Below are 258,713 nucleotides of genomic sequence, written 5' to 3' on the forward strand. Positions count from 1 at the left end.
ATATCATATAACAGCTGTCTACTTCAGTAAGTCCTTGAATCCTTACCCTAAATAGTTTTTTTAAATAATCATGATGATCGATAGCTACCATTTACTTAGGTCTTTTTCCATGCTGGGCGCTGGACTAAGTTATTTACGGCATGTGATGTTCCCACAACAGTCCTGTGAAAAAGATGCTATTTATTCCCATTTCATAGATGAGGAAAATGAGCCTCAGTGATTAAGGCACTTATCTTGAGTTGTGCACCTTAAGTGGTGAAAATGTTAGTTATGCTTGGCTCTCAGTCATGCCAGAAGCTCTGCTCCTTCCCCTATGCTTGAAGCTCTGACCCAGAGGCAGACCCTAATCTTGCCTATCTGTGTAGAAGCAAGGGACAAGGAATTTCATCTTCATCTAGAAGCCTTTATTGTTTTTTTTTTTAAAGAGCCACCTTAAGTGGCCTTTTGATGGGTCTCTGAGCTTGTGAAATCTCCAGCAATCACAATGGCCCTCTGTTAACAGAATAGGGATGGAGTGCCCCTGCCAACTGCCTCCTAATTGTCTTCTATTGAGGGATGTATCAGCACTAATTCCAGGATGGGGGTTGGGGGTGAGTTGGGGGAAGGATCTGGGAATACAAGGGTTTTTCTTATTACTCAGTGTCAGTACCTACGGAAAGCAGTATGTAGCAAGTGAGCACCTTCACTGTATCAAGCCAATCTACCAAGACAATATGGCAGGGGGGCCCCTGGGTGGCTCAGTCGTTAAGCGTCTGCCTTCAGCTCAGGTCATGATCCCAGAGTCCTGGGATCAAGCCCCACATCGGGCTCCCCGCTCGGTGGGGAGCCTGCTTCTCCCTCTCCCACTCCCCCTGCTTGTGTTCCCTCTCTCGCCGTGTCTCTCTCTGTCAAATAAATAAAATCTTAAAAAAAAAAAAAACAATATGGCAGGATCCTCACATAGGACCGTACCTCCGGCTTCAGTTCCCTGTAGCCTTCATCCTGTCCCATCTCTACATGAATAAACCTTCCCTTCCCTCCCTTCCACCCTCTTTTTCCTCCCCTGACAAATATTTGTTGAGCACCTACTAAGTGCCAAGCACTGGATTTGATACAAGGCTATAACAAAGATTAAGGTTTGGTCTCTGCCCTCAAGGATCTCGTAGTCTAGTAAATAAATCAGACAAATTATCATACAATTACAGTACTGGTTGTGAATACCACAGGGGGTGCGGAGCAAGAACAGGAGGGACGGCAGGCCACAGAGGAAGAGAAATCAGGGAAGGTTTACATGGAAAAACAAAACCTTTTCCGGTCTTTCCTGTTTGGATATATTTCATCCCCGTTCCAACCCGAATTCTGTCCCACCTTAGAGCTCTGTCAGAGAACCCTGTGGCATTTTGGCTTCCAGCAGTCACGTTGGGCTGGGTTTATTTCCTCCATTCCATTCAGTATAATTCACCCCACATGAGTACTGTCCTAGCTACACTGTGGGGGAGGAAAATGACAAAGCCAATCCCAAACCCACTTCCTTGGGGAACACGCAGGAGGAAAACTTTGTGACAGGAGAGAAGGTTAAACCAAGTACAATGGGGGGTACCATGGGGATCGATGACATCCCATTAGAGAAGGCCAACATTATGGAATGCTTCAGGAAAGACGTGGCATTGAGGTGAACTTTGAAAAGTGAGCAAGATCTGTCTAGTCAGAGACAAAAAGGAAGGCACGCTCTGCTTTGGAACAGATTCAGGACTAGCAGGAAAATGGAGAAAGAATGAAGACAGGGTGCTTGAGGGAATTGTAGCAGACCAGTAAGGCTGTAGGGATCCATGGTGGAGGAGAACTGCATACGTAGAGGAAAACCTCGGAAGACTAAATTGGACCAATCCGTGGGGGCTTTAAGTACTGGTGAGGTATTTGCACTTAATGTGTAGGCAGTGGGAAGCCACTCTGAGTGGAGAGTACGTGACCAAAGTTGTTTTGTAAGATTGTGGTTGAGGAAAGATAAGAGATAGGGGGACCAGTGAGGGGGTGACTGCAATAGTCCAGGCGGTCGGGGGGCGGGGCATAGGTGCTGGTGAGAAGTGGCAGTGGAGATGGAGAACTGATACCCTCAAGTCAGGGACCGAGTGTCAGCCATTTGTGTCCCTGTAATATTCAGCACTCTTCTCTGCCCTAATTAGGTTTGGTAAATATTTCCTTTCTTTTTTAAAGTTACTTTAACATTTTTTTTAAGGATTTTATTTATTTATTTGAGAGAGAGAGAATGAGAGATAGCGAGCACGAGAGGGAAGAGGGTCAGAGGGAGAAGCAGACTCCCTGCTGAGCAGGGAGCCCGACAGGGGACTCGATCCTGGGACTCCAGGATCATGACCTGAGCCGAAGGCAGTCGCTCAACCAACTGAGCCACCCAGGCGCCCAAGTTTTGTAAATATTTCTGAAATTGAACTGCATTAAAGAATATATGAATTTATGTCTTGCAGGGGTTTCGTTCTTTTTGTTTTAATGTTGTCACCTAAGTCACCCAATTCCAAGTCATAGAAGGCTCCTGCCCAAGGCTCTGCTTATCTGGCATTTGGGGGGCACCTTAGAGCAGTGATGCCTGGTTCACGGTCCTTAATTAGCTCATGCACCATTTTAATTGGTCTGCAGTTGTCCGGGTGGACAGACCTGGTTTCTTCTCTGGAGTCAGCTGGGGCTGCCCCACCCTTTCCTGCCAGCTCTGGCATCTGGAACATCACTGGCTAAGAAGACTCAGCAAGCCTGCTGAGCTCCAAAGCATGCAAAGAATGGGTTCTCATGGGGAATGCTTGGACCCACGCTAGGGTAATTCTCCAGTAAACCCACAGTCACGTTAGGCAGGCATTTCTAGGAAAGGGAGGAGGAGGGTACAGCAGTGGCAAACTCTAGGGACCACCCATGGTGTGACCCTTGAATTCTAGATGAGGTCTGATATTTACATCAGTAGGGATCTATAACAATGGCTAAGAGGAGCCACCTAGAAAGTAACACACCTCAAGAGATGGCTTAGAATTATGGAACTGCAGGATCTCCCAAATTCAATGAAGGGGTCAGATTGGACTGAGACCAGGACCTCGATTTAATCAAAAGACAATGGCTAATTTTATTGAGCATTTACTATGTGCCAAACACTTTTCTAAGCACTATTGTTTTAATGCTCACAATGACTCTATAAAGTGAGTACTATTATTATCCTCATTTTACAAATGAGGAAACAGACATGGAGAGGGTAAGACTTGCCCCAAGTCGCACAGCCGGCAGGTGGTAGAGTCTGAATTTGAACCGAGGCAGTCCGGTGCTAGCACGTACTGAAGGCAACACTTTCTGCTTTTCTCTTGTCTCTTGTTCTCATTACTCTGACCAGCAGGAATGGAGGACGAAAGAGGCCTGAACTGTGACATCTCCTTCTGAGACATGAGTGTACTGAGGGTCAGCATGACACAATGAGAAAAGCTTGAGTTTTGCATCCAAACAGACCTACCTTAGAACCCCATTTCCATCATATGTTAGTGAATGACCCAGGGCAATTTACTTAACCTCTAAGGTTTACAGTTGCTTGGGTGTAGGGTAGAGGCAATAGAATCTTCAAGCTTGTTATGAGCAAAATAATGTACCTAGCCTCCAGCCTGGCACACTGTGGGTGCTGATTAACAGTCATTAGAGAGGTGGGCTCTGTGAAATCTGGGACAGCAGAATAAGAATGTATCCTTGTGGAAATATGGAAAGAATGTTTTGATTCTAGAAAGGCTGAGAGAGGCCATTTATCCTATCTTCCCTGCAGCTTGGTAGCAATATCCCTCAGGGATACCGGCCCTCTCTTTTCCAGCTCTGGACTCACTGATGGCCGTTCCAGTGTGTGATTTGGTCTTTGTTCCTGCTATTCCAACCAGTGCTGCCCGCAGGGGTCTATCTAACCCCACTGTTCTGCTTCCTTGAGTTAGGGATGGGATTGGGCATGTCTACTGCTAATCAAGTCCTATTTCTGATACTAAAATCCTCAATCATGGTTTTCATGCTAAGCCCCAACACCTGACTTCTGTGCCTGACCAAGTGAAAAAAACTAAACAATAGTGTTGATTGTTCTTTTCAATGTAGGTGGAATTTAAAAGAAAACTCTCCTCTCTTTCTTGGTGAAGCAGCAGGATATACGCAAAAGTAATCTGGGGTCTGAGTTCTGTCTCTGCCTCTTATTAACTAGGTGACCATGAGCAACTCCAACCCCTGCCCTAGTTACCTTAAGAGTTCTTAGAATGATTGAATAAAATAACAGATGTGAACATGTGTTTTGATTGCAAAGAAACACATGAATGGAATGGCAGGAGCTATTATCACTGAGGTTATATCTAGTTGGTAAAATTCTGACAAAGTTAAATAAGATTTTCTAAGCCATCTGGGGCTTGGGGTGCCCTAGAATCTCAATGCTGGCAAGTGTTGTCGGTATTAAGGGCAACCCTGAGTGATGTTGAAAGAATTAGAAATGAGAGTTGTCCTCTGAGAGTTTAATGAGGACACCAACACATAATTGATTACAGCAGAGATTTGCTAAGTCACCTTAAAGAAACAGAATGGTTCTCAGACCAGGACAATTCAGTCCCTGGCCAACTATCCTGTCTTCAGATAATGCTAGGAACAAATTCACAGATCTTCTTCCTCAGACTCCCCTGTCTTCTAGAAGACAGAAATCAAGGGCTTACTATGCGCCATGCTCTGCATTAGCCTCTGGGTACTGAAATATGTCAAAAATGTGTCCTAATACAGCCCCTTACTCACAACTAGCCCAAAGTTATGCATCAGGTTTGATGCTATTTGAAATAAGAGAACTGTTAGCTGGAGGCTCAAACAGCTTTTTTGTTACACATAGATTTTATCATAGTGGGATTTACTCTGAATCCTCTTAGAACTGATACACTTGAGTCACAAAGAGCCCACTAAAATAAGTATATATATTTAATTTTGTCAATTTCATTGTATTGCAAACACACAAGACATTTTCAGTGACTCCTTTCATCAAACAAAGAATCTCTTCCAAATCATTTTATAATTTGAATAAATCCCTTCTTTAAATTGGATTTTGAAGAGTGAGGCTTCCTCCAAGCAGTGATTCTTAAGCTTTGGGGAGATTTTGAATCCTTCAGGAATCTGGTAACAAGCCACATGGGTTTCCTCCAGAAGAACACACCAATTCACAGATGAACAAAAGATTTCATAAAATTCAGAGTCTGTAAACTAGAGGTAAAGATCAGAAAAGAAGTTGGCCCCTGATGAGACTTGTAAGGTCTTTGATCTCCACTCTGAGTCAGATGGGAAGCTGCTGGAGGGTTTTGAACTTCCATTTTAACAAGAAATCTCTGGCTACAGTGAGGAGAATAGACTCGAAGTGGGCAAGGGCAGAAGGAGGTCACTGCAGTCATCCAGGTGCCAGGGGGCGTTAGTTTGAACCTGGGAAGTTGCAGTGGAGGCATAAAAGTGGCCAGATTCTGATAGAGGGTGAAGCTGAAGCTACAGGATTCGCTGACCAGATTGGATGTGATGTGAGAGCAGAAGAGGTGAGTCAAAGCTGACTCCAAGGGTTTTGGCCTGTGCAACCTGAAGTCGGGAGTTGCCATTACCTGGAATGAGGAAGACTGAAAGGGTAGGAGGTTGTTGGAAGCAGGGCAATAGAGGTGGAAAATTAGGAGCCAAGTTTCAGATATTTTAAACTCAAGATGCCTATTAAACATCCAAAGAGAGATGCTGAGTAGACAGTTGGATATCTGGTCTGGAATTCTGGAGGTTGGGCTGTAATCGTATTCACATGTGAAACTGGAATAATAATACAATAATGCCTACATAATGGTACTTACTATAGGGAGGATGAAACAAGACAATGCATGTAAAGTTCTCAATATGTCCTAGATACATTTTAGCCATTCTTTTCATGGAAACTTAAACTCTCTCAGTATTTCTATCATTACTATAAAGTTATAAGTGTGGTTGTTTTTAAGATTGGTCACTGTCCCTGGTGTCATTTCTTGGGTGATTTACAGAAGAAGAGTCTTGAGCAATGGCAGTGCCATTGGAATTGGTCTCTAGCCCCCAGAGTTTAACATTTGGAAGGCTTTTGCATGCACTCAACAGTCTTCCTAGTTAGCTTAATGTCACATTTCTTAAATAATCAGTATGTTACTCCACTGACCCAGAGTTTATTTCAGGTTTCAGAGAGGGTCTGACGTGGAGAATGAAGCAGTTTATCAGGAGAAATTGAATACCGGCCAGGACCCTGCAGGGAAGACATTCCCAACCCATTCACGTGGCCCCTGTGACACAGGAGGTTTAAGTGGAAGGACACATAAGAAATGACCACCTATCGGGTCTTGACTTCAGCGGCTACAGGTGGAATCATTGGCCACAAGTTCATCTGGCTCCTTTTAAAATTGATTCACAAAGGCCACGACTCATGTCTTCCCGAAATAGCAAGCTTCTTAGAAGAAACTTCCTGGAGAAGCACACCCTTGCTATCTTGTGTTAATTTATTCAGTGATCTTTAGCTGTTTTATGTCGAGAAAGTGGAAACAGAGCTAGTGTGGTTTTATTACACACTTCCAGATCTTTGAAGCAATGCGCTCCTGGCATCAAAACCTAAGCAATGTCTGAGATTTCTCATTCCTTTTATATCTCTTTGAATTTTAACTATAAAACCCTTGACCCTGTAATTCTCTTCTACATTGATGACAGAGCTAGTGCTCCATAATTGTCTATTAATAATCTGCCTGATCTCCATCTGTATCCAAAGGAAAAGAGGTGATGAAGCAGTTCAAACAGTCCAAAAATGAGTCTGTAACAAATAGATGACTAAGGTCACATACAATCACAGATCTTATTTGATGGATTTAGCAACAGCAGTACACCACCACAGATGGGTAGATGCGCTGTTGGGGTGCGGGGGAAGGACACAAAAAAAGGCTCTTTCCCTGAATCCTTGTTTTCTTCCATCTGTAAACGAGGCCACATAAACTGAGTTGATTGCTGCTAATGAGCAGGGTAATGCTCAATTAAACTCCATGAAACACCAATTTCATTCCTTCTCCCTCATCCTTTTGCAAGTTTCTAATATTTGCTACATTCATTGTGACCAGGCTTCAAGTGGATCTCCGGGGGTGGCTCCACGTGAGAAAATAACTCTTCTCTCTCCTTTCCCCAGGAGTCAGGAGAGGACACCTCGGGGACTAATACCTCGGGGTCCCATAGCCCAGCAGGACACGGGCATTCCCTACAGGCACCCCACCCCAGCCTCTCTCTGACTGTGTGCCCCAGAACTCTAGGTGCAGGAGAGCTAAAAGATCCAAGAACTGGTGACTCTAACCTGAGCCAGTCAAGTTGATCTGTGGTAAGAACTTAATGAATTTGCACCCTGTGTCTGTTTTTCTATTTTAAAGGAAATATTGTTTGTTTCCTATTAATTTTTTAAATAAATTTGGGTTTTATATTTTTCCAGCCAAGCTGAGGAGGAAAAGGAAAGAGTTTTGTCCATATTTAGGCATGGTGGTGACAGAGGAAAAAGCTTTCTAGGAAGAGGTGTTTATGACCCAACATCTACTGGGCTTAAAATTCAGAACTCAGGCTCACTAGAACAATACAGGAAAAACAACCTTAGCCCCTATGTCCTTGATCCAGAAAGTTCATCCAGGAGACTGAAAATTATATAACCTGTCTCCTGAATTCAAATTGTGGACACTGGGCTGAATATATAAAAAAATCCTACAAAAAGAGACAATAGGATTTTTTTTTAAAGATTTTATTTATTTATTTGAGAGAGAGAGAATGAGAAATAGAGAGCACGAGAGGGAAGAGGGTCAGAGGGAGAAGCAGACTCCCTCCTGAGCAGGGAGCCCGATGCGGGACTCGATCCCGGGACTCCAGGATCATGACCTGAGCCGAAGGCAGTCGCTTAACCAACTGAGCCACCCAGGCACCCGAGACAATAGGATTTAGAATTAATTGTGTCTGGCCCTACAAAACAAGACAGGGAGCCTAAGGCAATTGGAGGGTCCTATCAGACAGAGGCAGCCCTTCTCAGTGTCAACGTGGGGCTCCTCCAGAGCACAGAATGTGCATGACCCAACTCTATATCCACAGTGGCCATTGCCCAGCACAGAGGCTTGTGTAGAGCGAGTTCTCAGACATGCTATGGAATGACCCAGCTGCTTCCTCACACCCCTTAGCCCCAGGCTGCTGAGTGCCCGTGGTTTTCTTCTCCCTTCCTGTGCAGTAAGGGGGAATCCTGCCCATAATCCCACAGCAGCTGTCTGGACTAGGCTTCTGCTGCCAGCCCCCAGGTACTGGCTAGCATTCGGCTTTTCTCAGTACTGTGTTGAGTCAAACAGGGCCTCCCCCAGACTCCAGGTGCCAGGTTTGGGCTCAGGCTGAGTCTCTTTGGTTCCATTCAGTTCAGGAACACTCAACAAAGCCCATTACCTTCTCAGCCTCAGGATGGATGCTGGAGACACAAAATGCGAGTTCCACACAACGTTGACAGGTTGTATATGTACCAGGACATGAGTGGTTAAAGGCAATGACTGCAGGGGAGCTGTCTGGGTTTGTGTTCTGGCTCTACGACTCACCACCTGATTATCCTTGGGTGAATACTTACTCTCTCTGGACCTGAGGTTTTCATTTAGAAAATGGAAATACAAGCCTTCCTCAAAGGGTTGGTGTGAGAATTATGACTACAATTCTGATTATGATCATTAAGATTTAGAATCATGCTTGGTACAGAGCAAATACTCAATAAATTTAACTCTTACTATTTGTGACTTTTGGCTCCTCTTCCCTGGGAGCCTAAAGTTTGGCCCATTTCCCGTTCATCAAATGGGTTTCCTCATCTCTCAGGAGGGGCTTTACTTTGCTCCTGGCCCATCCCAATGCTGAGGGCCAAGAATGACACATCTCCACCCTGACCTTTGGCTGGTGCCTTATCCACTAGGATTCAAATCCAAAGCCTTTTTTTTAAATTTTATTTTATTATGTTATGTTAATCACCATACATCATTAGTTTTTGATGTAGTGTTCCATGATTCATTATTTGCATATAACACCCAGTGCTCCATTCATTACGTGCCCTCTTTAATACCCATCACCAGGCTAACCCGTCCCCCCACCCCCCTCCCCTCTAGAACTCTCAGTTTGTTTCTCAGAGTCCATAGTCTCTCATGGTTCGTCTCCCCCTCTGATTTCCCCCCCTTTATTTTCCCCTTCATACTATCTTCTTTTTTGGTTAAGTGATCATCTACCTTAAGAAGGAAAGGAAACTCTTGGTCAACACAGAGGAAGGACCAGATTTGAAAGGAGTCACCCGAGCCAGGAGCCTGAGCATACCTTGTGCCCACGTATTTCCAGTTCTCTCAGAGCCAAAGGCTGGAGTTTCCACATGCCTCTCAGAAATTCGGATACCAGTGAATGGTTAGCAAAAAAGAATCTTCCCAGGAATTTTTCTGAATCATAATGTTATTTTCTTCTCTACTCATCCTAAGTTCTCCACTGAATACTAGATCTTCTTAACTAGTAACAGTGGGTTAGGATGTATTCGTTCAATTAGGCAAATACATATTATACTTTAACTTGCACTTCCCAAGGAATCTTTAATTATCAAAGCCACTACCACCCACTGAAGACAGATAAACTTCAAAATAAACCGGATTTTATTATTTTTTTACTTGGCTAAGGCAATTCTGAATTTCCATGACTTGATAGCCTCACACTCCAAATAATTTCAATTCACCCACCTAACGGTTCCACTCAAAAAGACGCGTTGCTGTCATGCCTGCCCCAGCCATGTTCCTGGTGGTACTCCTTGCATCACCTCTAACACTTACATTTTAGATAATTTTTTATTTTTTTAATGATTTTATTTACTTATTTGATGCAGAGAGAGGGAGAGAGCACAAGCAGGGGGAGCAGTAGAGGGAGAGGGAGAAGCAGACTCCTTGCTGAACAGGAAGCCCGATGTGGGACTTGATCCCAGGACCCTGGCATCATGACCAGAGCCAAAGGCAGATGCTTAACTGACCACCCAGGCGCCCCGACATTTTGGATAATTTCAGTGCAAAGGAAATAATCAAAACTATTGGCCAATAAACATAAAAACGTTCCCCAAATGTGGTCATTTTATTATTAAGCGAAAATCACCACTGCTCCGCCGCCCACCTTCACCCACTCTAATCTGTGGAATTGCTTCCTTCCCACAGACTTGAGTTAGATACTCAAGACACAATGGTGCACTGTCGTGCCCCCAGGGATCTCTACTTCCAGGATGGTTTAAACAAATCTCTGTCCTAGCTTGGTTTCCTTTTGCTGAAGACTGCTGCTGACCTGGAAGCAAAGGTTCAGTTGCCCTTAATCTCCTAGTACACACTTACCTGCTTCCTTCCACCCGTGTCCACAGCACATTCTGATCACAGAATTCCAGAGCACCAATCCTGGAAGGGACTTTGGAGACCAGTTAATCCAAACCTTCATTTTACAAACACAGACACTGGAGCCTACAAAGAGGAAGACACTTGGCCAAGGTCACACAGCTCATTAACGAAAGAGCCGGGACTCGAATTGCCAGACTGGAGATTCATCTACCTGCGGTGTCATTCTTCTTCCAACTGGTTCTTGTGCTCTCTGCCCTAGTTGGCTTTCACGCATTCGCCACACAGTCCGTACCGTCCTGGGATGTGGCAGCAGCCTGGGAGGCTCACCCAGAGTGAACTAACCCAGCTCCGCTGGCCCCGGGCTCTTTACCTACAGAGGAATAAATGTCACGTGACTCTCTTGGAAACATCACACAGTGTGTAGGGACACATGTGATGTTCAGGTGTATCCAGCATGGCATGTCTGCCAAGGTCGTCATGCTGAGAAACAAGCAGAGCCTATGAGTCATTTATAATGCTTTTAAGTCCTTTTTTCTAGGCCTATAATTTCAGATTACCCTACAACAAAAGCTTGGTATTGTCCCCCCCAAAAAACAATTTCTTTAACAACAAAAATTTACTCAGGAGGTACTTTGTGAACATTTCCCATTTGCTAGGCATTATGCTATCAGGAATAAACAAACAGGAAAGCATAATTCCCATTCGTTTTCAGTGGAGGAGACAGAAACATGGACAGTGGCCAAGATATCGTGCTAAGTGCCTTGACTCGAGGGTAGCAGACACAAGTCTTAGAAAGGCAGAAACAGCAGCTAAGCGAGCACAGGGGGGGTAGTGGAGACTTTTTAAAACAGCATTTTTATTTTAGAATAGTTTTAAGATTTACAAAAAAGTTGCAAAGATAATACAGAGGGTTCCCATGTATCCTTCACCCCAGCTTCTCATCATGTAAACATCTTCTATTACTGTGAAACATTTCTTACAACTGAGGAGCCAACATTGTGCATGACTTTAAACTAGTAGAATTTTTTTTTTAAAGATTTTATTTATTTATTTGACAGAGAGACACAGCGAGAGAGGGAACACAGCGGGGGTGGGGGTGGGAGAGGGAGAAGCAGGCTTCCCGCTGAGCAGGGAGCCCGATGTGGGGCTCGATCCCAGGACCCTGGGATCATGACCTAAGCCGAAGGCAGACGGTTAACAACTGAGCCACCCAGGCGCCCCTAGTAGAGACTTTTTGAAGGAGGTGACATCTAAGGTGATTTCTGAATGACGCTAGTAGTTAGCCAGATGAAGAAGTAGGAAAGATCATTTTCATCAGAAAGAAAAGCATGTGCAAAGACCCAGAAGTAAGAGTTTGGTGAGTTCAGGGAACAGCCAGTTGGTGGAGGTTGGAAATTGGGAAGAAGAGGCACCAGGAACCAGAAGAGGAGTGGAAAGCGTTGAGGTTAGTGAAGATGGGAACGAGATCAATCAAAGGCCTTCTACACAGGGCCAAAGCATCTGTACTTTTTCCTGAATGCCATGAGGAATGATCACAGTATTTTATCGAGGAGACTGACAGAATAAACATTATATTTGAAAAGCTTAGTTAGACTGCAGGGCAGAAAACACAGTTGCAGGGAGAAGACAGAAGAAAGGAGACCCGTTGGCCAGTGGCCCAAGCAGAAGGAGTGGTTAGAAGGGATAAAAAGAATATAACGAATTTTAGGGGTAATAAGGAGACAGAATTGATAGAACTTGATGGTTAATTAGATATAGAGCCACGGGGAGAAGGAAGGCTCAAGATTGACTCCGAGATTTCTGGCTTTGGAAACTGGAGGGACTGAACGGTGGTATCAGTCATTAGGCAATAGAGCACAGGAGTTAAAGCTGATTAGGAGGAGAAGATGACTGGTTGCACTCTCAACAGTGATGTATGAAGTCCCCATGGGACATCCAAGGGAACGGTGAAGTCAGTAGGTTGGTTGGATATACGGGTCTGTGATTCTGGAGAGCACTATGAGTTAGAGATATAATGTGGTGAATCATTAGCTTAAGAATGGCAATTGAAGCCAGACTAGACTGCCCATGAGAAAGGACGAGAAGAGGGTCCAGAAAAGAACCTTAAAGAAAGTGGCCGGGGCGCCTGGGTGGCTCAGTCATTAAGCGTCTGCCTTCAGCTCAGGTCATGGTCCCAGAGTCCTGGGATCGAGTCCCACATTATCGGGCTCCCTGCTCGGCGGGAAGCCTGCTTCTCCCTCTGCACCACTTGTACTCTCTCTCACTGTCTCCGTTGCTATCTCTGTCTCTCTCAAATCAGTAAATAAAAATCTTTCTAAAAAAAGAAAGAAAGAAAGGGGACGTTTAGGAGTTGACCTTAGGAAGAGCTGTGGAAGGAGGATGTGGAGCATCTAGAGGAAAACCAGAAGAATGTGGTATCCGTGAAGCTAGGAGGGGAGAGCTTTCCTGAAAGGGTCATGTGGCCAATAGTGTCAAATTCTGCAGGCGAGTAGAGGCCCACAAGGGTCCCCTGGATTTGGCAATAAGGACTTCCCTTAAAGAAGGCAGTTTCAGAGAATCGGTGGGGCCAGAAGCCCAATCCGTCCTCGGGCTGCAAAATGAGTAGGAGTTAAGGACAAGAGAACTAGGGGTATGGGTCATAATTTTACAAAGATTTACTGTGAATCAGAGGCCGGAGAGAACTGACATGAAGCTGACAAATGATAGTAGGTACTGTGGCAGTAAAAAATTACTTGTTCCATTTAGAGTGCTGCTGAAGCCATAATTTTCGTCTAGAACTTACAATTAGTAGTAGCTACCATTTAAAGAATGCCCACCATGGACGAGGCACTTTAAGGACATTATTTTATTTAGCTTTTTAAAACAACACTTTGAAGTAGATATTAGATATCTCTGTCACATATGAAGAAACAAAAGCCCCAAAGGGTTCTGGCACGAAGTCTCAAAACAATTTTATGGAGAAGAGCTGGAAGTTAACCTTTGCTCCATAGTCCATATTTTTCCTACTGCAACCCCGATACCTCTCCTGAGCACTCCGTATAGCTGGCCTTCATTTTATAGTGCAAATGCCAGGAGCTAAAATGGATGGCCCAGGAATTCCATCCACTGCTGTGAGGGCCCTGAGGGAAGAGACAGATGACCCAGGCACACACTCCTTGTCCAAGGATAATCTCTGAGTAAGGAATAAAGAGCCTCTGGTTTTGAATCCCATAAGTCCTTGCCAGGGACTCAATATGTCCCCTTGGTTGGGGAAATGGGCAGGGAAGCAGTTCATGGGGAGGGTGTGAGGCCAGATAGCTCAGAGTAAATCAGTCCATCATGGCTAACTAGAAAAGTTAAGGTTGTCAATAAGGGAAAACTGGAAAATTCTAAGAATTCTGCAAAAATTATTTTTAGCCTGGAGAAAACAAGCATAAAGGAAGACCCAGGCTGCCTTGACAGAACCATAAGGAAGAATGATCAGACTTGCTGCGGACACTCTGGAAGACATGAGTAAAACCAGGGGGACTATGGCAGAGAGAGACAGATTTTGGCTCTAAGGAAAAGAGCTGCCTATCTGCAGGTGGATGGAACCACCCAGTAAAGTGTAAGCTCCCTGCCACTGCTTATGCTCAAGTAGAAGCAGGGATGTTGGACGTAGGGGCCACACATCAGAGAAGGACTTTGAGAGACCCTCTGGAGAAGATGGGTAGGGTAAGTTTTCACATAATAAGGTCTGGCCTTTATTCTCCCCAACTGAAGTCTAAATATTACATGATGGGAAGATTGGCATGTTCCTTCATTCACAATTTGTACACTGCATAGCAATTCCACTTTAATATGCAAGAACAAAATGTATGCCTACGTTTAGCAAGTTCTGTGCTTCTTTCTAAGATGAGAAAATACACTTGTGGGTATCCACTCATTGGCTTTGATCAGGCAGGTCTGTCATCCAGACAATGTCAGGGACAGGGTGTAGGGAATGGATACTGATAGCCTTACCTTGGTTTCCTGTGGAGGCTGGACACAAAGAGCTCACTTCTTGCTTTCTCAAAGGGCTCCTGACATGGGGTGAGAACTCACCTATCAGTGTAGGACTGGACCTGTAATCATTGAATCAATAAAAAATTATTTATTTCCCTTTCTTTCACTTTATAAATATCAATAGAGCACATATTATTAAGAAACAAGCACTTTTTATTGAAAGTCAAGAAACTATACCCAGCTGTATGAACACATTTCCATAGCATATATATGTGTTTTGTGTAATAGGGGTGGGGGGGGAGTAGTGACAAAATCAGCTCTCTAATCTCCACAGGGAGGTGTCTGGTAATTATTATATGTTTTAAATACTGTCAATGCAGGGGCGCGCCTGGGTGGCTCAGTTGTTAGGCATCTGCCTTTGGCTCAGGTCATGATCCCAGGGTCCTGGGATCGAGCTCCGCATTGGGCTCCTTGCTCCGCGGGAAGCCTGCTTCTCCCTCTACCACTCCCCCTGCTTGTGTTCTCTCTCTCGCTGTGTCTCTCTCTGTCAAATAAATAAATAAAATTTTAAAAAAATTTCCACTGTTTCATTTTACTTTTTATTTTTTTAAAGATTTATTTATCTATTTATTTGACACACAGAGAGAGATAGAGAGAGAGCACAAACAAGGGGAGCAGCAGGCAGAGGGAGAGGGAGAAGCAGGCTCCCTGCTGAGCAGGGAGCCGGATGCGGGACTCCATCCCAGGACCCTGGGATCATGACCTGAGCCGAAGGCAGCCGCTTAACCGACTGAGCCACCCAGGCGCTCCTCATTTTACTTTTTAATGTGGCTACTAAAAAATCTTTAATTACAACTGTGGCTCATTATACTTCTGAGCCACATGTATATAGTTCAGTCTATATTAGTTCAGTAATCTGAAACATACAAGAGACCTGAAACACTTGTAGCAATGTGATCACAAACATTCACAAGAATTTTTTCCTTTGGTACAAATCAGGTTTTGTGATTGATTAAGAAATAACAGTAGCGGGGTGCCTGGGTGGCTCACATGGTTAAGCCTCTGCCTTCAGCTCGGGTCGTGATCCCAGGGTCCTGGGATCTGAGCCCTGCATCGGGCTCCCTGCTCCACAGGAAGCCTGCTTCTCCCTCTCCCACTCCCCCTGCTTGTGTTCCCTCTCTCACTGTGTCTCTCTCTGTCAAATAAATAAATAAAATCTTTTAAAAAATAAATAAAGTATTTTCTAAATTGTATAAACATGTACTTTTGTGACAAAAGAAGTTATTAAAAGTATAATATGGTTATATTATAATAGATATTATAATTTGCATTATGTTATATGTGTGGTTTCATGTAATAACATGGCTATAAATAAAGCAAGTAAATTTTAAAGTTCTTTACTTTTGCTTATGATACGTAAAAATTATTTAACATTTTAAAATCATTATTTAATGATTTTTATTTAGGCAAACAAAGACAAGTTGTACAAAAACAGGGAAAAATAAATCACTCCATAAAAATATTATGTAGGATTTGGGGGAAATTTCCTTGGAGGACAATTTCCTTTCAACGTGATATAAAAAGCTACCAATTCTTTAATTCTAAAGGTTAGCAGATATGAAGTTCATCCGTTCATCCACTCAGGGGGTACTTTCTGAGTTTTTACCGTTATATGTATAAATATCTATCCTGTTGCTTGGAGGATTAAAGTGTGTGTTTCTTTCTTTTTTTTTTTTTTTAACGTGGGAAGTGTTGAGGACGACAGCGAGAGAGGGAACACAAGCAGGGGGAGTGGGAGAGGGAGAAGCAGGCTTCCCACATAGCAGGGAGCCCGATGCGGGGCTCCATCCCAGGAAAAGTATGTGTTTCTTGTACTTGAGGTGCTTCCAGTCTACTATGAAAGATCAAACACTCATGAATCATCCAGACAACAAAGCCCTAAAAATTAGAACAGGGAATAGGGTATTATAGAAAGCAAATGCCAGTGAGGTGAAGGTTATCAAAATTCTACTCATCTTTTAAAGTCCAAAAGGACTTACTCTTGCTGGGCAGTAATTTCTAGAAGTAAGCTATCCCATCTGCTCAGTGAGGACTCTGGTTAACATCTATCACAGACGGCACCTGGGTGGCTCAGCTGGTTAAGCGACTGCCTTTGGCTCAGGTCATGATCCTGGAGTCCCTGGATCGAGTCCTGCATCTGGCTCCCTGCTCAGCAGGGAGTCTGCTTCGCCCTCTGACCCTCCCCCCCTCATGTGCTCTCTCTCTCTCTCTCTCTCAAATAAATAAAATCTTTAAAAAAAAAAATCTATCACAGAGCAGTCCTTCCCTTAACCTAACCTTTGTTCCATTCATGGTGGGTCCTGAAGGGACTTCAAAACGAAGCTGATTTTGGGAACACCAGACCATGTTCATCTCCTGAAGAAATGAGGAAGAAGACACGTGGAGTTCTCTAATAACACCGTCCAGATTAACTACTGCTGATGGGGGTGGAAACATGGAAAGAAGGACTGCCGTCAGCCTCTTGATGAGTAGCAGCCACCCTCTATCCCTCCCAAGCTGAGGTCAAACAACACCCCATTCTTCCAATCCTACCTCTGAGGGGAGGATCATCAATGAGAATAATCACAAAGTATTGAAATCTGCAAGATCATGGGGGAAAAGTGCTGGACTAGGAGCCCAGAGACCCACCTTAGTCCCAACCAGCTATACCTCTAGATTCCCTCTGTTCTTCATCTGTCAAGTGAAGGGGTTGAACTGTTCAATACCCAAAGCCTATAGCTCCCAATACATTAGAAACCACAAGGTTCCTGTGATTATAGGTCAGAATTATTCCCCAATCATGAATCATCTGTCAATCTCTGACCCTGTAAGTACAAATTCCTCCCCAATGATGGGATTAAAACACTTAATTCTCTTATGAGTAAATTGTGCACACTGAACGTTTGTGTGCAATACTGTCCGGGAAGTCGAGGCAAAGGAAATAGCTCCTAAATTCCTCCTGGGATCAAAATGGAAAACAAGACAGGCTATGACATCAGCTACCATTTCCTCTATGATCAGACTACAAATATCAATATTAAATTATGTGTGCGTACTTTTCATTTTTGCCTTTCATGGCACAACCATAGGGAATCCTTTGCGTTTAGCCTTTTAGCAAAGTGATGAAGGAAGAACAGGAGAGATGAACACATATTTTCAACATTTTTGAGCTGCAAGTGATTTTAAAGATTAGACCCAACCCCTTCATCAGTCCAATGAGGAAAAAAATAGAGAGTCCATGCTGTGGCACAGCTCACTCCAGTGCTAATTTTCTGAAGCGTGTGAGCTCCCTTTGCCTCGCCTAAAGGGAGGGTCAGGGGACAATACCACCAGCTACAGGCCATAAAAGGAGGTGCACCCCAAAAAGACAAAGAAAGAAGCCTAAGCTCTTTTAATGAGTTTCCTCCATTACAGGTGGAGGAGCCATGCAAGGGGAGGACAGAGTTGACCACGATGAGCATTTCTGAAAGAGAAACAGTTCACCCTCCCGGAACCAGTTCCTCACTACCTTCCTGTTTCTCTACAGGTAGGCTGGCAAGCACCACACCTTTCTAAGATAATTGTTATAAGAATAATGTTGCCCTTTAACAGGTCAGTCACTTGCCACCACATCACCTGTCCAGTCAACAGGTGCTGCTTTATACAGCACCGGATGAATAAAATTCAAAGGCTAAAAATTGGATCTTTCTACCAAGATACATGATTTTTTCCCTAATCTCTCCCCTCTTTGGTTCCCTGTGAATCCAGGCAAGTTACTCAAAGCATCTCAGTAAAGAAAATATGGTAGTTCTATATGAGAACTGTTTATCTAAACTCAGTCAGCCTCAGGGATCTTAGTTACTGGAATCACATAAGAACTCATTCCTTGCCAGCTCATTTTGCCTCACTATTCAGACGGATGAGATGTGCCTTATTGTTACATTCTTCCTACTGCTGGCTATACACTGGTTGTTTTGATGTCTGACCACATTTGATCATATTTTGACATCCATACACTCCAGACCAGAATGCCCTAGATGACATGATTAGAATTCAAAATGCTTGGACTGTTAGAATTGAACAGGACTCTCAGGAGCATTTAATCATATCTTCTCCCTTTACAACTAAGGAAATGGAGTTGCATGCAGATACATATCCCTGGTCACATGGCTCGATAGTGGCAGTGCTAAATCTGGAGGCCATGTCTCCAGGCTTCCTGTCCAGGTTCTTTCCACAGCCCCTGCTTCTTTCCAGTGTCAGTGCAAGCTTTCTAAACACTCTCAAAGTGTTGGATGGAGGATACTCCTTGGGAGCAGCCCCTTTCATTCCAGAGCTGCCTCTACTATTCCACTGCATGAATTATAGATAGAAGAGGTTACCAAAGCCTGAATACGCACATGAGTTCTCTTTCTTGCCCCAATGTCCTACATTCTGTCAATCAAGAAGGTGGGCAGCAATGCTTTAGTTATCAGTTATTGCAGTAAATTACTGTTCTAACGTATCCAAAATCCACTGTTGCTAAGCAATGTGCAGTCAAGAAGGCACATTCTGGGTTTTGCTTCTTATTTTTTAGAGAGGGGGAGTGGGGGGAGGGGTAGAGGAGAAGGGAGAGAGAGAGAATCCCAAGCAGGCTCCATCCCCAGCGGGGAGTTCAAGGTGGAGCTCCATCTAACAACCTTGAAATCATGATCTGAGCCAAAATCAACAGTCGGACACTTAACTGACTGAGCCACCCAGATGCCCCAGGCACATTCTGGTTTTGAATATGTGAGCAATTCAGTCATCTGGTTTGTGTCTAAAAATTAAATATGGCTAGTTGGCATGCAAAATTTGGGGCTGCACTATTTTGATGATTTTGTGACAGGAAATCTGATTGCACTAAACCTCTACCTCCTGCCTCCAGTGATGCCCATCCAGGCAGGCACTAACCATTGAAGACTAACAGAGGAGCAGTGGGGTAGAGGGAAAAGAGAGTGCAACTTGGCATTATAATCTGCATTAGAACCCTGCCTCTGCCCATCACTAGCAGAATGACTGTAAGCAGTGCACTTGGTTTCTCAGACCCCCTCCTCACCTGTAAAATGTTGAAAGGAGCTGAACTTGTTTTTATATGCTGTATTACTGGGCCAATCTGTATGGATCAGTTAATAAGAAATGAGAATACTATAATAATATAGAGTTAAAAACTTTTGTCTGGGTCCCGCAAATCTAAATACCAAACCCTACTGCAGAGGTACCTGGCTGGCTCAGTCAGTACAGCATGTGACTCTTGATCTCAGGGTCCTGAGTTCAAGCCCCAGGTACCGCATACAGCTTATTTAAATATATGTATATATAATATACAAATATATTTTATATATAATAAAGGTATATTTTATATATAATAAAATACATTTTTATATTTAAAATAAAATGGGGAAGACAAAAACATTTTTAAAAAAACCTACTGGGAGCCTGGGTGGCTCAGTCGTTGAGCGGCTGCCTTCGGCTCGGGTCATGATCCGGGAGTCCTGGGATCGAGTCCGGCATCAGGCTCCCTGCTCCTCGGGAAGCCTGCTTCTCCCTCTCCCGCTCCCCCTGCTTGTGTTCCCTCTCTCGCTGTGTCTGTCTCTGTCAAATAAAGAAATAAAATCTTTAAAAATAATAATAATAAAATAAATAAAATTTTAAAAACCTGCATTTCCTAGTTGTGTAATCACAAGCAAGTTTCATCATCTTCATCTTTTTGTTTTAACTTATGAAAATATTCAAACATGCTCAAAATAGAAAGACTAGAATAATTAAAATGATACATTAATCACCAGTTTAAGCAATTTTCAACATTTTGCTAATACCGTTTCATCTCCCTTCCTCAACACTTTTTCCCCCTAAGGTATTTTAAAGTATATTTGGGCAAGTTGTTTTAAAGCTCTCTGTGCTTCAGTTTTCTCATCTAGGAAATGAAGGTTTTAATATCTAATTCATGGCGTAGACCTGTAGCTATTGTTATTTATGGTGGTATCTACGTGCACTGTCCTCTCTGAGGCATAAAAGCATTTTGCAGCGTAGCGCGCCCGGCTCAAGACAGAGCTTCCTCAACAGCCAGGAGGAACCGGAGTCATGCGTGGCTGAGACTACGACGCCCTCTTCAGGCAGCCCCCTGCAGAACCTCTCGGGCCGGATGAGGATTGTCCCTCGCAGCCCCCGTCGCCGCGCGCGAGAACGAGGGGCGGGAACAGGAAATGGGATGGGGCCGAGTTCCGGGCGCCCGGCGGCCTGTGAAGAGAGCAGAGTGTGGCAGCTGGAAGCCGGGGAGGCAAAGCTATGTTCCGAATCGAGGGCCTTGCGCCGAAGCTGGACCCCGAGGAGATGAAACGGAAGATGCGCGAGGATGTAATCTCGTCCATACGGAACTTTCTCATCTATGTGGCCCTGCTGCGAGTCAGTGAGTGTCTTTCCAGGCTGCGGCCATGAGACCCGCGGGGAGCTCGCGGACACCCCCCACCCAACTCTGGTTCTCTGGGGGCCGCGAGCTGAGCTAGCTGAGTGGTCGCGGGGAGGGTGGGACATGTAGGTCGAGATCAGCGGGCGCAGGCGCGGCTTAGGGTCTGCGGGTCGGGGTCGGAAGTACACGCGGTGGCCGGGACTGCGAGGGTGATCATCCCGCCTCGCCCTGCCTTAAGAGCATATGAATGGAAAGAGCCTCGAGGGTTTATTTCCCCTCCCCTCCGCTCCCCTACCGAGCAGCTCCCTTGTTTTGCCGACAGAAACTTAGAGAATAGAGAAATGGCTGACTCAAGGTCACTCAGCGATTCAGTGAATGATTCTTGATCTAGAATCCAGAGCTCTTAATACCAAGTTTCCTTCCTTCGGTGCTGATCTCTAAAATACAAAAAGGTTTGCTTCTTTTGCTTATTTGTACAGAGAGTGAAGTAAAGAATTTTTTTTTTTTGAAGGAATGAGAAGAGAAGAGTAGGAGTCTATAGGATTAATAATAACACCTGAAGGTTTATTTGAATTTACGTTTGGCAGAAGCTTATTTGCGTTAGCTGTCTTGACAGTAGCGCTTTGAGGGAGGCCGGGCTTAACATTCTGTATATCCCTTTTGCAAATGAGAACTCACCTTTCAAAGGGGGTCTTAACACAAAATATCAGAGTTAAAGACACACTGAATGTTAGAGATGGGTGCAGCTTTGTAGATCACCTCTCTAGTTTTACTGATGTGAATCTCAGAAGTGATTTATTTGTACCTCACCCTCCAATTCTCAGTTCAGTACTCTTTTCATTGCACCTTGCTGTGTATTGCTGACAGGTCTGGATGGAGAGGCAGAGATGATTAAAATAAATGAAGGCCATACCAAGGTTATCCTATAGAAGGCTCAAATTGGGCCTAGGCCAGAGCTCACTGAAGCCTGGTACCCCATCACTGACTATGGTATTACCCTGCTTCCCCAGGAGAGGGAGCCCTTCTGAACAGAAACCCAAATCCTGCTCCTTCAACAGCTTTTTGCAACTCCCAACTTATTTTATCCTCTTACCTTTTTTGTTGACTTAGCTGCCAGTAAAATATTTGCTTCTTTTCAGTGTCCTTTGTATCTGATATGAATTGGTTTCCTTAAAAAAACACAGAATACTGTTCCACATTACCACTTTTAAAATGGAGATATAATTCACATAGTATACAGTTCACCCATTTAGAGTATACGGTTCAACCTAAGTGTCTGTTGATAAATGGACAAAGAAGATGTGTGTATATACAATGGAATATTACTTAGACGTAAAACTCTTGGCCATTTGCAACAAAATGGATGGACCTATAGGCTATTAGGCTAAGTGAAATAAGTCAGAGAGAAATTAATACCATACAATTCCACTTATATGTCGAATCTTTAAAAACAAAACAGAAACGGACTGATAAATACAGACAACAAACCGTTGATTGCCAGTGGGGAGTAGAGTAGGGGATAGATGAAATAGGGGAAGGGGCTTAAAAGGTACAGACTTCAGTTACAAAAGAAGTAAGTCATAAGGGTGCAATGTACAACATAGAGAATGTAGACAGTACTGTAATAACTTCATGTGGTAGCTAAACTTACTGTGGGGATCATTTCATGATATATAAAAATACTGAATCACTATGACCATACACCTGAAACTAGTAGGATACTGTATGTCAATTAAACTTTAAGAGTATAAATAATAATATTTATATTATTCCTTTTTATTGCCAAAATATTTTTTTATTGCCAAGTAACATTCCATTGTGTGGATATGCCACATTTTATCCATTCATTTGATGGATGTTACTTATCTTTTTTAAGCTGATAAGAATTAGAAATATCTGGACATACTGCTGACTTTGTCAGCTTTCAACAGATCTCAGTATTTTCAGTTTAATGTTAACAATATGTTCTATTACTTTAGTATGGGTATTGAGAAAGAAGATCCTTCTGGCAGCTTTTTTGCTCACAGCCCCTTTTATTTTCTAATTTTTTAAATTGTGATAAAATAGATATAACAATTTATCTTAACTATTTCTTTTAAAGATTTTATTTATTTATTTGAGAGAGAGAGAGAGAGAGAGCACATGAGGGGGGGGAGGGTCAGAGGGAGAAGCAGACTCCCCGCTGAGCAGGGAGCCCGATGTGGGACTCGATCCCTGGACTCCAGGATCATGACTTGAGCCAAAGGCAGTCACTCAACCAACTGAGCCACCCAGGCACCCTATCTTAACTATTTTTAACTGTACAGTTTAGTGGTACTAAATACACTCATAATGTTGTACAACCATCACCACCATCCATCTCCAGAACTCTTTATCTTGTAAAACTGGAACTTTCTCTATGATTTTGACATCTCTTAAGGCTCTCATATAAGTGGAATCATACAGTATTTGTCTTTCTGTAACGGGCTTATTTCAGTTTGCATAGGGTCCTAAGGTTCATCCATGTCATAGCATATGTCAGAATCTCCTTCCTTTTTAAGGCTGAGTAATATTCCATCGTATACCACATTTTGCTTATCCATTCATCCATCTTTGGATCTGGATAGCTTCTACATTTTAGCTACTGTGAATAATGCTGCTATAACATGGATATGCAGGTATCTCTATTTTGTATTTTTTGAGGACCCACCATACTGTGATCCGTAGCAGGTGTACCATTTTACATTCCCACCAACAGTACACAAGGGTTCCAATTTTTCCACACCCTTCCCAACAGTTTGGTAGTAGCTATCCTAATGGATGTTAGGTGGTATCTCATTATAGTTTTAATTTGCATTGTCCTAGTGATTAGTGATGTTAAACATCTTCTCATGTGCTTATTTTGACCACAGCACTTTTACACAGGACAGTAGTAACACTTCGTTCGATCCCTGTGACGATATTTTTGTTTTCTAGCCATTTCTATTCGTACTCTCCTACCAGACCCTCATAAGAACTGAAATAGGACTACATTATATGTGATTTGGATTACATAAGTGATATATAGCTAATCAGTGGGAGAACCAAAATCTGCGTCTAGCTCTTCTGCTTCTCCAGTGCAGTGTTGTTTTCTCCCACCCTCTGCCTTTTTTCAAATGTTTTATTTTTTTATTATTTATTTGAGAGACAGCAGGGGGGTGGGGCGCAGAAGGAGAGGGAGAGAGAGAATCCCAAGCAGACTCTGCTGAGCAGGGAGCATAATGCAGGGCTTGATCTTATGACCCTGAGATCATGACCTGAGCTCAAGAGTTGGATGTTCTACCAACTGAGCCACCCAGGTGCCCCTCAAATATGTTTTAAAGGGTGAAAAATGCCAATTTGTTTCTCCTAGCATTTTGTTCCTTTGACAGTTAAATCACCCAAAGTAAAAAGATGGTCTTTTGAAGGAGGATTGAATTTACTCTTATGGTCCTAAGAGAACTACCTGGAGAAAAGATTTTATATGATGTAAGAATGAACCTTGGAATAGTCAGAGCTTCATGACACTGGAAAGACAGTCTCTTGCTAGGTTATGCAGGCAGGGGCTTGGCCATTATTTGGAGTCATTTAAAAAATGTAGTGAACTAAATCTGTAAGATTTTTTCCCCAGTCTTATAAATTCCGTAATGTAACTTGTGGGCTAACAGATCTGAAATTCTGGGTTTGTTTATTTTTCTTTCAGCACCTTTTATCCTAAAGAAATTGGACAGCATATGAAGATGGGCATCACATGTGAATGCATGATATGAGGAACCCAGTTACAATTTCTACTCCTATCTGCAAATGAATAGGCCCGGAAAGATGTAAGAGACTCTTTGATTGAATGGACATAAAAATCCTACTTGTTAAGAACAAGTTTGGCTCTGGTAACTGACCTTCATAGCTAAAATTTAAAACTACTTGGGAAGTAAAGACATCTTGGGTGATAATACACCTATATGCCTGTGATGTTCAGCCTCTGTGAATGTTGATATAATTGTAAGTAATGTCAAACTCCATTTTCTAGCAAGTATTAATTATAAGGGAATTATGTCTACAAAGCACTGTCTTGTTAGTCTTTTCTGTTTACCTTTCACTTCTGTCTGGAGTACATATGTTGAAGAGTTCCTTATGATTAGTTATGTTTTACAGAAGCCAGCACACAGCCACAACAACACTTAAGCACAGGATGTTCAGTCTGTATTTTTAAAGTAGCAACTAAGAAAAAAATTGGGATTTTATTTCTCTTAACCTACTTTTTGCTGCAGATCTCTGTAATATTGTAATTATTACAAACTACATTAAATTGAGTTCCTCTTGTTTTGGACTGAAGGATTTGCTGATGCTGATAAAGTGACATCATTTTATTGTTAAGTAGTCTTTGTGAAAGGCAACATTACTGTTTGATGCTGGGAATCTATAAGTGCTATTTGTTTTCTTTTCCTAGGCTTTGTTTTCTGTAAACTTAACCACTAAATTAACTAGACTCTTTGCCATATATCTAAATTGATCACAATGTTCAGTTTTACTAGGCATGCAGTTTCATCTTCTAAATAAGTCTTTCCTGGAGCTTTCTGACCTGTCCCAGTCTGGACTGTGGTCTGCTGTGCCTGATACAGGGCTGTATTCTGGGATCTCCCTTCACTGCAATCCTGGGAATTCCTTTTCCTCTTCTCTCATGTTGGATCTCTTTTTTTTACCCCCTGTATCTTGTTTTCTTTATCTCATGACCAGTATGCATTTGAGTCTCTGTATTGAGTATAGTACCTCTGCCCATAACTGCCTAGCATCCCACAATCCAGAGAACCCTCTATTTTACCCTTTTCAGAAAATAAACTTACAATTTGGGGAAGGAGCTGGGCAATAGAGGCTGCTTAGCTACGTAGGGTTGCAGAGAGCATTCTGAATACTTAAACCTTCAACCAGTCCTTATTTTAGTGTCTACCCCTTCACTCCTACTTCCAAAGGTAGAGGAAGGCACCAGCTCCTGAACCTTTTAGGGATTCTCTGATGTAAGTTGGGTTGTTTGTTTTGCTTTTCTACTGCTGACTCAGGATTCAGTTTTCTCAGGGCTACCATGTTATTTACTACTTGTCCATCAGCTTTCCAACTTCTAGCTTTTTGCTGCTGTTGTCTCCTCTTTCTTTTCCCATTCTTTTAGATTTATACCTTAAAATGAAAATCTTTGCTGTCGTTTAGTGGAATTTCAGGAGGCAGTGGAAGTAGCTGCATGTGCTCCATCTACCATCTTTACCCAAAGAGCATGTATTTTTACCCTGTGATGATGTGTTTCATGTTGGTAATTTATATCCATTCCTGACCTACAGAGGTGTGGTATATAGCACCATGGTCATGATCACTGGCTCTGAAGACAAGCAGACTTGATTTTGTGTCCTGGTTCCAACACGTAGAAGATGAATGACTTTAGCAACTGAACCTCTGTATCTCATTTTTTCACCTGTAAAATTAGCGTAGTGGGAGCATCTGTCTACTTCAAAGTGTGTAAGGATAAAGTAAGAGAATGCAAGTGGAGCCACGAGCACAGTGCCTGACATTTTGGTAAATGCTGTTTATTGTTAATGGTTAGTGTTGGGTGTAAGGTGATTAGAAGTGATTTGTGCTAGCAGTCAGTGCATTAGTAGGTTTCATTCATATTTTCAGATATTGTGAGATAGCATGTTTATATTCTAATTGTATACAAACTTCAACATTAGCAAACATTTAAATTCACTGTCTAATAACTTAATTTTACAGATGAGTTTGAGTCTCTGGAAGATCCGGTAGCTAATAAATAGGAGCTGTCCAAGGTTTAGGGGCTTTTAATGTTTATTTACTGTATCCTATCCTTAAGTGCTTTTCTTGGGATGTATGGTTGTTACCCTGGATTCCAGCATATGTTCAGGCTAGAATAAGGGAAAATGTGATGGTGCAGTTTTTATTGCTGACTTCTTAAATTTCAGGCCATAAACTCCAATGCGGGGGGCATCTAATACTTGTAATAAACAGTTTGGGCACAGTACATCAGAAAACCTTTGGCCATGTGTATATATTTGGTTTCAATGTGTAATGTGAAATAGTAAAGAACCATAGCAGACTTGAGTTTTATAAACTTAAAGTGGAGGGGCGCCTGGGTGGCTCAGTCGTTAAGCATCTGCTTTCGGCTCAGGTCATGATCCCAGGGTCCTGGGATCGAGCCCCAATCGGGCTCCCTGCTCAGCAGGAAGCCTGCTTCTCCCTCTCCCTCTCCCACTCCCCCTGCTTGTGTTCCCTCTCTTTCTGTGTCTCTCTCTGTCAAATAAATAAATAAAATCTTAAAAAAAAAAAAACTTAAAATGGAGCATAGAAAGAAATATGGATAATTGAGAAAATGTTAATCCACAAACAGGTTTTGTAGAGGGATACGATCTTAGAATTTTGCTCCTCAATTAGAGTAGTGTTCTTCCTGCTGCCACTGAGTTTCATTTTTAAACTGCTTAATCATTGCTCTTTAAAGTTCTTCTGAGGAGTAAGTTAGCATTTCAGTTACAGTGTGTTCAGTAGTTTACAGGTGGGTAAACTTGGGGCTAGATTTGGAAGGAAGAACGAGGGTAGGAATGTGAACTTTTAGGGACGCTTGGGTGGCTCAGTCGGTTGGGTGTCTGTCTTCAGCTTGGGTCATGATCCCAGGGTCCTGGGATCGAGCCCTGCATCAGGCTCCTTGGTTGGCAGGGAGCCTGCTTCTCCCTCTTCCTGCTCTGCCTGCCGCTCCCTCTGCTTGTGCTCTCTCTCCCTGACAAATAAATTTAAGAAATCTTAAAAAAAAAAAAAAAAAGGAATGTGAACTCCCCCCCCCACTTTGCTTGATCAACTAAGCATATCTCTTTTACCTATAAGATCAGGCATCAGAGAGTGTTGGAGATAGGACAGAAAGGAAATCAGCTAGACCTTTTAACCTTCTGTTAAAGGTCAAAGGGTAAATATTTTAGACTTTGTGAGCTCTGTGTTCTGTCAGCTCTTCTTGCAGTGTGAAGGCAGCCCCAGGCAGTATGTAAACCAGTGCACCTTTGCACTGTTAGCAGCCAAAACTCTTAGCTGCTGGGAGAATGAGGACCTTGGTCCTAAAGTTGAGATCTGGGTCGTTCACCACAACATCCACCATAGTCCTCTTGAATCCTCACCCCTCCCCACTTAACCAAGGCATTTGTCTGCCGTCTTTCATAGTTAAATGCCTCAATAAAATGGTTTATTTTCATTTCCTTTCTCTGGTGATCTCTTGAACCCACTCCAGTTAGGTTCACATCCCCAGTGATCCTCTGAAACTGCTCTTGTCAAGGTTAACACTGACCTGTCCCACCCCATCTGCAGCACTCAACACAGTTTCATTATTGTAACCACCTTGCAGACCTTCCAGAACACTAATTTCCTAATTTTCCTTCTCTCTACCCTTTCTATTCCACTTATCCTCTCTTCTTGAGATTCTTTTGTAGGTCTTCTTTATTCTTTTGTAGGCCCAAGTTTACTTGCAGTCCCCTAGGCTTCAGTCCTCAGACCTCTTTTTTTTTTAGTTACTGGATCTCCTGCTTAAAATTCTCCAATGGCTTCCTGTCTCGCTCAGAGTAAAAGCCACAGTCCTTCTGGTTGCCCACAAGGTTCTATACAGTCTGGTCCTCATTACATCTCTGATCTCATCTTTTATGACTCTTCCCTCCTTCACTGCATTCCAGCTACACTGGCCTCCTTGCTTCCTCAAACAAACTAGACATGTTGCCTCAGGGCCTTTGCACTGTTTCCTCTGGAATGCTCTTCCCTTAGATTTTCAAGTGTCTCACTCCCTCTCCTTCAGGTCTCTGCTTAATGGCAGTTTTTTTAGTGAGACCTTTCCCAGCTCCTTTATAAATTATAGGATGTTCAACTTGTGAAAAGCCAGCAAGTTGTATACTTAAGATACGTGATTTTTTCCATAGTTACATTATATTTCTTTTTTTTTTTAAAGATTTGATTTATTTGAGAGAGAGAGAATGAGAGATAGAGAGCACGAGAGGGAAGAGGGTCAGAGGGAGAAGCAGACTCCCCGCCAAGCAGGGAGCCCGATGCGGGACTCGATCCCGGGACTCCAGGATCATGACCTGAGCCAAAGGCAGTCACTTAACCAACTGAGCCATCCAGGTGCCCCAGTTACATTATATTTCAAAAACATTTTTTAGGGGTGCCTGGGTGGCTCAGTCGTTAAGCGTCAGCCTTCGGCTCAGGTCATGATCCTGGAGTCCCGGGATCGAGTCCCGCATCGGGCTCCCTGCTCAGCGGGAAGCCTGCTTCTCCCTCTCCCACTCCCCCTGCTTGTGTTCCCTCTCTCTGTGTGTCTTTCTCTGTCAAATAAATAAATAAAATCTTAAAAAAAAAACAAAAAAACTTTTTTAAAATTACAACCTCTCCAGCACTCCATAGCCCCCCCCTTTTTTAATGGCACTTAATATATTTTTTCCTTTTTTGTTAATTATGTCTCCCTTCATTTAGTATATGCTTGGTGAGGATAGGGATTTCATCTATTATGTTCACTGTAGTATCTTAGTACCTAGAATACTGCCTGGCACCTCATAGGCACTCAGTGTTCATTATGTTCATTAAATAATAGAATCAGAGTGGAGAAGTTTTTAACTAGTATGGGAAGTGTAATAGCAAGCTAATGAGAAAAAGCTAAACTTGTCAGATGAGATTAGTACCCCAATTAAGATAGGGGATCATTGGGGCGCCTGCGTGGCTCAGTAGGTTAAGCGGCTGCCTTCGGCTCAGGTCATGATCCCAGGGTCCTGGGATCGAGCCCCACGTTGGGCTGCCTGCTTCTCCCTCTCCCTCTGCCTGCCTCTGCCTACTTGTGCTCTCTCTCTGTCAAATAAATAAATAAATTCTTTAAAAAAAAGGTAGGGGATTATGAATTTGCAGTGCCTGGATGTGGGCTTTTTGTCTAGCATTGCTCTGCTGTCCACAGGCAAGCTCAGAGAAGGTGGAGAGGTGGGTTCATCCAGGGCTGGGGCTTACGACATGGCTGAGGTGAAATGACAGGGTCAGGGAGGGATTGAAATAATGCATGAGGCATCTAAGTTGGATCAGGAGGAAAAAGCAGGAAGGAGCTGATGGACAGAAGAACATAGAGGGGTCAGTGCTGCTGAGGTCATCTGCAAGAGTGGGAGCAGCAGAGCGGTAGCCCTGAAGACCTCTGTATGCCCCAAGTATCTTGCCTCCACTCTCCATGTAGATAAAAGGTCCTGTTCTACAAAATAGAATCCATTCATTTTGTTTGTTTTCTGAAGACAGAAGTTATCACCAATGTGTGGCCTTCCGGGCTGTTAGCACAAGAGATGTCCTATTAGAGTTTGTTGGTTTCACAGCTAAGTACATATGGCGTGGTCTGACAAGGACCACATCTGACCTACTACCACAACTTACTCTCCTCCAATTTATATGTTCATTTAGGAGGAAAGAAAATCGCTAAGTGCAGATATGTTCATGATACCAGGAGACTGAAGACTAATTTTTATGGGACAGTGCGGAAACATCATGGAGACTACTGCTGCATGTGATACACCAATGGGAGTTTATAAGATGCTTTTCTTCCCAAAATTCAAATTGCATTGCCTCTGATTATTTGAGCTGATGGGAGAGAAGCAATACATAGATAATTTAAAATAATAAAAATGTTGCAAAAAACAGTTTTAAGAAATGTGGTAGATAAGAATTAGAACAAGGAAATGTAGGAAATGATCAAATGAATTGTTCATCTTAATATTAGTAAAATTCAGCTTTAATATAACTTCAGTGTACTTCTGAGTAAAATTTAATAGGCTTATAGTTGCATCTTTACATCAACTAAAATTTTATACTCTTTTCATAATAACCATTGTTTTTCATTGGTCTCAAGCAAATGACAAAGAATCTTTACTGAATGTGAAGGTAAAAGTAGAAATAAGATCTTAAGCCTACAAAATCCAAAAAAATTATTAATAAAATATTGCCACTAGCTTAATGAAACAATGATTGCTATTAAAGTGTTGAGGGGAAAGGCATTGAGTTTAACATCTTATTTTTCCTCTTTAAGCTAACCTTCACTTATGTTGGCAAGCACTCTACTAAAGTTTGTGCTAGATAACACAGATCAAAATATCATTTATTTCCTTCTTCCTGATTCATGTCTAAAAAGATGGTAAAGTAGCATATTTTTAATACTTGTGTGTTGGGACTCTAAGATAAATGTGTCTTCATGTTTATGAGGAACCAATGTTCTGTTCACATACAATTTTAAGAGGAAATGGGTGCCGGATATCAGATACCTAGGAATCAGAGAATGCATACTATTAACGTTCGGAAGGATTTTCATACACAGGTAACTCTTGGTGGTGGGCTCCCTGCCACAGGAGAGGTTCAAGTATAACAGGGGAAAGAACACTGGTAATGAGTATGTTCTATAAGGCAGTGCCAGGCATCATGTACAGAGGTGCTTTCCAAACAAGCTCCATACCAAATCACATGGGAAGTTTTTAAAGAAAAAATCTACTGAATTAGAATTGTTGTGGATGGAGCCCAGGAATCTTATTTTTTAAAAGCATTCAGGTGATTTCATTGGTCCAGGATCTGCTTTGGGTAACCAGTAAATGAGTTTACCTTAAGGTCCCTTCCAGTTCCGAAATTCTGGACTGATTTAGGAATAAGAGTCAAAACTGAAAACGAAAGCAATTTTAGGTTGCATTTGTAAAATGACAACTTAAGGTCTCCAGATCTGACAGAAACTTCAAGAGTTGCCAACTTGGGGCACCTCGGTGGCTCAGTCGTTAAGCATCTGCCTTCGGCTTGGGTCATGATCCCAGGGTTCTGGGAACAAGCCCTGCATCGGGCTCCCTGCTCCGCGGGAAGCCTCCTTCTCCCTCTCCCACCCCCCCACCCCCACCCCCCGCTTGTGTTCCCTCTCTCGCTATGTCTCTTTCTATCAAATAAAATCTTAAAAAAAAAAAAAGTTGCCAACTTGCCAGAGTTGAGTTGGTAGAGTACTGGAAGTGACTGGAAAGCCTGCTACGAGAGAAATGATTGAAAGAATTAAGAGGTATTTAGCCTTGAGAAGACCTCTAATAGTGGGAGTCCTGAGTGCTGTTCTTAAAAACTGAAAGTGTATTGTCAAAGAATTCTCCAGGCAGACAAATTAGGATAAAGGTTTGGAAGCTAAGAAAGATTCTTTCTTGAACTCACAGCTACTGTGACCAAGGTGGGCTGGGTCACAGACTGGACTCTTAATGGGAAACGAGTAAGAATCTGAACATGGGTACTCTATAGCAGGAATCGCCACTATGGGGAAACAAGATTTCTATCTTTTGTCATTGTCTTTTTCTCTCTTCCTGAAAGACTACTTGAATACAAGTGCTATCTTACACTTTTTTCTGTCCCACCTAGAGTCTTTACTAAAGAAGGGGCTGAATAAACGACTGCTGAATTGGAGGTGGAAAAATTCTTGACTTTCTGGACAATACCTGTTGTATAGGCCTCAGAAAAATAATTCCCATTCTGTGTGGTGGAGGTGTGCACAGTCACAGATATTCAGTGACTACAGAGGAGCAGGCACTGGTAGCTGAGTGATACAGAAGGGAATTCAGGCATGGTACCTATCCTTAAGAGGCTTAAAATCTAGTAGGGGAGGCATTACCTAATTTCATCAATAATTACATATATAAACTGCTGTGGGGTGACGTGCAGGAAGCTGTGAGAACTTGAAATAGGGGAGCCCTGACCTGTTGGGCTGGTCAGGAAGCAGGGAGGGCTCCCTGAGGAAGTGATACATCAAATAAAATTGGAATAGCAATTGGCCAGGTAAAAAGAATGGGGAGACTTCAAAAAAGTGTTAAAGCATATCTGTTTAAGGAAGAAAGAAGGCCAGTGTGACCCAAGTGTGTTGAGCACAGAAGAGCAAGAGAACCTTCAGTCCTTTTCATAAACTCCTCTGTTTATTTTATTCTCACACTTCAGTCTTAAGATCTATCACATCCTGACATTTGCTGGCTAATGTATATTCTGCAGTTGCAAATTACACAAGAACAACCATCATTAACCTATTTTCTTGAAGTCTACAGTAAGAAATTAAAGCACCAGGTCATTTCCCTGCCCTGCATTATGGACATCACATAGGAGACAGAACAGTTGTGACTTACAGGCTGCTTGTTTAAACTCAGTATTACCAATACACATAGGTAGTGCCACTTGCCTACTTCTGTACAAGTTTACAAACACATCGGAATCATGTATATAAAAGTTGAATAGACTTGTTACTGAGATGTAAAAACATTACAAAATCACTTTGTCTTTTAAACACAATATGATGAAATGTTTTATGAAACATTCTCAAACTTCACAAAACAGCTGGCTTTAATACAGTAAGCATTCTAAGGCTGAAGATGTGCTTTAAGCACATCTGATAGTTTTCATCTTTTTCTTAGCCACATTAGTAATAGTATCTTCATTTTCCACTGATGTCTATAAAGAACAAAAATGCAAAAAAACAGTATTACATAAGCAGGTGTACTGACAATGAGACCAAACTTGCACTGGCAGCTGCCTTGCCATGCAGTCGTTTGAAATATTCATTAATCAGCTGACATTAGAAGGATGAACTTGGTGAACAAAGAGCCATCAATATGTAACATAAAAAAAATGGGTTGTTGAAGGGTAAAGATTTATGTGTTAGGAAGGAGCAGTAGCATCAGTAGTTAAAAGTCCTGGTTAGAGGTTCAGTTCTCTTAATTATGTGACTATATGAGTCATTTTTTTTTTTTACTTGAAACACCCAAATCCAGTTTGGGTAGATTTACAGAGAAAAATAACTCATTGAAAGGATTATAGATGATTTTGTATCCCAGGAGGCCTGGAGAATCAGGCTCAGAGACTATGCATCTGGAACATCACCCTTTGTTACTTGGTCACTCCATACAACCTGGTGCAGTGAAGGGGCGCCTGGGTGGCTCAATTGGTTAAGCGACTGCCTTCGGCTCAGGTCGTGATCCCGGAGTCCTGGGATTGAGCCCCACGTCGGGCTCCTGGCTCAGCGGGGAGCCTGCTTCTCCCTCTGACCCTCTCCCCTCTAATGCTGTTTCTCTCTTGCTCGCTCTCTAATAAATAAATAAATAAAATCTTAAAAAAAAAAAAAAAAACCTGGTGCAGTGAAGATACCATCTCTGCTGAGGATTAGATGCCACCACTTAACCAAAGCCACAGGCCCAGAACCCTGCACTCTGACGACAGCCAGTGTTGCTCTAAGAACTTCATCTTGCTGTGTTTGCCATGGTCACCAAAGAGAATTATGCCAGGTCTCCGCTTTGCTGTCTCTGGCTCCCAATTCATAGTCCAGAGAATATTCATTTTGTAGTGTCAGGGTCATGTGGAGAAGCAGAGAAAATATCTGGGTCTCAGCTTTTATAGTGAAGGGCATGCTCTGATTCCCACCCAACAAGCTCGAAGATGGGGAATTCCCAAATGTAGGAAGGGAGTTCAGATAACGGCCAAAAACAAGGGCATGTGTATTATGTCAACCCTGGACAAATCACAGCCTTACTTCTCTATAAAGTAAGGTAAATAAAGTTCACATGGCTGAGGAGATGGTGTGTTTACTTATTCATTTTACAATAAATACCAACTATACCAGGCTGCAAAAGTGAGCAAGTCCTCCTAGTCTAATGGAGGAGAGAAGTCAGTAGACCAGCAAGTGGTAGGAAAGAGGCATACATGAAAGAGGTGCAGGTAGAAAGAAGGGAGAGCCCAACTGCAGTTTACAAATGATGGTCTTTTATTTAAGATCACATTTTTCATGGTACAAGTGAGGCTTGCACCATTAATGGGAAAGACATCATGCTCTTGTAGAGAGCTGCTGTTGCACTCTTTTGAAGGACTTAGCTGTTCTATAGAAACACCAAAACAATGTTGGCTGGCACAAATCCAGAAAGTCAGGCTTTTGATTGCTTACTGACATATAACTAGACTGCTGGTTTCATACAATGTGACACTTTTCAACGGATTAAACATGCCATAGCTTTGCCAGTCATCAATAAGATCAATCATCCAGCTCATTGTAGTGTGAACCACCCCTATTCTGATCTGACCTAAGTCAGAGTGGTCTTTCTACTATATCTGGCTACTGTGTGTACAGCTTTGTGCCTTTGCTTAAAAGAAATTGTTGATGTTAGGCTTAGGGTGTTTTTTGTTTTGTTTCAATTTATAAAGGAAAGCAGCTGCATGGTAACTTGGACCTCATCCAGAATCTGTAATACCAAATTCATCATGTAATAACAGATGGAATACATTTTTATAGAATACGTTCTATAGAACCAAGACAGAGGTCAATGGAACCACAAGAGTCAGCCATTACAAACCTCGATCCAGCGTAAAAATTTTGTTTTCACAGCATTCTCAAGTTAGAGTTCTGTAGCTGATCTTCTCTTCTAAAATCCAGGAGTCTATGAGGCGCCTGGGTGGCTCAGTCCGTTAAGCGTTTGACTCAATACCCGCTCAGGTCTTGATCTCAGGGTCATCAGTTCAAGGCCTGCATTAAAAAATTAATCAGTTAAAATCCAGGGGTCTATATCCAACTGCCTTTCTGATCACTTCATTTGGGTGACCCAGGTATCTTAAAATTTAACAAGTCCAAAATTGATGATCTCCCACCTCCAAATATGTTCCCTTTACAATAGTTAACCATTTCAATAAATAGCACCTCCATGGGCCCCATCTAGGAATCCCCCTGATGACTCATATCAAACCAGTTTGCCTCTACCTCAAAAAAAGTATCATTTCTCTTTGTCTTCACTACCAATACCCCAGTCCATGTCTTAACCAATCTCCCTGCTTCCACTTTTTTTTTTTTAAAGACTTTATTTATCTGACAGAGACACAGCGAGAGGGGGAACACAAGCAGGGGGAGTGGGAGAGGGAGAGGCAGGCTTCCCGCTGAGCAAGGAGCCCAACGCGGGGCTTGATCCCAGGACCCTGGGACCAGGACCTGAGCCGAAGGCAGACGCTTAACGACTGAGCCACCCAGGCGCCCCCACTTACTTTTTTGTCTATTATCCACACAGTAGCTGGCATAGTTTTTACAAAAGGTATCAAACCACCCTCCGCCACTTCAATGACCTCCTTTTACATAAAATTTTAAAATCCTTATCATTGCCTACTAAGTGCTGCATGATCTGGCACCTACCTACCTCTCTAACCTCACTTACACTGTTCTCTCTTAACAGTAAGCTTCAGACAAACTGGACATCTTCAATTTACCCAAAGAGCAATCTTCTCTCCTCTGCCCTGCCTTGCCTCACCCACCCCACCCAAAAGCACTGACTCAGGCTTTCCCTGCCTCTCTTCTATCTGGCTCACTCCTTACCTTCCTCTGAGAAGTCTTCCCTGACCGCCCTCACCTTGCCCCGTAATTTAAAATCAGGGTTCCTTCGGTGAACTTACCATGATTTTAAATACATATTTATTTAAATGATATGTGATTAATGACTACCTTATCCACTCAAGAATTAACTTTAGGACAGGAACCATAGAAGTTTTGTTCATTCCTGTGCCTATAATAACACCGGCAGCAACAACTAACACCTCTGCAACACTTACTGTGTGCCAGGCATTGTGTTAAACACTATACATACAATAATTTAATATATACTCCCAATATATTGCCTGGCCCATAGCCAGTGGTCAGTTTGTTGAGTGTGTTCCCACGTGCACACCCGCAAGTTGGTCACCACCTCCTGGAGCATCCCATTACCCTGACAGATAACTCCGGTGATTGGAAGAATCTTCCTGGTATTGACCCCAGCATACCTCCCTGCAATTTCCGCCCACTGATTCTATTTCTGCCCTTCTGGGGCCACGCACTAGAAGCCGAATCGTCCTTCCACAGGCTCGACTTGGCAGCACCCGAAGCGTCTCCCTGGCGTCGCCCTCTCGCTCCCCTCCCCGACCCCTCCCAGCAAAGACTCCGGGTTCCTTTTCCTCTGCGGTGGTCTGGGAGCGTTACCCCGGCCGCCGGCCCGGCTCCCGGCATCCCCCGCCTTGCGCGTCACGTGACGGCGCCCGCCCGCAAGAGCCCGCAGCTGTCCGCCCCCGGGCGGGGCTCGCCGCGCCTCCGCCCGCCCGGTGGCCGCGCTGCAGTCCTCGCGCCTCGGCTCGGCTCGGCTGCGCCTCGGCTCAGGCTCCCGCGGCCCGGACTGCTGTGGGCGAGCGCCCCGGAAAGGCCCCGGAGAGGTAAGAGGCGGCCGGCTAGCGGAGGCTGAGGGCGAAGTTATTCCGCTCGCGGCCCCGGGATGCCCGGGGCCGCGAGCAGGGGGCGGCCCGGGCGCCTGGAGGCTGCCTCTCGGGGACCTGGGGCGCTTCCCGAGGTGACCCGCCGAGGAGGCGCCTCTCGGTCCTGGCGGAGGCTGAGCACCTGGCCCTGGCGGGACCGGGAGGGGGTGCCCTCAGGCCGCCCGCGGCCCGGCGCTCCCGCGCTCTGCTGATACCTGGAGGCTCTGCCGGGCGGGAGGAGAGCTGTGCCTCGTTTTCCCAGCCGGTAAAGCGACCCGGCGGGGAAAGTGGATCTCAGCGGTTGCCTTCAGCCTTGAGGTTTTACGAGTGTGTAATTGAAGTCGAAGAGGAAGAAGCAGATTCCTGGGGTGGGAAGAGCCCTCACCCGGGAAGCGAGGGGCGTCAGGGGCTGGGCACCTACTATTAAGTGTCCTGTGTATTCTGTGCAAAGCACAAGTCTCTCAGAGTCTGTTTCTCCCTCTTTAAAGTAAAGGTGGTAACACCTGCCCTGCCTCCCTCTTAGGACTACCGTGGAGAACAGGTGGGAAAGCCATTTGAAGAGCCGGAACTCTGGAGTCAGACCTGAGTTCAAGTCCTAGTTCTGCCACTTACCAGCTGTGTGCTCTTGAGCCAGACAAAGCCCTCAGCGGTTCAAAGTAGATAATAATAGTACTTAGCTCATGAGGTTGCTGTGAGGGCTTAGCTGTGCAAAGGGCTTAGCACAGTTTCCGGCACCGAAGTGTTCAATCGTTAATATAAATACTGTTCAATTAATTTAGTACACTAGAGAGTGCTTCACATGAGGGGTGTTTAGAATAATCACACTTCAGTTTGTATATATTTAGTCCTAAAAGAGTACTGTTTTGGTTCCCTAAGAAAGAGGCCAAGTGGGATCCTTTCCCCTTTTCTCTTTCTGGGCCCCCTTTGCCTTCCCATTTACAACTGGCATGTGAACCTGTTGTTCCTACCAAATGAGTCAGGCAGGATGGGAACATTCATGTACTGGAGCAGATGGGTATCACATTCCCTTTGAGGGGAAAAAAAAGTGCCAGGCATGTGCTGCCACCAAAAAAAGCACAGTACAGTGATTGACTGTTAGAGTAGGAAGATGCCTGGGAAACTGTCTTAATCCAGCTATCTCCTTTTGTACATGGAGAAACTGGACCCAGAACGAGGACAGGACTTTCATTCTCAGTACCCGACAGAATGTTGGCACTGGGTGGTAGAAAGAACACATACTGTTAACCAGACCCTGTGTTTTCCCCGAGTTCTAAGTCAATTCATTTACTCAACAAGTATTTGTGGAGACCTACTGTGTGCTTGTACACCTACTAGGAGCTAGAGGAGAAATCTATTTATCTCCCTCTGCTGGTTCTCAGTACATTTTATAATAACAATAAGTTCTGTCTCCCAGCGAGCTTTCCTCTTAGCAGCTGGCACCAAGGGACAGCACACAGAGAGGTCTGAATTATTTCATGGTAAGTCACGGCGGTCCCTGAGCCCTCGTTGAAGCCTCTAGAAACTGAAGAAAATGCTGCTTTGTCAGGGCTTTTAGGAAAGGATTTACTTCTGGCCTGGAGCACTTGGAGTTCTTTGTCTTTCTGGTTTCAGGCCTCTTATTGTTTTTAGATTTCTGAAAAGAGCCACCCTCGCCACAGTGCCTTCATTTTGGTTTCCATGGTTATCAGATGAATTGTTTTTATGATAGCACGAGTAGCTGTTAAGTAATACATGGTCAAGCAGTCCCCAGTTCACTGTGGGTTTCGGTTCCTGGTGGTGGTACTCTGGTTTTGTTTTTTGTTTGTTTGTTTTTTTTTTTTCAGTGCAGTGCATTCATACTATTCCTTCCTCCCTATTTCCTCCTTCATTCTTTCCTTTAACAAACATGTATTGGTGCCAGGGCCAAGAGGAGTGGGAATAAGTAAAAACAGAGATAAAAATAAAGATAGACCCTGGTTTGGGGAACTCGGAATCTTTGGGGGGATAGTCTGAGGGTATGACCACATGCAAGGGCAGATCTGGGCCTCTAATAAGGGTGTAGATTAGGAGCCAGGGAGAGCTATCAGAGGTGGGAGGGAGGGTCCTGGGCAACCAAGAAGACCTCAAATAGTAGGGGTGCCTGGGTGGCTCAGTCAGTTAATGTCTGATTCTTGATTTCCCCTCAGGTCTTGATCTCAGGATCATAAGTTCAAACCCCACATTGGGCTCCATGCTGGGCATGGAGGATACTTTTAAAAAAGAGAGAGAGAAGGTATCATATATTAAGATGCTCTTCAAGGAAGATGTAAAAGAAACAAGTTCCTCTTACATGTCTCAGTCACATAATAGTAATAGATGGTACAAGAAACTTGTTCCTTCAGTTTGCCTTAATGAATGAACCTTAAGTTACCATCATGGGCTTTGTTTGAAATGCCTGCTAATTTCTCTCATTACGCTCATTCTGTTAGTTTAGTGATGTATTACCTTCCTACTCATACATATGGTATTGTGTGTATAACGGTAGTTAATAGAGACATTTGATTAAGATTTTGTCTATTTCAGATATTTAACCTGTGTGTCTCATTTCACCAGTTGGGTTCTAATGCAGTCAAAAATTTCTTTACTTTTCCAAGTAATCTCCCAAGTCCTTTAATGCCCTCATTGGTGAGAATTCTGATGTCTCCCACTTCCAAGCTCCCTAGGGGCTTAAACAATCCAAAGAAGTCAGTCTTATTTCCACTCTCCAGAGGAGAGAGAACTCCAGAGTCTGAGCAGTCCACCCACAGTGTTATTTCTGACACAGCTATATGATATCACTATTGAAGAGCTGTCCTGCATGCTCCAAGGATGTGTGGTCACTGCTGCTCAACGCCCCTATTGGACCAGGTTCCTGCCAGCTTGATCCCATGCTTGGATTCCAAGGTTAGAGCTTTTTTAGTTTGTGCTCACATGCTTTGCCATTTTCCCCTAAAGCATTGCACTCTGGGCAGTGTGTTGAGCGTGTCATCAGGCTGGTTTCCCCCAGTCATCTAGTGAGTTCTCTTTGGGGGGATATGGGGCCCTTTTGTGCTAGCAGCCTTGGTCAGGGTCACCACAGACCACTCAGGAGATTACCCTATTTTCAAATCTTTTGTCAGGGTTTGGAGGCTCAGGGCCTTCCTAAGCTTATCCCAAGGTATTTTGGCAAATTGGTTCTACTTCCTCTCCAGGATTCTGCCTACCAAGAATTCTCAAATGGCGTATAGCTACCCTACGACTTTGGGTGCCTACTCAACTTTTCATGTAGAAAAGGGGTCCTCTGGTCACTCTTGGCAAAGCACATATCTGTTCCCAGGAGACCGTTTCTCCACCTGTAATCCCAAGAAAAGTAGGCATTGTTGCAAATTTAAATGGCATGTACTCTGTTAAGGATTTAGGGGCAAGGTTTTAATTTAAAAATGCAGTTCCCTCAACTTTTCTAAGAATCAGACAATAATCGGTATGTTTATTTTGTTGTCTTTATTTACTTGACTTTATTAGAGAGCGCGAAAGCTCAAGCATGCGCCCCCTCACAAGTGGGGAGAGGGGCAAAGGGAGAAGTATACTCCCCCCTGAGCAGGGAAGCCTGACACAGGGCTGATCCTAGGACCCCAGAATCATGACCTGAGCTGAAGGCAGACGCTAAACCAACTGAGCCACCCAGGCGCCCCTCATTGTCTTTATTTTAAACTTTAAAAATATGAGATATAAAAATGCATGCAAGGAAACCCCACAAATGTATGCATAGTTTAACAGTTTTAAGGGAATTATGGAACCATCACCCATGTCAAGAAGTGGAACATTGCCAATACTCAATAGCACCCCTTCCAAATCATAACCTCCTTCCCAGAAGCCACTACCTTGACTTATGTGATAATCATTTGTTTCTCTTTGTTTTATCATCTATATTTCCATCCCTAAGTAGTATAATTTTACTAGTTTTTTAACTTCATACATAGAATCATACTGTGTGCATTCTGTTTTGGCTTCTTTTGCTTTGTTTGTGTGCTGTGTCCATGAGGTTACCATGCTTATTTTCATTGCTAACAGTGTTTCATGATATATGTCACAATATATTTATTCGTCCTCTAGTTTACAGGTACTTGTGTTGCTCATAGCTTCTGACTACCAAGAACAGTGCAGCGGAGAACATCGTTAGACATTTTCTGTTGTGTTTGTGAAGCTTCTGTAGGTAATGTGTCAGAGTGGAATTGCTTTGCCAGATAATGCCAGGTTTTTTTTGTTTGTTTTGTTTTTTTTCCAAAGATTTTATTTATTTATTTGACAGAGAGAGAGAGCTCAAGTAGGCAGAGTGGCAGGCAGATGGAGAGGGAGAAGCAGGCTCTCCGCTGAGCAGGGAGCTGGAAGTGGGTCTCGATCCCAAGACCCCAGGATCATGACCTGAGCCGAAGGCAGCCACTTAACAGACTGAGCCACCCAGGTGCCCTGATAATGCCAGTTTTCTAAGTGATTGTACCCATTTACTTTCCTACCAGCAGTATGTCAGAGTTCAATTGCTTTACACCCTTGCAAATAGTATTGTCCATTTAAAATTTTTAGACTCTTCTCATGGGTCTATAATAATATCTTTTGTGGTTTTACTTTTCCTTGGTTACTACTATTGTTGAGCACTTTTTAATTAATTGGATAGCCTCTTTCTGAATTGCCTCTTCAAGTTTTTTGCCTGTTTTTCAGTTTTTCTTATTGATTTGTTGGAGTTCTTTATATATTTTGGTTAGTAGTCCCTTGTCGGTTGTATGTTTTAAGAATATCTTCTCCTACTCTGTGACTCTCTTTTCACCCTCCTAAATAGTGATATCTTAGATCCTATTCTGTAGAGGCAGGGCCTGAAATGGGGATTCTTATTCAAGTGGTATATTGGGAAACATGCTCAGGAAAAGGAGAATGAGGGAAGCAGGATGGGGGAGGAGGGGAAGACTGCTATAACCAGGTGAGGTGGCAGTTTTCCAGAGAAGGGACATTTGTGCGTTGTTATTAGCTGACACTCCTATCAGGAGGATGGGTGTACTGACTAGTAGAGACCCTGGTTAGTTTACTAATAGTATTCTCTACACTCCATTGAGATACATTCTTTTTTTTTTTTTTTTTAAGATTTTATTTATTTATTTGACACAGAGAGACAGCAAGAGAGGGAACACAAGCAGGGGGAGTGGGAGAGGGAGAAGCAGGCTTCCCGCTGAGCAGGGAGCCCGATGCGGGGCTCGATCCCAGGACCCTGGGATCATGACCTGAGCTGAAGGCAGATGTCTAATGACTGAGCCACCCAGGCGCCCCGAGATACCTTCTTTTCTTTTGTTAAGTTCACTTCACCCAGATACAGCTCTAGGATTCTGGTTGGTTACAATTTCTGGGAACATTTACAAGAGGAAGATTAGTGGAGCATACTACAATCCCTGCTTCCACAGTCAGTGCAAAAATATAAGTAATGCCCGTTACATTCCTCATCTACCATCCATTCTAGTTTCCTCTCCTTTGTTCCTTGAATGCTTGGAGAATTCAGTGACGAAGCCATCTGGTTCTGGAAGTTTGTCTTTTGTTGTGTTATTTTTGACCACAGATTTGGTGTTTTTAATCTAACATTTAAAATTTTTCTTCTTAGTTTTATTAAGTGATATTTTTCCAGGAATTGGTCCCTTTAAAAGTTTCAAATTTATTTATATAAAATTGTTTATAATATTTCCTTGTTATTTTAATGTCTGCAACATCCGTAGAGATGTGCCCCCTTTTGTCCCGGTTTCGTTTTTACGTTTTCTCCCCTTTACTCTTCCTTAGTTTCAGTAGAGTTTCCTTTCAAAGAATCAACTTTTGTCTTCATTGATATTCTCCCTAGTAAGTTGGTTTTCTGTTTCATTAAGTTCTGCTCTTTTATTTTTTTCATTCTACTTTCCTTGGAAATATTTTGGGGTGTTTTTTTTTTCCCCAAACTTCTTGAGACTGATGCTTAGTTCATTCATTTGTATCCTTTTTTTTTAGATTTTAATTTATTTACTTGAGAGAGGGTGAGCGAGAGGGAAAGCATGAGCGGGGGAGTGGCAGAGGCAGACAGAGAAGCAGCCCACCCCACCCCCCACTGAGCAGGGAGCCCATTGTGGGGCTCCATCCCAAGACCATGGGATCATGACGTGAGCTGACGGCAGACGCTTAACAGTCAGAACCACCCAGGTGCCCTTCATTTGTATCCTTTTGATTCTTTCCATTTAAGGCCACACATTTTCCTCTAAATATTGCTTAGTAGATACTTGGAAGTTTTGATATGTGGTATTTTAGCCATTTACTTATAAATAGTTTTAAATTTCCATTGTGATTTCCCCTTTGACTCATAGATATCTTAGAAATGTGTTTCTTGGGGCTCCTGGGTGGCTCAGTCGGTTAAGCGGCTGCCTTTGGCTCAGGTCATGATCCCAGAGTCCTGGGATCGAGCCCTGCATCAGGCTTCTTGCTCAGCAGAGAGCCTGCTTCTTCCTCTCCCTCTGTCTGCCTGCCGCTCCCCCTGCTTGTGCTCTCTATCTCTCTGTGTCAAATAAATAAAATCTTTAAAAAAAATTTTTTTTTCTTAATTTTCAAACATATGAGTATTTTCTGGTTATCTTTTATTAATTGATTATGGTCCATGAGCTTGTTCTGTATAATTTTACTCCTTTGAAATTTGTTGAAATTTTTTTTGGCGTTCTGTTTATGATCTGTTTTTATAAATGTTACATGTGTGCTTGAAAGTAATGTGGCTTCTGCAGTTACTGGATTCAGTGTTGTGTATTTCATTAGGTCAGTTTTATTAATTCAAATCTTTATCCCTTCTGGTTTGTTTTTGCCTATTCTAGCTATTAAAAAGAGAAATGTGTTAAAATATCCAATGTGATTATGAATTTGCTTATTTCACCTTTTAGGTTTTTGCTATCTTTGAGCTGTATTATCAAGTGTGTACAAATATAAACTATATCTTCCTGGTGAATTAACCTTTTATCATTATAAGGTTGCCCTTTTTATCTCTAGTTAAAGAATGGTGGTTTTTTTGTTTGTTTGGTTGACTTGGGGGTTGGGGGAAGACCTTAAACTCTATTTTATCTGATACCAGTGTAGCTACACCATGTTTTTGGTTAATCTATGCAAGGTATATCTTCTCCCATCCTTTTAGTTTCATTCTTTCTGTGCTGTGTGTTTGAGATATGTCTTTTATAAGTAGCATGTGGGTTTTTTTTTATCACCTGTTTTTGTCTCTTAATTTGAAAATTTAGTCCATATTTAATATGACCACTGATGTCCTGAGGGTTAAGTTTGTCTTAATATTTTATGCATTTAATGTATTTGTGCTGCTAGTACTCCATTTTGTTTTAGCTCTTCCCTCCTCTTGGTATATTTTTAGTCATTTGCTCTTTTTCCTTCTAGTTTGGACATTATGCAGTTGCTCTTCTTTAATGGTTACCCTTGAAATTTTAATTTAACCAAAGTTGATAAATTTGGGGAGGTGATAAATATCCCTACTCTTCTTTTGGACAGTATAGGGACCTTAGACCACTTGATCTCTTATTTATCCCATCCTTCTTCGTGGTAGACTAGTTGTAACAGTGTGTCAGCTTTGATCAGAGTCATTTAAGGACCCACAGACAGAACAAATGTGATGAGGGAGGGAAAAGATGAGAGAGCAAAGAATTTGAGAAGACGATATGATTTTGTCAGGACTCTTTTGGTTGGAACTCTCTGAACTTTGAAAAGAAAATCTGTTCACTACTGCATGGCTGGATCCAGGAGTTCAAAAACCCTTTTTAGGACTATCTCCCTCTCCATCTCTCTCATTTAGCCTTGCGTGTCTTAATTCGGCTTCATTCCTCAAGTGAACTTTTCCAAGTTGTCCCCCTCGCTGGCAGGAGTGATGGGATCTTCTGATTCTATTTTGGGTCAGGTATGAGGTAGAGGGTTGAGGCACTATGAATGACAGCCCCACCTCTAAATGGACTAAATGGAGTGGGAGCAGCGTTCCTCTGAGGAACCAGAAGAGGGGAGGTATGCTGGGCAGACAAAAGTTATAGCTACCACAGTCCACCGTGCCGAGTAGTGACTTGGAAGAGTAACACACAGAAAGGAGAGGGTGTGATTGGAATTAATTCAGTTAATCTGTACAAGAAAAAGGGAGAAGACATCACCTCTTCATGAGCCCATTGACAGGGAAGGAGGAATCTGGTCAAACGGTTCCTTCACCCACCAACCAATGCCAATGGTGGTGTGGGTGGTCCACAGCAGCAGAGATGAGGGAGAGCGAGTATGGGGCTCTCTAGTATGTGGAGATGTATTCAACATGTCAGCTGTGGTGCTTGCTATTCCCATGGCCCTTTCTAAGAGAAATTTCTACATTCACAACTCCTGTTCATGTCAGGAATTCATGTTCAGAACCATGTTCTCTACCATAAAAACTTGCTCTATTCCTACTCCGTAGTCAGAACTTCCTGGGCCAGAGCTGAATGTCAGACCCAAGAACAGCCAATTCATAGACTCACCAAGGACCTGTGATACGACCTACTGGAAAAAAGATTTGTGTTCTTAGAAATTTGAACTGGGGATTATGGAAGATCCCTTAACTACAGAAATTGAAGCTAAAATGGCATGTAGAGAGAAGCCATGAGGTAGAGTCAGGCCTTTGAAGGGTCCTGGCTAGCTGGTATTATGGGGAAGCCAAACACTGAGATAGAGAAAAGTGTGTATGGACTCCAGGTGAAAGGAGAATGGAATCGACCTATGAGGAATGGCTGAGTCATGTGATGAGCCCCCACAGGCTAGCAGCTGAATTTCTGTTACTGCCAGTGACTGCTCTGAAAAGAAATCTCACTGTCCTTGTCACTGGATGGTCAGCAGTTACAAAACTTGTTGGCTCGGTGACACTAAAGAATACACCCACTGCTTGGCCCTGGGTCCGTGTCTGCATTGTTGGCCAGGGAGCAGGGCATTGGGTTCGGCAGTGAGCTCCACTCGCTCTGTGCTCTCTTTGTTCCCTACCTCACAACAGAAAACCCTTAATTATTGCCTATAATTATTTTTTTTTAAATGTTGGAGGGTTGGTTCAAATGCATTACAATGAAAGAAAGGAATTTAGGGACAGAAAAAGGTCCTAGGGGAGAAGGAATTCATTACCATTTATCATGTGTTTACTATGTGTCAGGCACGATGTTAAGTGATTTCTATCCATTCTCTCATTTCAGCCTCACAACAACTCCCTAAGGTGTTATTATCCCCACTTTTATAGATAAGCTGAGACACAGGATGGTCTGACTCCATTGAATATGTAATTTTGGATGTAAAGTAACAATCACTTGGTGTGGAATTGCCTCAAGCTGAGAGCGATTAAGGAGAAATGTGGGAACCGTGTGGGGTCGCGTGGGAGGCAGGAGGTAGTGAGAAAGGCTCTGATCAGGTGTTCCCTCCATAGACCATGCCTGGGAGGAGGCCCAGTACTCTCATGCTCTAATGCATAATAATTGCAGGATTAAATTCATCCTTACTTCATGATCTGTGAGTTTCGTGTCTGTATGGGGAGGTTAGAAGGTCCTCCTCCATCATTTCACAAGTTTAGGAACCCTAGGAGCTCAGGAAGGGAACTAGGAGGCAAGCTGTTGCAGCGGAAAGAGCAGAGGCTCCGGACTCAGTCCAAGTTAGGAACCACAGCTGTCCCACTTACTAACTAAATAAAAAGCAGAGTAACTATTCCTGGAATTGGGGATAAGACCACTGCCTCTCAAGTTGTTGTAATTGCTCATTGAGATGACATATAAAAGTCACTTGGCATTTAGTAAGCCCTCAGCACACCGTTCCTTGCCCCCTCAAGGTCACCCAGTTGATTAGAATCAGGACTAAAACCCAGGTTTTGGGATTCCCAACCCAGTGCACTCTGTAGGTAGACCGCCATGAATGGGCACGGCATTGAAGAAGGGAGAGAGGGCCCTCATTGCTCCTGACCGCACTCAGCGCCAAACGTGCATCAGAACACAGCCTTCTGGTCTATGCCATCAAATTTCAAAGCTAAAATAAGAAACAGCTGGTTATTTTTCAGGCTGAAGAGAGCTGAGGCTTGAGGAAATGGTGAAAAGCCCAGCTGAGATTTTTGTCATCTTCAGTTTTAAATTTTGTCTCATTTCCAATAGTCTGTGTGTAGGTATGTATACAGGGCTCTTTCTTGGTTTACAGTATTTTATTCTGTGTATTTTCAAACTAAAATCCGTAAAACTCTAGAGAAATTTACTTTGATTTAAAGAAAGATCTAAAATTAACCTGTTACAGTTGCTTCGTTAATTCAGTTTGTAGTTATTTACACTGGTGTTTAGTATGCCTCATAACATGGGGGGATATATGTTTTTTCCCTTCATCGATTCTAGATAGAGTTCTGAACTGTCCTAGAATCTCCCCCACCCCTTTCTTTTATTAAAAACAAAATTCCTACCACTTTGATACTGATATGGCCTCCCCTAGGTAGGAAGTACGTGCATTTTCTTCAGTAAACATGGGAGAACATGGGAGCTCATTGTACAATGTACACAGCAGAGTTGGGAAGTCCCCTGCCCTCAAGATTACCCAGTGAGGGAGAGGCAGAACCCAAACTAAAAGCCTATTGAGTCCCTTTTATCTGAGTCCTCTCATTACGGGGTAGGGCCTTTTATGCTGGGACTTGAGGCAGTTCCTCACTGCCCACAAAATTAACGAGAGCTCTGTGAACTGATTCAGCTGGCCTTTCTTCCTGACCCTTTCAGATTCCTAGAGCTGCTGCCAGACTGAGTTTCTCACTGTGTCCTCAGCCTGGCTAGAGGTTTCTTACCCTGCGGCTTTGCTCACACTTTTCTCTGCCTGCAGTCCCCTTTTCTGGATTCTCTGGATGCCCCAGCCCTACCCATATCTCAGAGTGCGGCTCAGATGCCAGCTCTTCCATGAAGCTTAGCTTAATGGTTAAAAACTTAGTCTTTGGGATCAGACCTGGTTCACAGAGGGATTCTGCTGCTCTCTAGCAGAGTGATTTGGGGGAAGTCATTTGTTACATTAGTTGCTTCCAGACTTAGTTTCTTCATTTGTAAAATGAAGACAGTGATACTTTAGATCAGTGATCCCTGATCCCTGGTGATCTTGTTAAAATGCCAATTCTGATCTAGTAGGTATGGGGTGGTGCCCAAGAGTTGGCGTTTCTAACCAGCTCCTAGGTCCTAGGAACAGCATTCTGAGTTGCAAAGCTTTGGAGGGATTTTGAGAGAATAGAATGAAGTAATGCATGAAAAGTGCTCAATACGGTGTCTTTCAAATATTCCTGCTGGGTAAGTGGTAGCTGTGCTGGTCTTGTTGCCTTTTGTTATTACGGGCTAATTTCCCTACCCGGAGGTCACATTTATATTCTTTAAACAAAAGCTTTCCCTCTTAAGGCACTGAGAGCACTTTTTCACTTATACTGGTTTTGTGGTTTTGGGGGTTTTGGAGGGTAGAGATATCTTTGTCTCCCAGCAGACTTGAAGATAGGGTCTTTATCTTATTCCTGATTCCCTCACAGTGCTTTACCACACAGGCTTATACGTAGTAAGTGTGGACTACATACTCAGGTTTCATTTACTTCTTTTTTTATTCCACAGGGATCTGTGTCACAGTAGGAATTCAGTGACTAATGGTTTAAATAGTCTCAGCTATTCTAATATACCAGATAATGATGGTGGTGATTTTTCATTCATTTGGTAAATGTTTATTGAGCATCTACCATGGACAAGGCAGAATTCTAGGCATAATACAAAGCAATGATAGGAAGTTTCTGCTTTATGAGACTTGCTCAGGGGAGGTAGACAATGGATAAAGAAAAGCATATTATGTATAAAAAGATAAGCTCCTTGAGGGCAGAGAACGTGTATAATTCATCACAGTGAATTTCCTCATAGTAGGTGTTCAGACACTCTATCATCTAGTCAGTCTACATCTGCATTCTCTGTCTCACTTTTCACATGGGTAGTCCCTCATGTCCCTCCCATCCGCCCAGCAAATCCACTCACACAAACCTAAGTGAACTATATAGATGTCACTAGAGGTTTTAGTCCTGACCCCACCTTGCCTGCCCATCATGATGCTTAGCAAACTGGCCAGCAGACCCATTCTCTCAAAAGCAGTGGGAGTCTGCTAGAGAGCAAAACAAAAGCAAAGCTTCACTTCCAGTGAAGCACCCTCACATTGACCAGGGTCCTGCACAGTTCTCTAAGGGTATTCACTCCCGATTTCTCCTTTGCAGAGTCCTTTTCCAGTTCATGCCCTTTAGATGTTAGCCTGGCGAGGACTTGGTCATCAGACTTCTCTCTCTTTCTCTCTAGTGATCTCATCCCATCCCATGACTTCAAATGTCATTCAGGTCTCTGTTCAAATGTCACTTCCTCAGAGACCTTCCTTGATGACCCTGTCTAAAATGGCACACACACATGCATACCCCTTAGCCTGCTTTATTTTCTCCTCATAGCATTTGTTACTGTTTTTTAAATTTATTGTCTGTCTCTAAAGGTAGGACTTTGTCTTGTTCACTGCCTGTCAGTACTTAGAACAATGCCTAGTGCGAAAGTAAGCAATATATGAATCTTTGTTGAATAAATGATTATTTTTCTTTGGAAATTCTCAAAATCCTCATGAAGTGAGGACGGCCATCATGAGCCTGTTTGTAGATGAGGAAATCTACAGATTAAAGATTAATCTTTAATCTTTAAGAGAGGTTAAAGGATTTGCTCAAGTCACAAGGCTGGGAAGCAGTAGAGCTTGCTTGTTGAGAGCCAAGTCTTACGGGGTGCGCATCCCAAGGGGGTGGCCTATGCCACACCCACTGAGGCTGGGGACACCCAGTGGCCCAGAGGGTTAGGTGAGTGCCACACAGAAGCCCTGAGTTCTCACTCTTGGGAACACACGAAGGGAACAGCTTGAGGCCTACCTCAGGACCTGCTCCCTCCCATCCCAAACAAGTTCCCACTGTTGTTTCTCCAGCTCTTTACAGGCTCACACTCCAGGTGCACAAGCCCTAGGGGACATTCGTTACTTTTAATTCCATGGCTCAGAGGCCCCATTGGCAAAAAGGAAGGGCAAAACTTGAATACATTTTTTTTTTTTTTTAGTGTTACCTGGTTATAGAAATCCCTGTTGCTGCATGGATCCCCATGGATTAGTGTAAAGATAAGTAAATAAAGCCAATGGAACAACAGGGAGTGTGACAGCTGAATAAAAGGAAATCCTCTTTAAGTTCAGAGAGGTCCTGAGGGTAGAATTGTCAGCCTCATTCTAGATTCAGCCCGTGGGGTGTTGCTAGAGTCAGGGACGTGGCCAAATTTGGAGGAAGGCAAGTGCTGAAGGGTGGAAAATCCTCTGCTGGCATATCTTCCTTCCCTTGACAGGCCTGCCAGAAGACCCTTAGCTTTCCACTGCGGGGTGGGCTTCTTGGAATCCTAAGAAAACTGAAGCTCCAGTAGTTTCTGTGCCAGGCACCTTTGCCACCAAATCCTCTGGAGGCCCTCACATGATCCTGAGGGAAAGAAACTGTCATTTAATATTTGCTAAGTTGTGAGTTTCTGCTCTCACTGTTCTACCTGACCTACCTCTCGAGGATGGATCTCCTTGAACTAGAGCTCTGATCAGGCCACTCCCCTCCTGAGGAACAGTAGATGGTAGACAGAGTATAAGCTCCCAGGTTTGGCATCCAAGGCCTACACCAACATGCAACATGTATAAGAGAGCAGAACTCCAGTGGCTCCAGGGGAACGGAACTGAGACCAACTGAAGAAGTAACTAAGAGCTAGATTTTGGCTCAGTTTTGGGAAGTACACTAAAGTTGGCTGCAGACAAACCATGGAATGGGCATCTCAGGGTGTCCAGGAGCTTCCTACTAGGGCCCTTTAGAGTTTCACATGCTCTATCAGTCAGGAAGGACTAGGTTATACTGTAGTTAACAGTTCCTAAATTCTTAGTGCCTTAACCCAAAACAAAGGATTATGTTTTATGTATGATATGCATCTGTTTCGGGTTAGCAGGGGCCTCTGCTTGTCCTCCCAGAGTAGCCATGGTCTCATATGTTGCCAGTTGCTATGCCAGAGAAAAACAGAGCTCTGGATGATCTTACATAGGCAGTTAGCTAGTCCAGAAGTAGCACACACCTCTTCTGCTGAAAACTCATTGATTAATACTAACCATTTGGCCTACCCAACCACCAGAGGGGCCAGTGCGATCCTATCAAGTACCCAGGAGGGGAAACTGGGAATAGTTGATAAAAAGCACTAATTCCCAACACACTGTACATTGGATATTTTCATGGTTGCAGAAATCCCCTGGGGTAGTATCAGGGTCTCCAATTTATATATGAGGAAACGAAAGCCCAGGGCGTTATGTGACTTGCTCAAGGTCTCCTACAACATGCTCCAGGTCTTCTAACTTTGAGATGATACAGGGAGGGCCATATCACCGAGAGGGTTGAAAGTTGAGGAGATCCGTTTATTGAGGATGCTGCATCAAAGTGGGGAATGGGGGCCCTTTTCATGCAGTCACCAGGGAGCTTGGTGAGCATGTAGATAATTGGTTCCACTCCAGAGAAGTGCTCATTCTGGAGCTCTGAAGTGGAGCTAGGACCAGGCCCTGGGTGATTCTGAGGCAGAGGACCAAGAGCCATGTTTTAAGAACCACTGTTAGGGGAAGTCTCTCTAAGTCTGGTTTAAAAATGTCCTTTCCTCTTGAGGGGCGCCTGGGTGGCTCAGTCGTTAAGCGTCTGCCTTCAGCTCAGGTCATGATCCCAGGGTCCTGGGATCAAGCCCTGCGTCGGGCTCCCTGCTCAGCAGAGAGCCTGCTTCTCCCAGTCCCTCTGACTGCCGCTCTGCCTACTCGTGTTCTCTATCTCTCTGTCAAATAAATAAAAAAAAAAAGACCTTTAAAAAATAAAAATAAATAAGAATGTTCTTTCCTCTTGAGCTCTGTAAGCTGCAATAGTGCTCAATTATTGTTATCCCAGGTTGTCCATTTCCTATCAATTTTTTCTCATCCCAGTATCCCCTACACTCCATAAGGGCTGTATTTGCAGAACAAATTAACTGAGGAATAAAAGGGATTTTTATTCTTTATGTTTTGTTCACAGTGGAACTTTAAGAATTTCTACATGGGAATTTCTGTATGGATGCAGGAAACTTGAATGGAGAAGGAAGGTCCTTGAAACTGGGTTTATATAGTAAATTTTTTTTTAAGATTTTATTTTTATTTGAGAGAGAGAACATGCGTGTGTGAGAGAGAAAGAGCATGGGGAGGGGCAGAGGGAGAGGAAGAAGCAGACTTCCCACTGAGCAGGGAGCCCAATGCGGGGCTCGATCACAAGACCCTGGGATCATGACCTGAGCCGAAGGCAGGCACTTAACCTACTGAACCACCCAGGTGCCCTATTATATAGTAAATTTACATAAGTTTGTGAAAATGAATTAACTAAAAAGTGGGGGGTGGTGGCATGATGGAAACTCATCTGTCTATTCATTTACTTAAAAACACTATTATTAAGCATGTACTTTGTGCGGGTATTAAATGGTGTGTCTGGTTCTTGCCATATTCTCTAATTCAGTTGTGGTGGCCCAGTGTATTCCTTATTGATGGACTGCTATGGTAACTGGGAAATTCATCTGGGACAGAAATTTGCAGTGCTGGGTGCTGTGGGATGTCACATGGGGCATACAATAGGTTGACTGGGTTGAACACTGTTACATAGTGAACAAGGTTCAAGTCAGCAGTGAGGCAAGATGCAGTTATCAGGGTTGGTAGTTGTAATTTGGGTAGTTGTGATTCGGGTCTCTTATATCCTCTTGAAAATTAGAATAGTGACCATTAGCAGTAGGTCCCAAAGAAGGCCCTACTGGGCAGACCTACAAAAGGCCACATGGAAGTCTCTCACCTGGAAGGCTGTACAGGTTAGGTCCCCTTAAGGTTACCTGATTCACTCTCAAACAGCTTTCAGAGTTGTCCCTTATAGAAAGAAAGAACGTCATAGATAAGGCATGTCAGAAAGTACACAGATATGGGGCTCCCAGGAAGAGCAGCATACAGTTATAGTCAGAGAAGCTAATAAATGGGAAAGTGGGAGGTAGAGACAAAGAGAACAAGGAGCCTAAGAAATAAGTCAAAGCTCTTAATAATCAAAAGATACTCCTTCCAGATAAAGCAGTTCGTCCTCCTTAAGAGCTTACCCTTTGGGAAGAAGTGCTTTGGTGGTTGATAATTTGTATACTTTCATATAGGAACTTGTTTTGTTTTTTGGGGGGTGGGGGTAGAGGGAGAGAATCTTAAGCAGGCTCCATGGCCAGCGAAGAGCCCCACACAGGGCTCAATCTCACAACCCCGAGATCATGACCTGAGCCAAAATCAAGAGCCAGATGCTTAACCGACTGAGCCACCTAGACACCTCTCATATAGGAACTTGTTAAAATGAGGATAATAATGTTCTTCTGGTGGTTTTAAATTGAAGTGCAAAATAGTAAGGAAAAAAGAAGTGAAGCAAAGACAGCTAGAAAAGTATTATAAATGAGCTCCTTTTAATAGGGAGATGAAAACTTTAGAAAGATACATGTACACCAAATGGGACACGGGATGATCAGCAGGGCCATCATTACATGGGGGGAGGAGGCTGTACCTGAGCTAGTTAGAAGAAAGGGACTGTGTGAAGGGTTGCAGCTAGCTAGAAAAAGCATGATCTAAAGGGACGCCTGGGTGGCTCAGTCGGTTAAGCGTCTGCCTTTGGCTCAGGTCATGATCCCAGGGTCCTGGGATCGAGTCCCGCATGGGGCTCCCTGCTCTGTGGGGAGCCTGCTTCTCCCTTTGCCTCTACCCCTCTCTCTCTCTCTGTCTCTCATGAATAAATAAATAAAATCTTAAAAAAAAGAAAAAGGCGCCTGGGTGGCTCAGTTGGTTAAGCGACTGCCTTCGGCTCAGGTCAAGATCCTGGAGTCCTAGGATTGAGTCCTGCATCGGGCTCCCTGCTCACCCCCTCTCATGTGCTCTCTCTCTCTCACTCTCTCTCTCAAATAAATAAATAAAGTCTTTAAAAAAAAAAAATGTGATCTATGAAGTCACTAAATTCAGAGAACCATGTACAGGTCACCAAGACCTTATGGAGAAACAGCAAAATAACATTTCTTTTATTATCTTTTAAGTGAGGTGAGCCAAAAAACATAGTTGGAGGAGACTGAACTGCATTTCACCCACTCAGAGTGGCCCCAGCATCAGCGCTCCTTCCTCATGCAAATGATGTCATAATGAGAAGAGCAACATTCACGTTAGGAAAAGAGTAATTAGAGGCAGAGCCACAAAAGGTCTGGGAAGAAGTTTGAGAGGGATGTGGAGTACAAGATAGGAAACTGTGAGAGGAAGAAGTTAGGTGAGAGTTAAATATAGAAGAGTTAATCTTACCAGAAATACTGCTGACCTGTTTCTTTCCCAGTGACTCTGGTCAAGTTAGTTGTGGATAATAATAAATCATGGAGTTATCTCCCCTGGTTTACTTATTGGCATAATTTCCTGCCAAGCACCCAGAGCCTGGGAAAACCAGAGTCCCACTCTCATTGTATCTGGGAAGAGTGGACCTGGTATTAAGAGTAACCTAGGTGTCCTCTAGCTTAGAATGATTTCCTTGGCTTTTCCATTGCTCTGAATAGTTGGGAGTAGAGAAAGAGGGTCAGCACCAGATAATGAACTTTCCCAGATCAAAGTATCCAGTCCCTATCTCCAATAAACGCCACAATCTAATAGAGGACACAGAAATCCACTGAAAAGCCTTAGAAAAAATGACCAAAACTAGTAGAAATAAACCTCGCTAATACACTGGTTGTGGTCTTGAAATATTACTTCCATTAAAAGAAACCAGGACAGGGTGCCTGGGTGGCTCAGTCGGTTAAGCGACTGCCTTCAGCTCAGGTCATGATCCTGGAGTCCCCGGATCGAGTCCTACATCGGGCTCCCTGCTCAGCGGGAGTCTGCTTCTCCCTCTGACCCTTCCCCTGTCTCATGTGCTCTCTCTCTCTCAAATAAATAAATAAATAAAATCTTTAAAAAATATAAATTTATATAAAAAAAAACAGGACAAAAATAAGTTCAACTGATTTTTGACAAAAGTCCAAAAGCAATTCAATGGAGAAAGGATAGGCTTTTCTACAAATGGTGCTGGGACAACCATAGGCCCAAAAAAATGAACTTCAAACTAAGCCTTACACCTTAATCAAAAATTAACTCAAAATGGGTCACAGACCTGGATGTAAAATGTAAAATTATAGAACTTTAAGAAAAAACATAGGAGAAAATCTTCAGGATCCAGAACGAGGTAAGGAGTTCTTAGACTTGACACCAGAAGCACAATTCATAAAAGGAAAAGAAGTGTCAGAAATGTAGTGCTTGTGTGGTGCTAGCATAAAGATTAACAAATAGATCCATGAAACAGAATAAATCACCCAGAAATAGACCTACACTACTGTCATTTGATTTTTGACAAAGGCACCAAAGCAACCCAACTGGGGAAAAGAAATTCTTTTCAACAAATGGTTCTGGGATAACTGAATACTCACATAAAAAAATTAATTTCAACCACTGCTTTTTACCATAACAAAAATTAATTCATGATGGATCATAGATCAAAATATAAAAGTTAAAACCACAAAGCTTTTAGAAGAAAATATAGGAGAATATCTTCATGACATGGGAATTAGCAGAGCCTTCTCAGTTAAAAGGGATCAGTCATTTGAAAAAGGTGAGTTAGACTTCATCAAAATTTAAAACTTCTCATCAAAAGACGCCATCAAGAAAACGAAAGATAAAAAAATGAAAAGGTAAGCTACAGAGTAGGAGAAAATATTCACAACATATATCTGGCAAAGGATATATTTTAAAAGTCCTATAATTGAATAATAAAAAGAACCCAATAAAATAAAAAAATAGAAGATGTGAACACACTCCTGAAAGGAGATATATGAATGGCAGCAAGCACGTGAAAAAGTGTTCAACATCATTAGTCATGAGGGAAGTGAAAATTAAAACCCAAATGAGTTGCCATTGCATACCCACCAGAATGATGGAATTAGAAAGACCAACAACAATAAATGGTAACGAAGTTGTAGAGCAACAGTATTTCTTTTTTTTTTTTTTTAAAGATTTTATTTATTAGAGAATGAAAGACAGCACGAGAGGGAAGAGGGTCAGAGGGAGAAGCCAACTCCCTGCTGAGCAGGGAGCCCGATGCGGGACTCGATCCTGGGACTCCAGGATCATGACCTAAGCCGAAGGCAGTTGCTTAACCAACTGAGCCACCCAGGCGCCTGAGCAACAGTATTTCTTATACATTTTTAGTGAGAATGTAAGATGGTACAACTTGTTTGGAAAAAAGACCCAGCAATTCCACTTGTACATATTTACTCAAGATTTGTATAAGAATTTTTTGTATAAGAATATCCACAGCAGCGGTGCTGCTTGTGTGCTCATTCGGTGTGGATCTGGTACCTCTTTTGTGAAGCGGCAGCTGAGGAGACTCCGGTGCTCGCTATGGCTGACGAAAAGCCCAAGGAAGGAGTCAAGACTGAGAACAACGATCATATTAATTCGAAGGTGGCGGGGCAGGATGGTTCTGTGGTGCAGTTTAAGATTAAGAGGCATACACCACTTAGTAAACTAATGAAAGCCTATTGTGAACGACAGGGTTTGTCAGTGAGGCAGATCAGATTCCGATTTGATGGGCAGCCAATCAATGAAACAGACACACCTGCACAGCTGGAAATGGGGGATGAAGATACAATTGATGTGTTCCAGCAGCAGACAGGAGGTGTCTACTAAAAAGGGAACCTGCTACTTTGCTCCAGAACTCTGTTCCTCCAGACCAAGAAGACATTCTCAATTAGAAAGCCGCAATTCGGTTCCACCACATCCTGACTACTACAGTATAGTTTTCTCTATTCTTTCATTTTCCCCTTCCCCATTCCTTTATTGTACATAAAGTAACTGTGTATGTGCACAAGCATATTGCATTTTGATCGACTTCAAATGGAGATGGGATGGGGGAAAATACTGCTTCTGTGAAAATACACCCTCTCTCCATTAGTGGCATGCTCAGTCAGCTCTTATCTTTATATTCCAGTAAGTTATTTTGCTCTCACTGTTTTTTGTTTTTTTTTTAATTTTTTATTGTTATGTTAATCACCATACATTACATCATTAGTTTTTGATGTAGTGTTCCATGATTCATTGTTTGTGCATAACACCCAGTGCTCCACGCAGAACGTGCCCTCTTTAATACCCATCACCAGGCTAACCCATCCCCCCACCCCCCTCCCCTCTAGAAACCTCAGTTTGTTTTTCAGAGTCCATCGTCTCTCATGGTTCGTCTCCTCCTCCGACTTACTCCCCTTCATTCTTCCCCTCCTGCTATCTTCTTTTTTTTTTTCTTAACATATTGCATTATTTGTTTCAGAAGTACAGATCTGTGATTCAACAGTCTTGCACAATTCACAGCGCTCACCATAGCACATACCCTCCCCAATGTCTATCACCCAGCCACCCCATCCCTCCCACCCCCCACCACTCCAGCAACCCTCAGTTTGTTTCCTGAGGTTAAAAATTCCTCATATCAGCAAGGTCATATGATACATGTCTTTCTCTGATTGACTTATTTCATTCAGCATAACACCCTCCAGTTCCATCCATGTCGTTGCAAATGGCAAGATCTCATTCCTTTTTATGGCTGCATAATATTCCATTTTGTATATATACCACCTCTTCTTTATCCATTCATCTGTCGATGGACATCTTGGCTCTTTCCACAGTTTGCTATTGTGGACATTCCTGCTATAAACATTGGGGTGCACGTACCCCTTCGGATCCCTACATTTGTATCTTTGTGGTAAATACCCAGTAGTGCAATTCCTGCATCGTATGGTAGCTCTATTTTCAACTGTTTGAGGAACTTCCATACTGTTTTCCAGAGTGGTTGCACCAGCTTGCATTCCCACCAACAGTGTAGGAGGGTTCCCCTTTCTCCACATCCCCGCCAACATCTGTCGTTTCCTGACTTGTTAATCTTAGCCATTCTGACTGGTGTGAGGTGGTATCTCATTGAGGTTTTGATTTGGATTTCCCTGATGCCGAGTGATGTTGAGCACTTTTTCATGTGTCTGTTGGCCATTTGGATGTCTTCTTTGGAAAAATGTCTGTTCATGTCTTCTGCCCATTTCTTGATTGGATTATTTGTTCTTTGGGTGTTGAGTTTGATAAGTTCTTTATAGATTTTGGATACTAGCCCTTTATCTGATATGTCATTTGCAAATATTTTCTCCCATTCTGTCGGTTGTCTTTTGGTTTTGTGGACTGTTTCTTTTGCTGTGCAAAAGCTTTTTATCTTGATGAAATCCCAATAGTTCATTTTTGCCCTTGCTTCCCTTGCCTTTGGTGATGTTTCTAGGAAGAAGTTGCTGTGGCTGAGGTCAAAGAGGTTGCTACCTGTGTTCTCCTTTAGGATTTTGATGGACTCCTGTCTCACGTTTAGGTCTTTCAACCATTTGGAGTCTATTTTTGTGTGTGGTGTAAGGAAATGGTCCAGTTTCATTCTTCGGCATGTGGCTGTCCAATTTTCCCAACACCATTTGTGGAAGAGACTGTCTTTTTGCCATTGGACATTCTTTCCTGCTTTGTCAAAGATTAGTTGACCATAGAGTTGAGGGTCCATTTCTGGGCCCTCTATTCTGTTCCATTGATCTATGGTGTCTGTTTTTGTGCCAGTACCATACTGTCTTGATGATGACAGCTTTGTAATAGTTGGAAGTCCGGAATTGTGATGCCGCCAGCTTTGCTTTTCTTTTTCAATATTCCGCTGGCTATTCGGGGTCTCTTCTGGTTCCATACAAATTTTAGGATTATTTGTTCCATTTCTTTGAAAAAAGTGAATGGTATTTTGATGGGGATTGCATTGAATGTGTAGATTGCTCTAGGTCGCATTGACATCTTCACAATATTGGTTCTTCCAATCCGTGAGCATGGAACGTTTTTCCATTTCTTTGTGTCTTCTTCAATTTCTTTCATGAGTATTTTATAGTTTTCTGAGTACAGATCCTTTGCCTCTTTGGTTAAATTTATTCCTAGGTATCTTATGGTTTTGGGTGCAATTGTAAATGGGATCGACTCCTTGATTTGTCTCTCTTCTGTCTTGTTGTTGGTGTATAGGAATGCCACTGATTTCTGTGCATTGATTTTATAGCCTGCTACTTTATTGAATTCCTGTATGAGTTCTAGCAGTTTTGGGGTGGAGTCTTTTGGGTTTTCCACATACAGTATCGTATCATCTGCAAAGAGTGAGAGTTTGACTTCTTCTTTGCCGATTTGGATGCCTTTGATTTCTTTTTGTTGTCTGATTGCTGTGGCTAGGACTTCTAATACTATGTTGAATAGCAGTGGTGATAGTGGACATCCCTGCCGCGTTCCTGACCTTAGGGGAGAAGCTCTCAGCTTTTCCCCATTGAGAATGATATTTGCTGTAGGTTTTTCATAGATGGCTTTTATGATATTGAGGTCTGTACCCTCTATGCCTATACTCTGAAGAGTTTTGATCAAGAAAGGATGCTGTACTTTGTCAAATGCTTTTTCTGCATCTATTGAGAGGACCATATAATTCTTGTTCTTTCTTTTGTTAATGTATTGTATCACGTTGATTGATTTGCGGATGTTGAACCAACCTTGAAGCCCAGGGATAAATCCCACTTGGTCATGGTGAATAATCCTTTTAATGTACTGTAGGATCCTATTGGCTAGTATTTTGGTGAGAATTTTTGCATCCATGTTCATCAAGGATATTGGTCTGTAATTCTCCTTTTTGATGGGGTCTTTGTCTGGTTTTGGGGTCAAGGTAATGGCCTCATAAAATGAGTTTGGAAGTTTTCCTTCCATTTCTATTTTTTGGAACAGTTTCAGGAGAATAGGTATTAATTCTTTAAATGTTTGATAGAATTCCCCTGGGAAGCCATCTGGCCCTGGGCTTTTGTTTGTTGGGAGATTTTTGATGACTGCTTCAATTTCCTTAGTGGTTATAGGTCTGTTCAGGTTTTCTATTTCTTCCTGGTTCAATTTTGGTAGTTGATACATCTCTAGGAATGCACCCATTTCTTCCAGGTTATCTAATTTGCTGGCATAGAGTTGCTCATAATATGTTCTTATAATTGTTTGTATTTCTTTGGTGTTGGTTGTGATCTCTCCTCTTTCATTCATGATTTTGTTGATTTGGGTCATTTCTCTTTTCTTTTTGATAAGTCTGGCCAGGGTTTATCAATCTTGTTAATTCTTTCAAAGAACCAGCTCCTGGTTTCGTTGATCTGTTCTACTGTTCTTTTGGTTTCTATTTCATTGATTTCTGCTCTGATCTTTATTATTTCTCTTCTCCTGCTGGGTTTAGGCTTTATTTGCTGTTCTTTCCCCAGCTCCTTTAGGTGTAGGGTTAGGTTGTGTATTTTGAGACCTTTCTTGTTTCTTGAGAAAGGCTTGTATTGCTATATACTTTCCTCTTAGGACTGCCTTTGCTGTATCCCAAAGATTTTGAACAGTTGTGTTTTCATTTTCATTGGTTTCCATGAATTTTTTTAGTTCTTCTTTAATTTCCTGGTTGACCCATTCATTCTTTAGTAGGATGCTCTTTAGCCTCCATGTATTTGAGTTCTTTCCGACTTTCCTCTTGTGATTGAGTTCTAGTTTCAAAGCATTGTGGTCTGAAAATATGCAGGGAATAATCCCAATCTTTTGGTATCGGTTGAGACCTGATTTGTGACCTAGGATGTGATCAATTCTGGAGAATGTTCCATGGGCACTAGAGAAGAATGTGTATTCCGTTGCTTTAGGATGGAATGTTCTGAATATGTCTGTGAAGTCCATTTGGTCCAGTGTTTCATTTAAAGTCTTTATTTCCTTGTTGATCTTTTGCTTAGATGATCTGTCCATTTCAATCAGGGGGGGTGGTAAAGTCCCCCACTATTACTGTATTGTTTTCAATGTGTTTCTTTGCTTTTGTTATTAATTGCCTTATATAATTGGCTGCTCCCATGTTAGGGGCATAGATATTTACAATTGTTAGATCTTCTTGTTGGATAGACCCTTTAAGTAAGATATAGTGTCCTTCTTCATCTCTTATTACAGTCTTTGTTTTAAAATCTAATTGTCTGATATTAGAATTGCCACCCCAGCTTTCTTTTGGTGTCCATTAGCATGGTAAATGGTTTTCCACCCCCTCACTTTCAAGCTGGGGGTGTCTTTGGGTCTAAAATGAGTCTCTTGCAGACAGCATATCGATGGGTCTTGTTTTTTAATCCAATCTGATAGCCTGTGTCTTTTGATTGGGGCATTTAGCCCATTTACATTCAGGGTAACTATTGAAAGATATGAATTTAGTGCCATTGTATTGCCTGTAAGGTGACTGTGACTGTATATTGTCTGTGTTTCTTTCTGATCTATGCTGCTTTTAGGCTCTCTCTTCGCTTAGAGGACCCCTTTCAATATTTCTTTTAGGGCTGGTTTTGTGTTTGCAAATTCCTTTAGTTTTTGTTTGTCCTGGAAGCTTTTTACCTCTCCTTCTATTTTCAATGACAGCCTAGCTGGATATAGTATTCTTGGCTGCATGTTTTTCTCGTTTAGTGCTCTGAAGATATCATGCCAGTCCTTTCTGGCCTGCCAGCTCTCTGTGGATAGGTGTGTTGCCAATCTAATGTTTCTACCATTGTAGGTTACATATCTCTTCTCCCGAGCTGCTTTCAGGATTTTCTCTTTGTCTCTGAGACTCGTAAGTTTTACTATTAGATGTCAGGGTGTTGACCTATTTTTATTGATTTTGAGAGGGGTTCTCTGTGCCTCCTGGATTTTGATGCCTGTTTCCTCCCCCACATTAGGGAAGTTCTCTGCTATAATTTGCTCCAATATACCTTCTGCCCCTCTCTCTCTTTCTTCTTCTTCTGGGATCCCAATTATTCTAATGTTGTTTCGTCTTATCGTATCGCTTATCTCTCGAATTCTGCCCTCGTGATCCTGTAGTTGTTTCTCTCTCTTTTTCTCAGCCTCTTTATTTTCCATCATTTGGTCTTCTAGATCGCTGATTCTCTCTTCTGCCTCATTTATCCTAGCAGTTAGTGCCCCCATTTTTTATTGCACCTCATTAATAGCCTTTTTGATTTCGACTTGGTTAGATTTTAGTTCTTTTATTTCTCCAGAAAGGGTTTCTCTAATAACTTCCACACTTTTTTCAAGCCCAGCTAGTATCTTTAAAGTCATGATTCTGAACTCTAGGTCCGACATCATACTAAGTCTGTATTGAGTAGGTCCCTGGCAGATGGTACTACCTCTTGTTCTTTTTGCTGAGGTGATTTTTTTCGTCTTGTCATTTTGTCCTTCCAGTAAGTGGTCGCTTCTCTGTTCAGAGAGTTGTTGCTACTCTCTTCTTCGATCTCCTGTTGAGTTCATAAGTGTTCAGAATGGTTTGATCCCTATTCAGCTGAATTCCTGAGACCAGACGAAATCCAGGTCTCCTACTCCTCCGCCATCTTGCTCCGCATTTTGCTCTCACTGTTTTTAACAAAAAAAGAACAACATAGAAATCGTTGCATACCTTGTTCGATTGGAGAATTTTAATGTTTTTCATTTATCATTGTAAAACCAAGGATAATTTTATAACTTTTTTGTATGTAGCTGTTACATGTAGGGCAATCTGTCTTTAAGTAGAGATAAATTACTCTAAAAGAAATGAATCCTAGATAGTTTTCCCTTCAAGTCAAGCGTCTTGTTGTTTAAATAAACTTCTTGTTTAAAATGAAAAAAAAAAGAATATTCACAGCAGCATTATTCATAATAGCCCCAAATTGGAAACAGTTCAGTCTTCTGTCTATAGGAGAATTGGTTTTTTAAAACTGTGATATATCAGTATATTATACAATGAAATAACTACTCAGCAGGGATGAACTATTCATACATGCAACAAAATGGATGAATCTCAAAAATGTTATACTAAGTGTAAGAAGCCTTAACACAAAAGAATACACACTGCATGTTTCCATTTATATGAAATTCTAGAACAGACAAAACTAATCTATGGTAGAAAAGTCACAACAGTGGTTGCCCCCTTGGAATTTGGGGTAGGAATTGACAGAAAAGTCATGAGGGAATATTCTGGGGTGATGGTAATATTCAATTTTTTATATGGGTTGGAATTACATGTGTGAATGCTTTTGTCAGGATTCTGCAGATGCACACTGTGGCACATCCATACCATGGAATGCTCCTCAGCATTATAAAGGAAAGAATTAGTGATGCACACAACTTGAATGAATCTCCAAGGAATTATGCTGAGTGAAAAAAAAGCCAATCCCAAGAGATTTTATACTATATGATTCCATTTATGTGACATCTTTGACGTGACACTGTTTTAGAAATGGAAGACAGATTAATGGTTGTCAGGGATTAAGAACAGAGAAGAAGCATCAGGATGGTAGGTGTGATTATATAAAAGAGTAACATGAGGGATCTTGTGGTGTCAGAACTTTTCAGTGTCTTTTTTTTTTAAGATTTTATTTATTTATTTGACAGAGACACAGCAAGAGAGGGAACACAAGCGGGAGGAGTGGGAGAGGGAGAAGCAGGCTTCCCGCAGAGCAGGGAGCCCGATGCGGGGCTCGATCCCAGGACCCTGGGATCATGACCTGAGCCGAAGGCAGACGCTTAACGACCGAGCCACCCAGGTGCCCCCTTTTCAGTGTCTTGACTGTGGTAGTGGATACCCGAACCTACACAGGTGATAAAATTGTATAGAATGTAATACAGACACAAAAATGAGTCCAAGTAAAACTGGAGAAATCCAAACAGGGTGGTAGATTGTATCAGTGTCACTATGTTGGTTGTGATTATAGTTTTGCAAATGTTACCACTGGGGGAAACTGAGAAAGTATACAAGAGATTTCTCTGTATCATTTCTTATAACTGCATATGAACAATTACCTCAATAAAAATTTCAATTAAAAATATTTCTTAGAGGGATGCCTCGGTGCCTCAGTCGGTTAAGCATCTGCCTTTGGCTCAGGTCATGATCCCAGGGTCCCGGGATTGAGTCCCACATTGGGCTCCTTGCTCAGTGGGGAGCCTGCTTTTTCCTCTGCCTGCCACACCCCCTGCTTGTGTGTGTGCGCAGTTTCTCTCTCTCTCTCTCTCAAAAATAAATCTTTAAAAATTTTTCTTTCGTAGATGTCTAATACCATGTCTGGGCAGGAAATGTAAAAACTGAGCTAGGAACATCTTGACATACCACATGGCAAAGAAGCTATCAAAGATTACTGAGGTTGTGTCAAAATGACTGAGGAACCAAATTGAGGCCAAAGATGTCTCAATTTGAGCTTCAGTATGAATAGCAGTTTCAAAGACTTGAAACCTGTAAAATAGGTTTAAATCCCTGAATTCATCATAATAGTTTAAACACACTGGTTAATAGATTGGTTACCTTCAAAGAATAACAGAACCAATTCATTGTCTTGAAACCTGGGAAATGAAAGAGGGCTTTCCTAAGTGTGCAGTGAAGAGAAGCATCTCCTAATATAATTACTTCAACAAAGAAATCAACCAAATGACACAGTTAGAATTATCACCATTTTGTTACTTCCAGGGAATTAATGGATTTAGGCATTGAGCATTAGTGGACACTAACATCAAAGAAGAGACAGCCAGACTTGTGGACATTTGCTGATAAAAATATACAATACCACCTGTAGCCTTGCTAAAGGGATTGTACCTGAGTCTGATCAAGCCTCTGGATCCAGCTGCCAATGTGAAGAAAATACAACAGGACAACAAGTTGAACTCTCACATGAGAAAGCATGCAGTCAGCAAAATTCAGACTGGGAAACTGGTCAGATGGTTGAGATTCTTCAACAGGCAACTTGTAAAAAAAGAAAGGGATGGAAGGGGACCCTGTGGGTGGAATGAGAACCAAACACATATCAAGCTAAAAACCTGAGGACAAAAGTAAAATTCTAGAATCTAAGGATGCATACTTAAGTGATAAAACCACAAAGACCTAAGGAAGTGATTACTACAGAATCAGGAATATGTTCACCTTTGTGGGGAGGATTGGAATGGGGCACATGGGGAGGCTTCTAGAGTAGCTGGCAAAATTCTGTTTTCTGATTTCGGTAGTGGTTAGCAGGATGTTTCCTTTATAAAACAAATCACTACACATTTGCTCTTTAAAAAGGCTGTGATAGAACTATTCTCAGGTAGCTATGAGGGGCCAGAAGAGGCACTTGATGTCTGAGGGGAGAGGATGAGGAAAGGGCCTCTGAGTAAGGTGCTGTTGGGAGAGTGAGGGTAGGTGGGATGAACATCAGTGATGAAGCTAGAGAAATAGACCAGCTCATGAGCTGTCATCTGTACTAGGTTTTATTCTGGAAGCCATGGGGAGCCATTGAGGAATTCTAAGCTGACAAGGGGCATGCCCCATTTACGTTCTAGAAAGCTTCCCTTGATGGCTGTGTGTGAAGTGGATTGGATGGAGGAGGCAGGACTGGTTCCAGGGAGACCAGTTGAGAATCTACTGTGGTAATCCAAACTAAAGATGGTGAGGCCAGAAACAACTCCGTGACAGAGATAGGAGAGAGGAAAGGACTAATTTGAGAGTGCTTAAGGAGGTGGAAACACATGACTTGAGAGAATATCTGGGAGAGAGTGAGAGAGAAATCAAGGTTTCCCTAGTTACTGACTGGGGTGGCAAGGTGGAAGATGTTGGTGCCATTAACTGGGACATGTAGAGCAGGCCTGGAGAGATGATAATCTATACTATTTTGTAAATTGAGATAAAGTTTACAATACAATAAAATGCACAGAACAGAAGCATGTAATTCAGTGAGTTTTTTCAGATGTGTGCACGCATGTGACTAACACAGCAGTGAAGATGTAAATGTTTCCTCCACTCCTGAAGTTTCCATGCAACCCCTTTAAGCGCTGTTCTGATTTTTATCACCGTAGATTATTTTGTCTGTTTTTGAACCTCACCCGTATGGAATCATACAATATGTGGTCTTTTGCGACGTTTCTTTTGCCTAACATATTTTTGTGGCTCACCTGTCTATTGTATATATTAGCAGTTCATCCCCTTTTATTGCTGAACAGTATTGCATTGCATGAATACATAATTTGTTTATCTACTCTTCTGGTGATGGACATTTGGGTTGTTTCCAGTTTTCTTGTTTTACTCTTAAGAATAAGGCTTCTGTAAACATTCTCATATAAATCTTTGTGTAGATGTACATTTTCATTTATCTTGGGTAAATGTCTAGGAGTGGAATTCCTGGGTCATAGCCTAGGTGTGTTTGTTTAATTACAGAAGAAACTACCAGACAGTTTTCTAAGGTGATTGTAGTATTTTATGCTCCTCCTACCAGCAATGTATGAGAGTTCTGGTTGCTTCATGTCTCAATGTTTTGATGCTTTTGTTGTTTTTCATTTCACCATTGTAGTGAGAGTGACACACACACATCTATCTCATTATGGTTTTAATACAAAGCAAGTAATGAATACTAATGATGTTGAACCTGTCTTGAACTTTTTGGCTGTTTTTCTTTTGTGAGGTGTCTATTCAAACCTTTGCCTATTTTTTGCTGGATTTTTAAAATTTTATTTGGATTTTATTTTTTTTTATTATGGATGTCTTGATATATTCTGGATATAAGCCCTTTGTCCTGTATGTACATTGCAAATATTTACTCCCATTCTTTCACTTGTCTTTTAATTTTCTAAATGATGTCTTTTGATGAGCAGAAATTTTTAATTTTGAGAGACCAATTATTTTTGTCTTTTATGATTAGTGCCTTTTGTGTTCTCAGAAATCTTTGCCTATCATGAGTTGCATATTTTCTTAGATTTTCTCTTTTTATTAAGATTTATTTATTTTAGAGCGAGAGAGAGAGTGTCTCCTCGGGGAGGGGAAGGGGCAGAGGGAAAGGGAGAATCTCAAGCAAACTTCCTGCTGAGCACAGAGCCTGACGTGGGACTTGATCCCACAACCCCCAGATCATGACCCAAGTGGAAACCAAGAGTTGGACGCTTAACCAACTGAGCCACCCAAGCTTTCTCCTAGAAGCTTTATAGATTTGGTTTTTGTATTGAGGTCTAAAATCAATCTTAAATTTTTGTACATGGTATATGTCAGAAGTTCATTTTTTTCCTATGAATGTTAAGTTTTTCCAGCACCATTTGGTGAAAAGGTTTTTGTTTATCCATTGAATTGCATTGATATTTTGTCAAATTGGTTTGTTTCGAGGCTGTATTTTCCTTATACCCATACCACACTGTCTTGGGGCCGGCATGTTGAGGGAATCTACATTATGTTGTCTTTTTTTTTTTCTTTTAAGTGGTAAGTAGTATTCTAACAGACAGTTAATTTACTGGCAGAACCCTTTGATTCTATCAGGCTTGCTTTTATTCTTATAATTTGAATCTGTTCCTGTGGCATATCCTTCCTGAGTCTCAACGTGAACACTTCCTATTCTGGGCTGGACTACCATTATCTCCCAGCTCTGCGTGATCTCTAGTATCACCATTTACCCCATAACAGGCGGTCTCTGCTAAGTCCAATGAAGACATGCCCTGTGCATGTGCAGTCCAGCTTTGAGCCGAGAAAGTGCCCACCCATCCCACCCTGCCTCACAGATTCCAGCCACTTGAGCATCACAGAACTCAGATCTGCCTGCTCATTGTGACCACCACTCTGCTTGGGCGCCATCTCCCTACCCCACAATGAGAAGGTACCCCCAGATGAAAGCTAGAGCAGTCACATCCTCCCCTGCTATATTTCCCTTCTCTCAAAGATTACCGTCCTATACAGTTCAATTCCTGAAAGCATATTTTCAGTCCACCTTTATAGTTTTCCATGGCAGGAGGGAGATTCTAGTTCCAGTTATTTTGTAACGGCTTGAAGTGGAAGTTGAGGTTCAGTTTTGGATATAATGCTGAGTTTTTAGTATCTGTGGAACATCCCAAGTAGAAGTGCTCAACAGGCAATTGGGTATCTGTATGGAAGGCCTGAGAGAGACTATTGGAGATTCAGATTTTACAGTTGAAGCCAAGGGAATGGATGTAATCACCTAGCTATACTTACCTTCTTAGAATAGAGGAATAGAAGAACGGTTTTCTCTTTTTTTTTTTTTTAAAGATTTTATTTATTTATTTGACAGAGAGAGACATAGCAAGAGAGGGAACACAAGCAGGGGGAGTGGGAGAGGGAGAAGCAGGCCCCCCTGCAGAGCAGGGAGCCCGATGTGGGACTCGACCCCAGGACCCCGGGATCATGACCTGAGCCGAAGGCAGACGCTTAATGACTGAGCCACCCAGGCGCCCAGAACGGTTTTCTCTTAAAAAGCCTGAAAAGGTATCGCTAAAGAAGGAGGTGAAGAACAGGAGACATGGATATCACGGAGACCACTGTGAATAAAGCAGTGTTCGTGTGGTGGAGTCACAGCTCCCAGGAGCCCAACCTTTGTTCTGTGATGCTTGCCAGTCCAGAGCCTAACTTTTCTTCAGTGCTGCTAAGGACTTAGTAAAGTCTTACTAGGTGATTGTTATAGAAAAACCTATATACCCAGGTCCTAATACTAATCTGTAGAGTTAAAGCAAGACCTGTTACGATGAAGCTCAGAATTCTTGTAGTCATAGTCACACATTTGTGCTTCTATAGCCTTCCTGGGCCTATATAGCTGACAGGTATGATCATCATGTTCATGAAATGGAGAGGGAAACCAAGGCCTTGAAGAGGTTAACAACTTGATTACACTGTGTTGTGAAGTCTGCCCTGTTTCCAATTTTAGTTTCTAGTTGTCTAGAGACTTTACAGGGTTTCAGACTTGGAAGTTGCTCTGGGTCGTGTAACACAGTCCCCTTGTGTTTTAGGTGGGGAAATGGACACATAAATGAGAGGGCTTTAGCTAGGTGTAAATAACAGAAATTCAGTGAAGCCAACTTGAGCAAGAAGAATGTATCACAAAAGTACAGAGCTAGCTGATGGAATTCAAAAGGCAAAGATAAAGCTGAGTTTTGAGCATAGGCTGGAGCCATGACCTGGAGTGCTATAGAGAAACTGGGATGCCCCTGGTTTCTGCCCTTTTCTCTGTTTCTGTCTCCTGATTCATTCTTCTCTCAATGTAGACTAACTTCTTCTGCCCCACCCCACCCCCACCCCCTTGCAGAGAAAATGGTCACTAGCAACTTTTTCTGAGTTTTTATCTTAGGAAAGAAGCCATTCATTCTCTTCCATTCAGGAAAGAATTCAACCGATTCTAGAATTGCAACTCCTATTCACCTGGAGATCTCAGTGGCCCAGTTGGAGCCATCCAGAGTCCAGCTGCCAAGGGTCTGGGGTAGTATCATTCTACAGACATGTCTACCAGGGAGCCCTGCATCTCTGAGTATGTGGGGTAAATTGTTGGGGGAGGCAGAGATCAAGGGGGCAGATGGCTGGGCAGCCAGTAGGGTAGGTGCTTAGTAGGACAGTAGGGTTGCATCAGTAACCAGTAGCAGAGCCAGGACCAAAACCCACAGCCTCTGATCCAGCCTCAGTGTTTCCTAAGGCTGCCTTACATGGGAAAACAGTGATAATTATTTGGTCTGGTAACAGGAAAGGCAGACAGATGGACACACACTGCCTCAGTTCTTATTCCTCTTCGTGTGAAGAACTAGAGGTCCCTTCCCTGGGAGTCTAGGGAATCCAGAGCTCCAGGACTGTAACAGCCAAAGAGGGGTTCCACTGGTCCAAAATCTTAGTGATGAGTCATAGAAACCCAAGTCAAACCAGCTTAAGCAAAAAAGGGTATTTATTAGAAGGTCATTAGGTACCTCATAGAACTGAAGAAAGAACCAAAGATTCCAGGGCAGCTTTCAGGAATCTGGAATCAGTACCACCAGGACTCATACACATGTGATCACTTTTTTTCTTTATCTTTTTCACTTTTCATCTTTCATTTCCTCATTTCTGCTTGGCTCTGGTACCACAAGGTTTTCTCCACAAGTGGGGAACATGGCTGACAGCAGTTCGCAGGTCATATCTGCATAGTGTCTGACCAAGAGAAAAGAGAGTCTTCCCTGCTGACTCCAGGCAGAAAAATCCCAGAGAATTCCAGTTGAGGAGATGGAGTCCTATGATTGGCCAGGCCTTGTTCACTTGCACACCCTTGGGGTCAGGAGAAGGCAGGGAATATTTCAAGAAGGGGGAGCTGTAAGCAGGGTCGGCAAAAACTTCTTTTGTTTTGTGTCTGTCTCTCAGGTGACCATGGAGGCTGGCGGCCTCCCCTTGGAGCTGTGGCGCATGATCTTAGCCTACCTGCACCTGCCCGACCTGGGCCGCTGCAGCCTGGTTTGCAGGGCCTGGTATGAACTGATCCTCAGTCTCGACAGCACTCGCTGGCGACAGCTATGTCTGGGATGCACCGAATGCCGCCACCCCAACTGGCCCAACCAGCCTGATGTGGAGCCTGAGTCTTGGAGGGAGGCCTTCAAGCAGCATTACCTTGCCTCCAAGACGTGGACCAAGAATGCCCTGGACTTGGAGTCCTCTGTCTGCTTTTCTCTGTTTCGCCGGAGGAGGGAACGCCGTACCCTGAGTGTTGGGCCAGGTCATGAGTTTGACAGCCTGGGCAGCGCGTTGGCCATGGCAAGCCTGTATGACCGAATTGTGCTATTTCCAGGTGTGTATGAAGAGCAGGGTGAAATCATCCTGAAGGTGCCTGTGGAGATCGTAGGCCATGGGAAGTTGGGTGAGGTGGCCTTACTCGCCAGCATCGATCAGCACTGCTCCACCACACGCCTGTGCAACCTTGTCTTCATGCCGGCCTGGTTCTCACCCTTCATGTTTAAGGTGGGTGCCCACATCCAGATGGGTGGCCTCTCCGGTCCCACGACTTGGGCCTCTTCTCAGTGGGTTTGCAACCCCTTTTTTGTTGGAATTGAGGGTTTTGTCATTGTTCCTATAACATACTCCTCTGAGTTCTGCAGCAGTTGAGAAATGGGTAAGGGATCAGTAACGATCAACATTCTGCTTTATTCCTGGCAAAACTGTATTAAAAAATAAGCCGGGGACTCAAGACCCAAACTGCTTTGTACTTCTTTCCTTCCACACTGGATGAGCTGGCACCATGAGTGGAATAACTAGGTGGAAAATCCAGGTCCAGGAGTATACCACACAGTGACAGGAAGCAGAGAACACTTCATGCCCAGAGACGGCCAAAGCCAGGGGAGGCTATGCAGGACCAATGACCTTTAGCATGTTAGCCCCACCCTGTGGAGGAGGGTCAGGGAAGGTCAGGCTTTTACCAAGAGTGACTGGGGAGAGGGCCAGGAAATACCAGCCCAACATTAACCTTCTAGGAGCACAGAGCACAGGCTGTATTCAAAGCAAAGAATGTATTGACATGTTGGTAGCTCCCAGCAGAAGAGTCTACAGCTTTACATTGCCTAGAAACATAATAATATCTGAACTTCAGACCTAGTCAGTAATAATTATATTGCCACTGTGACTACCAATCACAACACGTTGTCTCTCGGGTTTGTAATGATCATCACACGACCAGTCATTTATAGTACACTTACTATGTGGCTGGCGTATGCTTTCCAGCCATTAGTAAGAGGGGCCATGCCATCTGGTTTTATAGATGAGCAAACTGAGGCTCAGCAAGATTAAGTGACATACCCAGGTCTCAGACTTAGTAAGAAACAGAGCGAGGATCCAAAGCCTATATTCATAATCTAGGTGACTATCCATCTGTGACTTCATTTGATCCCCACAACAAATAGTTGTGGTAGACAGTAGACATGGTATCCCCATTTTGCCGATCAGGGGCACTAATGCTCAGTGATGCTAAGTAAATTTCTCAGGTGGTTAATTAGTGAGGTTAGAACTCAAATTCTAAGTACCTTTGAAATTACATTGTGCTGGATTCCTTGGAAACTTAAAAGCCTGCTTTTTAGGCCTAGAATGTTTCAGGAGGACTGATGAACAACTCCTAGGCTGGTCTGCAGACCCAGAAGAAGAGTTTGATTCAAGACCCTTCACATTTCATATGACATTTACTCTTAGAGTAATATGTTCATTTCGGCCTCTCCTTCTCCCTTGGAAGTGCAGCCTCAGATGCTCAGGGGTTGGGGCCTGGCATATATTAGTGCTCCCGTCCGTGATCGTCTTTTAACTGAAAACAGCACAAGGGGCTAGGATGACCTTGCCTGCAAAATGCAAAGACCAGGGTGATTTCACAGCGGTTTTCAGTGACTTCTGAGGAGAACCCCAGCAATGGCTCTGCATCTTCAGATAGCTTGTGTTCATCTACAGAGAGGACCCAGTAAGAGCAAATAGACTTAAATTGCTGCAAGAAAAAATTAAGTTAGCCATAAGGAAGAGCTTATAGGGGTTAAGGCGAGTAAGTTTTGGGCCAGGCTCTCCAGGGTGCTCACCACTAGAGGATGTAAAAACTGTTCAGGGCTGGATATGTCTGGATTACTCAGTGGGATCATGAAATCCTCCCTCATTTTCTGGTTCAAATCCATCTGATGGAATTTAGCATGAAATCTGGAAACAGTTCTTTTTCAGGAATATAGAGTAGCTGTGCTTCTCAGCCAGGCCTGGGAGCTAAGGGGCTCAGGTGAGTGGTGCGTGGGATTCAGCACTTCCCCACCCCAGAGGAGTCTCTGCTCTTTGTGTCCCTGGTGATGGTAGCTAATTTTCAGTGGGTGCCAACTTTGTACCTGGCTCTCTACCTTGTGCTTTGTTAGCTGGCAAGCCCCCTATTGCATACAAAGCCTCAGAGAGATGAAGTCCTATCTAAAATAACACACTTGAAAGAGGCAGAGCTGGGAGTTATTCCTATGCGGTCAGACTCCAGAGCCCATCTTAACTCCTGCTCAGTACTGCTGGGCCATGACAGCTTACCTCCTTGTCCTCCTCTTTAGGGACACAGCCTGCTGTCCTTTGCTGTGCCCCTCCCCCCACACACACACCTGTACCGGTTGCCACACAGGCTGGACTCTTTCCCAGAACTGTGGCTGGGCCTCTACAACTGCCTGCCCAGCCTAGCCCAGGCAGGGTTCAGCTCCTCCTGGCCTGTCTTCTGTCAGCTCTCAGGCTTCTGCCTGGCTCTGTCCTGAGTTCAGATGCCAAGCTGGTGTTCTGTGGGGTGCTGCAGGGCTGAGAGAGGATGGTGAAGGGAAGATGTGCTCGAGGAGTGAGACCTAGTGAGACACCTCACGATCTCACACTTTCTTCATGTAACCAAGACACCGAGCTGGGACTCCCTCGCCCTTCAGGGGTCACAGTAAAGTTGTGTTCAAATCCCAGCCAATTCTTGGTTTATGAAAATCCAAAGCTCTCCCTGTCATTCCTGATCATCCCTAGAGTGATGCTCGCCCTGCTGGTTCACCTCCTGTGTTACCATGTTGACTCCATCTCACCCAGCATCCCTCTGAGCTTCAGCTTCTTCCCTCTTCCCCATCTTCACCCCTCAGAGTTTATATTCTCACTAGACACTAATTGAGTACTGGGAGAATTTACTTGAGATTTGCAGTCTTTAGGAAGGGCCCTGTTGCAGAGTGTGAACTTTTCTGCCTTGATCCATTTCCAGTCCCTTTGGGATTGGAAGGAGGGAAAGGCAGCAACTCCAAATTATCCTTCCTCTGATGCAGAGCAGCTTCCTGTCCCTGTCCCCCTGTGTGGGGGCTGACACATGCCCTTGGGGGGGAGGAGAACAGGATCAGCAGGACAAATGGCCTCTCCAGGTTCCACCCTCCTTAAAGGGCAGTTAGAATACTGACTAGCAAAACAATTCTTATCCCTGTTTTATCCATTTTCTCTTTTCTATTCCTCAGACAACATCGGGTCATGTTCAGTTTGACAACTGCAACTTTGAGAATGGGCACATCCAGGTCCATGGCCCAGGCACCTGCCAAGTGAAGTTTTGTACCTTCAAAAATACCCATGTTTTCCTGCACAATGTGCCCTTGTGTGTCCTGGAAAACTGTGAATTTGTGGGCAGTGAAAACAACTCTGTGACTGTTGAGGGCCACCCATCTGCAGACAAGAACTGGGCCTACAAGTATCTACTAGGGCTTATCAAGTCTTCACCCAGCATACTCCCCACAGAGGACTCTGACTCTTTAATGTCCCTAGACCTGGAGAGCAGGGACCAGGCTTGGAGCCCAAGGACCTGTGACATTGTCATTGAGGGCAGCCAAAGCCCTACCAGCCCATCTTCTACCTCCCCAAAGCCGGGCTCCAAGGCTGGCTCACAGGAGGCAGAGGTGGGCAGTGATGGGGAAAGGGTGGCCCAGACTCCAGACAGCAGTGACGGAGGCCTGAGTCCTAGTGGTGGTGAGGAGGAGGAGGAGGACCAGCTCACATACAGACTGTCCTACCAAGTGCAGGGCCCACGCCCTGTGTTGGGGGGCTCCTTTCTCGGCCCACCACTTCCAGGAGCATCCATTCAGCTGCCCAGTTGCCTAGTGCTGAACTCACTGCAGCAGGAGCTGCAGAAGGACAAGGAGGCCATGGCACTGGCCAGCTCTGTGCAGGGCTGCCTCATCCGCAAGTGCCTCTTCCGGGACGGGAAGGGAGGTGTCTTCGTTTGCTCCTATGGCCGAGCCAAGATGGAAGGAAACATCTTCCGGAACCTGACTTATGCAGTGCGGTGTATACATAATAGCAAGGTACTGTCGTAAGGTTTACTCTACAGACCCGTGAGGCCTTACTGGGTCACTAGGAACATGATTTTGATTAATGAGAGAAGGTTCCTGTGCCTATACACAGGAAGGCTTTGGTGAGGCTGTTTTGCATTTTTTTAAAATCATCTTTTTTTCAGCTTATAACATACCCTTGCCTTATGTCCGTCATCTGATTTGGACAGAGCAGAAACTGTTCTTCTCATTTTACAGAAGAGGAAACAGGCCCAGAGAGGAAATGTGACTCACTCAGGGTCACACAGCAAGTTAGTGGCAGAACGGGGACTAGAACCCAGGTCTTCCAACTCCTTTCACTATGTCATGCTGCTTCTCAAATATGTCCCCAAGTCCTAGTAGAAGGAACAAGGGCTCTTTAGCCTGGATGAGAAAAAATTGAGGGACACATGATCACTGGCTTTGATCCAAACTGGAGAAGGCTTCCCAGAAGAGGTGTCTAAAGCTGTGTAGGATGAGTAGAGGACAGCCAAGGAGACTGGTGTGCGTGTGGTTGAAAGGGTGCAGAGTGAGGGCGTTCCAGGCAGCTGGAACACTCTATGCTGGGACCTGGGTGTGAGGCTGATTGTAACAGGGTGCTGAGGATGGAGGAGTGGTTGAAAATGAGGCAGGGGAGGTGAGCAGACGCCACCTCACCCCGAGCCTGGAAAGCCCCTTTGAGAGACACTGGGACTTTGTGCTAAGAGCAGTGCGTCCTGCCACTGATGCCATCAGGACCCTGCAGCCTCTTTGGGCACCGCAGGACAGTCCACAGATCCTTCAAACCACTGAGCACACGAAAGGCTTCTGAAAGGAAAGACACAGCCTTTTGGAAGAAAGCATGGCCTAGCTCCTGGGTTTGAGTCTTACCTCTCCACTGACTCACCACGAGCGTTACTGTCCTCTTCTATAAAATGGAAATAAGCATCCCTGCCTTGCCTCTCTCACTGGGTTTTGTAAGGATCCAATGCCATAAAATTGGCAGAGCACCTAGTAAGCTGTAGGGCATTGTACACATGTCACGTGTGAGACTCACAGATCTCTTCAGGCTGCTAGAATGGTTAACAGCAATCACATTTGGATTGCATTTTGTCCAGCCCACTTCCAAAGAGGATTTTAAAGGGTGGTGTTACCCTGAAAGAACATCAGACTACTATATAGAGAATAAAAGATGATGGTCAGATCAAAAGGATGGGTAATAGTTTTGCTCTCAGGTACCACGATGAAAGGATCTGGTCTAAGCCCCCAGGAGGGTCTTCCCTCTTGCATAGTTATTACGAGTGTGGCTTCTGAGTTGAATTCTGCCTCTGCCCCCTAATAGCTATGTGTCCTTTGGACTAACAATACTATCTGCCTCCCAGGTATGGTAAAGATTAACTCAGGTTATATATGTAAAGTTCTTAGCAATATGTCTGGCACAGAACAAGTGCTCAACAGATTTTTTTGTTGTTTATTTTTTAGAAGTGCTATTACAGTCCAGTGTGGGAGGTGCTGTGACAGAGGTGCTGTGGGTGGCATAGGCACCCAGCCTCAGGGAGAGGGTCCCTGGAGGAGCAGTGCCTGGGCTGAGCTGTGTAGGAGCCGGCAACAGGAAGCTGTGAGACGCGGAGGTGTGCTTGAAGGCCAGATGTGAGAAAGGACGCCATACGTTTAGGGAGTCACCAATGACTCAAGCAGCCAGAGCATGAGCTGATGGCTGCGACAGGGGACCAGGGAGTCTGCAGGAGTCAGCTAGCTGAGGCACAGAGGGCTTGCCACAGAGATTGGAGTTTGCTGTGAAGGCAAGGGAAACTCACGGACAGATTTTAGGCAGAGGAGAACTGTGGTCAGATCTGTATTTGGAAAGCTTTCTGGGGAATGGAATGGAGGGGAGCAAGGCTGGAGGCAAGACCAATGAGGGGCAGTGGAAAACTGTGGTCCAGAGATGGAGGGGAAGGGACAGGGCATTCTGGAAAGGTAGAAGGGAGGGCTTTAGGAGGGAGCAGTCAAAGGCATGAGGCCGAGGCTTCTGGCCTGAGTGGCAGAGGCATCAGCAGGAACAGGGGAGTTAGAGTGTGGAGACAGATGCTGAGTTTGGGGCATTTCCGACATCTAGCAGAGATGCCGTCTGGTTACCTGGGTCTGGAGCTTTGGGGAGAAATATGCCCTGCCAGGCAGACTTGGAAGCAGGTGGTAGCTGGGAGTCATCTAAAAGGAGAAGTGAAAAGTTATACAACCTTCCTTGTAGCTCTTTTAAACAATTGCCTCCAGGGGCTTCTGGCAGGAATTGTGCAGTCTATAAATTACTAGTAAGTCTCTAGCAAGGAACCTAAGAAACTGATATTCAGGATTTTTGACTTAAAAAAAAAAATCCATGAATCTCCTGAGTATCCAGCATCAGGTACAACTATATCCTGAGTGGCATTCATACAAGCAGGGAGATTTGGCCGAGGTGCTGGGCCTGCTGAGCCGGTCCCATGCCTGGGAGCAAAGCCTTGATCCGGTGGCCTGAGGGCAGCCACCCCTCCCTGTCCTCTAGAACATCCCCAGGGGAGTAAGGCTGACAGAAAGAGCCCAGTTGCTTCCGGCTCCACAAAGAAGACTGGTGTTTATCTTGCTGTTTTGTGTATCTTGTATAGAGACTGAGGTCAATTGCATTTATGTGTGGAGATGGGCATACCTCTTCTTTTGCCATACCTTTAGAGGACCAGGTTTTGGGTCAGTCTAGTGAGGACTGAGCTGGTTTGGGTTTTGTTATTATCCTCCGCCTACCATAGGCTTCATGTTCTTTACCTTCTGCTGGTTTGCCAGTAGGCTTTGCTCTGCTCCCTGCCCTCCCAGCAGTAGACCGCTTTCACTCGTGGCTCTGGCTGGTGGTAGGGTTTCTCGGGTACGTTTGTTCTTAGTCTTAGGTAGGTGCTGTGTCTGTGGGCTTGGAAGTAGGTCCTGCCTCACCCCCAGCATGAGGGGGGGGACTCTAATGATCAGAGCCCGAGGTGGGGTTTTTTCTTTCCCTTCCTTGAGAGTGACGGGGCTTGCTGCCCTTCCCCCAGCTGCTTCAGGCTTGTTCGGCAGGAAAGTTGGGGAGAAAACTCCAAGAGGGGCTTAGTGCTTTTCCCACAGTGGCCACACTGTCTTTCCCCCATGCCTGTGCCATGAGGGAGGCTGTCCCCAGTCTCTTGTCCGGTCCCCAGTCTTTCCCCATGAACACCTAGCGAGGCGCATGGAAAAGTGAACAGACACACCTACTCCCAGAGTTTCCGCACCCTCAGGCTAGTTCACACTTGGCCTTCAACAGTTCGCTAAAACTTGTAGCTGGATTCTTACCGGTTCGTGGGGCCTGCATCTGCGCAGGCAAGCACGGGCTCACATCTCATCTCCTGGGAGGTGCCTGTTGTCCTTGGATTCCAGGCTCCTTGGTTGTCCTGCCACCTCAGTTCTCTGATGGGTTCAAGAAAGTGTGTGTTGTTGTATATTACCTGATCCTGTTCTTGTAGGTGTGGGAGCAATGGATGCTCTTACCAACTTCCTCCTAAACAGAAGGCTTCTCCTTGAAGCTGTACTTCTACTTTACCACTCCCAGACTTATTTTAGTGTAATATATCGTTTATCCTAATGTATTTTACTATTATACAATTGCTTAAAATAATACAAATATATTCTGAATTTTTAATATGCTTATTAAACAGGGAAAGAAAATGTGAGTGGCAATACATCCCCTTAAATAAGCTGTGTGCTGGGTTGTGGTACCTTGTTTAAAGGAGGCTTCCTGGGCGCCTGGGTGGCTCAGATGGTTGAGCGTCTGCCTTCGGCTCAGGTCATGATCCCAGGGTCCTGGGATCAAGCCCCACATCGGGCTCCCTGCTCCTTGGGAGCCTGCTTCTCCCTCTGCCTCTCTCTCTCTCTCTCTCTCTCTCTCTGTCTCTCATGAATAAGTAAATAAAATCTTTAAAAAAAAATTAAAAAAATAAAGGAGGCTTCCTTGTACCAATACTTCTAATTGTCCCGTAGTTTGGAGTACCAGGGGTTTTTCCACCCCTGAGCCATACACCCAAGAAAGATTCAGAATGGACAAGAATAGGACTTTGTCTTACAAAGTAAAAGAGAAGGTAGGAGGTTATTCTCAGGTGCTTTCTCAGGCAGGTGAATTTTAGCAAAGGCACATGTGGGAACCTGATTCCATTCATTGTAGCTGTGCCCTTGGAACCTGGGGAGATCTTCATGTGACCCCAGTCCACATAGAATTTGAAGACCACCAAGTCCCATCTCCTCTGAGGGTCCCTTCCATCCCATCATCCAGTTATTCCACTCTCAAGTTGTGACTACGGGGCATGGGACCAAGCTTCAGTCCGGGTTTTACTAAAAAAAAAAACAAACCACGGTGGTTGGTAAGGAGCCTGTGGGGCAAAGCCAAGCAGGGCACAGAGCTTGCTCCGCTGCTGGGAGTACACAAGGTGGGAAGAGACGGCCTTGCCTGTGGGCGGAATAGCGTGGAGGGAGCAGACGGTAAGGAGAGGACTCAAGTGTCCCCAAGCGGCTTTATAAAAAACCTGTGATAAGAGAACAAATGGCTTTCTCTTTTCTGCCTAGATTGTCATGCTCAGGAATGACATTCACCGCTGCAGAGCGTCGGGCATCTTTCTTCGCTTGGAGGGCGGAGGCTTGATCGCTGGCAACAACATTTACCACAATGCAGAGGCCGGCGTAGACATCCGGAAAAAGTCCAACCCCCTCATTCTGGTACTTCTGTCTTCATGCTCTTTTAGGTGGCTCTTGGTTCTCAAGCCTTTTCTGGGACTATTTAAGTAAATGCTGCCATCTTGAGTTTATTTATTTTTGAAAAAAAGACTATTTGAGAGCAAGCACAAGAGGGGGGAGGGTCAGAGAGAGACGCAGACTCCCCACTTAGCAGGGAACCGGATGCGGGGCTCGAGATGGGGACCCTGGGATCATGACCTGAGCCGAAGGCAGAGACTTAACTGACTGAGCCACCCAGGCGCCACGCTGTCTTGAATTTATATTGCTTCCTGCCTGCAAGTGGTTCCTTCACTTTTCTCTGTATGTCCTTATGACTCTGTGCCTCCCTCTTTCTTCATGTATTGGGAGTGGCTTTGAATAGATCACCTCCCTCCAGTCTCCTTTTAGTAAGAAATAGGGCTGGATAGACAGGGAAATTTCACAGAGCACTTCCTCAGCCCTGATAGGCTCTGGTTGGTTTTGAGTTTGATAAAAATAAAGCTGTATCTGCCCTACAATAGACACCTGGATCAAAAATAAAGCACCAAGTTAGATCATTCTTCACAATAAAAAGGACATTTAAGATATTAATTCTGAAGATTGTTTCATGGATATTGTGAAGTCACATGAGTTTGATTTTACACCAATGAGAAAGCCACTTAAGTTGATAGAATATGGGACCAGTGATATGAGAGAACAGCCCCTTTTTCTACTCTGGGCTTCCCCAAGAGACACATTTCCTAGGAAGTAGGAGATGTGTCAGACTTCTTATGGACTTTAAAAAGTAATATCCACCCTTATACATAGTGCTTATTGTATGCCACATACTGTTCTGAGCACTTTGTATATATTTACTTATTTATGGTTTAATCTTTTCACAGCCCTGTGTGGCAGAATTATTGTTTCCCCATTTTACAGATGAGGATACTGAGGCACAAAGAGGCTAAGGATGTTGCCCCAAATCATACAACTCATGACAGAGCTGACAGGCAGTCTGACTCAGGGTTGTTGTTCTTGACCCATTATAGTAGACTGCCCTCACAAAATGCAGATGAAGGGGAGTCCCTAACTGTTTAAAAAGACATGCCTGGCCAGTGTCCTCTCTCACCCCCTCCCCTCACTGCATCTCTACCATGCAGCTGGCATCTGACGCACAGCCTTGGCTGAGGAAGTTATCGCCACTGTTGCCGGAGAGATGAGAGGAGTTTGCCTTCCCAGGGCAGAGGGGACAGGCCAGTTTGGCAGGGGGAGGGGGAGGGGGCGTCATGTTTCTGCCCTGGCTTCATGAAAGGGTGTGGGGGGATGGAAATGCCACTGCTTACGCTTCTCTCGCTGAGCTTTTCAACCTGTGAGTGATTTCTGTTAGGCAGTGGTTGCCCGGGTGAGTCTGCCAAATCCTTCAGGAGAAAATCTGGAAAGTGAGTAAGAATAGGAGAGCTTACAGTGTGGCACATTTTCAAGCAAGCTAGAACTTTGTTTTTGTGAATTCGTTTTGGAAGAGAAACCGCTAACTTCCTGGTTTAAGTACAGGAATGTATTTAGGCTGTAAATTAAACAGTGAAAGAATTTTATTATCACTTATTATGATCTAAAAATGTTGTCACTGTGCAAAAGCAGGTAACTGGGAAACTAAGCTTCAGATCTCGCTCTGCCCCACACTGTGTGACCCTGGGCCTGCTTCCCCATTCATACAAAGAGATGCTCGAAATAAATCTAAGGGTCTTTGTAGTGCGTACACCTTCTGTGCTCTCGTGCCACATTGGAACAACCAGGCTCCCCAGAGCCGCACCTTTCCACAGGCCCTCCCTGCATGGGAAGTGAGGAATAGGAGCCAGATGGCTCTCCCCCTTCCTTGAAAGTGGCCCACTTGGGACTACACGTGGCCAACATTGTCATATAGTGGGGGCTGCCCTTCCCGGAGAGGTGGGCTCCCTGGCCCCGGGGTGGTGTGGCCTGGCCAGATGAATGGGGGGTCGGGGGAGCTCGGAGGCTCAGCAGTTTTCAGTGGCCCACTTTGCAGGTGGAGAGCAAGAGGCTGGGTGGCGAAAGCTCCTCTCTCTGGATTCTCCCTTACAGCTCTGCGTGTGTGTGGTGGGGCAGCAGCGCGGTCCATTCATTTTGTCATACGCTAGCTGAAGGTCTTCAGTGGCCCTGCTGTGGGGTGGCAGCTGAGCACTCTGCTTCTTGCTGGCTGGTCTGATCTGTCTTCTGTGCTGTCTCATGTTCCCTTGCAGTGTAACCAGATCCACCATGGCCTTCGTTCTGGCATTGTTGTCCTTGGCAATGGGAAAGGCATCATCCGGAACAATCAAATCTTTTCAAATAAGGAGGCTGGCATTTATATCCTGTACCATGGAAATCCAGTCGTGAGGTACGTATGGTGTACTCGGACCGTCCTCACCCGTGGTCCCTTTGGACCTCTCTGATCTCTTTCTTCCCTACTCCCTGGCTTTCCTCCATTTGAAAACATTTTTGTTTACTAACACAACTGTATAGCAAAACAAGCAAAGACCAGACTCCACCCTGATCCCACCATAGTAACACAAGCGCTTTGTTTGCAGTCCCTTCCAGTTCACGGTGTAGCCATTCTTCTCAGCAGACATTAGTGAGCACCTCTGATAATGGTGGTAAAGAGGGGCTCCCCCGCCCCGGAGCTTACTCTAGCATGGAGGACACGTGTGACCAGAAATAACTCTAAGATAGAGATGGCATAAAAGTTTCAACTCACCTGACAGATCTGTTCGGTTGAAAGTGGCTATCTAGGATGCTCTTTTAAGATCTGGCTTCAGGGGGCGCCTGGGTGGCTCAGTTGGTTAAGCGGCTGTCTTCAGCGTGGGTCATGATCCCAGGGTCCTGGGATCGAGCCCCACATCGGGCTCCTTGCTCAGTGGGAGGCCTGCTCCCTCTCCCTCTCTCACTCCCCCTGCTTGTGTTCCCTCTCTCGCTGTGTCTGTCTCTGTCAAATAAATAAATAAAATCTTTAAAAAAAAAAAAAAGATCTGGCCTCAGCGCAAAAGCATGCCGTGACCGATCAGTGGGGCAAGCTGTAGATTCGGGGGGTAGGAGCACTGTGGGCACCGGGAGCTGTCATCCCAGCTCTCATATGCGGTAGACTGACAGATGCTATCATGGGAATCATTCTATTAAGGGGATGTGGGAAGACCTCATTTCCAAGGGGGTATGAGAGTTGGACTCTGAAATATGGGTAGGAAGTGGGCCGTCAGAGATGGGAAATGGACATTCCTACTAAAGGAAACCACATGAGCAGAGGCAGCAGAGCACCTAATTCAGGGCTTAGCTAACAGTCCGCTGTGGCTTGAGAACACGTCTGACATGAGTTGTTAGGTCTTGCTTTAGGAAAAAAACTGGCAGGGATGTGCAGCAAATATATTCTGAAGTGTTTTTTCCCCTTGATTATTCCATATGCACTCTTCCATGTTTCATGGCCTTTATCAGTTTTGGAAAGCTTCAAAACATTCTGTTGTTTTGATATTCCATTATTTTTTGAACCAGTCCTATTACTGTTAGGCATCTGTTTTTCACTGTTGTTACAGGCAGCTTACTGAAAACAGTTAGTGGTCCCAGAGCTCTTTTTCCATCTTTTGCATTATTGAAGAGTATGTGTTTGTATGTGTGTTTTTCCTTTAACACACATTTGAGTGTTTACTTTCTATGTAAGGGGACAGTGATATAAAAAGTGTGTAAGAACAGTCTTTGCTCCATAGAATTTAGTCTCATGCTGGAGACAGACACACAAATAACCCTGAGGGAAGACTCACCAAAACGAGTGCTTCTCAATAGGCCTTCGTGTAAGTGTCAAAGGAGCCAGCCACAATTCCAGCTGAGTGAGTCAGGGAAGGGCATCAGGGGAGCTGACATGGAGTTGTGCTTAAAGGGTAAGTAGGATTTTGTGGCCAGGGAGATGGTATTCTGAAATTCAGGGTGTGTCCTGGAAAGATGGTAACAAATGTGTGTCTGTCACGAGATGCCCAGAGGGTTGAGTAAATCGGCCTACAAAGCAGGTTGCGTGCAGTTGGAACACAGAACCTCATATCGAGTAGGATATGTAGAATAATGGCTCTCCAAATAGATCCATTTCCTAATCCTTGGAGCCTGTGAACATGTGCTCTTACATGGTAAAAGACATTGCAGATGTGTTCGTCAAGAACCTTGAAATGAGGGCGCCTGGGTGGCTCAGTTGGTTAAGCGACTGCCTTCAGCTCAGGTCATGATTCTGGAGTCCCGGGATCGAGTCCCACATCGGGCTCCCTGCTCAGCGGGGAGTCTGCTTCTCCCTCTGACCCTCCCCCCTCTCATGCGCTCTCTCTCTCTCTCTCATTCTCTCTCTCAAATAAATAAATAAAATCTAAAAAAAAAAAAAAAAGAACCTTGAAATGGGGAGATTATTGTGGATTATCCAGGTGGGCCCAGTGTAATCCTAAGGATCATTAGAGGGAAGCCAGAGAATGAGTTGGGGAGGAGGAAATGTGACAACAGAAGCAGAGAGCAGAGTGATGAGGCCAGAGGCCAGGAAATCTGGATGTCCTCTAGAAGCTGGGAAAGATAAGAAATGGATTCCCCTAGACCTTCCAGAAGGAACACACATCTGCTGACACCTTGATTTAGCCCTGTAGGACCCATTTTGGACTTCTGACCTCCTAAACAAGAAGGTAATAAATTTGTGTTGCTTTAAGGCAGTACGTTTGTGGTAATTTGTTATAGTAGCCATACGTCAATCTGGGAAGTTGGGCTTGACCTTGTGGGTGCTGGTAATAGTTGAGGAGTTTTGAGCAAGGACTGTTACAGTCAGATTGGTGTCTTGGTTTTTAAAACAATCCTCTTTGAGGGGCGCCTGGCTGGCTCAGTTGGTGGAGTGTGTGACTCTTGATCTCAGGGGTGTGAGTTCCAGACCCACACTGGGTGTAGAGATTACTTAAAAATAAAAGCTTTTTAAAAAAACAACAACAGAATCTCTTTGAGAGAATACATTGTGCTTTTTTCCTTTATGTTTCTTTGTGATGGAAGATAGGGATCTGGGGGAGGGTACAGAATCAATTTTGAGATCCCTGAAGTGGCTGGATAAGGCAAACCACCACAGTTTTCTTTGCCAGTGAGAGTTTTATAACCTTTTGTGTTTTTCTTTTTGCTTTGGCTGTAAGGAAGCACAGGGCTCAGAAGGGCTCATCCGAAGTATACATCCCACCCTTGGTTTTTGGAACAATCATCCGTCCCCTTTTCCTAAATGTTTTCTGATACCTCTTTTATCTTTATTTTGCCCTTCCTGTGTACAAACACATACATGTTTCTCCAAGTGGCCATGGGTTCTTTCTGGAGGTAAGTGAGATTATTGAAAACACACCAGCTGTACATTTGCTACTATGGCACAGCTCGCAGAAATATGGACGAGGCGTGCCCTAGCCCAGGGACTGTCTCTGACGATGAATTCTAGAAACCCACAGTAACCATCTGCTGATTGAACCGTAACCAGATCAAAGCACACTCTTCAAATCTAAGGGCAAAAATAGGGATGTTTTTAACAAAGGATTTCACTTGTTCAACCCAAATGCATGGTATAGGTGCAGTTGACATTTCGTTTTCCCCAGCATCAACATAATTTGCTGGGGTTTTTCCTCCAAGGACATAAACCATTTGGACCCTGCCCTAAGAAATGGAAAATTTAGCCAAATCCTACTCAATGAAGTTCTATGGGGTGCCAGGCCCTGTGTTAGGCTCTAAAGAGCCAGATGAATATTTGGACCTAAATCCCTCAGCCACATGATGGGAATTAGGAGGGTGGCCTCCTAAGACAGGAGGCAGGTGCCCTTCCAGGAAGAAAGGAGGTCACAGCATTCCTGTTAGTAAAAATAAACAGCACATGTGTCCTCCAGGGATAACCCAATTGTGCTAATGTCCAGGTGTGACTGGCCTTGTTTTAACAGGCAGGAAACCAAGTTGCAGACTCTGGAAAGCAATGCATGTCCTTCAGCATGCTCAGGTTTTTCATTCGCAAGGCCTTTCCATGGCAGTGACAGCTGTGTGTGTTTCTCTGAGTAGGAGTGTGTTTTCCTGTATCTTCCTTATGTGGCTAACCCAGCCCGTGAGGTTTCATGTTGGTTGCACATTGATAATCTTTTTTTTTCCCCACGTTGTCCAGTATTCTTAACCCCCCTGCTTTTTTTTAAAGATTTCATTTATTTGAGAGAGAGAGAGAGAAACAGCATGAGAGGGGAGAAGGTCAGAGGGAGAAGCAGGCTCCCCGCTGAGCCGGGAGCCCGATGTGGGACTCAATCCCAGGACTCCGGGATCATGACCTGAGCCGAAGGCAGTCGCTCAACCAACTGAGCCACCCAGGCACCCATTAAAACCCCCTTTTTAAAAATCTGCTTTCCTTCTTTTAAAGCATGTCATTTTATGTTGTCATTCAGTGGATAGGTGATTAAGTTAACAGAAAAGGTAGAGTAGCTGTTGGATACAAACAGAAGATAGCAGCCTCATTATAGGCAGAGAATCTGATTCAGGCTTTGGACACAAATCATGCCCAAATAAGCTTACCACAGTCTCCTAGGAATTCTTGGCACTACCAAGACTTGTCACCTGTGCACCACGATGACCTCAAATGGTGTTTGTATGTGAGCGATAAGAGAGGCGACAGAAACATGAATATCATTGTGGTTGTATGGCATAGTTGTAGGTTTAGTTCTGGATCAAGTTGTCTCTGGGATAACTGACAATTTTTAAATGCCTGGCTTCTAGGACTTCAGAAAATGCTTTATGCCTCTGTGGACCTGAGTCATCTGGGGAAGATTACAAAAGAAAATAGCAGGCAATGGATTTGACACATCAGTCTGGTCTCACTCTCTTCTCCTTCCATTTTAGTGGGAACCACATTTTCAAGGGCCGTGCAGCTGGCATAGCAGTGAATGAGAATGGCAAAGGCCTCATCACAGGTAGGAGTGGGAGCCGCCTAGAGCCGTGGCCAACTGAGCAACCAGCTGCCAAGCCAACATCCCTGGCCTTGCCCCCAGCCAGTCCTTCACCTTGACAGACTGGCCTCCTCCTCTGAATAGTAGGCTAACACTCTGGGACTCCAGCCCTGTGCATTGGCCCTGCTTGTCACAAGGAGGGCCTGAGAAGGAGGGAGTGTCTGTCTGCTCTTTGTCAGGCCTACTGCTTACAGGAGCTCCCTGGACAGCTCACATAACACTGTCAGAAACATTTATGGCACATAGACTGAATCCCTCCTCTTCTGTATGGGCTTGCACCTGCTCTGGAAGTCTATCCCCATTTCCCCCCTGCCTGGCCAACTCCTACCCATCCTTCAGGCCTCAGCCTCAATGTTCCTTCCCCTCAGGGAAGCCTGCCCTGACCTCCCGTTGTGCACACAGACACTCAGTGTACCCAGCAGGCATGCTCTGTAGGACATCTTATTTTCTTAGTGATCTGTGTAAGGGCAGTCTCCTCTGCTGTAAGGCAGCAAATTCTCTAAGACCAGAATCAAGTCTACGTGGTACGTGAGTGTCGCCTCAGCACAGAGCATAGCCACGCCTGGGACATAAGAGATTGGCCTGGTGAATCCCTGTGACTGAACCAGGTGTCCTTCGTTCATCAGACATTTATCGAGCACACACTGTGCAGGAGCTGGGGGTACGGCAATGCAAAACAGATCTGTGAAACAGCTGCCCTTGGGTTCTTGCTGTCGGGAACGGACATTTTAGGAAGAGAAAGATAAAAGCACACACACACAAAAGAAATGTATCTGGGTGATACGTGCTCTAGAGATTAAATAATTATATATTAACTTTACATAAATATCTATGTAATTGATATATATAAATATATAATATGTAAACTATACATAATTTAATTATATTAAAATAAGGTTATAGAGGGACTGTGTGGGTATTTAAGATTGTGTGGTCAGGGCAGGCCTTTCTGAGGTGACATGTAAGCCAGACCTGAGTGACAGGAGAAAGCCTCGGAAGAGAACCAGAATTCCCTGCAGGGCTGCGTGTGGAACACCGTCGGCATGCCTGGGGAGCAGGGAGATCGCTCGCGTGACTGGGTATGGTGAAGGGGGGCAAGGGGTGGGATGTGGTCACAGGGGCAGGAAGGAACCAGTCACACAGAGTCCCCTGGGCCACTGCACTTCAGTCCCAAGAGCCTGAGAGTCTGCCTGCCCATGGTGCCGGGGGCGTCAAGGTCCCAGCACAACCCCCCCTGACTTAGGACTCTTCGTCCCATTCCCAGAGACGGATGGGTGGGGAGAGGAAGGCTGTGGTCAGTCCAGAGCTGAGGCTGACGGACCGGCTCGTGCCTCCCCAGGCGGGTGGGGGAAGTGGCTGCATTCTGCCTCAGCCCTCCCAGAAACAGCCCCCAGGACAGGGGGCCAGGCACTCTAAAGCAGTTCATTCTTAGTTGTTGGTCCTGAAGGCCACTGGATACAATGGATCCTAGTGATAGAAGAGAACACAAGATAGATACAAACCTTGCCCTTGAGGAAAGCCAACAGCACTCAGGTCCCTGAAAAGTCAAAGACCAGGCAAGATTTGGGCCGCCAGCCGCCGGCCGGGTGCAGCCTGGGTGTTCTGGTCCAGAGGGTCCTTTCTCCCAGGTGCCCCCGTCCTCGTGGCCGGTCTGCGTGGCCGTTGGGTCTCGACCCTCTCTTCTGCCTCTCCATAGAAAACGTCATCCGTGAGAACCAGTGGGGAGGTGTAGACATCCGCCGTGGAGGCATCCCGGTCCTCAGGAGCAACCTTATCTGCTTTGGCTACTCAGACGGTGTGGTCGTGGGGGACGAAGGCAAAGGACTAATAGAAGGAAACACCATCTATGGTGAGGCGCATGTTCCTGGGGGAAGGGGTCTGGGGTCTAGCGCCGCCAGGGAGGCAGGAAGCCCAGGTTCCATCTCTAGCTGGTGGGTCCCGAGAAAGTCACTGCCTGTCCCTGGGCCTCAAAGACGCCCTGAAGAACAGCATCAGTCTCAGGCCACAGACACATGGCCCCTCTCTGAATACAGAATCATCTCCTAAGTCCCCTTGTAACCCACGGGGTCAGCAAAGCAGAGAGCTTCATCCCCATTTAAAATAGCAGAAGGCGGGAGTTGTGTAAGGACAGGGCCATTCAGGCTCTGACACGTGGGCACCTAACTCTTACCCTTTCTTCTGATCCAAAGAACTAGAAATCTAATGGGAGAACTAGGGTAGCCCTAGAAAGAAAACTGTTCTCACTCATGCTGTGACTTTGAGCAAAGCCTTACTCTCTGGACTGCGTCTCTAATAATAATAATAGCAGCTACCGTGTGTTCTTTGTAGGTGCTTTATATGCTTTATCACATCCTCATGACTGCCTTCTGAGGTAGATACGGTTATTGACCCCATTTTAAAGATGAGAAAACTGAGACACAGAGAAGTTCAGTAACCCACTCAAGGTCACACAGCTAGGAAGTGGTACGGCTGGGACTCAGACGGAGGCCACTTCCATCTCTGCAGGACGGGGTTGGGCTGGATGAACTCTGAGGACCCCTTAGCGCTGTCCCCCTGGGTTTGTGTGCTTCCGACCTGGAATTGTGACCTTCACAGTTCTCAGAGCACTTTTACACCCTATGGAATGATCCTGGTTGTGAGACTGACCTGACTGGTATCCCTCTTGTATGGAGGAGAAGCCTCCAGCCATAAAGTGACTTGTCCGAGGCCATTAGCATACCAGGGCCTCTGTTTCCCAGGCCAGTGCCATCTTTGCTTCCTCTCCCGGGGAGACACTGGGTGCTGCCTCACCTGCTGCTCAGTGTCCGTGACCGCTCCTTTCCCTGTCCCAGCTAATAAGGGCTGTGGTGTGTGGATGATGTCATCCAGCCTGCCCCACGTCACCAGCAACCACGTCAGCTACAATGGCCTGTACGGAGTGGCAGTGTTTAGCCAGAAGGACGGTTCTGGGGAGTTCCCTGGAGGTCATGGGGCCCAGGAGAACTTCAGCGAGGACGGAGATGCCATCCTTTGGGAGACCGAACTGGAAAAGGACGATGACCCACTGCGCCGGCCTGTCACCATAGCTCTTGTTGAGTCTAACAGTATTAATCACAATGGAGGTGAGTGTCTCCCTGCTCCAGAGCCTTCCGTGCTCACACTGCCTGCCTTGGGAGGCACCCTTCTCGCTTTGTTGGCCACTTCTTTTGGCCACACACCCGATACCCCAGACCTCTGGACATCATCTTCCCTGAACTTAAATCCATTCTGTCCTGCCCCCCCAGCCCCGCCTAGCTCATGCTATTTCTCTTGCCTGAAATTCCCTTTCCCCCATCCACACATCCCAAACAACTTGAAGTTCAGAGCCCACTGTGAATGTGCCCTCCGTCCTTACCTTCTCACCCCACTGGCACTTACAGGGCCTGGGACAGGATCTGTTTCTCTGGCTGTTTCATCAACTCTGATAGGCTATGAACATGAGGCAAGGAGCCAAACCCCACTCCTGTCAGCGCCCCTGCCCCACCAAATCCCACACCTGGCATACACATTTCTTTTTTTTTTTTTCCGAAGACTGAGAGGTACAGAGAGAGAGAGAGCATGAACAGGGGGAGGTGCAGAGGCAGAGGGAAAAGCAAGCTCTCCGCTGAGGAGGGAGCTGGATGTGGGACTCGATCCCAGGACCCTGGGATCACAACCTCAACGGAAGGCAGAGGCTTAACCATCTGAGCCACCCAGGCGCCTCCTGGCATACACATTTCTAATCCATTCTGAGACACATTGTCCACATTTTAACATCTAAGGACATGCATTTGCAGTTGATGGCATATCATGGTTTAATTGGCAATTTTTCTTATACAGAGAATAAGTGTGTTTTAAATCCACAAGTTATCTTCAACTGGATTAAAACTGATAGACATTCCAGTGTTTATTGAAGGAAAAAAAGAAACGTACAGAGTTGATCTAACTGCAGGGCTCCCAGACCTGGCTGATCATCAGGACCACTGTGGTGGGCTGATGGAGGCAGTCTTGTTAAAAGGTGGCTTCTGGGCACTGGCAAGCTCTTGCCCTGGGGGAGGGAGGGAGAGGCAAAGGGCAGGGAGAGTGGGAGCTGACAGAAAATGAGTTCTGTCCCCTCCCAGTTCAGGGCTTTCTCCATGTGGCCCTGCTGTCTGTAGGACAGGCAAAGCCACATAAATTCACAGATGCTTGATTTATATTTGCTCTTCCCCAGCAGGCCAGGAGAAGCAGCAGGGAGGTGGCACCAAGAGGTTGGAACTTGCAGACTCATGGCTCCCATGTGACCCCATATTGTCCTCCACACCGCCTCCTCCCAGCGCTGCCGATGCCTCTTGCTCTTGGGGTGGGCACATGTCACCACTGGGGAGTCCTTTCTTCACCCCCAGGCCCCCCTGCCCCCCCATCTCTTCCTGACCAAGTCCTGCAGCTCTAAGCCTGCTAAGTTGTACGCTTTTTTTCTAAAAGCATGTAGTGTCTCTAAGCATATACAACCCCAAACACCATTTTCTTTCCAAAATTTCTAACACATTTTAGATATTTAGCTTATAAATTTTTCTATTCAAAAATTACAGAATTTCCCTTGTGAAGAAAATATCCCAAAATAATAGAGAGGCAGATTCCAGTTCAGTACGGGAAGAGCAACGAAGCAGCTGTCCAGCTGGTAGCTCTGTGTGGAGGTGGAATGGGCGGCCGTAACAGGTGGTGAGCGCCCCGTCACAGGAGGAAGTGCACACAGCAGTGGGATGGCAACACGGGAGGCATGCAAGCACAGGAGGAGAGCCTGGGTCTCATGAGCCACTGGGCCCAAGGAGTCTTGCATCACCTTTCCCTGTTTACCAAGCACTTAAGTTCAGAAGGAACAGTTTCCTTGATGTTCCTGGTTTGTCATCCATTTTGAAAGATGTAACTCCCAGGGGCCAGTTCTGAGTGTGGCTGCCTCTTCCCCACCTCTCTCCCGGGGTGCACAATTCCATGGAGGTTTTTCCTGACTGGTGTTGTCAGGGCTGACGCTGCTCCCCAACCCCTCCACCTGTAGCCTCAGGCCTCTACGTCCAGAGCAGTGAGGCGCTGCACGTCCTCACCAATGTGATCCACGCTAATGGGGACAGAGGGATCACCGTGGCCCAGAGCAACCAGCTCACCCGCGTGGCCAACAACAGCATCTCCTGCAACCGCCAGAGTGGGGTCAAGGTCGAGGCTCAGTGCAAGGTGGAGCTCCGGGGCAATGGTATCTATGACAACAGAGGCCATGGCATCATCACCAAGGGCGACAACACCGTCGTCATCGAAAATGACATCATTGGCAACCGGGGCAGCGGGCTGCAGCTCTTGCCCAGGTCCGACACGAAGGTGTGTATGTGTACGTGCGTGTGACACGTGGTGCCAGCACCGGGCTCAGCCCTGGGACGGCCCTCGTACTCTCTCCACTGAGAAGCCTGAAGCACTCAGCACCACAAGGGACAGCATTCCTCCTGCCCAAACCCAGCTGGGGAGACACAGGTGGGGCTTCCCATGGGAGGGGGCACATGAACTGAGCCCTGAAGAGGGACAGGAATTACCAGCAGAGAGCCAGGGTGGAGGTGCCACTAGGGGTATCTTTCTGGTTTCCAGGTCAAGCTCAGGGCTCTTTCAGCCCTCCCGCTAACAGAGCAGTCTCCCACAGGACTTAGTATGCAGTAGGTGCTTAATGAGGGGGGCCTGTGTGCACACTATTCCCTGCATACCCAGCATACCCTTCTCCCCTTTCTGTACCTCTTCAGGAAGCCGCCTCCAACCCCCGAGGCTGAGGTACCCCTGTTCTGGACATCAGGGGTGCTTATGCCCACCCCTACCTCACAGAGCACTTCCCACAGTGCTTTGCATCTGCTCCTCTGCCTCTTTGTCTCCCCCAGAAGTGAGCTCTCAGCTCCCTTTTGCTGCAAAGCACTGCGCTTGGGTGCTAGGGTTTCAGCGTTGAGCGCGACCGACCCAGTCCCTGCACTTGTGAAATTACCATCCCAAAGCCTTTCTCTGGTTCTCCGGCTTCATGAGTCGTGTGACTTAGGCAAGCAATAAAGAATTCTTTAGCTCTACATCTGAATACTATGGAAGCAGAGGAAGGGGGGCGGGGGGGGGACACGCTGTTGCCTCAGTCGAGTTGCCAATGGTCCTTGCCTCTGGTACAACCTCCCCTTGCTGCCAGGCCTTCGCATGTTGTTCCTTCTTCCTGGAACAGCCGTCCCCTGCTCTGCATCTGGAAAGCTCCTACAGCTTACCCATCATCCCCTTCGGGAAGCCTTCCCTGGTTCTCTCCGCCTGATCTCGAACACCCTTCCCTGAGCTCCCATGGTGCAATGCTGCCCTACCGAGCATGCTCTTACCCCTCCGTTTTATAACAGCTGTGTCCCTTACCTGCCCCCCCCCCACCAGTCTGGGAGTCCCCAAGGTATGACAAGCTCTGACGGTCTCTCCCAGGTAATAAAGAACCGGATCCATTCATTCCGGGCCTATGGCATTGCAGTGCGGGGCCGCGCCAAGGCCCTGGTGCAAGAGAACATCATCTTCCAGGGCAAGACCAGCAAGACCATTTTTCAGCAGATCTCCAACAACCGAGAATGCGTCCTACAAAACAATAAGTTCCTGGTGTTCAAGAAAAAGTAAGTGTCTGTGGTCTGCCTACACCAATCTTCCAGAACCACAGTGAGGTCACTGGAGAAGCCAGGCCCAGTGACTGTGGCTGCCCTTGTTCCCCACGGTCCCGCCAGGTCTCGGCCCTGGTCAGGCCATTCAGGCCAGTGTTGAGGCCCTGCGCCTGCCTCCCTGGGAGGGAACAGGCTTTAAGAGTCCGGGGTGTGTGATTGCAGATCTCAGCTCTGCCAGTCACTGGCTGTGGAACCTTGGGCAAGTTAGTCACCACCTGGAGTTACCGATGCCTGCATTGTAGCACCGATTTGGGATAAAATCAGGTCACGTGACCTAGCAGACTGGTATTCCCAAAATGTTAACTGCTGGTGCTGCGCCTGTCACTTGCTTTTAATACCTCTGCCTTTGTGTGCCACAGTGGCTTCACACACTTCTGCCCCAAACCTCCCTGTCCTTCCCTGTCCCCCATTTCAGTGACCTCACCATCCCTCCACTCTGTTCTGGCAGCAAAACCTCTGCGACCAGCTTCCCCCTAACATCACAGTTCAGTCAGTTACTAGGCCTTCTCGATTCCGACCCCTCCTCTTCCCAGCTGCCATCACCGCCGTTCACGTCTTGGCAGCCCTCACCCCGACCTGTGGCCCTGCTGCCAGGATGCTGGTGCACTTGCCTATGGATGGACTCTGTTCTGCTTGCTTGGTGCTCTGCTCTCTGGTTAGGGAGCTGATGATCATACCGTCATCGCTGTTGGCATCACTCACTCCTGCACCGCGAAGAGCCCTGTCCTGCGGTGGCAGCCTCCTACCTTGTGTCCCTGCCCCACCCCTGCAGGCTGTCCTATGCGTCCTGCCAGATTAATCTGTCTGAATCAGCTCTGGTCCTGTCACGTCCGTGGTCAGAAACCTCTGATGGAGCCCCTGTTTCTCTGTTCCTTTTTTAATTATACACACTCTCAGTAAAAATTTTTGAGAAAACCTCATATACGTATATTTTGTATATTCATAACTTACAAAGTTTAAAAAGGTTTTTGAGAAAACCTCATATATGCCTGTTTCGTATATTCATAACTTATAAAGCCTAAAATAGAAATATAGAAATTATAATCTTTTCTGTCTACATCCCAGCAATCCTACTGTGGACTCCCTGGGGTCTGCTTCCTCCTGCTCCCCCTGGAGACCTCAGAATACAGGAAGCGCAGACCCATCAGCCTGGCATTATCCACCGTGCACTGTTGGGTCCTGATTTTCCTTTCCAGGCTCACTCTCTGCTGCCAAATTCAAATGCTGGCAGTTCTTTGAACATACCTCCAGGCTTCTCACTCACCTTACAGTAGCCAGCTTCTAACTATCCACACCTTTACAGTCCTACTCGTTGTAACATAATCATCCTAAAAAGGCACAGAAGACATTGTCACTGGCTTAAGCAATTTAGGATTTGGTGTTAAGAGGTGGTTCCTTGTAACTCAGATGACAGAAAGCCCTGAGCGAACCTTTCCCTGACCCTTCATAATCTCCATAAGAACTCGAGGGACTGGAAACTCACCAACTTCTGTCCCCTACAGATTTTGCAGTTTCCTGAATGTCATATAAAAAAAGAAATTATACAGTATGTAGTCTTTCCAGTCTGGCTTTTCTCACTTAGCCTAGTATACCTGAGATTTGCCCATGGTGTCACACGTCATTCATTCTTTTTGTTGCGGAGTGTTCCCTTATATGGATGTACCACACTGTTTATCCGTTCATCAGCTGAAGGGGTAAGTAGTTTCTAGTTTGGGGTGGTTATGAATAAAGCTTCTATACACATGCATGTCATACACCTGAGGGGGGGTGAAAGAGAAGAAAAAGTCACTGATGTTCTCCAGATCCTTATAGAGATTGGGAAATTGAAGCTTCTAGAGGGAACTGGTCCAAGGTTACATGCAAAATTGCAAGTGTAGCTGGAACTAGAATACAGGACTTTTGTCCCTTATGGGTCCCACCTCCTTGAGCTTCCATGGACTTGGAGGCAAAACCTACACCTGGATCCAGTGATCCTGCACCAAAGGAAATTGTGCAGGGCATTCAGCAAAAGCTCCAGACTCTCAGTTCATGGACTGTCATTTTGCACCTCCAGATCTGATACGTGGCGCCTGGTGAACCCACCGGCACGGCCTCACCTTGAAAGCTCTCTCCGAGGCCCCTCTGCAGCCCACAGTGGGCAGAAGGTGACAGCCATGGCGACTAGGATCACAGCCCGTGTGGAAGGTGGTTACCACAGCAACCGTAGCGTCTTCTGCACCATTCTGTAAGGATGGGAGCTGCGGGGTGGGACGGCTGGAGGGCTGTCCACACTCCGGGAGCAGCAACCCCATACCCTGCATTCAGGCTCTGATGGATGTTCGGCCGAGCGAGGAGGTAAAGGCAATGTCAGGATGGAAGCAGCAGCACCTGAGGTCCTCCTACTCACCGTACCCCAGAGAAAACAGGCTTCCAGGCTTCCTAGGGACTGAGAAAAAGAAACAGATTGGTGGGCTTCCTGTCACTCAAGCTCTTATAGAGGTTATGAAGAGTTGGGGAAAATTGATACTAAAGTTTCGGTCAGGTCTTTCTGTGTGAATGACAGGGAAGTGGTATTCTACACACACCAAACCTGGACTCTAGTCAGAGAAGAGCAGATTGACTCCTGAGGGAGGAGGTGATTCTAGTGAGGTAGAAAGAGACAGCCCCAGAATTTTCCCCTTTCCTGGGCCTCTCTCCATCCCTGCAGGGATGCGGCCACACCCTCCCAGCTGTCTGCAGAGGCTGGAGGAGTTGAGTTTGGTTCCCTTCAACTTGAACGTGGACTGTGAGGGGAACAGGGAGCCTCTCTGGACAGGCTGCCCCCTGGGATGACAAGGGACATGCTGAAAACAGAGGCCTCCTTTGAGCAGCCTGGTGCCAGGCTGGGCAAGGCAAGGATGCATGAGACTCCAGTCTGCCCTCAGGGAGTTCCCAAACTCAGGAGGATGCTGGCTTGGGGCCTGCCGTGCAAGGGTTTGGGTCCTGCACACACCCCCAGCAGCTGCCCCTCTTGGGCACCAGACTGGTAGAGATGGAGGTGCCCAGGTCCCCTCGTCTGTATCCATGTTCTCTCATGGATAACTGCCTGCCCTTACTGACCCTACCATGGTTCCCCACTCTGTGCCTTGGCCCATGCTCTGTCCTCCTCTTGGCATGCTCTTCTCGCCATCTGCATATGTCACATCCCACCTAGTCTTCGAGGTTTAGCTGAGACACTGCCTTCTCCACAGAGCTCCCCTCCCTGCAGTGACCATGCTCTTCCCCCTCTGAGGCTCTGCTGCCCTTTCTCTTCCCCCTCTCAGGTACTGAGCACTTTCTGCCTTGCTTTGGAGTTTTCTAGGTCCATCCCTGTCCCACTCACCTGCCTGTGAGCTCCCGGATGGTAGGACCAGGTCTCCCAGTCTGTCCCCAGTTCCTAGTCCTGGGTTGGGATAGGGTCAGTAGCCTGGGTGAGGGGAAGAAGGCCTCCCAAAGGGCTTTACTGTACCGTACTGTGAATGTGTCAAGGTTCCAGAGCCAGGTGGGCACAGATCCCCCTGCTTGAGGACAGGGGCTGAATGCAGGACTGGCTCAGCCGGAACACTGCCCCTCCCACTCGGCTTTTCATGCGGGGCCTTCACCAGCCTGTTGGGGGCGCTGTTGTGCACCTTCCCAGGCTGGTTCTGCCAGGCCCTCGGTGCTGCTCTCCTGGGCTGGGTGGAGGGGGGTGGCTGGAGGGAGCCAGGAGCACTGGCTTCTCCCCAGGACTGTGGGCACACGAGCACCGGCCCCTCTCGCCCCCAGCACTGTCTTTTGCACTTCTCTGGTGGCCCCAATGTGAGTCGCTGTACAAAATGCTGCCTTTGTTATTTTGTAATGACTCTTCTGTGAACCAAATGCTTATGAAAATCTCTGCAACCAAAATAAAGTTCTATATTTTAAAAGAAGCCCCCTGGGAGGACTTTCTTGGTCTGGGTACATGCTAGAGTTCCTGGGCGGCCGGGTGCAGGCGCCTGCTCGGCCTTCCCGAGGCTGGAGGAGACAGAGGCCCAGACTGTCGTGTCCATTCGGCTCATTCCCACGCTTCTGGGTCCCAGGGTCTGGATGGCCTCGTGCAGCCCCCCCACCCCCCGTGGGCTCTCTGGGGATGAGCAGTCACAGTACCTGGAGGAGAGGACTTCACGGTGTGCAAAACATTCTGAGATCGTGAACTCGTTTTTCCTGTATCTGCATGCCACCTGAGGAGAAAGCTAGTACTTAATACTTTTCATCAAATCCTCTTTTTAAATTATTTTTTAGAAGGGTGTTAGATTTACAGAACAAGTGAGCAGAGTCCCTGCGTTTCCCGGCTGTACCATCTTACGGTCTGCGTGTGGTGCGTCTGTCAGAATCAACCGATATGAACTCATTATTACCTGAAGTTAAGGTAACTGTTCCCCAATGTCCTTTTCCCATCCAGAATCCTAGCCAAGACATTTAATTTTGCAGAACTAAAAAATGTTTACGTCACTATTAAATACAAAGTGTTTTCTTTTTTTTTTTTTTTAAGATTTATTTATTTATTTGAGAGAGCGAGAATGAGAGAGAGAGAGTACATGGCGGGGGAGGGTCAGAGGGAGAAGCAGGCTCCTCTCTGAGCAGGGAGCCCGATGCGGGACTCGATCCCGGCACTCCGGGATCAGGGCGCCTGGGTGGCTCAGTTGGTTAAGCGACTACAAAGTGTTTTCTAATACACATCTAAAACAAACTATTAAAATGAAAATATAATGCCACAAGCAAATAAACCTTTGTGGAAACCAGACATTTGGGGGAAAGATGTTAATGCAGTTTATCCTAACCGGCAAAACCTTGTGTATTTTGATACACTGAAATGGTCTTATGTTCCGTCAGCAGTATGCCAAATACTGACTTGGTGAAGTCATTGCCCCGTTTTTTTACAGAAGGAATTGAGGCTCTGAATGGTGATGCTTGTAAAGGCCCAGCAGATGAAAGTTCACTGTCGAATGTTCAGAGCCTGTAGGCAGGAGAGGGTTGGGTAGGGCTGTCAGCTAAAGCTTTGGCAGCAGAAAAAGGAACAGCAGAGAAACACACGGTGCCCATCTCCTGCCAAGTCACTTGGCGGTGGGACACCCATCCTTGCTCTTCGGGGGGTGGGGGGAGCCTGCCCTGCAGCAGCCTGCATGAGTGGGCAGGGCTAGCCGTCCCACACAGCAGACCAGACCTGCGTGCCTGCCCGAGAGAACCTGTTCTGATTGTTGTTTTTCCCCCTCAAGTGAGCCAAAATCTATCTCCCTGGCTAAATCCTACCCATACTTCAGGATCTTCATTATCACTTCGTAGACCATCTTTCCTGGTCCCCTCAAATCTCAGTAGTCCCCCTCTGTGTTACCCCATGATAGCACTGAACCCTCTGTATTGCAAAAATGTGTTGATTTGTCTGATCCCCTACCCCATGCCCTGTGAAATCCGGCCCTACTGATCCTCTCTGCCCAACCAGACCAAGATCACTAAGTGGTGGATGCATGGTAGGTGGATGGATGGAGGGAGGGATGGATGAAGAAGTAAACCCACCCCTACTCCTAGCATCCCTGCCTTCTGGAGCCCCTGAAGGACACACTTTCCTGTGTGACAACCCTCCAAGATTTGCAGACAGCAGCCGTTTGCCTGTGGGGGCCGTCCGGCTCCTGGCCGCCTCTCGTACGTGCCACTTTGCAGACCATCTCGTCCCCTGGTCATTGCTCGAGACCCACTCCGGTGGTTTGTGTCAGCGGGAGCCCGAAGGCGGAGTGGAGGAGTCCTGTCCTGTATCTTAGGAAGGATCTCCCAGCTCCCTGGGTAGCAATTATAGATCTTGGGTCACTGCTTTCGGACTGCGGTAGCTAAGGGTTCCCCCTCCACTGGGTTGTCACAAGGTGAAGGCTTAACCCTGGTACAGCGTGCAACAGGTCTCAGCGGCCCCCCACCCGAACAGCTTAAACTGTGGCCCCCCCTGGCCTTTCCTGCTGGCCAGTCAGGCCCCAAACATTGATGCCTACTGATGCAAGTGTAGAAGCACAACAAAGACCAACACAGCTTCATCCGGGTCCCCACATTCTGTTGCGGCCACTGCCCGGGGGTCCTGAGGAGGTCCTGAGTACAGGGAATGGTGGATATGGTATGGCCAGACACAAGCCAGCATTGTGTCTTAGGAACAGCATATGATCCTACCCCGTCCTCAGCAGCCTGGGGCCCATTCCTTCCAACAACACAAAGAAAGCCTCCTCTCCAAATGGTTCCTCATGGTAGGCTCCCATGGGGACCTGATGGGCTTGTTCCAGCCCTAAGCAGTTTCTCCCGACTTGAACATGCTCATCCCATTAGCTCTTTCTCCCTTGTCCAGAATTTTGCATGGTGCAGTTATGGCCATGGGGCTCCAGAACCAATCTACCATGATTAGCATCCTTTTTAAGTGAAGCCGAGCCTAGCGTGGACCTCCTGATGCAGTCTGAGCAACTCACAACACAGCTGTCAACATCTGCTTGGAACATTGTTCTTGCCTGAGCACTGCTAAAGATCCTGTCTAATCGTCAGGATGGTGTTTCACTTCCTGGTTTTGGCCCATCGTTCATGTCATCTGTTTGGGCTCCTTGGATAAAAGGCTGATTCTAGGGCTAGAGCAGGGAAAGTACAAGATGGCTGGAATATCTTGGGATAGAAAGGAAGCACCCTTAAAATGATGGGGATGTAGGAGCTAGTTTGAAGGAACTAAGATTGGCCAAATGTGGTACAATCTGAACATCAAAATAAATAATAGTACCAATGTTCATAGAACAAAATGAGAATCTACAAGTCTATCCTATCACTAAACGAACGAAAACTATTTTTACGGGAGAGAAAAGAGGGCTTCCTCTGTATAAGAAACGACAGGGTTAGAAAATCATTTTGCAACCATCTTGGTAATTGCTTCACCAAGAATCCTCAATTGAGGTTAAAACTCATGGTGACTTCAAGAGGGAGAGAACACAACCTAACCAAGTAGTAAAAGTTAACATCACAAGTATAGGACAAACATCACATTCCTCTACCGTGATGCTCTTAGAACACAGCATCATGTCTGATTTTCCTGAATCTAAACACAAGGAAACCCCAGACAAACCCAACCTGAGGTACACCCCACACGATAACTGACCTTACTCTTCAAAACAACAAAGTCAAGAAAGCAAAGGCCAAGGAACTGTTTCGAGAGGTTAAACAAGACCAGAGAAGTGTGATGGGCAAGATTTGAAGACGAACTGCGGGCTAGACGCTTGTATGGTATCATTGTTCTGTCTCCCGCTATTGATGAAGGTGCCGTGGTCATGGAAGAGAAAGTCCTTGTTCTTAAGACACACACTGCAGTTCTGACAGGGAAAAGGGTAGGATGCTACTCTCAAATTTTCTCAAATGGCTCAAAAATAAATACATAAATGTATAAAGCAAATAATAAATGGGACAACATATCAACAATGGGAAAATCTGGGTAAAAGATAAACAGTTTTTTGTACCATTCTTGCAACTGTTTTCTAATTAGGACATTATGTAAAAATAAAAGTTTTTAAAAGGGGACACTTTGAAGAATTTTGTCTAATTAGCTTTTTCCAGGTCGGGGTCCCCTGTAAGCGTATTAAATATAACTTCTCTGACCTCATCACTATTAACAGCGTCCAATGGGTCAGGGCCACAGGCTGAGACTTCCCTCCAGGGAACAGACTCATTCTGCTAATCAACACCCAGAAGCTGAGACGATCCCACAAACTCCAAATCTTACTAAAGGTACAAGCATCCAGCCCACAGTCTCCCTTTCTTCAGAAAGGACATCAGGAGACATTACGGCAAAAAACGTTGTGGGATCAAGATATCCTCTGTGAATGTATTAGTAAATAAGTGGATTTTTTAGAGCTCGGAAAAAAGCTAGTATGATTCCACTGTTCCACAAGTGTTGACTGCCTGACATCCCGGCCATGGGAAAAAGGTGCAGTTCACGCACTAGGACTCATTCAACAGACACCAACTGTTTATATGGAAAGCATGGGGCTAGGTTCCCTCTCGTAAGACTTATTCAAGTGGATCCGCAAACCCCTTGATGTACAGAAATGTGCTTTTCAGTCACCCCCTGAGAACGCACCCCCTGCATTTGGCAAGGTACACCAGTGGTCGGCCCACACTAGGATTTATTTGCTGTCCTGGACATTTGCCCATCAGTCCCGCACCTCTGTGTGAGAGTCTGAAGACAGGCTGCCGCCCCACCAGCACAGAGGTGGTTCAGAGTCCTGCTCACATGCTGTGATGTGAACATCCCTGGAACTGAAGTCTCACGGTGTCACACCCATCAGAATCTAAAAGTATTCATGGAAACACATTCTATCTACCCTATGAGCCCACCAGCAGCTCTCTTCTCAGAGACAGATCAGGATATTCTCTTTTCCGATGCAGAGTCACATACTTGATTTTCACAGCAGCTTAAAGGAAAGCGAGGTATTTCAAGGTCCTGCTCACACCTCTGTTGGAGGGGGACAGAGGATGTATTGATGCCACTACCCAGGATCAGACACAAATGAGACACACCAGAGCACAGCCTGGAAAACATGCATGGTAGGCAGGACCTCAGCTCGGAAGCAGACTGCTAACTGCATCCCAGAGCGCAAAGAAATACAAGGACGACCTGTCCCAAATGAGTCATCCCAAGACTCATTTCCACCATGTCTTCCTTCATGGTTGGCCCAGCTGCTGAGTGAACTTCCTCCCGTCACATTTTCAGAGAGAACTGAATTTTATCTTCCCTCCTGCCCTGGGCCTGCCTCCCCAGTGCTGAGGACCACAGACCTCAGCCACTCCCACTGCCTCCAAAGCACCCCAAGATCTTAACTCTGAGCGCTGGCCCCATACCTGTCTCTCCAGGTCTCGTTCCTGCTCTGCACAGCGCCCCTCCAGACACTGACTTCCCTGTTGCCCTGGTGGCAGGTAAGGTTGGGTGATGGTCAGCATCCACTCTCATCTCCTAGGGGGGCCTTCCTGGAACTAGAGGCTGGAGAACTGACTGATTTCCAGCTTCCCTCGCTGCTAGGGTTCTAGGTGCAAATCAGGTTCCTACATATTGTACAATTGAGCCTTGAACAACCTGGGTTTGAGCTGCACGGGTCCACTCATACATGGTTTTTTCAATAAATACAGTGTGGTATTGTAAATGTACTTTAATATGATTTTCTTGATAACATTTTTTCTCTAGCTTACTTTATTGTAAGAATACACTATATAATACATAGAACATACAAGATATGTGTTAATCAGCTGTTTGGGCTTCAAGTCAACAGTAGGCTATGAGAAGTTTGGGAGGTGTCGGGGGTGGGCACCCCTAACTCCCTCGTTGTTCAAGGGTCAGGTGTACGGTCACATGCACAGATGAGCCTCAAACACTTATGCTAAGTGAAAGAAGCCCCACACAGAGGGCGACATGATGTGGGATTCCATTTACATGAAATATCCAGGTAAGTCCCTAGAGACAGAACATAGATGACTGGCTGCCAGGGACTCAGGGGAGGACGGAACAGGGTGTTTCTGTTTAATGTGTACACGTTTTCCTTTTGGGATGAAAAAGTTCAGTACCTAGATCATGGAGATGGTGGCACAACATTGTGCATGTACTTCATGCCACTGAATGGTGCATTTTTAAATGGTTTTTTAAAGGTAAAGATCCACCCTGAAAGGGGCCACGGACTTGGCCACTGGGACTCTGGTGATAACAAGCCCCTGCTGTCACCCGCTGCCCACAGCCACAGAGGATCCAGGGCAGCCTCGAAGCCAAGGAGGGCCTTTCCGACTCAGACGCCACCAGAACCCACGGTCCTTAGCGTGCTCTTGACATTCAGTATGAAGTTCTTTCCTTCCCCGTAGACTTGTTGGTTTTTGCAAATGCCCTCCTCTGGTTAAGAAAATTCTCTTGACAAACACCTGGACGTAATTCACAAAAAAGTGAAATCTAAACTCAAAGCCCAGACTTGTCTTTTATTATCCACTGAGTCATCAAATGTCCTCACACACCAACTAACTTTCAGGGGCTAGCACAGGCCCCCAAAACGAAGCCCACAGCAAGTGCCGTGCCTGGGAAATGCAGACCGAGGCTCCCGCAGCTGCTCCAGGGAGGGCGGGATCCCAAATCCATCAGCCAACACACAGTAACAACAAGTGCAGCCCAGAAACACAACGGCTTCCGGAGCTGGGCCCCACCTGCTCCACAGAGCTCCAGCCTCCGTGACCTGGGATATGAGGCTCTGTCCTGGCCAGACAGGTCTCAAGTCCTCTCTGAAAGTCCTCATCCTCCCATAGAGCCGGCACGGGCGGGCTGGGGGCCCCAGTCTCTGCAGGGTTCAAGTCTAGTCCCTGGGTCTTCAGACTCCAGTCTGAAGAGTCTGCACCATCTCCAGTCAAGGGATGGGGTCCCAAATCAATGCCTTTCCTTCGACTCATCCAGCACCTTTTTCGGCTGAGCCTCGTGCTGGCTGTGGTCAAGGAGACAGGTTCATCAGATAGTCCCCGGGGTGACAGAGCCCAGGGGACCCCTAGATAAGTAACTCCTGGCCAGGACAAGGCAGAGTGTGGGGCACATGAGATAGGGACGTCTAAAATGCTCCGGGGAGCCCATGGGCCAGCTCCTGCCAGCCAGGGGGATGGCATGTGTCCTGCCCGTCGCCGCCTGGGGCTTGGGAACGGCTGACGGCTGTCAGACAGCCAAGAGCACCAGGTGCCACCTGCCAATCGGGACCCCATGTGAGGGTTCAAACCGACAGGCCACTCTGGCTGGCGTCATTAAGCCCTGATTAAGCATTCTGCCCAGAACCCTATTCTCCCTCCTGTACAATTACCTACTTTGGAGCAAACCACTCAGGGACTTGCATCAGCTGCTGGGGGAAAGGCAGCTGTTGGCAGCGGGGCTGACGACGGTCAGTGATGCCACTTGGGCTCAGACATAGGTCACTGCAACCACAGGGCCCAGAAGCCAGAGATGCAGCCCTGAGGAAGCCTTCTAAGGCGTAAACCATAGGCGATAAAGCCGTACCTACGCTCTGGATTCAACACTAAAGTGGCGCTGGGCAGAGACAGGCAGGAGATGCAAAACAAGTTTGATCTGCTGGATGCTGGGTATGGGCAGTAAACTTGACTTTTTTTTTTTTAAATCCGCATTATTACTGTTAGTGCACAATGACACCTGTCTTAGGATCAGAGCGATTGTCTCTGAGAATCAAAGCCCCGAGGACTGAACGCAGGCTCCCAGGCGAATGGCCCTGGGTGAGCCCCCACCGACCAGCAGCCCTGCCCCTTCCCCCTCCACTCCTGCCTGCAGACCTGGAAGGGGCGGGAGGTCTGCACCTCGGACTCCATGCTCCGTCCGGCAGAGAGCTCAGAGGTCTGGTCGGTTCTTCTGGGACAGCCACGAACCAGCCCACCTTGGGGCGCACCTGTGACACCGACATCAGGAGCACCACAAACACCCCACTCCCCGGGCCTGGAACTGCGGCGTTGTTGGTCTTAGAGCCTTTGTACCCTCCCTCGGAACCCAACCACTCTCCAGCCCCTGCTGCTGTGACCCCCACACATCTCCCGCGTTTCCACCTCTTCCACCTCCGCTGCCATCACACATGTCCAAGCTCCTACGTGGGGCTCTTACGTGGGTCACGCAGCACTTGCCCTCCCCACTTCAGTCTTCAAGCCATCTCCACACCACACCACAATTTTTCTTTTTTGTAAGATTTATTTATTTTAGAGAGACAGAGTGCACGAGCGGGGGGAGTTGCGGGGGGGGGGAAGGGGGGAGAGAGAGAGGGGGAGAGAGAGAGAGACAGAGAGAGAGAATCCTCAGACTCCTCACTGAGCAGGGAGCCAGATACGGGGCTCGATCCCAGGACCCTCAGCTCCCGACCTGAGCTGAAACCAAGAGCCGGCTGCTTAACCAACTGAGTCACCCAGGTGCCCCACAGCAATTTTTCTGAGATGCAAATCTGACCCTGCATCAAACCCTATGATGTCACCCCATAACTTTTAGGAGAATTGATTAGGGTCCGCAGTGCAAACTCTGGAGCCAGTCCTCCTGGGCTCATAAATGGTAGCTACTATTTTCACAGATGTATGCTTCTTATTGACCTTCAAGGCCCCTCCTGTTCAGACCCCACTCAGCTCTCCAGCCTCTTTGCTGTCCTCCATCTACCTGCGCTCCACCTCCCAGGGAGTTCCAGCCCCGCGGACCCTCTTCCCTTTTGCTCATGCCACTGTCATTGCTGGTACGCTCTTCCCTCTGTGGCTTGTCCGCTTGTCCATAGTTTCCCTCTCTCAAAACTATATTCGACTATTTGTGTATATCCCCTGCTGGAGTAGGAGATCCTTGCGAGCAGGGCCTCGGGGTTCTGAGTCACCATGATTCTTCAGGATTTAATAAATACCGGCTGAATGAAACCAACGGTGCTAGCCAGCCAAAGCCCACGCCCCAGAAATACAGCCCTTCTGAAAATAATCAACAGCAACAGTCTTCTCTATACAACAAATACTAGAAGTCCCGACACATCTGTAACTTCAGGACATTCCAGTTTGCTACAACAATTCCCACGGGAGCCACCACTAGAAGAAGGCAGATCCTTGTGAAATGAGCGAGGTTCAGGTGCCTTAACAAAGTCAGCCCACCACTGAGAGGGAGAATGGCTTTGGAGGCAGAGGAGGAAGAAGCAAGAAAGAGCTACATTTCAGGTGCTTGCTGTTCAGATTTTATGTGACCTGACATTACCAGGTCATTACTGGGTAAAATGAATACAAATTCTTTTTGTTTAAAAGAAAACGTTAGAAAAGAAAAAGAAGGAAGGAAGAAGTTCTGGAAGTTTCCTATGAAGCCCTTCTACTAAGCAATTTCTATTTTCTTGCAGTTTCCTCATTACGAAATTAGAACTGTGTTCCTCTGGACAATAATCTAGGCCCTGGAAGCTTATTTCAAAATCCAATGACCACCATAAGAAAAGCAATTACCTCATAATTAAACATTAAGATGGTTCAATGTATCAACATACTGCTGCAAAACAGTTACAAAATAAAAACAGATCCTCCCCACTTCTCCTTCACCCACTTCAGTCTACCTCATACTGATGGCAGATTAGTTTTACTGGAAGCACAGCTCTGCTCATGCCTTGTCCTTATTCAAAACCCTTCAATGGCTCCCCATTGCCTTCAGGATAAAGAACAAACCCCTAAGTGGGTGTTTGAAGATCCTTCTCCTTTTGGCACTGACCTACTTGAATAGCCTCACTTCATTCTAATCACCTTCAAATAACCCCTGGTCCCAACAAAAGGCACTGAGAGCCCCTGCCATGCCTTTATCTTCTTCCCACCTCTGCCCAGAGTGTTCTTTACCCACCCCCAAGCTGCCCATGTCAAACCTCTGCCTCCTTGTGAGACTCACTCCAACGCTACCTCCTCCATGAAGTCTTCCATGATGCCCTCCTCCACAACACCTGCCCACCATCTCCAGGCTTCCACAACTTTTACTAGAGATGATTCTCTTTATTTATCCCCAGCTGGCTTGCCTTACAGTTTTTTTTTTAAAGATTTTATTTATTTATTTGACAGAGAGACACACAGCGAGAGAGAGAGCACAAGCAGGGGAGTGGGAGAGGGAGAAGCAGGCTTCCCACTGAGCAGGGAGCCCGATGCAGGGCTCGATCCCGAGACCCTGAAATCATGACCTGAGCTGAAGGCAGACGCTTAACAACTGAGCCACCCAGGCGCCCCAAAGTTATTTCTGAACATATTCTCTACCTCCTGATAAACTATAAACCCAAATCTATTTTCCCCTCACACTGAGCATACGTCATGCAAACAGAAGGTACTAAAAATTCTGCATGACTAAAGTAACAAATGCCAGAAACAGCACAATATGGTCAGCAGCAGCCGAATTTATCACGGCGCTTAGAGAGGGAGCAAGTCTGGAAACGTACGAACTCTATCCATAGGCTGGGACATTTGGTCTACAAACCCGTTTCTACTGAAATCCCCTATTTGCTATCATTATCTACCCATAGATCTTTCACTCCTGGGGGATGTGTGTGTGTGTGTGTGCACATGGGTTGTGCAGAAGGAAGGAAGCAGAGTGAAGGAGGGGGATGATCAGCAAAATCTGGCGGCGGCAGCAACACAGAAGCTCCTTCTTCAGTGAAGATCGCTCAAAATCCACAAGAGCCAAGCAGGTCACTGCTCTAGCGTCAAACACAGGGAGGGTGTGATTTAAGTCCTGCCGGGCGGTGGTTCTGACTTTACCGAGGAGCTGCGGAGCTTGGTACAACACAGGTGGGCCCTGTGCCCAGAGTTTCTCTGTCTGTAGGTTGGGGTGGGGCTCAGATTTTGCATTTCTAACAAGCTCCAGGTAACACTGATAGGGACCACACTTTAAGGATCCTCCTTGTAGATGGGCAAATGAATCAAGGGGTTCAAGGTAGGAGGATCAGCTATAGTCTACAACACAGGCATTCCTTTTTCTTTTTAAGATTTTATTTATTTGCAAGAGACCGCATGACCGGGGGCGGGGCTGGATCCCAGGACCCTGAGATCATGACCTGAGCCAAAGGCAGATGCTTAACCAACTGAGCCACCCAGGTGCCCCTTGACACAGGCATTTCTAAAGCTAGAAAACTCGTTTTTAATCAGATTAAAGCACATGGAAAAACAAAATCATACCGTGACTTTTCCTTCTCCCCTGTAATTCAGACACTAAATCCTATAGGGTAGACTGGAGAGTTACTGACAAAGGAGTCAGGAGACCTGGGTTCGAATCCTGATTCTGTCACTGGTTCGCTGGGTAACCAAAAAGCCCTCGCTACCCTCTAAGGACATCACTGCCCCATCAGAGCCACAGAGATGCTCAGCCTGAATAATATCCAGGGTCAGGTCTTACATCCTATGATCTCACAAATTTGAAAGCCTGTTGGCAATTTAGTTCTAAAACTAAATAATATCCCACCTCTGTAGAAAATGCTTAAAGATACTGCAGTTGGGAAACTGAAAACATGAGAAAAATTAAGTTAATTTGGAGAACTCATAATAAATAATTGCAATTATGAAGACTGAAAAAACCTTCACTCAAAGAGGTTTCACGAAGAATAAGTGCTCGAGAATATACCACGGAAATAGATTTTAAAATATACAGGAAAAATACTACAATTAGGAATATTACTCGGCCAGAAAAGAAAATGAAATCTTGCCACTTGCAATGATGTGGATGGAACTAGAGTATAATGCTAAGTGAAATAAATCAGTCAGAGAAAGACAAATACCATATAATTCTACTCACATTTAAGAATTTAAGAAATCAAATAATTTAAGAAACAAAACAAATGAGCAAAGGAAAAAAGAGAAACCAAGAAACAGACTCTTAATTACAGACAACAAAATGATGGTTACCAGAGGGTGGGGGATGGGGGAAACAGGTGACGGGCTTAAGGAGAGCACTTATCTTGATGAGCACAGGGCGCTGTAGAGAAGTGCTGAATCACTATATTGTACGCCTGAAACTAATACAACACTGTGCTAACTAACTGGAATCACAAACTTCATTTAAAAAATGCTACAATTTTGAAAACCCAGCTCCCTTTCTGCGAGCCATCTAGAGAAAGCAGGACACGTTCCAGAATGAGAACACAACTCACCAGTGGCGCCGAGCTGAGGGAAGTCGTCCAAGGAGAGCCATCGGCCCCTCTTCCCCACACTGCTCCTGGGCCTCCCAGCTCCCAGCTCTTTTTAAAGAGAAAAGGCCACCTTCCCAAGATCGTGGCCACGAGAAGGGGAGTATCAAATGACCTTCCCATAGCTCGTCAATGAGCCCAAGTAAAGCGGATCGCTGGACCATGGGGGCCAAGTGGGACGGTCCCCCAGGGGCCCGGCGCCTGCTCTCAGGCGGATCCTGGGCAGCCTCAGCCATGCCCCCGACCCCAGGGGTCTGGCCTCTCTCCCCCTTCAGCAGCACAGGCCCAGAAGCCCTCCAGATGCCACTCTCCTCCCCCGACCTCAGCCACCGGAACCAGCCCCGAGAGGAGACCCTACAGGTTCTCGACGGCAACCGGCTGCCGCTGGGCCACAGGCAACAGAGAACGTGCCGGCTGGCCTGCTGGGTCTGCCCAGCTGCCTCGGGTTAAAGCGAGCAGCTCGGCATTAAGTCGATAAGCCTCCCGGCCTCCTGGGGAGGTAGGTCACCCTCAAACACATTATCCCCCTCAACAGATGGGGCAACGACGCCACGGGAAGATTAAATGACCTGCCCGGCCTCACACAACCGGCCGTAGGTGGGGGGACAGGATGGAACGGGGTGTGGGTGCTGAGAGGACAGAACAGGCATGTAGGCAGCCAGGGGGCAGGCCCAGCAGGGTTCTATCGGTGCTCCAGGTCCCCTGCACGCCCCCAGAACTCTGCACAAACTGGTGAACGCCGGCGTGGAATGATGCCAGTTTCACTCCTTTATCCGATGAGTACTTGCATATCTAATGGGGGCAAGTCACTGAGAGACGCACAAAGATGAACCGGACCATCCCTGCAGTCACGAAATGTCAGTGAGCAGTGTACGTAAGTCACTAAAATACCAAGTAGTGGAGCACCTGGGTGGCTCAGTCATTAAGCGCCTGCCTTCAGCTCAGGTCATGATTTCAGGGTCCTGGGATCGAGCCCATCAGGTTGCCTGCTCAGCGGGGAGTCTGCTTCTCTCTCTCCAGCTCCCCCTGCTTGTGTTCCCTCTCTCACGGTCTCTGATATTAATAATAAATAACCAAGTAGAGATTAGTAAGGGCCTCAGCAGAGGGGCTGGGAATGTTTGGTGATGGGAGCTCACGTCCAGCTGTGGCTACAGTAGGGGGGTATCAGGGCAGGCTTTGTGGGGCAAGGGGACCAGGCCAGGAAGGAAAGTGACACCTGCAGGGCTGCGGGGGGGAGGGCACAGAAAGTGCACAGAAGGGGAGATGGTAGAAGGCTAACTTAAAAGACCAGGAATAAGGATGCAGGGACCAAGGCTATGTGAAATAGGTTTGAGGGACTTAGGGTAGGACGTGCATGTAGCCCCATTACCAAAGGCCTAAAGGATAGGCCTAAGGAGATAAACTTCACCTCTAGCCACAGTGCTCAGCACTGCACCTTGCTTACATAGACCCTCATTAATGCTGTGGAGCAAAATGCAGGAAGGCAAGTTCATGTGTGTGAAATATACGACAATCATAGAATATGCCACAAAAATATGCCCCAACTCTTATCAGTTGGTATCTGGTCAGAACCACTCCTGAGTTCAGCTCCACTATCTGAAGCATTTGCTGCCTTCTGCCCCAAATGGAGACCATAATACTTGCCATCGCTTCTCACCCAAGAACACTGTGAAAATTAGTGATGAGGTAATGTCTGAAATGCTCTGAGCTCTTTGGAGATGTGTGGCAAAAGCCATCACTATTATTAATATCTAAAGAGATTCTACCCAGCTCTGATCTTTTTCTGCAGACTAATGTTACGTCCACAGGGTAAGGTGATGCCAGATTGGCCTCTACATAAACCTTTCCAACAGAGAGCGCCCAGCGCAGGTGCCTCACCCTGAACCCCTTACCTGGGGCTGATGGAGCCTTCAATCCCAATGATGCCAGGCTTGTTTCTGACTGGTTCTCCGAGGTTGCCAGAGCACAGGGGTAAAATGAACCAGGCAGAAGAGCAAGAAGATTTCAGAAGGTGGTCTTCCTTGGGACCCCATTTTTTACGCACTCGAGAGTCCAGTGAAGACTTCAAGGGGAGTCATTTTAGCAAAACCCACATCCTATGCCAGTTAACATTTTTAGGTCTAACACGGTGCCCAAGAAAGGAAGAAATAAGAATACCTCCATGGGCTCAATTACAACTGCAATGGAAAGAATAATTTCAAAAGTTCAAGGGGAAACAAAAAATCAATTTCCTTCCCCCAAAGCTTTCACATCTATAAATACACTCATGCAAATGGACCCAAGACCACTCTTCCTTATGAAAATACTACCTGTCTGGCATTTGCAAGATAAACCATAGTCAAGTCGCCATCTTGCTTTCAACCTCTGAAGCTCAAACAGTGCTCTCCAGTAGCTTCTCTCTTCTTAAACTAACATTCATTTACCCCTGCGGATTATAAAAGTAATACATGTGCCTGGTAGAAAATTATGAAATTACAGTTGACTCTTGAACAACATGGGTTTGAACTGCGTGGGCCCACTGAACATGTGAATTTTTTTTCAATAAATAAAGTACTCTATTTTCCTAACATCTTTTCTATCTTACTCTATTGTAAGAACATAGTGTGTGATCTGTGTAACATACAAAGTATGTGTGAACTGACTGTTCACCAGCGAGGCTTACAGTTAAGAGCAGGCTATTAGTAAAGCTTGGGGGGAGTCAAAATGACACGGATTTTTGACCGTGTGAGGGGTTGGCGCCCCCCACCCTGGGTTGTTCAAGGGTCAAATGCTCAAAGAAGGAAGCAAGAGAGGCCAGCATCTTGATCTTTTGGCTGTTTGTGCTGATTGGCAAAGGAGTGGAACTGTGGGTACTGCAAGCAGGGGTGGCCACACTCAGCACTGCGGTGCCGTCACCGGCTGCAGGGACCCAAGCAGCAGTGTCGGGCAGGAGGGGCATCTCCATGCCTGGCCTGAGGAGCAGCCTCCGCTGTGTGCTCTTGAACCTAGCAGTTCCAAGGGCCACCTCCAGATTCCCACACGCGCAGCCCTTTCACAGTTCTACAGCTTTCTGTCCATGTATGAAATCCCCTTTTAAAGAGATCTAGAACAATGTGTTTTCCGTCCTTCACTCTGCTTCCTCTCTCCCAAGAATGAGCTTTCGGAGCTGCCCCCTGCCCTGTGTGTGGCCCGAGCCAGGCAGAGCGACTGGCGGGGCTAAGCACTTCCTTGGATTTGGCTCCACTGTGACGGCAGCCTCAGACTCATGGGCCTCCTCTGGCAGCCCCACAGCACAGGCGACCCATAGCTAGCTACTGAGCAAGCCCGAGGCCTCCTCTTCCAGCCCAGCTGGGCTGTATCCTCACCATGGACTCTGATGGCCCTTCCAGGCTAAGCACGGCACTTCATGTTTCTCTTTATTAACAATTACCCATTAGATCTGCATGGGGTGCAGCCTGTAAGATCTGTAGACTCTGACTTCCCCAGGCCCCACCCTCCCATAGGAATCAGCTGCCACATAATCACAGCAACGCCAAAGAGGAGAGGTCAAGTCCAACATGGCCATCACTTTACGTTTCCGCTGAAGACCAGCACAACTTTAGATGCTGCCTTCTGGCTTCATACCCACGCCAGAGCAAGGCTTCTTTTTCCTTCTCACTGTAAAAATAAAAATGGAAATGAACAGAAGTAGTGGCTGTGTGTGGCCAAAACGCTCTATGTGGAAAGCATGCTTCTAGGTGATTCTCCTCCGCTTCGACTGGTGTCCCGAGGTCTGGGCTGGAGGCAGCGGGATGGACAGAGTGCCCAGTTTGTGACTCTCTTCCCCACCAGCTGCTAGAGACACCCTTCTTTTAGAGATCTGCAGCCTCAGGGCTTTCGCCATCTCAATCATCCTAAGGAACAAACACAGAACAAATGGGGGAGAGTGTTCTCAGTAGGCTTGACATGAGGGAGCAGTACATTCACGCTCCTGGCCACGAAGACAGAACCCCCAACGTGGCCACCAGAGAAAGCAGAGAAGGAAACAAAACCCAGGGCCATCAAAGGAAATTTCATTTTAATGTCTTGCCATCAGAAAATATCCATATAAGTAATGGAAAACCAGGCTATCTCGACACTATTAATAACTTTGTTTACTTCTGATAACCAGGACTGGGCACTTGCTAGCATTTTGGTATAGAACCTGTACGGGCTCCAAGTATCTTATCGCTCTTTTATTTTCAAACTCACTGCCTGTGAGAATACCTTCTGTGGACAGCTCTCAGGATAACCCCTCCAAGGACTGCTAGAAGAATCCAGACAAGGGTATTCTCACAGGCTCTCTTGGAACACCACCGGGAGCCTTGGATACCAGAGGCCCCAAATCACCAACAAAGGCCAACATATCCCACAGTTCACGATCCTAGAAGTTCTGCTCCCTACTTAGTCTGAATCCCTCCTAGCAATCCTGGAAAGGGCCCAAGACCACAACTCTGCCATCTCTCCCAGGACCCTCCAAGTCTGTCCCTGCTGCTCAGCAGGGCTGCTGGGTCACAGAAGTCCCCATGTAACATCCCTGACAAATGGCAGCCCCACCTTGCTTCCAACACCTCACCTGGCAATCCCTTCCATCTGACTCAAAGAAAGTTCTTTTTGTTAAGCTGAGATTGGGGTCTCTTACAACTTCCAGCCCTGGGCTCCACCCCTCATGACCATACAGACCCCCTCTCCCCAGTGACAGCAATTCCGAGACTGCTTGGTTACAAAGGGACAGAATGCTATGGGAAGGCTCAGCCTTGAAGCCCAACTATTTCCCATCTTGGTTGTGTGAGCCTGGGAAAGTCACTGACTTCTCTGAACCGAGGGTTCTCCTGTTGTTTTGTAGGGAAATCACTGAGATCATCACAGGCTTAAAACTGTGCCTCGAACAGACAAGGCACTCCATGTCTGGCTGCTCATCCCTTTACTCACTCAGGCACTGACAACTGTCCCCCGGTCCCAAGTCTCATCCATACTACATGTCCCCAGTTTCCTTGATGGTGCGTCCTGCTTTCCAGCAGTACTAGAAATACATCAAGCACCCTGCACGGAGCTTGTTATTCTGTGGTGCTCACCTTCTCTCACTGAGCTTCAAGTCTCTCTGTAACACAGTCAGGTCAATCTGGAAGTCGCTTATGTGCAAGGCAAGTATGATTACATATGCAGTGATCTTTGCCTTCATAGAATCCGAAATTAAGTTCCGGAGGCTACAAAAGCAATGGCAGTAAAGGAGAGACAGCATTAAACTCTAAGATGATTATTCCGAAAGCAAAATAAAAACATCCAGTCCTGTTCTCATGCACACTCAATGTCTTCCCATCTTGGGGAGAAGAAAAGAAAGTTGAGCACCATTCCTGGTCTTGTCAAGGTGCCCACGCCTTCACACACAGTGGAGCAGTGAGCCAACCTCAGTGTTCCCTCCAAGTGGGTCAGAGAAACCCACACGTATGCTTTCCCCAGGCACAGTTTGAGCCTCGCAAAGACAAGGACCCTCCGAGCCTGTCCCTGCTGCTCAGCAAAGCTGCTGGGAGAACAGTCATCCCAAACCCAGTTGCTGATGATGTTTCCAAGCACACTCAGAGCAGAAAACACAGTCCAAGCAAAGGGCAAGAAAGAGGCCAGATGTGCCGCTGGGGGTCCTCTCCCCAAACCCCTACAATGGCCTGCCCTTTCCTGCTACACTGTCTTCCCACGGAACACTGGCTCTGTAGGCTATGAGGAAGGGTTCCTGGAAAGAAGTCTCCAGGGCAGGACTTCCCAGAGCCTCTAATGGGAGCTTCTCCAAGGGGGACAGAGCATGTAATACATAGGGTTTTCTCAACTGACTTGACCCCAGGCCCCTGCAAAGGGCCGTTGAGTGCTCTCCTCAGTGGTGTCTGCGGACATGGAAGCCAATGCACGCTCTGGTCCCACCCTCCCCGCCCGCTTTCTCCTTTATAAGGCAGAAGCCCGGAGGTCAGTCCCAGACCTGCCGTTGTTGTAGGTCAAGCAGGTGAAGTGCTTCAGCAGTTTGGTGTTGATGATGTGGGGGACTCCAGGCCCCAGGGCACCTGCAACGCAAAGGTGAGTTTGCTCATTTTGTTTCCAAACCCTTGGACCACACATCCTCCGTGAGCTGGGACAAGAAGCCCAACAGCTGTGCCACCGCAAGGAACAGAACCATGTGGTAAGAGAAGCAGGGGCCCGTGAAACAGGAGAGCCACTTCCCGATGCAAACACGCTCGGGGGTGCTTCAGCCTGCAGGCCGCATGCCCCTGACAGACGTCTGTGATGGGGCAGCAGTGAGAAGGAAAAATAGACTCCAGTGAGGCCTAAAGCAGCAGAATTCGTAAGATGCAACAAGACTGTGGTGCAAGCCCAGGGAGAGGGAAAGGAGGGGAGACTGGAATGTGAAAATTAGCAGCAAGCAAGTAATGACAACATACAGACTCTCGGGAGCTCAAGCGCCATAACAAGATGGCACCACCTTGTGCCTAAAACCACAGGTGGGTTTCCAACTCCGCACAGATACGAGTGCAGGGCAACCCCCCTCCCCCCGTGGCCCTTGCTGTAGGTGACACGGGTTACCAGGGGAAATGGACTCTCTTCTTTCTCAGTGGGAAATAAGCTGACACAACATAGCCTTGCCACCAGACTTCCCGAGAGCAAGGCCGATTTTTCTCCACACAAGACTGATGTTTGTCCAACCATCCCTTAAAATTTTCATTTGATTTGACTGGACACTATACTTTGCCCAATGCAGAAGAGAAGTAGTGAATGTTAGCTCTGAACAATTGTACAACCCGGCCCGTCCCCACTTTCAGATGGGGAAAGGGCTGGGCCAATCCTCCCGGCATGTTGGCAGTGCCTATAGGAACCTCACTGTTACACAGAAATAAAGATCTAGACAAGTACATGCATTTTCTTCTCTCATCAGAGCTTGTCTAAGAGACAAATAACAGGCTGAAAATAACTAGAATAAAATGTCTACCATGGACTTACTTTTCCGCTTAATCACTTTCTGTGCTCGAAATTTCATGAGTGTGTCCAGAAACCATATGCATCGGGCCTGGCGGTCTCGGCTCTCCTCATCTGATGGCAAAGACTTCAACGCTTCTATGACAAAGGAGCAGTGGCTAAAATGGGGGGGGGGGGGGGGCAAGGGAGGAATGTGTAAGACCAAGTCTGTCAGGAGCACTTCACACTCTCACAATGAGAACAGTGGGCATCCCCCACAGCTGACACACGCTCAGCAGTCGAGGAAGGGCCATCCCACTAATGCTCCTCATTAACACAGCGAGCACGCTTCAGAGCTCACGCATTAAAGGGCTAGTCAGGAAATATTTCGGGCTTTGTGGCCCATATGGTCTCTGCTGCAGGTACCCAAAGCGGCCAGCGTACTGCGAGAGCAGCATTATAATACACAAACGACCGGCCATGGCTGTGTTCCAATAGAGCTTCATTCACAGGCAGCAGACCGGACCTGGCCCACAGGCCACAGGCTGCCCCATCATGATGCAGTGGTCTGGACCACAGGCTCGTGGGTCAGACTGCCTGGGTCTGAACCCCCTCTCTGCCATTTAGTGGCGTGGACAAGTTTCTGTCTATCTTTAAACATCTCTGTACATCATCTTCACTTAAAAATTTAGGACAAAGATAGTAGCCTCCCCCTGGGGGGTTTTCTCTGTATTAAATGAGCCAATGCAAGGAAAGCGGGTAGAACAGTACTCGGCACATGTAAGAGCTCCATCAGTGTTAGCTGTTGTCCTTACGTACTGTTCCACCACCACGAGGATCCCAGACTCATAGAGATAAGAAGGCTCTTCAAGATCAGCTTACAGCGGCCTCATGTTGCAGATAAGAAAACTGAGGCTCAGAGAAGGGAACATCACACAGTACCTCAGGCCGAGCTCAGGGACTCAGTTCTCGACTCTCAGCCCAGAGCTCATTCCTGCACCTGCTGCAGAGCCACAATTACATTAAGACAACCAAGAACCAAGAATAAGCTTTTCTGGAAACGTATCCTTGAACAATAAAAAAAAGCACTTTCAAAAATCAGGGAACCAACCTAGGGTTGGCAATTTTTTATTTTCTCAAGATGAAATTATTAAAAGAAAAAACTCAAAAGCAAGAAAATTCCACTATCATCATAAAAGAAAAGCTGCTTTAAGGGCCAAAGGAGATGGGACATAATCTGAGTTCTTTAAAATATACAGTACTTAAACGTGTAAATCTAACTTTTTTTAAAGATTATTATTTTTTTTAAAGATTTTATTTATTTGACAGAGAGAGAGAGACAGCGAGAGAGGGAACACAAGCAGGGGGAGTGGGAGAGGGAGAAGCAGGTTTCCCGCGGAGCAGGGAGCCCAATGCAGGGCTTGATCCCAGGACCCTGGGATCATGACCCGAGCCGTAGGCAGATGCCCAACTACTGAGCCACTCAGGCGCCCCACATTTATTTATTTGAGAGAGAAAGCACGTGCACGAGCAGAGGGAGGGGCAGAGCGAAGGAAGCAGACTCCTGCTGAGTGTGGAGCCCGAAGCGGGGCTCAACCTCGGGACCCTGAGATCATGACCTGAGTGGAAATCAAGAGTCAGACCCTTAACCAACTGAGACCCCCAGGCGCCCCCATAAATTTAACTTTGTGTATGAAAGCTCACTCAGCGCACCATCACTTCCACTGGCACCTACTCGCAGGCGACCACCTGGGCCCCACCAGGGACAATCACTACCAGCATAACACTGGGGACACGGGCCAGCCCCGGTTCCAAGCTCCAGACCACAAGGCCTCAGTCACAGGCTCCACACAGAGGCCACCTCTCTCTCCCTTGAGTGCCACCCACAGCCTGGGGACAAGAGGCCTGAAAGCCCAAAGATTTTCAAGAAAACACTGGCTTGTTCATGTTCAAATGTTGAAAAGACATTCCTCACCGACGGACACCCCTAAAGGTCCACTTCATGTCTGACTACTGTCATGTTCTGACATCACTGCCCCAGACACTCCATCTACCCAAGGGGTGGGGCCGGTGGGGGGGGGGGTGTACCTGTTCTCTTCAATCATCTTCAGTATTTCCTCTGATGAGACATTCCTGAAAGCTTCCGATGGGCTCTGAAGAGCTTCATACTCTGCGGTGGAGAGAACTAGTGACAGGTCAAGAACATAATCTGGCCAAAATGGAAACATCCAACTAGCTCGCTCGTCTCCGAGTAGCCCCATGGTAGAGATGGGAGAACTGAGGCCCAGATGGGGGAAGATCACACAGAATGCATACACCGGGGCTGAGTGCAGGGACTCGCTTCTCGACTCCCAACCCAGAGCCCCTTCCCTGCCAAAGCTTTTCTGCCTGCTCAGCTTATCACAAAGCTACTACAGGCATTTTCCTTCCGACTAGACCCACAAGTAGGGCAATTCTCTGCTCTACTTATTACAAATCAGTCAGCCGAGACTTAGGGCTGACTTAAACGTCTTATTTGACTACTCATAGTGGCCCCCCACAGGGCTGCGCCTGAGGGCATGTGGCACTTTGCCGAGGAATGGGCTTGAAGCTCAGGAGCTGAGGGCCACTCCCTCAGTGAGGAAGCCTAGCTGACCTCCCAGCAACAGCGCCGGGGCAAGTGCAAAGGTCTAGATGTAGCTTCTGTGAGCATCATGGGACCAGCAACATCCTCAGAGAGCCTGTCTGCCCACTCGTGTATGCATCTCCCAACTTTTGAACTAAAGCAGTATTTCTACTGCAACAAGGATACGGTCTTCAAATTTATACACGTCTTCAGGCTTGGCTGCATCAGCGTGGCAGGGAGGAAGGTAGAGGGAGTCATCTTGCAGGTCATCATGGATGGCATCATTGACCAGAGCTTTTCAATAAAGGAAGAGACGGTGTCGGTATAATCCTGTTTGGGTTCAGGTTCCCCAATACTCTGCAACTTATGCACTCAAGATTAATTCGTCCAAAAACTCCCAATCTGAATGCTTCAGCCAATGCAGCCTGACCAGGCTGATGGGTCCAGGCCGATGTCCACTCATGACACATACTTAACCAGGCACTCGAGAAGGTGCACACAGCATGGTCCCCTCAAGTAACCCGACAGCAGTTGGGCAGGAGAGTTGTGCTAATAAATATTTACAATACAAGAGAAGCTAAAGTGAGGAAGAGAGCCTTTCATGGCTTAACTTCCAGAAAACTTCTCCACAAATTGTGAGTAAAAACAAAAAACTTGGGGCGCCTGGGTGGCTCAGTCGTTAAGCGTCTGCCTTCGGCTCAGGTCATGGTCCCAGGGTCCTGGGATCGAGCCCCGCGTTGGGCCCCCCGCTCAGCAGGAAGCCTGCTTCTCCCTCTCCCACTCCCCCTGCTTGTGTTCCCTCTCTCACTGTCTGTCAAATAAATAAAACCTTAAAAAAAAAAATCATAATATAAAACTGTGAACAGCCCAACAAGAAAAACAACATAAGAATTAAGAAAGCGTATAGATGAGGACAGAGAGGAGCACAGAACATTCTAACAGTTCATCTGGTAAAATGATGGGAAATGAGGGAATTCTTTTTCTTTTAAGGTTTTTTTTTTTTTAAGTTTTATTTTATTTATTTGAGAGAGAGAGAGTGAGCGAGCATGGGTGGGGGGAAGGGCAGAGGGCAGAGGGAGCAGCAGACTCCCCGCTGAGCAGGGAGCCCGATGTGGGGCTCGATCCCAGGACCCTGAGATCATAATCTGAGCCTAAATCACGAGTCCGACACTCGACCAACTGAGCCACGCAGGCGCCCCTCTTTCTTTTCTTTTTAAATGTCCTTTGACAGCTGAGAGTAAACTGACCAAAAAAATTCAAAAATTTACTTATGCTTTCAAATAAATGGAGACACATTATTTCTCCGTTCCTGGATAAAAAAACAGTATTGTAAAGATGTTGATTCTCTCCATTTTATTCTCAATGGGATTTTGAGGGAATTTCACAAAATAATTCTTAGGATCACCTGGGAAAAAAAAGGCATGCTACTCTAACCAATGTTTGTGAAAAATAAGGAGGGAAGGAGGAATTTGCCCCAACAGAAAACAAGCTGGAAGATGAGGCTACTGAAATCCAAAGAGCCTGGTGCTGCCACAGGAACAGAAGGGACAACTGAACAGAACACAGAGGAGGGAGAAGGAGGACTTTTTAAATCATCTTCTACAAAAAAAAGGATGGAGCTGGGGACAGCTGGCTAATCCTCTGGAAAATAATTAGTCTGTACCATATGCCAAAAAAATTTTTTTCATTAAGATTTTAATATAAAAAGTAAAATTGTGAAAATACTGAAAGAAAACATAGGAAAATATTAATATAATCATAGAGTTTGAAAAGATTTTCTAAAAATTACTAAAATCTCTTTTTTTTAAATTTACTTATTTTTAGGGAGGCTCCACCCCCAGCATGGAGCCTCATGGGCGGTTTGGACTCAGGACCCTGAGATGAAGACCTGAGCTGAGCTGAGATCAAGAGTCGTCCACTTAACCAACTGAGCCACCTAGGCGTCCCTAAAATCCCATTTTAATAGAAAAACTGCTCTTATGTAAACTTTCTCTTATGTTCTTATAATGCACTTTAGCAGTATACACGTTTTTATTTTTTTAAAGATTTTATTTATTTATTTGAGAGAGAGAGAATGAGAGATAGAGAGCACGAGAGGAAAGAGGGTCAGAGGGAGAAGCAGACTCCCTGCCGAGCAGGTAGCCCGATGTGGGACTCGATCCCGGGACTCCAGGATCATGACCTGAGCTGAAGGCAGTCGCTTAACCAACTGAGCCACCCAGGCGCCCAATAAACATGTTTTTAAATAATACAATTAAATGCTCAAGCTACTGCTGAGTTTAAGAACAGAAAAAGGTCCACTGATCCCAAAGTGAAGCACTGTCTCTAGAGGTTCAGTTCATCATCATCATATCAGGTTTCTTGCCCCAAACCTTCCTGTGACCCCCAGGGACCGAGGGCTTCCCCTCTGCGCCCCACCAGCTGCAACCCTGGCGGCCAGGACCTGGCACACACACACACCCGTCCCCACGCCGGTCTCCTCTACTTGACTGGGGGCTTCCTGAGGGCAGACGTGTCTTACTATTTCCAGACTCTGTTCCCCAAGGAGGCACTCAGTGAGTCAGTTAGGAATCCAGCCCTGATGCCCTTTATTTCCATCTGTGGGGCAGGTAAAAGATCTCAAGAGAAGAGGAAGCTGTCTCTATAAGCAGACTCTTATCCCAAGTCCCAGCTGCTTACCAGTTACACCCTTTGCATCAATAATATTCTCTGCAGCTTTAGCTACGGCACAATTCAGAGATTCACTGCCAACTCTGTTCATTCTTCTGGAGTTCAAAGCCCGCTTCTGTTTGGTGGTTCCAAAGGCTTCGATGCAAGAATCCATCTGTGCATAGACAAATTTGGTTTGTCTAGGGACAGGCTGGGTGCTACTCCTAGCTGTGGGACTGTGGGGAAACTCGCAGCCTTTCTGAGCCAGGATTACCTCACCTGTAAACTGGGCTGAATCATACTTCTCTATCTCACAGGCTTGCTGTAGTAACAGATCTGAAGGACTCGCTTTGTAAACTGTCACAGGCTGTTTACAAATCAACCGTGTCCCCGTTTGCACAGTGAAAAGCCTGCACTAGAAAGAGGACTGGTAAATCCGGCACACAGCCTACCATTTTCCAGCCCTACACCCGCAGCAGACATCGCTAATCCCTCACTCTCTCCCACTGAGCCTGAAGACAGCCTCTCGCTGTCTCAATACAGTGCCCCAGCCAGTGCTGAAGACTCAATCAATTTGCCATCTGGGGTGAGATGAGCTTTGTAGGAACCGCCTACACTGAAAATCCTGAAGTTTACTTTGTTTTAATGTGAGAGCTTCCAGGCTACAACCAGTATTTTCTGAAACTTGCATTAAATCCAAAACCAACTGTTACACTACACCTATGTCAGCCCAGACAACCGGTTCCAAACACCGGCACAGAGCTGCATCTAGCTGTCCCAGATGGGAGGAGAGCGCTCTGTGAGGCTGAGAAGCCCCTTGCAGGTAGACTGTCTGGGGAACCACAGACCAAATGAGCTGGGAACAGCCCTGTGTTCAGCCAGCTCATTTTACTGACAGAGAAACACAAAGTCTAAGAAACCTGCTTCAGGTCCCATGTCTCAGTTTGGTCACACTTACCTTTTCTCTAAAAGTTTTGGTCTCACTCTCTTGTGTCGATTCACTCTCAATTGATTCATCTATCAAAACACAAAACAAGCAAAAACAGAGAGGGGGGAACAAAGCAAGCTGTGAGGCCCACAGGTTTTAAGAGTGATTAATATTTATTTCAGGGTTAATCGAAGAAAAACAGATTTCTTTACTGCAGGACTTCCCAGAGTTTAACATCATGGATCCTGTGAACATATAGTCTGTGGCTTTATTATACAGTTAGAGGATACGGAGAATAAATTAAGGAGTCAAATGAAGGGGTCATCTGCCCCAACCTCTTCACTTTACAAATAAGGAAAAAGCCTCCCAAAGAAATGATGTGCCCCAGGTCAGTTCACCAGGCAGTGGCCGAGATACAACTATAAGCCAAGTCCTCAGCTCTTTCCAATAAATAGTTTTGCCTTCCTTATAAAAGACCTAAAGGCAGGCATAAATGTGAGGTATGTGTTACTTACATGAAGCTCTCTAATCTCCCATAAAGTATTCATACAGGGGCAGTACAATCTAGTGGACAGGAATATAAGCTCTAGAGTGACCTGGTCTGAGTTTCACTCCCAGCTCCTATACATATATACGAGATGAGATGAAATATATATAACATAACATAATATAATAATAACTCAGCATAACTTAATGTAAGTTATGTTATTATTACTTATGTAATTATAAATATATTAGTATGTAATTATATATTAATACAAATATCACTTATAATTATGTATTAATATAATTGTATAAGTTATATATTTTATTATATTATAATATACATACATAACAGCAGCATGTCCCCGTCAAAGTCTGTGCCAGTTTTGTCACTGATAAAACCACCAGAGGGTTGTTACATGAAGTAAATGATGTTGTGCATTAAAAGAGCTTAGAACAGTGCCTAGCAGAGTAAGGAATTAATAAATGTTGCATGTGTGTGCATGTATAAATATATATGCTGGCTAGAATAAACCATTACTTACAAATTTTTTACATGTAAAAACAAAAATTTGTTTAATCAACAGATTAATGAACAATTTCATTTGCCTCCTTAGAAGTCAGAAAAGCATTTGGAGGATAATTTTTTTTTTTAAGATTTTATTTATTTATTTGAGAGAGAAAGCACGAGCAGGGGGAGGGGCAGGGAGAGAAGCAGGCTCCCCGGTGAGCAGGGAGCCCGACATGGGACTCCATCCCAGGACCCTGGATCATGACCTGAGCCGAAGGTAGACACTTAACGACTGAGCCACCCAGGCGCCCCCAAATACAACTACATTTAAGTTATCTTCCAAATGCTGGGCGCCTGGGTGGCTCAGTCAGTTAAGCGTCGGCCTTCAGCTCAGGTCATGATCCCAGGGTCCTGGGATCGAGCCCCGCATGGGCTCTCTGCTAGGCGGGAAGCCTGCTTCTCCCTCTCCAACTCCCCCCTACTTGTGTTCCCTCTTGCTGTCTCTCTCTCTGTCAAATAAATAAATAAAATCTTTAAATGTAGTTGTATTTGTTCGCAAAGCAAGGAATTCTTAACCTATAGACTCTGGACCCCTAGGAAAGTCAAAGATAGGTTTCAGGACTCAAGAGCCCTTTACAATCATATGCAAAATCTCATATATATTCTTGTATATTACGTACATTTCTGGGAAGTAGGTCCAGGTCCTTCAGATTCTTAAAAGGACTGGCACCACTGCTCTGAGGGAATCAAGCTGGACTACTGCCTCGGAAGGTATGAGGCAGATCTACCAAGATCCTAACAATCCTTCCTCATCTGTACCCTCCCCCACGGTGGTTCTCAGTATTTAAGATTTAGGGAACAGGAGCCCCTTAAGTCTGACCCTCTCACCTGTCATTCTGGAAGATCCCACTCTAGCCCTGAGCATTCTAAGATGCCAACACAGAGAAGCAGTACAAGCTCTCCCACTGGATTAGGGAAAAAAATGGATCCCCTCCTAAATTAGAAAAGTGTAGAGACTCCTCCTCAACATGAAAATTACTGTCCAACTCATCAGTAACTCCCATCACCTACTAGAGACCCTAAAATCTCTACTCCAACTAGAACAACGAAGAGTTAAGAAAGGCCTCTGAATGAAAAAAATATCAGACATGCCCTTCAATACTCTGCTCTGATCACTGCTCAAGTGGCTTTAACTAAGACTATTTTTTTTTTTATTCATTAAAATATTTATTGAGCAGCTAGGGAGATACAAAAGTGATTAAAACATCGTCAAAGAGGTGAGGCAAATGCACACATCATAGAAAGCCAAGTGTAAGGGATCACTGAATCACAGCAGTCAAAAGAAAAGTGCTTTAGGAGATCAAGAATGAGAATGCTTCCAGAAGACTATTTTCTGATCTCAAATCTGTAAACACTGTAGGGACAGGACCTATGTCTGGTTTGCTGTACTCCAACCCCTAACTTGTGCCTGGAGCATAGCAGGTCATCAATAAATATTTGCAGGAAGACGCCCTTTTAAAAATAACTACAAGATGTGCTTTACAAATCAAAAACTAACTCATCCAACAAGCCTAAACATTCAGTGTTTTTGTGAGCCTTTATGACAGGGCCCTACCTGAAAACAGGGGCTGCATGTTGAACAACTCAGCATCATACACCTCCATCTGGCCAGAGGTCTTGTTCAGAATTCCCACAAAATGCCTGAATAAAGGAAGAATAATACCAATGACAATAGATTATTCAGAACGTATTGTTTATCCAACTTCCTTTCTCCTGCTTAAAAGTTCTCACTGGTCCTTCTGCCCCAATACACTTGAGGAACACAACATTTGCTGCTGAGTAACAGTAATCCCCGACAGCAGCAATTCTTAACATAAGAGGGAAAGGAGGGAAGGAGGGAGGGAGTTCATGACGTAGTTCTGGAAGGGGAAAAAAAAAAGCTACCAGGTGATTCTGGTAGCCAATTACATTTGGGCTCACTGCCCTAGTAGTGGGAAACCCTTTGGGGATATAAGAATCTAGAATTACACTAGCATTTATTGCACACACAAATTTTATGGAGGCAAAGACAAGTAAAACTGGGAATTATGGGGAGAAGACCAGTCTGAACTAGAGAACTAGAGAATCTTCGTAAAGGCATGCCACGGTGTTAACAGTTTTAAGCATATAAAATTAATCTGAGGTCCATCAGGGTGGTTCCATGGGGGCTTTGAAAGGGCCTTTTTTGTGGTTCACTGTTGGATACTATCAGAGGGACACTGTCTGCATTCCGCCAGCGCCTGACAGTTACAGGCTGTTCGGGTGGACAATCTTCATTGCACCGAGGGGGAGTCTGGGGGTTAGTGAAGGGCAGAGTTGCCCAAAGCCAGCTGATCAATGGTAGAGCTGTATGGAAACCCCGGAGCTTTTGACACTACCAAATCCTTTCTTGTTAGTTCCAGCAGAAACTTCTGGCAAGCTTTGGCCTATTGATCACACGCTCCAAGTAAGTGGAGAAGGCCACCTTTTGGGAACAAGACAGTTGTTATAAAGAATATTGCAAAGTAACGAAGGTGACCAAAGGTACTTTCAGTTACAAAATAAGCCCTGGGGATGTAATGTGCAGGATGGTGACTGTAGTTAACAATATTGTGTATTTGAAAGTTGCTAAGAGAGTAAATCTTAAAAGTTCTCACCACAAGAAAAAAATTGTAACTCTGTGTGGTAATGGGTGACTGCTTATTGTGGTGACCGTTTTGCAACATATACAAATATCTAATGGTTATGTTGTACACCTGAAACTAATGTCAGGTTATATTATATCTCAACTAAAAATTTTATTATTTCTTTAAGATTTTTTTAAGCAATCTCTATTCCCAACGTGGGGCTCAAACTCACAGCCCCAAGATCAAGAGTCGCATGCTCCACTAACTGAGCCAGCCAGGTGCCCCTAAAAAATTATCTTAAAGAAAATTACAAATGCATGAGGTTTTAGGAAATCCAACAAATGTAACTCATTTTTTCTTTTCAGGCATGTCTGCATGCTGGTGTGAGGGTCCCTGGATCTGGGAACACAGGGACATGGTAAACCTCTCCAGAGTCCCCCTACTGCCCCTAAAATAAAGACCAAAAACAGCAGTGCCAGGCTCACCATCACTATCCTCCCCTTCTCGCATCCCTTCCCCGGTCCCTACCTGCACAAAGTGTTGCATTTGAGAGCTCCAGTCCCAAAATTGTTTCCCACGTAGGAAAGTCTGTCTGTTTCAGCTGCCTAAAATGTAAAGGGAAAAAGCACCACTACAACCAATGTTGAAACGTATTAAGCATCTTGACCCCCTTTCCCACATTTGCAAAAGCTTTAGAATCCAACCCGCAGTGGATTAGAACTAGAGAGCCTCTGGGAGATGATCCAGCCCCACTATCCAAGTGAATCCTCGGTGTCCCTGGGAGAAAGACAAGAGGACTTTTGAAAGGGAAGCCCCAGATAGTGCCAGCTTCTAGCTGGTCTGAAAAGTTCTTGTGGGAGCTGCACCGCAGGCCTTGGGAGACAGGTCCTGGGCTCCCAGCACTTAGAGGCATGCAATAAAATGGTTCTGCCAGCAACCTCCTGGGCCCAAAGTTCAAGTCCTTCCTGAACTTCTTCACCCATCTCTCCCATGACTACTCCTTATATGCTGGCAGGACTACGGAAAGGGCTTATTCATTCCTCAATCACAGCCAAGCTTTTCCTGCTTCCCTATGTTTGCCCTTGCTATCCTCTTCACTTGGAATATGAAACCTCAGCTGTCAAACTGTCCTCCATCCTTCAGAGCTCAGCTTGGCCAGCCAGACCCTCCCCCAGGAAGGCCTTCTGGCAAGAAGAGACTTCTCTGACTGAGCTCGCTCTCCCTCCCCCAGGCTCTGAGCTTGTCTGCTTGTATGAGTTACTGAACTCAAAAAACCAGTTCTCACCTCTATAAAGCAGTGGTTCTCAACCTGGCAAATCCCCTTGGGGGACATGTGGGAGTGTCTGACATTCTGGGTGTCACAAAGAGGAGGTGCTACTGATATCTAGTGGTTAGAGACCGGGGAAGCTGCTGAACATCCTACGATGCACCGGTCTGGCCCACAACAAAGAATTGTCTGGGTCAGAATGTCAATAGTGCCGAGGCTGAGAAACCCTGCTCTAGAGTAGGAGCTCCCTCGGCGTGGGGCCAGGTCCGATTTAGCTGTTTCCCTTGCAGCTTACAGCACCGGGCCACAGTGGGTGCTCAGTAAACTCTTGCTGAATGAACAAATCAAGGAAAGGCCATCACGTCACCAAAAGTACATAACTGAATGGAACCTGTCCCCATACCCCAACCTGCTGGGACTCACAGGAGTTCTTCAAAGGCTCATTTGCTATCTCCCTTTTCTCCTCTCACTCCCTCCCACATCCACCCACACCCAAGGGCCTCTAAGGCCTCCAGAGACCTGCAGAGTGGAGGCAACTGGCCACTGTGGCACTTACTAGGATCCGCTGACTCTTCTTCCTGGGGTTTGTGGAGTCATTACTCTTGTACAAAGTAAAACGCATGTTGCCTGGATTCTGCAGCTTCCCATTGGAGAACTGGACTGTAAGATTGCAGCCCAAGAATGAGATGAAAGTAGAAGGACCCACAGTGTATGGTAGGGAGGGTTGGGAGGGAGTGATTGAAGGAACGGGAATGGTAGGGAAGCCCAGGTCCTGACCTGAAGGAGGTCCTGGTCCAGTTAGGAAGAGGAGATGAGGAAGTTAGGGCAGTGCTGGGGAAGGCTGCGACAGAAGGAAATAACTAAGGGAATAGAGCTGAGGCTTAGCCCAGACCGAGAGAGACAGGGGACTGTCTCTCACTGCCCGGTGGAGAGAAGCGGGGCAGGTGTGAGTGGGTGAGGGGATGACGGTACAGCCCTGGGGGGAAGGGTGCCTGGGACGTCTTCATCCAGCTGGAAAGTGGTGACAGCAAGATGGTGGGATGACAAAGGCACCCTGGCCAAGCCCCAAGTAGTGGAGGAGACTGGTGGGGGTCTGGGCCCAGCTGGGAAAGGGGCCCGAGAGGGGCAGGAGGACCGTAGAGGCATACCAACGGAATGAAGGGGAGGGAGCTATGGAGAACTCTGCTCCGGCTCCGCAGTCTTTACCCAGTACTGCTCTCTGGCTCTCGTCGGGCTCCCCACAGTACAGCCACCTCGCACTCGGCAACACCTCCGCCGCCATCTCGCCAGTCCGGACACCAAGGTTAAGAGTTTAGAGAAACCAGGCCCCAACCGCGAGAGCCGTCCACACGCGGCGGCTGAGCTGCGCGGCGGAAGAGGCGTGGCCTAACCGGCACCGCCTCGCGCATGCGGAGACGGCGTCGCTCCGCCCCACCTGACACCGCCCCCCTATTCGATCTTCCCCTGAGGGAGGAGGAGTGCCATCCCCGCCCACTCTTCGCCCCGCCCCTCCTCATGGAGAGGCGGGGCTTCCGCCCCCTCGGGACCACAGTCCTCTCCTCCGAGGCGCGGCACTCCGCCTGCGCCTGAAGGGTTGTGTGGGACCAGGGCAGATACCACAGCAGAAGGGCCAAAGCAGGACCTTTGGAACCTGGACTCAAAGGAGGGTATTTTTGAAGGACAAGAACTCAAGTCGTCTCATCTCTGTTATCCACATTGCCTTCTTTCAAGACTCAACTAATGACGTCACCAATTGTCCCAATAAAGTTTTTATAGCAGAAAGAACCTGTTCCAAAACACAGGTTGCGTTTAGTTTTCATCACTCTTCAGTTTCCTTCAACCCAGAACAGTTCTTCTATTAGTTTAAAATTTTAAAGATTATAGGCCAGTTGTTTTGTAGAATGTCCCTCGGTCTGGATTTGTCGAACGTTTCCAAGTGATTAGTTTCAGGTTATGGGTCTTTGGCAGGAATATCACAGATATGATGCTCATTGTATCCTAGTAGGTGTACTGGTTATAGTAACTTTGACCACTTACACGCCTTATAGTTTTCTCAGCTGTAAAGTTACACTTTTCCCTTTGTACCTGCCCCTTATTTTGTGGGCAGGTTTACTTAGAAACTAAGTAAACATTCTGTTCATCACACTAACAATTTATTCATTTATTTATATCAGTCTAGGCTTTTGGTTCCTATTTTATTCAATAGATTAGAATCTGCTACTATCATTTATTTTCAAGTTCAAGTTTTATCAGATTGAGCCAATGGGAACCCCATTAAACTGGTTTCTGGGTTCTTTTAACATGTCCACATTTTTTTGAACATGTCCTTACTTTCAGGCACAAGATATTTCAGCTTGTCTTGGAGTTTCTCTGCCCCAACCCTCGAATCACCCATTTCTCCAAGAAGTTCTAGTTTCTCTTGGTAGAGAATGGTATTTTAAAAAACCAAGATCTGTGTAGTAGGTAGAGACTGCTTTGGGGATGCCATGGATCCCAGGCCTGAATGAACTGAGTTAAGGAATACATGTAAGTAAACACACTTTTACAACTAACAGTGATTTATTTCTAAATCTAGGATTTCTAAATCCATTTATTTCTAAAATTTAGTATTTCTAAATCCACATTGAAATCCATGAGATCATACTGACCTCTAATTCCAATTGAGCACCACAGGGTTTATTCTGATTTTCTTTCCTCCAATATTTGTAACTTCCTTTGCTGACAGTGAGAAACCTGGTTTCCATTAGCCTTAATATACTTATTTGATCAGTCCTCCTGTAAGTAACACATCTCCCATCACTACCACCACCACCACCATCGCCTGACATTCTGTGATGAACAGAATGTTTACTTAGTTTCTAAGTAAACCTGCCCACAAAATAAAGGGCAGGTACAAAGGGAAATTCAGGCTCTAACACCTTAAACCAAGCCCTGGCCTTTACGTGGATGCTGTATTAGTTTAGAGTTCTCCAGAGAAGCAGAACCAGTAGGAGATCGATTGATTGATCGATCGATCTATCATCTATCTATCATCTATCTATCTATCTATCATCTATCATCTATCTATATTTAGAGAGAGAGAGATCTGTTATGAGTAATTGGCTCACACAATTATGAAGGCTGAGAAGTTCCACAATTTGCCATGTGTACACTGGCAGGAAAGCTGGTGGTATAAATCCGAAGCCCTGAGAACTAGGGAAGCCAATGGTGTAACTTCAAGCCCAATGACCAGAAGAGATGAGATGTCCCAACTCACAGATGGGGCAGGAAAAAAAATGGGAAAACTCCTTCTTCCTCCACCTTTTGTTCTATTCAGGACCTCAAGGGATTGGCTGATGCTCATCCACATTGGTGAGGGCAGTCTACTTTACTGAGTCCACTAATTAAATTAAAAGCTAATTAAAATGCTAATCTCATCCAGAAATACCCTCATAAACACACACAGAAATAATGTTTAATCTGGCACCTAGAAGCCAGTCAAGTTGACACATGAAATTAACCATCACAGATGCCCTCCTTACTCTGCTCAGACTCTGACAACCCTCACCAGGGTGTCCCCCTACCCAGATGTCCTTCTCACTTTGTTTGGGCTCAGACAGTCTGTACCAGGCCACACTTTTCCACATGGATAACCTGCTCATCCTGCTTGGGCTCCAGCACCTGCTCTTGACCACTGCAGGCTCCCCTATTCCTCCGAGTGGAAAGCTACTTTGCTTGACCCCACTGAATGGCTTTGGGGTTGAGTTGTTCAGGGAGAAAAAAAGGAAAAAAGGGGAGGGGGGGAAAGGAGCTTAATTGCCTAATTATTTACCTGTCTCCCCTATTGGAGACAGACTTACTTAGGTTAACAATAAACAAGGTGTGAGTTAAGCAATAAACAGATTTATGTGGGTTTTTTTAAAAAGATTTATTGATTTATTTGAGAGAAAAAGAGAGAGCACACAAGCAGGAGGGGCAGGAAGAGGGAGCGAGAATCTCAAGTAAATTCTGTTCTGAGCACAGAGCCGGACATGGGACTTGATCCCACGACCCTGAGATCATGACACTGAGATCATGACCTGAGCCGAAACCAAGAGTCAGATGCCCAACCAACTGTGCCACCCAGGCACTCCAATTTATGGTTTTCTTTACTGCTGTATCTCCAGTTCCTGGAGCACTGCCTGGCACATAAGTAGATCCTCAATAAATGTTGAATGAATGAGTGACAGGGCAAGGAATGAATCTGAATCATCACTAATCCTAGGAACCTCAGGACTGGAGCTCAAAGATGCTTACTAATGGTGCTTAAAATTAACTGGTATTGGGTTTACACAGAGTAGATTCTCTATAAATGTTGATTGGTTGAATGAAAACATCAGCAGTTAAGTCAAAGTTAACGGGTGACAAAGAAGACAGCATGGCTGAAAGAAGTGGATTGTAGTTCTTGAGAGGTGTCCTGGCCCCTCCTGATATAGGGACATGTGTATGTATAGCCTTTCTACTCCAAGTGTGGCTCTCGGGCCAGCAGCATCAATGTTATCTGGGAACTCATTAGCGGTGCAGAATCTCCAGCCCTATCAGATCCTCTGAATCAGTATCTGCACTTGATCAGGTCCCTGGGTGATTAGTGTGCACTTCAAGGTTGGGAAGCACAGTCGTAAAAGATTGTTTCCCTTTTAGGCACATCTTTACCAGTCAGAGAGAGTCTGTGAAAGTCCTGAGAATTGGCTGCTTTGGGGCGGGGTGGAAGAATGAAGAAAGCACATATGGACTGAGAGCAAAGACTCCCAGAATTACAGCAGTTAAGAATTCAAAGTGACAGTGCTTCTATTTGAGGAGGCCAAGTGTTAATGGCGGGGTGACTGGGAAGAGGACTGTAGTATGCCCCTATGTTGTTTAATTATTTAACGATGATTCAAAACACATGTACACCATATATGTATAAATGCACGTGTACATAACTGGGATGAGGCAAGACGGAGGGAGCCATCTTCCGGCAGTGACCAAAATGCAAACACCTACAAAGGCCTCTTCTAAATTAGAATCAGGGGTAATCACAGGCTGCATTTATCATAAAATGTTTGTTTATAAGCTTAGTTTGGAAATTCGGAGACTTCTGGAGTTCTCTCAGCTTCATTTTTCAGGAGAGGGAACCAATGTTTAGAGACTAAGAAAGAAGAAGGCTGGGGCGGGGTGTGCTGGCGGCGGGGTGTGCTGGCGGCGGGAGGCAGTCCTTTTTTCCTTGGGTGATATCTCCACCTGCTGGCCGTTCAGGATATGGCTAAGGAAGACCTGAAGCGCTTGCAGAGCGTGTACTCTCTCTCCCAAGCCTTTCTTCTGCCTCACCGTTTTTCCTTTTCTTCCACCTCTGCCTCTTTTTCCTTCCTTTCTTTTTCTGTTTGCCTCACTCTCCTGTTCTCCCTTCTGTCTTTCCTTCTCTTCCTTCATATCCCTGATGCAGGCTCCGCTTGTATTCTGTAGACGTGGACAGCTCATTTCTTACGAGGCCGCCTTCAACGTGGACGGGTTTTTCCTTACACGAAGCTGAATCTACCTTCTTTTTTTTAAAGATTTTATTTATTTATTTGACAGAGGAGACATAGCGAGAGAAGGAACACAAGCAGAGGGACTGGTAAAGGGAGAAGCAGGCTTCCTACGTAGCAGGGAGCCGGATGTGGTGCTCGATCTCAGGACGCTGGGATTACGACCTGAGCCGAAGGCAGCCGCTTAACGACTGAGCCACCCAGGCGCCCCTGAATCTACCTTCTGTAGCTTCCCCCTGCAATTCCAGTCCTGCTCTCCAGAGCCACACAGAACACGACTTATTTCCTCTGCCCTGAGCCCTCCAAAATCTTGAATACTCTGATCACACTTTGCATTTATCTGCTCCTCTCCTTCTCAGCTGCACCCTCCAGCCCCTCAGCTATGTCACACACCAAAGTTTCTAGGTCTCTCCTCATCCAGGTCACCATGGCTGGACACACGCCAATATATTGGAATCCCTCTACCACTGTGGGACCCTACATGGATCAATACTCCAGTTCCAGGCTGGGTAGCACAGAAAGGATCTATCACTTCCTTTATGGTATCTCCTAGCTGCCTTTCCTAATGAAACCAATAGGTGCGTTTATTCTAAGCATCTTATAATGTTCAGTTAACTTATTTGGAGTTAACAATAAACAAAAATTCTTGATCTTGCTTCTGCTAAATCACAACATACTGAAATTTTTTTAAAAGCAGATTCAGAGTGGGGTGCCTGGGTGGCTCAGTTGGTTGTGTCTGCCTTCAGCTCAGGTCTTGATCCCAGGATCCTGGGATCAAGCCCCATATCGGGGTCCTTGCTCAGCAGGGAGCCTGCTTCTCCCTCTCCCTGTCTGCCACTCCCCCTGCTTGTGCTTGCTCTCTGTTAAATAAATAAAAATCTTTAAATTAAAAAAATAAAACCGATTCAGAGCTTTATATGAAGGCTTGTTAAGTGTAATCATGTCAGATTTAGCCTGTTCAGTTATTTAAATTTTTCCCAACACTTTAGATTTTTAAAAATTTATCGAACCAAGACATATTTGATGTACAGTATTTGGGGGGGAGGTGGATACAAAGAATGCAATTATAGTAACTCATGATCCCTTCCCCACCTAAACGCAAACATCGTTAACATTCTACTTTATTTCTTTCTAGATTCTTCTCTGTGCATGTGTATGCTTATATAATTGATATTGTATTCATTTTTTTGATATTGTATTTTTTTGTATCCTCCTTTAAAAATTTTTGAAACATTATCTTGTAAGCATTTTCTCAAATCTCACATGATAATCCACTGAATGTTGCCACAGAGTTTATACATCTAATCCTCTAGTTGAACATTTAAGTTATTCCCAATTTTTTCAGTTACATACATTTCAGTGAACTTCTATTTTTTTTTTTACAATGATGAAGTTTTATTATGGGTTTGCACATAATGAACAAAGAATAAACATTTTCAATTCCCATGGGGTTTAATATTTTCATTTTTAAATTTCTTAAATTGAAGTATAGTTTACATACAATGTTACATTTGCTTCAGGTGCTGAACTTTTTAAGCATAAAATTGTCTTTTTTTTTGGATGTCTTTGTATGGAATCCTAGGATTTGAATTAATAGATACAAGAGCATGAATGTTAAAAAAAAAAAAAGAGATCCTTAATATGCACTGTCAGATTTTGCTCCAAACATTTTTCAGATCTTTTAAAATCTTCATCTGTCTTCAATACTATCCAAGGCACTTTGGGAGATAATAATGAAAATACACGATTCTTGCCCTTAGGATTTAACTACCTAGGAGGAACACAAAAATGGAAAGAAAAGCATACTCAAGGGTGGATACTGTTAAAAGTCTTTGGAACTTCTCTTTTTAGTTCTGTCAGTTTTATTCCCTTTGTTATGAAGGTTTGTTACTAGCATCATACTCATTCAGTCTTGTTCTCTCTTCTTGATGAATTAACCCTTTTATCATTCGAATTGTCCTTCTTTATCTCTTTTATCTTGTCTTAGAGTCCACTTTAGCTGCCATTAATATAGTCATTCCAGCTTTCTTATGAGAGGTGTTTGCAGAATTTCTTTTTTTCTATCCTTTTTACTCTTACCTATTTGCGTCTTTATATTTAAAACAGATTTTTTTTATAGACATGTTCCATGTTTTCTTTTTTTCGTTTTTTTTTTTTAAGATTTTATTTTTTTTAAAGTAATCTCTACACCCACTGTGGGGCTCGAACCTACAACCCTGAGATCAAGAGATGCATCCTCCACCAACTGAGCCAGCCAGGTGCCCCTAGAGTTTAGTTTTTAAAATATACATTTTTTAAGATTTTATTTATTTGACAGAGAAAGAGAGAGAGACAGTAAAAAAGGGAACACAAACAGGGCAAGTGGGAGAGGGAGAAGCAGGCTTCCTGCTGGCTTCCCGCTGAGCAGGGAAGCCTGATGAGGGGCTCGATCCCAGGACCCTGGGATCATGACCTGGGCCGAAGGCAGATGCTTAATGACTGAGCCACCCAGGCGCCCCTAGTTTTGTTTTGTTTTGTTTTTTAAGATTTTATTTATTTGACAGAGAGACATAGCGAGAGAGGGAACACAAGCAGGGGGAGTGGGAGAGGGAGAAGCAGGCTTCCCGCAGAGCAGGGAGCCCGACGCGGGGCTCGATCCCAGGACCCTGGGATCATGACCCGAGCCGAAGGCTGACGCTTAACGACTGAGCCACCCAGGCGCCCCTAGTTTTTAAAATATTTTAATATTTGATTCATTTGACAATAAATTTGTTGTAAGAAGTCAAATAAATATCCAACGTATTTTTCTAAGACTTTCAGTTTCAGTTTCTTTTAAAAATTCATCTATGTTTCTTCCACTGCTTTGAAATGTCAACTTATTCATACATCAAATTCTTTTCATATTTATGTCTATTCTGGACCTTCTGTTTTGATGCATTGATTTGTCTGTTTATTCATATGCCAGGACCAAATTAGATTTTGTGTGGCAAAATACAACATAAAATTTACCATCATAATCATTTTTTAAAAGATTTTATTTATTTTGAGAGAGAGAGAGCCTGCTTGCGAGAGCAAGTGAGCATGAGTGAGAGGGAGGGGCAAAGGCAGAGGCAGAGGCGGAGGGAGAAACAAGCTCCCAGCTCAGGGGCCCCAATCCCAGGATGCTGGGATCATGACCTGAGCCGAAGGCAGAAGCTCAATGACTGAGCCACCCAGGCGCACCAATCATAATCTTTTTTAAAAGATTTTATTTCTTTATTTGAGAGAGAGAGGGAGCATGAGCTGGGGGAAGGGCAGAGAGAGAGGGAGAAACAGACTCCCCACTGAGCGTGGAGACCGCTATGCGGCTCCATCCCAGGATCCCGAGATCATGACCTGAGCCTAAGTCAGACACTTAACTGACTGAGCCACCCAGGCACCCCCATCACAATCATTTTTAAGTGCACAGTTCAGTGATATTAAACACTCATAACGCTGTGCAACCATCACCACCATCCATCTCCATAGCTTTTTCATCTTGTAAAACTGAAACTCTATATCCATTAAACAGTAATTCTCCAATTGCCCCTCCTCTCAGACCCTGGCAAACACCATTCTACTTTTCATCTCTATGATTTTGACCATTCTAATTACCCCATATAAGTAGAATCATACAGTATTTGTCTTCTTGTAACTGTCTTATTTTGTTTAGCATAACGTTCTCCAGGCTTATCCATGTTGTAGCACGTGTCAGAATCTCCTTCCTTTTTAAGGTCGAATAATATTCTATTGCATGTATATACCACATTTTGCTTATCTATTCATCCACTGGGTTGCTCCCATGTTTTAGTGATTATGAATAGTGCTGCTATGAATATGGGTGTACAAATGTCTCTGTAAGACTCTTTTCAATTCTTTGGTGTATATGCCCAGAAGCAGAATTGCTGGATCATATGGTAATTCTATTTTTGATTTTTCAAGAACTGCCATACTGTTTTCCATTTTGGCTGCAACAGTTTACATTGCTACCAATAGGGTTACAAGGGTTCCAGTTTCTCCATATCCTTACTTATTATTTTTTATTTTTTGGACAGTAGCCATCAGTTTTATTCCCTTTGTTATGAAGCTTTGTTTGGGTATGAAAGAGTATCTCATTGCAGCTTTGCTTTGCATTTCTCTAACAAGCAGAGATGCTGATCATCTTTTCATGTGTTTATTGCCATTTGTATATTTTCTTTGGAGAAACATCTATTCAAGTCTTTTGCCCACTTTCAAATTATATTTTTGGTTTTATTTTGTTTTGGGGTTGTTGAGTTTTACTTCTCTATATTCTGGACATTAGTCCTTTATCAGATATATGATTTGCAAGTATTTTCTCCCATTCTGTGGGTTGCCTGTTTACTCTGTTGATATTGTATTTGATGCACAACATTTTAAAAATTTTCATCGAGTTCAATTTGTCTATTTTTTCTTTTGTTGTCTGGACCCTTAGTGTTATATCCAAAATTTTGTTGCCAAAATCCAATGTCATGAAGCTTTTGTCCTATTCCTATGTTTTCTACTGGCAGTTTCATAGTTTTAGGTCTTACATTTAGGTCTTAGATCAATTTTTAGTTTTTTTTTTAAGATTTTATTTATTTATTTATTTGACAGAGAGCGAGCGAGCGAGCAAGCATGAGCGGGGGGAGGGAGCGGGGGGAGTGACAGGCAGAGGCAGAGGGAGAAGCAGCCTCCCGCCGAGCAGGGAGCCCGATGCGGGACTCGATCCCAGGACCCCGGGATCATGACCTGAGCCGAAGGCAGTCGCTTAACCGACTGAGCCACCCAGGCGCCCTCCTAGTTATAGGTCTACTCAGACTTTTCTATTTCTTTGTGATTTAGTCTTGGTAGGTTTTGCATTTCTAGGAGTTTGTCTGTTTCATCTAGTTTAATCTAATTTGATGGCAAAGAATTGTTCATAGTACTCTCTTATAATCCATTTCATTTCTGCAGAATTTGTAGTAATGTCATTTTCATTTCTGATTTTAGTAATTTTAGTCTCTTCTTTTTTCTTAGTTCATTTAGCTGAAAGTTTGTCAGTTTTGTTGATCCTTTCAAATAACCAATTTTTGGTTTCATTAATTTTCTCTATTGTTTTTCTATTCTTTATTTCATTTACCTTTATTAGTTTTTTCCTTCTGTAGTTCCAGTTTAGTTTATTCTTTTTTTTTTTTAACTAGGTCTTAAGTTGTAAAGCCTGTTAATTTGAAATCTTTCTTGGTTTTTTATTTTTTATTTTTAGAGAGAGGAGAGGGGCAAAGAGAGAGGGAGAGAATGTTAAGCAGGCTCCACACACAGTGCAGAACCTGACAGAGCTCAATCTCACAACACTGAGATCACGACCTGAGCCAAAATCAAGACTTGGACACTTAACCAACTGAGCCACCCAGGTGCCTCTTAAATCTCTCATTTTTTAATGTAAGCATTTTTAGCTATAAATTTCCCTCTTTAGGACTGTTTCTGCTGTGTCCCAAAGCTTTTGGTCCGTTATGTTTTTATTTTCATTCATCTCTAAGTATTTTTTTAAGATTTTATTTATTTGAGAGCGAGAGAGCACGAGTAGGGGGAGGGGCAGAGGGAGAGAGAGAAGCAGACTCCCCACTCAGCAGGGAGCCTGATGAGGGGTTCAATCCCAGGACCTTGGGATGACTTGAGCTGAGGGCAGACACTTAATTAACTGAGCCACCCACGTGCCCCTATTTTTTGTTTTATTTATTTATGAGAGACAGGGTGCATGAGCAGGGGGAAGGGCAGAGGGAGAGGGAGAGAATCCCAAGGAGACTCTCTGCTGAGCCCGATACAGGACTTGATCCCACAACTCCAAGATCATGACCTGAGCCAAAACCAAGAGTCAAACACTTAACTAACTGAGCCACCCAGGCACCCCATCTCTAAGTATTTTCTAATTTCCATTGGAATTTCTAATTTGATCCATCGGTTATTTAAGAGTATGTTGTTTAATTTCACAAATATTTTACATTGTCCAGTTTTCTTTCTTTTTTTTTTTAAGATTTTATTCATTCATAAGAAACACAGAGAGAGAGAGAGAGGCAGAGGGAGAAGCAGGCTCCCCGCCAAGCAGGGAGCCCAACGTGGGACTCGATCCCAGGACCCTGGGATCATGACCTGAGCCGAAGGCAGACGCCCAACCATCTGAGCCACCCAGGCGCCCCCTGTCCAGTTTTATTTCTGTTATTGATTTCTAACATTATCCCCTTATGGTCAGAGGAGTTACTTTGTATAAAATTTATCTTTTAAAATCTACTGAGACTTTATGGGGTGCCTGGGTGGCTCAGTCCATTCAGTGTCTGTCTTTAGCTCAGGTCATGATCTCAGGGTCCTGGGATCAAGCCCCATGTCAGGCTCCCTGCTCAGTGGAGAACATGCTCCTCCCTCTACCTCTGACCACCCCCACCCCCGCTTATGCTCTCTCTCTCTGTCGCTCTTGCTCTATCTTAGATAAATAAAGTCTTAAAAAAAAAAAAAAGAAGGAAATCTACTGAGACTTAACTGGTAGCCTAACATATGTTCTATCCTGGAAAATGTCTCAGGTGCACTTGAGAAGAATATGTGTGCTGTTTTTGTTGGGTAGTGTTCTGGACATGGCTATTAGATGTGGTTGGTTAATTGTGTTCTTTTTTTTTAAAGATTTTATTTATTTGACAGAGAGAGAGACAGTGAGAGAGGGGACACAAGTAGGGGGAGTGGGAGAGGGAGAAGCAGGCTTCCCGCCGAGCAGGGAGCCCGATGCGGGGCTTGATCCCAGGACCCTGGGATCATGACCTGAGCCGAAGGCAGACGCTTAATGACTGAGCCACCCAGGTGCCCCATGTGTTAATTCTTCTATTTCCTCAACTTCTGTCTGGTCATCCTACCCATTATTGAGAATGGGATACTGTAATCTCCAACTATTACTGTAGAACTGTTTCTCCCTCCAATTCTGTCAGTTTTTGCTTCAAATCCCCTGGAAATTGCTCTAGCTAGAGGGGATAAGGCTTGCAACAATGGGGGAGGAGGGTTATGGTGCAACAACAGGCGCCTGTCTCTTCATTTGCACCTCTGTATCAAAAGCAGCAATCAGCAATCCCAAATATTTGGAGGACAGAGTCCTTTTTTGCCCATCTTGGCTCCCACAAGCTGATGCAAAGGGGCTCCAGGAACCAGTGCACAGCTGCCTGCCATGTGGCTGAGGGGTGAAGGATGGGTAGCTTCTACTGTGCTAACAGCTAAAACTGACCAAAATTTACTGCGATTTATCATCCAAGCCTTCCCCTAGAGGTTGCCTTCAATAGACTCCAGAGTTCCAAAATAGTTACATCAGACAGATTCTGCCAGTGCAATTATTATGTGGGTGAGGAGACAGATTCTTGATGCTTCTTTCTCTGCCATCTTCCCGGAATCCTCTCTCCAAGTTTTTTTTCTTACACAATAAAGCATTATGAAATACATTGGTAACTATTAGGGCTATAGCTGCCTTGTAAATTTTTTCCAGAATTTTCGTGACTAATCTTGCAATATTATCTTCCCTTACGAGTCTTAGAATCAAGTGTCTAGTTTCAAAAAGAATCGGGTATTTTCATGGAAAAATTTATATCTAAATTTAGGAAGAATATTGTCAATGATTTAAAAACCAGAACAACCTAAAATTCCTGGTTTTCATAAATACTATTAAAATAATAAAGATTATTATAAAAATTAAATACAGGGGCGCCTGGTTGGCTCAGTTAAGCATCTGACTCTTGATTTCAGCTCAGGTCTTTATTTCAGGGCTGTGAGTTCAAATCCAGCATGGACCCTACCTAAAAAAAAAAATTAAGGGGCACCTGGGTGGCTCAGTCATTAAGTGTCTGCCTTCGGCTCAGGTCATGATCCCAGGGTCCTGGGATCAAGCCCCACATGGAGCCCCATATTGGGCTCCCTGCTCAGCAGGAAGCCTGCTTCTCCCTCTCCCCCTGCTTGTGTTCCCTCTCTCACTGTGTCTGTCAAATAAATAAATAAAAATCTAAAAAAGAAAAACAATTAAATCAGGGCGCCTGGGTGGCTCAGTCAGTTAAGCGTCTGCCTTTGGCTCAGGTCATCATCCCAGGTCCTGGGATGGAGTCCTGCTCCCTGCTCAGCAGGGAGCCTGCTTCTCCCTCTCCCTCTGCTGCTCCCCTCCTTATGCTTTCTCATTCTCTCTGTGTCAAAATAAATAAATCTTTTTTTAAGATTTTATTTATTTTGACAGAGAGAGAGGGAGACACAGCAAGAGAGGGAACACAAGCAGGGGGAGTGGGAGAGGGAGAAGCAGGCTTCCCGCTGAACAGGGAGCCTGACAAAAATTAAATTAATACAGAAGTATATAAGGACTAAAAATTACACTCTTAAACATTTCCTTATCACCTCCCCCTTCACTGAGGTAACTACTGTGAAGAGTTTGATTGTATCCTTTGATACTTAGCCATATCTTTACAAACTTTTATGTGTACCTCCACATGCAGGTTTTTGTTAATTTTGTTTTATATGTATTGGGATCATTAGAGATGAAGGAGCAATAATATGTACATATCAATTTTTTGTAATCCTCTGTAGATGCACATTCAGATTGTTTCCTTTTTTCTCCTAACATCTGTGATCAAAAGCCTCTTGTATATATTTCCACATTTGTGTATTTCAGAACACATTTCTAGAAGGAATTGCTAGTTAAAAGGGAATGAACGCATATTTTAAATTTTGAGAGATACGACCAAGTTATCTTCAAAGAAAGCATAATGATACTCCCACCAACAACATAGCAGGGGCCTTTTCACACTTTCCTAAGTAATAAATATACAGATCTTTTTAACTTTTTCCAGTTTGTAAGGATCATGTATATGAAAGGACCTCTCACATTGCCTAGGTTATTGTCAGAATTTTTATAATTTTACTGCCCAATCTGCTGTAAAACGTGTAAGGGCTCTAAAATGTTAGGCAATCTTTTTTTTTTTTTTAAGGTTTTTATTTATTTATTTGTCAGAGAGAGAGAGAGAGAGCACAAGCAGGGGGAGCAGTAGAGAGAGAGGGAGAAGCAGGCTCCTCACTGAGCAAGGAGCCCCATGTGGTACTCGATCCCAGGACCCTGGAATCATGACCTGAGCCGAAGGCAGACGCTTAACGACTGAGCCACCCATGCGCCCTAAAATGTTAGGCAATCTTAATGAACAGAATTTACCATCAGACTTCGTTGAGGCCTTAAAGAAATAAATCCAAAGGGCAACTTTTCCAACCTGTAACGTCTGAATGAATGGATCGGCTATAATGATATTTAAGTTTTAAGTTCTGAAGAAGTGGGGTGTTCCATTTTTAAAAGTCTCCCCCTACCCCCGACCCACCCCACCCCGAAAAGAACCCGCGGCGATCGCCAGCCTGCCTTTGTCTCCCGAGCCACGCACAGCTCTCGGATAGCTCCCGCCGGAAGGCCCCTCACGGGCTTGCTTCTCTCCTCTTCACCGGAGGAAGGAGGGCTTCCTCCCCGCCCAGAGCCCGGCGTCCCCGGGAGGCTGCTCGGGCTCTGCATCCCAGCGTGCACCTGGGAGCTCGGGAGCCGCCCCGGAGCCTGCTCTATTCTGACAGCGTCCGCGAGCCTTCCACGTAGGTTCTGGAGCCGGCAGGCGGATCCGACCCGCAGCACGGAATGCGGAGAGAAAGGCGGGTCGGGGCCGGGACAGCCGCGGGACTCTTTGAGTACCCGCGCTGGGAAACGCCGCCGCCGGGACTGGACGTGCGGCGGTATCGCACCCAAGTGCTATCGGACAGACGGTATTTTTGGTTCAGCGATTTTAGCCTGGATTTTGGCCCAATTCAACTACACAGCGTCTCGGAATTTTCAACCTCCAGCCCGCCGCGGCTGTGGGCTCCGCAAAAGGAACCGCTTCAGAGAGCGAGCGGGCGGTCACGGAACGGCCGGACGCCGCAAGGGTGGGGAAATCCTTCAGGTCCAGCCAATGGTGGGACACACTCCCCGGCGGATTGGCCTGGCCAGGCAGCCGCGACTGCGATTGGCACAATTAGGCGGAAAGCCCGCGTACCTCAACCATAACGGCTATTGATTGGCTGCAGCACACAGTCTCTTTTCTACAGTCCAAACCTAGAGCCGCTTAGTGATAAATCCCGCCTTAAAAGGCGTTTGATAACAGTTTTACGTGTTGTAAGGCAAATGGTGATTGGTCACAGCGCTCACGGATTCGGTCGGTAGTAAACACAGCGAGCTCCTGGGGCCGTCGATTGGTCGGCGTTCCGGGGGGCAGAGTAAATTCCTCCGGATTCCGCGCGCCGGCTGGCTGCCCTTCTGCCCCGGCCCCGCCCCCTCCCCTTCTCATTGGTTGCAGCTCGGCCGGAGGGAGGAGGAATGGAGCGGAGTAGGCCCTCTCGCGGGCGTCACTTCCGTTTACTGTCGGCCGCCGCCGCGGTGTTCTCAGAGTGCGGCGGCGAACGGGCCGAAGAAGCTGGGGGACAAGAGGCGGGGTGGGCGGAAGGGGGAGGAAATCCCATCGCGGAGACGCCGGCCTGGACGTTCCCGCCTTCTCCGACACTGTCAGGCCGGATCGGAGAGGGGTCACCGCCTCCTTCAGCGAGCAGGGGGGCGGAGCCCGGTTCAGGTGAGGCGACCCTGTCAGCACCGGCGGTGGTGGAGCGCGCGGGCGCGCTCACGTGGAGACCGTTGAGCTCCGGGACAGCTGGGCGGGCGGCGCGAGCCGACTCGCGCCTAAGCGTCGGGGCGCGCGCAGACGCGTACCGGTGACCCCCGCCTACCCTGCCGGTCTTTCTGAAGGGGTATTGTTACCCTTCGGAGCCAAGGGGCCAGGCGGGTGGGAGGCGCGTTCTTCTGCGCAGGCGTCCCCCAGGTCCCGACGCCAGAATGTCTGCTGGGTGGGGCGGGGGCTCTTGCCCCCACGGGTCCGCGGGCGGGCGACGTTGGTTCCTGGGATGGCGTGCGAAAGGCCCAGGACCTACAGGCTGGCGGGTTAACAGAGGATCTGCCGCCCTACGGGCTGGGGTCGGGTGGCTTCGTTGCCCTCTTCCTGGCTCTGTGAGTGGGGTTTCCTTTCACCCGAGCAAGGCCGAGGCGGTCTGGAATCGGGGACCGGCGGTTGACCCTGGAGGGGTGGAGCCAGCCTTTTGGAATGCCCCAGCTTGTTATGTGAGGACTAAACTGTTTCTGGGCATTTATTGAATGTCCACTTTTTCCAGGCTTCGTGCTAGGAGCTGTGGGGGTTGCAGTGGTAAGAACAGCCGTTCCCCCTCTCCCCCTTGTTTGGAGGACAGATTTGTACATAAATGTTAACATCAGGCAGTGAATTAAGGGGGGGTGGAAGGTCAGTTTTTAACCTTACCAAAAAAAACAAGAAAAGGTTGTTGTAAAGTCAGTCTGCATTCTGTCCTGGTGGAGGGTGCTGTAAGAAGCTAAGTTCTTTATAGGAGACAAATCCTAAATGTTTATTCGCAGGAAAATTTTTACGGAAAAGAACAGTAAAGTCTTGATTACTAAGTAATACGCTCCGGTTCTGGTAATTTGAATGAATAGAAGTAACCCTTCACCTTCAAGATTTGAAACAGAACTTTTCCCAAAATACATTCATATACTTTTCAGTTGTAGTTAAGTAGAAGATACTGGGATTTTTAGAAGTTGAAGAGAATGTTGTGCCTTAGTCATTGATGATTTGCTCTCCTTGTACGGACACTTGTGCCTTAGATAATTAAAAAGGTGTGCTGGCCACCTAGTTATCTTCTGGAGAACTTGCTTTCCATTTGCTAAAGTCTTGGCGATTTCTGAGATGAGGGTGGTTGGCAGCAAGCTAAAAGAGCAGAGGTGGAGAGAAGAAAGAGTTTTAGAGAAGGGCCCCTAAACGAAGGGAAGGCCTGCTGCTAGCTATTGCTTTAACCCCCGCTGGAAATTCCAGCAAACTTGGGAGGATTGGCCTGGCCACCACAGCGAGCTTGGTGACCTGCCAGGTTAAGACTAACTGGTTGGGGACCTGTTCCGGGCCCTTGTGTTTTGCTGAGTAAGTGAACCATTTAGAGTTCTGAAGTCAACTTGTTTTTTGTTCTAAAAATTGTGTCAAAACGTAGTTAGCTGGGGATCCTGGCACGCTGTATTCTGGTTAACTGAGGTATCTCTAGCAAAATTCTAAATGCGGTAAGATTTGGAAGAAAAGCACCTTAGGGTAGGATGTTTTCCTAAATTTAGAGGTCAGTGCTCTCGAAAGAGACTTTGTTGAAAGACTGTCACAAGAAGTTGAAGTCATTTTAAAAAATCGCTTTGATTCAAAATGCATGCAGATGTTTTAATATTTAAAGTACTTAGCATTGGAGCACCTGGGTGGCTCAGTTAAGTGTCCAGCTCTTGATTTCGGCTCAGGTCGTGATCTCAGGGTGGTGAGATTGAGCCCTGGGTGGGGCTGTGTGCTGGGCGTGGAGTCTGCTTAAGATTCTCTCTCTCCCTCTCCCTCTCCCTCACCCCTTCCCTTCCCTAAAAAATAAAATTAAAAATATTTAGAAAAATAAAGTACTTAACATGAATTATATTGAATTGGAATTCTTCGGTAGGAGTAAGACTTAAAAATACCTTACGCGCAGTGAGACAAAGCTTGCTGTAGTGGCAACGCAGAACCTTGAATCTGCCTGTTTCTCCTTGGAAAGGGAAAAGAAAAGGTTAAGATATTGCGTCTGTGTTAGCTTTCAACTTATATTTTTTAAATGTAAATTTTTAATGAACAAATACTTTCCCCCTGTGTCAGTTTTAAGCATATATTTCTCTTTTACTGTACTTAACACTTCTCAAATATGGACATTGAATAGTCGGAGCCAAATTTTGTTAGTGTAGCCGGTGGGCTGGAATGTAACACTACACTGCACCTTTTGTCTGAGTATGAAGTGAACTTATCATATGCTAAAGACCAGCTGTTTCTGAGTGAACTGCTGCTCTTATGGTTGTTTTCATCATTTTTATCACTGAATAGTGGCTTTTCATCTCAAGGTTCAGTTTTGGGGGGTGCTTTTCATTTAATTAGTTATACATATATTTGCTAAAAGCTTTGATTTAGCTTTCTGACAGCTCCAACAGATTAGAAATTGTGTTGGAGTACTGATTTTTTGTAATATAACAGGCATATTGTACTGTACCCTGGAAGGAAGTCACTATGCACAGCTCACATCAAGGAGTGGGGAGAGTTATGTTCCATCTCTTTGAGGGTAGAGTATCTACATAATTTACTTGGAATTTTTCTGCACAGAAGATTTGACTCTTCTCTCCATCTATGTGTGTAAGCAATCTATATCAGTACGGATCTGTGGATATTTATTTTGTATACTTGGGGTATAATCCAATAGTATTTTTTAAAGAGATTTTATTTATTTATTTGACAGAGACACAGCGAGAGAGGGAACACAAGCAGGGTGAGTGGGAGAGGGAGAAGCAGGCTTCCTGTGGAGCAGGGAGCCCAATGCGGGGCTGGATCCCAGAACCCTGGGATCATGACCTGAGCTGAAGGCAGATGCTTAATGACTGAGCCACCCAGGTGCCCCCCAATAGTATTTTATTTATCTTTTTGCTCAGATTTTTCCAATTTTGGCCTTTGGGAGCTCCTTCTCCTGTTGGGTCCCATGTCCCTTTCACATATTCCCATTTTCATGTTCGTTTGAAGCATTTCCTTACTTCCTGACACTGTAAGATACTGCAGGCTTATCTTGTATATTTTCAGCCCCAGTCCTAGAATCAGCCATTTCTCCAAAGAGCACTAGTTCCTTTTGTTAGAAAATGGTATTTGAAACCAAGATCTGGGCACCAGGATACTCAGAGTGGTACTGATTTACATTTCTTTGAAAATCTCTTCAATGTCTAGTTTAATAGAAGACAGGTGGATTCTCATACCTGCTTTTGTATTCAATTTGTTGTGCTGTAACCTTGATTAAAGTATACCAAGAAAAATCCACCATCATACAAATATGTACTTGGGAAAGGGAAGAGTATTTTAGTAGCTTTTTCAAATAACTTTGGATATTCTTTTCTGATACTGTTAACAGAGCTCAGCAAATGGTATTTTCTTTTTTTTTTTTAAGATTTATTTATTTATTTTGAGAGAGTGAGAATGAGAGAGAGAGAGAGTACATGAGAGCAGGGAGGGTTAGAGGGAGAAGCAGACTCCCTGCTGAGCAGGGAGCCCGATGCGGGACTCGATCCCGGGACTCCAGGATCATGACCTGAGCTGAAGGCAGTCGCTTAACCAACTGACCCACACAGGCGCCCGCAAATGGTATTTTCTTAAGTGGTTGGTTGCAATGTGTAATCTGAAACCATGTCAACAAACTTTTCATATTCCGTTACATTGAAATACATTGGTATGTATCTTGCACTTTGAATGAATTTTTTAATCCATAACTTATTTTTTAACATCACACTTTATAACATTGGTCATTTGGAACATACTGATTCCCTGGGTTATGCAGATCTTCCAAATGTTAATGCATTTATAATAAAAAAAAATCACATTCCATTAATATCACCAGTCATCTCATTGGGTTTGAGCACGAACTCACAGTGACATGTACAAATTTCCCAAAATTCCAATTTTTACCTGAAAGCTCAAATTTTATCATAGGCAACAAATACTGTAAGTTGTTTTCCTTGAAATGACAAGCTCATTTCATTCATCTTCAAGAGATGTCTGGCAAATACGCAAGTCTGAATAACCATAGTTTGTCATTGTTCTTCCAAGTTATAATGGTGTTCCATGAAAAAGGCAATTAGTTCAGCCTACAACTCAAAAATTGCACAAGAATTTTTCCTTGCATTGCATTTTAGTATGCAGCACAATTACTTCAAGTGTACTTTCCATTTCATCTCACATAATATTAAAAAAGACATGTATTCAAGAATTGAAACTAACAATAATGAAGGGAACAGCATTCTTGTAGAAGTGGCTGTGTCCAGCACACAGACAGCAAGCATTCTGGCCAGATTGTCAAGCTCAGGTGTCCAGTCTTCCCATCAGTTCTTTCAGCAGCTTCTGTGCTTAGGTTAACTAGAAACAGTTTCTGTTGCTGCAACCGAGAACCCTGACTGATACTGTGCTCAAGCTTTAAAAAATGGAATTAGGGGCACCTGGGGGGCCTCAGTTGGTTAGCGTCTGCCTTTGGCTCAGGTCATGATCCCAGAGTCCTGGGATCGAGTCCCGCATTGGGCTCCTTGCTCCATGGGGAGCCTGCTTCTCCCTCTGCCTGCTCTGCCTGCTCTGCCTGCCACTCCCCTTGCTTGTGCGTGCGCTCTCTGACAAAAAGTGGAATTAAAATATTTTTTTACAAAAGTTATGTGAAAAGTGATGATAGTCTTTAGATGAAAATTATATGCCTCTTTGTTAATTTTTCTCACGATGCGTGGTGATCATTATCAGTTAAGAGCATTTGCTCTCCAATACCTGCCTTTCTAGCCTTACCTGCTCTCCAGCCAGAAGAGATACACTGCCTCCCGCACCTCAGACCTCTCCCCACTTTTACCTCTGCGTGGAATGTATTTTACGTCTCATTTTATCCAAGTGCAAACTTGTACCCAGCTCTGTCGTCAGGGCCACCAAGAAGCTGGAAATAACGTTTGCCTTCTCTGACCCTTTGAGCACACTTCATCTCTTAGGTGGCACTTAATGCTCTCCACTTGGTCATTATTTGTATATGTCGTGTTTCCGCTAAGCACCCGTGACAGTTAGGACCATGCCATCATGCCATATCAATCTCTGTTCCATAGCACTTAACCTTGAAAGAAGCAAGCACTTCCAAACATTGGATGAATGAATTTGTGTACCAAATACACAAGCGCCTTCATGGGATGTTGCAGCCTCTGGGTTGTATGGCCCTCCAGTACCTGGCTCCCACGTTGCTGGGCCTCTTTTCTCCCTTAGTGGATCAGCTGTCTTTATTTATTTATTTATTTATTTATTTATTTATTTATTTATGCAGCTGTCACTGTGCAGCCACCTCTTGCCCTCATTCTAGAATTGGTGTTGCTCATCTTCAGTCAGTTAGGAAACTAGAAAAACTTGAATTTTGTTTGTTTAAAACAAAAGATTATGTGAGCGCTTGAGGACTTTCCTGTGAGGAAATCTTTCAGATGTAGGCTTTGATCTTTATTTTGGATATTCTGAGACTTTCTGGGTTTTGGCTGATTTTAGAGATAGTTGGGACTCTCAGGAAAATGACTGTTGGGTAATATGCTGTTGTAGTTCATCTGTACACAGTCAGTGCTCATTCAACAAATAATTTACTGAGCTGTATATCAGGCACTTAGGGAGGGAGAAAGAAAATGCCCTGCCCTCAAAAACTGTTTTAGTAGAAACAGCATTTTGAGTTTGCACTAGGAATATAACTAGGGCACTAATACCTTTTCTTATTCAAATGGAATCATGAAGTTCTAGGTTAGCCAATCCGTAGGAATTTTGAGCTGGAAAACAAGGTGGCAGAGCAGGGAGAGTTGGAGGGTAGGGGGAGATGGTAAGGGATCTGGCTCTAGCTTGAGTTCCCCAGTCATGCTCACTTTTTAGTCATTGATAGAGTCCCTTTCTACTAGACCTGATCTGTCCAGTTTCTGAGCCAGCCCTGACAGAGCAGAAACAGGGAGGTTATAGAATTAGTAAACACTGACGGATCGAGTTCTGGGGTTGACGCTGGGCACCTCTGTGCCCACCTAGTCTTAGCCGTTCCCTACTTCCACTTAGTCAAATCAGAGCAATGGGCGAACGTTCTAGGACTTCAGGACTTGGAGTCCTTCAGAATCCTAGACTGCTTCTCTGGGACCTTGCCTAGTTTTGTTCGCTTACACTTATTTTTGTCTGTATCATCTCTAAAAATGGAGAAAAAATTCTGTTTGGTTATTTTTTCTGCTAGGATCTTAACTAGATTAAGGATACTGAATGTTAAGAATTCCTTAGACTGTTAAGACACTTCCTGCAGGTGGCAACTTTGCAGGTCCTGTCTGGCACACAGGCAGCAAATCACTCCATACGGTGTTAGATGGTATTTGAATATGGGTGTGCTTTTCCTTATGAAGTCAGTTATTGAAAAGCATGTGGGTAGGTCAATATATAAGTCAAATAGTTTAAAATGTGCTATTAATTGGTTTGTTCTCCTAGAACACAAATGAACTTTTTTATTAGTCTAAGTAAAGCATTATTAGGAAAGTAAATCTATTGAGAAAACAGCTCTTGATTATTCATGTTAATATAATGAGCAGTGGTATAAATGTATTTTCTTAATTATATTTAGTTTGGAAATTACTAAAAATCTGTTCCTGCAGATAAAAATACTGTAGTACACACTTGCTGTGAGTCAGAGAGTTACAAATTGGTAGATTACTTGCTGTATCTCCTCCCAACTATTTAGATTCATATTGTCACATTTTGAAATCTTTTAAAGAAACCTGAAGTTTTTTTCCTTGGTTTGAAGGCTTTAGACGTAAGCTTTTGGTAAAACACTTACCTCTTTGGCATGAGCTCTTTCTATCGCTTTTACATTGGACTTCCAAGTTTGCCGCAGTTGCTTGGGAGTTTTGAATAACCATGATCTTGATTCATGATTCTCTTCCATCAGAGCTGAGAGTAGCAAATTTTATATCTCCTAAACTAACTGGTTTTTTTTTAAATACCCCTTCTAGATCCACAAAGGTTTTAGGATAGCCATGTTATTTGGGTTTTTCTGAAATTATGTTTTAAACTTTATGTTTGACTGTGTGACAGATCCAATATAAACCAGTTTAAGATAAAAGAGGAATTCATTGGCTCATGAAGTAGGAAATCCTAGGGTGATGCCACCTGTAGTCATGACTGGATCCCAGGGTCTTGCTGTCATCAGCACATTTTGGGGGGGGGGTACTGCTTTCTTTTGTGTTGGCTTCCTTCTCAGACAGGCAGAAATGGCCACCATCACTGATAGACTTAATCTACCTTATAACTTGCAAGCTAGGTGAAGAGAATCCCAGGACAGACTCTTAATTGGCATGGTGTGGGTCACATACCCATCTCTGAAACAATCACTGGAGTCATAGGGCCAGATCTCCCTGGATTATTTGTCCACTCCTGGAACTCAGAGGTTTAGGGCAGTCTGATCTGCAGCACAAGCACTAAGAATGGGTGAAAAGTGATTTCCCCCAAAGACTTAGTAGGCAGAGACCCCCCCCAAAAAAAGTGTCCCTTGGAGATAATATTTGAATGTTGATTTGTGAGGAAATGTTAACAAGTTTCACATTGTTCCAATTATTTGTTGCTATGTAACAAATCACTTGCAAACTTAATGGCTTGAAACAACAAAAATCATTTTATTATTACCTCTAATAGTTCTAGGGGTTGACTGGGCTCAGCTAGATGATTCTCTCTCAGGGTCTGTCATGGGGCTGAAGTCACCTTGAAGTCATACTCATGCCTGGGAGTGAGTGCTGACTGTCAGCTAGACTTCAGCTAGGCTTCCTCATGGCATGGTGGCTGGGTTCCAAGAGCAAGCCAGAAAAAGCAGGCAAAAGCTCTGTTGCTTTTTATGACCCAGCTCCCAGATCAGTGGGAGTGGAAGAAAAACTGTAATTTCTGCCATAGTCATAGATTTGCCTGGCTTCAAGGGGAATGAACATGGACCCCACCTCTTGATGAGAGGGGGTGTCAGTGTCACATTGTAAGAAAGTGTGCAGGATGGGCGATCTTAATGATGCCAGCCATCTTGGAAAATATAATCTGCTTTATACATTGCCGTATTTCAAGTGACTAGTTTTTATAAAGAACATGAAATATAAATTAGATGTGGGTTGTCCTTACATTGACCAGATCACTTTGTTGCCTAGTGTATCATGTGGTATCACTGGCTCTCTGGCTATCTTTCTCCTTTTCTAATAGCGCTCTGATTTCCTGTTTGTGAATTATCTTAACCCACTTTCTGTACTGATCTGCCCCCTCTCACTCTTAAGGTTGCTAAAAGACTGGAATTTCATGGGGCTTCTTCACTGTCCTTAGGGAATGCAGAATTCTAATTCACTTCTACGGGATAGCTATTCCACCACTTACATGTTGGTCTTTTCTAACATGGGTCCCTAAGTGTTAAAAGTGAGTCCTATGAAGAGTGAAGGGGAGCCCGTAAAGAGCCAGTAGCTGATGCCACATGTGTACATGCTTCCAGGATTGTTAGCTGAATTCGCATTTGTTTCTTATTTGACAGGTTTTTAGTCTTGTGTGCCCATCATGAGAAATATCAACAGCTTTGAAAGGGCCAAGCTTGGCTGTCCACATCTCTTTTCATCGCACCCTCTGTGCTCTGACTTTGACTTCAGCTTTTCTAAGTCTTAACACTTTCTTTGTTTTTTCTATAGGATCATGGATTTTCCTGGACACTTTGAACAGATCTTCCAGCAGCTGAACTACCAGAGACTTCACGGGCAGCTCTGTGATTGTGTCATTGTCGTGGGGAACAGACATTTTAAAGCCCACCGCTCGGTACTGGCAGCATGCAGCACGCATTTCCGAGCCCTGTTCTCAGTGGCAGAGGGAGATCAGACCATGAACATGATCCAGCTGGATAGCGAGGTAGTGACAGCGGAGGCCTTTGCCGCACTGATTGACATGATGTACACCTCCACTCTCATGCTGGGGGAGAGCAATGTTATGGATGTCTTATTGGCAGCCTCTCACCTGCATCTGAACTCTGTTGTTAAGGCGTGTAAACATTACTTAACGACAAGGACGCTGCCCATGTCTCCCCCCAGTGAGCGCGTCCAGGAGCAGAGCGCCCGCATGCAGCGCTCCTTTATGCTGCAGCAGCTGGGGCTGAGCATCGTGAGCTCAGCCCTCAATTCCAGCCAGAGTGGCGAGGAGCAGCCAGCGCCCATGAGCTCCGCGATGCGCAGTAACCTGGACCAGCGGACACCCTTCCCCATGAGACGCCTTCATAAGCGCAAGCAGTCTGCAGAGGAGCGGGCCAGACAGCGCCTCCGGCCCGCCATGGACGAGTCTGCCATTGCTGATGTTACACCGGAGAACGGGCCATCAGGGGTTCATTCTCGGGAGGAGTTCTTCTCACCTGATTCCCTGAAAATCGTGGATAACCCTAAGGCTGACGGGATGGCCGACAACCAGGAAGACAGTGCCATCATGTTTGACCAGTCTTTTGGTGCTCAAGAAGACGCCCAGGTGCCCAGCCAGTCAGACAATACTGCCGGCAGCATGGCCCAGTTGTCTATGGCCTCCCGTGCAACTCAAGTTGAGACGAGTTTTGAGCAGGAAGCTACAGCCGAGAAAAGTGGTTTTCAGTGTGAAAATCCCGAGGTTGGCCTTGGAGAGAAGGAACACATGAGAGTGGTGGTTAAGTCTGAGCCCCTGAGCTCTCCTGAGCCTCAGGATGAAGTGAGCGATGTGACTTCCCAAGCAGAAGGCAGTGAATCCGTGGAAGTGGAAGGGGTTGTGGTCAGTGCCGAGAAGATAGACCTCAGCCCTGAAAGCAGTGATCGGAGTTTTTCAGATCCCCAGTCTAGCACTGATAGGGTAGGTGACATCCATATTTTGGAAGTCACAAATAACCTAGAACATAAATCCACTTTCAGCATTTCAAATTTTCTTAACAAGGGCAGAGGGAGTAACTTTAGTGCAAATCAGAACAATGATGATAATATCCCAAACACTACTAGTGACTGTAGGCTGGAGGGGGAGGCCCCTTATTTGTTGAGTCCAGAGGCTGGGCCTGCGGGCGGGCCCTCCTCGGCCCCTGGCTCTCATGCGGAGAACCCGTTCAGTGAGCCTGCAGACTCCCATTTCGTCAGGCCTATGCAAGAGGTGATGGGCCTGCCATGCGTGCAGACCTCAGGCTACCAAGGAGGAGAACAGTTTGGGATGGACTTTTCCAGGTCTGGTTTGGGCCTCCACTCCTCCTTCTCCAGGGTCATGATGGGTTCCCCGAGAGGAGGAGCCAGTAACTTTCCATACTACCGACGCATAGCTCCCAAAATGCCAGTTGTAACTTCTGTCAGGAGCTCACAGATCCCAGAAAACTCTGCCAGTTCCCAGCTAATGATGAATGCAGCCACGTCCTCATTTGAAAACGGCCATCCTTCGCAGCCCGGTCCTCCGCAGTTGACCAGGGCATCTGCTGATGTGCTGTCCAAGTGCAAGAAGGCGTTATCAGAGCACAACGTCTTGGTTGTAGAGGGGGCTCGCAAGTATGCCTGCAAAATCTGCTGCAAGACTTTTCTGACCTTGACAGATTGCAAGAAGCACATCCGAGTTCACACAGGTGAAAAACCGTACGCCTGCCTCAAGTGCGGCAAGAGGTTCAGTCAGTCCAGCCACCTGTATAAACATTCAAAGACTACCTGCCTGCGCTGGCAGGGCAGCAATCTTCCCAGCACTTTGCTCTAACCCTCACCGCTTGGCAGCAGGCCGACGCCAGTCTTCGGACCGAAGCGGACGGCTCTTCCGGTTGGTGGTAGAGGCCACTGGGCTGGAGGCCTCAGGCCCCCCTGATGGCTGGTGCAAATGCCGGTGACTAGCAGGTGGAGAGTACACGGGCGGGGCCCTTGGGCTGCTGCCGCATCTGAGTGAGATGCACACTTCCGGAGGGGGACGCGATCCCTGAAACCAAGTTCTTCCTTAGGGTTGAGTAATGCGGTCAGAAAGTAGTTTGTAATTGATGGCGTTAAAAGTGGCACATTTAAAAATTAAAAATTGAAGTGCAAAAAAATTTTTTTAGCAATTTTTGTAAAACTCTGTGAAGCATTTAAGTAAATTTCCTCTATCCTCTGAAGGGAATGTTACATACCTGTACAGCGCTGCGCACTGTACTTACGTGTAGCCAGTGGCGATCTTGTGCCTGTCTGAGAGGAAGGCCCTTGGGGACGTGCCTGTCCGCCACAAATGCTTTAAAGTGTATCGTGAGCTAGTCCGAGGCCTCAGCAAGTACTGTATTTTTAATTTTTGTCTCAACTGCAGTCACAGACACTGCACTTTGATGGTGCTGACACTGGGTCCAGAGCGAGCATTCTCCGGACTGTTAGGTGAAAATACTTTTGAAAACATCACTGCTGGATAGATGTTTTAACAATTTTTCCTGGTTTTAAAAACACAGTTGTAAATGGAGTATGTACCGTAGGGAGTGGCAAGTAAGGTGTTGTTTCTGTACGTGCTGTTTTAGCAGTATTTTACCCAACCTGTATTACATATGTTACAGTTCCATGTTTGGAAGTCAGAAAAGAGCTAGTGTTTGTCTTTGTTAAATGATGTGGAGTCCTGTTTTGTGGGATCTTTCATGATGCATCACCCTTTGCTCCATCCAGGCTTTGGGGGCCTGTCCAGTGTGACACATCTCACCAGTGACAGGTCCGCTCTCTGCTTTGCTTCTCCGCACTCTCCTGCCCCGCGTGGCATCTTGTCCAGGCCTGCATTACTGTTTTTGTTGCAGACTAACCAAAAATGATGCTAACCCGTCTCCACCGTGGGTTGATCACTTTTATATACTATAGTTTTAAAGTCTAGACCCTGAGCTTTTAGTGTTGTTGCCCCAACCCAAGACTGAATGTCTCAAATTTTTTAAAATCCAAACATAGTAGCGGTGTTCCGCTACTATGATAAGTATTTTCCAGACTTTGTAAGAGTTGGGCAGCCCGGAGCACGGAAGTCACCGAGTAGCACCGGAGACTGCTGGAGGACACAGTTGGGCCACTGCCCGGGGCCTCCGTGGGCCCCCCTGCCTCGCGTCGCCAACCCCACCTGCGCCGTCTGGGCTGTCGGCGGCACCTGTTCAAGGCCGAGCCCGGGCTCGTGTGCATCCAGGGCGACAGGTCTCTGGAGAGCTCATGAAGTCAGTTTAATTCATGCATGAACATGAGTTCATTTTTTATACAGCTCTTTCAGAGACACCAAACCATTGTGCGTAATCTAAAGAAGTCCTTCGGTTCTTATTTAGAACTGTTTAGAAAGCTAAGTACATGTAGCCTAAAACAATCAGCATGTGTTTTCTCCCCTTACTCTAGTGTGTGCAGTTACACATCTGTCTGTGGATAAACTCACATTGTTCATAGTCAGGCTTAGCATCTCCTATGAACTGATTCCCAGGGAGGAAAGCCAAAAAGGAAACTTCTGTGATTCCTCTCCTTTCCAGCAGACGTGGGAGAGACCGTTGGAGGATATGGGATCACGTGTGAAATGCAGTTGTGCGTGCGGCTGTTGCTGGAGTCGTGTTGTGACTGGATGTGAGGGGGCTCTTCATCTACCCCTCTACTTGATGTGGGGACCAGTGTCTTGTGGGGAGATTAACCTTGGGAGGCAGGTGGGTCAAGGCGGAGCACAAGAGAGGCCCTGCCTGGGCCGGGGGAGAGGAGCCAGCAGCAAGGGGAAGAGCAGGGGTAGCTCTCTTCCCTTCCATCTTGAGGGGGAGGGGCCGGGAGGCTGCGCCTCACTTCAGCTCAGCCTTAAGCGGACTTCGCTTTAGGGCCTGTCTCTGATACAGAGCCTGGAGCCTTGCCTCTCCACTGCTAGATGGAATCTGGAATCTCTCATCTACCTCTTAGTTTCTACATGTGAGAAGCAAGCTTTTGGGCCAGTGTCCTCATACGTGCTATAGAACTTAAAAATAATTCAGAGGTTCCCTGCAAAACCAGTCTCAGGGTTCCTGTGATCCGTAGTTTCTACCTGAATTAGAACTGGTGTTGGGTACCTGAATTTTGATTGGTTAGCCTTAATTATAGCCTGGCATAATCATTTCTGGTGATCAAATCATAAAGTTCTATCAGGGCACCTATGTCAGTGGTGCTATGCTGGTCAAAATTTGAGATTTTGAAATAAAAAATTTGTCACATTCATGCCTCTAATTAAGTATGTGTTCTTTTTTCTTCGCTTAGGTTATTAAGGTTGAAAGAAAAAAGGGAAGTAGTATGGCTTTCTCTTCTAACCCTGCTTTGACCAGTACTTTTTTAAAAAACCCAAATCTCCTCCAAAATACTCTTAATGCTGTCAATCACAGTTATTGTCATTGCCCTCAATTCAGTTCCTCCACTCTCCCTGCATTCTTTCTGTCTTTGAGGTGAAGACGTGTGTGAGGTTCTGTTCTCAGCACACCCAGGCCTCTGACAGCCCGCTTCAGCCTGCGCTTTCGGCTGCTCCCTCACCTGCGTGCCCAGGTGAAAGCTCCATCTGCCGGCTGAGCTTGGCTGTGGGGAAGAGCCGGAACCGGATTCCCTCGGCAGGAGCGGGGCTTTGGCAATGCGGGAGGCCTGGCCTCGGGAGGAGTAAGCGAGGTGGTGATCAGAGCAAGGGCATCCACCTGGGGGTGCGGGTGGCGGAGGGGGTGGACAAAGGAGCAAAGTGGGAGGGTGCTGAAACGGATTTTAAAATAAAGATTAAGAAACTCACCTACCTCCAATTATTCTTGACCAAAACAATAAGCGTATTGTGACCTTACCTGGTTCTCTTTGCCATGTATATTTAATTAGATGGTCTAGGTAGCAGATTTAAGTGCCATGGTCACCCCTGGGTCATGGTCGTCCCATCCCCAGTGAGGGACAAGTGAAGGAGTTGAGGAGGAGATGAGGGGTAAGGTGGTTTGGACAGGTTCTAATAGTTCACATGCTGGGGGTGGGGTGGGGGGAGGGCTGGCAGAGAGCAGAACCCACAGGTCACCCCATGCCCTGATTTTAGAAAGGTAAGCAGATGCCCTTGTTAGCTTCTCCCAGTTACAGGCCCACACAGTCTCTCAGAGAATTATTTAATAAGATCACATACTTTTGGCTCAGATGCTTCTAACCACAAAAGCGGCAAGCCCGTGTATCAACACCAGTCCTCCTCCTGCAGGATCAGAACAGATGAGACTTTTCCTTGGCTCCGTCCTGTGGGTCCAAGTCCAGCCTGCGCTCACTGACAGACTCCAGGGGCACAGTGGGCCTCCTGACCCTCAGCACCTCCTGTCTGGCTACAGCTTGAGTTCACTGGGCATCGGCTCCCCTCGCAGGCCAGCCAGCAAGTTGTCAGCTGCCAACAAGGACATGGTGTTTCGGGTTCCATAGGTGGCGCTGCCAATGTGGGGCAGGATCACTGGAAAGGGGAGGAGGAGAGGGAGGTAAGGGTGTTTCAAGAGCCTTAAAGTGGGTCCTGTTTTCCTGACTAGGGATTGCAGTGAGAAGAATAAAGAGAACCTGCCTTAGTATTCTTTGATTCACCTTCCTATCATTCGTCTTTGATCTGCCTACTGTCCTTACGCGCTCCACTCCTGTGGGGCTGAGGGTTAGGGGAACGGTATAGGGACTCGGGGCTACTGCAGCCTAGATGCAAGGGTGGCAAGAGATACGATCCTAAATACAAGGATGTCGAGCCCAGAAGGGGTCTTGGAGCCTGTCTAGACACAGCCCTTCAGATATCAGACGGTGAAACCAGGTGCCAGTTCAGCTTAGAAGTTTCAGCACTAGTCGTCCACACCACACCCATGCCCCTGAAAGTGGTGCCACAGGGCTTCTGATCTACACAAATAACTACAAGATGAAAAGGCGGACAGACCAGCTCCCTCTGGCCCCACTGCAGAGCAAGTAAGGTCTCCAGTCCCCAAAGAATGCCTTTTGAAAGCAGTATCCAGGGCACTGAGCTGAACTGCCAGGCCTGTGGGGATGGGACCGTTCTCCCAGCTGCTGGCAACAGCCCAGGCGGGACAGCCAACGTTCCTCCGTTCAGCCTGGTGCAGACGGTGAGGACAGTGGGGGCCTTCCCTGTGGGGTTCCATCCCAGAACGTACATAAAGGACAGGGACTGGCTCAGCCCCCACAGTTATGTAAGAGTCTGGAGACAGAAAGCACACCAGCTACCTGGACAGACAGAACTTAATATAAAAAGCTGTTAACCAGGCACAAAGTAACTGGGGAGGCTAAGAAGCAACCACTGAGGCAGCACTTCTCCAAGTGCGGCCCTCGGCCCCGCAGCATCGGTGCTCAGGACGCCCCTCCCCTGCGGCGCAGTGTGCCAGGTCACCAACAGCCTCAACAAGCACGGACCCAGGTGTGTCCCACTGTGCTCGGTACTGCTCAGGGTAGCTCGCACCCAGCACCTCCAGACCACCTCTAACTCCCGCGGGCCCAGGTGACTCTGCATCGGAAAGTCAGTTCTCACCACAGTTCTTCAGGGTCAGGAGAGGGTGGTCTGTAGGCAGCGGTTCCGGGGTCGTCACATCCAGTCCAGCAGCTGCAATCTGCCCGCTAGTCAAGGCCTGGTACAGGTCGTCCTGGTTCACCACGTCTCCCCTGGGAAGGACAGTGGTGCCGCAGATGCCCCCACGCTCCCTCCACCCAGGCCTCCTCTACGGCAGAACAACCCACGGAATGGACTTCCCCGCGCACCAGGCACACTTGGCACTGACTTTTAAAGCAGTAAGGCTGATAAGCTACTTCTTTACAGTAGTCTATGCAGTAACACCGGGAACCCCAGCCCCACCACTCCATAGCTGTGTGACCTTGGGCAGGTGTGTCACCTTCCTCTGCAAGACGGGGAGAATACACCCCACTCCCAGGCGTGCTTACCGACCCACTAGTGCAGGAGCAGGGCCCATGATCTGCATCTGTGTGGGGCCCCATCCAGGTGTGTCTGCCCGAGAACGTGCTGAGAACCACGGCGTCATGCTGTGGGGCGCGGGCCCAACACAAGGATACGCCTAACCACATCCACCCGAGTGAGCAGCCCTCCCTCCTGTGACTGAGCCACTGAAGGAAAGAAAGGACTGGCTCGAGACTTCATCCTGCACCCGAAGTAATACTCGTTGCGGCAGGTACCAATGCGCAGCACCCGGCCCAGTCCTGGGTCCGTGCGGGGGGCTCTGTACACCAAGGCGGAGCCACCGTCGCCCGTCAGCGCCAGCCCTGTGCTCCCGCCCGATTCACTTCCCCTCCAGGGCACCTCCTTTGTGGCTAAACATTAATAATTACAGGGGCCTCTGGAGTGGAGAGACCTGAGGCAGATCCCATGGAATCCCTTCCTTTGCCTTTACTTGCCTCCAAACTGGTTTAAGCAGGTTCAAAGGGCACCATCCAGGCAGGGATTAGAGTGGCAGAGAGGGAGGGTCTGCCCCCATAATATGCCCAGTGGCCTGAAGGCACCCTGGGGACACTGTGATAAACCGAGATAAGTTGGGTTGGGACCTATCTTTCCAGAGGCATCACGGTTCAAGCTGTCACTAACTCAGACAGATAGACCCAGGCTCAGTGTTATGGAAGGTCAGCCTCTGAAGGGCTGTTAAGATCGTTACACCCAACTCTTTGCAGCAGAGAAGAACATGGGCTGCCCAAGGTTACCTGGTAACTTGCTGCTATCATGCCTCCACTCCCCAAGCCAACTCTGCCACGTGCCCAGCCCTGAGCATGGCTCAGGAAACTGCTGGGAACCAGAAAGGCCAGGCCTGCTCTGACAGCTCCTCCTCCCAGCCTGAGGCACTCTCTTGTGGCCTTTACTGTACTTCGGAGCTGGGGCTGCCTGGTGGTTGGTTAAGGGAGCGGTAGGCTCTGCCCAAGGCCTCAGGGACAAGCCTTGGGGATCCCGGCAGCAGGGACAGCCCCTCTCTGGACGTTCTCAGTGCCCCAGGGAGCTTGGGCGGCCCCAGTGTACCTGCTGATGTTGACAAACACAGCCGTGTTTTTCATCTGCTGGAAGAAGTCCTTGTTGCAGAGCCCCTTGGTTGCAGGGGTTAAGGAGCAGGCCACGATGATGAAATCAGACTCAGCAGCCAGCTTGGGGGTGGACACTGGGGGAGGGCAGGATTCCATGAGATGCTGAGTCCCAGGCTGGAGACAGCAAAAGGATGGGAGACCAAACCCTTGCCTCCTCCTGCCAAACTGGAAACTCCCAAGATGCTTCCTGAAGGCCGCGTGTCCGCCCAAACACCTCTGATAACTGACAGCTACTGGTGGGGTCCTGGTGTACTACATCGTTTATCCAGCCCCCTGGTCTCACAGATGGGGAAACTAAGGCCAGAGAGGGACAGGAGCTTGGTTCAAGGTCACCACCTTCAGGGCCCAATGTGCCAAGGGCGTGAGGAATGGCTAAGATCCAGGTGCCCTGTGCTCACGACACTGCGCACCCTGCCAGGGGGCTGGATCCACTGGACACAAGGCTGGGGGACAGTGCTCACCAGTTTATTAGGGAAACTGGGTGTCCAAGTTCCCAGCAATTCCTTACGTCTGTCACCATCCCTGCTGCTCTGCCCAGGCACAGAGGGCGGTGACAAGGAACTCTGAGAGACAGGAAGCCTGGAGAGTTCTCGGGCACGAAGGGAACCCACTGTGCGGCCTGGGTACGTCCCTGTGCTCTCCGACTGGGCCCCGGTGGGTTAGCTAGTACCTGAGGGACGCCACAGGCCCCAGACGCACCTGTCTGAAATGCTGCCACTACAGAAATACAGAGGACCCTCTAACCAGGTACAGATGGGGCTCCTATGGAAATCAAGGTTTTACTTACCAAACTCTGCCTGGAATTCTGCAGCTTCCTGAGGCCTAGGCTGGCGCCCTGTGTACAGAAATCTCTGGACGCCGAATGGCTTCAGACGCTGAGCAATGGCCTGGCCTGGAGGCAAAGAGAGTCCTGGCTTGTCTCCAACACCTCAGAGGGCAGAAGCAGCACCCAGCGGCTCCAGGGACAGGGAGCCCCGGGGGGTGGGGGTGGGAAGCATACTTCTGACTTTAACTGGTCCTGCCCCAGTAGAACCAGCCCCCCACAGGCCCACACCGCCCTTAGGGGGCCATGTGACAGCCCTTCAGAGACCCAGAGGCAGCACCACCGCTCCTCGGCAGTGGTGACTGGCTTCTGCTGTCCTCACACATCCTGGGCACCTTGAGGGCCACGTGCTAACCATCCCTGAGAACTGCGTCTGGCATACCAGGACCAAGCAGTTCCCCCCCTCCTTCTGGACCCTCTGCTTTTATTGACGCAGCCCAAGACCTCTTAGGACTTTTCAGTGGCGTGGCCAAACTGCCAACTCGCCCCAAATCTTTCAAGACATTTTCCATGTGCTGCTCAGGAGACAGGCTTGGGTCGCTGGATTTCCAGAATCAGAATGTGCCCCAAAGCTGGTGGGTTCCTCCAAGCAACTCTCCGGTGTGAGGCACTGCTGGCCGGCCACACTGTCCATACTCTCCCGCCTCCCCTCACCTCTGGACCGGGCCGATGCCGGAGAGCCACGGACAGCTGTGTGGCCAGACTTCTCCAAGCCGGGGCCCCTGGGAGAAAACTAGCTCTGCCCGGTCGGCAGAATCACAGGTAAGCTCTGCTCCCTGGACCCGCTGGTTCTTGAGTTAAAGCTTTACATTCTGGCAGGCCGGGGGGAGCACGGGCTGTCCCACAGGAAGCCCCTCCTCAAGGCCCCAACCCAGCCATCGCCACTTTCATCTGTTCTGTATGGAGCTCTAACCACAAAGAATCCCGACTCATCAACTTGCTTCTGTCACCTAGCAAGTTCTTAAGGAACTCCTATTTTCATTTCTTTTATTTTTTGTTTCTGCCAGTGTTTTATGAAGCTGGGTCTGTCCATTAGATGTCCCTACTGCATGCAAAGTGCACTGGGAACTTGGCCAGTGGTGACCACTCTTTCCAAAGGATGGCCAACACCCAGACACCGGGCACCAGAGACTCAGATGAAGCCAAGGTTGCTGGGGCAGGCCAGAGGGAAGGTGGGGGCCTCACCTATGCGCCCCAGCCCGATGATACCCACGGTGCTCCGTGTGAGTCCATAGCCACACATCCACAGGGGTTTCCACGAGGTCCAGCCACCGCTGTGGAGAGGGGTGGGGTGGGTAAGAGCCCCAGCCTCGGGCAAAGATGAGGGCTCTCAGTGAACACACAGACCCAGGACCCGCAGGCAGGGGCTGTGGTCTAAGGGGTAGAAGACCCTGCTCTCCAGCTCACAGGACAGCCTGTAGCATGAGTTACACCATAGCCACTGAGCGCTATGGATGAGCAGCTAGAATGACTCTTCCTTTAAAGCCACTGGACGACACAGACTCCGAGGGCTGGGAGGGGCCTTAGAAGTTCTCATCCCATTTCGCAGATGGGGAAACTGAGACCAGAAAGGGTGCCCTGCCTGAGGCCACATCCAGCCAGGACAGACGTGGGAGCAGCAGGTTGCAAACTCGGGATTTGGGATTCCAAAACCAGTATTCCCAGTGCCCCAGGGAAGCAACACAAAGTAAAGCCACAGGCCCACCCATTGCCCTGGGTGGACAGGGGGATGGAGGCTGCCTTGAGCCACCTCCGAGAAGGGTGCCGACTCCCCGGGCAGGAGGGTGAGCGGGACATGCGGCACTGTGTCTCCTCAGCCCAGTGCTGCCCTCGGTGTCTGCCTCGGCCCCAGGCCCACCCCGGGGCCCCAGCTCCTTGTCCACAAACCCCGAGGGCCTGCAAAGGCCTGTCTGCCGGCCTCCCTGCAGCTGCAGTGCCTTCCCGAACCCTCTATAACACACAGACCCAAATCCCTGATCCGAAACCCTTGGGCCAGGGTTTTCAATTTTCAGATTTTAGAAAGGTTGGTGCATATTCTCTAGTCTATATAACACCCTCAGCAGTGTCTAGGGTGGTACCTGTTGTCAAACACACCAGTTATCTGCAGCAAAACATGAATATTCAGAGTGAGAAAAATAAAGATCATAAATAGCCTCCTGTCATTTCTAGTCAGGTTTTGCCACCAAAAGATTTATGAAACCACCTTCAGTTTTCTGAGCTTCTGGGATTTCTGCATCATGAGCAAGGATGGAGGACCTATCTCCTCTATGCGCTCAAGAGGATGCCCACCTGCTACTTCTCGTGGGAAGCCTCTGATCCATACTCCTGCCCCTACTTCCTCGCCAACCGGGCAGGACTGATCTGTCCCTCCCTATCCTCCTCTCTCACGATTTCCCCTCAAAGCCACGATTCCCCCACACTTCTCTTCAGCTCTGCCCTGTCCCTCAGTAGTCTGGCTGAGTCTGTCCCTGCTCGCTAGATGAGGCACCCCTGGTGACAGGGATCACATCCGGGCCAGGGGGACGCTGGGGGCTCAGGAACCAGCTGCCGAGCACAGCCAACTTTCCTGTCAGGGGTTCACTCACTTCTTCACCTCCTCGATGGCTTCTGGCAAGCGGCGACAGGTGGTGAGCAACAGGGACATGGCGAGTTCTGCCGTGGCGTCTGTCAGGACATCCGGGGTGTAGCCCACACGGATGCCGCTACGAAGCAAAGATGTGGTAGTCACCCAGGCCTCAGGCACCTTCACCAATTTCTAGCTCTGGGACATCTCCAAGCTGCTGCTCTGCTCCCTCTTTGCACCGCCCACTGGGAAGCTCTGAGTTGTAAAGGAGCAACTCAGGGACGGTCAGCCTCCTTCCTGGTTCGCTTCTCTCCCGCGTGGCGAAGGACGCGAAGATGAAAGATCACGGCCCCAAGTCTGGGGCCAATAACTACTCGACCTTTCTGAATCTCCTCATCTAACGAGGGAAGTAATACTACTACCAGCCCCTCCTACTTCAAGGGGTTGTGGTGAGGGTCAACAACCAGGCTGAACAGGAAAGGGCGCCACCGGGCAGATGTAGTTACCCACAGCTCCTGACGGTTGGGGGGCCTGTCGCACCCGCCCTGTGCTCATGCGGGTGGCCTGCACGCTCAGCCCCCTCACAGTCTCACTGAAGGGCGGAGGGGGGTATGAGCAAATAAAGACCCAGCTCTCTTTCCCGCTCTGGGGGCCAGCCCTCACCCCAGGCCCCTTCCAGAGTGCAAGCTGCTTTTACCGCTTCTTGATTTCCTCCAAAGCCAAGTGGTCAACGCCCACAGACATGGTGCTGATGACTTTGAGATTGGCTCCTGTTGTGCAGAAAAAGCACTGTTTGTATTTTTCCTTGTGGGGTTGCAACCCACACCACTGGGGATACCATGGGGCCATCTGCTTGTTATTATTTTCTGAGAGTAAGAGGAAAGGCCGACATCTCTGTTTCTCGCTAGAATCCTGAACAACCCTACCTGACAGACTCGACCATCCGACTTGATTCCTCCATGTGCAGACGCTGTGGCTCAGGGAGGTGAAGTGGCCGGCCCCAGTCACAAGCTGCTGAGTGGCAGAGCTAGGCTTTGCCCTGGGGCCTCTGACACCAAGGCCTACACTCCTACCCATGGGAATGTTCCCTCAACAAAGCCTCCAGTCTCCTTTGACTGCACCTGGGGCCCTGCTGTGGACACACTGAGGTGTCCACTGGGAAGTGGCCAGGGTGCGACCGCCTCACACCCTCTCTACGGGGCAGGGCACCAGAAAGCTCCAGGGCCAAGGCTGAAGCATGGATTGGCTCATGAGGGTTCTCCCCATCCGGCAGCCTCTAAGTCTGAATCTTTCCTCAAAACAACTTTCTAGGGTGACATTTACCCTGGCCCAGGGCTGGGCCCCGTGGCTGGGGCTGACACACCCCGGGTACCTACTGGTGCTGGCACTGAGATGGGCCCTCCTACGGGAGACAAATGAGCCCAGAAGGGACAGGGCCTTTCTTGAGGTCATAAAGCAAGGCTGTGGCAGGGCTGGATAAGGGCCCAGGGACTCGGGTGCTCCCTCCACGCCACCTTTTGCCCTGCTAGCTCCCTGCAGGGATTCGCAGCCAGGAGAGGAGCAATGCCCGTGACAGGGAGCTGCACACAATTGCTCCCTCTGGCCCTAGTATAGCAGTGAATGCCTTCAGAACTCAGAGAGGTCACTGCGGCCCGTGGGGAGCCAGCCACAGCAGACTGATGTGCCCTACGGGGCCAAGACACCCTTGGAATCCTCCCCAGCCCTGCCCAGTGCACACACCTGCAGCATCCAGGAGCCTCTTGTCTACTCGGTCAGAGAGGAGGCAAAGTAGGCCGTGGGCCCCCACCACACCTCGCTCCAGCTCCTTGGCAGGGATTGGCTCATCTGAATCCCAGTGCTCCACCTCACAGCTAAAGACCAAAGAAAAACCACTCAGAAGCAGGGGAGCGCCACAGATGCCCCCCAGGCTCCCAAAGGTCCCTGGGACTGCACCTCCCTCTCAAAGTGAGAAACACTGCCTTCTGCTTGCTCCAGCCTCAGGCTGCCTGGGGCTGGCTGAGGAGTCAGGGTCAGGTATGGGCGGCCTCAGAACTGTCCTGAGAGGGTGGCTGAGGGTAAAGGGCTGTCACAGAGTGGAGGTCACCAAGGCCTGACAAGAGCCTAGTCTAAAAGGAGAAAGTCATGGGGACAGCTCTCAGCTCAAAGCAAGGAAGAACTTTATCACCCTCACAGGAGGCCTCATGGCCAGTGGGGGGCGGTGGCTTGAGGTGGGCAGTCCCTGGACCAGTTGAGGCTTGACTGTACTGTCCTGGGAATCCATGCCACGGGAAAGTCTCCTACTTGCACTCTGATAAGATCAAAGCAATGCACCGTGGAGGAGTCCGAGGGCACACCTCCACAACAGCTCGTGAGCAGTGGAGGCGTTCCCAGGGGTGCTGCCCAGCCTCCCAGTCCTTGCCATTTAATTCAGTGCCCCCATCACATATAGCAAGACACAGGGCGGCGGCCGGCACCTCCCAGGACACCCTGCTGCAGCACCTGGCCGACCAAGTGTCTGGCACAGGCCACCCTGCACCCTCCTTTCCACGGGCACGGCACTCAGAGCTAGAGCTGCTCGAGCCCCGGCCACGACTGCCCCCACCCCGCCCCCAGTGCTTGCAACCTGGCAGGTCCTTGGCAAAGGTTTTGTTGCACTGAACAAAACAAACAAATTTCATTTTTGCATGGCCCTGGTTTCTGAGCCTGGGTTCCACCTTCTCCCTGCCAGACATTGGCTCCCCAGACCTGGATAACAGTGTTCCCACTGCAGTCAGACACGCTGAGGTCAAATCCCAGCTCTGCCACACTGCAGCTGTGACTTTGGGCAAGGCACTTAACCTCTCCCAGTTTGCTCATCTGTAAAATGGGAATTAGAATACCAACTTCAGAGTGTTGCAAGGATTAAGCATTAATGTCTGTGAAAACCTGGAAAACTGGCATGTTAAGGGTCATGAGAGGCCCCTGCCCACTGTCCAAAGGGACCAGGCCAGTGACTGCGAAAGTCCGGGACCCTGCCAAAAGTGACCTCAAGGGTAAAGGATTAACAGCCTGGATCTTGCGTCACCGGCCGCCTCCCGTCTCCCCAGGCCTTTCCCTTCACCCGCATTGCACATGCCAGGAGAGCTGCGGGTCCCGACGTCACTGCAACAGGCTTGGACAAGACTAGGCCGCAGAGAACTTTCTTTAAGCCTCCCAAAACTCCATGACCGTCCAAGGCCGGGCACAGGTTGGCAAGGCCGGCCAAGACGCATGCACAGGATCCCGGCTCCCTCTGGGCCCTCCCCACCAAAAATAAGTGGGGTTCAGGGGGCCGCCCCCAGTCCGCCCCGGCCCGCCCGGAGACGCTGAGTCACCCAGGGTGCGGGGTGCCGGAGATCCAGGGGAGGACCCGGGCTCCGCAGCCCCTTCCCCGACACCACCCCCAGCCCCAGCCCCAGCCCCGGCCCGGGGACTCGGCGTGCGGCGGCGGCGCGCTTACTCTGCGGCCCGGGCGAGCGCGGCCCAGCCCTCGGGGGGGATCCTGCGGGTGACAAACACCTTCATGAGTCTCACTGGCCTCATCCACCTCGCAGCTGCGGGACGCTGACCCGGACCTCCAGACGGAAGCGGGTCGCGACGGGAGGCGGGGCGGGGCCTCGGAAGGGGCGGGGCCGGAGCTGGGCGGGCAGGGGCGGGGAGGGAGCAGGGTGGGGGGAGGAGGGTAGAGAGGAGGAAAGATTGGGGGTGAGTGGAGGTGGGGGAGAGGGAGGCTGTGGGCCTCGAGGAGCGCGAACTGTGTGTGTTCAGGGAGTGGCAGTGACAGTGTGACTCTTTGTGCGGTGTAACTGTGGCGCCCCTAGGTGTGTGTCTCGTGAAGCTGTGTTCGTGATCAAGCCCTCATGGAACTGGGACTTGTTCTGGGGGCCTTGGCCCTTGGCTCCCAGGGTCCCCCTCAGGGACTGGCAGGTGTGTCTGGAGTTGGAGTTGGGGTGGGTAAAGGGGTGTCCAGGAGAGTCCTGTGTGAGTAAGTGTGCACGTCTGTCAGGATGCCTATAGCTATGGAAGTGTGTCTGTGTCTGGAGAACGGAAATGCAGCCAGGGACCATCCTAACTCCCAGGGCCTGAGCACCCTAGTGGTCCTTGCTAGGTCTGTTCCATTATGGTCACACTGTTCCCGGCAGGGGCCTTTAGTCACAGACTGGGCTCTGAGCCAGGCCTCTGCCTTATATACTCAGGAGGCTGGACTGGGGCAGTCTGAACCCAGGCATGGCCCCTTTAGTATCTGGTGCAATTCCCCCATATGAAACCCACAGCCGTGGGGGGCAGTTTAATTGGTTGTGGGCCACTTGGCATGCTGGACAGCTGCTGGCCGGCTGGAGGCAGGTCATGCAGAGGGCCGGGGCCAGGGTGCTGGATAGGGCCCTGTGGAGTCACAGGCAGACCTGGGCTTTGCAATCCGATGTACCTGGGTCTGAATCTCAGCTCTGCCACTTACAAGCTATGTCCTCTTGGTCAGTTCACATCATCTCTCTAAGCCTCAGTTTTTAGCTACAAAATGGGGTAAGGAGCACTTACCTTTCAGGGTTATTGTGATGATTAAACCAGCAATGTTTGCACAGGCCCTGGGCCATGGTAGGTGCTCATCAAGCTCAGGTTCTGGAGCCATTGTGCACGGGCTCAAATCCCAGCTCTGTCACCCACTGACCAGAAGTCAGTAAACTTCTGTGTGCCTCAGTTTCCTCACCTGTGAAATGGGAATAATAGTAACACCTGCATCATGGTTTGTTGAAATGATGAACTATGTATCGTCCTGTGTGTTACCACAGCATATAACACATGGAGTGCGTGCCCGACAAAGGGTGACACAGCCAAGGAGACCCACACCCTGGTGCCCTGAGGCTGGCAGTTGGTCAGAAATCGAGATGCCAAAGTCCAACTGAGGATAACTGGGAGGGTCCCAGGCCCAGGAACACCCAGAGGACAAAAGCCCTGCCTGGCAGTCTCCTCCCCTTCAGTCTTAACAGAGGCCATTTCTGCCCCCTCGGGGCCCAGAAAGGAACCAGAGACAGGCACGGGGAGGTAACGCGTCCAGTTTGGGTTCACACAGCAAGTCACTGGAAAGGCCAGAGCCAGTGCTCCGGGTCGTCTGCACCCCTGGCAAGTGCTGCACTCTGCTGTCTCCCCAAGTCACACATTAATAAATGCCTAACCCACAGATGGTGATCTGCACTGCAGGGCCATCTCAGGGACAATTTCTGAAATACTTCAAACATTGACACAACGAGGTGTTTTTCTGTCTCCAGCAAGGCCCTTGGGGGGATGACACAGCTGGGTGGCTCCAAACTCTGTTACTCAATGGTGAGACCTGAGCGCAACTCCTCCCACACGCCAGGACAGGCGAGGACACGGGATAAACCTGTCCACCGGGGGCGGGAGGGGGCATGATACATTAATGGGCCCCCTCCCCTAAGGCAGAGTGCTCAATAGGTACTAACTGGACAGGAGGTGTGAGCCAGAACAGAGAGCCAGCTAAAGGTCCCTGAGGAGGGAAACTGTGAAGTGGTAGGGAGAGAGGATCTGAGCTGGAGAGGGGTTCACTGAGTACAACTAACCATGGAACGAGTCACTAATATTGATGGAGCTCTTACTAAGTTCCAGGCACTGAACATGGGAACTCACGAATTTAAACATCCCAACCCCTTGAGAGTTGTGCTGTTATTCTGCCCATTTCACAGATGAGGAAACTGAAGGCAAGCATGGTGAAGTTTGGAGAGCCTGGCTGGCTGGATCAGTGGAGCGTGACTCTTGGTTTTGGTGTTGTGGGTTCGAGCCCTATGTTGGGTGTAGAGATTACTTAAAAATAAAATCTTAAAAAAAAAAGAGAGAGTGCTGAAGTTATTTGTTTAAGGTCATACAGCTACTAGGAGGCAGAGGTTGGATTCAAGTCCCAGCACCCCAACTCCAGACCCAGCACCCTGACTCCAGACCCAGGCTCTTAACCACTGTGCAAGTCTATGGGAGTGGACAGGATATGTTAGTCCGTTAGGGCTGCTATAACAAAATGTTATATATTGGATGGCTTTTTTTTAAAGATTTGTTTCGTTTTGTTTTAAAGATTTTATTTATTTGAGAGAGAGAATGAGAGAGAGAGAGCACATGAGGGGGGTTCAGAGGGCGAAGCCAACTCCCTGCTGAGCAGGAGCCCAATGCAAGACTCGATCCTGGGACTCCAGGATCATGATGTGAGCTGAAGGCAGTCGCTTAACCAACTGAGACACCCAGGCGCCCGTGTTTTGTTTTTTTGACAGAGAGAGAGAGAGAGCACGAGCAGGGGGAGCAGCAGAGGGAGAGGGAGAAGCAGGCTTCCTGCAGAGCAGGGAGCCCGATGTGAGGCTCTGTCCCAGGACCCCGGGATCATGACCTGAGCCGAAGGCAGACGCCCAACCAACTGAGCCACCCAGGCGCCCCTATTGGGTGGCTTAAACAACAAACATTCATTTAACACAGTTCTAGAGGCTGGAAGCTCAAGGTCAAGGCACAGGCAGATTTGCTGTCCAGTGAGGGCTTCCTAATTCATAGATGGCTGTCTTCTTGCTGTGTCCTCAGAGGGTAGAAGAGGCAAGGGAGCTCTCTGGGGTCTTTCTTAAAAGGACACTAATCCCACTGGTGAGGGCTCCACTCTCATGGCCTCACCTCCTTTTTTTTTTTTTTTAAAGATTTTATTTATTTATTTGACAGAGAGAGACACGGCGAGAGAGGGAACACAAGCAGAGGGAGTGGGAGAGGGAGAAGCAGGCTTCCCGCCGAGCAGGGAGCCCGATGTGGGGCTCGATCCTAGGACCCTGGGATCATGACCTGAGCCGAAGGCAGATACTTAATGACTGAGCCACCCAGGTGCCCATTGGCCTCACCTCTTAAAATGCCATCACCCTGGGCATGAGGATTTCAAAATATGAATGGGGTGGGGGGACACAAACATTCGGTCAATAACAGAAGTAAAAGGGGCAAGTGAGGAACTACATCTAAGGTATTGCCTTAGGAGGACTCTTGGAGCTGGCTGTCACTTTGTCACTTGGATGGATATCCAGGAGGAGGTGCAGGGTTTGGGGAGGCTGAGTTCAGCTTGGCAAGGAATGAGTTCAGGATGCCTGCGAGATGTTCTGAGTTTCTGGTGGAAAAGCCCAGGAGGGAGGTAGGGTCTGAAGGTCAGGGACAGGTCGGGGCTGGACATAGTTCCAGAGTCAGCAATATGCCTAGGAGACACCTGGGCAACTGAGAGCCAGGGCCCTAGTTCTGGCAGGGAGATCACGACTCAGAGCACACAGAAGTTCAAAATGACAGTATGAAAAGGAGTTTTTGTAGGGCTTTTCTAATTTCACTTTTGCGTATAATTTCACATCTCTATTGAATCCCTTTGGAACACCGTGTGTGTATGGTTTGAGGAGGTGCTTGCCTGAATGTTCTCAGATGCCTATCCAGTTATTCAAGTACTATTTTTAAATGAATGTTTTCTTTAATTTGGGAATAATTCATAAATGCACAAGATGCAAATTCCCAAAGGCACACAAGGGTATAAGGTGGAATTGTTTCTCTTCTCCCCGGTCCCCCCACTCAGATCCTTTCCCCAGAAACAGTGGCATCTTGCCAGAGGGGCTTAATATTTACAAGAATATGCGCACACTTTCACAGAAATGGTAGCATGTACACACACTTTGCATCACCCGGTTCTTTACTGAACGGTGTATCTTGGTGGCCACTCTACATCAGTACACATGATTCTTTTTATTGATGCAGAGTATTGCACTGTAGGAGTGAACCATAAACAATTCCCTACTAAGGAACATTTAGATTGTTTCCCCATCTTTTACTATGACGGTGCCCCAGTGAAGAACCTTTGGCAGATGTCATTGTGCACAGGTGTAAATGCAGCTGTAGGATAAATTCCTAGAAACGAAATTGCTGGGTCAGAAAATACATGCACTAGAAATTTTGACAGATTCTGATAAAATGTTTCTCACAGTTGTTCTATATTCTCTTACGGGTAATGTATGAAAGCACCTATTTTTCTATAAACTCTCCATTGGTACGCTTTGCCTGTGCAGACAATCTGGGCATCTTTGTCATAGTGATTTGCAGGCATTATTTGTACAATAAGGAAATTAGCCCTCTGTCTGTAATATGAGTTGCAAATATGGTCTTTCCCCCAGTTTGTGTTAGTCTTGTGATTTTGTTAACTTTTTTTTTTTTAAGATTTTATTTATTTGACCGAGAGAGACACAGCGAGAGAGGGAACACAAACAGGGTGAGTGGGAGAGGGAGAAGCAGGCCTCCGCGGAGCAGGGAGCCCGATGCGGGGCTCGATCCCAGGACCCTGGGACCACGACCCGAGCCGAAGACAGATGCTCAACGACTGAGCCACCCAAGCGCCGCAATTTTGTTAACTATTTTTAATGCAGACATTTTTGATTCTTTATAACTTCTACATTTTGTCACACATAGTGCATCAGGTGTCTGTTGCTGTGTAACGAATTATTTCAAAACAATGCCTTAAAGCAATGGCAATCATTTCACTATCATCTCTTATGGTTCTGGACATTGGCTGGCTCAGCTAGAGCTTCTTTTCAGGCTCTTGCATGTAGTCAGAGGCTGGTTGGGCTGGAGTCATTCCTATGTCTGCTCATTAGTGCTGGCTGTCAACTGGGCCCTCGGCTAGGCTGTTGGTCTGGACATCTATACAGGACCTCTGCCTGTGGCCTGGACTTCCTCCCAACCTGGAGCCTGGACTTCCTCCCAGCCTGGAGCCTGGGCTTCCTCCCAGCCTGGAGCCTGGGCTCCAAGCGTAGGCCATTCCAAGAAAACAGAAAGGGGGAAGCTCTCAGCCTCTTAAGGTCTGAGCCTGGAACTAGTACTACATCTCTTCTGCTGTATTCCATTGGTCATGCAGTCACGGAGTCTTTTTCTCTTCTTTCTTTCTTTTTTTAAGATTTTATTTATTTGTTTGAGAGAGAGAGGGAGGGAAAGGGGCAACAGGGGAAAGGGGCAGAGGAAGAGAGAGAAGCAGGCTCCCCCCTGAGCAGGGAGCCTGATGTGGGGCTCAATCCCAGGACCCCGGGATCATGACCTGAGCCAAAGGCAGATGCTTAATGACTGAGCCACCCAGGCACCCCCTTTCTAGCTAGTCTTACGTGACTGGTCATATGTGAGGTAGTAAAGGGCTGTGTTTTGTGGTTATTTGTTATGCAGCAGTACACTAATATAGGTAAGGACACATCTCAGGGCCCCTCAGGGCCCCTCAGGGCCCCTTTACGAGCAGAGTTAGGTGCTTGTGGCCTGTTTCATTTCCGAGGCTTTGTGAGAACAGGGCTGGCTCAGAATATCTGCCTCAACCACAAACTAGCCAGATGGCATCAGGCAAAGCATTTCTGATGGATCCTTGGTTTCCAAACCACAGAATGGGGGACCAATCATTGGATATTACGGTGGTCATTATGCACTGAGCCCAGAGCCAGAGCCTGGGGAGTATACAGGAAATGTTGACTGAATGGGATTGACTTTGATCCTCACCTCTTTGGTCAGGGGAAGATAATGGGCCCAAGTCACGCCCATGTCCATGTCAGGCACTCCCTGCCTCCCTGGCTTCATGCCCACTGCTATGGCACTTGCCCCCTACAATCCCTTCCCCTGCTCTAGGCTCTGGACCCCTCCTGCCCTTGGTCAGAGGGTATAGAAGACTCAGGGCTCTCGGCCCTTGGGATCTTTCCTAGCCATCTGGCTTCTACTCCATCTCTAAGATTTGTCCCCATTCCAACTTCTGGAATCTTGAACCTTGAACCTGAGCCAACCCAGTAACCCTCCTGAGCCCCGACCAGCTGTCCTGGGGGCCTGCTTGACTCTCTGCTCCTCTGTTGCTCCCAGCCCTGGCTAGAATCCAGCCTTGGTCCCCTAGGTTGGGGGCCCCACGGCAGCACCCCAGGGCTGACCTTGCAACCTAGCCCTCTCCCCCCACCCACTCAGGCATTGAGTGACTCAGCGTGGGCATGCATCCCAGACACACCTGAAGGTGGAACTGCTGTGGAGTAGCTGCAGGCTGGGAGGCAGGGAGTATGGCTGCCTCCTAGGCCATGGTGAAGGGCTGCAAGGGGCAACATATAGAAAAGTGCCCACAAGTAGGGGGCACAATGCAGGTGCCCATAAATGCTGGTCAGATCTCTGATTCAGAGTTATGTGCTGCCCAGCTGTTCATGTAGAAAATGATTGGTCATATTATTCCAACATGTTATTAGAGCTAACACTGTGTGCCAATGGTGTCTGTGGCTGTCCTTCATGTCACCGCATGTTGTCTTCCCAGCAACTCTCTGCGCTGGGCGCCCTTAGTATTCCCATTTTGCAGATGAGGAAACTGAGGCCCGGACAGGTTAAGAAACTTGTCCAAGGTCTCACAGCTGGTAAGTGGCTAAGCTGATACTTAAACCTAAGTATTGAGATTACTCTCGAGCCTGAGGATGGTGGCCATCACAGATGGGGCCGGGCTGGGGGAGCCGCTCTGAGCTGCATCCCCAGCCACAGCCCAGGCCTGGACCTCTGTGCTCTCTGCCACCCCCTCTCAGTGCTTGCACGCCTGCCAGCACCAAGACCCCCAAACTCATAATGGAGATGGCAGGGAAGTACTTGGTGACTTGAGATAGGTGCTAAACTGCCGGCCCAGCTCAAAGCCTCAGAGCACTCCACAGGGTCCAGGAACCCCTCACTTTGTGGGTGGGCTAGGGGCAGGAAAGACTCCTTCCTGTTTCCTGCACTGACCCCCCTGAAACCCCTCTCCTCCCTTCAGGAGCTCAGGAGCCCCACTTTCTCAGGAAAAAAGCCTAGTACCAGTCATGCACACTCTAGTAAAAGGAATCTGGTTCTCCTTTGGGTACCCTCATCTCATTCTAGACTCCAAACTGGCTTCTTTTGACATGGAAATCTCATTGAAATGTCTTGAGTATATCATAAATCTTAGACAAGAAACTTTTCAACAAGGCTATCACTCCAAACACAGAGAAGGTGAAGGTAGTTCAACTGCCCAAACCGGAGGCTCTGCAAACAGGGCCTTGAGTGGCATATGGAAATGTGAGCAGGGCTCCTATAAGACCTCCACAAGATCCTCTTCTCTCTAAGCCCCAGTTTCTCATCTGAGGAGGATGCACTAGGCCAGGGATCAGGAAACTTTTTCTGCAAAGAGCCCAGTAGAGCTGGACTGGAGAAGAGCTTCTCACTTTCACATGCACACAAATTACCTGGGAATCTTGTTAAAATGCAGATTCTAATTCAGTAGACTTGGGTGAGACCTGAGACTTTGCATTTCCTATAAGCTCCCACCTGAAGCTGCTGCTGATCCACGGAGAGCACTTTGAGTGACAAGAGGCTAGGGAAACCTCCAGCTCAGCCGCTCTCCGAGATCCTAAGTGACACTCTGATGACAGATCCTGCTGTTCACTGAAGAAATGCTCACTCGGGTCTGAAGGCAAGTGGGCCCCAGCATCTTCTGTGCAACCTTCGCCTCTGTCCCATGGTTATCTTGCTTGCTTTCTGTATTTGCTGCGTTTTTTCTCTTACCTCCTGCCATTAGAGCATAAGCTTCTTGAGAGCAGGGCCTTTGTTGCTTTGTTTGCCACTGTCGACCTGCAGTCTTGCTCATGCCAGGTGCTCAGAAAACATTTGTGGAGGGAATGAATAAATGATGCGGGTGGGCGGCGCTTGAGTGGCCTACCTCCTGGCTCATCCCCGCGGGGCCATCGTCGTTTTGTCACCACCTAGTGGGCACTCCTGTGTACTGCGGGGTGGGCGAGAAAAAGGCTCCGCGTGTTTGATTCTGACCCAGGCAGAAGGTAGAGGCCACTGTGGGCAGCGAGTTGCCCCTCCTGTTGCCCATATTATCTGTGTTCTTGTCTGCAGGCACAGGAGGAGAGTCTTCCTGGGGGCGATGGCATTTGAGCTGAACAGTGAAGGCGATAAGATGTGGGAATGAGAGAGGGAACGATGGCATTCCCGGCAGAACAGACACCATGACCCGATGCCCCGAGGCTCGAAAGCATGGACATCTGGCAAAGGGAAGAGAAGCAGAAGCCGCTGAGATAAGCAGTGGAAGATGAGACAGGTGATGATATAGGAGGAGGGGAAGCGCACCCAAGGAAATGGAGCTTCCCGTTAGTGAGTGTTGGATCCGTGCCAGGTGCTTCCTGCACACAAGTTCACTTAATCCCTGCGAGGGCCAATGAAGCAGATTTTAGGACCCCCATTTTACAGATGAGGCAACTGAGGCAGAGATCAGCAAAGTGACTTGCCCAAGGTCACACAGCTGGTAAGGGGCAGAACTAGGTTTGAATTTAGATCATCTGCTTATCTCCTCCCTGATGGAGTGCCTTCCCCTGGCTTGTGCTTGGAGGGGGGTGTATGTTGATGGGGCACATGCAGGAAGCCAAGGGGCTGGGGTTCAAGACACCCAGAGATGTTTGCTCCTCTTCATGGGCTCAGGGCCTGACAGCACATCACCCAGAAGTCTCCCTCTGCCCACCTGCGTGGTCCTAGACCTCCTGGCCTGGGTGGCAGGACCTGGATTCTAGTCTGTGCTCCCCTCACCTCTCTGGCCACAGAGGACAATAGTTATAATGACTTGGAAGAGGACCTCAGGGAACTCTTGCTCACCCATTATACAGATATGAAAACTGAGGCCCAGAGAAGAAAAAGAACTTCCCTGGTGATGTGTACCAAGCTAGACTTAAGACAGCTTTCATCCTGGCCCCTGCCTGGGCTCCCATCTGGTGGCTGGAAACTGATGCTACCATACAAAGGGCCTGAACCCTGGCCACAGAGGGTGACAGAGAGTCCAGCAGGGCCTCCTTGGCCAGCCCGGGCCTCTTGGGAAATGTGTTTGAATTTCATTTCCCAGCGAGGCATGTCCCCAGGGAGAGGGTAAGTGTGTGGTGCTGCCGGCTGGGGGGCTAAGGCCTCTTTGAGGAAGGAAGGGAGGCTTAGCAGGACTTGTCCCACAGGCTTTCAGGAGACCCACGAGGGCAGAGGCAAGAAGGAGGGGTCATCCATTTCTCGAAGCAGACCTGGATCCCCCTTGGACTTTCAGCTCTGCTGCAGCCCTACATCTGTCTCAGGAAGTCACCTGCCCCTTTCTCAGCCCCTGGGCCAGCTCTTCCAGAAAGCAGAGGACCCTGGCCTGGGGGACTTGTGCACAGGGGAGCCATCTCCACCCAGGACTGAGCCCAGCTCTGTCAGGCTTCAAACTATGGGATCTTCACCACCACACAGGCCTGACAATGGGCACTGTTACTATTCCTCAAAAAAAACTGAGAGACAGAGAGACAGAGAGACAGAAGGACTTGCCCAAGTTCACCAAGTTTGGTGCAGGCTTCAAGCCCAGGATACAGCATTTGACCGCAACACCCATGACTGCCCTGACCCAAGCCCCCAGCCAGCCCCAGTGGCTCCTTCTGTCACCTCCCCAGGGATTAATTCATCCATGGCCTCAGGGCATCTCTTGGAGCTTCTGCTTCTGCCCAGAGCCCTGCCCTACAGCCTGGGATGCCGGCTGTAAGCCTCTGGCTTTGTGTCAGTGACCCCCACCATACACAGCCCAATCCTCTGACACTCACCACTTACCTGGTCCTCTTCCTTGAGAACCAGGAGCTCCGCCGGTGCCGGTACCCAGTGTCCAGGCTGTGGTGGACAGCAGTGCCCAGCTGGGGTGGACAGTCCGCAAACGTGTTCTCTGTGAGGGGGCCCCTGCAAGGGTGGACACCCCCATTCTTCAAATGGGAAAACAGAGTGTTAGCAGGGGACAGTGACCTGCCTGGGTCATCAGCAGGCTCCAGGCAGAGCAGTGACCTGCCCAGGCCTCTTGATGTCCAGACTCAGGTTCCCTCCACGGGACGATTTGGCTTAACAAAGCTCCCCCAGCCGCTGTGCTGCCCGAAGTCTCCATGTGGATGCAAACGTTGGCATCTGGGCCACTGTTCTGCCTGCCGGGCAGAGGCCTGTCACCCAGATGCTGGCTGCCCCAGCTGGTGCACAGACGCCAGGAATGTGCTTCACTGGGAACAGAACAGGAAAAGTTGCTGAAGATTACCGTAGTAGATTTCTAGGACTCCCTGCGGTGGGAATGACTATTTCTGCTGGGGATTTTTTTTTTTCCCCAGAGTTGTTTCCTTAATCCTTTTCAGGGCATGGCTGGGACTTAGTAACAAGCTGTAACAGCTGGAGTATTTGGTTCTGGGAGCAGGGAAGGACGGTTCATTCTTAAATGAGCTTTCTTGATGGCTGAACTCAGCTATGGCAAAGGGGTTGGGGGTGGGGAGCAGGGATCCAGGGCCTGAACAACAACAGTGCTCGCATAGGACCAGAGGCCAGCACCCCCATTAAACAGATGGAGCCCCGGAAGCCTGGGAAGGCTGTGGAGTAGGGGGAGTGGCACAATTCTATGTGCCGACTGGACTGTGGGTTCAACGGGGTGGAGCCAAGGAGAGGGAGCCATCTCCCCGGAGCCTGGGTTGGCCATCAGGCACCTCAGGACCTTGGGGCAGGGCCATCCCGCTGGAAGGTTCCCTGCAGGAGGAGAGGTTGTGTGGGACCTGGCAGGCATCCGTCTACTTTGTAAGGAAGCTGCCGAGGGTGATGATCTAAGAGAAGGAAATAGCAGGAGGAAAAGCATGGAAGCTTTTTCAGTCAGTTTTCCAGAAGCAGGCTCTTAGCTGAGGACTGGATCTTGTGCAAGTGATTTATCCAGCAAGTGTTCCCAGAATGAGCCTGGGAAGGAGACGGGCACAGAAGGGACGGGAGGAAGGTAAACGGTGCCATTTCTGGCCTAGTCCCGCCCAGGGCTTGGGGGGGTGGTTTGTTTCTGGAGTGTAAGTTACATCTCAGGGTTGTTGAAATCCCAGGCCAGGGAACTGGTATTCCATACTCTCTGTACACCCTCAGTCAGCACCATCCAAGGAGATCTCGGCTGAGGATAGCTTCCTGGAGGAGGCGAGGAGAAGGCCTTGCCATGTGATGGGCAGCAGGACAAGCGGGTTCTACTGAGGGCAAGGGTTTGAGCAGGACCTGAAGGAGGAGCTCAGGTCCACTGCTGGAAGGCCAAGGTTGCCATGATCTATGTGGGTGAGCACCCAGGCCCCATCCCTGATATAAGACAGGCCAAGGGGGAGCATGGAGCTCGGAGGGATGAGTCAGTCCTATAGGCTGTGCGTGAAGATCACTCAACTGTTTCAGCAAAAGTCCCACAAACCACCTCTGGAAGTCCCTCTCTCATCTGCCACTGTTTGGGCTGCAAACCCTGATCTGGGACGAGGAGAGACAAATGGCTCAGGAGAAGTGGAACCACGGTATACTGGCCTGACTTGCGCCCCAAGAGCCGGCAGGCTGCACGCAGAGAGGAGCCCGGGGCCAGACTGGCATCAGGTCTGGGCCCAAAGGGCAGAGCCACAGTTGACTAGGGGCAGCCCAGGGGGTGGGTGTATTAGTGGCAACTCCTACCCCTCGAGCTGACCCCCCCTTCCCTTCCTTCCTCCCCTCCTTCAAGGCCCCATCTGGACCTCCTGGCCTCCAGTCTCGCCTCCTCCAATCAAATTTCCTAAATTTGCCAAAGGGTCTCCTCTGGAAAGCAAATCTGGCCCTGTCCCTTCCCTGTCTGCCGCCTTCCGTGGCTCCCTATTGCCCTCAGGAGAAAGACCAAAGCCCCAGTGTTCTCCCATGTTCTCCCTGGTGATGAAGATGCTTACCCCTGCAGGGGCTGAGAGCATAACCCTCGGCCAGAAACCAGGTGTCCCAGCGGCACCCAGCCCGCAGGCAGGCATCCAGCTGTCCCAGAATAGGGATGAGCTGCCCCAGGACCTCCCTCCTGGCTTCGCCTCTGTGATTAATTTACGGAAAGCATCTAAACTGGAGTCAACCCAGTCCTGCAAATCTCATCTATAATCCTGCCTCCGTTGGAGGGAGCAGGGCCCTGGGGGTGGAGCTTCTCTTCCAGTGATTGCATTTAGTTTTATTGACGGGGGCAGGGGACCCAAAGTTAAGCATTTAAAATCTCATTTCTGCAATCACCTGAGGAGTGAGGAGACTCCCAGGTGGCACTTGGTGAGGCCACAGGGAAAGCAGCCGTCCTGCAGCCCCAACAGGGGCTTGGAGGGCAGAGTCTGGCTCAGCAAAAACTTCTCTTGGCTCTACCTTTATGCACACCTAGTTCCCCCTTCCGCTGCCTGCACCCTGGTCCAAACGCCACCATCTCTGCAGTAGCCTCCGGACAGGCTCTGCTTCTGCCTGGCCCCACGGGGGGCCTCTTCCAGGCAGCTGGAGCCTGGTGGTGCTCCTGTGAGCAACCTTCCAGGGCTCTTCTCTCCCTGGGGCGAACGCCGGAGCCCCACCGCGGCGCACACAGCCCGCACTCCCTCTCTTCTCCCACTCCCCTGGGGTCCTCGCTGTCTTAGACTCTGTCAGGTCTCAGGGCTCCTGCTTGCGCTGGACCCCGGCCTGGAACTCCCTTCCCTACAGATCTCACTCTCCAGTCAGCCCTTCACAGACTTCCCTGATGACACCCCACCATCCATTCTCTACGCCCCCAGCCTGCCTTATTTATCCCCTTAGCACTCACCACTAATCTGATATATCCTAGTTTTTGTTTATTGTCCAGGTTCCCTCTATTCTCCACCAGAATGTAAGCTCTGCGTGCAGGGGATTTGCTTGTTCACGGATGCATCGCCAGCACGAAGAGCAATGCCAGCATGTAGCAGATGCTCAATACATATTTATCAAATGAACGAGTGACGTGCCTCTGCCCTTGGGCAGAAAGGGCGGGCAGAGCTCCCTAAGACACGCTGGGCGCGTGGAGTCGCTGCACTGCTGGTCTCCCGGCTGGCTTCTCAGTGGAAGTTCTGGCTGCAGACAGCAGCTCGGGTCACTCAGTAGAAGTGGCGCCAACTCTGGCTCTGCCAGTGGCCTCCCAGCGCCCTCCACAGCCCTCAGGGCAAGCTTGCCCTGGCCCCTCCCAGCTACGGACACCTTTGGCGTGTCTGGGTGTGGGTGTGAGGCCCAGCTCCCCAGCGCACCTGAGTCAGAGCCAGAGAGCACCTGCAGCCCCTCTCGTGGCGCCTCAGTCCCACCCTCTCCTAATTTAAGCCTCACAGCAACACGCTCAGCTAGTCATCATCATCCCCATTTTACAGATGAGGGAATTGTGGTCAGAGGTCAGAGGTCAGAGGCCGCAGAGGTGACTTACCCAAGCCCAGGTCCGTGTCACGAGGCCAAGAGCAGCACCTCCAGAGTTCAGTTCATGCTCAAAAAGTGTTCAGAGAATGAAGAAAAGGGCATATTTGAATTCCAGGGCTCCTAAGTGAGTGATGAAGACCCTGTAAACAGCGCATGTGTCAACCCATTGCTAGCTGATCAGGGTGGCCCATCCGTGCTTGGCTGAGCCCCGAGAACGTGACTGCCCCCGGGTTCTGTGCGGAGAAAGAAAAGGCAGTATCTGTCCTCCCAAGGGTCCAAGGAGGAACCCGAATGACGGTGCCCGTCCTTGGCCTTTGGCTTCTCCCTGGGCAGAGACAAGGTCCAGAAAGACTGAATGATAAGCTAGAGGCAGGCATAGAGCTGAGAGCAAGGCTCCTGCCTCTGGACACCAGTCCCATCTTTGTTCTCTAAGCCTACCCGCTATGTCCATAGTGACTATATCCCCAGGACCTGCGCCTCTGTTTCCTTATAAGTAAAGCGAGGCGGTTGTACCAATCTAATAGAATCAATGATGAAATGAAATAACACAAGAAAGTGCCTGGCAGAAAGCAGATTCTAGTAAGTGAAGCATATGACTATGAGCTGGATCCAAGAGAGGCTCAGACATCACACTGCCTCCTCCCCTGCGTTACAGATGGGTCTCACAGGCCTGGAGCTGCAGACTTGATAGTTAGAACAACACTTACTTGTTTAAGGGGGAAAAAAACCAAAAGTGCCCGAATGGTAGAGATGATGGGGCAAAATTAGCCCAGCATGGGAGCATTTCATAAGCATTTTAAATGCACAAGGTAAATACTTTATGAAATGTTAAATATTAATAAAGGCTCATTTTGTCTGAATTCTCCCACCTTTAAAAATGTTTGTCAAGAAACAAACAATTTCAGGGCACCTGGGTGGCTCAGTTGGTTAAGCGACTGTCTTTGGCTCAGGTCATGATCCTGGAGTCCCGGGATCGAGTCCCGCATCGGGCTCCCCGCTCAGCGAGAAGCCTGCTTCTCCCTCTAACCCTACCCCCTCTCATGTACTCTCTCTCTCTCTCTTTCATTCTCACTCTCTCAAAATAAATAAATAAATCTTTAAAAAAAAAAAAGAAACAAACAATTTCAAAGCTGTCCAGTTAAGTAAGCTGTAAACTGGATTTACAATATTGCCAAGTAGGGTATTTTTCAAACTGGCAAACAAATATAAATGTTTCTTCTCATCTTTTGTCAGGATTAGCCTTGAGTTTGGTGCATTTTGAATTACGCCACGGCAGGAGGGACCCTTCTTGGCATAAGACTCCGTGGTCTATACATACCTCTAGGTCCCCAGGGCCCCCCACTTGGGAAACAGCACTTTGACAAAACCTATCAAGAACTGTAAGGACCATTTATACACTTTGACTAGTTATTTCCTTTGGAATTTATCCTAATGAAATAATTCCAAAAAAGCAAAGCAAAACTTGAAGCACATAAGGATGTTAATTACAGGGTTGTTTATAGTGCAGGAAAATGGTAAACACACTCAACTTAGAACAATAGAGGGATGAGTTAGTAAATACCCTTGAGTCCTTAATGATTCTTCAGCCAATAGATTATTTTTTTAAAAAGATCTTATTTATTTATTTGATAGAGACAGACACAGTGAGAGAGGGAACACAAGCAGGGGGAGTGGGAGAGGGAGAGCAGGCTTCCTGCTGAGCAGGGAGCCCGATGTGGGACTCGATCCCAGGACCCTGAGATTATGACCTGAACCGAAGGCAGCCGCTTAACGACGGAGCCACCCAGGCGCCCTAAAGTGATTATTTTGAAGACTATGCAACATCAGGATGATGTTTATGTCCCAAGGTTTCATATCAAAGGAGAAAATGTGAAACTGCATTGATACTCTAGTTTCTGACTCAGGGCAGTTTTCTTTGCTTGATGTTTGATCCTCACATCAGCCCTGAGGGAAACAAAACAGGGCCTTTTATTCTCCCATTATCCTGGGGAGGAGAGGAGACTGAGCAGCGAGAAGCCACAGGGACCCAGATTCGGAGCTGGGACCACTCCTGGGTTTCCTAACACAGAACCCAGTGGTGCCTCTGAGGAGCATCCCTGACAGGGTCACCCTGCAGCAAGTCTCCAGTCTCGGAGGAGAGGAAGTGAGTACCCCTTTTGCTGGGGCAGTCCCCAACTCCCAGGTGAGGACAGTGCAAGACGATGCCCCGTTCTCACGAACCCTGCCCCCTCTCATCCAGGAGCTGTGGCCCCTGGGCTGCCCCTTCCTCTGTCTCTGGCTGGGGTTTCCCCCAGGCAGATCTGGAAGAACCCCCACTCCCAGGTCCCACCCTGTTCTGAGCTGGCTTGTAGGAAGCCCCTTCTGCATTCTTGACCCATGAGATCATGTGGGAAAACCCTTAAAAACTCTAAGACCCATTGCAGGTGCTTGTTGTTCCTATAACTAAAAAAAGTTGAAAGGTGAATTTTTTTCCATCATGCAAAAATTGTCGATCATCATATAACAAACACTCCTGTCTCTGTTGCCCAGCTTAGAAGATAAAACCTTACAGGGACACTTGAAGTTTCCTGGCATCCCTTCCTGATCCAGTGCCCTACCTCGGTCACAAGGGTAAACTGAACCAGAACTGAGTGTTTATCCACAAATGTTAAGTAGAATTGTTTTGCATGCTTTTCAACTTTCAGTATGTGGTTTCCTACCATCTAGTATTCACTCAGCAAATTCACTTAACAAATATTTATTGAGTGCCTGCTGTATGTTAGGTACCATTCGAAGCCCTGGGAATGTCAGTGAACAAAACAGACAAGATCACTGTTCTCATAGTAGGTACATTCCTGTGGGGTAAACCAAACAGTAAACAAAATTTATGAATTATAGATAAAATTTGTTTTTTGATAAATTATATGATATGTTAGAATGCGAAAGGTGCAAAGGAGAAAAATAAAGTCGGGGGGGTAGAATGTTGCAATTTTAAGTAGAATTCTATCCTTCTATATCTTGCTTATTTACTCAGTATTTTTCCTTTTTCTGAATGCACCAACTTTATTCATTCTCTTGTCAATAAACACTTAAGATTTCTTTGTCATTATAGGGACACCTGGGTGGCTCAGTCGGTTAAGTGTCTGCCTTCGACTCAGGTCATGATCCCAGGATCCTGGGATTGAGCCCCGCATCGGGCTCCTTGTCCAGTAGGGAGCCTGCTTCTCCCTCTGCCTGTCACTCCCCCTGCTTGTGCTCTCTCTCTCTCTCTCAGACAAATAAATAAAATCTTCAAAAAAACCCAAAAGATTTATCATTATAAACAATATTGCCATAAGCATTCTTATAAATGTTTCTTTGTACACACTCAGAAGATTTTCTGGAGCATGTACCTTGGCAGAATTGCTGGATCCAGGGCATCTTAGACTGACCTTAGCTAGATGGTACCAACAGCTTCCCAAGGTGGTTGCACTAGTGACTCTCATCAGTGGTGTATGAGCTTTCTGCTTACTTCACCTCTTCTGCAATATTGGGTAGTACCAGATTTTTAAAAAATACTTGCTAATCTGGTAAGTATAAAAGGCTATATTTTTGTTTAAAACTGAATTTCCCAGGTGAATACGAAGGTTGAACATATTTTCCTAAGTTTATTTACCATCTGTGTTTCTCCTTTAATGACTAAGAATTTCATTGACTTTTGCCTATTGATTTTATATCCAGTGATGTTGCTAACTAATAATTGGTCTATAGATTCCCTTGGGTTTTCTAGATAGACAATTATATCATTTTCAAATTATGAGAGTTTATCTCTTTCTTTTTAAATGTATACCATTTATTGGGGCGTCTAGGTGGCTCAGTCAGTTAAGCATCCACCTTCTGCTCAGGTCATGATCCCAGGGTCCTAGAATGAGTCCCGAGTTGGGCTCCTTGCTCAGCAGGGAGCGTGCTTCTCCCTCTCCCTCCACTGCTCCCCCTGCTTGTGCTCTCTCTGACAAATAAATACAATCTTTGAAAAAAATATGTATACCATGTATTTGTTTTTTTAAGTTTTATTGATTTATTTAAAAACTTTTTTTAAAAAGAAAATGTATTATCTTTTCCCTCCAGCTGCTTTTTTTTTTAAGATTTTATTTATTTATTTGAACAAAAGAGAGCAAAGCTAGAGAGAGAGACAGCATGAGCAGGGGTAAAGGGCAGAGGGAGAGGGAGAAGCAGGCTCTCTGCTGAGCAAGGAGCCCGATGTGGGGCTCCATCCCAGGACCCTGAGATCATGACCTGAGCCGAAGGCAGACGCTTAACCAACTGAGCCAACCAGGCACCTCGATAAAGTATTTTTAAATTAAGTTATGTACATTGGGTTTTTTATAGATGTAATACTATTGCACACTTAATAGACTGCAGTGTAGTGTAAACACAACTTTTATATGCACTGGGAAACAAAATAATTAATTCAAGGGCGCCTGGGTGGCTCAGTTGGTTAAGCGACTGCCTTCGGCTCAGGTCATGATCCTGGAGTCCCGGGATCGAGTCCCACATCTGGCTCCCTGCTCAGTGGGGGGTCTGCTTCTCCCTCTGACCCTCTTCCCTCTCATGCTCTCTATCTCTCATTCTCTCTCTCTCAAATAAATAAATAAAATCTTTAAAAAAAGAGTCTGTTTAAAAAAAAATTCGACTCATTTTATTGTGATATTTACTTTATTATGGTGGTCTGCAACCAAACCCACAATATCTCCCAAGTATATCTGTATATACTTTTGTCAAATGCCTTTCTGCATCTACTTAGGTGATCATATGGTTTTTCTTCTTTAATCTATTAATATGGTATAATGGTAAATTACCATTATAGATGTTTTTTTAAAAGATTTTATTTATTTGTGAGAGAGAGAGAGAGAGAGAGCACAAGCAGGGGGAGCGGCAGAGGGAGAGGGAGAAGCAGGCTCCCCACTGAGCAAGGAGCCCGATGTGGGGCTCGATCCCAGGACCCTGGGATCATGACCTGAGTTGAAGGCAGACGCTTAACTCACTGAGCCACCTAGGCATCCCTACATGTTCTAATATTAACCCATCTTTGTATTCCTGGTATAAATTCAACTTGGTTATGGTAGGTTATCTTTTTCATACACCACTGGATTATTTTAATAATGTTATTTAGGATTATTATGTCTATATTCATGAGTTAAATGGGCCAGCAATTTTCTTTTCTCATGCTTTAGTTGTCTAATTTTGGTATTAAGATCATACTGACCTCAAAGAATGAATTTGGAGTATTCTTATTTTTCTATTTCCTGAAAGAATTCATGTACAATTGGGATTATCTATTCCTGGAAATACTGGTAGAATTCACCTATAAAACCATCTGGGCTTTGAGTTTTCTTTGTGGAAAGTTTTCAATTATCACTTCAATTTCTTTCATAGTTTTAGGATTATTGAGAATATTTTTTCCCAGTTTTGGTAGGAATTTGTCTATTTCTACTAAGACTTCAAATTTGTTGGCATGAAGTGGTTGAGAACATTCTCTTATCTTTTTAATTTTAATAATAATCTTATTTGCAAATACAGCTACATGCAAAAGCAAAAGCAAAATCTTCAGATATTTGGCTGTCTTGATCTTATTTTTAAACCTCCGTTTTAACTGTAGTTGTGTTATTCTTTTCATTTATGATGTTACTTACTGTAGCTTTCTTTTCCTTGATTAGTCTTCCCCAAGATGTGTCTGCTTTGTCTATTGAGAGAATCAACTCTTGGCTTTGTTGGTCTCCACTGCATTTTTGTTTTATTTTGTTGATTTTGTTTTGTATCATCTCCTTCCTTATATTGTTTTGAGGTTTATTGTATTTTTAAAAAACTTCTTAGGTTGGACACTTTAGTCATTAATGTGCTCTGAGGGTATTTGCCTCCCAGCTGAACTCCAGCTGGTTTTGAAAGAACTGTGGGATGGGGACCCCCCTCTGCCCCAACCCCAAAGCAGGACTCCAAAGACCTAACTTTGGTGCAATTTTGCTTTCTCCCCAAACTATAGTAGCATGATTTAAAAAGAAAAAAATAAAAAAAAACCACAAAGAGGAAGAGAACAATAGAGGAATCATCAGCCACGGCACTTTGCAAATTGGAAAGTTGATGGATTTAACAGGCCCAAGAAAGCCAAATCCCAAACTTGAAAAAGAAGCTGATGTATAGCATAGAATCATGAAGAGGCCCCAGAAGCAGGCACGCCAATTATCTCAGAGCTGGGAATGGGCCTTGATAAGGCCTTAATAGGGCCTTAATTGGGGGGACAGAGGAAAGATCCTACAGGTTTGCAGAGAAAAAGTAGATTTGACACAAAGGATTTTGGCTTAAAATGCAATGGATATTTCCAATTGCATCAGTGGAAGCCAGAACACGATGGAATAGTAATATGTTCAACATTTTCATTGGAAAAGTTTGTGATTAAATTGGTGATAAATATTAGCAAACTAAGTCAATGACAAGTATAAGTTAACTATTAACTCGAGGGAAAACAAAATGTTATACGGATGGAGAAAGGTAGTATCCTATACGGCTCATTTGACAACAGATTTATAGTCATAAGAAGGTGAATAATGAATATTAATCTAATCAGAATTACAAATAATTGCATTGGGAGGCTGATGATGGAGGCGAGGAGAGGTATGTGCATGTTCTGTGGGGTGTATGTGTAAATGCAGGGGGTTGGAGAGAGACAAAATCCTCCCTTTCCATGATGGGAAATCATTACATAATGCCAAAACCTGAAAAATCACAAAGTAGCAAATAAACATGTTATTTAGAGAAAACACAGTAAATACCAAAAGACTGAAGGCAGCATCTCTGGGACTGAGAAAGAGGGGGAATGGGGTGGGGCAAGGTGGAGTGGGGCAAGTAGGGTGGGGGAGGGGCTTCAAGGATTGCTAATTTTCCTAATAAACCATGTAGAATTTTTCAACTCTGAAAATTATATGCATGTATAACTTTGATAAAAACTAAATTTTAAAAACCCCTGTGATTAGCAGCCTCATATGTATATCTTTAAGATATCTTCATTTTTTCCCCTGAGATAGATTCCAGAAGTGAGGCTGCTGGGTCAACGGGCATGCATGGACTTAAGATCTTATCCACAGCGCTGAAGAGCGCACCAGTCTCATCCCTGTCAGAAGGGTAATGGTCTCTATTTTCCAGGCTTTGCAAACACCGTTATCAATTTTCAGATCTCTGTCCATTTGGTGGTTAAAAAAAAAAAAGTATCATACTGGAATTTCAATTTGCATTTCTTTGACTACCAAATAGTTTTATATTTAACATATTTAACCATTTTTAGTTCTTCTTTAATTTCCTGTTACAGTTCTTTGTCCATTTTTATCTTGGAGTGTTCATCTTTTTCACTATTGATTTGTAAGGGCTCTTAAAATAGTGAGCCTACTAATTCTTTATCACACATATTACAAATATCCGCTCCCCCCTCTGTCGGTCCTTCTGCTTTTAATTTTCTTTTTTGATGTGAGGGAGTTTTCATTTTTATGTAATTAAGTCTCTCTTTTATGCTTTTTGCCTTTGGGATCACGGCTGGACGGTCCTTGCTCATCCTTGGGCTATGACAAATACAGCATTTCGTATAAGTTCATCTAGTACTCATATATAATATTTCATTGCCTCTAAGTTTTTCACATTTTAAATCTCTGAAATTGGGACATCTTTATACTCACTGGTGCTCAGGGGCGGTCACTGCCTGCCAGCCACCCATCAGAATGTGCAGAGAGTATCAGTGACTTGTGTAACAGTCCTGGAGACAAGAGGAGAGGCCTCTTAGCTGTATTATCATCTCTTTTCTTTTCCTGCTGGGCACAGAACTACACTGCACCTCCCAGGCCCCCTCGCAGTTAGGTGTGGTCTGTGACTGGGTTCTAGCCATTGGATTGGGGGTGAAAGTGATGTATTGGGCTTCCCTGCTGGGCCCATAAAATTTCCAATGGGATTCTTTCCTCTCTTTCTAATGTCTGCGCAAAGAGGATGTAGCAGGGGTTCTAGGCAACGGCAGATCCAGAAGGCAGAGAAGAGTTTCGATTACCGAAAGGCAACATGGGAGGTGCCCGCTGACCAGGAATCCTCATCCTTCTTCTTGTGAATAAGTAATAAACTGTTATTTTGGCAAGCCTTTGAGATTTGGGTGTCTGTTATAGCAACTAGCATTGCTGATATCTAACTGACAACCCTTGTCTTAATTTTGACTCGAATCCAAATCCCTCCAGACTAGAGCTTTGTCCTTTTCATTGAGTATGAGTATGATGTTGGCTCTTGATTTTATTTTATTTTATTTATTTTTTTAAATATTTTATTTATTTATTTATTTGAGAAAGAGAGAATGAGAGACAGAGAGCACGAGAGGGAAGAGGGTCAGAGGGAGAAGCAGACTCCCCGCTGAGCAGGGAGCCCGATGCGGGACTAGATCCCGGGACTCCAGGATCATGACCTGAGCTGAAGGCAGTCGCTCAACCAGCTGAGCCACCCGGGCACCCTGGCTCTTGATTTTAGATAAATGCACTTTATCTCATGTTCTTCTTCTTCTTCTTTTTATTTTTTATTTATTTATTTATTTATTTATTTAAAGATTTTTTTATTTATTTTTTAAGAGAGAGAGAGACAGCAAGAGAGGGAACACAGGCAGGGGCAGTGGTAGAGGGAGAAGCAGGCTTCCTGCTGAGCAGGGAGCCCAATGTGGGACTTGATCCCAGGACCCTGGGATCATGACCTGAGCCGAAGGTAGACGCTTAACAACTGAGCCACCCAGGCACCCTCTTCTTCTTTTTTTAAATCAAGCCTTGGTATTGGAGTTATTCTAAGTGTGTAAAATTAACTGGAAAAATTTTAATTTTTTTCTGAGCTCTGGAAAAGCATGGGCACTAATTGTTACATGAAACTCTGACAAGATTCATCCTGAGAACTACCTGCAAGAGAAATGCTTTAATAAGTTTTACTTTCATTTCTTTTTCAAATTAATTTTTTAAGACTTCATGATTTTTTTTAACAGTTTTAGGTTTACAACAAAATTGAGAGGAAGATAGAGAGTTCCCATATACCTCTTGCCCCCACACATACAAGCCTCCCTCGTTATCAACATCACTCACTAGTATGGCTTACTCTCAACCAAGGGTGGACCTGCACTGACACATCATTATCCCCCAGAGTCCATAGTGTACATCAGGGTTCACTCTTGGTGTTGCACATTCTCTGGGTTTGGACAAATGTATAATGACATGCATCTACCATTACAGCTCATACAGAGTATCTTCATTGCCTTGAAAGTCCTCTGTGCTCTGCCTATTCATCCCTCCCTGCCCCCCACCCCCACAACCACTCATCTTTCTACTGTCTCCATAGTTTTGCCTTTACCAGAATGTCATGTTGTTGGAATCGTACAGTATGTAGCCTTTCAGACTGGCTTCTTTCACTTACTGATATGCATTCAAGTTTCCTCCATGTCTTTTCATGGCTTGATAGCTCATTTCTTTTCAGTGCTGAATAACATTCCATTGTCTGGATGTGCCACAGTTTACTTATCCATTCATCTCCCCGAGGACCTCCGGGTTGCTTTCAAATTTGAGCAATTATGAATAAAGCTGCTACAAACATCCGTGTGCAGCTGTTTTGTGTGGACGTAAGTTTCAACTCCTTTGGGTTAATACCAAGGAGCTCGAATGCAGGATCGTATGGTAAGGGTATGTTTGGTTTTGTAAGAAACTGCCAAACCGTCTTCCAAAGTGGCTGCACCATTTTGCACTCCCACCAGCAGTGTGTGAGGGTTCCTGCTGCACCACATCCTCATCAGCTTTTGTTGTTGTCAGTGCTGCAGATTTTGGCCATTTTAATAGGTGCGTAGTGGTACCTTATTGTTGTTTGAACTTGCATTTCCCTGATGACATATGGTATGGAGCATCTTTTCATGTGCTCATTTGCCATCTGTGTATCTTCTTTGGTGAGGTGTCTGTTAAGGTCTTTGGGCCGTTTTTTCATTGGGTTGTTTGTTTTCTTATTGCTGAGTTTCAAGAGTGGTTTGGGTATTTTGGATACAAGTCCTTTATTATCAGATGTGTCTTTTGCAAATAGTTTCTCCTAGTCAGTGGCTGGTTTTGTCATTTTAAAGTGCTCCCTGGGGACACCTGGGTGGCTTAGTCAGTTAAGCATTTGTCTTTGGGGCGCCTGGGTGGCTCAGTTGGTTGGGCAACTGCCTTTGGCTCAGGTCATGATCCTGGAGTCCCAGGATCGAGTCCCACATTGGGCTCCCTGCTCAGCGGGGAGTCTGCTTCTCCCTCTGACCCTCCCCCCTCTCATGCTCTTTCTATCTCATTCTCTCTCTCAAATAAATAAAATCTAAAAAAAAAAAATTAAAAAAGCATCTGTCTTTGGCTCAGGTCATGATCTCAGGGTCCTGGGCTCAGTGGGAGCCTGCTTCTCCCTCTACCCCTCCCCCCTCTCATGTGTACTCTCTCTCTAATAATGAAATAAAATTATAAATAAATAAATAAATAAAAATAAAGTGCTCCATGGATCAAATAAGTGGACTCCATGCACCCTTTGAGCTCTAACAGCCCAGAGAATGTGGGGAAAGGAGTGCCTGCTTTCTCTTCCTCCACTGTGTTCAGAGGTCATCAGTTGTCATGAGCTGGAATGGGCAGGGCTGTCCATGGTACATCTCAAGTGCCACTGCTGGTGATGGTCTCATGCATTGCAGAGGCCCTGGGGATAGAACTGGCAAGAACTGGCAATGTCCTGGTTACAGACTTTTCCTGTCCAGTCTTCTGGAAGAGGTCTTTCTGACTCTTTGTGCTGGATGTGTGATTTTGTTTGCAAGTTTCCTTGAGAGAACCACTCCTCCCCAACTCCATGAGACTGTCAATCGTGATGGCTCCATCCTCCAACTCTGGCCCTTTGAGGTAGATGGTCTCAAGGATCACTCTGCCCTGCCTCCTCAGTGCAGTGATCGGTTCAGGAGTGGGCATGTGACCTCAAGCAGCCAATCAGTATCCTTTTCTGGGATTGTTCTATAGTCCCTGGGACAAAGGGGGATTCCTCCAAGAGATTGGGAGATTGGGCCCTACAGCAGTGCCTGAACCCCCACATCAAGTCTTTCCTGGTTGTACCCAGACTTCTACCTCTCAGGTAGAAAGGAATTACCACTGAATCCCTTGATAGGCTTGAGTGAGTTAAATATCTCTCAATCAAGAGTCCTTCAAGACCCACTCAGGTTTATACTGTGTAGGGGGTGCCCTTGACTTACATAATACACAGTCTGTTCAGCTAAATGCAGTAATGATGCTCACTCATCACTGCCTCTCAGAAGCCCTCCTTGATTTCCCCAGGCAGAGTTAGTCACTCCTTCCTTTATGCTTCCAAGTATCTTGTAAAAAATGCACACTGTGGAGCTAATCCCTCTATACTGCAGTTTACATACATACACACCTGCCTGTCTTCAGGGTAGGGACTAGATCTGATTTATCTGTTTACTTAGTGATGCAACCAAGAAAGCGCTTAGGTGTTTATTAAGTGATTTATATCCAAATCTCACTACAACAAACAACTGGGAAATCCTATCTAGTCTGTTAAGAAAAAATTCCCCTTGGGGCGCCTGAGTGGCTCAGTCAGTCAAGCATCTGCCTTCCGCTCAGGTCACGATCCCAGGGTCCTGGGATGGAGCCCCACGTTGGGCTCCCTGCTCAGCCGGGGAGTCTGCTTCTCTCTCTCCCCCTGCTCATGCTCTCTCTCTCACTCACACTCTCTTTCAAATAAATAAATAAAATCTTTTAAAAAAGAAAAAGAAGATTTCCCTTGTAACTTCCACAGAAAAGTACTGTAGATCAGGAAGGAGCTGACAAACTTTTTCTGTAAAGAGCCAGAGAGTAAATATTTTAGCCTTTAAGGCCATGTAGTCTCTATCACAACTACTCTGCCATTGTAGCACAAAAGTGCCACAGACAATGTGTAAATGAATGAACTTGAATGTGTTCCAATAAAATTTTATTTATAGATACTGTAATGTTATATAATATTCATGTGCCACAAAATATTATTCTTTTTTTATTATTTCCAACCATTCAAAATGTAAAACTCATTCTTAGCCCTCAAACCATATAAAAATAAGTGCCTGATGGGATTTAGCCCACAGGCCTGAGATTGCTGATTCCTGGTATAGACGGTTACTGGGCATCTCCATCTGCAGGGAATGCTGGGAGGGAGTTGGCATCTCTCCCCTGACTGTGTGTCCTGGAGCGGGAATGGCTCTCACCTCCCCTCACTATGTGGGTTGGAGACTTGGGGCAACCTCTGTGTGATTCACAGGCTGCAGTGAGGGCCAGGGCAGGGCCGGAAGGGCCTTGGGTGACCACAGCACCAGGGAACTGATAGACTTACTATAAACCCAGGGAACTGATCCGCTTAAGCCTGCCAACTGGTCCAAGGACAAACACCTTGGTGAGTCTGTCTGGGTCCCATGGGGCTAGTTTTACTGTCCTCTGGGAGGCTTCACCAAACCACCCAGATGTGGCAAGAGGAGGTTTCCTTCCTTCCTTCCTTCCTTCCTTCCTTCCTTCCTTCCTTCCTTCCTTCCTTCCTAAGGAGGCTTCATGCCCAGCTTGGAGCCCAACACAGGCCTTGAACTCACGATGCTGAGATCAAGACCTGGAGCTGAGATCAAGAATTGGATGCTTAACCCACTGAGCCACCCAGGCACCCTGTTGAGTTTTATTTCTTAAAGCCATAACCCTCCAAGTGCTGGTTTCACATTCACGTACCCTCACACATGTGACTCTCAGCTGTACCCACCTCCCCTCATCCCAAATTCTACCAAGCTGCGACAGTGTGATGGTGGCCCTCCCCACTCACCAGTGAGGCCCTGGTCTCTGCTACATGCTATGGGCCTCACGTTCCAGGTCTTTCCCAGCCCCCCACAACCCTCCTCTTGCAGCCAAGAAGGCACCTTTGCACAGGGCCTGTTTCAGAGGCCCAGATGGCTCCAAACATGTCTTCTACATCTGCAGAAGATGACAGATGTGCATTTAAAAAAAAAGGAATAAATACATATTTAATGATTTAGCTTAAGTAGCTGGGCAAATATTCATTTTCTTAAAATGTTAATACATAATTAACTGATAATAAAACTAATTAGGTAAAACATTCTAAAAATAATGTGGTACCTTATTACATGAGGGAATATAACTGTGTCAAAAGAGATTTCCCTGTTCCCCAGACTGACAAGTCTGCAAAAGCAGAAAGGGCAGGGACTTTGTCCAGCCGCTGGGTAAGGGTCTGGGGTTGGGCTCCCTGACCCCACTGCTGCAGGGCAACTTGACAATGGATTTAGAGAACCTCCCAGTGTCCACCCCAGCCTGGCCAGCACACCCCTTCACTACCACCAATTTGAAAGAAAGAAAGAAAGAAAGAAAGAAAGAAAGAAAGAAAGAAAGAAAGAAAGAAAGAAAGAAAGAAAAGGAAAAACCCACCCTATACATACTTTTGTTATATTATAAAAGAGAAAACTTGCAGAGACCTCATGAACTCATCCCTTCTACTGGGAAGTGCCAGACCCTGGGCTAGAAAGGGAGGGGAGGCTGCCTGGCTGTCTCTCCTCCAGGAGGCATATTTAGGGAAAGGAAATCTGGACACAACATCCCCCTAACAACTGCAGAAAGAAGTGAGCATTTGCAGGCGGGAAGTGGTGTCAGAGGAGAGGGGGGGTGCTCTGGGACTGGCTGGGACGATGGGCTTTCACAGTGCAGATAAGGGGGGAACAGGGCCGAGACCTGACTGGCGATCCGCAGGAAATGGCTGGGGTTTGGTCTGACTGAAACAGGACCCAGGAAGGGTGTGGTGACCCGGGAGGCTGGAGGGGCCGGCTGAGAGGCAGGGTCTCAGATGCAGAGGAAAGCCCTTGGCTCTGGCTACCATGCCCAGACAGCGAGCAGACAGCCAGCAGCAGGCTCTAGGTCCCACTGTAGGCCCTGCCTTTTATTATTCATCTCTCTTGTGAATTCAGGTGGGGAAAGGTCTGCTGAGAGTCATGCCAGAATTCACAGGAGAAAGATTCTGTAATTTCTTTTAGCTCTGTGACTCTGGACAAAGTATTCAGTATTAATGCAGTTGACCATGACGTCTTCTGTGTGCGAGACTGACAGACCAAATTACCTTTCCTTATCTCCTGGGGAGAAAAAAGGACCATTTATTTGACATATTTCATAATCATTTCACCTGCTTGCCCCCTACAGAGAGCACCAGTGACCCAGCCCCCTCCCTCCCACACAATGCAGGAAGCATGTCGGCTAATAAAGCCCAGTTTCTAAAGAATGTTTTTAATCTTGGAATAGCGAGCATGATTTTCAATTGTATTTTTAATTCTCTATCTACTTTTTCAAAGCCCACATTTCCATTCTCTCTAGTTCTCATCTTAGTTCATCAGAGCTGGGAGGAAGCTGGGACATCACAGGCTCCTATCTCCTTGGCTTTTGCGATGTGGAGAAGGTAGTAGGGAGCAGGCTCAGGATTCAGTCATCAGACCTCTGTGCCCTTGGTGCCCACTGGACATGGTTTTCTAGGTGGTGGCTTGGAAATCCCCAGCTTGGGCAACTAGAAGGCCCCCAAAACATTTTTTTAAATTGTGGTAAAATACATATAACAGAAAATTTACCATTTTAACTATTTTTAGGTGTATAGTTCGGTGGCATTAAGTACTTTCACATTATTGTGAAACCATCACCACCATTCATCTCCAGAACTCTTTCCATCTTGCAAAACTGAAATTCTATACCCATTAAGCAATACTTCCCAAGTAACCCTCCTTTCAAACCCCGGCAACCACCATCCTACTTTCTGTCTTTATGAATTTAACTACTCTAGGTACTTCATATAAGTGGAATTATATAGTATTTGTATTTTTGTGACTGACTTATTTTACTTAGCATAATGTTCTCAAGGTTCATCCAACTTAGAGTGCGTATCAGAATTCCCTACCTTTTTAAGGCTGAATAATATTCCATCGTATGTATATACCACACTTCATTTATCCATTCATCCATGGAGGACGCTTGGGTTAATTCCATATTCTGGCTATTGTGAATACTGCTGCTATGAATAGAAATATCTCTTCAAGTCCCTGCTTTCAACTTTTTTGGGTCTTCTGCCACTCCTCAGGCCGGAGGCCAAGCCAGGGAGCACAGGACAGTTTGGGAAAACAACCCTCACCCGGTATCCTGGGCCCGCCGGGCACCTTAGGGCTTGTCCAACAGAAGGGAAAACCAGCTGTGCGGCAGTTTCCACCCACCTGCCAGGTTCTGTACCTGGCCCCTCAGAGCTTCCATTGTGGATTTCAAGTCAGTGTTTCCTGGGGCTCCTGAGACCCAGGCTCTGGACTCTGCCCTTGGGAGCTGACAAGGGCTATATTCGCACATCACATAGAATAATGAGTGCCAGGGACCTTTCATGAGTGTGTCATTTAATTCTTACCTTCACCCTGGGAGGTAGGTATGATCATCTTCCCATTTTACAGATGAGAGCCTTGAAGCTCAGGTGAAATAAGGGCCTAAGGTTCCCAGCGGGAAAGTGGCAAGACTCAGACTCAAGCCCAGCTCTGGCCGCATTCTTTCTACTCCCCGCCTCTGCCTCTGTGTGCTGAGGGGCATTCATGAGAGGAGCGAACTTCCCGCTGTAGGAAGGGGTGTGTCGGGCAGAGATGGGGGAGACTTAGTCTATCCAAGGAAACTGGAGACCATGTTTTAGCAGGACCTTGAAGAAAATGTTGATGTTAGAAGATGGAGAAGGTGGAGAGAACTGTGTGAAGAATTCCTCAAATGGACCCAAAGAAAGGTGATAAATTTTAAGTATGGTAGAAATTTATGTTTAAGACTAAGTTAATAGAGGACGCCTGAGTGGCTCAGTCAGTTGGACGACTGCCTTCAGCTCAGGTCATAATCCTGGAGTCCCGGGATCGAGAGTCCCTCATTGGGCTCCCTGCTCAGCAGGGAGTCTGCTTCTCCCTCTGACCCTCCCCACTCTCAGGCTCTCTTTCTCAAATAAATAAATAAATAAATCTTTAAAAAAAAAGACTAAGTTAATAGATTTTGAGATTAAGTTAATAGATTTGAAAGGTTTACAAAAGGGATAATTTCCTATGAAAATAAATATTTACAAGATCGACTCGAAAAGAGGTGGAAGGCATAAAGATGCCATTAAAGAAATTGGAAAACTTTCATTTTCTGCATTGTATATTCCTGTAATATTTGAACTATATAATGAACATATTTACTTTTGGAACCTGAAAAACAAATATATAAACACTAAATAAATATATTATTATGGAAAATATGTATGACATATTTTTAAGTATAAAAAGCAGATTGCAAACTGGTAAAATGGGGACAATGGCCCCATTTATGTAAGTAAATGTGGGAATGTGAGTACGTATTTGAAAGGATATACACCAAAATTCTATCAATTTTCATCCCTAGGAAGTAGAATTATGTATGACTTTTTTTTCCCATTATTTATATTTTACCACTAAGGGAAAAACAATAATTGGAAGAGAAAACCTAGATGACCTTGGATATTGTGATACCTTTTTAGATACAACACCAAAAACACAATCCATGAAAGAAAGAATTGACAAGCTGGTCTTTATTAAAATTAAGAACTTCTGCTCTAGGGAAGATAATATCAAGAGAGAGGAGAAGCACTGACTAGGAGAAACTATTTGCAAAAGACACATCTGATAATAAAGGACTTGTATCCAAAATACCCAAACCACTCTTGAAACTCAGCAATAAGAAAACAAACAACCCAATGAAAAAACGGCCCAAAGACCTTAACAGACACCTCACCAAAGAAGATACACAGATGGCAAATGAGCACATGAAAAGATGCTCCATACCATATGTCATCAGGGAAATGCAAGTTCAAACAACAATAAGGTACCACTACGCACCTATTAAAATGGCCAAAATCTGCAGCACTGACAACAACAAAAGCTGATGAGGATGTGGTGCAGCAGGAACCCTCACACACTGCTGGTGGGAGTGCAAAATGGTGCAGCCACTTTGGAAGACGGTTTGGCAGTTTCTTACAAAACCAAACATACCCTTACCATACGATCCTGCATTCGAGCTCCTTGGTATTAACCCAAAGGAGTTGAAACTTACGTCCACACAAAACAGCTGCACACGGATGTTTGTAGCAGCTTTATTCATAATTGCTCAAATTTGAAAGCAACCCGGAGGTCCTCGGGGAGATGAATGGATAAGTAAACTGTGGCACATCCAGACAATGGAATGTTATTCAGCACTGAAAAGAAATGAGCTATCAAGCCATGAAAAGACATGGAGGAAACTTGAATGCATATCAGTAAGTGAAAGAAGCCAGTCTGAAAGGCTACATACTGTACGATTCCAACAACATGACATTCTGGTAAAGGCAAAACTATGGAGACAGTAGAAAGATGAGTGGTTGTGGGGGTGGGGGGCAGGGAGGGATGAATAGGCAGAGCACAGAGGACTTTCAAGGCAATGAAGATACTCTGTATGAGCTGTAATGGTAGATGCATGTCATTATACATTTGTCCAAACCCAGAGAATGTGCAACACCAAGAGTGAACCCTGATGTACACTATGGACTCTGGGGGATCATGATGTGTCAGCGCATGTCCACCCTTGGTTGAGAGTGAACCATTCTGGTGCAGGGTGTTGATAATGAGGGGGGCTGTGCGTTTGTTGGAAAGAGGGTATATGGGAACTCTCTGTACCTTTCTCTCAATTTTGCTAAGTTGAATCTAAAGCTGAAATGATCTAAAACTGCCCTAAGAAAATAAAGTCTTTAAAAATTATAACAAGAGCTCATGAGCTAGAATGCACACTGCTTTCTTTTAAAAGCTTCTCTGCTCAGCCGCAAACCACAGGAATTAAATTTTATAGTGCATTTTACAGACAATGAACATGGAGCAAGGTCACAAATACATGTTGAGATTACAAGACAAGACACTGAACAGAGACCAGCAATCATCAGCAGCCCTGTGATGGCCACATGGCCTGGAAACGCACATCTAACATCACCCTTACTGCCCCCAGCCAGCACCTCTCTTGCTGCCCCCTCTGCTCTGCACACACCATTTCTTAAAGGTGGGTCACTGCAGGGCAGGGAGAAGGATGCAGGTGTGCTTTGTGTGTTTCTTGTGCATTTAAAGGTACACTTAAGAAGGATGTCACAGATACCTCTTTGGCTTTTTGACCTGAGTAACATTTTTGGCCAAACACAGTTTTTGTCCAACCCCCCAACCATTCAGTCCAACCCTCTAGTTTTATAGATGGGAAAGCAAGGCCCAGTGATGGAAAGGGACTCTTTTTTTTTTTTTTAAAGATTTTATTTATTTATTTGAGACAGAGAGAATGAGAGAGAGAGAGCACATGAGAGGGGGGAGGGTCAGAGGGAGAAGCAGACTCCCCGCTGAGCGGGGAGCCCGATGGGGGACTCGATCCAGGGACTCCAGGATCATGACCTGAGCCGAAGGCAGTCGCTTAACCAACTGAGCCACCCAGGCGCCCTGGAAAGGGACTCTTGCAAATGGTTTCAACAGCTAGTACTTGTTCTGAGAATAGACACATTTGAATTCAGTTGGATGAAGAACATAGGAAGGTCTGCAGATGGTGTTGCTTGTATAGGGCCTGGGGAAGACTTTGGCTCCATCTTCTCATTTAATCTTGGGGTTTTTAAAACATTTTTTTTTTAGTAATCTCTATACCCAACGTGGGGCTCGAATTCACAAGCTTGTGATCAAGAGTCACATGCTCTTCCAACTGAGCCAGCCAGGCACCCCATAACCTTGGGTTTTTTTTTTTATTAAGGGTGGGAAATATTGCTTTTCTTGACCTCAAAGATGAAGGCTGTAACACATGGATCGCTTAGGTGTAATTAGAGAAGACATTAAACAAATTAAATGTGGTACATCCCCGTGTAATGATACATCCATGAAAAGTGGTACATCTATGAAAAACTCTACTGCTGTCAAACCTGGCAGCTATGAAAATGAGGACAGTGATAGCTTAATGGCAATCATTGATGCTACAGTTACTGGCATCCTTATATCCATGTCCTTGACCTTAAAATTTGTAGTTCCTCTCACTCTGACTTTGGACGCTCACAAGACCTGCTTTGACCAACAGAATGTGATGGCAGGTAAGATCTAGAGTGTGGTCACCCTTGCTGCTCAGGCAGGGGCTGGTCAGCCATTAGACATGTGAGTGAGGCTATCTTAGACCAATCAGCTGAGCCACCAGCTGGGCACAAGTGCATCAACAACCCCAGTCAAGACTAACTAAGCCTGGGGGGTGCCTGGGTGGCTCAGTCGTTAAGCGCCTGCCTTTGGCTCAGGTCATGATCCCAGGGTCCTGGGATCGAGCCCCACATCGGGCTCCCTGCTCCGCGGGAAGCCTGCTTCTCCCTCTCCCACTCCCCCTGCTTGTGTTCCCTCTCTCGCTGTCTCTCTCTCTCTGTCAAAAAATAAATTAAAAAAAAAAAAAAAAAAAAAGACTAAGCCTGTTCAGACCAGCAGAATGGCCCATTTGAGGGCGCCTGGGTGGCTCAATTGGTTAAGCAACTGCCTTCGGCTCAGGTCATGATCCTGGAGTCCTGGGATGGAGTCCCACATCGGGCTCCCTGCTCAGCGGGGAGTCTGCTTCTCCCTCTGACCCTCTTCCTTCTCGTGCTCTCTATCTCTCATTCTCTCTCTCTCTCAAATAAATAAATAAAATCTTTAAAAAAAAAAGAATGGCCCATTCGATCCACAGACTCAAGAGCAATAATAAATCTTGTTTTAACCATGAATTTTGAGTTGGGTTGTTATTCAGCAATAGCTGATGGGTACAGAGGTATTACTAAGAGGACACAGGGAAGTACCTGGAAAAAGCTGGATAAAAATGTGCATGAAATACGATCTCTACCATGTGATATGCAGATAAGATACACAACAGTAGCCCATGCCCACCCACACTTACGGAAAATTCTAAATGGAAACACACCCAGTATCTCAGGGGTGGTATTAAGGGATGTATGGGGGTAATTTTATTTTTCCCCTTTTCTCCTTTCCAAATTTCCTGTGATGGTCTTACCTTACTTTTCTAAAAATGCCTTTTCATAAAATAAAGTGCAGGCTGGTCCCACTCAAGGCTCTCATGTTGGAGGTGGCAATGGGCCCATCAACTTCTTTTTTGGAGGATTCGACCCAAACATTCATGCCACCATCAGAACAAGCCCCTATTGTGGCCAAAGACCGCTATTGACATGAAGCAAAAAAATCCTTTCTTCACACTTTGATGCCACAAATGAGCAAAGCCCAAACAACTGTCTTCCCCGCTCCAGACTACTGGGGCACCAATGAACTTCATTTGTTTTCTCCTTTGTGTTTCCCCCTGAACCATTTGCTGCCCTGGCTTAGGGATGCTGAGTCTCCCACCCCATCCTCCCCTGCAGTCATTCTCCTCCTTTCTGTCTCAGCATATGCATATCCTCCAAAGATTACAGGCTCAGCTCTAGTCCTGCCTCCTCTAGGGAGCAGCTCCCGTCTCCTCAGCTGCAGAAGACCCTCCATTCTGAGCTTCCGGAACACTTCCTTGGACCACACAAGTCTCCTTCCCACCACGTAGTATTCATACCCACATTCACCTCTTTATCCAAACTTTGAGCTCAGTGAGGACAGGGTCACCGTATGACCCTGTGGATTTTGGCTTCCCCTACTCCAGGGGCTGCAAGGCCAGGAATAAAGGAAAAATCGTACACAGAGAGAAATTTGGAAATGATCATTCTAACGCTCTTGGTTTATAAATGCAGAAAGTGAGGGTAAGAGTCAAGGTGTGCCTCACCCACACACCCACACACGGTGGCAAAGACAGACCTGGAACTCACATCTATTGAGCTGTGTCCAGTATCCTTCCTACTGGGCGCTCAGCCGCCAGCAAGGTGGTGGACCAGGGCCGGGGACATTCAGGGGCCAGAGATGAAGGAGGCACTCCCTCCCAGGGCAGAGTCTGCATTCCCCCAGCCAGGAGAGAGCGTTCCCCACTTGCCCTACCCTGGGCCCCAGACTCCTATGGGCTGAGCGCCTGAATGAACGTTTGGCAACAGCCCTGCTGCTCTTTTGGTCCACAGCCCTGGCCCTGGACTGGCTTCACTATTTGGCAGTAGAAAGACCATCACAGCACCCTGCTCACGGGCACAGCAGGTGAGAATACACATGGGTTTGACATTTAGGGCAGCTGTCTTGAGAGCTACCATTGCAGGAGCTGAGGTCACCACCTCGTCACCACTGAAGTATTCTTTTGTTTCATTCTATTTGATTTGTGACTGTTGCTCTCAATGATGCTATAACTCCTCCCACCACACACGCACTGTCCCCCTGGGGTGGCCTTAATAAGGTGAAAATGTGTCAAGGACAGTGAAATCAGGAACCTTCGGGAATGATGAAGAGATAGGCTTAGTCCCTTCAAAAACTGAAGTTAGGTATTTTAAAGATTTTTGAGTATTGGAGGAACTTTCAGTCTCATCTAGGAAAGTGATAGAGCAGAATAAAATTTAAATTTTAAATTTACGTTACCTCTTCAGGGTCCCTGGCTGGCTCAGTCAGAAGAGCATGTGACTCTTGACCTCCGGGTAGTGAGTTCAAGCCCCACACTGGGTGTAGAGATTACTAAAACAAACAAACAAACAAACAAACAAACAAACTTAAGTCTCTGTTGGGGCACCTGGGTGGCTCAGTCATTAAGCGTCTGCCTTTGGCTCAGGTCATGATCCCAGGGTCCTGGGATCGAGCCCCGCATCAGGTTCCCTGCTCAGCAGGAAGCCTGCTTCTCCCTCTCCCACTCCCCCTGCTTGTGTTCCCTCTCTTGCTGTGTCTCTCTGTCAAATAAATAAATAAAATCTTTAAAAAAAAAAACACTTAAATCTCTGTTACCTCTTCAAACTGGTAAAATGTCTTCAGAATCTTTTAGGATACATTTGTACCTCTGTTCACAGATCATTTTCTTTCTTAGCTGGGGTGATGCACTTAGGAGACTCAGAAAAGCAGGGAGAGAGGTCAGGGGTAATTCGGTCAAGGTCATGCCCTAGAGCAGAGGGGACTAAGTCCCCAAGGGGAGGGGCCCTGTCCGGGGCCACACCCAGGACTCAGACTCCCAGGCCAGGAGCAGAGAGCAGGGCCTGTGGGCGGGCAGACACTGGTTCCTGGCATTATCCATTCCTTCCACAGCTGCCTTTGGGTATCTCCCCTGTGCCAGGCACCATTCCAGGCACCAGGATGCAGCCGTGAATGAGCCGGGGCCTGGCCTGGTGGACTTATGTGCTGGAGGACAGTGGTGAGCTCGGTGAAGGAAGTCGAGCAGGGTGAGGTGACAGGGTCCGGGTGGAGGCCCATCTTTCCAGGAGGTCAGCGAAGGTCTCCCTGAGAAGGTGATGTCTGAGCAGGGACCTGGGTGGTAGGAATGAGGCAGGCTCTGCGCTGGGAGGAGGGCAGACAGAGGCTGGTGTGGCCGGAGGGGAGTGAGGGAGAGGAAGTCGGGAGGTGAGAGGGAGAGAAGGAGCTGGAAGGTGGGGTGGGCTAAGTTGGGACTGAATTTCATTCCAAGTGCTATGGCCAGCTCACTCCCAACGCTGAGACTGCTTCTCCCCTCAACAGGGTGGCCTGGAGTTTCCCAAATGGGGGTGCTTCTCAAGAGAAAATGTGCTTCTGTGCAGGGGTCAGTTAGAGGGAGGCCCTGGGAGGATGTGTGTGGGGAGAGCGGAGCCTGGGGGTATGGGAACTGGAGGAGACCTGCCCAGAGCAGAGAGAGCCCAGGGGGGAACAACCAGGGCACAACGGGCAGATGAAGGACATGTGACCCTGGCGGCAAAGCCAGAGCCATTGCAGGAAGTCACGGGGAGGCAGAGTCAAGCACAACCTGAAAGAATTTTCTCGTGGTCGGAGCCGTTCAACAAAGATGGGGCCACTGCAGTGGGAAAGAGTGTGTGGGGAATTCCCGCGTGACCCGGCAGCCCCACGGCCGGGTATATAACCCAAAGAATCCAAAGCAGGAACTCCAAGAGATATTGCCCATTCCTGGCAGCATTATTCACAATGGCTAAAAGGTGGATGTGACCCAACTGTCTATCCACAAATGAATGGATAAACCAAATGTGCTATGCACGGATAATGGAATATCATCCAGCCTTCAGAAGGAAGGAAATTCCAGCATACGCTCTGTCATTGAAAACATTATGAAAACCTTGAAAACATTATGTTAATTAAAACGAGCCAGTCACCAAAGGACAAATACGGTATGATTGTATGTATATGAAGTCTCTAGAGTAGCCAAATTAATGAAGACAGAAAGTCAATGGTGGTTGCCAGGGGCTGGAGAGGGGAAATGGAATGGAGGGTCAGCTTGGGAAGATAAAAATGTTCTGGAGATGGATAGTGGTAAGAGTTGCACAACTGTATGAATGTGATTAATGCTACTAAACTGTACACTTATGGATGGTTAAAATGGTATGTTTTATGTTGTGTACACTCACCACAATAAAGACAAAAAAGTTGTTGCACAGGGACTTGGGCTGACTTGGGAAGTAGCGGTCTGTCCTTTCGTGGAGATGTGCGAGAGAGGCTGGGCAGCTTCTGGATGCTGGGGAGCAGGGGCAAGGCTGAGGGAGCGGAGTGGTGAGGACATCCTGTGCTTTGGGTCAGGGTGGAAATAACACAGGGGCTGACATGTTTTGAGCCCTTACCATGTGCCAGTCCTGAGCTTAGGCTTTCCGTATATTTTCTCATTCTCCCCTGGGGCCTTGAGGCAAGGTCAGTATTGCTGCCTGCCCGATCCCCTGCATGCTGGGCACGTGTTCTGCCCTTCAGGATGTCTCCACCGCACAGACTCACCCAGCCCAAGGCCACACCCCTTCTCAGGGCAGCCCACATCTGGGGACCCACCTTTGTGAGGTGCCAAAGGCCTGGCCAACTCAGCTCCCTGAAACTGGGGACACCTTGACAGTCCGTTTTAGCCTCAGGGGCCCCCAACTTGTTAAGCCTGCCTTGCAGCTCGGCTTTCCCTCTGTCCACGCCAGCTTCCTCCCCTCCCTTCCTCAGCTGTTAATCCTCGGGACCCCCTGTTTGCTGCACTCCAGTCAAGGTCTGTGCTAAGAACCCCACCTGCAGGGTTTGTCAAGGTCATTCAGCTGGATGACAGGGGGCTGGGGCCTGTTCAGAGTGGGACAGAAGAAAGCTTACCAACTCTCAGGAGGACACATCAGAGCAACTTGGATGTCCCCCCACCCAGGTCCTCAGCACCCAGCCTGCCTGAGGACACAGGCTTTAGAGAGGGGTCCTCGAGACAGCTTGGCCTACTGTGCCTCACACCTCCCAGGCCCCTGGCCTCATAGCAGAACCACAGCACAAATGACACGAGCTAAATTCTAATAGCCAGCCTGGCCTGTTAATGGCCTCTTATACATTTAAATTGGGCGTGATTCCCTTTGGGAACTGTAATTTTATTCATGGAGATTGTGCCATCTCATTTGAATACAGAAAACTGTACTTAAGAGATAGGGTGGCTCCGGCGGTTTCTTCTTTCCGTCGTCCGCCAGCCTGGCTTTGCCGCCCTGGGCCTGGCCCAGGGCAAACGCTATGGCACTGCCAACTCAGCTCTTTTTGTCCCCACCGAGAAAGAGAACAGAATGGGGGTGCTGAAGGCAGTGGAAGCTGACAGAAATCAGACCACAGTCTGAATTCCACTCAGTGCGACTCTGAGCTGTGGTTTCCTCATCTGTAAGTGAGGAGAACACTTAGTTCTAGGGTTGTAGGAGAGCTACGCACTAGCGAGTACACAAAACACCCTGCACGGAGCCTTGCTGCCCTGCTTCCACATCCTGGGCCATCCAGCAGCAGGTCTGACAGAGCTCTGAGGAGCCCCAGCCATGGCTGGAAAGGCAGGGGGCAGCTGGGCCCCCTATTGGACAGACTGGGGGCCTTTGGCTCTCCGGCTCAGCCTCTGAGGCTGTCTGAGGTGGGAGGGGTTTGCTCAAACACTCCATGCAGGCAATCTCAACCTGCTGCTTCTGCCACCACCCCAGCCAGGGAGCAGGGCTTCTCTGCTCTCAGAAGCCCCAGCTCTTAGGGCTATTGGGCTCCCGCCTTCAGGCCAAGCCAGGGCTGAGGGGCTGAGGGGCCAGGGACGAGGCCCGTTCTCAGAAGCCCCACCAGCCTCCTGCTTCCCCTCCATTCCTCTTCTTTCTCTAGCCTGGAGGAAATTTACAAGTCTTAGGAGCTGGGGGAAGGTGGAGAAAAGCTGGCTCTTTCCGAGCAGAAGCCTTCAGATCTAGTGCTGATGGCAGAACTGAGGCCTGGAGGCCTCCAGAGTTTCAGGCTTTTTGGGTGGGTGGCGAATTGCACACACTAAGAGCTTTGGGTTTCGAATCCTAAAATACAATGTTGTTGGTTTTTTGTTTGGTTTTGGTTTGGTTGTTAAGTTTCTTGTATCACCTGCTCCTGAAGCATCAAATATTTGAAGTACTGGGAACAAAAATTCACATCAGTATTTTGTTTGGACCACTTCGATCCTCATTTTTTTAAACTAAGTAACAAGAGGAAGATGGGCAGGAAGGTACTTTTTCTTTTTTTCCCCCAAGAATGGGATTATATACATTGTGATTTTAATTTTCACTTAGCAACATATACTCAAACATTTTTCCATGTAAATAAATATTACCGAATAAATCATTCACATCAGTTGCTACTACATCAAAAATATTATCCACCCCTCTCTCATGCAAACACTGATCTTCTTCTTCGGGGCTGAGTGTTGTGTAAAAACAGTCAGCCCCACACATGCTGATATGGTGTCTTTGTCTTTTTCCCAAATTGTTCCCCAGGCCTCCTGGAGGTCCCTTGAGGAAGACGCTGGGGGACAGGAGACCAGCGGGAGCCAAGGGGGCTGCTGTTGCCTGCCCAGAGCTGGAGCCCTGTGGTGGACGCAGCTGACCCACCTTAGCTCGGGGAAGAGGTTCCTGGGCTGTGTGTTTTGTTGTTGTTTTTTGGTAAATCTAATCAAGTTCACATATGATTACCAGTGTATGGATTTAAAGGAGTGTGTCTTCACGAAGCTTTCTCAACACACTGGTATAAATGCACCCTCCTTTAGACTTGTAATGAAAATGGAGCATCAGGGAGATGGAAAAGGCATTGGTGGGAGATGTCCCCAGCAGCTCCATCTGTGGGTAGAGGGTTTAACCAGATGAGTTTGAAATGCTGGGTATCGGGAGATATGGGGGAGGAGTGGGAACCGGTCCAGCTGGGCTGTGCTGCCTGGCTCCTTTAAACTTGATTTGAATGACTGGGCAGTGGTTGAGGTCAGCAGTAGACACCCCTCAGGAGGACCCAAGGCGCAACTGTCCTGAGGAGACAGGGAACTTCCTACAAGGGCTGATGTGGCAAAGGGGCTGTGGGCAAGGGAGTGAGTACTCTGGCTGCAGGCGGGGGAGCATTTGCTCAATGACAACACCTTGGGATGTTTCTCATCTCTGTGGTCTTTTAAGATTCAGTGCTCTAGGGGCACCTTTGTGGCTCAGTCGGTTTAGCGGCTGCCTTCGGCTCAGGTCATGATCCCAGGGTCCTGGGATCAAACCCCACGTCGGGCTCCCTGCTCAGTGGAGAGCCTGCTTCTCCCTCTCCCTCTGCCTGCCTCTCTGCCTACTTGTGCTCTCTCTCTCTATCTCTCTGTCAAATAAATAAATAAAATCTTAAAAAAAAAAAAAAAAAAAGATTCAGTGCTCCAGCTCCAGAAAGCCCCTGGCTGGGAGTTGTCTGCTCCTAAACACATGAGCAGGCTTACACAAGCTGCTCCTGAATGAGGCTTCAGAACTCAGCCCGAGCTTCTTCTGATGGGGGTAAACCTCCACCTCAGCAGCACACAGAGCTCCCAGAAAGAGGGGGTTGGCTGCTGGACCAGTTCCCCTATAAAAACCTGGCTTTAGAGCTAGGTAGCTCTGGATGACTGTAACAGAGTCACAAAACAGCCTCTGAGCTGAAACAGTCCTATACACCTAACCTCACTGCTCCCTGTACAGAGAGGGGTCCGAAGGCCCAGAGCAGGCGTGACTTGCCCAGGGACACACAGCCAGATCAGAACTCGAGTCTCCTGATTCTGGCCTGGGCCCTTCTCTGTACCAGCTGCCTTTTCTAGCACCTGGCAGCTCTTAGGAGGTATCTCCTTGTTAGTTCAAAGTGGAAAAGAGGAGATGCAGGACAAGGTGGGTAGAGGCCAGAACAGGCCACTGGTCTCACTTGGCTCTCAGGTCAGAGGCGACCCATGAGGGGTTTGGCTGGGGCATCCCTCCACCCACATGGGGAGCACACCAACAGGCTTCCTCCTGTCACTGCCTCCTCGTTTCTTGGATGGGATAAACTGTTTGGCCTTTGGACAAGATTATTTTTGCATGAAACAGGATTGTTATCACTTAATTGAAAATAATTATCCAATGCAAATTGAGTTCAATTTGTCTAGTTGGAAATAAAGAAGTGAATATTTTGGGCAGTTTCACTGCTGCGAAGCAAGTATTTTAAGTAAATGAAAGTAATGAGAATAGACTTCTGCCTTTGCAGGAAGCCCTGGGAAGTCAGCAGGGTCTTTCTTGAGTGGCCTCCATGGCCGGGAAGTCTGGTTCAACACCCTGTCCAAATCAGGGCTTGTCCTGATGGGTCTGTAATGGAGGGGATGTTCTCGCAGTGCCAGAGGCCATGGGGGCGCTGAGGATGGCAGGGATACGTGTCATCCTGCTCAGTAGTTCAGCCCCACCGGGGCTCATCCTGACAGACACAGGCCCTGGTCTCCTTGGGAAACAAGGAGAAAGAGGAAGTCAGAGGAAAGGAGAGAGCCAGGTATAAGTCTAATGTAGGAGGTCACTTCCTGTCCTTCTCTTCTTCCTGTGCTCTCCATCCCAGGCCTGGCACCTTCAACCCCGAGTCCTCTGACATTCCATCAGTCACCCTCAGTCACAGTCAGTTACACCCAGGTGACCACCAACTCCACCTGCTTTCCTAACTACTTCTTGGCCTTGCTTACTTCTTTCCATCGCCACTTGTGTCAGCTCCTCATTGCTGCAGCAGTGCTGCCTAACGAGCAATCACAAGATCTCAGCGGCCTGCAATAGCAGGCAGTCCCTTCATATGGCCTTGCCGCTCTACTGACCTCGGCTGGGCTCACTTGGGGGGCTGCAAGTGGTTGGGGCGGCTCAGCTCCACAGGTCTCTCATCCTCCAGGATCAGCAGGCTAGCTGGACACATCCTTCTCCTGGTGATGGCAGATGCATAAGAGGGCAAGTGGAACATGGGAGGCCTCTTAAGGTCAAGGCTCAGAAGTGGTATCTGGTCACTTCTGCCCTGTTCCATGGACCAAAGTAAGTCACAAGACCAAGTCCAAAGTCCAGAGCTTGGAGAGTACGTTCCTCCCACAAGGAGGTGTGGATGCGGGAGGACAGAGGATGCTGCTCTAGTCTTAAACTTCCCACTAGACTCCTCAATTTTGGTCTCATCCGCTGTAATCTATTCTCCATGGAGTAGTTTGTTCCTTCTAACATGCAAACAGGACCATGTCCCTTTTCAGCTTAGACTCCTCCGAATCCTTCCTTTGCTTGATGGTCTTATTCCTCTTTTTTGAGTTATGAGAATAATTGAAATTCACTCATATAAGTTCTGCATTTAACAATATCCTAAGGGTCCTATGAGATATGTCCCCAGTACGATTGTTATCATGGTCCCTGATAATTGAGTTGCCCTGTTCTCCTCCCTTCTAGGGGCAGCCCTGGCCGTTCATGCTTGTATATGGCGGGGCACAGGAGATCTATAACCTGCATACACCCGTGCACCCTGGCAGAACACAAAGCAAATGCTCAGAAGCACAGGAGCAGCGGTGAGATAGGGCGTCCTTTGTACATTGTTGCAAGGGGAGGCCTTGGCCCAGCACCACGCTCATGGGAGGGACTGTTTTTCTCTTCTGAAACCTAACCTTGCCAATTCACCAAGATGTAAACTTGTCCACAATAAACAATGTATGTTTTTTTTTTTCATAGCAAGACTTTCTCAATGCAGAAGGCAATGTGCTTGCTTTACTCTCTAGTACAAGCTCCTTATCTTGTGCAGACTGGTAAGTAAGTTTACCGCCCAGCTAAGAGATTTGAGATTTGAGATTGTTCATCTCTCCTCTGCTTCTGGGGACACAGACCGGTGGTGCTCGAGAATCTCTGAACGGTACCCCAGAAAATTATGAAGACAGTGGGCAAAAGCTAGTAAATAAAAAAAATTAATACAGTGTTATAATATAAAAAGGACATTAGCTCAATATAATAACAGATGATTGGCTAAATAAATTATATATGTCCTCTTAATGGAGTTGATTCAACTCATAAAATAATAGTTTGGGGACTTTATAATGGGATTTAAAAAAGTCTTAGAGTACACCAGTAAAAAAAAAAAAAAAAAAAAAAAATGAATGCAAAATTTTGTGAGCAGTCCACTACGTAAAATGTAGATATGATAGATGGGCACACGGGGCGCCTGGGTGACTGTTGGTTAAGTGTCCGACTCTTGATTTCGTCTCAGGTCATGATCTCAAAGTCATGAGAATGAGCCCTGCGTGGGGCTCTGCTCTCAGCACAGAGTCTGCTTGAGATTCTCTCTCCCTCTCCCCTGACCCTCCCCTACTCCTGCACATTCTTTCTCTCCCTAAAATAAATAAATATTAAAAAAAGAAAAAATAGATAGATGGTCACACACTCACATACCCTGAAGGAACTGCAGAAAAATACATAGTGGTTGCATTAGGGTGGCGTGATTATACCTTTTTCTTCTTTTATCTATTTTTCAAACTTCTGAAATACAGTTCTGCTACTTTATAATGAAAAAAATTAAGCCTAGAATAACACATTTCTAAGTCCTGTTCAGTTGGTACCCTCTAATGCAGGGTCTCCTTAGATTCCTAATGTTAATACATTAAAAAAAAAACATTAATTCAGACCCACAAATTCAGAAGCTGTGATCATTCAGACCGGGCATTCATTCATTCATTCATTCAACAAACATTTAGTGAGAACCCCCGAGTGCCCTTCCAGGCCCTGTGATGCAACAGTGAACAGCATCACTGCCTCATGGAGGGCTGGCCAGGGCTGGCCCTTTCACCCTGTGGGATTCACCTAAAATGCTTGCCCACTTCATGCTGTGCCTGGACTGGGGGACAGAGGTAGGTCCAGCCAGGAAGAAGACAAATGCAAACCCAGGAAATTTCTCTTTGTCAGAAACAACAGCTAAAAGCTTAAAAGCATAATACATGCTCATAATACATTCAAACAATACTTGATATGACAGCAGACCCACTTCCCAGAGGTAAGCAAGAGGAATGGTTTGATATGTATCCTTCAATTTTTTTTTATGAATCTACAAAAAGACATATTCCTCTGTGTATATACACATTCCCAAATATCCACATGCATATCTATATAAATGGTAGTTCTATTTTCATTAAAAAAAAAATGGATCTTAGAATGCATTTAGTTCTGCAACTTCAATGCTTACTGTTCTGAGGCCAAGCATATAAATGTGCAAGGTGCTGGGGGACCGCAGAGGCCGCATGGCTGGTGCAAGAATGAGATGGGCCTGGTGGTGGCTGGGACTGTGGAATTTTTGCAGCAATCCTGAGAGGTCTATGCTGCCCACTCACCTGGCCATGGCATGACTGAGCTCGCTGCTGAGCATGGTAGGATTCTGCTGGATAAGGAGGTGGGAGGGAGTGGCAGAGGTCAAGGTCTAGAGGGGGAAGACCAGGGTGTCTGCTCTGTGGGGCGTCCCTCCAGGCTGGAGACCCTGACCAAACGATGGCCGAGCGGCTGAATAGATTCATGTCTTGATTCATGGCACATCTTTGTTCCCTGTCTTCCTTCCAAAGCCCCCGCCCCCACCCCAGTGGTCTCAAACTTGCCTGTCCAGTCCCTTCAGCATCAGGAACCAGGCTGTGGCTCTGCTAGAGAAGAAGGCTGGTTATTGGGGTCCCAGGTCATCATGGAAGCAGATGTACTTACACATGAAAGAGAGAGCTGCATTTACAAAGCCCCTGTTGTTTGCACAGTAAGGAGGAATTAATTCATGGGAAGGTGGAGGGTGGAGTTTGGGGGGACTCTGGGTGGTTTCTGCCCATTAAGCACCCCAGCAAGTGGGCAAGCCTGACATAGGCCCACTTCCACTTTGACAGCTGCTCTTATTAAGTGGGAGCTCTTTAAACACGGGAATCTGGGCACCTGGGTGGCTCAGATGGTTAAGCGTCTGCCTTCGGCTCAGGTCATGATCCCAGGGTCCTGGGATCGAGTCCCGCATCGGGCTCCCTGCTCCTTGGGAGCCTGCTTCTCCCTCTGCTTCTCTCTCTCTCTCTCTCTCCCTCTGTCTCTCATGAATAAATAAATAAAATCTTTAAAAAAAAATAAACACGGGAATCCACCGAACACTAATCTGGATAATTGAAAAAAAAAAAACAACCAAAAACCCAACCAAAATACCCCACAGAAATTCAGCAGGAACTGCTGCTGATCACTGTAAATATACCAGGCGTTTCTGGGTTTTACCCTGGTCACACTCCTGCAATGACTGGCTCAGGGGCTTCTCAGGGTGGCAAGGTGCCTTCTGAGGGCCTCCCGGTCCAGGCTGCTCTGAAGTGAGCCCGAGGGGGTCTGCTGGCCCCACGCCAAGCTTTGGACCCCTGACAGACCCCTTCCATGCTTGGTTCACATCACTTAACCCTCCCACATTCCCCTTCCTCTTCAGCTCTCTTCCCTTCTCTGGACCTCAGTGTTTTCCTCTGTTAATTGGGGTGAGGGTGGGGGTGGGGACAATGAAAGGTCATTATGAAACAAAATAAAGCAAATGGAGGAGGGGAATCTCTGAGTCCTTCCCAGTCCGATCTTATGAAAACAAAGGGAAAACAGATCAGCTAAGAACCTCTGAGCTGGCCTGGGTTTAAGGCCACAAACCAAGACCTTGTCCGGAAATCCCCTCGCCCCACCCCAGGACACTGTGTCTACCTTCGTTAGTTCCCAAAGTTTAAGCTCCCTATTAGTGCTCACCTTCCCCCGCAGCCCCCGACAGTGCAGTAGTCTAGACTGTGCCTGGCCCATCCATCTGTACGCCAAAGTACAGAGACTCGGGACCTCCTGTTTCATGTGAACTCGAGAGCCACCCCCAACCCCCTTGCTCTCCCCGGCACCCCACAGCTGGCAAGGCCACCTGACCTTTCTCTGAGATCAGGGACAACACAGGCCACACTTGACTTGCTGTGCTAGGATCCTTAATGAAGTCATTACAACTCCGTCTGTAGCCCGGTGGCCCCATCCCATCCCTTGTGTTGTCCTACCACACTCTACATCCCAGTCCGGGACAGTGCCCTCCACTTCCTCCTCCTGGATGCATCCTCCTCTGGCCTGCCTCTGAGCCTTTGAATGAGCATGTCTGAGATGTTCTTTCTCCACCATTCATTCTGCCTTCACCTTTGAGCCTTAGTTCAAGAGCCATCTCTCAGGGAAAGCCTTCCCTGGTTCCATGCTTCCAACTCAAATCAGAACCAAGCCTCCTGCCCAGCCCCTCCCAGCTCCACAAACCATGTCCCAGTTGCCTGTGTATGTGTCATATTAACTTCCAGCCTTCCTACACCACATTTCAAGATACTTCAAGAAACTGATGTATAACTTACATACAGTGAAGTGCAGCTACAGCCCATCATATATTTCCATATTTATACATCTGTGTATGAGTCTGGGATACAGATGGGTAGGTTGAGGCATAAACTGGGAAGCTAGAAGACTCTTTGTGGGTCTGTGTGTGTTGGGGAGGGGCTGGTTACCTGTGGGTAACTTGGGATTTGGAGATCAGAGAAAATAGACACATGCCTTGAATCCTCGGGTGGCGTTAGGAGATCTCGGGATGAGGTCCTTGGATCAAGATCAGTGCATTTTTGCACAGGTGTGAGGTCATGCTGAATGTGCAACTTTAGAAATCTTGATAATGTAATGGCTTCTTCATGCTCAGCTGAATTGATTGCCATCATTTACTTCTCCAGGGTTCCACGGCTGACGATCTCCAATATCCACAGTTATAAAGAATGTTCTATGGACATCTTAGCAGATAATTCTTTAAGGGCATTTCTGGTTCATTTTAGGGCAGAGTCCTAGAAGTGGAAATACTGGGTCAGAGGAGTGAAGCTTGTGAGACTTTTTACATATGGCCAAAGAGCTGAAATGGAACTTGTATGAGTTTGCTAGGGCTGCCATAACACGATACCACAGACTGGGGGGCTTAAACAACAGAAATGCATTTTCTCAGAGTTCTGGAGGCTGGAAGTGCAAGATCGAGGCACTGGCAGGATTTCTCGGAGGCCTCTCTCCTTGGCTTGTGGATGGTTGCCCTCTGGGTGCCTCTTTGCAGGGTTGTCCCTCTGTGTATGTGCCCTCTGGGGTCTCTTGGTCCCATTTCCTTTTTTTTTTTTTTTAATAAGGACACCAAATTGGATTAAGCCCATCCCAATGGCCTCGTTTTACTGTAATTATCTCTTAAAAGACCCTGTCCCCAAATAGTCACCTTCTGAGGTACTGGTGCAGGGGGTTTAAGACTTCACCATATGACTTTTGGAGAACAGTTGAGTTCATAACAGAACTCTTCCTTAGGGGTTGGAAATGTCCCTTGGTGTCACCTGGCTTGGTTGCTGGCCCCCTTGGTTCCTCCCAAAGCTAACTTCTGATATGAAGACCTCTCTGTCTCTCAGCTTCATCCTTGTTTCCCTCTCTTCCCGTCCCTCATGCCATCACTGTCAACAGCTGTCAATCCATCTAAAGTAGAGATTCTCAGCCTCCGATGCACCTCCGATTGGAGTCACCTGAGAGCTTAGAAAACTATCCTGGTGTCTGGTTCCCAGCCCAGCAGATTCTAATGTCCTTGCAGCCTGGGCATGGGAACATTAAAGCTCTTCAGGTGGCTCCAGGGGTTGGCCAAGGCCTCCCTTTCTTGCCTTTGCAAAGCATGAGACGGGACACAGGGGCTGTTTCACTACCATTTTCCAAAGTTAATTAAAGCTCCATATTCTAAAGCCTGTTTTTAAGTCCCTTAAACAAGTTCATTTTAAAGCGTGATGGTAATTTGGCTCCTTTGTTAAAATTAAGTCCTTAAAGTAGAAATTAAAAGACGAAATGAAAAACCACTGGGCATAGAAAATCCACCCTGGGTTTAATAGAGTCTCTTAAATCGGGGACTGGAGTGAGACCCTTGCTGCTCAATGTGGATGGGGGGCCCACTATACGTTGTAGTCCTTGAGGCTTATGTTGTGTGTAAGCTTTTGAAGGAAGAGGATCAAAGCTAATTTTCACGAGAGCTCTGCTTCTGCAGTGGGGCGATTAGGAAACCGTTGTATTAAGTTTGGGCTCTTCCAAGTTTAGTACCCCAACTCTCGATGTTTGAAACAAAGCTTGACAAGATTCTACCCCTGGGTGAATCTCACAGACAGGTTGAGCTAAAGAAGCCAGAGGCAAAAAGAGCTCCTCCTGGATGATTCCATTCAGATGAAGTTCAAGTACAGGTGAAACTACAGTGACTGCAATCAGAACCTGGGTGCCTCTGAGTGTGTTTGTGGGAGACTCCGATCCTGAATAAATGGAGAGGGGCACATAGCTCAGCTGGTTTGGGAGCAGATGTCTGTGATACGGCTCCCCTTCAAACTGTGGCCTTCATAAGTGGTCCGGGGGCCCCCTCGTCGGCAGGAGGGAGTCACGGCCCAGCCCCTGGGCCCTGGCTCAGGCTGGCCTCTGCTCGCTCTCTCCATGCTGCTTCTCCACCCACAGCCCTACACCCAGCGCTAGCGCCACCCGGGCTCCCTCCCTCCTCCGCCCTTGCCCGTTCTATGCCTCCTGCTGAGATGACCTCCCCAGTCTTGTTCGCCTGGCATTTGGTCATCCTTCCTATCACGGCCGGGAAGTTGTTCCTTTGCCTCCAGGGATGGCATTAATCACATCCTTCACTCCTCACTTTATGTGTCTGCTTTCACCATTAGGCTGGGTGTAATTTTGGGGGCAGTGCCGTCTCTGTATCTGCATTGCCTGGCACAGTGCCCAGGCACTGAGTAGGGACCTAAAAACGGTGTTTGTCATTGAACTGTGTTAGTTTAGGATGGGAAATGGAGAGCTGTAGACAATTGTCCTTTGTCACAGCCATCCATTTATGTATAACAATATTGGAAACATGATGGAGAAACATGTCATTTGAATGGCTCTTGGGGAGACTATTTGGTGAGTTGAGATCTGCAGGGATGGGTGTAGACTGTCTCCAGCTCCAGAGCAGGTGGCAGAAAGGCTGTACAAGACAAAAATTTGACACTGGGGTGGGGCAGTGCTGGAGGAACGGAGGGAAGAGATGGAGAGGAGATGAGAGAGTGGGTAGAGGGAAACATAAGGACAGTCAGAAGATATGCTCTGTGTAATGGAGCATCTCCCTTTGGCCCCCAAATCTTCACTGAGTTTCCAGAAACTCACAAAATATTTAATGGGAATCTATTTATTTGTGTGTGTAACTGTGTGCATAGGTGAGTGGGTGTGTAAATTTGTACATGTGTGAGCACATGTGGGTGTGTATATGTACATGTGAGTGTGTGAGCATGTGTAGTGCAAGTGTGTACACATGTGCGAGCATACGTGTGTTTGTGGGTGAATATGTACATGTGTGCGTGCATGAGGACTGAGAAAGGTTCTGCATTCCTGGCCTGTATTGTTTCGGGAGTGAGGCCAAGGCAGCATGAGGGCAGCATGAGAAAGTCGGCTTTGACATCTCTCAGCAGTAATGGAAAGCACAGACCAGGGGTTGGAGCCAAGTCTCTGAGGGGCTAGTAGCCCCTAGCTGAGATCTGAGCCACATATGTATTGCCCCATCGCAGGGATGGTCACCAGTCTTGTCAAGAGAGCCCATCTTGGTTGCACAGGCAGGGCCTGTGTCGATGAGAGAAGCCTTCTGAGATGCCAAGGGGAAGGTAATTGTGATTGATTAGCAATGTCTGCCCTGGGCTCTGACTGGGTTGGTGGTGGTATGCATGCCAGATGTTTGCCATCACTGGTCTCAATGGGGCCAAGCAAAGGGCTTGGCTTTTGGGATACAAAGATGAACACGACACAGTACTCACTCTTTTTTTTTTAAATTTTTTTTTAAAGATTTTATTTATTTGACAGAGAGAGATAGCGAGAGAGGGAACACAGGCAGGGGGAGGGGGAGAGGGAGAAGCAGGCTTCCCGTGGAGCAGGGACCCCGACGCGGGGCTCGATCCCAGGACCCCGGGATCATGACCTGAGCCGAAGGTAGATGCTTAATGACTGAGCCACCCAGGCGCCCCACAGTACGCACTCTTGAGGTGCTCTCAGGATGAGCAAATTCTCACAGGAGTGAAAGGTTTCTGGGTGTGAGGGATGAGGACGAGGGAGGGAGTGAAGGAGAGGAGCAGGGCAGTGAATCTGGAGCTGACTGCGGACAACCCGGAGGGCTGCCCCTAGGGGGATGGTCCCTGGCAGGGTCATCTCAGCCAGGTGCAAAGGACAACTGCTGTCAGCTCAGCAGACCCTACAGGTGGAGCTTAGGCATCACAGCACATCTCGGCACATCCTGGCACATCCCTCCCAGAGCCGGGGAGGCCTCCCTGCTCCTGTTCTCTGGAGCGCAGACCGTGGGAACTCAAGCCCCATCTGATCACTGTGTTGTGTATGTTGTGAGCTGTGCAGGTGCAGGACTGAAGGCCACAGGTCATTTGCATGGAATGGAGACCACATTTCAGTTTCCCCTCACAAACGGCAGATTTCACTTTCATAGTCCTCCTTTCCCCATCACGGCCACACCAGTTTCTCCACTGCACCTCAGGAGTCTGGTGTTAGACACCCCAGCTTTCCTCTGTGGTGTTTGTGCCTTGCCAGACTCTAGGGCTCCAAAAGGCTCAACACTCTACCATGCTTCATGCTTCCTCCAAACCCTGCCCCCCTGCCCCATTCCTGGCTCATGGGGAGTCCCACAGTGGGAGGGAGGCACCTGTCCTGGCTATGCCCCTAACTTGCTATGGGATTTGAAGCTGTTGGGGCTTCAGTTTTCCCATATGTACCATGGAGGGTTCTAGACTTGATACTTTCTGAATGTCCTCTAAGTTGTAGAATGGTGACTCTCTGATCTTGAGTTTTTTCATTGTGGGAACCCTGAAACAATATTTTATAGCAAGTGTTGGGACTTGTGTTGGCCTCTGAGGGTCCAGGAACTTGAGGGCTTGCAGGTGTCTCCTCCCATTCCCTGGATCTGCTACTGCTCCCCACATCCTTCCCAATTTTCTCCCTGTCCTCAGGTTTGGTTCCTGTATCTTTGTATTCATTTGCTCCCTGGCTCCCCGTGGTGACTCCGTGGGGGATGTGTTACTTTTGAGGTACCCAGTCCACCTGCCATAGAGCACCTGGCCGGGAGGGATGTCTCTTCTCCCTCCGGCCCTCTGGCTCCCAGGCCACAGCCCAGCTCATGGCTATGCCCAGAGCTTCCTGTAAGCAGCTGCCCTCTGAGCAGAGGGTGCCTGGAGGGAACAAGGCTGTCAAGACTCAATTTTTGAACACTGAGCACATTTTCCACTCACTCCTAACTTGAAGTTTGCAGAGAAGCTGTTTTTTGTTGACAAAGTGTAGCAGAGGGAGATAGAGGGCACGGAGGGAGAGGGCCCCAAAGTTTAGGCCTGGCTCTTTCTCCAACTTGAGATATGCGCATAGGTAAACCTATTCCTTGTTCGGGGCTTAGTGTAAAAAGAGTGAAGTAGGGTGGGCCAGAGTGTGCTAGACTATCTTTTAGGCCATTTGTGGCTCTGAGACCCACCAGAACGTCACAATACCTTCCACAGCTAGTCTCCCCATCCCTTGCAGGATGGTGCTGTGTGCATAAACCTGGCTTGCTGATGGGAAGGGGAGGCTCGTGAAGAGACAAGGACCCCCTTGGAGCACAGACAGGCAGGTTTCAGAGGCTAGGTCTGCGGTGGGGTGGCAGGGGAATCCAGAGTGGCCCAGGAGACCGAGGTTAATTGAGGCAATGAAGCCAGAAAACTCCCCTGAGCAGCCAAGTGCAGGAGGGTTGCCATGCAAATCACCAGGAAGAGATGATTAGTGGGTGTAGGCACAGAAGAGAGGTGGCTGGTGACCCATGACTTGTCCAGGCCGATGGTGGATCCCCTGGGACCCCGAGGCTCTGCTTGGGGTGGGTGTGGAGGAGGAGATGGAGTGTGAACAGAGGCTGAGACAGAGGCGGGTCTGACAAGCTCCCCTCCCAGAAAGGTTACCCAGGCAAGGCTGGCCGGGCAGAAGGGGCTGGTGGAGGAAGGGTGAGAAAGGCACGCAGATGGTTTCCATTTCAGGGTTCTGTGTTCTGCCCCAACCTCTGATGCCTCACTGGGGGGTGGCGGAGGGGTGTGGAGAGGTGGAAGAAGCAGGGACCATTCTGAAGGCACTGCTCATTGTCAGCAGCATTTCTAATATGTAGGGTGATCAGAACGCAGAGACCCTGTGGGCCGCTTCCTCCTGGTCCTTGGCCCCACTCTCAGCAGGCACCTGCATTTCTTCTAAGCTGTAGTCACTCACCTGCAGGAACCGCAAGCCTGCTAAATCCCCGGTGGCCTGTCCCATTGGAAACTTCAGTCAGGAAGGGCTTCTTGGTACCAAGCCAAAGTCTGCATCGCCAGCTTCATCGGTGTTTGGTGCAATATGCCCCAGGGATGTTCAGCTTGGTTTTGCTCTGTGGGGAATTTTATGTAGGAAGCAGGAATAAAATAAAATTACCAAGGTTCCAAACTTACTTGGCAGGCCTGGTGCCGTATTTTAGGGATTAGGATTTAATAAAATTTCTGCCTCAGTTTGCCATTCTCTGCCCCAGTTTTCATATTTGATAAAGACCACTATGATGGTTAATCTTATGTGTCAAGTAGGCTAGGCCATGGTGCCCCACTGTTTAATCAAGCACCAGTCTAGATGCTGCTAAGAAGGTGTTTTGTGGATGTCATTAACACCTACAACAAATTGGGGCACCTGGGTGGCTCAGTCATTAAGCATCTGCCTTCGGCTCAGGTCATGATCCTGGACCCAGGGTCCTGGGATCAAGCCCTGCGTTAGGCTCTCTGTTCGGCGGGGAGCCTGCTTCTCCCTCTCCCTCTGCCTGCTGCTTTCCCTGCTTGTGCTCTGTCAAATAAATAAAATCTTAAAAAAAGAAAAAACAAACAAAAACATCTACAACAAATTGACTTTTAGTCAAGGAGATTACCCTCTAAATGTGGGTGGGCCTCATCCAAATAGCTGAAAGCTTTAAGGGCAAGGATTGAAGTTTCCTGAAGAAGGATTCTGTGTCAAAACTATAAGATAGAGGGACGCCTGGATGGCTCAGTCGGTTAAGTGTCTGCCTTCGGCTCAGGTCATGATCCCAGGGTCCTGGGATCCCCTGCTCAGTGGGGAGCCTGCTTCTCCCCCTCCCTCTGCCTGCCGCTCCCCCTGCTTGTGCTATCTCTATGTTAAGTGAATAAATAAAATATTTAAAACAAACAAAAAAACCCCTATAAGATAGAAATACGGTCTGCTGATCTGCCTTATGGATTTTGGACTTGCCAGCGTCCACAACTGTGAGCTTACATCTCTCTCTCTCTCTATGCATATTCTATTGGTTTTGTTTCTTTGGAGAACCCTGACTGACACAACTGCTTACCACCTCTCTGTGCAAAGGCAGATAAAGGACACTCAATCCTTAGGAGAAAAGCAATGTATAAGAGGACTCACATAAAAGTGCTAATTGGTGCAGTGCTGTGTGAATCTAAAACCCATCCCCAAGAGTGCCATCCATCTCCTACTCAAAATCCATGATTGTTCCCTATTGCTACCACTGCCATGGTATCAGCTGCTCTTTGAGTTGTTTCTATGAGTGTCAGACACTCTGCAAGTAATATATAGATTTCATATATATATTTGAGGCTTTAATTCCTACAGGAGAGAGGATATGGTCTCCACTTTATAGAGGAGGAAAATGAAACACAGAGGACCACACTCCTCAGCCTGGAATTCAGAGCCTCCAGTAATCCTGCTCCAGTTAATCTCCTTCCACACTTCATGTCATCCATCGTGAAGGCCAATGGACTAGGCCATCTTACTTAAGTGTGCCCTAGATTTTCCTACAGTCAGTCTGTTGCCCATCCCTGGCTTTCTCCTGAAATGCATTTCCTCTTATCCTGTATCTCAAGGTCTTCCCTATGCTCCACGGGCATATTCCGATGCCACCTCCTCTGTGAAGTTCCCCTGGGTTCCCACCATCACTAACACTGGAAGTGACCTCTTCCCACACAGCCCCACATTCGGGCCTCTAACTTGAGTTACTGCCATCCATTTCAAGGCTTCTCTCTCCCATTTAACATGGAAGCTCTCTGAGGGCAGAAACATGTATAATAAGTTATGACAGATGACAGTACTAAAACCCATAGGCTTTCTCTCTAAAGCGCTGAACTTTGATTAGAAAAAAAATTATAGTCTTCCTGGACTAAACTTCTCTAAGGAAGTACACATGTGGCTGTTTTCTGAAAGATGAGGGTTGTTTCTGCTCCAGCATTGTTAGTGGACTTCCATTTTCTTTGCTCTTATCTTCCATTTGAATGACAGACCTCACACTGATAATTTAGAAAGTTTAGTTGTTTTGTCTTTCTGAAGCTTGATGGAGCAACACCAGCAAGCTCTGTAATGCCAAAGCCTACAATGTGAGTCATGTTCACCCTCTCCAGCCTTGAAGCCACCTTCCTGACAGAGCCACCATGGACCTTTCCGTTTAGAAGTGAAACCTTCCAGTCCAGTGAACTGAAGCTTTAGTCATCTCTGCTTTGGTAATACCATGTACAGAATGGGGTTGGGGACTAGTGAATTAAATTCATTGACTGAGGTCTAACTGTAGCAGTTGCCATGCTGGGTCCTGTGAGAAAAGATCAAGATGAGATGGCCTTTATCTCTTGATTTTATCAACAGGTCATGTGAGCCCCTCCTCCACACCAGGAACCGTGCTCACTGTAGCACTCAATCACTTGCACAGCGTCCGTTTTCTCTGTGGGCTATGAGTCCCACGAGGGCATGCATCATATCTGTCTGGACCATCACTGTATCTTGGCTTCAGTGCAGTGCCTGGCACATAACAGCTATCCTATAAATATTCGTTGTAGAACTGAGTTGGGTGTGCATCTGTCTCACCCACTAGAGAAAGAGCTCCTGAAGGGGAGGGAGCCCCCAATGTCTGCACAGGACCTGGCTCAGGTGAGATGCTCAAGAAGTGTTTACTGAGTTGGGTAGTCCTAGTTCAGTGGAGGTCCAGTGGGCCACACTTGACCAGGGCATGGGTTGGGGTGTAAATTCTGGGCTCTTTATGGGTTCCCATCTGCCTCTGCTGTGGGAACTGTGGCTCCTGTTTTCTTACATGACGTCTTGTCCTTACTTGTGACTTTGGGGATTGAACTATTAGTCGCGGGTAAGCTAAAAACAAAAGAACTGCCTCCACAAGCTGCTACAGAACAGCCAGTTCTAAGCACTTAAGGCCAGCTATGTGCTCAAAAAGGTGCTGTGAAGGGTATGAATCATGCTGAAACTGGGTTTCCCATTGAAGCAGTATCTACTGGAGGGATTACGTTCCTTATCAAGGGATTAGGATACCAAACTCTTCCTAAAAATGATCACAAGTGTGACATTTCACCAACAATCACGGCACACTTACATAAAGTCCCCAGGCTCTGTACCAGCCACATCTAAGGGACTGCTGGGTGAGGCAGGAATGAAGGAGAGGCTTGTGGGGCCAGGAGGAATCAGTCAGAAGACTCCTGGGAGAGCAGCCAGAAAGATGGACAGAGAAGGGGAATGTGCAGAGCAAGAAGGTCCACAGAGGCTGGGTCATGGAAGACAGGGTGATGCTTACTGCAAGGGCCACGAGTTGCTAATCCGGCGGGCAGAGTCGGGCAGGCTGGGGACTTGTGTTGCTCTTAAACCAAGGGATGTCCATAGGGAGGGAGTGCTGCACACTGGTCATCAAGAGTGATTCTGATTTGGTGAAGCCAAGGGCTACTAATGACCATCAGACCACAGAATACCAGAGCAGGGAGTACTAAGAACTCATCCAGGCTGATCACATTGCTTCCAATTCTGTAAAGAGGAAACTGAGGCCCAGAGAGGTCACACGTTATCAGAGGTCAAAATTTCACATTTCCTTGTGATAGCATCTGACCAGCAGTGTGTTTACACTGGTTTGTCATGGGTAGGAGGCTGAATTATTTGGTAGCCATACGGGCAGGGGGGCATATGTGGAAATGTAAAAGGACTACTCACTACTGTATATACAGGACTGAACTCTTTGATATTAAAAGTGAAGTAGATAACTCAGAAAGAAGGAAGTGACAGTCTGATTTTTCCACAGGAAATCCTTCGAGTGTGTACCCACCTCCTCCCTTCACTTGGGCAGCCACAGGGCATTTCTAGAGAGAACCATTCCTCATGTGAATACAAGACTCCTGGTCTCCGACCTGCCCTGAGTCCCCAGCACCATTGCAGTGACCCCCAGACACCTCCCCATTTCCCCTTCCCTTTGCCGGTCCTTTCATACCTTCCCGCTCCCTTCTCCTCTAGTCCCTTATTCTCTGTCAAAAGGGAGACATGAGGATACCATTTCCTCACCTTGTTCCTCTGCATACCTGCTTCCAGCTCCTTTTGCTCAGCCCTCTGGATCCATCCCTTCTCTCCTCGAGGGCCATCAATTTGAGTTTTCTTCAGTTCTCCAACATCCTCTTCTCTTTCAGCACCTTTATGTCAATGGCAACCTGACTGCAGCCAGAATCCTCTATCCTGTTAACTTTTCCTAGCCAAGGATTTAAAAAGAGGCATACATTCTCTCCTCTTCCTGGCTGCTCATTCCGTGCATTCCAAGGAGCCACATGCCCCCAAATCTGAAGGTTGCTTTTCAGTTCATGCTTATTTGCCCATATTTCACAAAGGAATTGAGGTATAAGGACATATGGAAGATGAGAGATTATGAATAATTAAAAAGTCTTAGGGAAAGTATAAATCAGAATGAAAAACTAGAAAAATAACAGATGAAATACTGTATCCCCTAATGAAATCTCAGGGGGAAAAAAGGTACAACTTGGTAGAAACAATTTTTCTTACAGTTCTTGGTGTGTGTAATGGGTTGGATAGTGTTCCCCAAAGATATATCCAAGTCTTTACCCTGGTACCTGTGAATGCAAACTTACTCGGAGATGAAATCTTTGCAGACATAATTAAGGATCTTGGGATGATATCATCTTGGACTTAGGGTGAGCCCTAAAGCTGACACAGAGACTGAGAAGGTGGAGGCAGAGACTGGAGTTATAGGTCTATAAGCCAAGGAATGCCAAGGGCTGTCAACTGCCACCAGGATGTAAGAGAGAGGCATGGAATGGATTATCTCCCAGAACATTAAGAAGGAACCAACCCCGGGCGCCTGAGTGGCTCAGTTGGTTAAGCAACTGCCTTTGGCTCAGGCCATGATCCTGGAGTCCTGGGATCGAGTCCCCACATCGGGCTCCCTGCTCAGCAGGGAGTCTGCTTCTCCCTCTGACCCTCTTTCCCTCTTGTGCTCTCATTCTCTCAAATAAAATCTTAAAAAAAAAAAAAAAAAAAGGAACCAACCCCAGGGTGCCTGGGTGGCTCAGTCAGTAAGTGCCTGCCTTCAGCTCAGGCCATGATCCTGGAGTCCTGGGATCGAGTCCCGCATCAGGCTCCCTGCTCAGCGGGGAGTCTGCTTCTCCCTCTCCCGCCCACCTGCTTGTGCTCTCTAATAAATAAATAAAATCTTAAAAAAAAAAAAAAAAAAGGAACCAACCCTACTGCTATCTTGATTTTGGACTTCTGGTTTCCAGAAGTGTGAGAGAACAAATTTTTATGGCTTTAAGCCATCTAGTTTGTGGTGATTTGTTACCATAGCCCCAAGAAATAGGGGGTGCATCCTTGCTGTTTCAGAGCTCCATGCTTTTACCGACATGGTTCCTTTTCCTGGAAGGGCTCTTCCAACCCTTTTGTTAACCAGAAAATGTTTATTCTGCTATGAAGACTCTTTGGAGGTCCTGGGCAGAAGAGATGAGCCCAGACCCCCTGGACTCTTCCTAGAACGCCAATCTATATCCATCCCTCTACTCACCTGTATGACAGTCTTCGTTTTCGTGTTTGTCTCTTTAATTGCTTGTCAGCTCGAGGCTTGGGATTTCTATCAAGTCAACCTCAAGTAAGAATACTACCAGGAACAGAAAAGGTCGACAGCAAACATTTGTTGAATAATAATTTGGGAGGCAATAGGAATACCAAAGAGAGGAGGATTAATGTTGTCTGGGGTGGTCATAAAAGTGGAATGGGATATTCTATGCAGAATTAACAAAATAGGTAAAGTATGACCTGTCCAGGGCCAGGTCATCCATCTAATGGGACCGAAGGGTGAAGGGAACAGAGGAGAAAGAAAAGGAGTGAAGTCTGCCGAAGATGAGGCTGGAAAGGCTTTGAATGTTAGGCCAGGAAGTTAGACTTGAGCCCGTGGGCCATGGTTCCTAAAGCTAGTGTAACTACCACCTTCCCCCAGGCCTTTATGGTTGGACACTTGCCTTGTGATCAGTCTTCTTCTTAGCCCTCCAGGAGCAAAGCAGGAAACAAAACAAGATGGTCTGTGGACTAGAGATCGTTGACCTTACCCAGTTATTTCAGAATATTTCTAATTCCGTGAAAAATTACTAAAATATTCCCAGCAGATTATGAAACTAGTTCTTGCTTTGACATATGTACACACTTATGAAACTGTCGCCACAATCAAGATAATGAACACACTCACCACCCCCGAGTTTCCTTGTGCCCCTTTGTGATCTTTACTTCCCACCCCTCCCAAGTATCCCCACCCCACGCCACCAGGGATCTGGGGTCACTAGATTAATTTGCATTCTTCACAGTATTCCACCATGAATTTTAAATTATTGAGTACTATAGATTCTTGTATTCCTTTAAATATTCTTGAGCTTTATTCTTGGAATTGGTTGTTATTGGAAACAGTCTGATTCTTGCTTTTAAGTGAGTTAGGCACAACCAGAAGTTTAGACCAGGGCGAATTTTCCCCATCACCAAGGCAAAGACCCTTCTCAGTACAGTAGTCAGTGCCACACCAACCATGAGATTTTCCACTCTTGACTGGTGAGAACAGAAACGCCCTAAATAAAATCTTTTAAAAAATTATTTTGGTGAATACTGGTAGGTATCTTTTTGTGGGAAGGACTGTTCTGAGGTTACGGTTATAGCAGATGACATTGGTGTTTTGTTCTTATCCCTGTGTCTCTGACAGGGGCTGCCTACTAGCTGCCAAGCCCACTTTGCCTGGGTGCATAGAGAGCTAGGGTCACTATAGATTAAGAGAAAGGCTCCTCAGGGCAGCTCTTAACAATGACTGATTTTAAAACAAAGCGAAAATCACACATGCACGCGCGCGTTCTTTTGCCCTTGATCAGGGCAGCTTGAGGTGTGGCCTACGCTGTCTCTAGTGCTCCCTTTGGATTTGAATGCTCCTGGGTGGGACTTGATAAGGGCTCGACTTAGATTCCTTCTTTTCCCTGCCTTACTTCCCCATCCCCACTCCCTTACTGGCTTTAACTAAGTGATTTATTTCACACCTGTTAGGATGGGTAGGTACCATGTCCATAGTATATATTACATACGCATGAAATGCACCAGCAACTTAAGTTGTTCTCCCTGGAAAGGGCAACAGTGAAATGGCTTCCTCACGTGAAGTGATTCTTTGCATGGCATGCATAACAGATTGTGCCTTCCAACGGATACTTCTCTGAATGTTAACCCCAAGAGTAAAACCTAAGGGCCTATGCTGGGCCGGGGTCCTAGTGATGAGTCCTACAACCTGACATTCTTGACCAACTGAATGTCCCACTAGATAATCTCCAACTCTTTCCTTCCCCACCAGCTGACTCCCTTAGTTCTCACACCATGATTATTTATCTTGATGGAGATTATACCCTTCCTGGTGCCCTAGTGCTTCTGCTTCCCAGTTAGACCAGTAATTCCCCTCAGCCAGCTAAGTCTCCAGGGGCCCTGTCCTTCCACAAAGTGGTCCAGGAGTTCTGTAGACCTTCATGCCATGGAGCTGGTGTCCTTATTTTAGGATGAACAGGACATGCACCAAACTCTGAAATATCAGCACAGTCTGATGATAGAGTAAGCCTTGTAAGGGAAAGATACATTCAGCTCTTATTTTCAGATGTAGCAGGACACCGGAGCTCCCCTTCTCGTTGGCAGAATTACTTCTGAGATGAGACATCTGGGGCTGGGTATTTCTTTGTTGTGGGGAGCTGTCCTGTGTAATGTAGGATGCTTAGCAGCACCCCTGGCCTCTAGTCACAAGATGCAGTAGTACCTTCTAAATTGTGAAAACCAAAAATGGTACTAACAGGGGATCAAGACAGCTATGAAGGAATGAAAGTCTCTTATTTTGTATGTAATCTTTTGTTGGCAGAAGACTTTTTGGTTGTTTCCTATGAGAAGCTTCTCTCCATACCTTTTATCAACAGATTGATATATAGTTAATCCTGCCTCTTTACACAAACACAGCACACATTACTCTTTTCACTGTAGCACTAACAAATAGTGTTTCACTGCCCATCAGAGAGGCCAAAGAAAAAGGAATGACAATATCCCATTACTGTGGGAGTGGGGAGACGAACTCTCTCACACACTACCAGGAATGTATAAATGACTGGGGAGGAATAGGACTTTTTGGGAATGGAATTTGGCAATATATACTAAAAGATGCATGAAATATATGCATATTTTTTTAGACCCACAAATTCTACTTTATCACAATAATCAGAGGAGATACGATGTGCACAGAATTTTTAAGATGATGAAAATTAGAAACAACCAAAATGTTCAACAACAGGAAGCTGATTAAGTAAGTTATGGTATAGCCATATAACAGCATGTCATGGAGACATTAAAAACAATGATGTAGACACATAATGGATTAGAAAAAAGATTTTTACAACGCATTAAGTGAAAAAACAGGTTACAAAACAATGTATATATGTATAGAAAAAAAGTCAGGAAGGATCGACACTAAGAATTTTAACTGTATCTTTGGGTGTAAGAATCAGGCTGCCTGTAATCAAAGTGGGGCCAGAGGCAAAAGATGTTTGTTTAGCCTTCTCAAACTTAGCAACTAAACAGATTCTTATTGTTTGGGACATCTGCTTTTTTTCTCAATTGTATTTATCCATTTAAAGTATTATTTGCTTAACTGTGGAATCTCTAATATATTTTAAACTCCCCATTTTTGTATGGAAAATTAGTGTGAGTCCCTGATGGACTGACTTTAACTGAACATTTGTGAAAGACTCAGGTGCCAGGCAACAAAGAGGAAATGGAGCAAAAGCTCCTCTGTGTTTCTGCTCTTTCCTAACCACCCTAATGCCCACAAGTAAAGTAGCTCAGCTGCTTTCCTAGCTGCATATAAATGCATGGACCTGAAGGGTAAATTATAACCCAGAACAAAATGCTTGTCTAATAAAAAAAAAAAAAAAAATGGGGGGGCAATAGGATAATGTGCAGAAGCAAATTAAAAAAAAAAAAAAAAAAAAAAGAGCCTCTTTTCTTCCTTTCTCCAAACAATCTGCTATGTATGAAAGACCCTAAGGAATTTGCTTTGCCCTGAAAGGAGATGCCCTTGCATCGGAAGCAATGCTAGTCATACCACACCAATAATAAGCCATGCTTGTCCCACGTCTTAATGAGGAATAACACCAATTATTTCAGGACTTACCACTCTGCGAAGCCATTTCTCATGGCTGTCATTTTTAGCAGGGCTTTCAAAGACTCTGGCTACTTACCTTAGGGTCAAAACAAGCCCAGCTGAGGTTAGGAAGCCATGAAGCAACACACAAAGAACACTTAACTTAGCTGAGAGCAGGACAACCACAGGGAGGGAGGGCAGTGGACTAAAGACTTCAGTTGACGCTGAAGCTGTTTTAGGGGGAGAGATTCTCCCTTTCCCCCCAGAAGGTAAAAGAGCTGATCCTACCAGATACACAGCAGTTCATGTACTTCACAAAGAGTAAAACACAAATGTAAGAAGCTAACATTATAAAACTGCCCTAATTAACTGACTCCATCTCATTCTCTGCTGGCATAGAGCTAGTTCTTGGCCAACAAGGGCCTTGTGAGCCCAGTTCGTGGAGATTTTACAACTTTAGTCACTTGTCCAACCCAACCATGCCCTTTGCCACCCAAACTCTCATTGCCTTGTTACATAATTGACAAGCTTATTTACTCTATTTCAGGCATTTTATTTTTCTAACATTAGGCTTCAATAAGTACAAAAAACTCACAGGTACAAAAATTTCTGTATAGCCTTGTGGTAGTTAAAAAACCCGTGAAAACAAAACAATGTTTTAAGTTGGGCAGTATCCAGCTCTATACATCTGAGTGACAGTCTCCTTGAAGTGTGGCTGTAAAAATGGTGAGAACTATTGCATTGTGATGATGTTACAATTTTTTATGACTCTTTTTCACTTGTCCCAGGAAATCTATCTCATGCCATCTGCACTGGGTGGGTTCCTTACTTCTCTTTTGCTATAGACCAATTCTCTGCCTCCTTGGGCTTCAATGATGACACCTTCATCTTTCAGCCTCACGTTCTGACCGTTGGAAGATTCTGACACCAGCCTCAACAGCAAGAACAGCTGGATTGAGATTTATAGCTATTACCCTTCCCGATGTTAAAAAAGAAAAAAGCAATGCTGAAAAAGATTGATGAATTTTTCATATTAGCATTAATTTCTCTTCCTGCAAGGATTTAATTTTCATACTCCCACTGCAGATGAATTATATTCGATGAGCTTTTATTTTTTCAGAGTATCTAAAAAAATTTTTTCTTGAAAAGATTGCTTCTTCTTATCCCTAGGATTCTGAGTAAAAATGACGTATGGGAAGAGGGGAAGTCTGAGTATATCTGTTTTTTTTCCCCCTACATCTAATAACCTGTTGGACACAGAGACTGGAGATCTCCATGGTCTTTGTTCAGCAGCTCCAGGTATGGCTGAGATGACAGACAAAACCAAAAAATTCACTTTATTTAATCAAAGATAATAAAGATCTTGCCGGGATGTTCTAGGCATGAAGACTAGACAAACACCAGAAAGCTGAATCAGAAGCTGTCTCACAGCTTAGACTTTTTTTTCCTCTGCTTAATAAGAAATAAATTATCATTGCCATCGGCCTCCAAGTAGCTCTCCTTTTTCTTATGCTTGCTCCGCTTGCCCTCTCTGGGCAGCTTATCTTCTCTTGGCTTGTGGGAATGTGATGAGTGGTGGAAGGACTTGGGAGCCTTTTGGGTTTTGAAAGGGCCAGGAGAAGAGTGGAGTTTTGGGCCCCTGGGGAAGTCGTCATCCACTTCATGACACCTGTCAGCTTTCCTGTGTTTCTCACGCTCTTTATTGCTCCTGCTTGCTTCTTTTTGGGTTTCCTTCTTTTCTTGAGGCCACCTGTTGTTTCTACAGGAGGCATGGCTCTTCCTCCTGTTATGGTGGGGCCTCTTATCTGCTGCTTCCATGTGAGGTCTCTTGAACTGCCTTGGAAAATCACCATTTTTCTGGAGTTCTGGAAAATAGAAAAGTATTTCTGCATATTCAGCAGCCAGATAGTCCATGCACAGCTCTCAAAGTTCTGTAAATAACTCAGCAGAGAGGGAAACCAGATAATGCAATGTGTTAATGATATGACATTCTAAATAGTTGTCACTAAGGTAAAAATCACTCACTAAAAATTGCATGGTTATCATTCTGTATCTGATTGCTAAAAATGGAACATATCCAGAAATCCAATGGTATTTATTCTCTTCAAGCCAGCTGAATTAGGCTGAACAATGGCGATGAAGACTAGTGAAAGCTGTAATCATCTTAGCTTTGTGAAGAAAACTCATGTCTGACCAATTCAAGTTCTTGCAGTGATAAAGAAGCAGCCCTTGACCATAAGGGAAACAAGATGTACAAAATGGTCTTTTGACAGGCTCATATGACATTTCAATTACCCTCTCAAGATAAAGTCTGGCCACAGGACTTAGAGGTAGATGCCAAACTGGACAGGAGATTATTCCTCCAGAGCAGACATCACTGGTTTGGAGAGTACACACACACGTGTATTTTAGAGGTTTTGGTGCCAGATTTAATGTTCAATTTTGCCAGGACTTGGAACCCTTACTCTAAGTGTTTGATGGTCGTGATTCGGATGGGGTAAGTCAGAGATGAGGTTCCAGTAAAGGATGAAAATGAACATGCCAACAAGGCCTTGAAAGATTGAAGAGGTGGACAATAAAAAAACAGGATGAAATGCAAGGTAATATATTTAGGGGACCAAAAAAAAAAAAAAAGAATTCTAGGATACAGAGCAAAGGTAATTACTTACAGAGTTAGCATAAAATAAAAATTCCAATGGATGATAGACAACCTCAAAGTAGCCACAGAGTTGTCAATCTAACTAGTTAAAAGAGAAAACAAATGTTTTTTTCTAGCATTATAAAAATTATAAAGACTCATTACAGAAAACCTGGGAAATACAGAAAATTACTAAAAAAAATAAAACTGTAGCCATAATCTTTTAATTCAGATGTGACATTTTGGTGCATTTCTTTTTAATTTTTTAATTTAGTTGCCTAAGCAATATCTTCCCATACTATAATTTCTCTCTCTATAGTTGAGATAGAGTTCATATGAAATGTCATATGTAAATTATGCTGGAGTTGAGAAGTAATTCCTTTCGAAGAAGACCCGAACTCAGAGAGAGTCAGGAAAAGAATAACAAAAAGGTGAAAAGAGTTGACAATGTATAGGTCAACTTGAAAAATATAGAACTGTTTTGTGCTGAAAGCAACAAAAGTAACTTGGTAAACCATCGTGAAGTATATGGCAAGAAAGAAGTTGGAAGAGTAGGCTTAAATTAGAAAACAGGAGAACTTTAAGTTAGCAACAGTAAATAAAGAAACCCCTGAGGGTGGCCATGGACTGAAAGCTCTGCCGTAATCATGGCCGGTAAGAACAGACTTCCTTGGGGAAGCTCCAGGAATCACCAGGAATCGCCTAGCAGGGAAGGCCTTTCTTTCCATGAAAAATACTAGGGATATATAATGGGAAAAAATAATTACTTGCCAAACAGAAAAATCTCAAAGGGACCCTTTACAAACTCTGCATACCTACATGGACAGAAGTATTTTCTGGACATTTTCTAAACTGGTCATTATATGAGAAAAATGTTTGTTGTAAATAGAACATAACAGTTTCTGAGGTGGGTGATTGATTTCTGGAGATCAAGAAAGTTCTATTTTTTTTTCCTGACAATTATTTAAAACCATTTTCTGTGCTAACCAATGACCCTCAAAGCAGGGAATGACAGTGCAAAAGAAGGTATTTAGGAACTATTGCAAAGGTGGATCTCACAAGAAGTCAATAACATACCTTTCACTTTTCGTTTTATTCTCTGTTCTCTCTCCCGAATTTCGTATTTGTCATCATAGTAGTAGATGAACGGAGATGTTGGAAAGGTCTGGTTAAACATTCGTCTTTCTGTACATTCCTGCAAGTTGTTTGAAATTATTGTTTCAAATTACCAAATTTGAAATTGTGATGTTACAAGGGCACTGCTCAGACCACCTTTCTGCAAGATTTTGGACCACTGTAGTTAGAGACAAGCCCCACACCAAGGACACCCCATGCTGTGGCTCAGGATGCGGTCTTGCTCAGACGCTGGGAAGATAACACCCAATCACACCCAACCACACCCAACTGTGCTTACCTGCTTCTTTCAGGCTTGGGTTTTCTTTCCTTCTTACCTTTTTGCAATCTCCCCTGCCAAACCCTGCCCCCAGCCCAAGTTAACAGCAATGGGCTGAATCTCCACTGTACTTGCCTTGTTCCTCTCTTAGTGGGTTTATTTTATTTGACCTTATGTTGCTTTAGACCTCTGCTTGTCTGTCTCTTCCAAACTGCCTTCCATCAAGTGCTTCTCCTTTCACATTTACACCCTAAATGTGGGTGTAAATTCTTAGCCTTTTGCTCTTTTCCCTTCACACAAATGGTGTGCCGGCTTATTCTAACCCAACACCCATGGCTAACAAGGGCAGTGATTCTTATGGTGAGGAGCAGGATGGTGGTGGTGGGTTATGTCTAGCTTGAAGTTGCTCCTAGGTAATTCTGAAATACCCTAAAGGAATCTTCTCTTCTCTTTGCTCCCCCCACTTAAGATGAGATCACTCCTCTCGCTCATTACCCTGGTTCTGCTTCCCACTCACATGACTCTGACTTTCCCACTGCTGCTATTTTCCAAGTCCACATCCTTGGCCTGAGCCACATCTAATATAATAGGCTTTATTTATCACGATCTGTTGACATATATTCATTATGTCTGGAACCAAATGTTCTTTTTTTTGAAAGAAGCTTCCCTTTGGAACTTCTCCATTTCTGTCCTCTGCCACCTTGCTTAAAATGTATTTTATAAATGTTTACTTCTTCTTAGTTAGGTATTGAAGAAAATTAGAATACCCCTTAGGAAGAAAGTATGTGAAACAGCCACATAAAATTTAGTTAACTTATCCTAACTCTGGCATAATATATTTGACTTGTAATTCTAAGATATCTGACCAAGCTGGGAGCCACACACTTAGGAACATAATTTGCAGAGTTTAAAAAATTATGAACCATTCTAAATATACACTGAAGTATAAAGTAATGGAAATCTGTACCTACTATTAGGCTTTATCAAATCATAACATTTTACCTTAACTTACTTCAGTTTTTGTCCCAAGGCGTGAAGCATTAATAATACAACTGAAATCCTCTTTCCCATGCCTCATTCGTCTCCTTCCCTTTCCAGAAATTGCCACTGTCTTAAAGTTGGTGCCTGCCATTCTTATGCTTTCCTCTTACTACTACTAAACAATAGTCTAAGTTTGAAGTGTTCAGACTTCATAAAAACAGCATCATTCTATAAATGTTTTGAAGGGGCTTTAGGTTATAATAGCTTTACAGAATAAATTGGGTGATGGTTCTCTTGGATTATCTGTTTCTGAATAAAGGTTTGGTAAAACTTGACTGTAAAACTCTCTGGGTCTGATATATTTCAGAATCCTGATAACTAATTTTATTTTTTTAGTGGTACTGGTTCATGTAAGTTTGTTCTTCAGTCATTTTGGTTAATTAATATTTTTCTGGAGAATATTTTATCTGTATTTTCAGACTTAATTTTGAACTTTATAAAGTTTGTATAGTATTCTAATTAAAAAATTTTAAGCTATTTATACTTTTTATTCACTATTTGTACCTTTTCTTTGAGTAGTTTTTCCAGAAGTCTTTTTACTTTTGAAAAGAAAATACTGAGGCACCTGGGTGGCTCAGTCAGTTAAGCGTCTGCCTTCAGCTCAGGTCATGATCCCAGGGTCCTGGGATCGAGTCCCATGTCCGGTTCCCTGCTCAGCAGGGAGTCTGCTTCTCTCTCTCTCCTCTTCTACCCCTGCTTGTTCTCTCTCCCTCTCTCTCAAACAAATAAATAAAATCTTAAAAAAAAAAATGTTTTCAAAGAACCAGCTTTTGGTTTTGTTGATGCTATTAAGTTTTCTATTTTAGTTTTTGGATCTTATCTTTATTATCTCCTTCTTCCAACTATCTTTAGCTATACTGTATTGACTTTCTGGATCTTTTGGGGCTTTTTCGGATCCTGCAAGTTATAAGGCAAACCTGCATGGTAACATAAAGAATTACTTTTATAAATCACTATCCATGGTGGTTCCAAGTTTCCAGAAGAAAGGACACCCATGAAAGATTTGGGTCTAAGATTGTTATAGTCTGAATGTTTGTGCCCATCCCCTCACCCCCAACCAAAATTAACCTCCAAAGTGATGGTATTAGGAGGTGGAGCCTTTGGGCAGTGATTTAGGTCATGAAGGTGGAGCTCTGATGAATGGGATTAATGTTCTCATAAAAGAGATCCCTACAGAGCTCCCTAGCCCCTTCTGCCTTGTGAGGACACAGCAAGAAAGTGTCATCTAAGAGGAAGGAGGGCCTTACCCGACAATTCTGCTGGTGCCATATCTTGGACTTCCCAGCCTCCAGAACTCTAAGACATAAATTTCTATTGTTTATAAACCACCCAGTCTATAGTAGTTTGTTTATAACAGCCTAAATGGATTGAGAGTTTAACCATAAAATATTAAGAGCAAGTTACAATTACAAAAAGGTACTAAAGATCTTGATGCATTCCCAGCGCCCACTCATACTTTCACAGGCTCCTGGAGTAGGCTCTCTGCACAGTGACCTGCTGTTTCCTATGGTAGTCTGCCTGATGCGGAGCTGCTTATGACGGTCCCTGCCTCCCCAACTACACAGTGAGTGGAGTTAGGGAAGGGTGGTGCCACATTCACCTCAGAATATCTTCCACATGAAGAGGCTGTTCGGTAACATCAGTAGAGCTGTATTTCTGAAACTGAAGGGGAGGGGTCCTCAGACACCTTTAATCATCTGCACAGTCTCCTATTTGGATCCTGTATGGTCTAGACTGTGTGACTATATGGAGCTATACAGTCCCGTAAATATTTTCCAAAGCTAAATGTAAATTATATTTTGATTATCCACATCGCTGGTCCCCTCCATTAGCACAGACAATTGATAGTTGGCTATATAATTTATCTACTATTCTGGATTAGCCACACCACTGATCTTCTTCATTAGTGTGCATAATCTAGAGTTCTTCATCTATGGCAGCGATGAGGCTGCCAAATTTGCTTTATTGTAAATTAAAAACTATCTAAATCTAGATTTCAGGGATAAATTCCAAATGTTTTTAATGTATTTCCTATCTACATTAACAGGAGTGACTAGTAAGCAGTATGTGTCCAACTGTAATTGTTTTTCTTTAATTGAACAAACATAAATGCTAAAATCACACCCCTTTGCTTTAAAGAGGTCAGCAAGCATAAATTGTACATCTATGTGATCTGTGTGGCAGTGGAATATTGACGTGGATAGGTTTCCTAAACAGTGTTGGCAACATCTGAATTTTGGCAACAAGGAGGAATGCACAAAGCCGGAAAAGATCTAGAGATGATAATTTTGTAAGAAAAAGTACTCTCTAACAAGGTTTCAGTGTGGGTTCTACGGAAATGAAGGAGTATACCGCAGGGCCTCTCCAACCCTATCACCCTACCATGGATTTGTTCACACTGGAAACAGCATCCCCATGTCAGCACTGAGAAACCTCCCTGTACAACTTCTTTGCTTTGTAGATAAAGAAACTGAAAACCAGAGAGAAAATGCCAGTTGTTCAAGTCACACGGTTAAGTCAATAGCAGAGCAAAAACTAGAACTGAGGGTCAGAACTTCATCCTACTTTCACATTCTATCCCTTCACTCCCTAGTCCTGCGGCCCCAACGTGGAAGAAAAACTTCATCTGCTGGAGAACTGTGCCCCAGCCTTTTCTTCTCCCAGCCACTCTGTCTCTCCCTAGGCTGTCGAGCTCCAGCCCCACGGTCGGCCTGGTTAGAATTCAAGTCACAAAGGGCAGTCCCCTCCCATCCTACCGCTCACAGCCCTACCCATTTTGAGGACTCTCTACCCACTGAACGCTTTCCACCTCGTGTCATCAGATCGGATATTTTAGTTTATTTTGGTTTCTAGGCTGCGAGAAGCCCACGTGGAAACTGGGAATGTATTTCTCCATACAGATTTTCTACTTTTTGTGCCACCACCTTTGTTCCTCTGGTGCAGGATTCCCAGAATGCAGGAGAGCTCTGAGTCGATTCTTACTGCAGCCTGTCTCTGGAACGAGCTGCTGCTGTTTCATACTTAGTGAGACAACTGGCTAGGAGACTCCCTCCCATCCCATAACAACCAGTTTCTTCTGCTCTGACACCCCGGCACCTGAAACACACACAGTTTGGCCCTTTCGGTTGGGGTTGGGAACACGCAGTCTGCATAGGGAATTTGGACGTTTGTGGGGCGAGCAGGCTAGTCAATGATGCAGCCCCTCTGTCTTTCTACTAGCGTCGGGGTTTACACGTGAATGATGAAGATTTAAGGGAACACAATACCAGGGAAAACTGGAGATACTGGAGAACTACACAGAAAATCTAAAATCATGATTTGGCTGTGTCAAAATCATAGCAAACATAAGAACTCAGGAGAACTGTAACCATTCTGTTGACTACTTTTATTTGATTGATTTTATGAGCTTTGTGTTTGTTTTAGCCTAATATATTCCTGCATATTTAAGACAATTAGAAGAATGTGCTCTGACAGATCCCTTACTCTGGCAGAGAAGGGAGAAGTCAATTGCGTGAAAATATATAAGGTCTTATTTTAGGATATTAGTTTATTAAAAAACTAAGCATTCAGAATTACATTCTTTTCGAGTTCATCTTTCAGCAACCACTCCCAGAACAGAATGCTATGCCCCAATGCTACTCAAACTTACGTGTCCATAATGGCCTTCTTGCCCACAGTTGTAGCAATACACTAAGGCTGATTGTCCAGAAGGGGTCTTCGGCTTTTTGGGTGGTCCAGGTTTGGTCTGCAACATGAGTATTTGTGAGGGTTTATTAAATGTTTGAAGAAAATTGAAACCTAATTCTTTCCCAAAGAGCTCTTTTTTGGTAAGAGACTCCTTAGAGATACTGCCTCCTAGAGTTTAGTATGAGGACCTCATATCCAGATGGTTCTCTGTGTTAAAGTGCGTAACATGACAATTGTCTTATACTTCACATGGATGTGTTCTTTCCTCTCCTTCGTGCCTCATTCCATTTGGCACTGTGCCCAGTACTGTGCTAGGTATTAGGTCTCTCAGAGAAGCACAATAGGCTAGTAGAACATGACAGACATAGAAATAAATAATGACAGAACGATGTAATAAGCACAGTGACAGAAACATGTACAAGGTATGAATGGAGTGGCAAGGGGGACCCACCATTGGATGGGATGGAAGAAGTCAGGGAAAGCTTCCTTGGAAGTATACAACTTAAATTTACTCTCAAAGGATTAGGTGTAAGTCAAATGGAAAGTCCTAGGTAGAGGGGGGTGCATGAACAATGGCATGAAACTAAGAAAGAGCATACCTGCTGACAAGGTACAGCACACACAGCCAGGTGTACTGACAGATGAGGCTGGAGAAGGCAGGGCGCAAGAAGGGAGGGCCTTATAAATCATCTTAAGGAGCTTTGGGTTTATCTGGGCTTTTACATTTTAAGTGTAGTTTTTTGTTTTTTTTTAAAGATTTTATTTATTTATGTATTTGACAGAGAGAGAGAGAGAGAGAGAGAGACAGCAAGAGAGGGAACACAAGCAGGGGGAATGGGAGAGGGAGAAGCAGGCTTCCCGCGGAGCAGGGAGCCGGATGCGGGGCTCGATTCCCAGGACCGTGGGATCATGACCTGAGCCGAAGGCAGACGCTTAGCGACTGAGCCACCCAGGCGCCCCTAAAGTGTAGTTTTAAATGAAGGAGCAGAACAGTTAGACTTTTATTTTGGAAAACCATTTTGGCTTGTAGTTGTGTGTGTGTGGGGTGGTGAACACGAGCAGGAGAAGGTTAGATACAGTGAGAAAGGTGGCTGTGAGGAAAGCCAGTGAGGTGAGGAGGGCCTAAAGTCACAAGAGTAAAGTACAAGATAGGAAAAAGGGAACAGATCTGGCAAATACATGAGGTGATAAAACTGGTATCTGTTGAACACTGAAAGATACAGGGAATGAAAGAAAGGAGAAATTGAGATGCTTTTCCGGTTTCAAAGTTGGGCGAACGAATGAGTGCCAACAATTTGGTAGCAGTGCCAACACCTGCTTCAGAAAAGGTAGGAAAAAAAAGAAGAGCCAAATTAGAGGGAAAGATGGTGAAGACTAACTTCGATGTTGTATATTTTGGAGATGTCCATGTGAGATTAAAGCTTAGGGAACAAGTGTAAGCCAAAGATTAGGTCTGAAAGAAATCTGTATAATAGTGGAGGCTAAGATGACCCGAGTGAACATCATAGCCACACCCAGTGTGAGCAGCAGTGACGCAGGATGGAACCCTTGGAGCAACAACACTTAAGGGGCAGACAGAGGAGACTGAGAAAGGGAAAGAGAAGGAAAGGTTGAAGGATGCAGAACCACAGGAGAATACAGACCAAAGACCTTAGAGAGTGGCTTCAAAAAGGATGAAATGATCTACAGTGTCAAACACAGGAGAGGCTTAGTGAGATTAGAACTGAGAAACATCTGTTAGATTTGGCAACTGTTCATGGATAACCTTAGTGTGAGAATCTTGGAATTAGTGGAAAGGTAAAAAAAGAATAGTAGGCAATAGGCTGAAGAGTGAATTGGTGAATAAAAAGGTGATGAAACCAAAAAGAGGAACAAGAAATGAATGCCCACAGAAGCCAGGATGGTGGTTACTCCCAGCGGGGAGAAAACAACTCACAAAGGCTTTTGGGGTAGCCGGAACTTTCTATTTCTTGAACACAGTGGTGTTCTAGAACTTGAGTGTGTGTTATGTAATGCATTTACTAAGTTGTATATGTTTTATGCACTTTTCAATATGTACATTATATTTAACAATAGGAAATATTTTTTAAGAGTTTTTTTTTTTATTTATTAGAGAGAGAGAGAGAGAACACAAGCAGGGGGAGTGGCAGGCAGAGGGAGAAGCAGACTCTCTACTGAGCAAGGATCCCGATGTGGGACTTGATCCCAGGACCCTGGGATCATGACCTGAGCCAAAGGCAGACATTTAACCGACTGAACCACCCAGGCATCCCCAATAGGAAATATTTTTAAAAATTGAATGGAAGTTGGGAGAAGGAAACAGTAGGCATACATTACTTTGAGAAGCATGAATAACAAGGGGCAGAAGATTGAGCAAGACCTAGGAAAGGGGTTTGGTGGAGTTTGCTATTAGAATGAGATATAGAGCTGAACAAGTGAGAAAGCTAGTAGAGATGGAGGAGTTGGAAACAGGAGAGAAGGGAGAAGACAGAGCAAAACCCCTGAGGTGGCAGGGCTTTAAACAGAGAAAAAACCCTAATTGCCCTCCTATTCCATTCTTTTTGGAGATTGGAAGAAAGGTAAGGATGGGGTATAAACTTGGTAAAGTTTCTTTCTTTCTTCCTTTTCTTTTCTTTTTTTTTTTTTAAAGTAAACTGTACACCCAACACCAGGCTCGAACTCACGACCCCGAGATCAAGAACCGCAGGCTCCCCGGAATGAGCCAGTCAGGCGCACTTATGTTCTTTAATGGGATGCAATAACAAAGAGTGCTGGTCTCTAACTAATTTTGTTATTGTTGTTTAAGGTGGCAAACGGGTGGTCTGTGGAGGTTTTATTTTCTTGACACTGGAAAATAATCTATAGGTTATAAAAACTGTTTTCAAACAACTTTACTTTCAGATTCTGTTTCCTAAAATGGAAAACTTGAGGATAACAGTAACCTAGAAGCTCTTTTCTACTGAAATGACTACAAAGGTTACACAAAATGGAATTTACTACCTCAGCTCTTATCAACTGGGATACAAACAAGAACATAACAAAATGTCTTATATTCTCCAATAAAAACATGTGGTTCACAAATGAAGACAAGCTGAAAGGTGTCAAGCACAGTTTTGATAGGGATGCACATAAGCAATGTACCACTCACTCACTGCAGTGGTTCACAAATTTGTTCAGGTATAGAGTGCCAGGAAGACATGAAATTATTAAGCAGAAATTATTTTTCCATCTTTGTGTTACCTGATGTGACACAAAATTGCAACTATGAGCATAGATGTATGTGGTTTAAGAGAAAGAAATCAGACCCAGAGATAAGTCATCGATGTGAAGGCAGAACACAATGTTTCAAGGAAGAAGCTGTCCAAACCTACTGGTGGGTTAAATAAGATGAAGACTACAAAATCCACTGGATTAGCAATCGGGAAGTTGCTGGCAATTGGAAACTGTTGTGAACAGTTTATTTGAGGGGTAGAGATGCAAACCAGATTATAATGGGTTTATTATAAGTAGAAAGAACTGAAGAACAGTATACTGATGACTTTCAAGAGACTAGGTTGGGTATGGGGCAAAGGAAGGGAACAAGCAGAACAGAACAAGTTCAAAGATGCCTCCATCAGTGATGTTTACCAGAGCGCGGGGCACATGGCATGAGCATATACATGCATTCTTTCACTGATTTATTAAAAAAATAATTACTGAGTGCCTAATACATGCCAGATATCTTAGAACAGATTAGGTAATCAAGAAGTGAGACCAAAATAATCACTGCTCACATCTCCTGTAGTGGAAGACAGATAAACCAAGAAAACACATACACACACAGACAATATCAGATAGTAATAAATGGTACGCAATTAAAATACAGTTGTAGGACTGAGAGTCACCGGTGGTGACTTAAGATTGAATTTTAGGGTGCCTGGGTGGCTCAGTTGGTTAAGCGACTGCCTTCGGCTCAGGTCATGATCCTGGAGTCCCGGGATCGAGTCCTGCATCGGGCTTCCTGCTCAGCAGGGAGTCGTCTTCTCCCTCTGACCCTCTTCCCTCTCATGCTTTCTATCTTTCATTCTCTCTCTCTCTCAAATAAATAAATAAAATCTTTAAAAAAAAAAGATTGAATTTTAGAGAAAATCTCACTGGGAGGATCATTTTTTGTGACAAATCCCCCCACCCCCCAAGTATGCAATGAGTGGGGAACAGCATTCTAGGCCTCAGGCATGGGGGACAGGGAATGCAAACCCCTGAGGTAGGCATAAGTTTGCCAAACTTGAGTATCTGAAAAATATCTGTAAATTTCAAGTGTGGCAGGTGAAGGAAGAGTGGGAGAAGAGGAGGTTCCAGAGATGGAGAGGGACTGGATCACTTAGGGCTTTAACAATCAGAGTGGAAGGGACTAGATTTTGAGTGGCATGAAAATTTAGTCTAAGGCTAACGGTAGGTGCTCAGTAACTAGTTGGCAACTGTTAGCAGAGACTATCACTGATAATAAACAGAATTATCCACCCCCCAAATAATGAATCTTCTCTGAAAAACTTATGTTTATAAATTTTTCTGTTTTGTGTGTCTGTGTGCAAATATATGGCAATTTACCCCTGAGACAAGATTTCTAGATTCACTGATGAGAAGGAAAATATGCTCACTATGTTTATTCCACTGGAATAGGAAACTCCATTGGCTCAAATCCTATGCAAAAGGACAAGATGAAATCAGGCAGTAATGACAAGGGGGGCCAATAAGGACCAAATTAAGAGGGCCATCCAGACACTGGAACTTTGCCTTGATTGGTATGGATGCAAATAGAGATCTCCTCACAGGAGAGCCAATGGTATCCCCCTGGCACTGCTGACTTCTCCTTAAGAATACAGAACACAGGAAAGCCACACTACTATACAACTCTCCAGTGGTTCGTTCCCATCACATACTCTCAGAATAAAGGCCACAGTGCTCCTGATCCTCCTTTCCCTACTTCACCTTCTCATGTACTAAACTGATTATCTGTCACATTTATTATCTGTCTCCCCATTGCTAGAATGTAAGGTATATGAGGTAAGATATCTTTGTTTAGTACACTATGTATCCTTATGCCGAGAATCTAGAGTAAGTGTTGGCCGATAGGCCAAATCCAGCCTGCTGCCTGTTTTTGTATAGCCCACAGGCAAGAATGGCTTTTACATTTAAATGGTTTAAAAAAAAAAAGGGTATTGGGCGCCTGGGTGGCTCAGTTGGTTAAGCGACTGCCTTCAGCTCAGGTCATGGTCCTGGAGTCCCGGGATCGAGTCCCACATCGGGCTCCCTGCTCGGCGGGGAGTCTGCTTCTCCCTCTGACCCTCTTCCGTCTCATGCTTCCTATCTCTCATTCTCTCTCTCTCTCAAATAAATAAATAAAATCTTTTAAAAAAAAGGGTATTTTGCAACACATGAAAATTCTATGAAATTCAAAATTCAGTGTCTGAAAATAAAGTTTTATTGGAACACTGGGAGGCACACCTGTTTACAGATTATCTAAGGCTACTTTTCTTATATTATTTTAATTCTAGTATAGTCAACAGTGTTATATTAGTTTCAGGTGTACAATATAGTGATTCAACAATTCCATGTATCACCCAGTGCTTATCAGACATTTCTCCAAAGAAGACATCCAGATGGCCAACAGACACAGGAAAAGATGCTGAACATCACTCATCATCAGGGAAATGCAAATCAAAACCACAATGAGATATCACCTCACACCTGTCAGAGTGGCTAGAATCAAAAACACAAGAAACAAGTGATGGCGAGGATGCAGTGAAAAGGGAACCCTCTTGCACTGCTGGTGGGAATGCAAACTGCTGCAGCCATTGTGGAAAACAGTATGGAGTTTCCTCAAAAAGTTTAAAATAGAACTACCTACAATCCATTTATCTATGGCAACTTTTCATGCTACAAGAGCAGAGTTACGACAGAGACCATATGGCCTGCCAAACTAAACTATTTGCTATCTGGCTCTCTACAGAAGTCTGCCAATGCCTAAGCTAGAACATATAAAGTGCTCAATAAATAGGTGGTGAATGAGTAGATGTTAAAGACTCCAAAATTTGGGGCGCCTGGGTGGCTCAGTCATTAAGCGTCTGCCTTCAGCTCAGGTTATGATCCCAGGGTCCTGGGATCGAGCCCCGCATCGGGCTCCTGCTTGGCGGGAAGCCTGCTTCTCCCTCTCCCACTCCCTCTACTTGTGTTCCCTCTCTCGCTGTGTCTCTGTCAAATAAATAAATAAAATCTTAAAAAAAAAAAAGACTCCAAAATTTAATAGAGTAGAAATGGGTTATGTGGGCAATAAATGTGTTTAAAGTAAATTTGAATACTGAAAATCTCTGCTATGGATTAGGATGCAGAGCAAAAGTTTTATGGAATTTCCCTGAATTATTTTATTGCCTAAGTTTGAGGAAATTACAGGTAGTCCTAATGTTGTTCCATCTGCCTGTGTCACTCTTTGCCCAGAAAAACATGGTGCACTCCCTCACCTCCTTCAAGTCTTGGCTCAAAGGTCATATTAGTAAGGCATTCCTGATCACTTTTTTCAAGACTGACAGCTCCATCCAACTGGTGTTCCCTACCCTGCTTCGCTGCTTAAAAACAAAACAAAACTCCATGTCACTTATCACATCTCACATACTATATATTTTGCTTGTTTGTTTTGTCTGTCCCTCCACTTGCACGCCCAGCCAAGCTCTGTGAGGGCAGGGATTTCTGTCTGGTTTTTGTTCACTGCTATACCCCAGACCCCACACAGGGCCAGGCATAGAGTAAGAGTTCACAAAATATTAATAAATTAATAATGAGGTAATGCACATATAAAGCACATGGCCTACAGTAAGCATCTAATACATTTTAGTAAGTGTTAATAATTTGGATACTCTGGGAAACAATATCAATTTTTTTATATCATTAAAGGACAACCTATAGAATTATGCTTTGATATATCAAAAAGTCTGCATAAATTAATATAGTTTCCTAAGTGTCTCCCCTACTTCACACTGAGAGTGTGGTATATACTCTGGCAAAATCAGGAAGAAATTAGTTATACAAAGAGAATAGGAATTCAGTTTTACAGTACCAGGGATAAAGAGATCCTTCTTAATCAAGATTTTGAAAGCATGCTTCATGGGGACCCTTATTTTATTTTGAAAGTAATTTCATTCAAAGAGCCTCAAATTTAGCCCCACTGTTCATTTATGCCCCTCGATGAACTGCAAACATTTGGATGTTCATTCATCTGAATAATGTCACCAGTTAAAAACTTCCATTATTACTAATAAAAATAGCAACAGTATTTATATTGTGCTATGAAATTCTAAACTGTTTCACAATAATTAATTAGTAAATGACATGACAAACGCTATCTACATACTTTCATTTTAATAAACCACCATGTACTAGGACTTAATAGGAATGAAATCAGCCTAGATCTTACCTAATTAGAGAACATTTCTGTATTAGAATACAGTACTGAAAACTCAATAATGATTTCCAGTGGACAAGTTTTCATACTATGATCTAACAAAAATCTCACAGCTATTTAAAGTGTAAGAAATATAAACTTGTGACTCAATACTTCTGCCTTGGAGCATGCCTTTATTTTTAATTAACAGTAAAGGTCCAATTTAAAGCAGAATATGTCAACTGATTAGCTCTAAGTTCAGGGTTCTGTCATACAGTCTGTGCTGTGGACAAAAAGTTAAATATAAGGGAATCAATGTAGTCTTTTAGAACTTTTTTTTTTTAAGTTAAAAATTCATTTAGAGACTTTGACCCAATGGGTTACCAAGTGAACTATTTATGAAAACAGATTTTTTTTTTTTTTGGTTACAGACATTTAAATAATCTATATTTGTAGGGTGATATCTTGGAGATTACTTTACTATCAATATATAGAAGTAATAACCTGGTAGATAGCATTACCTATGAAAGGTCCATCCCATCTGCTATTCTTGCTGAAAGCTTTTCATGCACCAGTAAACTCAGTAAATATCAGAAGATAAAGCATAAGCCTACCACGCCACGGATTTACTCCTAATGTCTCCTCAAAGTGCGGCCCGATGCAACGATTACAAATGATTTTCTTCTAATGTCATTTTACATAACCCTTTTTTCTGCATGAGTAGTTAGTGCGGAATGAATGAATGAATGCCATTAAAACAGTTAATCATTATCTGGGACACTGGCCTTACTCCCTTCACAACTAGGAATCTCCATGACAAAGGCCAAGAGATCAAAACGCCAGAGCTGCCTCAGTGTCCTATTTCTAACAGTAATTTTTTATGCAAATGAACCTGCTGGGCATCTCCCTCTGTGACCTTGAGCTGCCCTTATCTAAACTGACTTTGATCCAATGAGGGTCTGCATCTAGTTGAAGCTCATTACTATATAGGATAAGCAATCAATTTCACTAATTAAAGGGAATTTTCTACTCTTGTGAATGCAAAATGGGACTTATTTTTATAATCACACATATGCTTGAAGACTAGACTATATGTTTTTATTAATCTAATTTGTTATATGAACATATATTAAAAGGCAAATATATTAAGTACTTGAGGTAAATGTATTCATGACCAAATGTAACATTTAGTACTGAGCTTAGTGCCAGTCTTTCTGAACAAGTCACATTTGTTCATACACCTCTTAAATCGGTATGCTTTTCATGCTTGAGAATGACCTTATTCTTTCAAAATATTTCCAAATCAATTTATTCTTTCAATAAGCTCACTAATAGCACAAACCTCCCCCCAACATTCACATATTTAAAAATTCCAACCCAAGTATCAAATAGGATTCTCAAGAAAATGTTAACCCAAACCAAAAGCTTGTCATCATGGTCAAAGTCCATTGGTTTAAATGAAAAATGGCATGAATTTGACATTGGAACAGAAAAAAGTTTCAATTTAAAATACATATTAAAATAAGTAAAATACATATTTTTTCCTCTTCAAAGATATTATTTTTACTGCCTCCTCTAGAGATCAGATAGGGCCTTTAAGGATTTTATTTAGTTTTATAAAGAGTACACAGGGAAAAAGGAATGAATGCCCTCCCTTTCCTTTAGTATTGTTTACAATATAAATGCCAACAAAATGTAACAGGTCTATATGTAAGAAAAATCAAATCTGGGGCCTAAAGGAAAGAAAGGAAGAAGTTTAAAAGTTAGGCAAACAGTTCTGCAGTGAACTGACCTAAAGCTGAGTCTATGACAAGGCAAAAATGGTGATTCCAAGATACCAAGATATGACCAAAGATCCAACGGCCATAGTCCTGTCCTCCCTTGCCAGGGTTTTTCTGTGGCGGGTACTCACACCTGTGGACCTGGATGCCAGGTCTGTTCAAACCATGGTTTTGGACAGTCTTCCATTTGCACAGCATTCTGGCAAATGGTCACGGTATTATTTCTTTTGAGGAATACTGGGAGGAATTTTCTCTCCAAACTAAAGGCTCTGAAATTATTTTAAAACAAAGATTCCTTCATTAAGTTTTTTAAGCTTTCATTTTTTTTCAGTGGAAAAAAAAAAGAATTCAATCATATTCCAGAGGACAGTGCTACTAATTTCCCCCTACATTCTAAAAATGTCATTGAAAGCACCATATATAATGATATACCTATATCTTTTATGTGTTAAAAAAACTATGTCATGTACCCAACAGATTCCCAATCCATTGGGTAATTCCTTAATTAGGCAGATTTTTGAAACATGTATTATGTACACAACAGACCGGAACGTCTCCTTTGGAGCATTTTCTAGTCTATCGGGTGATTACATCATTAAGCCACACATGCTACGTAGAAAAAAATCCTTATGAAAATTCATGAAAAAATGTACAGCACATCATTAGCATGCAGCAGACGTGTACGCTTTTGATATTTTCCCTGGTTAAAAAAAAAAAAAAACTACATGAAATAATTAGTCCAGGTCATGAAAACATGAGAAAGGTACTAGACACTGGTGAAAATGAAAATTGCAAAAAATTGCATCTCTCATGGTTTAGCTGAGGAGTAATTTGCTTTATTGGAAAATGGATTCTAAAAAGTGTTCACTTGAACTATAGCAGAATAAAGAGTGTTGCCTTATTGATTTGATATTTCCTATACACATCTAACTTCCTCCCTACTCCTCTTTTGGATACTCGTAAGTTTTACAAACCAATGGGTTGAAGGTTGCAAATGACCAGTGTTAAGACCATTAATCGGAACTGTGTGTTTGTATATCTTCATTTTATGTAACCAAGAGTATTATAGGGATTGCATGGGAGTGTATCTTTTTTATTAAGTTGAGATTACATTAAAGTAATATGAAGAGAGGTAAACTGTTGGTGTAACTCCCAACAGTGAGAAGATGATATATTCACAACATCAAGCATTAGGCAAAAATCTCAAAGATGATATATTTGAAGACTAAAATAAATGAAGCACAGGTTTTATTTAAAGAAGCTATTAAACTTATTAATTTATGACTTTTCTTTTTGTAAATGAGATCCCACCCTACATCCCTGCCCACCCCCCAAAAAAACCCAACAACAAAAAAAGAAAACCTCAGTAAGCACAGAACAATGAACATATGCAAGACAGTAAGAATCATAGTAATTCACTCCCTGAATGCTCCAAATCTTCATGGCTTAAAAAGCATCCCAATTTTCTCCAAAGGTAGTGGCATTTATTCACTGGGCCATAGCTAATTTTACATGGAATGCAAAAATGTTAGTTTAAGTTTAATTTACCACCCTATTTAAATATTTCCAATGTAGCTCTCAAACTGCAGAGCTATCCCTCTGTCTATTTTAATTTTAAAGTAAGTTAGCAAAGGCTTCCTTCTTAATCCCCAGAGACTACCTACATAGTGACACAAACGCACAAATTTATGACAGCAACATAAATGCTCTTCTGAAGTAATGTGCAACATTAAGTGAAAATCGTTTCCTGGAAAGATATTATAGGTATCTATATTTTATTTGCCATCTTAAACATATCTGGGTCTTTATGGCCTTATTTTAAAAATGTATTTCCTTTTTATATTTCCTGGTGCAAATGGACTGCATAAATAAGCAATGTGCTATGAGGCTTCAGACCAGCCGATAAAACCTTTCAATTTTCATGCCAGCTTCTTCTTTTGTAATTCAAATCCGCCTGGAAACTGGCAGCTCTGAAAACTGAAACAAGCACTGCCACAAATACCTTGTAATGCTATCGACCTTGTCTGCCCATGCAGTGAGAAAGGGGGATGCGTATGTGTCTGCAGCCATCCAGATAACACAACTCATTTTTTTTGGGGGGGGGGTTGGGGTGGGGATAACAGAAGCCAGCCCCAGACGGTGCACCAAGTGCAGTCATTACCAGGCGTGCTGGAGAATAAGTCTCTTCAAAATACACAGTGCATTTAAAAACCACATATGAGGCTGAGCCACTGCTGTCATTACCAATTTTAATTTAGCTCCTTCAGTTTGCCAGCCAGATAAACTCTTTAGTGCTGTTTTTTAATCTATTTGCCACATTTTATGTTTAAGATTATAGTAATATGGACAGGAGAAGGAATCACTTTTAGGGGAAATAAAGAAATAGATCCGCTTATCAGCGCCCATCAGAAAGTTCATTAATCAGCCAGGCTTTGTGCCTTCTAAATTGAAAGGTTAAATAATCCTCTCAGGAATATTTCTCGGCCCCTCCGCCAATTGTCCGGAGAGGAGCTGCCATTCATAGCACGCGGGATCGGTGACAGGGTATCTTACCACTGTTTGGACCCCAAACAATGATGGACAAATGGCCCGGTTTACAAAGAACCTTTTAGTACATGGATGGAAAAGGACCACAAGCTTTGAAGCAGGGTGGAGGGATAAGGAGGGAGTGAAGACAGGATGTGGGGGGGAGGGACAGAAAAGAATACATCCATGTGTGAATCCATGGATATTTTATCTGAATGTTTATTAGGGTGGACTATAAAACATAGAAACTACATTAATATACATCTTCCAACTGTGTGAAGTACTTAACATATTCAAATTTGCTTGAATATTTTGCATACAACTGTATAGAAACCATCATTGAAAAATTGTAGAATAACAGAGCTGTGGCCACATTATATTTATTAGCTAAAACACAGAGGGTTCAAAAAAACAACACGATTTTCATTTTTACCATAACTCCACATGACTTAAAACAGAAAGCACTCCCCCTCCCCATGCAATCATGCTTATTCGCCTGAAATGGTCTTAACCAACAGTCACAAAGGCAGGGAATTCCACAGCTGTAAGGGCCTGTCTAAAGAGGGAAGAGTAAGGCTTTTTCGCTTTTAAAATATGCCTTATCTTAGCTCCTGCTTGTCTTAAAATAAAGAACAAACATGGAATAGGAATGCTCTTTGAAAGAATACAAATCACAGGCACTGAGAAAATGCTTAATTTTGTGTTGCCTTTTTGGCTGGACCTATAAGAGAATACAACTGGAAGTCTGTAAGAGTGATCAAGCTCTTACACCTCAGCATCTTGCTGTGAAATCAGGCTGGTTTCTGGCCTCAGTCATGTAAAGGCATGAAGCAGTTTCATCTGAAGTACAAAAAAACTGATATGCTATTTTGTTTCCTTCCTCATTTGATTAACATAAACCCTCTAACCCTAGCAGAAAGTATTACAATTGATATGTGTGTGTGTGTGAGAGAGAGAACCGTTCAATTTCATATTATTCTCAAGATTTATGTAATTTCATTGCTTATGATAACTATATTCAGATGACACTGAAGTTACCATTTAAGAACTGAATGTTTATATTAATTACATTATATATATTTTTCAAAATGGTATCATTGTATCTTTATATAGTACATATGTTATATAGTCATTTTCATTAGAAGAAGTAGCCTAAATATTTTTGTGATCTACTTCTTAAATGTCTTTATAATGATTTTTAGGCAAATCAAATTTAGAAAATAATTTAAGTTTGCTGTATTTAACAGTTACCTACATTTCTAGAAAAGACACAGATAAGTAATAAGAAAATGAAAAGTGAGCTAAATACTTCTGTTAACAAAAGACATTGCTTGTGAATATTTTAATTTCAGTAACTATAAGAAGGAAACATTTTTAGGAGACAGAAAACAAAGAGGTCATTATGAATCTCCTCATCTTAAGCAAGTAACAGTCTTTTCAAAAGACATTACAATAATCTGATAATTTGAGTTTGGGCTATTAGTCCAGAGGCCATCTCTACAGGTGTGAGGCATGAATGGGCTTGCTTTACTGGAGCTCACACAGTGTTGAATACAAGCTATGTGGTAGATATTGTGCCAAGTACTTTATATTTATTTATTTATTATCTCACTGCATACTTAAAACAAGAAATCACTATCCCCATTTTTCAGATGAAGAAACCAAGGATCTTAGAAGCCAAATATTTTAACTAGGTTTGGCCATCTAAGTAAATTAAAGAGCCAGAATATGAGACAATGTCTGATCCCAAAGCTGGCATTCTTTTTTCTATTTTGATAAAAAAAAAAAAAAAACATTCCCTAGTAATTTCCTCAGAAATAAGTCTTCCACTCCAAATCAATTTTATAGCATTTTTTTTAAGGACTTCAGTAAAATGAGGAGGGAATATGATATAACTATAAATAAAGGAAACAGGAGAGATCCAAGAGAGACAAATTGAGATTTTATTGTATAAACAAAGCTAATGAACAATCCAAAATTCAGTTCCCCTAACTGAAAAGAAATGTGGGAGTAATCCACAAATACATGTAAAGAACAATATTTATGTAAAATTGGTATTTATAGACATGGATACATTATTAAGTTATAAAGATGACTTTGTAATTTACCTAATAGATTTGGCTTCTTATGACTTTTGAAAAAAGGAATGAAAATAATGTGGTACCTTTATTACCAACTGATTCATACACATGAATCATTTTACAAAGCTGATATGGATTTCTGAACATTCCCATGGAAAAACTCTTGTTTTGAAATATGATCTACCAGAGTATTGGTATACCAATTAAGACAAAGGTCTATTTTAATTCCAAAGATAGTAAAAAAAATTTTTTTGGTCAAATGGTCTCTAAATATGTAGCATTTTTCTTCATATAATATTTTTTTTAAAGATTTTATTTATTTATTTGAGAGAGAGAATGAGATAGAGAGAGAGACCATGAGAGGGGGGAGGGTCCGAGGGAGAAGCAGACTCACTGCTGAGCAGGGAGCCCGATGCGGGACTCGATCCCGGGACTCCAGGATCATGACCTGAGCCGAAGGCAGTCGCTTAACAAACTGAGCCACCCAGGCGCCCCATATGATATTTTTGATATTTCAAAAAAACCCAAGGATATTAGTTTTGGGTGACTATTACTGAGTTCAAAATAGCTGAAAGAAAATAATTTCAGGGCTCCTGGGTGGCTCAGTGGTTAAGCAACTGCTTTTGGCTTGGGTCATGATCCCGGAGTCCCAGGATCGAGTCCCACATCAGGCTCCCTGCTTGGCGGGGAGTCTGCTTCTCCCTCTGACCCTCTCCCCGCTCATGCTCTCTCTCTCTCAAATAAATAAAATCTTAAAAAAAAAAGAAAATAATTTCAAATGTACAAAAACATAACTCTCATGACTTTGTTGTATGTGGGATCAAATGGCAAATGAATTTCAAGTCTAAAATTTGATTGATTTTATCAATAATTCATTAACTTTTAGTCATTTAAGAGATTTTGCTTTTAAAATCTTAAACTTAATTCAATTTAAGATAACTAATAGAGTTTATATCGTAACAGAAAATGTAACACTAGTTCAGAGAGTTTGTTCATGTCAACAAATCAAGGGGTTCTTTCAGGAGTCTTTCCCTGAAGATTATTCAAATGATTGACCAAAACCCTTAAAGGTTATGGTTGATCATGACAGTGAGTAACTAAGTGATTCCTAAATACTTAAGAACTGTTAGGAATTACTGTAATCTACCATGTCATTTACATGCATGACTACTAAAAGGAATGTTTAATACAAATATCATTGGTCCTGTATACTTTATCTACTTTTATTCTTGCACTGAAATGTCCAGAGAAGATTATGACAAGCTCAATCAGTTGGAGTATATTTAAGGAATGGCATGAATCACCTGTTCAAAATACATATGAAAAATAATCACTTAAATATGCTAAAATTATTCTATGTAATACTTCTATTCTCTTTATACATGGTTAACATGACAAATAATAGGCATCATTCAACATTTCAGATTTTTAAACTACAATTTATTATATAATTTATTATATAGCACTGTGGACAGTGTTAAACTGGATTTTGAACATTCTCAGGCTACCTGTTTATATCCATTTTTGTTATAACAGGAGCCCTAATTCAAAGTGTAGAGTTGTAAGTAAAAAAACAATGTAGTTTTATTTGTGATTATATGAATAATGTATGTGTTTCTTAAGGAGAAGAAAAGACTTTAAAAATGTTATATATTAAAATTATAAATACTTAGAAATAGAATTTAATTACCACAGAATGTAAGTATTAAGAAGAAATTGCCCCTATAATGACTAACTATAATTCCTTTGTAAGCAAAGATGAACATACTTAGGGAACAGGAAAGGGCAGTAAAAAGCTCAAATGTAATTTGCATCCTTTTATCATCCTCAGGAGAAACCTTTGCCAACAGAAAAGAAAAAGTCCATAACAAGTACTCCCTTAAATTTTTAAAACAGAAGTAAAATCTGAAGCCCATATAGTAAATATGTAAGTCCTACATGTAATGGTGTTTGCCCGCAGCTACTAAGGGGCAGACAAAAAGGCACAGGGACTTTTTTTGTCAAATAAAAAAAGTTAGCTGTTTGTAGGAGAGCTTCAGGTTCAATTAGTTTATTACTGAACAACATGTGCTATCTAAAAAATGACATGATGATGGGTGAGTAGGACATATCTTCAGATATTTAGAAGATGGCAAACACAGCTGCATCCAGGTCAAAACATTTATAATGAATCTTTTATAAATCGTGTGAATGCTGCATACTTTTCATTGCTTATCTGAAACACTTAAATTTATAAGAGAATTAATGTCATAATGTACTTGGTATTATTTAAATACCTTAACACAAGAAAAGAATCTACTCAAAATATGCCATATTGATTTCTCATTTAAAACAAATTAATTTCTGCATTAAAATGCTGAAAGTCAAATAATTTGGAAATTCTCTCTGAAGGGGATGACACCTCAGTATTTCTTAGAAAAGAAGAACACATGAAGGCTCTCCTATGTGTGTCAATAAATTATATACAAATCTAAATTTTATTTTACTCCCATTCATTAATAAGTTTGTGTACATACAATGTCTAAATTTCTGAGGAAACACTGTGAGAGGAAAAATAACATGTGCATTTATAATTCACAATGTTCACTTTTTTTCCTCTTCCTTTCACAGAAGCTTTAGAAAATTGCTTTTTGATGATTTGGCAAATTGTATTTATTTTTAAATGAATCTCATTTATTGAGATTGATAATTCCAGGTTTCATTTGCTCTGAAATTGCATTTTCCAATTGCTTCCAATGATAAGTTCTAGAAAAATGTGGTCCAACATGCCAGTGAAATAAAGATTCAAAAAAAAAAGAAAAAAAAACCCACCTCAGTTGACCTACTCTGTAAATGTAGTAATTACATTTTATACAAAATTCTAAACATGGTAAGATTGAAGTAAAAAAACTGCTAGCAAAATGTTGACACTATAAATACTTTAAGAACAAGGTGAGTATTTAAATAAATATAAAAGTATTCACATAAATTTTCCAACTGAAAAATATTTTAAAATTTTAGTCACTATCCAAATGTCTTTTCTATCTCTATTACATATGGAGTATTAGAAAATAGTCATCAGTGCTTATTCAGAAATTCTTTTTGTTCAGACACCAAGTAACTTGAAACATAAAGCATTCTGATTTATTTTGTAGTACTACAATGGGAAGACAGCCTTGAGGTACTACAAAATAGTTGTGTGCCTTCTGAATCATCAGAGCATGATTACACTCACTTCAGTAGTATTTCAGTATTAAGGGCATTTTTAATGAAAACTAAATCTCTGAAAATTTGACAGAGATGTAATATCTCAATAGCAACATTTAACCAACCACAACACTGAAATAGCAATACCAGATCTTGAGGGGGGGAAAAACCCCAACAGTTCAAACAAGAGTATTCCTGGTTCTTGAGAAGTCTGCAAAGTGAACTGAACTACCAAAATAAGAGCTTACAAGATGAATTTTAAAGTGTTAGTTTATGATCATCTGTATGCCAGGCCTCAAGATATGGTATCAAAAAAAAAGTTGATTTAAATTTTCCAAAATAGAGTGAGGCCTAGTTCTCACTCTATTCTGGAGTTAACACTTTAAAATACAGTATGTAACCAGTTCTATTTTCTTAAACACACACATGGAAAAGGACATATCACTTGATATCTACTGTGGATGGGGTTCTTGTGGGTTTTGCAGTTCTGCTTATGTAGCCAAAGAGCTCTCAGAAAAAGACTGAGGATTCCCAATATATATTTAATTAAGAGAGAAAGAGGTATTCTCTCCCCCCCCCCCCCACCAAAGAAAAGATTCTGGCTTGGGCTAACTTCTGGAAACTTTTTTCATTTTAAGTTATTTTTAAAAATGCTTCCGTGTTAGGCAGTTAGAAAATTGTTACTCATCCTATCTTACAACACAATTCCAGGATAAAGACTTTTGGATACCTTTATCCTTACAATCAAATTCCCTTTGTTATTCCTCCCTTTTGGACTACAAAGCATAGCTCTAGAGTTAATTTTAAGTCTGTTCACATTTAGGGTTACCTCCTGTGTGGCATGGCGTAGAGTAACACCCTCGTTTAGTGTAAAACCCTCATTTCCATACTGTGAAAACCCAGAAAACACATTTCTAAATTGATGTTTCCAGTAAGGAGAGAAAACTGAGGAGCAAAACGAAACAAAATTGTTAATTATGGTCCATAAGATATACTCTGGCATTCAAGTAGTTCAGGTAAGATTATTGATTACTACTAAATTCTTGTCACCAGCTTTTTCCTAGGCTACACAGGAAGGCAAAGAAATCCTACTCCTCCCCATTTCCCTGACAGCAAGTATTTTACTTTTTGAAGTGTGAATTCTATATATAGAGAGAATCATTTAGAAGGTAATTCTTCCAAAAAGATTACATTTGCTTCCTATTTAAACTTTTAGTTAAAAAGGTAGTAGGTTGTGACATATTTTAACAATGTACACAAAGAAATCTGGGCGCAAAATTAAACATAAAAGATGTATTGTCCTTTTTGATTCTTAACATATACACAGCCCCCAAATAGCAAACTCCTAGTTACTTTTTTAAAGTAAGTAGATTAAAGAACAAGATTAACAAAATGTCCAAAGCATGTCAAATTATAGCCTCTACTAGTTAAAAATTCTGTTGGTTGTAAAACTCTGTTGGTGGCCATTTTGGCCTAGGATTTTTAATATAAATGAGACTAGAAATGACAGGGGATGGGGGAAGGGACTTTCCTTCTTGAGAGGGAGAATTTTATCTAGAATGAGTTATCTGAAAGATGAAAAAGAATATTCAAAGTCAGACTTTACCAAAATCTGAAAATATAACAGAAATTAAAATACAAGAACAGTGCTATAGTATTGAAGATTTAAAAAACTTTACAAACACTTCTGAAGGAGTAAATACATAAACTATTTGGGGAAATTATTTAATTCTAAATAAAAATAATATATATATTTTTTTCCTATGCAGGGCTCCAAAGTGGTCATCTAAAGTCATCAAATTATATGACATAAGTTTAGAGTCATTAAAATATACCAAGAAAAATGACATAGCTAAATTAGTTGTTATAACATGCATACATAATATATATATATATATCTATGTAGATATATATGTAGTATCTTTTTATCAGAGTTTTATTGGCATGTACCCTTTAAAATGATGGTCTTAGTTATTTTTAATGTAGTGAAGTCCAGTCAAGTTTAGTTAAAAAGCTGTTCTATTTTATGTTCTATTCAGATACAAGTTGTTAAGGAGGCTTTATTTTTATCTCATTTAACTGCTGAAAACAGTGAACATTTCCCTTCTTTAATTTTCTTCTTACTTTAGAATGTGTTTTAAGAAAGTTTTGATTTGGAACATTTTGCAAGTCTACTTATACCCATCAACTTCACCATGTTTCTTGTGTATCTGAGAAATAATCCTCTATTTAACCTACAGATTTTTTTTTTTAAAGAAAGAAAGCAATTCCTAAATAGACCTTAAATCATAGTTGCTAAACTTTAGGCTGTGCAAATGTCCTTCTAGTCTTATTGATAAAAAGTAGATAAAAGCAACTGAAAAGTTCTCAAATGTAAACATTTCCAAACTGGATATACTAATCAACTTATTCCCCCAAAAGCACAGTTGATTTTGGGTAAGAAATGGATACTTTTTGGGTTAAAAAAAGAAACTAATCAAGGATTAAATGCAGAAATTTCCAGAGTTTTAAGAAGACTGGTTTAAAGGAATATACAGTGGCAATTCTAACCTAGGCTTCATTACTTGGTCACTGCTGAGTGATGCCACATTCACATGTGAGGGCTACTGTAAGTCAATAGATGGCAGTCCATCGCCTATAAAAGGGCTGAAGATGATGAAACTCACCATGCATCTTGCTTTTATTCAAGATTAAATATTGCTTAATTATACACATTTGGATTTGCTTATATACATAATTATTTACCTATTTTATTTTAGATGGATTGATACATATATACACGTTTATAAATGTACTAGTTTACAATTTATATTTGCATAGTAAACTAATTCTAAATTACTAGGTATTAATTTAAACTTGACAATTAGAAATTGTGATAGTTACCTGCAATATTATTTTGAAAAATTAATCAGAACTCCAGATTGAGAACAATGGATTTTTCAAAATGATTTTGTTATACTTATAAATAGAATATATTGTAACTCCCCCAAAGGGAAATTCACTGTTTTCATTTGTTTTTCCCAAACTACTCTTTTTACAATGTTTTTCAAAAGCTATACTATCAAACAAACCTTCAAATATTTCTGTTATACTAAACACCAATTTCTATCCTTCTATGACAGTTATATAAAAGAATATAGGTGCAAGTAATGAAAAGAGTGGCTTTAGAGTAGTACCTCCCATACTTCAAGTTTTCAAGGCTGGAATTCTCTAACTTAGGGGAAAAGGGAAAAGAAATACAATTGTCAAATCCATTAGGCTATTACTTAATAAAAATACTGATGAAGAAAACTGCCATATAGTTACAAAAAGTGACTATGATCTTGAAAAATATATGATTGGGTGTTGATCAAATTTAGGCTATAAGGATTTCCCCATAGTATGTTAGGACAAAAAAAATTGCTACATAAGTATAAACATAATATATCCATATGAGTTACATCTGTAACATATGTGTGTTAACATACATAGGGGTGTGTGTGTGTGTATTTTGGTATAACACTAAATATTTTAATAAAACCCAATTTGGGACTGAAGGATAGTTGAGGAATTATAGCTTTCTACTGAGAATCTTACATAAATTAAACAGTGATAACAATACGAAAACGTATTCCTCATGAAAACATATATTATTCCTTGTGTCTTGGGCCTGTGATAGATATATTGGTAGTTTGAGTCACTTGGTTTACTTTTTATTTCTACAAGAGGAGAGCAATAAGAGTACATATTTTTGTAAAACTTTGTCCTTTCTATTTTTCTACCTGTCTTCCTATAACCAAAACCTTTTTGATGTTAACCTTAAGGAAAAGCTTTTATAACATTGTTATAACTGTATAACTATAAGAATAATTTTTATTATTGTGTCTTGCTCAGTGTAGCACATTTAATATATTAAAAAATGACTACTAGGGCTATTGTGAATTATTGAAATTATTTAAGGTGAATATTAAAAACTAACTTCATAATATTGAGCACTAGCCAAATGATTCCATAGTAAATTATGTTTTCCACTTCTACTTAGCCTAAATTCACAATAAAAGGAAACCAGATAATTGAATAACTTGAATGGTATTAAGCAGATGTTTATACACTTTGAATAAGTCAAGAGGAGCTTAAGGATATGACATTTGAATTGTTCTCTATGAAAGATACACTGAGCTTTTCTTAGTTTCATTAAAAAATATGTGCAAAAATTTCAATAAAGCCAGAAAAATGATTATGGAAGATATTACGGACTGTATGCTTATGGACTGTAGATAATATAACACTTTAAAGACACTGGATTGCTATTATTTTTTATGGCTCCTGGCATACTTTTCCCCTTTAATTTAATGAATATAGTCTAGGAAGACTGAGATACCATGATGTAATC

General features: G+C 45.5%; 7 protein-coding genes and 1 long non-coding RNA gene across 14 annotated transcripts in view; 4 read left to right on the forward strand and 4 right to left on the reverse strand.

The window, feature by feature from the left end:
* Positions 1-20,601: 20,601 nt before the first annotated feature.
* On the forward strand, positions 20,602-25,163 carry TOMM5 (translocase of outer mitochondrial membrane 5). The gene is given in 3 exon segments (XM_027616536.2): positions 20,602-20,637; positions 20,640-20,799; positions 24,500-25,163. Coding segments are annotated over 3 exon segments (231 nt in total). The 3' UTR covers positions 24,535-25,163.
* Positions 25,164-31,693: 6,530 nt separating this feature from the next.
* On the reverse strand, positions 31,694-36,755 carry LOC113934917. Its single transcript, XR_003523836.1, has 3 exons — positions 36,622-36,755; positions 35,175-35,344; positions 31,694-33,285 (listed from the first exon to the last, which is right to left on the reverse strand). It is a non-coding gene; the product is annotated as an uncharacterized LOC113934917 (long non-coding RNA).
* Positions 36,756-36,917: 162 nt separating this feature from the next.
* On the forward strand, positions 36,918-97,095 carry FBXO10 (F-box protein 10). Of its 2 annotated transcripts, none has more exons than XM_027616445.2 (11): positions 36,918-37,044; positions 70,391-70,981; positions 73,978-74,814; positions 79,390-79,539; positions 81,771-81,907; positions 86,413-86,483; positions 88,216-88,368; positions 89,351-89,620; positions 91,552-91,865; positions 92,970-93,151; positions 95,250-97,095. In XM_027616445.2, the coding sequence occupies exons 2-11, from the start codon at positions 70,397-70,399 to the stop codon at positions 95,422-95,424; spliced, it is 2,874 nt and encodes a 957-aa protein (XP_027472246.1). In that variant the 5' UTR covers positions 36,918-37,044; positions 70,391-70,396; the 3' UTR covers positions 95,425-97,095. The 2 variants fall into 2 exon arrangements, with proteins under 2 accessions (XP_027472246.1, XP_027472245.2); XM_027616444.2 differs by lacking the exon at positions 95,250-97,095 and adding an exon at positions 93,645-95,229.
* On the forward strand, positions 56,623-56,929 carry LOC113934878 (small ubiquitin-related modifier 2-like). Its single transcript, XM_035723752.1, has one exon. The coding sequence runs from the start codon at positions 56,623-56,625 to the stop codon at positions 56,908-56,910; it is 288 nt and encodes a 95-aa protein (XP_035579645.1). The 3' UTR covers positions 56,911-56,929.
* An 11,558-nt stretch (positions 97,096-108,653) lies between the features above and the next one.
* On the reverse strand, positions 108,654-142,079 carry POLR1E (RNA polymerase I subunit E). 4 transcript variants are annotated; one of them, XM_027616448.2, is made up of 12 exons: positions 128,110-128,290; positions 127,460-127,563; positions 126,165-126,241; positions 124,607-124,692; positions 122,028-122,086; positions 121,100-121,244; positions 118,607-118,714; positions 117,904-118,000; positions 115,861-115,994; positions 114,848-114,929; positions 113,955-114,086; positions 108,654-112,754 (listed from the first exon to the last, which is right to left on the reverse strand). In XM_027616448.2, exons 1-12 carry the CDS (start codon positions 128,183-128,185, stop codon positions 112,595-112,597), a joined length of 1,260 nt encoding a protein of 419 aa, XP_027472249.1. In that variant the 5' UTR covers positions 128,186-128,290; the 3' UTR covers positions 108,654-112,594. The 4 variants fall into 4 exon arrangements, with proteins under 4 accessions (XP_027472249.1, XP_027472250.1, XP_027472253.1 ...); XM_027616449.2 differs by having other exon boundaries at positions 127,460-127,481; positions 128,052-128,290; XM_027616452.2 differs by having other exon boundaries at positions 128,052-128,190.
* A 766-nt stretch (positions 142,080-142,845) lies between these two features.
* Positions 142,846-156,251, forward strand: ZBTB5 (zinc finger and BTB domain containing 5). Of its 2 annotated transcripts, none has more exons than XM_027616446.1 (2): positions 142,846-143,038; positions 151,774-156,251. In XM_027616446.1, the coding sequence occupies exon 2, from the start codon at positions 151,778-151,780 to the stop codon at positions 153,809-153,811; it is 2,034 nt and encodes a 677-aa protein (XP_027472247.1). In that variant the 5' UTR covers positions 142,846-143,038; positions 151,774-151,777; the 3' UTR covers positions 153,812-156,251. The 2 variants fall into 2 exon arrangements, with proteins under 2 accessions (XP_027472247.1, XP_027472248.1); XM_027616447.1 differs by lacking the exon at positions 142,846-143,038 and adding an exon at positions 143,128-143,469.
* An 886-nt stretch (positions 156,252-157,137) lies between these two features.
* On the reverse strand, positions 157,138-167,099 carry GRHPR (glyoxylate and hydroxypyruvate reductase). Its single transcript, XM_027616453.1, has 9 exons — positions 166,951-167,099; positions 165,213-165,343; positions 164,170-164,242; positions 163,495-163,611; positions 162,095-162,183; positions 160,874-160,978; positions 160,025-160,160; positions 158,540-158,670; positions 157,138-157,477 (listed from the first exon to the last, which is right to left on the reverse strand). Exons 1-9 carry the CDS (start codon positions 167,031-167,033, stop codon positions 157,356-157,358), a joined length of 987 nt encoding a protein of 328 aa, XP_027472254.1. The 5' UTR covers positions 167,034-167,099; the 3' UTR covers positions 157,138-157,355.
* A 62,032-nt stretch (positions 167,100-229,131) lies between these two features.
* The window catches only part of ZCCHC7 (zinc finger CCHC-type containing 7), a 243,686-nt gene continuing 214,104 nt past the window's right edge, over positions 229,132-258,713 (reverse strand). For both annotated transcript variants that reach the window (XM_027616791.1, XM_027616792.1), the window contains exons 7-9: positions 237,316-237,411; positions 232,310-232,427; positions 229,132-230,459 (exon numbers count right to left, since the gene is read on the reverse strand). In XM_027616791.1, the coding sequence (XP_027472592.1) occupies positions 230,020-230,459; positions 232,310-232,427; positions 237,316-237,411 (654 nt within the window). In that variant the 3' untranslated portion in view covers positions 229,132-230,019. The remainder of the gene's footprint in view (positions 230,460-232,309; positions 232,428-237,315; positions 237,412-258,713) is intronic.

Source organism: Zalophus californianus, chromosome 13 (assembly GCF_009762305.2).
Source record: "Zalophus californianus isolate mZalCal1 chromosome 13, mZalCal1.pri.v2, whole genome shotgun sequence".
Lineage (NCBI taxonomy): Eukaryota > Metazoa > Chordata > Mammalia > Carnivora > Otariidae > Zalophus > Zalophus californianus.

Bases quoted from the DNA above. Each gene is read 5' to 3' on its own strand.
- GRHPR (XM_027616453.1), bottom strand. From the start codon at position 167,033: ATGAGGCCAGTGAGACTCATGAAGGTGTTTGTCACCCGCAGGATCCCC. The intron at 164,243-165,212 runs GTGTGTGCACTG...TCTGCACAACAG, and splicing joins GAGGCTCCTGGATGCTGCAG to GAGCCAATCTCAAAGTCATC. The intron at 157,478-158,539 runs GTGAGAACTGAC...TCCCCTTTCCAG, and splicing joins CCTGACCCTGAAGAACTGTG to TGATCCTGCCCCACATTGGC.
- FBXO10 (XM_027616444.2), top strand. From the start codon at position 70,397: ATGGAGGCTGGCGGCCTCCCCTTGGAGCTGTGGCGCATGATCTTAGCC. The intron at 81,908-86,412 runs GTACGTATGGTG...CTTCCATTTTAG, and splicing joins CATGGAAATCCAGTCGTGAG to TGGGAACCACATTTTCAAGG. The intron at 93,152-93,644 runs GTAAGTGTCTGT...CTGTTCTGGCAG, and splicing joins TTCCTGGTGTTCAAGAAAAA to CAAAACCTCTGCGACCAGCT.
- POLR1E (XM_027616448.2), bottom strand. From the start codon at position 128,185: ATGGCGGCGGAGGTGTTGCCGAGTGCGAGGTGGCTGTACTGTGGGGAG. The intron at 121,245-122,027 runs GTAAGTGTGACC...GTCTATGCACAG, and splicing joins CCAAAACTTTTAGAGAAAAG to ATGGATTCTTGCATCGAAGC. The intron at 112,755-113,954 runs GTGAGCACCACA...TTTGTTCCTTAG, and splicing joins TTGAAGCTCAGTGAGAGAAG to GATGATTGAGATGGCGAAAG.
- ZBTB5 (XM_027616446.1), top strand. From the start codon at position 151,778: ATGGATTTTCCTGGACACTTTGAACAGATCTTCCAGCAGCTGAACTAC.
- LOC113934878 (XM_035723752.1), top strand. From the start codon at position 56,623: ATGGCTGACGAAAAGCCCAAGGAAGGAGTCAAGACTGAGAACAACGAT.